The sequence below is a fragment of the Gouania willdenowi genome, chromosome 18, assembly GCF_900634775.1.
Source record: "Gouania willdenowi chromosome 18, fGouWil2.1, whole genome shotgun sequence".
In the NCBI taxonomy this organism is placed as follows: Eukaryota; Metazoa; Chordata; class Actinopteri; order Blenniiformes; family Gobiesocidae; genus Gouania; species Gouania willdenowi.
Window position 1 is genome coordinate 5184716 of NC_041061.1, and position 288358 is coordinate 5473073.

The window sequence follows — 288358 nt, forward strand, 5'->3', positions numbered from 1 at the left end:
GCAAATTCCTCTGAATATACTTACAACTCGTGAGAAGATAAGTCACAGTGTTTATGGGAAAGACAATTGTGCCCAGATGGGAGGACATGGATGCTCACAGGCCACATCTAGCCTTATTTTTATTTTTAGTTACGCAGCGGATGTTTCCTGGAGGAATAATTTAACACGAAGGAGGCGATGGATTGATGGATATTTTTCTGTTAGACTGAGGATATACTGTAACTCTGCAAATGGACAGTGTGTGTTCGTCTTGCGTTGGATGGAAGGCTTGCGTTTTGGTACTTTTTTCTCAAAGGATATAATGACAGTGAGTTCTAATAATATTCAGTGGAGTCGACAAGTGGATATGAATATTTCGAATACTCGGACTTTGGACTTTGGACTTGGGAGTACTGGGAACTGTACGGGACATCTCCAAATAGACAGTAGTTTTCTGCGTGCGTCTGATTGCGTGCTGTTTGTGCGCGTGTGTGTGATTGTTAGCGCGTCGCTTGGGCATAAATGTGGATGTGTACGTTGTGTGTGTACGTGTCCTGCGTGCGTGAGTATGTGCTCCATGAGCGTGAGTGGTCCTGTGGTTGGGTGTGTCCAACGCTATGCGCTTTCGGGGGGAATGTGTGTGTATGATAAAACTAAAAACAAATGTATGACAGTGAGGATGAATTGAGCGAAGTGGATATTGATAACAATGATACAGAATATATAAATGGTACAAATGATACAAATTATAGAGTAAATGAGTTTGGCTGTGACATAGATCCGGATAAGCATTTGTTTAATAATATAATTAATGATTGTGATTACTATACTGACGAGCAATTTAAACGCATTAATATGAATGGAGCCTTTAGCATTATACACTTTAATAGTAGGAGTTTGAACAAAAATTATAACGAAATTAAACAATATCTTAATCAGTTTAATAAATTCAGTGTCATTGCTGTTTCTGAGACTTGGTTGGATGCAGATAGGTGCTGTGAAGTTCAATTAGATGGATATGAATTGTTCACTACAAATCGGATAAATAAAAGAGGTGGGGGCGTTGCACTATACATAGATACAGATCTGAGGTTTAAAAAGATTGATAGCAAGTCAACCACCATCGATGATGTTCTGGAGTGTATAACATGTGAAATTATTGTAGAAAAGTCTAAAAATATTGTTGTTAGTTGTGTGTACAGAACACCTGGATCATGTCTAGACATTTTCAATAAAAAAATGGACTACCTCTTTAGTAATTTAAACAAGGTCCATATTGTGTGTGGTGACTTTAATATCAATCTACTGAACCCTCAGAAAAATTTAAGAACAACAGACTTCATTAATACTATGTATAGCAACTCCCTTTTTCCCCTTATTGTTAAGCCAACCAGAATTACCACGGACACATCAACGTTAATAGATAATATATTTACTAATCAATTAGCAAGTCAAATTACAGCTGGAGTACTTATCAATGATATCACTGACCATCTTCCTATTTTTAGTATTTTTAAACAATTGCAAAATATTACAACCAAAATAAATGATTTCAAATATGTAAGACATCGAACACCTGAAGCTATTGCTGCTCTCAAGGGGGACTTATGTGCCCAAACTTGGGAAGAAGTGTATGCAACTCCTGACCCTGATAAGGCATACAATGCCTTCCTACTTACCCTAATCCAATTGTATGACCAGCACTGTCCGTGTAAGAAATATTATACTAAAAACAAAAACAGCCAGGATAAACCATGGCTAACCAAGGGCATAGCTAAGGCTTGTAAAAGAAAACAACAACTCTATAGAGTACATTTAAAGCAAAGGACTAAACAAACTGAAGAAAGATATAAAATGTACAAAAATAAGTTAACTCAAATAATAAGATTCAATAAAAAAGCATACTATCACAAATTGCTGGAGCAGAACAAGAGTGATATCCAGGGTACCTGGAAGGTATTGAATGGCATTATCAGGAATGGAAGAAAAAAGGAAGAATATCCAAATTACTTCACAATGAATAATTCAATCATCAGTGAAAAAAAGGAAATTGCTAATGCATTTAACAGTTTTTTTGTCAGTGTTGGGCCGAAGTTAGCCAATGAAATTGTGCTACCAAGCAATGCCAATGAATTTAAAGAAATGAATATTAAAAATAATCTAAACTCACTTTTCATTAAAAGTGTTAGTGAGAGCGAAATCATTGAAATTGTACATTCCTTCAAAACTAAGAGATCAACAGATGGATCTGATATAGATATGGTCCTCGTGAAAGATATCATTGATCTTATTGTTACTCCTCTCATGTATATATGTAATCAGTCTTTCTCAATGGGTATCTTTCCGAGTAAAATGAAAACTGCCAAAGTAATACCTATTTTTAAAAGTGGAGAAAAGCAACAGTTTACCAATTACAGACCGATCTCAATACTCTCGCAGTTTTCAAAAATACTGGAAAAGCTATTTGTGAAACGACTTGATAGCTTTGTAGACAAGCATAACCTGTTAAGTGAACATCAGTATGGTTTTAGATCCAATAGGTCCACTTCAATGGCAGTTACGGAACTAGTAGAAAAGATATCAACATCTATTGAGAACAGTGAGTATGCTGTTGGAGTCTTTATTGACCTTAGCAAGGCCTTTGACACAATAGACCATTCATTACTTTTAAATAAATTAGAAAGGTATGGTGTCAGGGGCTTAGCACATGATTGGCTAAAAAGTTATCTAAGTGACCGAAATCAGTATGTACATATTGATAATATCAACTCAATGGAGGCAAAAATAACCCACGGAGTTCCTCAGGGCTCCGTTTTGGGACCTAAACTATTTATTATGTACATTAATGAAATCAGCGAAGTCCTCAACAAATTACAATGTATTCTATTTGCCGATGATACCAGTTTGTATTGTTCGGGAAAAGATCTTGAGCTGCTTTTGAACACAGTAGGAACTGAACTCAAGATACTTAAAAACTGGTTTGATGTAAATAAACTTTCCATAAATCTGCAAAAAACTAAATATATTATATTCGGAAACAAGGAAGTAAACAAACCATGTCGAATCAAAATTGGGGAGGTAGAAATTGAAAGGGTGTATGTTACAAAGTTTTTGGGAATCAATATTGACAATAAGTTAAATTGGAAAGCACACTTAAATACACTAAAGACAAAAATTTCCAAACTTATTGCCATACTGTATAAAATAAAAACCTCTGTGAATCAAAATGCATTATATATACTGTACAATTCCCTCATCCTTCCATACCTTAGCTATTGTGTGGAAATATGGGGGAATACCTATAAAACTAATATACAACCCATCTTCTTATTACAAAAGAAAGCAATTAGAGTGATCAGCCATTCAGAATACCTTGCTCCAACAAATCCACTTTTTATTAGATTAAATATCTTAAAATTGCATGATCTTGTTGATGTCTACACAGCAGTTGTGATGTACAAGGCTCACAATCTCATGCTTCCTCACTGTTTACAAAAGATGTTTCAAACTAGAGAATCAAGATATAACCTCAGAGGAACTGATCTGCTACAAAAACCCATGGCGAAGAGTAATACTAAGAGGAGGTGTTTATCAGTCAAAGGAGTTGATCTGTGGAACGGTCTACCTACACAACTTAAGGGCTCCAAAACTATTCATGCGTTTAAGAAAATGTACAAGTTAAATATTATAGAGAAGTATAGAACACTTGAATGAAACATTAGAAAAGAAGTTGATCGAGGATGCTTAATATAATTTTGATTGTTGAAGTTTATGTTTTGTGCTTACATGTTACCATCGTTGGTATGAGAGAAACTGTATAATTATGTCACCTTTGGACATACATTAGTGTTTCAGTTGTATAAGGGGTTAGGCAAAATAAGTCTTGACTTCAGCCTTAACCCCTTTCGGTCAGGCATCAATTAGCGGTTGATATTCTTAATGTATACTTATTTATTTTTTTTTTTTTCCTGTCGTGTAATGTGTGGAATCTTTGAATGACCTAAGATCTGGATGTTCACAATGACCGAAATAAACTAACTAACTAACTAAAAAAAAACTAAAGAGTCGAGTTAAAGGCGGGAAGCGCGGCTTCTTCCGTGTCTTGTGTATCTGCGCATGCGCACTGACGACACACAGCTGCCTTCAATTAGCCTCGGAAAAAAAACGATTTTATTTAAAAGATGGTGCAGCGATATTTAATTTCTTTTTTTTTTTTGTCAGAAAAGAGAGAAGATATTAAATATTACATAAACATTTAATAGCTAAATACAAGCTTTTTCAGTAAATGTCATTAGTACATGTATATCGCCCCTGTATTTTTTGTTAAATTATATATATACATATATATATATATAATTTACATTATTTTGGTTTGAAAAAAATTAAAATAAAAGGAAAATGTTAACTACTTACTAGCAGGGCTTCTCTTCTCCACATACCATAATTGTTTACGTTTGTTTTTAACGTCACATTAATATGACGTCATTCCTCACGTGTCAAAATAAAATAAAATAAAATGCATTTTTTCCCTGCTAACTTTGCAATCCTGTTTGTATTTTTACCCTGGCTCTTTTTTGTAGGTTGACGTTGTTATATTTATACAATTGGCACCTTATTAGTCATAGTCATGTTAATCTCAATTATTTTTATTTATTAAAAATAACTTCATCCCAAAAGTTAATAGAAATTATTTTGACGCACAAGACATATGAATTTAATGTATTTTCACAAAAATAAATGGAAATAAGGCATAAATAGTAGGTTGTAGGTTCAACATTTCCATGTGGTTATAAGATTGTATTAAAATAGCTTTATTGTAGTTTTTTCGCAATATACCAGCATAAAACATCTACCCAAGTTTAACTTTAGTCCAAAAAGAACCAATTACAATATAAAATGTAAATAAGTTTCCTTTAGAAAAACACACAATGAAAACTGTTTTACTTTTTTAATTACAGAATTAGTTTCCTTCCTCTTCATGTTGGTAAATAGTTCATGTTAGTTAGATTTTAACTGAAGGCACTTCAGGGACACAACATGCAGAAAACATTCACATTTCTCCAAATGTATAATATTAGAAATAAGTTTTTCAAAATAAAACCTTTTAACTCCTATCTGAAACTTACATTCTTACGTACCACACAAAGTGCATTTTATTCTCTCATACTGACATGCATGAGCGTTAAATAAAAGAAAGTCGTCACAGTTTGATGATCAGTCACTACAACATGTACAGCAGCGTTCACTATGCTGCAAAAATCAAGGTTTATGGATTATAATCGTGATTTCACTGCACAAAACTATTGTTATTTTGTGTGTGAAAGCAAGTAACGCAGTAACTGGTTGTAATGAATGAAAATGTCCACTTAATACAGAAAAGTTCACAGTGAAATTGTTGCTAATGTAACAAAAAAACAGTCAAACGAGTGGTTGAAATCCATCAGAGAAGGATTAAAAATGAAGAGAAGTCTCATAAACACCTTAAAATAACGACTTTACGGTTCATTAACCTGATTTTTCGTGCACAAATCAACTATTTCCTTTAAACAAATCTCATTAGAGCTGCAAGTTTGTATCCATCCGCCGCAAAAAGTAGTTCCCAAACATTCACAGGATTTACCTTATTCTGAGCAACACGTAAACACTTCTGTGAGGATGTAACGCATTAACACACACACACAACACACAGCAGACACACACACACGGCTCATTTATTCTGCTGTTTTCCTCACTGCACGGCACACGAGCCTCCAGGCAGGAAGTCCTGCACGTACACGGCCACGGCCTTGGTGAGGTAGGTCATGCTTCCAAAGCGGCCACTGGGGGCGCTGTCGTACAGCAGCCTGCACACGCCCGTAGACGGGTCCCTCTCCAGGATGTGCTCCTCGGCTCCCAGGTCCCTCTGGAAGAAGAAAACGCTGACTCAGTGCATGTAGAACAAGCTGCGTTGCCAGGTTGGGTTTAGGGAAGTTTTTGAACCATGTGGGGTCGCTTGAAATGTCGAGTAATTACTGATAAAAATAAATATACATTGTTCATTTTATCACCGCTAACAAGGGGCGGACTGGGGGGTGGGGGGAGTGGCCCGGGAGTGATTGACAGACCCGCCCACTTCATGCACGTGTAGTGTAGACTAAACACAACCGTGAAAGTTTCCTACGGTTGACAATGGGCATGCGCGTCTGTCATGTTGAAAAAAAGGTAAAAATCTTTCCTTACATTTTTAGGGTTAGAATTATTGTTTATAATAATAAAAAAATTTAAGGTAGCAAAATATTGTACGTATACGTGTAAAACATTTACTACGTTATTAGTGGGCATGTGCCCGTAGGAAACTTTCACGCGTAGGATTATTTTACATGACACCTATAACACCAGTTTCATGACCCTGGACCATAATCATTGATTAATCATTAACTTGAACCCTTAAGTAGCCTACAGTAAAATAATTACAGGAGTAAAGTGATTTTACAGCAGTAGCGATATTAATGCTAACACGTCATTGATACAATAAAATGTGGCCGTCCCACCCCTCCCCCAACCAGTATCTCTTATAGGTGGACAGGAAATCTAAAATACCCACTTATCAACCGCTTACTAAATACAATTATGTGATTAGGTCGACCTTTATTAACATTGAAATGCTGTGAACGTTCCTACTAGGGCTGGACAATATGAACCAAAACTCATATCTCAATATATTTTCTCAAAATGGTGATATATGATATAAATCTAGATATTTTCTATTTTCAAATGAAGTCTGAGCAGAAATAGAATTCTGGCTTAAATTTGCTGATGCAAAATGCCACACAGGCTTATTTATTAACAAACAGCTGATCAATATGTGCCACTTTTGGCTTTTTCTCCTGTAAGGGACAGCACGTGTGAGTGAGTTCTGTAGTGTGGTTTGTCATGGGGAAGGTCTGGATTAGGACGCACTGATTAATCCTTCTAACTGAGCTTTACATGTGTCTGAGAAGTAAAAGCAGCGACTCTTAAAACAAGTATTTTGATGCAAAATATAATATAATATATATATATATCGATATATGTGATATTATAGTTTTCTATATCGCCAAAAAATAGAAAATTCGATACATCTTGAATTTCGATATATCGCCCAGCCCTAGTTCCTAAATTATAAAACAGCCTAAATAAAAACATGAATGTGTTTATTTAATATACTCACAGTTTATATACAAGTCAACACGTTGTATATTTACTGTTAATTTCACATTGCTTGTCTTTAAGTTAGACATGAACATTTTATTTTCATTATATATTTTCTTAGAATTTTTCATGCTCACTCATGTGAGCAAAAATACACAATATGCCTGAAAGAAACATACAAAATAAATTACTGATTAAAAAAGAATATATATATATATACATATACATATATATATATAGTATTCTTTTTAATTAATAAATTCTTATTATCGTGAAATTATTTCTAAAATTAAAACAACACACAATTTAAAAAAAACCTTCATTCTATACTTTCACTTTCTAGTTGAAAAAAAAAAAAGAAAGTATTTTGGGGTCGCCAAATGATCCAAAAACGTTTTTTTATACGTTTTGATATTGAAATGTTTAGCAAAAGCACAATGGAAACACTTTTCCCGCAATTACTGTCACATGACACCTCAAATAATGAGCATGGCAAATCGTAAATGTGGGTAAATTGGCAAAAATAAGCATGAAATATGGTGAAAAGAGGTTAAAAATAACAATAATGGGTCCATTATGTGGAAAAGGTTTATAAGTACCGATAATGTCTTGAATGTGAAATTATAAAAAAAAAAAAAATGTGCAGAAAAAGCATTGAAATTTGATGGAGAAGAGTCAGAAATGGCAGTAATGTAGCAAAAATGGATTAAAAGGAGAAAAAATATGGCAAGAAAAAGTGATGAAAATAAGGTAAGTTTGGTTAAGTGGCAGAAAAAAGGTAAAAATAAGCAAAAATTAGATTAAAATTGTTAAAAATTGCATCTGCATACACAACGTTGTAATTGTACTTGTACAATATCAAAACGTCTGATATACCTCCTCATGACAGCGTGAAAACGTTTTAGCGATATACGAGTGTTTCTTTTTTTTTTTAAATTCAGGTGTTTCCATTATCGGTTTTTATTGCGATATTTAGATTTTGTGCATTTCCAAGCGTAATGGAAATGTAGCTATTGAAATGTATCGCAAAAGCGGCGTGGAAACACTTTTTCAGAAATTACACGTCACAGGGCGTGACGTACCTGGTCACATGACCACTTCTCTATCTGAGTTTGCATTACCCTTGAAAATGCGCAAAATCTATATAGCGCAATAAAAACGCTGAAACAACTGAATTTTGAAAGAATACTCAAATATCGCGAAAAAGGTTTTTTATGCTTCCACAACGAGGCTTTTCAGGCGTTTCAAAATTGAAATGTATCGCAAAAACACTTTTTCACAATTACACGTCACAGGGCGTGACGTACCTGGTCACATGACCACTTCTCTCTGTGAAAACATGACGCGGTACATGTGGACAGAAGAGAAGACCGAGGCATTTCTTAGATTATTAGTGGCACATGAGACGTGAAACAACAAAGGAACACAGAGTGTTATAAGAAGGTTCGGAGTGTCCATCTTCCTGCAGAGAAGTCTCACATTTCATGAGTAACGAGGCTCCACAACAACCGTGAGGAGGCTCACCTGGTCTTTGTAGAACATGTCGTTGGCCTGATGGACGATCTTCTCCACGTGGATGATGGATCCGATGCTGGGGATCTCTACATCAGCCAGCATGGTGAGGACCAGGATGGCCTCCACCAGCAGCTGACGGTACTCGGGCTGAGGAACGCGGTTCAGAACCGTCTCCACGTGCACAGAGAACTTGATCTCACCGGGGGTCATCTGTTGGAAACACCACACACTCCAGTTACCGTTAGTGACGAGGTTTGGCTGTATTTTCATTGGAACGCTGAGAGAAGAACCAATCACAGCGAGCGTCTCACCTCTCTGGTGGTGGACGATGGAAGGACAAACCCTTCGATGGACAGACCGTGGCACTGCAACACAAAGCATAATAACCGTCGTTAAACACTGTGCTCTGATTGGTCCGTCCCCTCATTACTTCACACGTTCTGATGTTGCTTAAAATGTTTTTTGTTTTTCTTCATCTGGCCTAAAATAATTTTTACCCTTTTTCTGCAACTACACCAAACTTTCTATATTTTAACCTATTTTCATCACTTTTTCTTCCCATATTTTTGCCTTTTTTAATGCGTTTTTGCTACATTACTCCCATTTCTGACACTTCTCCATTAATATTTCTATACCTTTTCTGCCCTTTTTTCCACTTTCAAGACATTTTCAGCACTTTTATAAACCCTTTCCACCACTCTTCCATCTAATGTTGCATATGTTGACCTATTATTGTCAGTTTTAACCTCTTTTCACCATATTTCACATTTTGTTTTCTCGGAGAAGCAGTCCTGTGATGTGCAACTGCGTAAAAAGTGTTTCCATTGCACTTTTACGAAACATTTCAATATCGAGACGTCCGAAAAAACTCCTCATGAAGTGCTGAAAATGTCTTAAAAGTGAAAAAAATGTGCAGAAAAGGCATTGAAATTTGATGAAGTGGCAGAAATGGGAGCAAAGTAGCAAAAAATGCATTAAAAGGAGCAAAAATGTGGCAAGAAAAAGTGGTGAAAATGCAGAAAAAGGGCAACAATAATCAAAAATGGGCTCAAATTGTTCACCCCAAGGTTGAGAACCCCTTGTTTAAAACAAGTGAAGACTAATTAATGCTTTAGAATAGACTAATGTGACGCTGATAGAAATAGACGTGATAGAGTGGAACCTTCTGGAGGATCTTCCAGACTTTCTGGTAGAATCCAACAGGAACACGGTTCAGGGCTCCATCCAGTCGCCTCCTACGCAGCCATTGGCCGTGTCTGGTATCCTTGACAACAGGAATGGACTCCGGGATGTCCAGGGACTCGATAGACGGCAGCCTGTACCTCTGAGAGAGAACAGACAAACACAAATAAACAATAAAAAAACTGAATAAACAATCTGATGGAAAAAAAAAACCACACAAACACCTGAACGGAAAAAATACTAGAAAATAAATGGATGACAGTCTGTATTTCAAGAAAACAAACAAAAAAAACTAATGAATAAAGACAAACTTCTGTGAAGGGGTAAAACTAAACCAACACAAGCAATAAAGTCTAGTCCAGGGGTCTGCAACCTTCACTCTCAAAAGAGCCATTTTGCCTCATCTCACCTGGATTAAAGTCCTCCCGGAGCCGACAAAAATACCTTTTTAATGAAGACAACATAGTGTGTAAAATTCCATACAGTTAAAATTATATCGGATAATGTTATGTAAAGAATATTTTTCTTTAGATAATGTATTTGAAGGACTACAGAAAAATAACTTGAATCTGCTAATTTGCTCATTTCTTGCCACATCTCAAGCATGCATATTTAGCTGACATGTTGGCATTTAATGAATCTGTCACCACACAATTAAAATTTATATTTACTTCCAGAATAGTCTTTTAGTTAATTTAGTTATCTTACCAGGGATTTAAAACTTAAGGTGAACCACAAGTGCAAGGAAAGTTGATGGTCAGCAGATGTTTCAGGAGGTGAAGTAGAAAGGTAGCAGATTTATTGCACAATGTGATTTATTTTTAGGTTGACAAATTGTTATATATCATGATTTTATTTGGTGTCAAAATTATTAATCATTAATACCCTCTGTAAGAAAAAAATTATTTATTTCAATAGTTTTGAAAGCTATAGGGAGCCATTGCAAAAGAGTCAAAGAGCCACATGAGGCTCCAGAGCCGCAGGTTGCAGACCACTGGTCTAGTCAGTGTGGTTAGTTTGGTGGTAATGGCGCCACCTGCTGGTAGTTTAAAGCTTTCCTCACATGTCAAAATAAAAATGTATAAACATTTTACTAACAAAAAAAAAAAACAACTAAAAAATGCTAAAATAATTAGATACATTAGATAAAGATAAGCTACTTTGAAACTGATTAAATTATTTTTTTTTTTAATCATTAATATTAAGATGATGCAAAATGAATAAATGTGAAATATTAAGTGAGTTAAAATGATTCATGCTATTTTAAATAAACAAAAATAAAATGTGTAAAAAAATTAAAACAAAAAATATAATCTAAATTATAAATACTGATTTCATTTTTTTTTTTTTACAGAGGCTCCAGAAATATTTCAGATGAAAAGAAATATTAAACAAAGAAACAAAAGAAAGAGCAATAAAAAGTACATAATGAAGTAGAAAGCTGTTAATTAAGTGCAAACATTCCAGTAAAATATAATATAAATATACAAAATAAAATATAATACAGATAAATACAACAATATTATAGTGAGCCAAAATATTTTTATATCTAAGAATTTGAAACAACAATATATTTTTCTATTAACCCACACGAATAGAGTAGATGAGTTATATTATAAGATAAAGGTGAATTTAGTTGTTTTTTTTACCCCAGATTCAATGTTTTCGATGTCCAGTGACTGACTTCGAGCTCCCTGAGAGGTTTGAGAACAGAAAGCAAGAGCAACAAACAGAATGAAATGAACAAAAACAAAAATCTGCGAATCAGAGCTGAGAGGAAATCATATCACTTTCTAAAACAGGAAGAGAAATATTGTCATTTTAATAAAAAAAAAAAAAAAGAAGAAAAAATCAGGCAGAACGTGCATTGATGACAGAATATACCCTTGCATGCATATTTTTGGGACAATACACAAACTTTCCTCCTTAAACAGGTGAAACAGAGATATGAAACGTTCTCAGGATATGACAGACTTCCCCTCCTGAAATAGAAATAGTTTAATGACACAGACTAAAGGAAACCTAAAACAGACTGATGATAAATCTGATTTCAGTCGACGTCTGAAGCAGTGAAATCTGACATTGATGACAATAGTTTACTTAACCTCTCAAAACCCCAGCCACTATTCTCTGAAAAATCACATACCCATAACAAATAACGTTTTTCTAAGCTTCGACATGACCTATATGGCAAATTTTTATTCAGATTGAAGTAGGACCCTTAGTGGTTACAGATGATGTGCAATTTTGGAAATATGACAATAAATCATGTTTTAAATACAGAAATCTGTAGTACGTCCAAAAAAAAACTAGATTTACATTCAATATTAAGCCAATTCTCAGTATGGAAGGCTAAAAAAGCAGAAATAATTGTACTAATGTATGAACATCAACTGCAGCAAATTTGGTGATAATAAACATTAGACCAAAGATACAACTGTGCCAACGTTTTCTACAAGTTTGTAACTAATATATCAGTCAAATTGATTGCAATAATTATTGGTCTTAAGTTTGACCACTAGATGTTGCAATTTGGCTTGAAATAAACACACATTATCCATTTTTATTCAGGTTTGTGCTGTGCCATGCGTAATGCTATTTTACGTTCCACTCTTTGATGGTGTTACGCATGGCTGTTATTCAGCAATGCTTTGACCAATCAGAATGCTTGATACTGCATTGTAAAGCTCAGAGCCTGTAGAAGTTGGTGATATCAAACGCTATGGGAGTGGCTTTATCCCTGGCCAATCAGAGCTGGGTAGAGGAGGGACCGGCCATTTTACGCACGAGTGCTACGCGCCTCATTGGAAGGATTTCTTGACTGAGAAGTGCTCAGATGTGTATAATGGCGGTCTATCTGATGACACAATTTGAATTGATCAAAATATGGAGTTTCATGCACATTGGAGCAACTTTTGAGAAGAAACGATAAAAATAAGACGCCATTTGTCATCATTGCTGACTTTTTCTGATTTTGTGGCATTGTTTTGGTACGTAACATACCCGACTTGTATGTCAGTGGATTCAGCTCGGCCTGTAGTTTCACTTCGGCTCATGTTATAGAGCTCTGTGTTTATTATGTGACTCACGGCAGTGAGAAAAGGCAGAGTTTGCAGAGTTGTTGACTTTTCCCTCTTTAAACATAATGGCCTGGTGTGTGTGCTGTGATCATTAGTTATAAATGTGGGTTGGCTACGGTTTTAGCTGCGTTTCTTAGGATTACGGAGAGGTATGGAATGTGTGATTTCATTCATCCTTTACAACATCAAGACCCATGAGTTACGAAGGCTGGAGCCGGCGGGTGCAACGGGGCAGAAGAGGTTAATTACTGTATTAACGACGTTTGGCAGAATTTGGAAAAATGTAATTGTAATGACATCTAATTAAAAAAACAGATGAACTCTCACTCTTCTGTGTCATGTGAACTGTTGCTTTTGCTCCAAATACTTCCTGTGAACAGATCTTTGTGTGTGAGCTAAGTCATAAAGAAGCGTGTGGTCGGCATGACGAAATAATCATCAAAAAACAGAGTGCTGATAGGAAAAAATCAATGTTTCCATCTTTGCTGCATTCATATGCTATGGTTTCATTCATTTAGACAACTCTTTCCCAGGAAATGATGGTCCTTATATCACATCAAAGTGATCAGCAGACGCCTCTGAGGAAGACTGACAGTCGGCAGTGGAAACATGTCAGGAGATCAAAGGAAATTTCCTGGAAAAAGTTGTCTGAATAAATGAAAATTGCTGAAATTATTAAAGAAACACCATTAAAAAGACAGAACAATTATAGTCCAATCAGGGATCATCATCATCACAGGCGCATCATTCTCATTGGTTGCTGAGAATTAAAGTCTAATTATTCTTGATTAACCAACTCTTCTTTAAACGTTATTGTCACCTTCACAGAGTCGCCCAGAGACGCTCTGCGGTCCATCTGTAACTGTAAACACACACACACACACACACACACACACACACACACACATAAACACACACATAAACACACACATGACACCAGTCCTTCATCAGGTGAACTAAACTCCTCCTCTTCCTCACCCCCTCAGTGAATCATTCTTCCCTCCACCACAAAAACACAAACCAAGTGGGACTTTTTCACTCTTTAAGCTTTTTGGTTAAAGATGATAAATGTTTCAAAGTAAAAACATCAAATATAAAAAAAACTACATTTAAAAAATTTATTTAGCATGGTTAAACAGGCTGAAATTTATTTTTATTTATTGCAGGAATTACTTGTATTAAAAAATGCAGCGGTGTCTCGAGGAAGACAGTGTTGTGTTTGTTCTTGTTAATGTGTAATTTTTATTTAATTATTTAGTTTTTTTTAATTATAGAGTTTTAATTTTGTCTACTTATTTTTATTTTTAAATATCAGTATGCTGTGTTTATTTTTTATTCTGTGTATTTTATTTTTTTTTTTACTTTTAATTTACTTTATACGTATATATCTATGGGGATATGTGGGTCTATACACATATATATGCCTACATTCTAATTTTGTAACCCTTTTTTAACCATTTATTTCTCTGTATGACTAATTGTTTAACATTATAGTTGCCATTATTCCCACTATTACTATCATTGCTACTGTTATTATCAACTTTCTTGGTTTATCTTTGATCCTGTGGTTTTTTTGTGTTGTTTGTTAATTAAAGTGAAATAAATCTTATAAAATGTCCCGCTGTGATGGTTAATAGTTGGTCATGTGATCGTCACCTTAATCTGATCCGTCACGGACAACCTGTGCTCTGTCTGAAACACAAACATGAACGTTAAGTACATCCGTCATAATGCTAGCAACGCTACGATCAGACGTTCATTAGCCTCATCATTAAGAACATAAAAACTAATTCACGATAATTAATTAACGACCCCGTCAATTGAAACTCCCTGCCGTGCAGCTCATGCTCTCATTCAACGCTAATCTGTGAGCACCCGCCGGGTGAATCAGCACCCAACGTGAACAGCAGTCACCTTACTGTAGTCCGTCAGAGACAACCTGTGCTCCAGCTGCAGAGAGAAACACAGGATTTTCAAAATAAAAGGTCATTTCGGGCTCCGACGTCGCCTCCGTTCACACGGGATGAGACTCGAGTCTCACGGAGACGATGAGAGCGAAACACGAACAGCAGAGACAACGTTAAACAGACGAGAGGGTGTGTGTGTATGAATGTACACATATATATATATACACAATATACGTGTGTGTGTATGTTTATATCTATGTGTGTGTGTATATATATGTGTGTATACAGTAGATATGCATGTGTGTGTGTATGTATAAATATGTGTGTGTGTGTACATATGTGTGTATGTATATATATGTGTGTGTGTGTGTGTGTCTCACCAGTTTCATATCACTCTTCAGTTTGCTGATGCCGGCTCTTTCGCTCTTGGTGGCGCCCACGTTTCCTAGGTGATGGATGGAGATGGCTGGACTCACACCGGCCTCCATCTCTCTCCCTGTGCACATGTTTAAACACATGATGAAGATGAAACGCACACACACGTTACACACACGTTACACACACACACAGAGGGGATGAACTGACCGCTGCGCTGAACTCCAAACTCTTTCCCACTGAGGATGTGATGAAGGAGACTCTTTAGCTCAGATGGAGCCAGACTCATCAGACTCTCTGTGGCCTCCTCACCTGCACACACACACATTTACATATTTACACACGCACACACGCGCGCCTGGGAGAATAAAGCCCAGAGTATATAATATACAAGTAGCCGTTCTTTCCTCACCTGAGCAGTTGAGTGACTGAGCGAGCTCTGTGGCCATCACCTGGATGATGAGTCCGATTCTAAGCCTGAACATCTCACTGAACAGGTTGGGCTGAGTCCTGATGCTCATGGCCAGGTACACCATGATCTCCTGGTGGGAGGAGCCAACAACACATTAATGCACAGCACAGATAGATTGTGCGATTTGCATTTCATACAATGACAAACATGGAAAAATTACTTTACAGATTAGATCTGAGACCTCTAAGCAAACTACATAAAGGACATAAAAAACGTCGCATCACCTTCAGAGTACGAGTCGTGACTTTTTGCGTCCGTCTTGTACAACAATGTGACTTATATGTACATTTTTTTTACCAAGGAGCACCATTTAACAATTTAAATATGAATCAGATGTTTTCTATTTAGATGAAAGGTACAAAATTACACAAGTTATGACTGCATGAATCTAAAAAGCACCAATAATGTGGTTTTGAAGGAATATGAAACGACTGTTGCACAGAGCACGAAAAAGAAAAGACGACGGACTGATATTTACAGGAACGCAAGATACTGGTTCTTTCTGTTATGGAGAAAAAATGGGAAAATTAAGCTCTTTAAGTTATTAAGGAATATTAGTGCTTGTAAAGAGATACCACACAGATGTGACAGGAGTGGGAAAAATACACATTAGTTATAAAAGAAGTTCATTTCAAGCCTTGCCCGTCTCCTTCATAAAGTCTCTTACCCTGACTTTTCCTACAGTAAAACACATTTTTATAGTATACAGAAATATTATAATAACTCAAAAATTACACATCGTATAAGAAAAATGTACGACTAACACACTGGTATGAATTTCATGCATCTCTCATGTTTGTATGCAGGTTCTTCTCCTGTCAATTTATATGTTACCAGACATCCGTTATAAGTTATATCAACCAAAAGGTTATAACTAACACTCATGTTTTATTATTAGTAAATTAGTAGATCACCTCACCTCCATCAACACATCTTTTGTGCTTAAATTATTTTAGATTCATTTTGTCATCTCTTATAAACTTGTTTTTAGAAGCAAACTTGATGGAAAAGTGACTGTTTATTGGTTTTAAAAGTGAAAATGATTGGTTATTGTATCTGTTCTGATGGTGTGATGCTTTTATTTCATTTTTAATTTAATTATTTAATGAAGTTTTTAGCAAACTTCAACTTTTCAGTCCAGACTATGGAAGCGATCTTTGTGTGAACTCCACCTGGGTGAGGATGGCCAAGCTGATGTTGCCGTCGCTGGCCTCTTCGATGACGGCGGCCAGCTGGTCGGGAGGAATGGGAGCCGTGATGGTTTTCTCTCGGGGCTCGGGGGGCAGCCCCACGGTCAGGTGCTTCTGGTGGGCCAGCAAATCAGAGCAGGCCTGCAGGAAGAGCACAACCAATCAAATAAGAGTGTATGGTATATTAAAAACCTCTGTCCTGCAGATCAAGGGACTTTTACTTTGAAAATTGTCCCACGGGCAATGAATTTCACAGCTTTACTGCTTAACTATTGCTTAACATTTAGGATAATGTAAGTTCAGGGTTTTCGCCAGCGGTGTTGAACGTTGGTGCCCCCTACGCTGTGATTTTGATCCTCTACGCTGTGATTTTCAACACATACGCTATGATTTTGATTCCCTACGCTGTGATTTTGATTCCCTACGCTGTGATTTTCAACACATACGCTATGATTTTGATTCCCTACGCTGTGATTTTGATTCCCTATGCTGTGATTTTGATTCCCTACGCTGTGATTTTGATTCCCTACGCTGTGATTTTGATTCCCTACGCTGTGATGCTGATCCTCTACGGTGTGTTTCAACCGACCTAGGGGGCTTTTCTGTAGTTTTTTTTCCTTTTTTAATCAGTACCGTAGCAATAATTGTTGCACACTTGGACACAAAAGGGTCTTCCAGGCGTGCCTGTGTTGTTTTAAACGTATCCGTAGACTGCCACTCTATGGATACGCAGTGCCGCCATTGGCCAGTTTAGGTCACGTGATAGGTGCACCACGTGACTTAAAGTTCCGTGTAGCTCATATTTATTTTTAGCTACCCAGCTAACCCTTTTATTTTTGCCCTAACCCTAACTCAATCCCTAACCCTAAAATTTTTATTTTTATCAGATATGTATTTTTAAAGGTGTAAATTGCTGTGTTAAATATGTTAAAATGAAAAAAAATATTTGTCAAACGTGGGATTCGAACCCATGTTAGCGAACCCATAAAATGTAATGTTGATTAACATCGTATCAATAAGATATTGGTTATTATCAAACATCTAATATTTTTTTTCATGTAAAAGTGCAAACTAAGACAATAGTGTTGAAATAGCCTTTTTCGGCCTAAATTGAGAATGAGTTTGACACCCCTGACCTCACTCCTGAGTGATGCTTCATCAATTATAACAATTGCAGTTGAACTAAATCTGCTACGAGTGCTTTTTAGGTGTCTGTGTCGTACCGAGTCCAGTTCCTCCACCTTCTTCTTCAACATCCCAGAGATCATCCTGACGAGCCCCCACAGTTTGAGCTCCCCAGCTTTCTCGTAGAGGTCACTGAGCAGAGACCTGACGTTGGTGCCTTTACCCTGCAGATGGGTGTCCCACTCCATCCCCCTGTAGGACAAACAGAACCAGCACAGACGTCAGCAGAGACAGGAGCAGGAGGGGCGGAGCCAGACTGACTCTGGACTCTCACTTGTCTTTGAACAGGATGTAGAGGATGTCGGCCTGGTCCTGGAGGCTCTGAGTGTCCTTCAGCAGCAAAGCCAAGCTGTTGTAGTCGATGGCTCCACTGGAGTCTCTGGGAATTCCGCTCTCTGTGGTCACCGTCACCTCAATGCTCTGGGACAAGGAGACAGAATCATTACGTTTGGTTTCTCCAGCACTAAAAAAAAACAGTTAAACCAGTTTCAAACCAACACTTTCATTATTCAAACACAGAAGGATCCAAAAGTGACGCTGCAATGAAAGCCTGGTTCTCCTTTGTTTAAGTTTGGAGATGTACTGACAATTTTCTGACAGTTTTTTATGTCAACTCTGGATTTTTATTTTATTTTATTTTTTGCTAAAATTGCAACTACAAATCCTCCTGAGAACCAATTTTCCTTTTTTCCTGTTGACATCCCATCTCTCTGTAGCTACTGTTACTAATTTGATTTTTTTAAAAGATATTTTTAATTTTTAAGCAATTTCCCCCTGGGATTAATAGAGGAATTCTGATATTTTTACTCAAAAAGTGCAAAACAGCAGCACAAATACATAAAATAAAAAACACCAAAATGATTTAAAAACAACACAAGTACAGAAAAAACACCAATAAAAACAGAAAATAAAAACTTTACAGGAAAAAAAAAAAAACAAAGACACCCCACAAAACAACTAAACTACAGAAAAATCACTACAAAAACACACAAAACTATAACAAAAATACAGAACAAACAGCAAAAGAAGCCAACTAAAATACACGGAAAAAAACCTCTAAAAGACACAAAATGAGAAACGCCAAAAAACAACAAAATGTACTCTAAAAAGAAAAAAAACACAAAAAACCCACAACACAAAAACCCAACAAAGGCCCCAAAACAATAAAAAAAATACACAAAAAATTCTAAAATGACACAAAATAACAGAAATAACTACAAACCCCCAAAACTCAATAATAATTACTCCAGAGACAAAAACAATACATGATAAATTAACAAATTAATTCCACACAGACACAAATGACAATATAAAAATATATACAACAAAAATTTGAGCGTGTGTGCGTACATGTTTTTGTTTTTACACACCCTTTTTAATAATAATAGGCCTACCTACAATGTTTTAAAACATTGCAAATGTTTACACAAATTTCACATTAACAGTCATTTCCAATGTTTATAGATCACAACCTCTGATTTCAGTCATTATCAGTTTAATGAGTCCATTAACTCCTGCTAATGTATAACCTTTCACTAACAATCTGATTTTTTTCCTGCACATCGTCCCACTGTAGAACTCTGGCACCCCCCACTGTGTAAAACCCTGACGTGATGTATGCTCAGTGTGTGTTTGAGAGGACTGAGATAGTCAGACCCACCTGGTGCTCCTGCGCTGCAGCAGAGTCCGTGAAGTTGAGGTTAAGCGACGGCTGAGGAGCACGAAACAGCTTGTTGGGCAGGTACATGTTGACGTCTGTGTGGAAACATCCACAACGTTTGTTTCTCTTCACACGTTCAGCACTAGAGGCAGACGCTGACAGACACTCACTCTGCACGTTCAGATCCTGGGCCTTGTTCATCAGAGAAACCATCTCCTTGGTCTTGGTGGCCGCGGCCTTGAACCGTCCCAGACCTCCAGCCTGAGCTTTGGCCTTCTTGGGCGTAGCGTGAGCCAGAAGGTGATCCAGGTACGTGGCTAGATCGTCAGCCTCTGTAGTGTGGACCAGAAGCAACTGCATTTTCACATTCAAGCCCAGGGAGAGTCAAACTACGGCAGGGTTCTCTTTAGCTGTAGCCCTGCAGCTCTCGGACCAGCACCCGTAACCTTTATCAACCATTATCAATCATTAAAGCTGCGCATTGATAGAGAATACTAACCTTTAAAGGGATCCTCCACTGTTTTTACAAATGTGGCCTAAAACCTTTGAAACGTCTTTATTAGTAGATCTATGCCTAACAAACATTATTTTTGCACCATATTCATTTTATTAACTTTTAAAAATGGGACTACTTTACAGTTTTAGAGCCTGTGTTCCTCCATATTGAAATCACGTGATTGATGATGTCACACTGCCAATAAATATTCCATTGTTTCCTATTGGAGTGAAACATTCAGCCTGATTTTTAGATCGTTTAGCAGCTTTTTCAGTCAAAATGACAAGAGGGTAAAATCCACTAAAAAAAATCTGACCGTGTGGGTGACAGTTAAAAAACTTTGGTAGTAGACAATGAAGCAGAGAAGAAAAGCTCTCCAAAGGGACCTTTACTCTCCCTCCCTAAACAGTGCACTGACATGCTCTGTGACTGAAGTTAGCGAGTAATCACCGACTGTTGAAGACACAAACCCTGAGAATAGAAGTTATTTTAGGCGAGAGTCCTTCAACAGTCTGTGATTTACTTGTTAACTTCAGCCACCAGAGCGTGTAAGCACACTGTTTAAAGGCACACCGGGGACTTTTGGACCTAAAGAGTTGACCCACAACAGTTATTTTAAATGATTCCTCAGGCCAATATACAGCGCTTGACAGCATCATTGTGCCGAGCGGGGCTTCCCTCTTAAAATATCGCCCATGTAAAGTTAGGAGAGACGGACCGTCTTTGGCCAGGTCATGTGACCTGGAGAATGACTGGAGAACGTATCACTTTATGGTAGTCATGTGACCACAGGCTCAGATATACTCATTGGCCAGGTCGCCCGTCCCCCGTGCTGACCCCTGGCAAAGGGGGCCGACGACGGCAGTGAGGCCAGGGAGTGGGGGGGTAGCGTCACCGACGCGGCGAGGAGGGCTGAGCTCCAGGCCTCCAGCAGTGGGCAGAGGAGGGCGGTGGCGCCGGCTGCTCCTCCAGCTGCGATGCAAGCCCAGCCCCGCAACGCACCCCAGCCCGACCGATCCAGCCCTTAGAGCCAACCCTTATCCCTAAGTTACAGGTCAACTACTGTCTGCATACACAATCAAAAGACAAGGGAGGCTGGCCCGCCTGACTGACTGTTGATTTTTGCGACAGTGCTGCGGCGCTTGTGGCCACTCGGGGTGCTTTACGTGAAAGTTACAGGTCTAGCGCCCCTAGTGGCCAAAAGTTGCACAATGTGCCTTTAAGGGAGGAGGAACGAACACCGTCTGTGATGTACTACATTGCTGGGTAACTTTTTACCAATCAATTTAACAACGTCAATCTATCAAATAATTTTCATTTATTCACTCAACTTTTTTCAGGAAGTTTACTTTGATCTGCTGTGACGAGCCTGACAGAACTGTCAAGTTGGCCACGCCCACAAATAACTCAAGGACACAAAAAGTTGTCTAAATAAATGAGACCTGAACATAATATTCAATAAGAAAACAGGTGAATCAACATTTTCAGGCAGAAACAGTCACAAATAAAAGTTTTTCAGAATAAGATGCAAACAAAATGCAAACATGTAATAAGCTGCTGATGCACTAAAAACAAGTACATGGCGTTCATTCTATATCTTTGGTTTTCACTGGGAGCACTGGTTTCTTTCAAACACAACACACATACAAATAATGCAGAACCACATTTGTTTCAATAGTCAAAGAGTGAAGTAACGAGATGAACTATTAATACAAATAATTTTCTCCAGGTTAAAAAATACAAAAATAAATCTAATTTTCTTTTTTCCCCCCCCTTTTTATTTCATTATTATTTTTATTCTAATAGTTTAAATTGTTTTTTTAATAGTTGAATATTTTTCTTAATAGTTGAATATTTTTATTCTTTAAAGTTTTCATTTTATTTTGTCAATTATTTCTACACGTCTTAGATTTCCTTGCATTTACACTTGTGCACTGAAGTCTTCTGGTTGAGTCCTGTCAAAATAAAAGCTTTTTTTGCCAATGTAACACAGAGAGACAATTGAAACAAATGTAATGTTACATGGCAGCAGGTGAGGCTGGTCATTATGATGACAGAAGCAGAACCAAAGGGTTAAACCTGAATCTTTAAGGAGGAGTCACAGAAACATGTGGTCGTGTTATTCAATTTATCACATGTCTTTAGCTGTGATTTAACGTAGATGAGAACAGACCAATAACATCATGACCACAGGCTCAACGTGGGCGTGGCTTCCAAAGGTCAGAAAGTCATTAGAACGTCTTCCTCTGAGACTGTGATTGAGCTCAGCAGCAGAGATCAAACCCACATGTCTGGGTTAGCTTAGCATATAGCAACGCTGGCCGAGAGGAGTAAAGTGGAGTAAAAGGGGGCGGGGCTATATTAGGTTGAATTGTCTTGCTGTGTAAAAATATAAAGTAATAAGTTTTTTGTTGTTGGCGTTAATTTAGTAAAATGTTCAGTGGTCACAATGTTTCTGCTCTGAGTGAAATAATAATAATAATAATAATTATACGACAACAAGGACGTGTTAAAAAGGTTTACTGTGTGTTAGATCTATAGGGTTTACTACATTTGTATGCAAGTGTGTTTGTCTATTTGTGTGTTTGTCTCTGTCTACAGTATATGTCTATGACTGTGTGTGTGTCTATATGTGTACATTTGTCTTGTGTTTATGTTTGTGTTTGTCTATAGATCTATGAGTGTGTGTGTTTTTGTGTGTGTCCATGTCTCTGTTTGTCTTGTGTCTATGTTTGTGTGTGTCTTTGTGTGTGTATGTGTGTGTATGTGTGTGTCTTTGAGTGTCTGTGTGTGTATTGGTGCCTATGTCTTTGTGTGTGTTCTGTGTTTATGTTTGTGCATGTGTGTGCTCTGTGTGCGTGCTCCGTGTGTGTGTGTGTGTGTGTGCACGTTTGTGTGTGTGCATGTGTGTGCTCTGCATGTGAGTGCTTTGCGTATGTGCCCTCTGTGTTTGTGTGCTCTGCGTGCGTATGCCTGCTATGCGTGTGTGCACGTGTGTGCTCTGCGTGCGTGTGCCTGCTATGCGTGTGTGCACGTGTGTGCCCTGCGTGTGTGTGTGTGCTCTTCCTTTTTTGTGTGCTCTACGTGCGTGGGCTCTGCGTGCGTGTGCCTGCTGTGTGTGTGCGCGCATGTGTGTGCCCTGCGTGCAAGTGCTTTGCGTGTGTGAGCTCTGCGTGTGTGCGCGATGCGTGTGCTCTGCGCGCATGTGCCTGCTATGTGTGTGTGCAGGTGTGTGCTCTGAGTGTGACTGCTTTGCGTGTGTGCGCTCTGTGTTTGTGTGTGTGCTCTGTGTGTGTGCTCTGCGTGTGTGTGTGAATGATCAAACCAAATTCTACGTTACTCAGTGCACTTCCTGTCCTCCTCTTCCTCCCGTCTGTGCGTATTTTCTTACCGTCATCATAACGTAACTCATGCACGTATCCATCGCCGTCACCTTCATCACCATCACGATCACGATCATACTCTTCTTCGTGGCGGCCCATGCTGCCGATGGCCTTACCGTCTAGGAAGCTGAGGTGAGCGCAGCAGGAAGTGGTCAGGAACTCCGACAGCTTTCCCGTCTGGATCCTGGAGGTGAGGAAGAAGAAGATGGAGGTGAGGAGGAAGATTCCCAAACATATCCATTTAGAAATAAAATGGTGCAAATTACTAAAATAATAATACAATTCTATTTCGTGAGTAATTTCTTCCTTTTTTTCTGAGTAATTTTTTTCTGTTTTTCAGAGTAGTTACATGATAGAAGTTATGTTTTAGACTAATTGTAAAGCCATCATTATGGTTTAAATATAGAACTATCTCCCAGTGTCTGAAACCAAGTCAAAAGTACATTTTTATCAAATTAAACAACCCGGCCATGTTTGTGCTCCATAAAGAAATAAATGCATCTGTTGTTTCAAATGCCCTTTACGCTCAGAAAAAAATAGTCAGAAAAACAGGGGGGGGGAAAAAATTGCTTTAAAAACAGAAATAAATTAGCATGAAAAACAGAGCAAAATTACTCCAAAAAACAGAATAAAAAAAATTGGTCCAAAAAAATCTGAAAAAAAGAAACAAACCAAAAAAGTAAAGAACTGATTTTTTCCCCCAAGTTAATAAGCTTCCCTAAATATTCATTTATACATTTGAATAAAACTAGTGTAATTTTCTAATAATATATATAAATATTCATTTTGTTAGCTTTTTTTCAAATATATATATTTCTGTCACTTATTCTTATTTGGATTTTGCCTTTTCTTTTCGTTTTTTTTTTTTACAACTTCAAGTTTCAAGTAAAGCTTTTCTTTTGAAAATCTAAGTTTTAGAAAATAAGAGTCTCTTGACATCTGTTTTTCAACGGAGATCAGAGGGGGACAAGTTACATAATATAATTATCTTATATTTCATGTTACAAAGAATTGAACCATTTTTATAAAAAAGAAAAAATAATTATATTAATGAGTATATTTATCTTTTAAAAATGTGATTTTTCTCTTTTAATTTGGGATACACTGTGATGGTAGTAGTAAAAAAAAAAAAAGGAAAAATAAGGAAAAAAGGGGAAAGAAAAAAAAGGAAAAAAAAAAATAAGGAAAAAAGGGCAAATAAATAAATGAAATAAAAATGAAATAAAAATCCACCTTGATCCTCCGTAGTATCCGTCCTGAAGCTTCTTCAGTGTTGCTAGCACTGCAGGATCCAGGTCTGTGTGATCTTCAGCTGGAAACGTGTAAACAACACAATGTGAAGCTAAGCTAAGTTTGTTAAACCAGCTGAGATTCATTAAAATGTATCAAATCCATTTTTTCTGGGCATAACTTTACCAAATATTTACCAAAAAATTATACAATTATACAATACACATCGCGATGTATTGCATTATCAATAATTACAAATTTCACCTTTACAAGTACAAAATGGTATGCATTTAATTTATTTTTTGTTTGTATTTAAGTGGTATGTTCATCAAACTGTCAAATTACATTTTTCAATAAAGTTGAACTTTTGTTTCTACATTCTTAAAAAAAAAAAGTAACCACATACAACAATAAAAGTGCATGGTAAGTTTTATGAAAATGGTAAATGGACTTGATTTTATATAGCGCTTTATCACCACACTGAAGCAGTCTCAAAGCACTTTACATATTAGTTCATTCACCCAATCACTCACACATTCACACACCAGTGGGACAGGACTGCCATGCAAGGCGCTAGTCGACCACTGGGAGCAACTTAGGGTTCAGTGTCTTGCCCAAGGACACTTCGACACATAGTCAGGTACTGTGACCAAACCCCCAACCTCTCGATCAGAAGACGACCCACTACCACCTGAGCCACGGTCGCCCTCAAGTGCAAATAAAGTGCAATCGTAGTTAAACAAGGTCTGATGTGGTTCACTGATACCTACTGTAGTGACCAGGTGTTTAAGTGCTATGCTAACGTTAGCGCAACTAAATGTTTTTTTTCGTTAAAAAAAAAAAAAAAAAAACATGAATAAAAGTCCACTTGTAAATGTAAATGATAGATTTACATTTGAGATCTGGACATTTTTTGGATCGAGACGATAATCGCACAGTGAAATGTCAAAGAATCAATTTTTTTCTTACACTCTTAAAGGTGCGGTATTATGAAAAAATCACTTTCTAATGGTTTTGCTACAGTGATATACGTCCCTTTAGCCTCATTCAGAGGGACACATTTGAAAAAGTTCTGTTTCCTCCCTCCCTTGTTATTCCACATTTTGTAAAAAGTCAGCTCTAAATGGGCCAGTTGGATTTTCCCCGTGCCCTCCGGAGCAGTTCCATTTTTAGTATCCGTTATACCGCCTCGTATCACCTTTGACGCAGCAGTTGGACAAAACAAATGATTATCACCTTAAATTGACTATTTCTGTGGTTAGGAGAAGAGAGGAGGAGAAAAAAGTAACAGCAAATCCAGTGAGTGTTTGAAGCAGCAGCAGCAGCAGCTGACTGACTCTGCTGCTGCTGCATACACACAATGAAACTGTGTTTGTCTGACTCACCATCTGTAATGCACAATTTTTTTGGCTGAAAACAATAACAACAGTATGTGGATAGTAAAAAAAAAAATCAAAAGAGAGGCATGAAGACGCGCCCACTCATGAATATGCATAAGTAGGCCCCAAAACAGCCTGTTTTTAGAACACATGAAGACAGGTGAAAAATAGTGTAATACCGCCCCTTTAATGGTAATGCACACCCCTAATAGATATAGAGGTACGACTGTGTCACTTTTTTTCAGTTGCCTTGACGATGGAAACTGAACGGTTTGATAATTTCAGCGCATGGCATTCTCACGACATGCCGTCTACGGAATGGTTTATCATCAGTAACCAATCACAGATCCTGGTGTGTACTCACTCAACATGCTCTGTGAGATGGGGAAGGTGACGGTGGGTCGTCCAGTCATCCTCCATCTGTTTGCTAAGTAGGCGATTTCAATCCTCAGCATCTCCACGATCATTTTGTTGTCCAACGCCAGATAAAACTGCTGGTGGTCGACGAACTGAAGAAGAAAACAAAGAGTTTGCTTTAACATCTGAGAAGCTTCAGGTTCAGCATTTCCTTCCTCTGACCTGAGGCGTGAAGGAGAAGATGGTGTTTCTGATGATGTAGAACTTGGAGGTTCCCAACACTCCGATCCTTCTGTAGGGTCGTCCCGTCAGACCAAGTCTAGGGTTGCGACCTGTTGGAGAGAAGAATCAGCCACGGGTCAAAAAAAAACTCCCTCCTGGAGTGATAATGATCGAATGATAAAGGTTATATATATTTATATATATATACAATATACTGTATATATATATATATATGGGCAAAATTTTTATTAGGGGCACATCTGGGAAAAAATATGTCCGGGCCCATTATTTTTTAATAGGGGTGTCCCAAACCGATATCAGCCTGAAAATGAATGACTGATATCAAATTCATATCAAAAATAAAAATAAAAAATGTTTTTTTAGTTGAAAAAAAAAAAAATTATATATAGTAAAATCAATTTAATTTCACATCCCTACTGAAATATCAAGTGTCTATTGCTTAATAAAGCAGAAAAATCCTAGTTTTCTTCTTACATACATATTTTCATTGATTAGGAAGCCTAACGAGGTAACCAAGATAATAAAAACAAATTAAATTTTACAGCTGATTTAAGACATGGGGCAAAATTGACCCGTTATCACAAGAGGAAGGTTACGTATTATGAAGTTATTTATTAAAGGCTCAGTAATTGAGAACGTCATTTTAATTGACTTTTAGGGGAAAAGTAATAAGCGTAATTTTAGTCGTAATTGGAAAAAATGCGAGTCAACATAATTATAAATGAACATTAATAATTCAAGACGTAATTGTAATTAAAAAATGTAATTGGCCACAAGCGTGGTAGATACACCCCCCCAAAAAAAAAGAAGAAAGTGGAAATGGAAAACAATAAATGAGTAAATAACTGAATAATTCAGTTATTTACTCAATTAAGTTCAATGAAAATCCACAATATATGTAACGTCTTATAATTTCCCTGTGCTTATTAACACATGATTAGTCGTTTTTAATCTCAAATTGTGAAAAGAATCCTGGAACTTTTGAGAAACAATCCCACAAAATTCCCCAAATTTATACAAAAATGAGTGACAAAAATCAAAGAATTATTAATTTCCTACGACTGAGCTTCATTTCCTTGGTTCCTATAATTGCCTGTGCTTTACATATTGCAGAGGTGTCAAACACATTTAGTTCAGGGGCCAAATACGGAGCAGTTTAATCTTAAAAGGGCCACAGATTTCAGGTGGGAAAATTAGTAATTTCAACATTACTGTGCCCTAGTTTGCACTTCTACGTATACATAAATGACTAAATATGTAATAAACCAACATTAGTCAAGCAATAAATGAAAGATATCAGTCACTACAGGATCTACACTTTAAACTTCTTTGATTTTGTGACCAATTTATATTCAATTAAGGGAAATATTATGTAATAATTTGAGGAAAATTTAGAATTTTGTAAGAATTTTGAGTTTTTTTTTCAACTGTTTAACATTAAAAATGACTGCAACAGGAAAGCTGTGAGCTCCTTCAAAAATTGTTGAATTTCATTTACACAATGAGTCATTTTTATTTTGCTCCTGCTTCAAAGGGCCAGATTTGGCTCCAAGGCCATGAGTTTGACACATTTGAAATATTGTATTTATCACTTACATTTTGAAGAACAAACTAGGACATAATTATGTTGAAAAGGCTTTTTCCCCCGCCCATAATCTGCTGTTTTCCCACTTGAGCTTAAACTGGTCTAAAGTTGACCCATGAGCAAAAATTAGTTTGACACCCCCAATCTAACGGGACACACACCCAGTCTGGCGTAGATGTGGCTGAGGACCCGTGAGGGCTGGACGTGGATGGGATGGATGTTGGCCACCGTCTCCGCGTTGATGCCGTTCTTCATCAGCAGCTCTTTGATCTCCTCCGTCTCAGCCAGGACAGACACTGTTATAGCACACATCGGGAGGAACATCTAGAACACTTCTTATCTCTGAGGAATCTGTTCTTTAAACATGTTCTCACCCTGGACCACCACGTCAGGCTTAGAGATGGTGGAGAAACGTCGGTTCAGAGGATCAATCTCACCTGGGGCAAGAAAACCCTGAAGAAGAAGATCCAACACTTCAGTTTAGGAAGAATCCATTAGCCCAGTGTGGGACTAATAAAGTTTTATCTCATCTTAAAGGAGTGGAATTATGCCAGTTTTCACCCATCCCCATTTGTTCTAAGAACCCCAACAACATAGTATTTGAGGTTTATTTTCCCAAACTCGCCTGTTTTCCAGAGTTTTAGCCTCTGAAAAGTGAATTTGCATATTTATGAGTGGGCGTGTCTGCAGCCGCTGACTTCATGCCTCTCTCTTGCGTGAGTGATCAGAGATCACCAAAGCAATTTTCTTTTTTCTATCCACACACTGTTAAACACATGGCTATTTAAGTGGCTATTGTGATTGTGAGTCTGTCTCAGCGCTTCAGGCTCTGTGTTTACCACAGCAGCAGCACTGGAGTCATCCAGCCGCTAAGTCACTTTCTTCTCCTCCTCATCTCTATTAACTACAGGAATAGTGCATTTAAGGTGATTATCATTTGTTTTGTCCAACCGCTGCGTCGCATTGTGTCACAAACATGTCAGATCAAGTCAAAGGCGATATGACGGATACTAAAAATGGAACTGCTCCGGGTGCTACACCGTTGCTGCCCACTGCTCCTCAGGGAGGGGTTAAATGCAGAGAACAAATATCATGTATGTAGCTTAACAAATACAACAATCAAGTATAATATATATTCTATATTAAACCACAGTGTTTGTGTTAGCTGTGAGGTAGTTTGAGAGGGAGCAGCTAACATTCTCATATGGGGAGGAGCAGCCAGGATTGTCAGGAGGAGGAGTTTCCACTAGGTGATGCCATCTGGCGAAAAAAATCCAACTCATCTGTTAGGAGCTGACTTTTTACATAATGTGGAATAACAAGGGAGGGAGGAAACAGAACTTGTTCAACTTTTACCCTCTGAATGAGGCTAAAGGAATGTATATCACTGTAGCAAAAACATTCAAAAGCGATTTTTCATTATGTTAACATCTCAACCTAAGTTATCTCTTCTTTACATACTCATCTTAACACATCACATCTTGACTAATCCTAACTCATCTTATATTAACCTATTATATGATAGGATAACTTAAGTTGAGATATGTTCCAGTTAGATCATTTAAGATGAGATATTAGACCATCCAAACTTATCTTATAACATATCCCATTTTGACTTAGCTTAACCTTTCTTATCCTGTCTGATTATATCATGTCTTACCTTATAGTCCTGTCAGATGTAGTCATCATTTTGGTTTCCTTTAATCTGATTTATTCCCATTATTTTAGGGTTGTCAGAGGTTTATTCATTTATTTTTAGCCTCTTCGTGAGTTAAAAAATGTATTTAAAGTTGTTGGTTTACCTCAGCTAGAAGTTTTCCCAGAACATACAGAGACTGTCCCCACTTCAGAGGCAGCTTTCCCATGGGAACTCTCTCCACGGTGTGAGGGTTCATGCACTCCTCCTCCACCTGTAGAACACAAGTAGTGTGAAGGTTCCCTGACATGCACTGAGCTAGAAATGTCCAAAAATAACACAGAAGTAATTCACTCTTAAATAAGTCATTTGGTAACTGGCTTTTTTTCGTGATCATGATACATAAACCTAATCGTTCGTCCTGAGACACAATAAACGCAGGCTGACCTTATCTGGAGGGACGCTGTAGAGCTCTGGCAGAAGTCGAATCCCGTCTTTCTGTTTGATCAGGATTCCCTCCAACGCCTCCTGATACTCCTGCACCTGAAAAACCAACAAATATCACAAGTTTTCAACCTAAAAAATCGTACGGATTGTGCATCCACAGTGTGACAACAGTGTGCGTTCTCTACCTTGTTCTACAAATCTGTGATAACCACATTTATTTATTTTTCTGAATAATATCAACTGTTACCCACAAAGTTTATTGTTTTTTGTGCCATAGTATATAGTTATCTTGAAGATGTAAATACTTGTTTTAATCAGAAATAAAATGTTTTAAAAGTGACCAAAAATGGTGGAAAAGGTGATGAAATTACTAAAAACCACTGAAATTGGTTGAAAGTTTAAAAAAACACATAAAGTAACACCAAAAACAGACAGAAAAAGTGGTAAAAATAAGGTTCAAAGTATCAATATTGGAATAATTAGTTTAAACTGGTAAATAAAGGGCATGACAAATTGTGAATATGGTTAACTTTGCAAAAAAAAAAAGCATGATATATGGCGAGAAGAGGTTAAATGTGACAATAATGGGTCAACATATGCAACATTAGGTGGAAAAGTGGTGGAAAGGGTTTATAAGTGCCAAAAAAGTCTTGAAAGTGGGAAATATGTGCAGAAAAGGCATTGAAATTTAAAAAGAAATGTCAGAAATGGGAGCAAAAATGCATTAAAAGAAGCAAAAATATGGAGAACAAAAGTGATGAAAATAGGTTATGATATGGCAAGTTTGGTACAGTTGCAGAAAAAGGGTCAAAATAAGCAAAAATCGGCTCAAGTTGTTCTAAATATATTCTTAGTTTCTTAAAGCCCAAAGGTTGAGAACCCCTGCCTTAGATACCATCCAATACGTCTATATGCAGACGATAGTGTCATCTCTGTGCAAACCTTGCCCTGATAATCACCTGTTCAGGACTGTTGATGAAGATCCCATCCAGTATGAGGTACGTCCAAAACAAAGGCCACTCACACTCAATGTTCTCAAACAGCTTCAGCTCCGCTGATTCGTAGTAAAGTCTGTTTGGATCCTTCGACAAACACAAAGTTTTTTCTTTGTCCGTTATCCAGTATTTTTCCTCAAAAAAGTTTGTTACGTTAGACTAACAGCGACCCTGAAAGCTTTAAGGGAAACTCTGCTCGTTTCCTGCTTATTTACCTCTTTAGGTGTTTTGTGTCCGTCTCGGAGGAACCTGACACAGCCGTAACGTCCCTGAAGAGAGAAATCCACATTAAAGAAGAAAAGTCCAAACCTTTTTCTGACACTTGGTCTACCTTATATTTAGCCGGCTGATTTGTATTTACCGTTGTGAACGAGTAACAGCAAATAATTATAGTCAGAATTAGAAATGTTCAATATTAGTAATGCAGTCCAACACTTAATTTACAATTGGGAGTTTGCCCAACCAGTCCACATATGCTTTGTGGACTTGGAGAAGGCATTTGACCCTGTCAATCTGGGATTGCTATGGGGGGTTCTCCAGGAGTATGGGGTATCGAACCCCCTGATAAGGGCCGTCAATTCCCTGTAAGATGAGTCAGAGCTTGGTCTGCATTGCCGGCAGTAAGTCGAACTGATTTCCAGTGAGGGTCGGACTTTGCCAGGACTCCCCTTTGTCACCCATTCTGCTCTATCCTCACCTATGGTCATGAGCTTTGGATCGTGACTGAAAAACACAAGATCGTGGGTACAAGCGGCCGAAATAAGTTTCCTCTGTAGTGTGTCTGGACACTCTCTTAGAGACAGGGTGAGAAGCTCGGTTATCCAAGAGGGCCTCGGAGTAGAGCCATTGCTCCTACGCATAGAGAAGATCCAGATGAGGTGGTTTGGTCACCTGTTTGGGATGTCCCCCGGACGCCTCCCTAGTGAGGCGTTCAGGGCACGTCTCACTGGTAGGTGACCACAAGGAAGATCCAGGATACATGGGAGAAACTAAAGGCAGGCATACACTGCGTGATTTTTGGCCCATTTTTAGCCAATTTTTGACTCGTGCATCTATTTTTGGGATTGGGACGAGTCTCTGCTAGATCGCGTGTTATGCATGGTGTCGTATACATGGGGCCACGAGAAGCAATTACCACCTCACAACCAGCTCCCAATCAGCAATCGTATGGTTGTTAAGAAATCAAACATGTTTGAAATCCAGTCGCTCCTTGTGAGGGTATCTCACAGTTGAAGCAGCGCCACGGGCCGGCTTACCTCAAACTCTCACACTGCGCATGCGTGAACACCAAAGGTCGGCTGTAAAATTGACAGAATGTACTGCCCACGTCTGTCCAGCTCCTGGTCCATCACATCGCCGTCTTTTCTTTTTTAAAGCTCTTTTTGCTGAGATTTGCGAGTGTCTCTCCACTTCCGGGTTCTTCTTCTTCGTCTGTTTTAATGGTGACGCTTCAGAGTTCTTCTTCTAATTTGTACGTTGCATTTCCGGAAACAAGACCTCGACGTGTCGTGTATGAACGCACAGTGTGAGCAGTCAGATCATGTCAGAGTGTCGGTCCGTACAATGTGAGAACATGAATCATGAGCTGCACACATTCAGGCTCTGCGTCTGAGTCGCACAGTTTGAGCTGGAGCCGAGAACAACAATTATGCATGCAACCTTTATGCATCGGGATCCCCCCAGGAGAGGCTGCCCCCGCAACCTGACCACGGATACGCAGAAGAAGATAATTGGATGAATGGATGAATCATTTCCAATTTGATTTTGACCAATACGTTATTGATATCATAGTAATTTAGATACAAGCAGAAAAACTGATACTGATGTCAACTGCATTTTATGGCAAATATCGGCCGATAATATCTCCAATCTCTAATACAGATAGAGGCTTTTCCTGCTCAACCTGGAGCTCCTCTTCAGCCGTAGTGGGAATGCTGGGAACACTTGTTAATAATACTGCTTTGCTCCTGCTGTGATTTTGCATCACTCCATGTTGCCTGAACAGGATTGGCTGTTGTGTACCTGCAGTTTGGAGATGATCTCCTCCTTGGTCATGTTGACGATGCTCAGGTCTTCCACAGCGAAGGCCGGGTACGAGATGATGGCCAGGACTCCGGCCTCCACCTCTTTGGAGATGGAAGCTCTGGGCAGCATGGATGTCAGGATGGACTGAAGAGGAAGAGGAGAAGACGACGATGGCATGGGGTGAAAAAGGTGTGGCTGAGGATGCTGGGAGTGTGAGGTGATTAAAGAAGTCGTACCTGACAGTGCTGGATGTCGTCGGCCAGCGCGTGAACCACAGACCCAGGACCTCCTTTAGCTCCAAACAGGTTAAGCTCATCCAACGCCTCCAAAGCTGCCTGGAACACACACGTTTGTGCTGTGTTTGTGTGTTTCCTTTCCCCCCACGCTCCCTCCCAACAAAGAACAGGCTTCAAACTACCTCAATACATTCTGAACTCCCTAATAACCTTGGGGTCAATTTGACCCCATTCATGGTTTATCATTAAAAAAATAATAGCTGACTTTTTTTTTTTTTTTTTGCTTCATATTTCAAAAACTTATTCAACAATTTTCTGAAAATTATTTCCTGGAGACAAATATCCCTGTGGTCAGATTGACCCCAAGAGTAAAATGTGTTCATAATATAGAGGATAATAGGATACATCCCTAACCCTCCTATTTGACCCCATTCAATGTTTATCATCAACAATTGATTAAGCATAAAATAATCATGATGTTATTTGTTCAATGTGCTAATGGTTCCTCAGGGGTCAATTTGACCCCAAGCTGTTTTAGCCGTGAAAACTGTACCTGACACAAAAACTTGGTCAACAATTTTCTGAAAATCATTTTCTGGAGGCAAATATCCCTGTGGTCAGATTGACCCCAAGGGTATAATGTGTTAGTGATATAGAGGATAATAGGCTTTTGTATTCAAACTGAGGAAGTCTGCCAGCGAGCTGTAAGGACCTAATCCTTTGTAGAGTTGAATTTTAACCCCCCTATTACCCTTGGGGTCAATTTGACCCCATTCAGTGTTTATCATTAAAAAAAAAAATACTTTTGGTGGCTACAGTTGATTAAGCATAAAATTGCCATGATGATATTTTTCAATGTGCTGAATACATATTGCACGCATTTGTATTCCTCTGGGGTCAATTTGACCCCTTTTAGCTGTGAAACCAAACAAAAGTATTATTTGAGGATAATAGGAGGGTTAAGAGTGAACACCACATGAGTGCAGGAGGGAGTGTTGTTGAGTTTCTACAGCTCGATGGTAGACTGTCAGTTTTAAAAAAAACAAAAAACATTTGACCTTGGGGTCAAATTGACCCCAGGGATATATGCCTCCAGAAAATTATTTTCTGAAAATAGTCGACCAAGTTGTTTGTGTCAACCACTTTATTTGTTGAATACATAAATAACCCCTTGATAATGAAACCTTTGCCCTGTTAATCTAGGGCCACCATCAGGATAAACTTTTAAATGTTTGCTCCGCCCTTACGGCGCGTTCACAACAAACGCGTCAGGAGTACATACACAATATATGGTGGACACGCTTCTCGGAGCATTGAGAGTTCCCACTGTGCGCCCCGCGCCTCCTGTGCGCCCCGCGCCTCCTGTGCGCCGCGTTTTGAGGCTTTGGGTGAATTATGAACGTTGATCGCCACAATACTGTATCATCCATTGTATGAACACCACCGGCAACAGAGAAGCCCCTCCCCAAAGAGCGAGGCACGGGTTTTGACGCCTGAAACGCATTTGGTGTGAACGTACCATTAGTTTGCATGAACTACCAATGTCCTTGCGGGAATACCATGCGAGAAATATGAGTTCTAGACAGTTTACACAGCTAAAACAGTTGGGGGTCAAATTGACCCCAAAGGAACACTAATGCGTGCGATATGCGTTCAGCATATTGAAAAAATTACATTAATTGTAGCCATCAAATTAGGAAAAGTCATGAAATATGAAGCAAATTGGCGTTTTGAATGATAAACATTGACACACACACACGGAGCAGTGTCTCCAAATTCAAGTGTGTGAGTGCTTGAGGAACACGAGTGGCGTGTTATTTCTGAGTGAAGGCCATTCCTGGAAGACTGCAGTGAACCTGAAACCTCCTGCTCTTCGCCTGCCAAGGACAAGCACGACTGGACCTGTTCCAGACTTCAGGAATCACAAACAGGGACGCAGTTTTAACCCCTGGGGTTCCCCTAAACCCTAAACCCAGCAGGATGCAGATCACGGAGGTGGACTTAGTTAAATCCACCATCTGGGAAACAAACCCGTGCCCACGTGTGGACTCGCCTTCAACATCTGATCCAGGAGAGTGGAATCCATTTAAAGGTCAACGTAAAGGTCGGACATTTTTAGTTTGGTCTCTCTCTGTCCCTCAGGACGTCAGCGCTCATTAAAAACAGGATGTGTGTTAGCTAACCTTAGCCATGCCAATGGAGCTGGCATTGATCTCAGTGATGCCCTGGTTGGTTTTGTCTCCTCGTTCCCACATCCCATAATCCTGCAGAGGAAGAGGAGGAGGAGGAGGAGCAAGATGATGACCAGGGGCTGATAAAAACATAAGGAGTGAGACTGAGGACAGGTGAGCACTTACTGCCACTTTATAAGCTGCCTCAATGTAAAACATCAGATTCTGGACCACGTCCACCTCGTCCTGAGTGTAGATGATGTGAAGACCTGCAGGAGTTACACAACATGGTAACACAAAACCAGATTAAAGAGGAAACTAGTGAGAATCCAATGATTTAGAGGACTCGCTAACAAACAAGAAATACAGGAAGGCCCATCTATGGACAGATTAAACTGATAGAGACACAATATCTACCAAAAAAAATGTGGAAAAATTCACAAAACGATAACAAAAATGGACAAAATAACAACACATAAAAAGGGAATGACAGAAAAATATAGAAAATGACTTTCAAAAGAAACGCAAAATGAGAAGAAAATGTTATCAAAATCAGACAAAAAGAATACTTTTTTCTTTTAAATTCACAAAATGACAAAACGACAACAAATATACAGAGAAATATACAAAGGCCTCGAAAACACACACAGTGGCAACAAAAACACACAAAATGAGGGGAAACTACACATATTAACACTAAAAACAGACAAGATTAATCCTTTTTCTTTTTTTCTAAATTCCTAAAACGACAACAAATAAACCGAAAACGACAGGAAAATATAGAAAAGCCTCCAAAACACACACAAAGCGACAACAAAAACACACAAAATTACAACACATTAACACCAAAAAAGACAAAAGGAATCCTGAAAACGACAACAAAAAATACACAAAATGACTGCAAAAACAGACAAGACGACTACAAATACACAATATGACTCATAGAAAATGTCTACAAAAACACAATGCAACAAAAAACACAAAAATAGCATTTATTTTGACGTACATGTTTGCATTCAGCAATGTATTTAAAAACAAGTATAAAACAGCCACTAACATTCTGCTCTTCACACTAATCCAGTTCATTTACTGCACCATGTTCCCCTTTCTATTGGTCACAGTGCAGAGAAATGTACCGTACGTACCCGACGCCGTCATCTGAGCGAGGAAGAGGAGGAAGAGGGAGGTGGCGTCCACCTGCAGGTGTCCCCACTGGTCGTCTCCCACCACCGTGGCACACGTGTGCGTGTTGTACTTGGCGTGTAGCGAGTCCGACGTGCTGCGGCTGTATTTGAACTTCTCCACCTTGTCCAGCTGAGGAGAAAGTCGGATAAACTTGTGCTAATGCTAACCAGTGTTAGCATGTGTAGAGAATGTGAGAATCGTGCAGATAAGGTGATGCAAACTAGAATGAATTACATCACAGCACAACATCACACAGTTCTCGTCACATTAGAGTCTTGTTGTTGTGCTGCATGCTGCCACCTACTGGCATGGGGGAGGATATACTCAATTATTTACATGTTTACCCAATTCGATACCTTTTTAGGTACCGAATGAACTCCTTCAGTACAACCTGGTACCGATTCACGTAAAAAATCAAACAATACCATGTTTCGGTTCCTGAACGCAACCTTGTGACTGTGAGGGAGGGAGTTGGAAAGTTCCCGTGCAGTACCTGAACACAACATTGCAGGCACACACTCTGAATTTGGAGTGGCTGCTTTTTAATTTGTGCATTATTTAATAATGCATAAATTATTTAAATAAAAAAAAAAAATTTAAAAAAAAGAAACTACAACGTTTATCATGATGAAGAAATTTGTGAAAAAATAAATGTTGCCACAACATTGATTATATTTAAAGCTTGTTATGAGAAATAAATATGGTAAATTGGAACTAGGGGTGAGATTTTATTATTCACCATTTATTACCACAGAAAAGTACCAAAAATTGGTATCATTTGATAGCGATTCATCGGCTCAAATGTGAAAGGTATCCATCCCTATTTACAAGGGTCAAATATTCTATTTAGTTCTTTAAAGTCTGAGTAAAGCAGAAATAAATGTGTGTTATGAGTTTGTCACACCACAGAAACACATGTCATTGACCACTGTGACAAATTTGAAAGATGTATATAAAATTAGGTCTAAATATCATTAAAAACAAGCACTTCTCTCTGCTCTGAAACGTTGGGGGCGTGTCAGTTAGAGGCGCTGGAACCACGCCCAAGCGCGGTAAGGGTGCCGCCTCCATGTATTAACCCGAACCCTATGGGAGAGAGCAGTGTGAAAGACCAAAAAATCCATAAGTGCTCAGATCTGCAGTAGGGGTGAGTATTGGTATACGTATCACGATATATCGCAATATTCTAAGTTAATGTAAAAATTAAACGTAGAGATGAAAAATCAAGTTGCTGTATATGTTCATCAGAAGATATTGATCATTAGAGGACAAATTCAGTCAAAACTATTTGCTTCAAAACATCCTATTTATTATTTATTATTAGTGTTTTTGCACATTTTCACTAAAAAAAAAAAACTAAATACAGTGTTACACACTGTCATCATAAAATAAAGTGCAACAAGTTTCTTTTCACTGAAACTACTGTGTAGAAGTCTCAAAGTAACCATGACAACATAATGACGGCATTGTAACAACTGTAAGTGAGAACATTAATGACACTGCACAAAAATAAGAAAAATATAATTTATCCTATTGTGTCAGTTTAAACACTGATCTGAACAGATTATATGAAAATAAATGGCTGTGCAATGTCTCAGCCAGCAGTAGAAAACACATGTACACAAAAATGTGAAAAATACAATAAGAAAAATATTGATTAAATATCAGAAGATTTTTTTCTTTAAATCGCTTTAAAAAAATAAATAAAAGTCAGTTTAAAATCGGCACCCAAATAATCGCGATATATTGTAAAATCTATTTTTTTTTCACACCCCAATCAGTGGAAAAGTCTGCTGCGCCCAAGTCCGAATATGTGCATCCCTCACAGGGCGAGTCAAAACTGCGCCCGCTAGAGGCGAAAAACAAAAACGCGGTGTAAAAAAAAAAGTGCTCATTTCATTGTAAATGTAGCACCAGCTAACGCGTTTTATTCCCCTGAGTCTCAATATGTGGTTTGTTTTCAGCTAGGGACCGAATTGCGCCTGCTGGAGACCGTGGATGTTTGATGTGCTTCAGCAGTAGGGGTGGGAACCTCTGGGTACCTCACGATACACGATACAAAGCTCACAATAATGATTATCTCACGATATGACGATACTGTGATTATCGATATATTGGTCAGAAATCAATCTACAATAATCTATGACATAACAAGAAAAAAGATTAAATGAAAAAATACAATTTTTATTTTATATCTCTGAAAGACAAGAAATTGAAAAAGTGTCCTATGAACAGTGACACTATTTTAGTGCAACGTTTCTGTAAATAAGTGTCAACATACCAATGTAAACAAATAAGTGTCTCCAATAGTGCTTTATGGAAATAAAAAATAGGGTCTTTCTTACCAGTGACACCATTATAGAGCAATATTCCAGTAAACAATATATTGGTTCCTTCAACAAACAGTGACAACATTTCTGTGAAGACGTACCTGCACATTTTAGTGAAAAAGCAGAAAAGGTTTTGAAGAAAAAAAAAAAATATATATATATATATATATATTTGTTTTGTTTTTTTAATTAAAAAATTTAAAACATTTTTTTTAAAAAAATCAATAGCGTGAGCATATGGATAATCGATCGTGCGAAAAATATCGCGATATTTCGCCATATCGAGATATTGTCACACTCCTATTCAGCAGCAGGGTTGGGTTAATGCTAATGATGTCTCTGTTACATAACACGGCTATGATTTCTGACCCACCCATTAAATCCTGAACACAAAAATGTGAAACACAGTTTGTGAAGCCATAGTTCCATAATTACTTCATACATGGTTGAATGACTTTTTACATGTTTTAAGGAATACATTTATGACCTATTTAATGGTTGAATTTGCTTTACACGGTCTTTAAGTCAAAGGTGAACATCTCACCTGCCTCATGATGCACTGCAGCACTCCTCTCATCAGCTTCACCACACTCTGCAAAGGACGGGGAAATGTCAGCACACACACACACACACACACACACACAGACACACAGACACACAGACACACAGACACACAGACAGACAGACAGACAGACCTGCTCCAGCTCGTAGGCCTTGGCCTTGTCTTCATCCCTGTCTGCGTTCTTCCTGTAGGCCAAACTGAGGGCCCACACTGACACGATGCTGTAGACGTTGTCCCTGACCCACGCATCAGGCTGATCAGGACTACCTGGGAGGAGACCTGTGACGGGGTCCTGGGGCAATCAACAGTTTATCGTCATTTCCCCCTCATTTGAGCCACTCTTAATTATTTCTCATCCAGCATCTTATTCTGAAGAAATTCAACTTCCTGTATGCAAAAATTCAACAGGAAATTCAAAGTTTTGAGAATTCACAATAAATCAACCACACATATGCAACAGATTTGCAACTTTCACCAAAATGTCGCCCCAAATCAAACTGTAAAACATATTAAACTTATTTCTAAAACATTGTTTGTTAAACTGACACTAAACTTGCTACAGCTCATCTTCAGACTCTCCTTCACATATGATCCTCACAGATGTATTAATTATTTTTTTAAAAAACTACAGTGCATCAAACTGTTTGTTTCAATTTTCATTTAAAAAAAAAAAAAAAAAAAATTTAAAAAATTTAGGATCTGAAAAACTGTTAAAAAAAATATGAAATAAAAATCAAGTATTGGAATCAATGTAATGTTTAAACATCAGTTTTTCCTCACGGAGCCAAATAAATCATTGTTAAAAACAACCAAACCAACATTTCCATGCTGTTTAGATGCATTAAGTGTATTTTTTCAATAAATTAATTTTTGTCAGATGTTTGAAATCTGCCTTTAAACGCTAATACATGTTCATGTGCTGATTACCTCACTGACACAGAGACTGCTTCTTGGTGTTTAAAGTAGGGTAGGCGATTTTCAAAAGCTAGCATGATTTTGAATGTAGCCACCCCGACGGCTCCGCCTTTACCTCCCTCGCCCCTCCCCTCTGTGCTCCCTCTCACTCCCATGCATGCGCACAGCTGCTGCAGAAGAGGAGCTCAGCTGCTCATCACTTGTATCGTGTAGAAACGTCGTCGTCTCATTCAGCAGTAAGTAAACAACAAACTTTACCATTATATATGTTAAAAAAAAGTGACCAAAAACTCTGTTTTAACTCTGTCAGCGGTGACGCGTGTTCGGTGTGAGCTCGTGCATGCGAGGGATCGAGAACGAGCAGGGAGACAGAGAGACGTGATTGGTTAAAAAAACGGTTATTACAGGTTTACAGCTGCTACAGTAGACAGATTTTCTTTGTTCCTTTTTCAGAGCACAAAACATCTTAATTTCTGTCAGGACATGAAGACAATTTCAACCAAAAACTTAAAAAGTGTATCTGGAGAAAATCGCCTACCCTAGCTTTAAAGATGCAACATTTGTATAAATATATATATATATATATATATAAATTGTCAGTCATTTTACATTCCTGTAGAGTATCAAAGGGTTATAAGTTGTTCCTGCTGTCACTGTCACCACCATGTGGGAAATGAAGCAACTAAAGCCACAAAGAAGAAACATTCAGTTTAACCCTTACAGACAAGTGGAACTGTGACAGTTCTTTCAAAACAAAAGCACGTGTGTGAGTGCCTATAGAATATATATATATATATATATATATATATATATATATCTGAGGAGTAAAAACAAAAAAACAAGAACAAAACTATGGCCCTGAGTGTTACCATGGTAACAATGGAGTCACAGCAGTAAAAAGCTTTTGAACATTTCAGCTACTGATAAAACATCTGGGAATGTTGATCATGTAATAGATATGAATCTGGTTTTTAAATTTTATTTATGTATTCTATATTTTTAATGTACGTCCTTTTTTTTTTTTTTTTTTGCATGAAACTGACTTTTTTTTGGTTATGTATTTATTTATGTGCCCATGTGTTTTTTGGACTTGTTGTCTCATATTATATAATTTCAACATTTTTTTTTATTTAGAATTTAGTTATTTGATTGCATTGAAAAATAAATACATAAATATACTCAAATAATAAATAATACTGAAAAAAAAAAAATGTACATGTGGATTAAATAAATAAATAAGAATAAATACAAACATAAATATGTATTTATGGGCCCATGTGTGGTTTATAATATTACATAACTTCAATACTTTAGTCATTTGAAAATAAATATTAATATGATATTTGATATTATGAAACTATATAAAATGTTTGCTGAAATATATATATCAAAATATATATTTTACATGCGGATAAAATATATGAAAATAAAAAATACAGACATAAATATTTATTTATGTGCCCAAAAACTATATATACAATTTAGAATATTAAAAATTACTGATAAAACACACACATATATATATTTTACATGTGGATTGAATACGTAAAAATAAAAAATACAAATATTTATTTGTGCCAATGTGGTTTCATATTTCATAATTTCAGGCATTTTAGTCATTTGATTGCATTGGAAAATTAAGTATATGGCATTTTATAATGTGAAACTATATAAAATATAATTTTATATTTTGAAATTATATATACAATTTAAAACATTAAATATTACTGATAAGTATATCTATATGTTTTACAAGTGTATTAAATATCTAAAAATAAAAATACGTGCACTACAACCACTTTCCGTCTTGTGCACCTGCAAAATATGGCCTCACGTCAGCGTCAGCACTAATAAATAAAAAAAAATAAAACAACAGTTATTTTGAAATGTTCCCTCAGAGTTTGTGTATTTAGTTATTTTATGGACTGTGTGAGAAGAACCGTGGTGCTGACTCACCTGGTGTCGCAGGATCGTTTGCTGCACGACGCGGGCATAGTTGTCCAGCTTCACCCCGGAGTTACTCCGACTTCTCATGACTTCAGCTTAAAGTTTAGCCTCAAAAACACACACAAACTAGCTTAAACTTCTCACACTGGCGCCATATTATCCTCCAAAGTCCCGCAAAAAGGCAGAAAACCGCTGTGTTTGCCGATAATCAGCCTCCTGAAGGCGGTCAGAACTGCAGCTGCACGTCGGGGCGGTAGCGAACATTCAGCCCGGGGAAGGTAACCTGAGCCTGGGCGAGAGGGGCACCGGATGCTTCGGAGCTTTCACAATAAGAGCAAAACGGGAAATGATGAGTGGGTTCCAAATTAGATAAGAAAATAAAATACAGTTGCCTGTTTTTAGAACACGTAGAAAAATGAAGGAACATGAGTACATTAATCATAATTGTGCTCTAGTTTGCACTTCCACGTATGAACAATAAATGATCAAATATGTACGGCTCTGATAATGTCAAAGGAATGTCAGTGGTTCTCAACCTTGGGGTCAGGGGGATCCCATTTGGGGTCATGAAACATTGGTAGGAGGTCACCAGATATCTTCAAAAAATTAAGAATTTTTTTGGAACAATTTGAGAGCATTTTTGCTTATTTTTACCCTTTTTATGAAACTACACCAAACTTGCTACATTTTAACCTATTTTCATCACTTTTTCTTGACATATTTTGGCTCCTTTTAATGCATTTTTGCTGCATTACTCCCATTTCTGACACTTCTCCATCAAATTTACATGTTTTTTCTGCACATTTTTTCCACTTTCAAGACATTTTCAGCACTTATAAATCTTTTCCATCACTTTTACTACCTAATGTCACATATATTATCGTCACTTTTAACCTCTTTTTTTTTTTTTTTTTTTACCATATTTAATCCTTATTTCTGCCAATTTAACCACATTCACAACTTTTTTATGCCCATTATTTCATTTGACCAAAATTATGTCCTCCATCTTTTGGCTCTAATACCTACGGAAGTTAATCTGCTTTCTTATAATTTACTTTTCTTTTTTTTTAAGCAAACCTTTGACTTTTATCACAATATTGTGCTTTGAGTTTTTTTTTCGAAATTTCAACTTTAATCTTGTCTCTTTTACTTTAATCTTGACATTTCCACTTTATTCTTGATTTGCCCAAAATTATTTCCTCTATCAAAATTGGCCCGAGAATCCGCTTTGGTATATATGAGAAAGAGATCAGTCGACATCGGTATCAGTTTTTCCACCAATATGGAAAAATGTGCTGTTGTTAGAGGAAACATGTAAAAAAAAAAAGGCACTTTATTCAAACACATATATTAGTTTAAAATCTTTATTTCCAAGTGTGTGAGCATAGAAATACAGATTTCAGTCAAGAGCATGTTATTGCTGTTATGGATCCTCTTTGAGGAAAAACTGCAGATCTTTAACTTCCAGAATGTAATAACATTTGGGTTTTTTTTAACAACAGCTGGTATGGAATCATCAGCAGTGAATATACTTTGCATATAAAAAAACATCCTAAAGGGTTTTTTTGCTCTCCATAAAATTTAATGTACACATTCATACCTTCCCGTTCCCGCCCATCTCAGTAAATAAAACCAGAGGATAGTATCAAGACTTAAAATATTAACAAACTAGATTACAAAAACAACAAGAAAAGACGTGAAAAACTGTGAAAAACAAACGGTGGCAACTGTCTGAAGTCGGGGCTTCCAGCAGGAAAAAAAAACATGCTGGGAACACATTGGTCATAGTGGTTACAAGTCATGCAGTCGATTTCGCCGCCCGGGGACACGGATACACCCAGTGTCACGACCCAAACGCGACACTCAGAAATGACTTTATCGGATGGAAAAAAATACAATCTTTTACAGCATTTTGATAACTATGGACAGTAAAGGATGTCAAAACAAGAAGAAGAAAAAAAAAGAGCCTTAAAATAATCAGCGCTATAAACTATGTACAGCCAGAATAAACGGGGGAATCAGGTTTGTTATTTAGTCTGAAAAACTAAATAAAACACGCTTTGTGATGATATTTATTTGATTTATGAACCCTTTTTTACTTGGATAGAGCATCTGAGTTCAGTGCAATGAGAGGAAAAATGCTGATTTTCAAAGTAAATGTCCAGATTTTGTTGCACCAAACGAGTCAGAATGTAAAATATAAAGCAAACTTAATACATAAAAGTATTATTTCTGCATGCTTATAATGTATTCATGAGCCTTTTTCAGTAGCTTTGTGGTGTACAATGTTTTTTAATAATTGTTATTTGTATAAGAATATAACAAACATAATTAATGACATAACATTCGTAATAACATAAGTGTAAGAAAAATAAAAAAGAATTGATGGACAATAAATGTTTGAAATATTTTGTAAGTTTTGTTGTTTCTGGCAAAATGTAAATGTCAAGCAGTTCTCTTTTGTGTTATTTTCTGTGGAAATATTTAGTTTACCAACCTAGCCATTAACAGACCAGATCTGCAATACCACTTTGTACCACCAGAGGTTGTCGTGAGTCACTAATAAAGGTTTTGGAATCACCAAACTCACATAAGGCTAGTCAGAGTTAGCATACGTCTTCTATTTGTTGTTAAGCTTTTTTTTCCCTCTTGCTTTCTTTACTGCTAGCGCTATCATGCCAGCTAACCAGAAACTACAGTAACAATAAATTATATTAGCTTACATTGTTTTAATGAAGTGCACATATTCTGTTTTGTTCTAAAGATGCTAACACTTCCAGACCGTACGTTGAATTATGGCTGTCGCATTATACTGGTTTCGACTATAACTGTGAAATTTTAAAAACGTGCCTATGGTGATATCGTAATCCCGTGTCAATTAAACACAACGTGAGCTTTGCAATCTCCTTCTTTTAGCACTGCTACGAAACGCTAACCCTACGCCATGACACAGAATTAGCCGTAACTTTAGCGTAGCTCCCAGGTGACGACTGCTCACACGATGAACACACGATACCCTAACCCCAAAAAAGTGAACTCTAAATGTACGTTTGTTGATTTCATGATGATATTGTTTGCCTCACAGTACAGTTACCTCAGCCATATCTTTTGCACAATAATGCACGGTGAATCAACAGATTTAAGGGAGAATGACTGAGCAGATTTCACAATTTGGCACAATTTAGGCAATTATGCTTTGAGGCCAACATTACGATTATTGGGATATTGCGATAATCGTTAATTAGAAATCTGATAGTACAATATCCCTGCACAGAATGATATTGCTAAAATTAGTTGCACAATATTTCTTCTATTTTTTTCATAGATTTCAGCTTCTGTAAATGCTAAATCTCAAATAAAAGGGTTTGACTATAATGTCCTTTACTTTCAAACCAACTGCAGTATTTAGTTTCACAAAATGAAAGGTGTAAGCCAGAAATGCTAATATGCTAATATTGACGGTTGCTTCAGTTAAAGCAGTCCAGAGAATACTATGAACCTCTTTTATGAATGAACGAACATTCGACTCTGCAGTCTGAACCGACTTAACCGAAGTGCGCGTACAGTGAGCCCTTGAGTTTTTGTGGAGCGGTCTCAAAACAGAGACGGCGGCACTCTCCGAGGTAGCAAGAATGATTCTCGCTGAGAACGGTCACGAGAAAACAGACACAAAATAAACACAGACGTACACAATAGCACCAATTGTCAGTGATAATGGAGAGAGGGGGCTGCATACTTTAACCCTTCTCCCTCCAATTGCTCCCTCTTGCTTCTCTTACTTGACTTATTGAGCACATCAATCCTAAAATAAATCAAGCAGACTAAAAACATGAACCAGGTGTAGCTTGACTTCTTTCTGAAACTGTTTGAGAAGCAGGAGAGAGGTATACATTTCAGTCAGTCGAATGTTCCTTTCCATTAAACCATCATCATCAACCTCTCTTCCACTTTGTGTTGATGACTCATCTCCAGATGTTTCTCACCACCCGTCACCTCCGCCTACTACAAAAGCTTGCTGCAAACTTGGCATCGGCTGACTCTGGAGCGTTCCTGGCCTCCCTTCAGGGTTTCCGGCACCGGTGGAGTGATAAATTCCCTGGTGGGATCCACGGTGGTCAGCCAGAAGCTGTACTTGTTGGCGAAGTAGTGGCATGTACCCTTCCCGCCGTTGCACTCTATGAAGGGAGTGGCACGGAAATCCTCCAGGCAAGAACCAGGGGACACCAGGGACTGACCGCCGCCCTCAGCACCAGCTGCCGTGTGCTGTGGTCAAGAAATAAGGCAAATCAAAAAGCAGGATTTGAACATTGAATTTATGTTTGTCAGATAACACCTACCATGAGGAAAGAGTAGCCAATCCAGAGACTCCTCCATCCTGGAGGACAGGTTGGAATGGTCAAGTCCTGACTGTGGACGGCCACCGCTTGAGACGGAGCTTCACATACTGAGCACCTGCATTGTTCATACATCATCATAGTTAGTGACACGCCTATTGGGTTATGACAGAAGCAGAGTTACAGATGAAACATACCTGCTGATATAAGGTCGGATCTGCTCCTCAGCAACAGGCATCATGGGAATTGGGGCAGTAGTGGAGAGCCAGTAGGATTTATCATTACGGCTGGCGTAGTAGCAGATCTCATTAGGAGAGCAGTAGAGGAAGGGTATGGTGTTGAATCTGGGGAGGCATGACCCAGGCTGACCTGCAAAGCAAAGAAGATATAATAGATATTCCTTGAACCTTGACATTTAAATCTTCGACAACGATGCATGAGTTGATATAAGAACTGGTTTATACCGAGGTCTTGGTTGTGAGCCTTCTCCTGGCCTTCCACGTACAACAAACTGTATCCGTCCCATAATTTGCCCATGCCTTGAGGACACATGGGGACCTGGGAGTTCTGGCTGTGCTTGACCAGAGTGTAGCCAATGCTCGAGCTGCGGCCAACACTGCCAGGAATGCCAGGACGACCAACATTTCCTGGGAGACCTGAATACAATCAAAGAAGATGCAAATAGACAAAAAACAAAAAACATAATATCTTTGTCAGTAGTCTTTGGGGTTTTGGTCCCTGACCTTGTTCTCCAGTGGGGCCAGGAAAACCAGGTGGTCCAGGATCTCCCAAAAGCCCTTGGGGACCGGGCGATCCAGTTCTGCCGAGTTTTCCAACAGAACCAGGACGACCCTTTGTACCTGAAAAAGGAATAAATGTTTCACGTGGTTTCCTGCATTCCTTTAATAATAATCTGCTCTTCACTGGGTATTGACACTCACCTGGACGTCCTGGTATGCCAGGCTGACCAGCATCTCCAGGGCCACCGCTAAGTCCAATCTCACCGGAATAACCCGGGTCTCCAAAGGACGGTGGGTCACCGTTTGGTGGGGTTGGTAGTGGTGTGTGTCCAGGATTTCCCTTACTCCCCTTTGCGCCTGATAAGGGAGGGATGAAAAACAAGGATGAGTGTCAACATGTGGAGTGTAATAATCTCATCATTGTGATGCAGACCAATGTATTTATACCTTTAAATCCTTTTGGTCCTGGACTACCAAAGTAACCAGGATCCCCTGAGAATCCCTTGACACCTGGACCTCCACTGAAGCCAGACTCACCTCTCTCTCCTAAAGAAGCAGGAACACAATGATTTATGTTGGGCTTTTCTAAAATACACCAAAAGACATTGTGTTTTTTTTCAATGGAATATATGAACTGCACTTCACCTTTGAAACCATTGCTGCCAGGAAGTCCAGGACCTCCAGGTAATCCTGGCTCGCCCTTTCTACCAGGGGATCCGGAGTAACCTGGAACTCCAGGGTCGCCTCTGTCTCCTTGGGCAGTGCCTGGCCCAGGTGGCCCTGGAGGACCAGGAGGTCCTTGGAAGCCTTGAAGAAACAAGAAGAGAAGTGGTTGAAAAAGAAAGATGAAAGATTTGAAACATGCCAAGACATGTTTGTACCATATTCGCCATCCAGCCCAGGGAGGCCAGGGTCACCAAGTTGTCCAGGAACATTTGACGCAATTGTTGGTCCAGGAAGCCCAGATCGACCAGGGAAGCCATTAAGTCCAGGATTACCTTTAACAAATAAACCAGTAGTAACTAGTTACCCAGTTTCCAAATCCTTATTTATAATCTTTTTGGTGTCCATCTTACCTGGTTCTCCTCTCTCTCCCTTGGGTCCAGGGAAGCCTGGACCTCCAGGATAAGAAACACCCCGTTCGCCCTTTAAGCCTGGAATGCCATTGGCCCCAGGGCGACCTCCAATAGTACTTCCTGGAGACAGACACAAGTTTAAACCCTCATAGCCATTTCTAAAAAAAAAAAAAACAACAAAAAAAACAAGGTCCTAACCTGGGGTCCCAGGGTAGCCTTTAGGTCCAGCAAGGCCATTGAGACCATCCAATCCAGGAGCTCCAGGCAAACCTGAGAACAACATAAGTTTGTCAGAGTGTGCTCTCATTCCCTCAGATCTTATATGCCATAGTAGTTTATTCATTTCACCATTGACTCCTGGACCTCCAGGACCTCCTGGCAAGCCTGGGGTTCCATCTCCTCCTCTTCGACCAGGAAATCCATTTAGACCCTTTGGCCCAGGAAAACCGGGTGCCCCTGCAAAAATGAAGAGCCAAAATTTTTTGCTGATATCAGGAAAAACACACAGCAGCCAGCCTTTAGTTTATCCATAGATAAATTCCTCACCTGTTATTCCAGGTCGCCCTGCTTCACCACGACTTCCCTTAGCTCCGGGGAAACCAGAATTTCCTGGTAAGCCATTGTCACCGGGTGCGCCATCATTGGCACGACCACCTGAAAAGAAACAAATACTGTGATGAGGAAATGAACCACTTCAAAGATCAATCTAGATGTGGTTGTAAGTGATAATTTCAAGAAGAACAAACAGAAACAGAACTCAGCTCAGAAAACAATCCCTCAGATTTTATGCAAATATCGTAAAACACAAGCTAGTGGTTTGGTGTGGCTTAAAGGGTTCAACATAGGGTTGAACCTATCACAAATATCAAACTGTAATTGGTAGTCTAGAACAACAAAGGCTAAATAATAGATGTATATGTATTATTGATAACCAGTGAACAAAAACTATGTTTCTTACCGGGGTAGCCTGGGTCTCCTGGCTGGCCTTTAGCTCCTGGTCCTCCAGGGTACCCATAACTTTCTCCAGGTTGACCTGAACAACAAAACTTAGAGTTAGGTGAGTTAGGTTTCCCTTGCATTGTTGATAATAGGTGTTAAAGTTTAATGTTCTGAAGTGAGAACTCGCCTTTAGAGCCTGGTATACCAGAACCTCCAGGGCCACCAGGGAATCCAGGTAGGCCATCGTCACCCTGAAAGGTTTGTCACACACTCATTATCACATCAGAATTCCTTGTGGGTTGAAAGGTTGTGTAAGTTTCATACCCTTTCTCCAGAAGTGCCAGGAAACCCCATGATTCCAGGTTCTCCCTTTGGTCCAGGGTATCCTGGACCTCCAGGCTGCCCTGGGTAGCCTCGATCACCCGGCTGCCCTTTACTCTGGTCAGCATATCCGGGACGTCCTGGAAGTCCTTGACGGCCTGGAAGACCTGGTAGTCCTTTGTCACCTGCGAGACAATATGCACGCGATTGCTTTCATTAGTCACAAATATTGTAACTTAACTCAAACCCTCTTCCTGTGTGCTATACATCCGTGAGATAAATGATGGGGATTGGATTGATTAATATTTGACAGGAAACATTTTCAAATGCTGAGCATATTTACCTCTAGGACCAGGGAAACCTGGAAGGCCGTTAATACCGGGGTATCCAGGATCTCCTTTATCCGCACGTTCACTTGAAGGAGGAAATCCGGGCAAGCCAGGAGGTCCCGAGTATCCTCTCTCACCTGTAAAAGTCAGAAAAGTCTGAAGTCTGAGGTTCTGCTGATCATGGTTATTGATGACTTTTACAGCTCTGTAGAATCTGTTCATAGTCCTTTACCTTTTTGTCCTGGAAATCCAGGACCTCCAGGAAATCCATCTCGTCCAGGGTCTCCAGGGAATCCTTTCCCTCCAGGAAATCCTGGAGAACCAGGACGTCCCGGTTGCCCTGGGAAGCCTATTAGTCCTGGGAAACCTCTTTCACCTAATCAGTAAACACACACACAGTTATTCACTTCGAAACAACATTTACTGCAAAAGTATCTACTCTAGCTGACCTTTCACTCCTGGTATTCCTGGTAGTCCTGGGACAGTTCCTGGTCCAGGAGGTCCAGGGGGTCCTCTTGGTCCTGGTGTGCCTGGTGTCCCAGGCAGACCTGGAGTTCCTTTCATTCCTGAAGGTCCTTGGAAGCCTGGGTCTCCTCTGATTCCTTTTCGACCAGGGTAACCTGACAATTTTAGATTTCCATTTAAAGTAATGCTTGTGATAGCAAGAAAGAATGCTTATAATCAGTAATAATCTGGATGTACATGATCCTTAATCAGAAGTCAAAACAAGTAAATATGAAGAAATAAAGAAACATTTTACCTTTATTTGATCTTTACTTCAACTTACCTGATCAGAACGGTTAACCCTATGAAGCTATTGATTAAACACACGATTTGGCAACGTATGTAATACAATGTAATCGTATAATTTGTCAGGGGTGCCAACTCTTTTTTTTAAATGCTAAATGGGGTGCCAAACCCAAACTCTACCATTTTCATATTAGGCGCCAATAAAGCACAAATTACCAAAAGCTTTTCAGTGGGAATTTATCAGCGTTATCCATCACAACAGCTAAGTAGTGTTTTTTGAGGGAAACATTAAATTTGATATTGATAACATTAATTAGATTTCTTAGCTGTCAAAAAATTAGGGCTATTTGATATCCTCATAGCAATGATGATGACATATGATTCGGCAAAATGGTGAACAACTGAATGGCAAGGGTCTCAACTCTACTATTATTGGATGTATCAATATCAGTATTAGTTTGATGGACTCTATTACACTTTTCTACCAGAATTTTTCTCTAAGGCAGCAAACACTCCTTTATAGTCTCACTTTTTTGGAGCTAAAAATCCATGTTTTTGATTTTTTTTGGCTCTGGGAAGAGGAGTCAAGTTAAGTTATTGTCATTACAAACTGCGAAGCTCTCAACACATATCAAGCAAACAGGCGTAGAATACATACTTTTTTAAGCACTATTCTAACAAACTTCCTCTTCTGTTCTTTTTGGATTACATGGGGAGTTGCGAAAACGAGATAAAATATCTGTAGTGTCACCTACTGGAAGGGAGGAGGTACTTTTGTGTACACATTTGTGTAACGGGCACCCCTTGACGTCCGTTCTCTTACATTGTTACATCACCTTCATTAGGTAGTGACAGCATTTCATTTCAGGATCTTGTGGCATAATTACAGAATTAGCAAAGCTCATCAGCTAAATAATCCTCCGGGCAGCACACTGCAATTTACATTCTTAAACACAGAACCCATGCTCAGCACATCCAAGATTTAAGACTGTAAAATGGCAAATTGTTGATTGAGTGCAAAGTTTGGATGTGATGAGAACATGTAGTTCTTTTAAGAGTGTAAGAAAAGCCATTTTAGACTGAAGCACTTGAGCAACAAAAGCTTCCACACAAACCTACAGCGTTGGACGCACCACTTTGGAACGTTGCTGGATGCAAAGGGTAAAGTAAAAAAAGTAGGTTAGTTTGAATTTTGACACACAAACATCAGTACCAGATTATATGTTGTTAAAGTGTTTTCAAGAAAAATACCCATCACATTCAAGCAATCACTGAAGTATTTGAATGAGGTGTAACAGACACATTTCTAGCAAAAAAAGTAATTGATGACTTCTCATGGATTTCAAGGCTCGTGTTTTTAGTGTACACTTCTTAATACGTTAGATTGCATTAAAACATATTAGGATTTTCAGAGTATAGTCAATAATTAGCACTGTCTAGTGCTTTGAGTATTGGAGAATATTGCTGTATGCTAATGCTAAATGCTAGCTAACCAAGTTTTTAAGACATGAGATATCAGTGCGATAGGCATCCCTGGATGAAGGCACTCTGAACTCCAACACAACTTGCTACATTAACTTTAAATTACACATTATGACAAATATCAACAATGATTAAAAGGGTTTAGTAACTTTAACTTGGGGGAATGTTGTTGTATGCTAGTGCTAAAAGCTAGCAATTCCTATTTCTCAGTCCTGTGTTACACCCCGAAAAGGGAATAAACACATTAGGAAGGACACGGGAAAACAATTAGGATTTTCTAACTTTTATTCATGACTGTTAACTATTATTTTACTTCTCCTAAAAAAAAAAGAAAAAAGCTCAGGAACCTGAAGAACAGAATAATGTTAAACACAAATAAAGGACACAAAAAACCCCAAACCATCCCATATCCTTAAACTAATGAACTTTAAACAAAGTTTACCTGGTGGGCCGGCCAAAAAGAAGAAAAAGATGCGGTACTGGGCCAACCCTATACAGGGCCGTAGAAGCCAGTACCACATCCAAACTAAGAAAGAAAACCCAATCTACTCCTGAAAACCAACTGAAAACGAAAACAGGACAGCCGGTCCCATCAGAAACAAACAAAACATACCTAAACCCCAAAAAGAGAAGCGCAGGTGGAGGAGCAGGAACAGACCTCCGCCCAGCTCCGCGTCTGCAAGTGAATGAGCGAGAGAGAGAGCGCGCGCACTCCAGGCCCAGCCTATTTATAGGCGGAGCCGTAGGCTTTTCAAGCGCCTGAAACAAAAAATCCCCAAATTGGAAAACAGTATAAAAATAAAGAAGAGGTGATTTAATCACAACCAAAAACTACCTTATGACCAAGAAATAAAAAGAACAATGTCTTAAAGTCATATAAATTTATAATATAATAAACACAAAGAAACTTGCAAATACCTAACAGCTGACATAACCGTTCCTGGATAAAAACAGTCTTGACTCACATACATCTTAAAATGTATCAGTTTTTATAGTTTGTACACTTGTGTCTAGGGGTGTTGTATATGGTCTACGCGGTAAAAGATGTGAATTTACATCAGTCTGACAGTTTGCTAGTAAACAAACTTTTATAGGGGCCGTCTTATCAAAATCTCAATAATAACTTTTCTTGACCTACGTTTGAAAAGATAGCTCATGAAAACATGTTAACTAGCATTAGCTAGTGCTATAGTTCACATCGAGTTCCTTCTAATTGATTATCAACATTCGTTTCAGCATTTAGAATAATGTACAATCTGAGCATCAACACAGGAAAGAACAGGGAGTTTTTAAAGTAATTTAGTGTGTTTTTCTATCACTCTGTGTATGTTTGTTGTCATCTTGCTTGTTATGACAGATTTTGTGCATTTCTGTTGTCATTTCCTGTAATTTTGTATATTTTTTTTTAGTCATTTTGTGTATTTTGGGGGCAGCATAAAATTAGACAGAAGGCTGCACTGACTGCCCTTTGTTACAGGCAGTGTAAATTAGCTTCAGAGAAAGTAAAAACTGACAAAGTAGGTTTAGCTGTTTATTTTGACCAAAATAATAATATAATAAAATAAAAAATAACTTTTTTGGGAACAAAGTACCTGTCACACCCAAACAAGGACTCCAGGTTTGAGCTAATTATTGAGATGGACATTAGTTCACAGTGTAGATGAGTTTAAGCCATTAGAAGTTAAAGAAACTATTAACTACAGCAAAAGGATGGAGGCTGGAGGCGAAGGATGGGAGGTATGGATGGAGGATGGGAGAAAGAGTGTCTCACCTTGGCAGCCTACAGCGAATGACCCAACACCAAGAAGGAAAGCATGGAGGCAATGAGAGGATGGATGAGAATAGGGGGGAGGAGGAGGGTGGTGTGGAGGAAGAAGGAGAGAAAAGGAGATACAAAACAGAAAAAAGACAGGACAAATCTCTTGGGTGAAGTTTTAATGAACAAAAATGGGCAAAAGTGTTGTGTCTGATTTGTAAACGGTGAATGGTGGAGGAAAGAGTGGAGAAGGAGAGGCGGTCACTAACATAATCAAACATCCAGACACAGTAAATACTCAGAGATGATGAGTTTGAAATAGGAGATACAATTTCAGATATTCCTGAAACACTCACCCGGTGGTCCGCTCAGCCCTTTGGGACCAGGAAGTCCAGGCCGACCAGGAGTGCCACCAGTTATCTCAGATGTAGGACCGGGAAGTCCAGGGATACCCGGATTGCCATCGAGTCCCCGCTCTCCTTTCAGCCCGGGGAAACCTGGACGTCCATCCAAACCTGACCAAAAGAAGAAAGAAACAACATCTTTGACAACTGAACATGCATTTTTGACTTGTAGAATATCTAGACATTTAACCCACCAGGTGATCCTGGTCCACCAGGATTTCCAGGCAGGCCCTTGTCTCCAGGTGGTCCAGGTAATCCGTCCTGTCCAGGGGCTCCTGGTGTGGCTCCCAGAACCTCTCCAGGCTGGCCTTTGGCACCAGGACGACCAGGGAAACCATCTTTACCCCTGGCTCCATCAAAACCTTGTCCAGGGATGCCTGGAGTGCCGGGGTCTCCTCTGGGTCCAGGGAAACCTAAAAAGCCGAGCAGGAGATAAAGAAGTGAAGAACTGCTGAACTTTCCAAAGCACATGGGAATCATCCCATCCTTTTTTTTTTAGAGGCGATCTTCCATTCTGGGAAATCACTCTCTAGATTTGTACCTTGAGGTCCAGGCTGGCCTCCAAAACCCGGATCTCCTCTCTCTCCTTTGGGGCCATCAAAGCCGGGACGTCCCGATCCTCCAGGATTGCCTGGCTGACCTTTGCCCCCTGACCAGAAACAGAACAGCTTGAGTTTGTGCAAAATTAACTATCTACCCTATCTGTCTATCTATCGTATGTATGTATCTATCTATTTAAACTGCAATGCTGATTTTACAAGTACTGCGATTCTAAAGTGACAGTTATAATATTTTCCTTATCCAAACACATAAATTGAATCCTAACTGCTAGAAATATGTCACGATTCCAAAAAACAATGCACATCATATCAGTTATTCACTGATTTATCATAATTTTTTCAGTGATTTATTATTATTTATACTGAAGTAAATAAAATAAAACAACATGTAAACAACATGTACAAAAAAACTAATTTGTACATAACTTTTTGAAGTTAGTCAACTGAGACTTTTAATGTTCATCAAGCTTAGTGCTTTGAAGGAGCTGGTCAACATGCTGGTAGTTAGGCTCACAATGTATTGTAGTGTGAGGATCGGCCCCATTTTTTTGTCTGAGCAGTTAAAATATCTCTTTTTCCCCTCATACTAACGTCAGAATAAAGTTTGTTTGTATGGAAAGCCTGATTTTATTAACTTCTTATATTCAGAAATGATCAGCGCGCATTAGCCATTATCATCATCTGTCATTAATGTTATACTTGTTTACACTTTGTTTACACTGTAGTGTGATCAAACTGTGGCTTTACGTTGAACACAGTGTTAAAATAGTTGACCAGTGTGGACATCATTCTGACGTCTGTCAGAGTTTCATTTCACAAGCTGCAGCTGACGTGCACACCGCGGCACACAGCTGATTTGCTCCGCGACGCAGCAGCCATCATCCTTCCAAGAAAAGCAGTGGACAGCAAGGATAAAATATCATTAAATGTAACACATTTTGTCCCGTCTAAAACTGGTAAATTTTAGCTCATTAGAAATGCTGAAGGTGAATCTTTTGGCGTGCATGTTTAGCTTGGAGTAGCTGTGCGTGTAGCAGTGCTCTGATGGACAGGGTTGGGTCCGTCTCATTTGATATAACACATCCAACCACCTTGACTGGCTTCATTACCTGGATAAGTTTATTCAATATCCCATTTAGGGACCGTTGGTCTGCTGCCGGGTGTCTTGTCTTGCTTGCTCTAGCTTTATGTTCGGATTAGTGATGGACAAGTCTTCCTCATGTTTCCACTCACTTGTTGGTGCATTACCACCACCCAGTGGTCGCCCAACCAACAATTTTATTAAAATCGGCACCCAAAAAAATTGTGATAAATCGTAAAATCTATTTTTTTCCCACCCTTAGCATTTATGCAGCATGTACCACCTGACATTGATTAAAAAGGATCTCATTAAACGTCCTGAGGTAAGTTATTATGTCAGTTCCTTTGGTGAACGTTATGAGCGACTTTTATTTTACTGTACCTGGTCTTCCGGGTCTTCCGGGCACGCCGGGCTGTCCTTCCTCACCGGGAATGGTACAGGGCAGCACTTGGCCTGGTAGCAGTCGCACATACAGGTTAGCTTACACAGCCATGAGTCAAAAACACACTGAGAACACTTTCTTAGCTAGGATAAAAACAATTAATGTGTCTAAATTAAAAATCTTGAAAATCTGCTGATTGTATAAATGTAGGGTTTCCATGAGTCTTGGAGGGTGTTTCCAGGGTGTTGTCCGTCAGTCATTCACACCACTTTGATTTAGATGGAAGTGTTAAACAGTGTTTTCTATAATTTACAATTTTTTTGATTATGTATATACATTCATAAAAGGCTTAATGTCTGTGGAAGGATTCAGTAGCTTTGATTAGAGAACAAGAACGGTTTGACTCTAAGTCACTCACCGATTGGCCGAAAACACAGCACTACTTTACCCATGAGCACCTGTTTTGAATCCAGAGTGCTTTGTAATCTCATCGTCAACTGTACAATGACAGCATCTCATCTGCCGTCCTGAAACCACTGCTGCTTTCTGATCTCGTCTGACGAAAAGTTGGCTTTTTTATTTTTTTTTTTACTTATTTTGGATTTTCTGTTTTCTAAAATACTGCAGTCTTCTCTCAAATACATCCATCCTTTTGATTTCCTTTCCTAAAGAACATAATGTTTATGTTTTGCTCCTCAGAAGATCTCATCATTTTATCATCTTCTCCTCCTTAAACTGATTGGTAACGCTTTACTTGAAGTTGTATACATAAAGGCTGACATTACGCTGTCATTGTTATGACATGACACCTGTCATTACCATGAACAAGGTGTCATGAAGGCTATCAATATAAGTGTCATTTGTTACCGTAACCCTACCAAACCCTAACCTTTCGTTACCCTAACCCTACCTAACCTTAGCCCTAACCCTTAACCCTACCTAACCTTAACCCGAACCCTTTGTTACCAAAACCCCTAGTCCGAACCTTAACCCTACCTAACCCTTTGTTACCATACTCCTTAGTCCTAACCTTAACCCTACCTAATCTTAACCCTAACCCTTTGTTACCATAACCCCTAGTCCTAACCTTAACCCTACCCAACCTTAACCCTACCCAACCTTAACCCTAACCCTTTGTTACCATACCCCTTAGTCCTAACCTTAACCCTACCTAATCTTAACCCTAACCCTTTGTTATCATAACCCCAAGTCCTAACCTTAACCCTGCCTAACCTTAACCCTTTGTTACCATGACCCCTAGTCCTAACCTTAACCCTACCTAACCTTAACCCTAACCCTTTGTTACCCTAACCTCAACCCCACCTACCCTTAACCCTAACCCTAACGAACCTTAATCCTAACCCTACCTAACCCACTAGATCAATCCACCCAAACCAAAAAATGGCAACATAGCTCCAAAAGTGTCATAATTTAGTAAACATCACTTAATGACAGGCTTCATGATGCCTTGTTCATGCTCATGACAGATAAAGACAGGGTAATGTTACCAACTGATTAAGGATCTTCTTTTAAAAATGACTCAGTTCTCTCTTTAAAGGATTTGTTTTCGTACTTGTTTTCGCTCAGCTAACCTTAGCTTTGGTACCTTAGCTTTGTTATCTTACCTTTGCTAACCTTAGCTTTGCTAACCTTAGCTTTGCTAACCTTAGTGTTGTTATCTTCGTTTTGTTATCTTACCTTTGCTAAGCTTAGCTTTGCTAACCTTAGCGTTGTTACCTTCGTTTTGTTATCTTACCTTTGCTAACCTTAGCTTCATTACCTTAGCTTTGTTAGCTTACCTTTGCTAACCTTAGCTTTGTTATCCTACCTTTGCTAACCTTAGCTTCATTACCTTAGCTTTGTTAGCTTACCTTCGCTAACCTTAGCTTCATTACCTTAGCTTTGTTTTCCTACCTTTGCTAACCTTAGCTTCATTACCTTAGCTATGTTAGCTTACCTTTGGTAACCTTAGCTTCATTACCTTAGCTTTGTTATCCTACCTTTGCTAACCTTAGCTTCATTACCATAGCTTTGTTAGCTTACCTTTGCTAACCTTAGCTTCATTACCTTAGCTTTGTTATCCTACCTTTGCTAACCTTAGCTTCATTACCTTAGCTATGTTAGCTTACCTTTGCTAACCTTAGTTTTGTTACTATCAGTGCCCAATCCTGTAGCGGGCCTGATCCTTTCGGATCCTTTCAACTCATGCGCGAAACGCGTCTACATCCGGTTTTTACATTCCATTTTTATGGCAGTTTGTGAAACCCTGGTTTTTAAAATGTTTTTGAAATGTCACGTTTTGAGTGAATTCCAATTTATCTTGGTTTGTATTTTCTTTTTCTGTTTGGTTTTTAATTGTGAATGTTGTGTATTGTGTTTTGATCTATTTTTTTATATATCGTCTTGCGGTGGTTTTTCCTTTTTGTCTTTTTAAAGAAAAAATTAAGAATTAAAAACAGCACAAAAACAGTCACACATTGACATGCGTACTCTTCAAATATTTAACAGATGTCGTATGGTCGATTTACATTCATATATCACGTCCCAGGAGCTCTGTCGTAAAGACTGCAAGTGAAGGAAGTGACGTACAGTAGTATACACACATGCGTTGAAAGGATCTGAAAGGATCAGGCACGTGAAAGGATCGGGCACTGACAGTTGCCTTAACTTTGCTAACCTTAGCTTTGATACCTTAGTTTTGCTACTTTATCCTTGCTAACCTCCCTGAATCCACCAGTTCCTGCACTGCCTGAACGTCACGCTTCAGCCTGCTGTAACTGGCTGGTGGATCATGAGAAAGTCATTTACCCACCCGTTCCCTCTGTGGCGTCAATAAGCCCTCCACAGCTGTTTTCACCTGGACAGATACACATGCATGGGGAAGATCACGGAGACAATAGGGAACAGAGAGAGAGAGAGAGAGAGAGACAGGGGGGCAGAAAGTGGCAGCACACAAGCCAGTCATTGTTCATTTGCATGCGCCGGTTAAAGCAATTCAATTTGTCATCATCAAACAGGAAGTCATTTTTTAACTGAGGTAATTACAAGGCAGCTAAAGCAAAAGCATTGCTTTAATGTAAAAAAGTGCTTAAAAACAGGTTATTGACATCAGCAGGAGAGGAAAACTTACGTTCTTCCAGCTCCTGCGAGTGGCAATAACCTTCATATTAATAATTAGCAAATGAATCAGTCATTTAGCATCAGCATCATGGTATGAAAGCACACATTCACACTGGAAATTAGTTGGCAGCTGCCTTTGTGTCATTTAGTCTCAGAGAGGAAGAAATACACCTTTATCACATTTTATAATGCGTTAAATTAGATTTTTTGGGAACAAATCCCATTTTATTTCTACACTTGTTTTATTGTATTACAGCAGGTTTTCTTTAATTTAAGCCACATCATTTTAACTGCTATTTTTTAACCTTTAATGGCTTTATTTTTACTGCCCTAAGCAATTTAGTGCCAGGCAACAAATTTTAGGTGGCACCCCTTTGCATTGCCAATTTGGAAGAACCTTTGTTTTATTTTTAGAGAACAAAAATGTAATAAAAAATAGATACACGTAAGATAATAAATAAAAAACATTTTTTTAATTAACAAACAAAAAATATTTAGATAATAACATTTTAAATGTCTAAACAAAATGCACAGTGACTTAAAATCAATTATATATCAAAAATCAATAATGCACATTTTTTGTGCATGGAGATTTCTCCTCCTCTTTCCTCCTCTGAGATTAAAGAAGCACAGTCGCGTTATCCATGATGTCATTGAGCATCATTCAGTCCTCAAACAAAAGCAGTTCATTGATGACAGAATATTGGCTGCAGAAAAGTGTGTAAGCTCATTAATGGAGACCATTAATCATGATCATCACCTTTGTGTCATTTAGTCTCAGAGAGGAAGAAATACACTGAATACAGAAAACAGAAGTTTTCTAATGCGTTAAATTGGATGTTTGGGAACAAATCACACTTTATTTCTACACTTATTTCATTTTATTACAGCAGGTTTTCTTTAATTTAAGCCACATCATTATAACTGCTAATTTTTAACCCTTTATTTTGATTGCTCTAAACAATTTAGCACCCTAGGCCAAATTTGAAGTGGCACCCCTTTTGCATTACAGCACATCTGTCAAACTCAAGGCCCAGAGGCCAAATCCGGCCCTTCACAGTGTCCGATTACAGGGAAAACCTGAATCATTGTGTAAATTACCAAATTATTCAGTTGTAAATTGTTGTTGAAAGAATCCAATGCGATATTTCTCAAATTATTTCACAAAATCTGCCCAAATTAAATATAAATTGGTCAAAAAATAAACAAATTGATGTTGAAATTGTTTGTTTTCCCAACCTAAAACCTAAGGTCCACTTGTGATCAAACTGGTCCATATTTGGCCCCTGAACTAAAATGAGTTTGACATCCCTGCATTACAGTAAATTCCACTGCCAATTTGGAAGAACCTGAATATCTTTGTCTTTGATCATTTCTTTTATTTCTATAAATCAAAAATCAAATAGTTACTTAAAAATAAAAATAAATATAATACATTTAAAAAATAAATAAATAAAAAAAATGTCTAAAATTCATAGTGACTTAAAATAAATTATTTGGCACCGAGATTGTAGTAGAAATTATTCAAAATTTATCTTCCTCTTTCCTCCTCTGAGATTAAAGAAGCACAGTCGTGTTGTTACATAATCAGCGCTAACCATGATGTCATTGAGCATCAATAAGTCCTCAAACAAAAGCAGTTTATTGGCTGAAGAAAAGTGTGTAAGCTCATTAATGGAGACCATTAATCATGATGTTATTGGGATTCAAAGGACATGAAGCTGTTTTTTCTGTAGCCTAACCAGAGCTGTGTGGTGGTTTCTTCACATCCTGCACTGTTTTGATTGGTTGACTAACGTCGATGGTGGTCTTTGGCGACTACGTGACATGATGAATACACTTTCAATCTTCCACACCCACCAAACACTCACTCATCGTTGTTCCTCTTGATCGTCACTTACCTCTTGGTCCAGGGAAACCAGGTGATCCTGGCAATCCTGGTACGCCGGGGTCTCCGGGCTCCCCGCGAAAACCGGGCGTTCCAGCGTAACCGATGCCAGGCTCGCCAGGTCCTCCAGGGCGACCCTTACCACCCGGGAACCCTGGGAATCCTTTCTCTCCGAGTGTTCCATAACCAGCATCTCCCTTTATCACAGAAAAACACAGCCAGGGCAAGGGAAAACATCCGATCAGGGAACCAGGTTCTAGAGCTCACTTTCCACCTAAATGTCCCAAGAACTTTTAGGTCAGACTAGTTGTCTCCCCTGAACAATATGTGCCCCATGATTCAGGGAACATATCCACTACTATCCCGAGACGTAAGGCCTCATAGATCAATAAATCGAAGATCATTTGCTCTAAAAAAAAGAAAAAAGAAAAAGGTAAATGGTAGAAATTATATCTTGAAAGTGTGTTTTGATCTCTACTTGTTGGAAAAATTACATTGTGGGATGTGGAGTCCGGTAGAAGGATGCATTGAAGTGCTTTTTCCTGCAAAAACTCTACCAAAGTCACTTCCCAACACATTTCAGGTTTTTTTATGGACAGAGTTTCAGCAAAACAATGGTGGAAGATTATTTTGGGGTTTACACGGAAAGATCAGATTTCTGCCGGAATTGAATGTCTCACGGAATGAGGTGCAATCTAAGGGAATACGGGGAACAAACTACAACTATCCTCCTGTGAAGAAGCACAAAAATGCAATAAGAATGAAGTAATAACAGTTCTTTGTGTCCAGCTACAGGACTACACATCCCATAATGCAATGCGAGAAACTTTTCCAAAATTGTCAATAAGAGACAAACTTTTGAGCAGCAGCTTGAACCTTGTATATCTTTCTTTGACCTTCGATTTACCCTGTCTTTGATGAACAATTTTCATCTAAAGCAGCTGAGGTTGGCTTTAAACGTCGTGTTTAATCAGACATTGGTTCTGTAAACCCTGAACCCTTAAAGTCCCTGCTCTTTCCCAAAGTTCTTTCCTTGATCAGGGATGATCCTCAACGCTAATAAACCTCGTCAAGACAAAATCTCCACATGTGATTCTCGCAATTAAAACAGAGTTCTGTGGAAAGTTCTTAGTTCAAATGTCCCCCAAGAATCAAATAAATACATTGTGTGTGTCAGAGCACTTACAGGAGGTCCAGGGGCTCCAGGGAACCCGGGAAGTCCATCTCTGCCTGGTTTTCCCGTTTCACCAGTAGGTCCTCGAGGCCCAGAAGATCCTATCTCTCCTTTCACACCTAAACCAAGGTTGGGATAGTACGAGGTGCCTTTCTCTCCTTTGCGTCCCGAGTAGCCTCGCCCACCAGAGAGACCCTGAAAACGAATAGAATGCAAACTTCCTCCAGAACTCTTGAACACCAATGGTTAAATCAAACTCTGAGGGTTCTACTCACACTTGGTCCTGGACCTCCATTGAAACCTGGTGTGCCGGGGTCTCCGGACTCGCCCTTTCTTCCTAGGAAGCCTGGGCTACCATTAGGTCCGGGTGGTCCGGGCAAGCCGGGGCGTCCTGGAGAGCCTCCTCCAGCACAGGCACAGTCACCGGGATCACCTACAAGAGAGAGACGAACCCATTAGTGGACAAAAACAAAGGAGATACACCAGAATTTATTCCAGTATAATTAATAAAAACGTAAGGTGAAGAAGACTGGGGGGAGGGTCTAGGGTCTATACATGTGTCTGTAAATAATGTACATTCCTAGTTATCTCACCTCTGAAGCCTTTAAATCCACTGTTACCCGGGGCTCCACGGGGCCCAGGTGGACCAGGGGTTCCAGGGTACCGAGTGGGTCGACCGTCAGGAGAACCTAGAACCAAACACATACACGTACAATGTTACGGTCACAATATTTCGACCGGACGCTAACCTTATGTAAAATGTGTTTTTGGGATTTTTACACTGATTCAATCAAAGCTGAATAACTCATGACAAATACACTTTGAAGTTCCTGTCGTAGACTTAAGGATATAGGCTGTGTTCGAAACTGCATTCTAACGTACTACTCATACTAAGTCTGACATCAAAGTTAGTATGTAGTGCGTTCATATTAGATAGTATGAAAAGATTGAGTACGTGAGAAATTCCCGGATGTATACTATATCGGGACATTTTTTTTTAAGCACGGTTGGTAGAATAGTCATACTCAACCGCCCCATGATGCATTGCGAGCAGAATTTAAAATGGTCCTGGGACTGGCTTCAAGCTAAAAATCAAACATCCCCTTTTCAAAACAAAACAATCTTTTCTTGTCTTCCAATACTTTTTAACGCTTTTGTAAATAGGGCTCTTATTTTGAAGTTAACTGGAAGTTTTGTCAGTAGCACAATGGAGGATCTCCGAAAATCTCGGCATGAAATGTGTACACGTGAGTTTTATGGATTAAACAAGCACATGTTGATATTCTATTTGATCACTTTCTCGCTTAAAATACTTTCAGAACTTTCAAAGGTGGAGAATCAACAGAGATATTTAGCCTCAGTGTGCTTCAGGTTTTTGTCATTGTAGGTTCCAAATAGTCTGGCGATAAGCTACACCCAAGTCCTTGATTTTTGTTAGAAAGTGGGTATGGTAATCCCGCCACTTCTGCTCATTTCCTCGGTTTGAAAGAAACCGAACCAATCGGAGCCATCCAGAAAGAACATCTCCTGCACCAAGCAGTGTCAAAACAAACATGGCGCCCACCACAGAGAAGACGTTCTGCTCTGTTTTTTAAGACTTGGATATATTATTATTAATAATAATAATAATAATAATAATAATAATAATAATAATAATAATAATAATAATAATAATAATAATAATGCATCAATTTTGTATAGCGCTTTCTCATAGACACTCAAAGTCGCTTTACAGAATTAAGGGATTATTCTTTCACTCCACACTTAGTGGTGGTAAACTACAATTGTAGCCACAGCTGCCATGGGGCAGACTTGACAAAAGCGAGGCTGCCATAGTGCGCCATCGGCCCCTCCGACCACCACTGACACTCACTCACACACTACATTCATACTAGGCAATGTGGGTGAAGTGCCTTGCCCAAGGACACAATGACAGATACCACTGGGGTGACTGTCACCCCATTGTGGCACCTGGAATTCTCAGTGGTCCATCCAAATACTAACCAGGCCCAGACCTGCTTTGCTTCTGAGATCTAACGGGATCGGGCAGTGACAGGCTGGTATGGCCATGTTGAAACCCCAACAAGAAGAGGCTTTAAAATCGTAAGTCTGTACCGTACTACACGCTGTTTTCCTCTGCCGGCTCCGTTTAGGGAAAAAGATCTAAGCTTGTCGTGCTATTGTCGTCAGGTCCGCACATCGTTTGATTGTTTACTCTGCACATGTCTGTCCCGCCCCGCTCAACCCCCAGAACTCAAACGCCTTGTGAGCGCTTCCAAGCTAATTGTCTGTATTTAACATTGAATAATACAAGATTAGGATGGATTCCAGGCTAGGTTCGAAATGCATCTTGGGAAACTTGGAAGTATACTTCAGTGGGAACGGTCATCATCCTAATCATACTAATAGTTGATAGTAGACAGTATATACTCATTGAGTTTGTAGTGCATAGTGCGGAGTGTGACATTTCGAACACAGCCATAGTTTCAACAACAAGTACTTTGAGGTATTTATTCAGAAAACAAAGGTAGGAAGCTCATAGCGACTCAGTGCAGGTGCAGCCTGGTGTCATAGTGTAAAAATTGTTAATGTTAGTTTTGCTCGGTTGGTTGTCGAATTCAACCAAAGATTTGAGCTGCTGATGCAAGACAAAAGGCAATGAATGGTTCGTCTTATATATTAATTTAAAAAAAGAGCGCTGTAATTAGCATCAAGTCGTTCAGTAATTTTACATCGACTGTAATGTTCAAGAGCAACTTGCCCCAAGCAGCATGCATAGCGTTTTGCGTCTTAACCCCTATGCAGACAAAAGAAAAACTGCAACACATTCATTCCAGAAGTGAAGTATATTTGACTTTGTCTGTAGATCGTCTACAGTTATTATTCCTGCTAATTCCCTGCTGCAAAGGCTGCTGCCAAGCATTAACGTCCATGTAAAATCAGTGAATCGTGACACGCCTTGACACCTGTGGCCAAGAGATGAAAAAAAGCAGCTTGGAGAGGAGAGCAGTTCCTTGCCTTCCAAGTGTGAAGCTGCTCACAGCCTCCATACTTACCACCGCTCCCTGCGCAAAGACAGCACGGAAACAAGAAGCACTTTGGCAGGTAGACACCAGCCGGCCGAAAAAGGGGAGTTTGTCATTTTAGAGTCGGCTTTGGGAAAAAAGAGGGATATTCCCATGGCAACCATAGCATTATGGTTGTCTTTGGGATACCTGTGAGACTGACCTTTGGACCACTCAGGATAGATGACGCAGGGATCAACAGACAGGCCTTGGAGGACAGCAAAGTCAGTCAGGTTTTAACGGTGTTATCTTTACTTGTATTCTTCAGTAACTACTCACTCGTTCTACACAACGGTCAAAGACAACCTTCACAATGTTACGAAACCATTGCTTTCCCGTAGAATCAGCCATTACGGCCATTAAAATACAACAAACGAAAAAGACAAACTACACAACAAACGTGACGAGTTTATGAATTAGAGTCCAGATAATCCTCTCGTGACCCCAAATGACGAGAGGTTTCAACCAACCTGAGGGACCCGGAGGTCCAGGAGGGCCGGTCGGTCCAGGAAGTCCAGGAGAACCTGGGAGTCCTTCTGAGCCAAATCCTGGTAGGCCTGGATTTCCCCTCTCGCCCTTAGGACCAGGAGCGCCGGGAAACCCTACACTTCCTTGGCCACCTGAAGGTTTGTCATTTTATCGGGACGTTAAGTTTTAAAGTACAACTAAGTTAAATTTATTCACTTTAAAGACAAAAGCTCAGGGAGATTACCTGAACCAAAATTAGTTCCTGGTGGACCTGGAGGTCCTGGAAGCCCTTGAAGTCCTTGGTCACCTCTAGGACCTGGGAAACCGCTGGCACCGGGGTCTCCTTGGGGTCCTTTGGAAAATCACAGAAATTGTCAACAAGTAAAAATTGAGGAGTGAGGAGATCTCAGGCCAGACCAAAGACACACTGTAGAGAAAACATCTATAGGCTGATCTGGGAATGTCTTTGGATTTCCTCAGAGGAACCTGGTGATGGGGCGGTTGCCTCTACAACTCAGACCCGGACAAACGGAAGACAACAATTTAATGAACGAATATTGTGCAAGCTGAATATAACATTTCCAACAATTCTTTGATTGAACTGATCTGGTCAGGCTTACTTGGCTTGATTACATTCAGTCGCAAATACATTTGCACATATCCATGAAATTTGACTTCTGAGAAGAAGTCAGTTTAGAGCAGGAGAACCTTTGTTTTTAGTGTAACTTTATTGTTTTTTACTCAATAGGACTAAAACGCCTTAGTCAAAAACACGCTTTTCTGACAGAAATGATAGGGTGTCGTACCTTGAACAGCAGTGACTTCTCCGCTGACGAAAGCTGGAGGTCCTGGTGCTCCAGGGTCGCCCTGGTCTCCCTGAAATATGGACACGTTTACTTTATCACACCAAAGGAGAGTTACAGAAATACCTCACTCTTTTGATATAAATGAACACATTTATGTGAATCGAGCATATTTTAAACATTTGCAGCTTAGAGTTAGCTTAGCACCTTATCCGTAAGTGAGAAACTGGACACCGGACTTCACATTTGTTCCATACTGAAAGCTTTAATAATTTATTTAAACAGAGCTTTGTCATTACCTGTCAAAGAAAATGCTAATGCTAATTTGTTCTCAATATGGAGTCCCATATTATGTTTTCTTTTGTGTCATAAAGACAGACACTTAATACCTTTCTAATCATAAAATCACTGTTTTTACAAATGTGGCTTAAAACCATTGAAATGTCCTTATTAGTAGATCTGTGCCTAACAAAACGCATTATAATTATAATAGTTTTACTAACTTCTAAAAATGGGACGACTTTACAGTTTTAGAGTCTGCGCTCCACCATCTTGAAACAACGTGATTGATGATGCCATATGACCCCACTGCCAATAAACATCTCTCTTCAGCCTGATTTTTAGATGATTGAGCAGTTTTTTCAGTTAAAATGACAACTTGTGCTGCTTTTGGTTGCTCAAAATAATCAGGAAAAGTTAAAGATGTCGATTTAACTATCTTTTGTGTTCCGAAAGAGAATAAAAACAGTTATGACTGCAGAGAGCTCTTCTTCTCTGCTTCATTGCCTACTAACAAACTGCAGAGTTGGAACTGTCGCCCCCTGCGGTCACAGATTTTTTTTTTTTTGGCTGAATGTTTCACCCCAATAAGAAATGTTTACAGGCAAATAGAGCTTTGACTGCCACCAATCAGGTGATTTGCAGTTTGGAAGTAGGCAATGAAACAGAGAAGAAGAGCTCCTTACTGTCCCTTAAACAGTGACGCTCTGATGGCTGAAGATAGAGAGCAATCACGGACTGTTGAAGACGTACAAACCCTGAGAATAGAACTTCATTTGCGTGGGAGTCCTTCAACAGTCTGTGATTACTCACTAACTTCAGCCACCAGAGCGTGTCAGCGCACTAGGGAGAGTAAAGATCCCATAGGAGAGATCTTCTTCTCTGCTTACTGTCTACTACGAAACTACAGAGTTGGAACTGTCACCCCCTGCGCTCACAGATGTTTTTAGGATAACAACTGTTTTTATTCTCTTTCGGTAAACAAAAGAGGTTTACATCGACATCTTTACTTTTCCTGATAATTAAAAAACAGAAAGCAGCACAAGTTGGTATTTTTACTGAAAAAGCTATCAAATGATCTAAAAATCAGGATGAATGTTTCACTCCAATAGGAAACAATGGGATGTTTACAGGCAGTGGGGCCCTGTGACATCATCAATCACGTGATTTCAAGATGGTGGAACACAGGCTCTAAAACTGAAAAGAAGAGCCATTTTTAAAAGTTAATAAAACAAATATGGTGTTAAATAATATGCTTTATTAGGCATAGATCTACTGAAAAGTACATTTCAAAGGTTTTAGGCCACATTTGTTCAAACAGGGGAGAATCTCTTTAAAGATGCTTCCCATACCACAGTTAATATTTTTACCTTGGGTCCATTGTATCCTGGCTGGCCTGGAAAGCCTGGGTTGCCTCTCATTCCCTGTTCCAAGAAAATAATTAAATGTAGTTTGTATTTTCTGACGAGCACCAAACCACTGTTGGACAGGTTGATCCTACCTGTTGTCCAGGAGTGCCGGGGGGTCCGTTAAATCCGGGGGGACCCTGTTTGGTTCAAACAGAAAATGCATCACTTACAGGAGACTTGGATGAGGACAACATTGGAAAAACTTAGGAAAAACACTCACTCTTGCTCCAGGATACCCAGGAATTCCCTTTTCTCCGGGTTCACCACGGAAACCAAAAGGTCCCTAGAGATGGGTTAAGAAAATACGACGTTGACTCAAGTCCACATTACTTTTAAGGGAAATCACAAAAACTGTACTCACGGGTCTTCCAGGACTTCCAGGATAACCTCTCACTCCTTTATAACCAGGTTCACCCTTTGGGAAGAAAAACATCTCCACTTTGTATTGTGTTTTGTACTTCACTGTGTTGTAATTCATCAAAACTACACAAACACAATGGTAGTTTGTAGAGATTTCAGCTAAAAATACACAAAATGCATATAAACGTATAAAAAACACCCAACACAGCATAACGTGGATGGCTGTTCATCATAGGAATGGGATCCACACAAGGTTCCTGCTGCTTAACAGAAGGTTTTCCTTGCCGCCATGATGAATTCATGTTGGGTGTGTGTATATACGTATATATGCATATGTGTGTATCCATAAAATGAAGAGTCCTTCCTTAAGACTGCTCTACTCTAAAGTGTCTTGAGATACCATTGGTTATGATTTGGCGCTATACAAATAAAAGATTGATTGATTGAAAATGACGATAAAAGACACAAAAAAAAATCATAAAAAATATTTTCAGAAAACACACTAAATGACTCCAGACACACACAAAAAACACAAAACAAAAATACAGAAAATTACTCTAGAGAAACAAAAAGCCAGAAATTACAGCAAAAATACACAAAACAACTACAAAATGCATATAAACGTATATATAAAAAAAGACAAAACAACTCCAACTCTGACTAGACAAACAAAAAGCCACAAAATGACAACAAAAATACACAAAAATGTTTTTCACAAAATACACAAAATGACCCCAGACACACAAAAATACACAAAAATGCCTATAGACATACACAAAAAAGAAACAAAATGACAACAAAAGACAGAGAAGTACAGAAAACAACTCCAAACACACAAAATGACAACCAAAAGACACAAAACAAAACCAAAAATTCAGAAAATAACATGAACCTTCTTACCTTCAAAAAACACCTCAAAACCCACTTATTCCTGACTGCTTTTAATGTATAGCCATTTTATCTTGTAGTCTAGCTATTGTTTATTACATTGTGTTTTCACCTATTTCTATGTCTCTGTATTTTCACTTATTGTTTATCCCTGTAAAGCGTCTTTGAGCACTGTAAAAGCGCTATACAAATAAAATGTATTATTATTATTATTGTTATTATTAAATTTCTCTAGAAAAACAAAAAGCTCCAAAAAGAAAACAAAAATATACAAACCTACAAAAAGACAATAAAAGAACACAAACAAACTATTCCAGGCATACAATACTACAACAAAATTACATAAAACGACTCCAAAAACATGCAAAATGACAACTAAATACAAAGAAAATTTTAAAAAAATGGCCAAAAACAAATGAAACAACAACTAAAATACACAAAAACATAAAAAAACAAAAACAAACTTCTTTCTTACTTTGACTCCTTTATAGATGGTGAGAGTTTGTTCTCCACTCAGTGATCCATCGCCTGGTGTCCCACTGGGTCCAGGGAGGCCCACGTCACCCTGGGGTTCAATACACACAATGTTCACATTTATCATGGTTGAATAGTGTGTGTGTGTGTGTGTGTGTGAGGAGGATGGAAGTACCTTGTCTCCTTTCTCTCCTTCGTATCCATCACTTGTGCTGCCCTGGAAACAAAAAAACAGGTTAACATCCTCTTTATTCAGTGTGGATTTGCTCTGATTTACTGACAGGCAAAATCTCAGGACGACTACGAGACCAATGAGTGACTCAGCATAATTAAAAAAAAAAAAACAACAAAAAAAAAAAACACTTTACTCACCTTTGGCCCCGGAGAGCCAGGTGGACCAGGAGGGCCCTATGAGAGCAGGAAAAGAGAGGAAATAAATACGTTACTAAATAGATGAATATATGACAGAATGAAGTCATGTATGAATAAACGAATGAATGAATGAATGAATGAATGAATGAATGAAGGAATAAATAAATACATAAATAGATAAATACATGAAATAATGAATAAACAAATGAATACATGAAATAATGAATAAATGAAATAAATAAATAGATGAATACATGGAATAATTAATAAGTTAATAAATGAACAAATGAATGAATACATAAAATAATAAATACATTAATAAATGTGTACATGGACACATGAATGCATGAAAGAATGAATAAATAAATCAATAAATGACTAAATACCTAAAATAATTAATAAATGAAATAAACACATGAAATAATGAATAAAGGAATAAATCCATGAATTAAAATATTAATAAATAAAGAACTAAATAAAGGAATGAATGAACACATTAATTATTGGATACATTATTTTATTATTCATCAAATCTATGAAAAAATACAATATAACTGTAAAACAATTTTTAAAAATTGATGCAATTCAACTTTAAATTCAATAACATTTAATTGAATTTAGCTTTAAATCTAATTTTGATTCAAATTAACTTTAAATTTTAATTAAACTTAATTTTAAACAAAATTCAATTACATTCCATAGCTAATAATTAAATTAAATACCAATCAAATCTTAATGAAATTTGATTAAACTTCAAAATTCAACGTAAAATTTAATTGAATTTAAATGCAAATTAATTCAGCTCTAATTTTCAATAAATTAAATTCAAATCATCTTTCTATTCAATTAAATTCAACTAAACTTGAAATGAATTGTAAGCTACTGAAAACCAAGCAGTCCATACAGTATATAATAAACTATAGTCTACTACATACTGGGTATCCATCAGGACCTCTTGGACCTTGAAAACCAGGAGGACCATCAGGACCTCGGATTCCCTGCAGAGAAAAAATGAAACACAAACATTTCTTTATTTTCTTCTTTAACATTTCAAAACAATTAAAGCACAGGAGAAGGAAGGAGTGTGACGTTCTTACGGGGGGACCGTCGGCTCCTGGTAAACCTGGAAAACCCTTTAACCAAAGAAAAAAAACATTTAATTATTAAATCACTTTACAGATGACTGTAAAATATCAACCATTTTATAGTAAAGTTTACATTTTAGTAAGAAAAATACTTAACAGCAAAACCCTCGCAATTTTTTTTAATAAAAATTAGGGATGTAACAATTAATCGTAAGGCAGTTAAAAATCGATTCATAAGTATCACGGTTCATATCGATACTCTGAAAACTGAATCGTAGTACTTTTTTTAAACAGCTGAGGGCTGTATATATTTATCCTTTTCTGTCCAGATACGTAGGCGGCGGGCGGAATCACCTACTACTCTTAATCATGTTCATAAATGCTTCCTTACCCCTTTAGCACCAAAAGAATATCTGTAATATTACATGAATATCTGTAAAAGTCACATTTTTCTATTAGCTCTGTCTGCTAGCATAGCATCTGTTCTTCACTGCAAGAATATCTGCATGCCAACTGACCACTGGGTTACCAGCGCCCTCCGCTGGTCCAAACAAATATCTGATGTAAATACAATGCAATGACTGGCTTTTTTAAAGTCCAATTGTTAAGGCACAAAATACATTTTTAGTTGCACTTTCAAAAAGAAATGAAACTATTATACAGTTTTGCATTGTTTACTATAGAACCAGAATTTAAATTAATAGGCTTCTTCTTCATTTGCATTATTCCTTTATTTATTTCATTCAAGATTTATTTTTAGTTAAATTGTATTGTTTTGAATAGTTTATCAAGGGATTCTTTTGAAAATAAAAAATAAAAGGAAAATAATACAGTATTTTCTATTTTTTCCCCTGAAAAAAATAAAGGAATATTTTTCAGTCATCATTTGTCTACAGTCCCATTTTGTAAAATAATCGTGAGAGAATCGTATCATGAACCCAGTATCGTGAATCGAATCGTATCGGGAGTTGAGTGAATCGTGACATCCCTAATAAAAATCAAACATCCCCTTTTCAAAATAAAAGCATCTCTTCTTTTTTTTTTTTTTTTTTTAACTCTTTAGTAAATAGGGCTCTTGTTTTGAAGTTAACTGGAAGTTTTGTCAGTAGTCAATGGCGGGCAATATGGAATGTCTTTTGTGAGTTTTATGGATGAAATGAGCACAGGTTGATATTCTACTTGGTCACTTTCTTTCAGAGCTTTCAAAGATAGAGAATCAATGAAGATATTTCCGTTTTCTGCCCGTTCTTTGTCAGTGAATCGATTCGGAGGACTTTGGGTTAATGAAGACCAGTGTAAATCTGTGAGTCCTGATTCATTACCAAGACTCGACTCTTTAACCAACTCTACAGATGTTTAATACAGAGGTTAAAAGAGTCAGAGCTCACCGAGATGTCGTTGCCTGAGACAAAGCGAGGTTCTCCTTTCTGACCCTTCGGTCCATACGGCCCCTGTTGGAAGAAACAAAGGCAGTTATCAGTGTTTCCTACTTCAACGCTTCCTGAACATGTGTCGCCTTTATATTTGTTCTGAATAATATCCACTGTTACCTAAGAAGTTCATTATTATGTGTGCGTGACCAAAATTGGTGAAAAAAGTGGTGAAATGAGGTTTAAAAACAACAGAAACAGGTTAAATGTTGAAAAGTAGAGCGGCCAAAAACAGAGAAAAAGCAGTAAAAAGGGTTCAAAGTGTCAATATTGACTTAAAAGTGGATGAAATGGGGAGAGGTGGTCAGTGTATTGTGTTGACAGGACTGTTAACAAATATTATTTACTGTAAAAAGTAGTAACAATTAGTTTAAACTGGCAAATAATGGGCATGACAAATGGTGAATGTGGTTAAACTGACAAAAATAAGCATGAAATATAGTGAAAAGAGGTTAAAATTGACAATAATGGGTGAACATGTGTGACAGAAAAGTGGTGGAAAGAGTTTGTAAGTGCCAAAAATGTCTTGAAAGTGGAAAAAATGTGCAAAAAAAGCATTTAAATGTGACAGTGAAGTGGCAAAAATAGGAGTAATGTAGGAAAAATGCATTAAAAGGAGCAAAAATATGGCATGAAAAAGTGATGAAAAGAGGTTAAAATATGGCAAGTTTGGTGTAGTTTCAGAAAAATGGGTAAAAATAAGCAAAAATAGGCTCAAATTGTTCAAAATACTATTCTCCCAGTGTCTCACGAAATGCCCCAAGGTTGAGAACCCCTGTTAATGTACCTTGTTGGGTATGCGTACCCCTGGTTGGTAAACACTGAGGTACTGTATGTGACCACATTTCAGATAATTTCTAAGAAAAAAAAGTAAATTTTCCAGTCATTTTAGCAGAGTTAGCGTTAGCATGACTCAGCGTTAAAAGCGCCTTCTCTGAGCCTGTTTCAGGGGTTACACGGGGCAAAAAGAATAAATTATTAAAAGCTGATGCTCACAGGGATTCCAGGGTACCCCGGCTGTCCGATGCCAAACCCGGAGATTCCTGGTTCTCCTCTGGTTCCGTTACAGCCGTCCAGACCTGGAGGTCCTCGGCTACCTGCCTGACCAGGATGACCCTGCAGTTAGGAGGAGAAGAAGAAGAGGAAGAAATGTGGATTTTCCTTTACCAGGTGAAAGTCAAATTTATGTCAAACTAATTATTTCCACAATTTCAAAAATAAAAACCAAAAATGACTTAATTTTCACATTTCACTGATAGATAGGTACTCACAGGGACTCCATCAGTTCCTCGAAACCCTGGTACTCCCATCGGCCCCTGCACCAGGACACAATCAATCAATCAACCAAAAAATACATTATAATTATATTAAAAAAAAGAATATTTATCTGAAAAAATGTATTCTATTTTTTTAAGAGGAAATAACTACACGATGAATAATAAAAAAATAATACAAATAAATACATGTGAAAATCCAATCACAACTGAATAAATTATAATTAAAAAATATATAATAATTTATCTAAAAATACTGTATTTACAGCCACACCACCAGTGTTAATTATACTGACTAAAATATTTAGTCAGAACTATTTTTTTTTAAGTGAAAATAACTAAACTATGAATAATACATTTTAAAAATGCATGCAAACAAAAACTAAATCAAAATACATTGTTATTTTTGTTGACTAATAAAAACTAAACCATGATGTTCACATGAGGCAAAAGCCAATCAAAACTACTTTTGTGACGTAGAAGGCGGGACAAACCTTTTCAATATCAGGTGATCAATAATAATCAAAGATATAAAAAAAACTTTTATATTTTAGTCGACTACATCTGTAACAGGTTTAGTCGACTACATCTGTAACGGGTTTAGTCGACTACATCTGTAACGGGTTTAGTCGACTACATCTGTAACGGGTTTAGTCGACTACATCTGTAACGGGTTTAGTCGACTACATCTGTAACGGGTTTAGTCGACTACATCTGTAACGGGTTTAGTCGACTATATGTGTAACGGGTTTAGTCGACTACATCTGTAACGGGTTTAGTCGACTACATCTGTAACGGGTTTAGTCGACTATATGTGTAACGGGTTTAGTCGACTACATGTGTAACGGGTTTAGTCGACTATACCTGTAACAGGTTTAGTCGATTATATGTGTAACAGGTTTAGTCGACTACATCTGTAACAGGTTTAGTCGACTATACCTGTAACAGGTTTAGTCGATTATATGTGTAACAGGTTTAGTCGACTACATCTGTAACAGGTTTAGTCGACTATATGTGTAACGGGTTTAGTCGACTATATGTGTAACGGGTTTAGTCGACTACATCTGTAACAGGTTTAGTCGACTACATCTGTAACAGGTTTAGTCGACTACATCTGTAACGGGTTTAGTCGACTACATCTGTAACAGGTTTAGTCGACTACATCTGTAACGGGTTTAGTCGACTACATCTGTAACGGGTTTAGTCGACTACATCTGTAACGGGTTTAGTCGACTACATCTGTAACGGGTTTAGTCGACTATATGTGTAACGGGTTTAGTCGACTATATGTGTAACGGGTTTAGTCGACTACATCTGTAACGGGTTTAGTCGACTACATCTGTAACGGGTTTAGTCGATTATATGTGTAACGGGTTTAGTCGACTACATCTGTAACGGGTTTAGTCGACTATATGTGTAACGGGTTTAGTCGACTATATGTGTAACGGGTTTAGTCGACTACATCTGTAACGGGTTTAGTCGACTACATCTGTAACGGGTTTAGTCGACTACATCTGTAACAGGTTTAGTCGACTACATCTGTAACGGGTTTAGTCGACTATATGTGTAACGGGTTTAGTCGACTATATGTGTAACGGGTTTAGTCGACTACATCTGTAACGGGTTTAGTCGACTACATCTGTAACAGGTTTAGTCGACTACATCTGTAACGGGTTTAGTCGACTACATCTGTAACGGGTTTAGTCGACTACATCTGTAACGGGTTTAGTCGACTATATGTGTAACAGGTTTAGTCGACTACATCTGTAACAGGTTTAGTCGACTACATCTGTAACGGGTTTAGTCGACTACATCTGTAACGGGTTTAGTCGACTACATGTGTAACGGGTTTAGTCGACTACATCTGTAACAGGTTTAGTCGACTACATCTGTAACAGGTTTAGTCGACTACATCTGTAACAGGTTTAGTCGACTACATCTGTAACAGGTTTAGTCGACTACATCTGTAACAGGTTTAGTCGACTACATCTGTAACGGGTTTAGTCGACTACATCTGTAACGGGTTTAGTCGACTACATCTGTAACGGGTTTAGTCGACTACATGTGTAACGGGTTTAGTCGACTACATCTGTAACAGGTTTAGTCGACTACATCTGTAACAGGTTTAGTCGACTACATCTGTAACGGGTTTAGTCGACTACATCTGTAACGGGTTTAGTCGACTACATCTGTAACGGGTTTAGTCGACTATATGTGTAACGGGTTTAGTCGACTACATGTGTAACGGGTTTAGTTGACTATACCTGTAACAGGTTTAGTCGATTATATGTGTAACAGGTTTAGTCGACTACATCTGTAACAGGTTTAGTCGACTATACCTGTAACAGGTTTAGTCGATTATATGTGTAACAGGTTTAGTCGACTATATCTGTAACAGGTTTAGTCGACTATATGTGTAACAGGTTTAGTCGACTATATGTGTAACAGGTTTAGTCGACTACATTTGTAACAGGTTTAGTCGACTATATGTGTAACGGGTTTAGTCGACTACATCTGTAACAGGTTTAGTCGACTACATCTGAAACAGGTTTAGTCGACTATATCTGTAACAGGTTTAGTCGAATACATCTGTAACGGGTTTAGTCGACTAAAAGCTTGCTGTAACTTAGATGAATGACAGTTATACCTGAAATAGTCTTAAAGACTACATTTGGACTAAAACTAAGTTGCATTTTAGTCAAAAGACGACTACAACTAAATGTTTGCCATCAATATTAACAGTGAACCCCACATATATATGAATATATATATAAATAAATACAACATATCACAAACGGTGGTTTTCAGCATATAAAGCAGGTGTCTTGGACATGTTGGAGACCTTGTCAGCTTGTGACACTCACTTTGTCTCCTTTGGGTCCAGACGGTCCTTTCAGACCCGGGTGACCTTTCTCTCCTTTGGGTCCAGGGTTTCCAGGTCCTCCTCGTGGTCCCTCAGCGCCACGTGAACCCACCTCACCCAGGGCCCCCGGACGGCCCTGAGGAAGAGAAATGCAAGGGTTTAAACCAGCTTAAAGTGATCATTTTTAAAAGATGAACTAAAGAAATAAAACTTTATAACAGTAATTGTGTATTTGTATTGTCCTTTTTGTGTGTTTGTCTGTAATTTTGTACGTTTGGGTGTTTTTTTTCCAAGTTTTCTTTAGTTTTTTTTTTGCATGTTTTGCTGTTTTTTTGTGTAATTTGTATTCTTTCATGTTGAGCATTCACTTTGGGGCCCAAATGTGGTCCCCGAGCCACCAGTTGCCTATGCAAGAGAACACCAATAAGCTGCAGTGATGCATGTTGACCACATGATGGCAGCACATGCACAAAGTGCCATTGGGATTATGTCATTCTTCTAATAAAGGGTTTGTTTTGTCATGTCCATGGTCCCAGTTTAAAAGCTGTAAAGTGTAAATGTTTGCTGGTGAATCAGAGGAAAAGCTCCAGGGGAAGGAGAGTAAACTAATGACAGTCCTTCACACTCACACCTGCTTTTACCAACACAAACTATGCAGCAGTGACACATAGAGACACTTTCTCTCACTAAAGTTCACCCTACAAAGTGGTTTCAATGTCTATCATTAATCTAATAGAAGGTTCTAGTTCTCTTCTTTATCTGACAAAAATGTGGCTGGTTTTTTTGAGTTCTCAATCTTCAAATGAAAACAGAAACTGTCTGTTTTCTAGTTTAAAAAAAAAAAAGAACAATATCATTTTTGAAACATTACATACTTTTCTTTTTAGTATATTTGGACAGCAAACTTGGTATTTAAAAAAATACATTATTATGTGCTATCCTTAAAAAAAAGGATTGTTTGAGCATGCTTTTATTTTGAAAGAGCTCATTAGGTGTCAATGGTTTTTATATGTATAAAAACTATTGAAGATATATCTACATGCAGTATTACATAGGTCTAAAAGTCTTTCAATGAAAGTTTTCAAGGTAAAAATGTTTATGTCAAAATGTTTCTTTTTTAAAAGAAATAGCAATATTTTTTGTTTTGTTTTTAGCAACAATTATTATTTTTTAAAACATTAGGACTGGAAACTTGATTTGTATTTTCTTTGTTATTATTTTGTGCTATCCTTAGATAAACACCTAAATATTTGTTTGAGCATGCTTTTATTGTGAAGGAGATCGTTAGGTGTCAACGTTTTTTTGTTATATTCATAAAAACTATTGAAGACATGCACATACAATATTAAAAAAGTCTAAGATACTGCAATTCTAAAAATCTAACAAAAATGACAAGAGTAACATTTGTTCACTTAATAAAATAAAATGTATTAAACAGGTAATTAGATTTTTATTATATATTCATATATGAAAGTTAAAAGTTAGTTAGTTAAAAGGTTGAAAATGGTTTTTTATTCAACTTTTTTTTTAATAATCAAATGCATCAATTCAAATATATATATATACTGTATATATATATATATATATTCAGAACAAATGCTAAAATTTAATTAAAAATAATCGTGAAATTAGATATTTTCCTTGATTTAGATGGATTTATTTAATTTCTCTCTTAACTTAATTTAATTCTAATGATGTTTTATTCAGTTATGATGTAATGTAATGTAAGCTTTAAGGCTAAAGATAAAGTGTGTTTTATGGTGAAACTGTAACGTGGTGATGTGGTTGATGCTCTGCAGTAACAGTGTGTCTCTAAGGAAGCATCACAGTCTGTGTCCTAACATGGCCTGGAAACACAAGCATCCATCGGTGCAGAAAGAAGATCAGAGATAAAAGAGATGAGCACGTTTAAAAAAAGTCAAGTCACAAAACAACTCCAAGAACACAAAAAAATGACAAAGAAAAACACACAACAGGCGAAAATACAATAAATGATGAGGTGATTACGAAAAAAAATAACAATCAATGAATAACAGACAAATATACCAAATAAGAACAATAATAAAATAAAAGCTCAGAAAACATACAAAACATCAACAAAAAACAACAAGAAAAACGCACACAATGACAACAAAATTACACAAAATGACTCCAAAAACACAAAATAACAAGAAAGAGACAAATAAATGCCAAAAATATACACACAACAGCAAAAATACACAAAATAATGACAAAAACATGAAAAAATTAAAAGACAAATACACAAAATCAGGACAATAATAAAAAAGGCAAAAAAAAAAAAAAATCATCAACAAAAATACACAAAATTACAACAACAAAAAAAAAAATACAGGAAAAAACACAACAACAGAAAAATACATAAAATGACTCCAAAAACACAAAAAAATACAAAAAAATACACGACTCCAAAGAGAGATTTGCGGAGACTCTCCATTTACTGCGGCCAAAACTTCTGGTGAACTTCAAAACAAAAGCCCTATTTACAAAAGCGTAAAAAACTAATGGAAAACTATAAAATATGATTTTATTTTGAAAATCCTAACCTTAATCCTAACATAATCCAATAAACAAATAAAACACGTCCGTTCACTTTGAAAACAAAAATAAACAAAAACGATTTTTTAAAATTTTTTTATTAGGAAAAATGTATTTTTCGGTAGTACGCATGTGCAATGTGAACTCAGACCATGACACCGGTTCCAGGAGGATTTTACATTTAGTTCGCAATGCATCATGGGACGGTTGAGTATGACTAGTGTACCCACCGTGCATACTTAAATAAATAATAATAATAAATAAATAATGTCCCTATATAGTATACAGCCAGATATTTCTCGCATACTCAATCATTCCATACTATCTAATGTGAACGCACTACATACTAATACGTTAGTATGACATTTACAACATGGCGCATGTCTTGATTTTCATCAAAAATCTTCCATTGTGCTTCTGAGCCATTGCGCGTTGGTTAGATTCCAGCACCATCGGGACTCCGCCCCCTCCCAGTTCCTCCATCAGCTTCCAGCAGACTGGTCAGTTTAGGCCCCTAAAGCACAAAGGACACAAAGCAGCTGCTCTGGGCCTCTAAGCTCTCTGAACTTACAGCTCACATCGGACCCAACTCACTTCCGGACAGACAGATTCTACCGCCCGTGTGTGTGTGTGTGCGTGTGCGTGTGTGTGTGTGTGTTGCCCACTGAGGGTTTATGGAGGCATATTGTTCTGATGGTCTGGCTGTCACACTGCGTTGCTCACTGGTGAGCTCACTGTGGCAGACGTTTGGTGTTAGCATACCTGCTAACTTCTGCTAACTAAAGGTTTATCTCTATATGATGAAGACTCTGGCCTTTTCTAAAGAGTACGAGCTTCGTCTTCCCATCTATACCTATTTGTCCTGTTGGGGGTGGAGCCTATTGCCTCAAGGACACACAGACTAGCTTGGGAGCTGCTAATAAGCTAATTAGCTAACTACCGATAATTTAGGTTAATATTCTCAAATGACAAGTTAGTTAAAACCAGAGTTCACGGTCAGATACTAACACAACAGTTTGTGTTTCTGTATCAACATGGTGGTCTTTTATTGGTCCGTAGGTGGAAAGGCACACTCTGATTGGTCGAGAGAATTGTCAAAGATATAGACAAGATATCTTGAGTTCAACCGTTAGTTAGTTAAAGGGGCAGTGTTTTGGGCAGAGAGCAGCGAGGTGGAGCAGAGTGGAGAGGAGATGGAGGCTGCTGAGTGATGAGTGTCATATAGTGGAGGAGCATAAGGAGCATGGAGGAGCATAGAGGAGCATGGAAGAACATAGAAGAGCATAGAGGAGCATAGAGGAGCATGGAAGAACATAGAAGAGCATAGAGGAGCATAGAGGAGCATAGAGGAGCATAGAGGAGAATAGAGGAGCATAGAGGAGCATAGAGGAGAATAGAGGAGAATAGAGGAGCATAGAGGAGCATAGAGGAGCATAGAGGAGCATGGAAGAACATAGAAGAGCATAGAGGAGCATAGAGGAGCATGGAAGAACATAGAAGAGCATAGAGGAGCATAGAGGAGCATAGAGGAGCATGGAAGAGCATAGAGGAGCATAGAAGAGCATAGAGGAGCATAGAAGAGCATAGAGGAGCATGGAAGAGCATAGAGGAGCATAGAGGAGCATAGAGGAGCATGGAAGAGCATAGAGGAGCATAGAAGAGCATAGAGGAGCATGGAAGAGCATAGAGGAGCATAGAGGAGCATGGAAGAGCATAGAGGAGCATAGAGGAGCATGGAAGAGCATAGAGGAGCATAGAGGAGCATGTGGGTAGAAAGAATACAAAAACATTGCGAGACCTGAACCAGATCCACAGTCTCATCTTTAGCTCCACCTACATGATAATAATCGATTCTATAAGTTATCGGCCAATAACGGCAACTTTTTAAATTTTCTTTATCAACCTGCTAACGAAGCCCTGCCCCTTTACCCTTTGACCCCGCTACATCCTAAACTAGTGGTCCCCAACCTTTCTTGGGACCATACGTGGAGTTTGGGGGAGGTCAAGAGTTTTCATTACAGTTTTCCCAAATTCATTCAAAAAATTCTTTAAAAAAAATAAATAGTAATTTTTCAATCATTTACTAGACATCTCAGGCGACTCCATTTGAATTCTGGGCGACCCCATGTGGGGTCACAACCCAACGGTTGAAAAACACAATACGTGGAACGCTAACATTCCCCCGTGGAGGGAAAACATCCTCCAATTTATTATTATTTTATCTAAGTTGGAAACATATCACAGCCATGATGAGCTCATCGTCCTCTACGACCTCTATATGACCTTCATCCAGCTGAGTTTATCCCTGAGTGTGATGTCAGCAGCTATCTTCCCCTTCAGAATAAAAGCCCTTTAAGCCACAGATGCAAAGACACACACATCTTTGCACTGCGGTGTTTGTGATGGTGACACACACACACACACACACACACACACACACACACACACACACACACACACACACACACACACACACACACACACACACACACACACACACACACACACATCATCCAAGTGTCTTGTTTGTAATCTGTGCAGAACAAATGAAAAAACCTTCAATGTTTCCACTTTTGGCAGTTTTTTAAATTTAATTACATTTTTTCTATTTTGGCCGATAGCTATTTATTCATTATTTACCATTTGAAGTAACAAACTTGGGTGCTTCAAAAAAGTAGAAAAAAAAATTTGATTCATTTTTTTCAACAATATTTTGAGCGGACAAATCTCTTGTTCTCTTTTATTTCTAAATTTCGTGACCACTAGTCATCATAAGTACCCTTAGCCTTTATTTATTATTAATTTATCATCTATTTCACTCATTTACTGTTTGTTTACAAACCTTAACAAAACATACATTTAACTTTACGGAGAATAAAGCCACGGAAACACATTCTCTTTCATGTAAAACTTGTTTTTTTTTTGGGATTCAGTTCTGCCATAAGAGGGCAGCAGAGTGCATTTGAAAAGGTTAGAGATGTAGTTCTGTGGTTCCCAAACCTGAGTCCATGTACCCACTAATCCTAAACACTTATAAAACATAATAATGTAATGTCATATACAATGTATCCCTTCAGTGAAATTTGTCCTTGAATTTGACCAATCCTGTTGAGTAATAATATATAATATTTATCTGTAAGCGTAAAAGAAAACAAATTATCACTTGTTTGCTCTATTTAATCAGTTACCCTGTTGGCATTTTCAGTGAGAAACCAATCTCTCATATTATTTTCTTTTTTGGAAAAAACATTTGTTGATTGAATATATATCAGTAAGGTTTAGAGGATGAACAAAACTATGCAATGTTTGGCTGAATTTCAGGATCATTCTCCACGTAAAGTCCTTTTAATTCGTGTACCCTTCGTTCTGTGGTTATTCCGTTTTAAAACCGAATCAAAATAACAAATAAACACTGTTGTTATTTTGTTTTACTGATTTAAAACCAAAACAGAAATACAGAAAAACCAAAAACCAGATAAGCAGCGTTTTTCTGTTTTTTTTTTGACTTGTTCTGTTTCTGTTTTGTTTTAATATTTACGGTGAAATCAGAGTGAGAACTGAAGTCCTGGTCCTGGTCCAGGTCTCCTCACACAATAGAACTGTTTCGGATTTATTTCCGCAGTTTTCTGGTCTTGCTCCTGTTTTCATTCAATCTGTGGGTGTTTTAGCTCGTACAAAGCAGCTTACGTTTATGTTTAGGTTTGCGGTCTTATGGTCCAAATAGTATCCAGATAAACTGGTGACTATCAACTGTGATGCTGGTGTGAGGAACAATAGATGTTAGAACTTCTACCATTTGACACTTTTGGAAAAACAATTACAGCTTTTTTGAGTGTCAGTGACTTTAAAGCTATTTTTTTTTTTTTTGCTTTAGTGACAACTCGAACATCTGAACATTGTTTCCATACATAAATATGAAAAAAAAAAACACTGAGACCAGGCTTTTGATGGTAAAATTATTATTATTTATCTATCTGGGTCAGAGTTTAATAGATTTCTTAATGTATTTTGGCATTCCTCCAACTTTCTCTCCCATCAGTCTGCACACACGCAACTTCTTTCCTCCCAAACATGCATAGTGTCACTGCGTTCCCCGTTTTTTATATCGTTTTATCTCACCATCACCACACTATCCATGAGTTCCACACATGCTCTGGTTGAGTGTGTGCTGCTGTGCGCTGCTGTGCGCTGCTAGGAAGGTCAATTCTCGTACGTAGCGCCATTTTCTGTCTCGTAAACGCCTTTCCTCCTCTCCCTCTGAGCTCTGCTGAGCATGGATGATCTCTCATCCAAAGGTGCGATGCTACCTCCTATGTGTCACCTATTATTTTGCTATCTGGCTCACAGGCTGTGGGTATTTTGTACCCCCCCCTTTGCGATGACCCGTTTGGCCCTGTTAGTTGATGGTTTTATCTCACCATCGCAACATTATCAATAATCCACTCAGGTCCACACATTCTGTGTTACTATGTGGAGCTGTGAGCTGCTGGATACTTCACAATATCACTCCGTAGCACCATAATCTCACTCGTTCCTGCTTCTTCCTCCTTTGCTGAGTAGCATCAATGGCTAATCTCTCATCTAAAGGTGTATTGCTGCCATCTTCAGGGCACAGTTGGTCACTACAACACCCCACAGCTTAGATATTGATGAGGGACCTCCGCCAGGGTGTTTTCTAGTAATCCCCGTGAAAAAACGTGAATGACGAATTATCTCGTCAATGGTGCTGAGTGAGTTAATAACGTTTCAATTCACCAGTAATGTGACTTATCCGTTGCTTCTTTTTATGTCCGCACCGGGAGCACCAGTTTATCTGGATACTATTTGGACCGTAACACTGTTCGGTAAAGTTGGCAGATATTCACAGATTCGGACTTCTAGCATCAATAACTCTTTAACGAAACGTCATCAACAAACAAATTACACATCTGCCATCGGTGTGAGGTGGAAAACATGATACAAGAGCATTTTTATCAAATGCAGCAGAATAAAAGTCCGTCTGTCGGGTCGTTCTGTGTAGTGAGATTAAAACATGAAGCTCTCGTCTTAGTTTCCCCTTAAATATCCAAATATCACACAAACAGAACCAGATTTAATTTTAAAACAGAAAAACTGCTTGTTTGGTTTTTGGTGTTTCCGTTTTCCTGTTTTTGGTTTTAAATTAATAAAACAAAAACAAAAAAAAACAGTTTTTTCTATCTTTTTATTTGATTTTGAAACAAAATAACCAAAGAACAAAGGGTATATGGATTAACAAAGGGTCACAATTTCATTTAAAAAACTTTTGTCATTTCATGGTCATTTTTTCCGTGTATTTGTTGTAATTTTTGTGTATATTTGTTCAAATTTTGTTATTTCGTGGTCATTTTTGTGTATATTTTTTTGTAATTTTATAATTTCGTGGTAGTTTTGTTGTAATTTTTACGTATATTTGTTGTAATTTTCTCATGTCGTGGTAATTTTGTTGCTTTGATGTTTTTTTTTTAAGTTTCCCTGACTACCGCATATTAATTCTAGCAAGATTATTTTTGAATAATATGTCAAGGTTTCATTTTTTTCAGACAACTGTTCCTCAGAAAATCCACTTTGATCTCCTGACGTGTCGACTGACAACTGCCAGTCTTCGTCAGAGGCGTTTGCTGATCGCTTTGATGTTTCCTTTGAAGTTCCCTTGACTTCTGTGTAATAATTCCAGCAAGATTCTTCTTTTTCGAAAAAAATGTTAAGTTTTTATTTATTCAGAACAGTTGTCTGGAATTATGTTTTTACTTTTTACTCATGTACCTATGAAAATTTGCGTACCCCACTTTGGAAACCAAGGTTGTAGATAAACTATGAAAGGACTAGATTTCTGGTTTTACTAGTGTGAATTTTGTCCTTATTGTATGTTATATGTAAAAATGTTATAATATATGTAAATATGCCATGTTATATGTAAACATGGTGTGTTTTATGTTAATATGTTTTTACATGTAAATATATTATGTTATATGTTAATCTGTTGTCTTATACGTTAACATGGTATGCTATATGTAAATATATTGTTATCTGTTAATATGTTGTGCTATGTGTTAATATGTTGTTATATGTACAGATATTGTGTTATATGTTAATATGTTGTTATATGTGAATATATTGTTATATGTTAATATGTTGTGTTATACGTAAATATGTTGTCATATGTTAATATGTGTTGTTATATGTAACTATATTATGTTATATGGAAATATGTTGCTATATGTAAATATATTATTTCATATGTTAATATGTTATGTAATATGTTAATATGTTATGTAATATGTTAATATGTTATGGTATATATAAATATATTGTGTTATATGTTAATATGTTACATGTAAATATGTCACGTTATATGACCAAGCAAAAACATCAAAGGATCAAAACCGTGTAGGAAAAGTCGAGACATAGACATGAAAAGAAGACACCGTTTGTCTCTTTATTGTGACCTCCATGACCTCCTCGTCTTCCCCGACCCTTTGTGTAGGCGTCGACCTTTGACCTTTCCTCCACTAAACTCTGCGCACGGCGAGGATGGGGAGACGGTCTCAGGTGTGTGTGTGTGTGTGTGTGTGTGTGTGTGTGTGTGAGCAACAGATACATTCAAATCCATCAAAGGAAAGATGAGCGACGAGGGTTTGTGTTTGTGGAGACGTTTTGGACAAAAGGGGCGAAGGAAAAATGACTATTTCACGATCGTGTGTGTGTGTGCGTGTGTGCGTATGTGTGTGCGTGTGAGGATGAAGTCTAAACAAAGCCCACCACCATTCTTAAACTAATGCATAAAGAAACCTGATAAAATGCCATCCGGGGGCCCACAGGAGACAGTGTTTGGGAATGTTTGGGTGAAATGGAAGCACACACACACACTCTTAAAACACACACACACACACACACATAGGCATGCACGTAGTGAAACGCTCAGTCAGCAGAACTCACACAAGCTTATTAATCACAAACACAACACGTTAGCGAACGCATGGAGGGAGAGTATAAAAAAAGAAAAAAAGGGTCTGAGATGTATCCAAAGATAAGAGAAGTAAAGCGCAGAGAGATCAAAGTGGTTAAACGATGCGTGTCTGAGGGTCGTTCTGCCGCTATCACAGATTATCTGTCTGTAATCTGAGCCTCTATTGCAGGAACTCTGAGAAACGACGTCTCGTGAAATCAAACCGAACTAGCGTCATCTAAAAATTTAGAGAAATTAGTTTTAAAGATGTAATAATCTGCATAAAACGCTATACTTCAAAATGTAATCTTAGCAAAAAAACCTAATGGTATTTGTTCTATACAATGCCACACGAGTCAAATTATAGAATTTCGGCCTGATTTTCGTCACCTAGAGGTGCATTTTGCACTTCTCTGGAAGTCCAGCCAATGTTGCATTCAATAAAACTCGGAAATTGGCATTCCCAAGCTGAAAATTCAGTTCTCCGTCTTTAAAGCTTCAAAGTATTTGCAATAAAGACATGAATGTTTGTGAGATTTGCGATGCACTTTAAGACAATGGTTCTCAACCTTGGGGTGAGGACCTCATTTGTGGTCGCGAGACCACAAATGAGGTCCTCAAGAAACTAAGAATATTTTCTTAACAATTTGAGCCAATTTTTGCTTCTTTTTAACCGTTTTTCTCCAACTACACCAAAACTTGCCATATTTTAACCTATCTTCATCACTTTTTCTTGTCATATTTTTGCTCCTTTTAATGCATTTTTGCAACATTACTCCCATTTCTGACACTTCTTTATCAAATTTCAAGCCTTTTCTGCACATTTGTTCCCACTTTCGGCGCTTATAAACCCTTTCCACCACTTTTCCACCTAATGTCGCATATGTTGACCCATTATTGTCACCTTTAACCTTTTTTCACCATATTTCATGCTTATTTTTGCCAATTTACCACATTCATGATCTGTCATGTCATAATTGTTCCGACTTTTAAAATTACATTACCCCAACCCCTCCCCCCCAATTTCTGCCACTTTTAAGCCAATATTGACACTTTGAACTCTTTTTACCACTTTTTCTGTCCAGTTTTGGCCACTCTGATTTGCAACTCTTAACCAATTTCACCACATTTTACACCATTTTTGGTCACTTTTAACCCATTTTGCTTCTGATTAAAACAAGGATTTACATCCTTAAGATGACTAGTTATTATGGCACAAACAATAATAAACTTCCTGGATAACAGTGGATAATATTCAGATGAATAAATAAATGTGGTTATCACAGATTCATAGAACAAAAATCTCCCCCCTTTATTCCCCCTTATCGATGGCCCTGTCTCCACTTGACTGTTCTTCAATGTTCATGTCTGTGTTCAACCACCTTCAGCTACAGTGGGGGTCCCTCGTGGGCTGAATAGGTTGAGAACCACTGGTTTAAGTAAACTGATTAAGTATAGAAAACTTCTTATTTGTTCTTTATAGCAATGCTTTGACAGATCAGATCAATTTCATGCCTTCTTCAGGCGGGGTTTTTACAGCTTAAGCAACGACTGCCAGAGCCTTTTATTTTGAAAGTAAATTGATGAATCACTGACAGTGTTTAAGTGTTCTCTGACAGGATGAAATGTTGATCCCTGAGGGGCAAAATGTGCCGGAACAAACGATAAAACACGGAATTTATCAACATTGTTGACAGGAACCTAATAATGACAATAAAGGTGGAATCTGTGCTTTTTATTTCTATTTATATAGTTAGAACATCACTGTGTGTGTGTGTGTGTGTGTGTGTACATAATTGCACTGGCAATGCACAAAACAATGGCAAAATTTACCCAAAATGACCCCAAAACACCAGGGGCCCCATTTTTCAAGTGACTCCTCCTCCGTTATTTCTCGTTAGCTCAGAATGCAGTTTGGTATGAATACTCTATGAGTGAATGAAAGAGCCCTTTTTTTTTTTTTTTTTTTTTTTTTTAAATGGGGCCCTGGGGTCCACCCCTTATTTCCGGTAATTTCCACATTAATTAGAACATAGTCGTGTGATATATCGTTTCAAAGGTAATTCAACGTAGATTACGATTATGCCTCACACAATTTGATTAGGGGCCAGACAGTTGGTGGTCCCGAATCATTGACATATACCAATAAATGAATGGGGCCCATTACGCCGCCATTTTTTTACTCGATGGAACCGAGTCATTTGACTGAACTCTCGAATACGTGGTACGTGCTATTCGGCACGGAGACGTTCTGTAGTTCATCAGAACTTGTTTACTTTGCTGCTTCGACAACTTCCTCTCTGTTCTGAGCGACGGTACAGGAGTGTGAGGCTGGAACTAAAAAAGTAAAACTGAACAGAAACAAATGAGCACCTTAAGGCTCCAACAATGACACTTAGAGCAGGTCAAACAGTGTGATTGAGGAGCCAGTAGAGGGCTGTATATTTACTACTGTGTTATTATTACACACACACACACACACACACACACACACACACACACACACACACACACACACTCACGCACACACACACGCACACACACACAGTAAGTGCAGTGTGTGTGTCAGACAGCAGTAATTGTTGTTTAGATTCAGACAGAGACTCACAGTCTGTTTTCAGGTGAACTCACACAAATATTCTACATTTTTATTAAATATTTAACTGAAGGGAAAAACAAAAAGAAGATATTTTTGCATTGAATTTTCACCTATTTTATATTTTTTTATTGAATTTAATATTAATACATTATTATTATTATTGATACATAATAACATTATTTTAAAAAATAAAAAAATAAAGAAAAAATTCAACAGACTAAAAAACTATAACTCGTTTATTTTGTCAAATGGAAAGATTTAAATTTGTATTATAATATATAATGATTTTATATATTTAATTCAATATTGCTAAATTAATAATAATAATAATAATAATAATAATAATACAAATTATTTTTTAAATGTAAAATTTAATAAAAATTCAGATTAAAATATTATAAGTGGATTATTTTGTCAAATATAAATATTATTCAATTATTTATTCTAATATATAATAATTTTATATATTTAATTTAATAATAATAACATTAGTATTAATAATAATAATAATAATAATAATAATAATTTCATATATATGATAATATATATGATTGTCTGCTGTATCGCTAAAATACTCTCACCTTTTATTAAAATGTTTCTAATTTACTTTAATCTGTGTGTAATCCAACACGTAAACACATCTGAAGGTTGGTCAGCGTTGAATCAAACATGTACCATACATATATATATATAAATACATACTGTATGGGGTATATGAATCAAATATGTCCATATATGGTCAAAGGAAGTGATATTAAACAGTATTGCTGACTCACCCTGTGGCCTTTCTCTGGGTGACATTTACATCCTCTGCTGCAGTCCAAACCTGCACATGGTTCATCAAATGTAGAGCCCTGTGGAAAACAAACAGGCGTGGTTAGACGTAGACAATACACGATCAATAACACATCTGATCATTGATCAACAGGATCAGCCTTCCATTGGAAAACAAACACTGAAAACAGCGAAGGTTTCTACTATTAATGCACGTGCTGTCTGTGTACTTTTATTGTGAAATTCTCAGCGTTTTTCAGCGTACATGATTGATCTTTAAAGGGGACATGTCATGGTTTTAAATCCTTCCTTTTTACATATAAATCATACAGTTGTGGTCTATATGAAGTGGAACTGCACTGCTTGGGTCTGAATTCCTCATTATTATAGCTCCACCCCTTTTCTACCCCTTTTCTGATGTGCTTCTGAGAGCAACTCATTTTGGTGCGGTCTCTTTAAATGCAAATGAGACACTCCATACCCCGCCCCCTCTTCAGGTGACACTCGGTTCAACTCCACCCTGCTCGGCCATTTTTGTAGTTTGATAGAAGAGATACGGCTATGTAGCGGAGCATAAACTTTTTATTCAGAGGTTATTTACAAAATGTCAACAACAGAAGACTTGTCCATCCAGCTTTACATGTTCGAGCCAGAGTCTGACCCAGCGGAGCGAGATGAAAATGATGATGATGAACCTGCAGAACTCTAACAAGTGAGCTAACACAAGCACCGAGCTAATGCTAGCGCCAAGCTAACGTCACGAAATGCATTTTAATGCAGTCTTTTCAAAGACAAAAACGGCAACATGAAATGACTAATGAAAACTTTAGACTTAAATTAAACCACGTAGGCCATATCATCAAGGATCTAAAACGAGCACACAGCGCTAACATATGAAGACGGTGCAACTGCTAATGCTAACAAAACAATGACAGGGACGTCTTATCATCACACTTTTTAGCGTTATTTACAGCTTACCGAAGTGCTCTGTTCATCGTCTCCAAAGATAGAAGGAATTGAACCCTCAATCAGACAAAGTCTTTCTGTAAATCCTTCTTTATACTGGTGGAGGTTGCTGAAGCAGTCATCCTTGAAGTGCTTCACACACACAAATGACCTTACCCACAGATGTGGGTACATTTCTATAAAAAATAAAACTCAACCAGGCACTTTGAAAAGGTTCTGATGCTGGGAGACGGTGTAATGAAGCGTGTGGGTTACTACATCCAACAACCAAACATTTTGACTTATCCTCTCGTAACTTCTGCATCCTTGAGCTTGGACTACAAAATAAAAGCGAGAAATAAAAATGGCGGTGTTGGACCTGGAGTTGATGTCCTAATTTGGCAGTTCCGCTGCAAATACTGTGATGTAATAGTTCAAAAAAACGTAATAGAGAATAGAAAAATCGAAACAGATTGAAAAATATGAGCAAAACACAATATAAAGATATCTACTGAGCACCTGAAGAGACTAATTTGATTTTTTCTGTACTTCTAAACACTCTAAATATACAACAAAATGCATTTAAGGGCTAAAAAAGTGGATTTAGCATGATATGTCCCCTTTAAGTTTGTCATCACCTGAAGTCTCCAAAATATAAATCACAGTAAAACAGACAATTATGACAGCATCAAGATAACATTTAAGTAAACTCAAAGTATATTTTTAAGTTCAGTCAAATGCTAAAAAATCTATCAATAAGAGGAATCAATTTAAGTTATTTATGCTTAAAAATGAATATATCATCAACAACTTACAGTATATTGTTAAAAAGCATTCAATCATAATAAAAAATGTAATGAGGGTAATACATTTGAGTTATTACTTAAAAATGACTTTAGCATTAAGATAAGATGTTAATACATGGAAAGAATTAAAGCATAAAAATGTATTAATGATGGTAATAATACATTTATACTTTAAGATTAAGATATATCATTAAGACAACATTTAAGCAAACTGATAAATAATAATAATAACAATAATAATGGGAAAGTAATACATTTGAGTTGGTTATACTTACACATTTAAAAAGCGTCAAGACAAAATTTGAGTAAACTGAAATTTTTAACATTTTTAAATTCATTAAAAATAAAATAAACTCCTACTGATTGTAATAAACTTGTGTTGTTTATACTTAAAAATTAAAATAGCTTCAAGACAACATTTAGGTAAACTGAATGTTTATTTTTCAAGTTCATTTAAAAGCGAAAAATCTATTAATGAGAGAAATAAATATGAGTCCATTATACTTGATAAAAATGATGACATCACCGAGAAAACATTAGAGTAAACTGAAAGAATATTTATAAGTTCAATCAAATGGTAAACAATGTAATAAAATTGACAGATTAGAGTTATTTATGCTTAAAGATGAATAAAACGTCAAGATATTTTAATAAACTGAATGTATAATTTTTATTAGTCAGTCAAACTAAAAAAATATTTATTAACGAGCTTGAGTTCGATTGATTATACTTAAAAAAAATTAAGATAGCATCAAGTTAACATTTAAGTCAAATTTTTATCAAACTCCTCTCCTCAAAAACATTTACGTAATTGATTACGATACATTTTTGGATTATTTTCAACGTGTTCAGTTTTACAGTGTACGGGTAGGTCATGGGTGCAGCACACGGGTTGATAACAACTGTCATACCGTCTACCTTGGTTTTTGGTTCTTAATTCAGCACTTGTTGTCTTTTTCACCACATTAACCATAACAATCTCCCACTAACTGTGTGTGTTTTCTAACCTCCAAGTGAACCTCAGCTTAACTCTTAGCATTCCTCAGATATCGGTCAAACATCTCACAGAAGCAGCTTTTGATAAGCCGACACATGAATGGCATAAGCCGATATACACGCGGCTCCTTGAACTTCTAACATGAATCTCTTCACATGTTCAATATTCGAGGTGGGAGGCCAACCAATCACGAGTCCGTATTTAAATCACGTGACGGCGTGAGATTGTGAAGAACGTACCGTAGATGCTCCTGGTTATACGTGCGAAGATGACTGATTTAAATGTCTCACGTGTAACCATGGTTCGGGGGGTCGGTTCGGGGTCAAACTCGGGGGTCTCGGCTGTCATTTCATTGTGATTAGTGGATGAAAGGGGAGGAAGACAAGAGACGGAGGAACAAAAGGGCGTTGAATGGGGTCCGACGGAGGTTAAGGGGACAACGGCGTGTGAGGAGGAACGTGTGATGAGGTGAGAAAGTATGTTCCTATGACTGCAGTCAGGGACCCTTCAGGAGCCCCGTTAGGGTCCTCAGCTGCTGCTGTGTGGGCCCCTGAGACGTCAGAATACCAGCATGGGAAATGATTTAGGCTGCTACTGCTACATACATTCATCAGCCTTTATTAAATTACTAAAAAAAGGTGTTTTAATCCTCAGATTCAAACTTACATAAACTGAATGTTGAAGGTTTTTCAGATACATCGAACTTCAAAACATCCAGTTTAGACTTAATACTATTTTGTAAAAGCAACAAAACTAAACACTACTTAAGTAGCTGACTCAGTGACAAAAAACGACCAGGTCGAGGACAATCCAATGATTACATTTCAGAAAGCACTCCTTCAATACTGAGGGAAGGCAATGAAGAGACGTGGCACACCCGAGCGGAAACAGGAGGAAGCCTGATCGCTCTCTCAGCACATACATAATGAAGAGACCCAATATATTTTTATTCAGTAATTATTTTTCTAATCAATTACTAGACATTTCAAGGGACCCCACATGGGGGTCACGACCCCAAGGTTGAAAAACACTGGTATATCGTATTATAGAAATGAACTCAAATTAGTGTAAAAATAGTTACGTTTTCCACATAATATTTACACTCCTTCAATGACCATAGATCAAATCTCAGGAATATACAGTAAAAGACAAGAAAAACACAGAAAATACTCAAAAAACACACAAAACTACTACAAAAATGAAGAAAACGACAACAGTTATACACAAAATGACACCTGAGTGGAAACAGTGATAGAAGTTGCCCACGTCTGCTTTAGATTAATGTGTACTCTTTAACCAGAAAATGACAACAAAAGTACACAAAACGACAAGAAATACACAATATGTAACTCTGCAAACCCACAGTACTAACAAACAAGCAAAAACAACAACAGAAAAACAATACGACTCTAAAATTCAGCAAACACTCCTTCAATAGTGAGGGAAGGCAATCAGGAGACGAGGCACACCTGAGTGGAAACAGTGATATAAGTTGCCCATGTCTGCTTTAGATGAATGCTTAATCTTTCTTTAACCAGTCCAGGCATGTTGAATGAATGAACAAGTATTACTATAACTACTACTAGTGGTCAACAGAGAGTGGATAAAGAAGAGGAGTGTAGCACACTGGACAAGAGGAAAGTGAGCTTGGCATTGAACAGAAAGAAAGGGAGAAAAGAGAAGGTTAAAGGTCACTTCACTCTGATCTACTCAGCTCCTCTAATCACAGTGACAGAAGGAGGGCAATGGATCTGGAATATAGAAGTGGGGGATGACTGGGACTGAGCACGGATTAGGTTTTCCTCAAAAAAGAAAGAAAGAAAGAAAAGAAGCTAAAAATAAAGTGGGAGGGAGCGATGGAGTGATGAAGCTACCTTCACGTCAGGTTACCCTCATCACTAATGTCTATTAACCTTGGACTGTCAGCAGGAGTTTTCCTTTTGGGCCGATGCCAACACAAGCACCACTGATTCAGATCGTCTTTGCCCATCAGATCAATCACAGCCTCCACCTGCGCTGAACCAGTAAACTCCAGTCAACTCTAGTGAACTCCAGTAAACTCCAGTAAACGCGTCCACGCCCAGCAGCAGAGATGATGAATGATGTGAGCAAACAGATGCTAAAGCTAAAGCCAAGGCCCGAGGGGCTGAAAAAGAAACCCTGTGTGTCTGAGGGACGTGCACGTACAAACAGCCAGGATGTATCAGAGGATATTAGAATAATGTGGAGACGTACACATGAGTGTTTATTTAAGTGTGTATTAACAGGGCATTTATAGACTCTAACAACACATTTAATCATTTAGAGTTTAGCATACTGACGCTAGCATAAATATATCACTTTTATAACAGTGGCAGCTGTCATAAAACTGTGATTATCATGTCAGCATTTAGAATAATGTACAATAATATAAGCAAGAACAGAGGTATATTTTGTATTTTTGGAGTCATTTTTGGGTTTGTTGTTTTAATGTTTTCTCCCATTTAATGAGTGTCATTTTTGTTATTGTTGTGTATATTTTCTCATAATTGTGCACGTTTTTGTTTAGTATTTTTGTTTTGTGTATTGTCATTTTGTTTATGTTTTACTCATTTAAAGTAGTTTTGTTGTCATTTTGCATTGGTTTCTTTCTGTTAATGTTTTTTTGGAGTCATTTCGTGTGTTTTTTTGTGCGCTGTCAATTTATTTATTTTTGCTCATTTTACGGAGTTTTGCTGTTATTTTATATTTTTCTCTCATTTATGATGTTTCTGGTGTCACTTTGCAAAGTTTTCTCTCATTTAATGAGTGTAAGTTTGTTGTTGTGTGTATTTTTCTCATAATTTATGTTTGAAGTGATTTTGTTGCTGTCATTTTGTTTACATTTTACTCATTTTACGTAGTTTTGGCTAGGTTTCTCATATTAAATGTGTTTTTTTGTGTCATTATGTTGTTGTTTGTTTTATGTCTTTTTATTTTGTGTGTTTTTGGAGTCATTTGGTGTAATTTTGTAGTTCTCCTTATCCATTAAATGTATTTCACTTAATGTGTTTTTGGAGCCATTATGTGTATTTTTCTGTATTCTTTTTGTGTCATTTTGTTGTCCTTTTGTATAATCTTCTGTCAGTTTAATAAAGGGGAGAACTTCATCCATAAAGTCAGCAAAATGATGGTCCTTTGTTCTATGAATCTGTGAAAACCACATTTATTTATTTATTTATTTATCTGAAATATATCCAGAAAGTTTATTAATATTTGCGCCATAGTATGTAGTCATCTTAAAGATGTAAATCATTGTTTTAATCAGAAATAAAATGGGTTAAAAATGAAGCAAAAGGTGATGAAATGGGATTTTAAAAACCTTAGAAATTGGTTAAAAGTTGCAAATTAGAGTGGGCAATTACCTGTAGTTAAAACTAACAAATAACGGTCATGACAAATCATGAATATGGTTAAATTTGCAAAAAATAAGCATGGCATATGGTGAAAAGAGGTTAAAAGTGACAATAATGGATCAACATATGCAACATTAGGTGTGAAAAGTGGTGGAAATGTACTGAAATTCAATGGAGAAGTGGCAGAAATGCATTAAAAGGAGCAAAAATATAACAAGTTAGGTGTAGTTGCAGAAAAAGGGTAAAAATTAGCAGAAATGGCTTAAAATTGTTAAAAAAAAATATATTCCCAGTGTCTCCCAACCCCAAGGTTGCGAACCACTGCTCTATAGGAATAAAGTGACATTACAGGACGAGTATGTGCTGTATAAAAACAAATGTCTGTCTTCACTGCAGAAATGAAAAAGTGTCTGTGGAACAATCAAAGCTGCTCACACAGACACTGACACATGACAACTTACCGTTAACGTGTATATATCCATCAACGAGAACAGATAAACGTGTATTTTATAAAATGACAGAATGTATTGTCCAGGTGTGTTGCTGTAAATGAGAATGTGACGTACAGTTCATATTCTGTACTGTATGTTTTATACAGTTGTATATACTGTACTGTATATATAGCTATACTCTGGTGCAGAACATCTTTGTCTTGTATGATCTTAACGTCTCTATGCATTTGTTCCTTTAAATACAGACTAAACTATAAGACCTGCTTGTTAAATTCATTCCTATTAATATTATTCCAAACACTTCTGCTGTTTAACAGTGAGTTATTGGCCAATCCTCATTTCTTATCCCCTAACAATGATCCAGGAGTTGCCCAACACATCACATGACAAAATATCTAACTTGTACTCTGTGTGAACCGACAAAAGCAAAGGTCAACGAACGTAAATGCACCGCACGGTGAGCAGAGGTGAAAACAGTCCAGACAAAAGCACAGTCCTCATATTTTCTATCAGGACGAGATTGAACACGTCTGGTTCTCTGGATGCATCCGTGTGTTTGAGGAGATCATTCCCTCATTTCCATCCTGTCATCCCGGTATTATCCAGCTATGCGGCTCCTACGTTCTCAAACATTCCCCGATGGTGGCCTCTGTTTGCTCATACCTCGGTGTCCAAACATTTCTCTGAATGTGTTTTCAAACGGAGATATTCAAAGGCCTGTCTGCTTATGACGACCATCGCTGAACGTGAGAGTGGCAGCTCGTGGCCGACACCTGACGTCTGGACTTGCCCGTTCATTCCTATAGGCTCTGCTGATGTTATCCATAGGCATGTTTGGTCTAGGGTTACCCAGGATATGATGCACACGGGTGATGCTTGAACACATAAGCAGAGATGGGACAAAATGGATCTTCATTTCTGACAGTGGAGACGATGGTGGGAAAAAGGAGATGTGACATTGTCCACCTGTTTCCTCTCCAGATGACATTTTAAAGTAAAAGAGTTGCTTGTTGATGATGTAATGTCTCTAAGTCTGTAGCATTAATCAAAAACATACTAAAGTTTGCATCTTCACCACCAGAGATGGAAACCTGCGGTTAAAAGTTGATATGCCCCTCGTGCACCCCCCCCCCCACCCCCCCCCCCACCCCCAGAACCCTATTAAATTGGCATCAATGGAAAGTCAATATGTAATAAACTGGAAACAGTAAAAATATTGTGATGCACTATATGAAACTGAACTTTTTGTTGACATACCGTAAAAAAAAAACTACATTTTTGTGAATTCATGTAGTAGATATCAAGTCATTGAATACATATTTTTTAAACATAATTTGACACATGATACATCAATAAAAGGAAGGTTATTAAACATTGACATATTTCTCAATATGTGATATGAGAACAGTTATACTGGTTTAACTGATCAATCACCTTAAACTAAATTTTGTCATTGCACAAACTCACAAAATCGCGCAAAAACCTTTTCTTGGACATTCCCAAGTTTCTCTAAATATTCCCAACAACCAATCTAGTGTAAAGAATAGGATCTCAAGCTTTTATTCATGGTGTTGATATTATAATTCTGAGAGTAACACTAGCATATTGAAATATATGTTTTTTGAGTCGTTTTCTGGTAGTTTTGTGCATTTTTCACTTATTTTGTGTATTTGTCTTATTTTTTTGCATACGTATCTCATTTAATGTGTTTTTGAAGTCATTTTGTGTATTTTTCACTCATCCTATGTATTATTTGTTGTTGTTTTGCACAATTATCTCTCATTTAATGTGTTTTTGAAGTCATTTTGTGTGTTTTTCTCCTCATTTTATGCACTTTTCACATTTTTTTTTTTGTGTATTTAGTGTAAATACTTGACTTCCTGTTTTTCATTTTCTGTCATCTCTGATTAGTCCCATAATGAACAGCAGTTACAAACATCCCATGCTAACACATGCTATGCCATTGGAAAGCCCAAGATGTTCCAGATAAAGCGGATCTGGAATTAGTAGATTAGCATTAAGCAAGTAAAAGTTACAAACCAAAAACTACGTCAAACAGAAAATGAAATAAGGAATGGTACAAACTGGATTATTAGCATGTTAGCATTCACCTGGAGCTGTAGCTGAGATTATGGAGCTGAGTTTGTGGGTAAAACATTCAAAAACTGACAGAAAATCTCCTCTGGAGTTTCCATCTTATCTGATCTTCAACACGCCAGTTTGGAAAACCTTTCGACATGACGTTGTAAATTAAAAAGTTGCTTGTTGATGATGTAATTTTTCTAAGTCCTTATCAATAATCTAAAACATGCTATAGTTAGCGTCTTCACGACCACAGTCGACCATTTATTCCATCAGTCCATCACAAAACTATAAAGTTAATGATTTGCATGATAAAGCAAATTTAGAAAGACCAAAAAAAAAAAAAAAAAAAACACCCAGTTTGAATTAGCAGTTAGCATGCTAATGGTGTCTAATCCTTGAGAAACAACTTAACTTCTTGAGAACCGGGAAAAAAAAACTTTTGTCTTGTACTAAAACCTTTATTGTCTGAACAAGCTACTCTTTTAATCGGATACATACAGTTTCACACCAATTTTTAAAAATGCAAACAAAGAGCTAGCAAGCTAGTTTTAGATTAGCTAATCCAATTAAACCGCTCCCATAAACCGTTAACTTTGAATTTATTTCCTGACATGTCACTATTTAGAAAATTGTACGACTGTTATATATATGTGTCTTACCAAAATTTGACTTCCTGTTTTTACCATCCAATGCTAACACATGCTATGGAATTGGAAATGACAGGATGTTCCAGATAAAGTTAATATGGAAATAATAAATTAGCATAAAGGAAGGAAAAGTTATGGATTGAAAACAAACATTAAGTATAGAGGACAGAAATGATAAGATAAGAAATGGCTACCGGCTGGATGATTAGCATGTTAGCATTCACATCCACCTGGAGCTGTATCTGAGCTTATGAAGCTGAGTTTGAGGGTAAAACATTAGATAACTGACAGAAAATCTCCTCTGAAGTTCTCCACGTTATCTCTGTTTTTATTCCCAACATCAGACAGTTTTGTCTTGGCTTTTCCCCCCCCTCCCCCCCCTCCATCCTTCTCTTTAATCGTGTCCTTCCTCTCTCCCCATCTCCATCTGTGACCCTGACATCCACCGCAGGAGACGAAGCAGCTGTGTTTGGGGCCTCTTTTACGTCTGTTTATTCCAACCGCGCGCGCCGCAAAACTGTCATGTGCGAGCCACACTGTACGTGAGCAGCGAGATGGAGCGAAAAAATGGAAAAAATGGGACGGATGTTTGTAGGACTTGTGTGTAACTGTGTTGTCATGTTGTAATCAACAAAGCTCACGCGCGTCAGGCCACCCAGCGTGAGGGAGGTCATCTACATCGTAGCCAGAAAGCTGCAAATTATGTGGATGAAATCCAATCCAAACATGACCAAACTAGCACATGGTAATAATGTTCTGTATACACTGTGTTAATCTAATTTTTATGCATTTTATTAAAGAAAATAAAATAAAGCAAAACTTCCCTTTCGGTGTTGTTTTTAAAAGAACATTTCAATGTGTGCTGTATTTACTTCCACACGTCTTTCTTTCCCCTGGCTAAGCATTCTACAGTCATGATGGAACACAAACGTTGCTATTAGACAGGATTAAGAGGATACCTGCCCAGCCTTGTCGACTCTCAGTCACACTACTTTTCTGTTTTTTTCCCCCTTTGTGAACACAATTAGAGACTTAACGCAAAAATTGAACAATTCTGTCACGTGGTGCAGGAACATAATAAAGGCGAGACGGGGCCTGCAGATAAACCAGGAGCGAGGAAACACGTCTGCCAGGCTTTGTTATCCCAAAATCCATCTTTATTACCCAAATAATCATCAAATTGTTCTTTAGTTCTGAACCTTTCTAGTCTGGGATTTATAGAACGGTAAGTTACGACAGACGACTGGATAACTAAGAACCTCTACTGCAGGTTAATTACCATATATTTTCTTTCACCCTCATGAATGTAAACAGTACAATTAAGATCTTTCTCCAGATCCTACCCAGGCCACTTTTTAAATCAGCTCCTAAATCCAATACGTATCTGATATTTTGCAACGCGCCACGTCGCATTCTATCCGACCTTTACAGCGTCGTCAAAACGCAATAATTCTGCGTCCGACATGGAGCGGTGGGGAAAGAGAATAGACTAAAAAGTCGACAGTGGAGGGAGAGTGAGTTCTTAAAATCAATTTAAAATAAATTACTGGGAAAACATTTACTACTAAAGGTGGGGCGACATCAAAGCGTCACAAGATGTATCGTTAAGTGTACGAGTGGCATCGCGAGAAGGGGGTATGGGGGCGTCAAAGAAGGAAAAATCCACACAGAAGACGGAGTAAAAAGTAGACAGTGGAGGGAGAGTGAGTTCTTCACATGTATAAATGTTTATTATACTATACATATTATTAGTGCCACACACACGCCAAGACAAGATGCCTCCATGTTTCCTTCTGTAAACACAGTGCGTGCCTGCGTGCGCACATAGTACCTCAGAACCTCTTTTGCGCATGCGGGTCACTTTCAGTTCGAATTCGAAAGAGGGTTGAAATCAGTAAATTTTTGTTTTTTTTTAAAAAATCCTAAAAGCAATTAAAAAATATGTTCTGCCCTAGGTTTGATATGTTCTCATATAAATGCCAGTAGATGTTACATGTATCTCATTTGAGCTTGATGAAGATTTGTCACGGAGTAAAAACTACTGGGAAAACATTTATTACTAAAGGTGTCACCAGACGTGCCGTCAAGCTGGGGCCTCATTTAAAAAAGCTTGCTCGTGCAAAAAACGAGGCTGGAAAGTGGTGCTCGCCACTTTCCAAACAAAGGATGTGCTTCAAAATAAAATAAATGTATCGTGAGAAGGTGCTAACTTTATTCAGACAACTTTTTTCCAGGAAAGCGACTTTGATCTCCTGACATAATATCTTCTTCAGAGATTGCTTTGATGTGTCCTTGAATTCTGCGTAGTAATTCCAGCAAGTTTATTTTGTCTTCTTTTTGAATAATATTCAAATTTTATTTATTCAGACAACTTTTTTTTTTAAGTAAATGTACTTTGATCTAAATTAAAATGAGTTTCACACTCCTGGACTAATGCTTGATACAAGGTTGACTTGGATAAAAATGAACCTTGAGGCTAAATTGGAAGATCTAGGAGCCTGATTGGTCTCGGTTTGGTTTTTTTTATTGCACATCACCTAGAAATCCACAGTGTTAGCCAAACTGTTGCTAAAAAGAAGGCAACTACAATCAAGGTCAACACAAATAATTTATTGCGTATCAAGAGAAACCAGATATTAAATAATTTCAGACGAAGCAGAAAAACTTTCTTGCTGACTATTGCATATTTTCGTCGCCTGGAAAATCCCGAAGGTGATTATTCCTCCTTTCCTTTAATTACCACTGTCCTCCTATGGCCTGTGGAAACGATTCATCATTATATTTATATCTCGTCATAGTAAAATCCAGACTTCAGTCAGACTGATCTGTACATCCACACAGACAGACTCTAGAGCACCTTAAGCTAATCTTTACAGCCCATTGGCAAAACTGGCACGAAAAAACCAGCGACAGGTTGCTTCTCGTTGCGTTTATGATGTCATTCAACAGCTATAAAAGTCTACGGGGACGTGTGCAACGGAGAAGAATTTGCAGACGGAGAAGAACGAAGCGACTCAGGTGGTTCGAGCCAAAACAAATCAGGGGCTTTTGTCCAGACAAGAGACGAGAGTGTAGACAAAAGAGAAAAGAGGGAGGTGGCGTGCACGGTGTGCATGAGCGTATAAATCCTCCCTAAATGAGAGCCCAACGCTGAGAAAGTACAAACAGAGAAATATTTGGTAACACCTCTTTAAAGTGACATCCTGAGCTGGATAAAAAAAGAATTAATGTTGAACTGAATTTGAAGTTCAAGGTTCTTCTGTCTCCTCTTTAACCCGAGTTGATTATCAGTAATCACGTGGTATTTTAAAGGAATCCTCCACTGTTTTTACAAAACTTTGAAATGTACTTAATAGCAGATCTATGCCTAACAAAACACATTATTTTGCACCATATTCGGTTTATTAACTTTTATAAATGGGACTACTTTACTGTTTTATTTAAAAAAAAAATGACAAGTTAAAGGAAAAGTTAAAGATGTCGATGTAAACCTCTTTTGTTTACCTAAAGAGGATAAAAACACAAACCCTGAGAATAGAAGGCATTTTGAGTGGGCGTCCTTCAACATGTCCCTTGGGAGAGCTCTTCTTCTCTGCTTCATTGTCTACTACCAAACCACAGAGTTGGAACTGTCGCCCTCTGCGCTCACATATTTTTTTTTACTCATCTTTTGGTAAAATAAAGAGGTTTACACTGACATCTTTAACTTTTCCTGATTATTTAGAGCAACAAAAAACAGCACAAGTTGTCATTTTGACTGAAAAAGCTGCTAAATGATCTAAAAATCAGGCTGAACGTTTTCACTCCAATAGGAAACAATGGGATGTTTACAGGCAGTGGGGCCGTGTGACATCATCAATCACGTGATTTCAAGATGGAGGAACACAGGCTCTGAAACTGTAAAGTAGTCCCATTTATAAAAGTTAATAAAACGAATATGGTGCATAATAATGTGTTTTGTTAGGCACAGACGGTGGAGGATCACTTTAACTTTCTACTGTAATAATAACCCTTTTTAAAGGTTGTAATCCTTTAAGGACTAACGTCTGTGCTCTATTGGTATTCCAGGTTTTCAGTCCCAGTTATTACTGGAGTGATGAATGGTTCGTACATTTGAAGCGTACGTTTCTGTTCGAGCCTCTGGACTTAGTCGTAAACTGCAATTGTTGTTATTGTGCAATGACACAATCGTATTAACTAAAGCCGTAATCATTCCTTCTGCTCTCCTCTGTTTACACGTGAGATTTCATGTCTGACCACAAAATGTACAAACACTTTGAGAAATTAGTCAGCACCAGACGACGACTGGGGAGGGAGAAAAGAGCGTGTATACGCACTGGTTTCAACAATCGAAGCTGATGCTCAAGCATTACATGTGGTACACCCACTGTCCCATAATGTGGTTTTTAATTCCACCAACACTCACATTATACAGCTTTTACTATTGGAAAAGAAGTGTATTATTCCTTTATTATTTGCTTTATTATGTGTTACTTCCGACTTGTTACACAATATCTCAGATATGGTCATTTGTAAAGCTATAATAAAAGAAGAGAATGTTTCAGACTTTTTCAATTACAATATACAACTCACCAAGAACAAAAACAGAATAAATAAATAAAATGAAAACAAAAGATTGATTTATATTCCACAGATTTAGAAAAAAAATATAAAATTTGTAGAAAAACAGTTTACATGGAGAGAAAAAAGTAAAATAAAAACATCTAAAGAAAAAACCCCCCAAAGTTTTGTAAAATAAAAAAAAAAATTTAAAAAAAAGGTTCTCTGTATGTCGCCAACATAACCTGTTCAACAATGTAGAGTACTGGTTCTCAACTTCAGGTTCCATGTTCTTCCCTGTCATTGACCCACATTCCAGTAAAATGTAAAGTTAATAAACTGTCAGAATATTACTGTTTCTTTAAAGTGGCTGCATAGAACTAAAGTACAAGAAAAAAAAACAAGTAAAAAAAAAATTAATAATAATAATTATATGTATTTCATACCATTTTGTACTTGAAAAGGTGAAATTTGTAATTATTGATATCACAATATATTGTGATGTATATTGTATTGTTTTCACGGTATATGATGGTATTTTTTTTTCATGCATAATCAGGTTTTCACAGCATTTTCTACTGGTTGAGAGATGAATTACTGCAGTAGTTTGATTTAGGATGTTCTATTTTACTGTCATGATGAGTGAATATTCTAGAATAATTCCACACTAGTAATAATACAAGTTAGCAGCAGCAGCCCAATGGCTCTTTGCTACACTAGCTTAACTTTAGCATTAGCTTGATTTCTAGCTTTCAATACTGCATACTCAGTGGTGTGGTGGTTTCTTATGGTGAATATTTTGTTTGCAGCTCCACCAGGACTTATTTTCGCATTATAGGAATTACAAATTGCAATTCTTTGTGTATTACTGCCGACATGCTAAGCTAACCGTGCCTCTGTGTCTGTGAGTGTTGTCCTCCTGTAGCAGAGGCATGCGCACGCAGGCACGTGCACATGCTTCTTCAGAGCTTTCAATTGTGTCTTTCTGATCCATTTACACGTATAATTTACACCATAACTAACACCAGAGCGCTACCGTTTACCTTCCTAATTAGAAGTGCAACGTAAAAAAGGCTGCGGTATGAAACGCGGTGCAGCGTAGCGTTCTGAAAGTTGTGTAATCAAATATACCGATACGGTGGTAGATTAAAAATTCACATCATTACAAAAATATATACCGGTCTTCAGTATGAACCGGTATACCGCCCAGCCCTATATGGTTCAGTATCGGGACATATCGTATCGTGACATGCTAATGGTGAATCGTATGGTATTGCCATGGCAATGTAAACCCTTACTATTGAACTGCTGGTAAACTCTACATCACCAACTATAAAAAAAACAGACAATAACGCTCTCTGACTTGAAGTGACAGTGCCAACCCTCCTGGTAAGTTTCTCTGTAATCACCCTCTTTGAAGCACTGAACACCCCTCGCCCGAGGGAGGCTGAGGAGCTTTTTGAAGAGGTGAGGGGAGGTGAGTGGGTGAGATGGAGAGGGGGAGCGGTGGATAATGGGAATACATAATGGAAGGAGAGTAGGAGGATTAAAACAGGGTGTAATGTTCGCAGGTGGGGTTAAATCCTTCCAAAGAGAAGGTGGATGTATAGATGGGAGGGGTATAGGTGGTTGATAGAAAGGTGGAGGGGGGAGGAGCGGAAATCCCTGAAAACAATCTGAAACCATCTCTGGTTTCACCATCTTGGGTTTTTTTTTTTTTTTGAAAGAAGAAACGTGCGTATGCGTTAAAAATGTGTGTCCTCTATACACTACAGCAGCATAGCAATTACTGCTCTTACATTAGAGCGTGGAAACCTGAGAAAGGCCTAATGTGCCTCTGAGGAGCAGAGAAAGTCGTGGCGTAGCGAGAACCTTACGGCTGGGTTAAGGTTTCCTCTGAACAACAGTGTAAGCTGAGCGCTGCGTCCCTATGGATCTGCATCAAAGAGATGAAGTCCACAACACAATGAGCCTCCAGAAAGAAAACGCAAAACTGAGGAATAAAGAGAAAACATTTACGGCAGGAAATAAATCATATTTGATCTCAAGCGAGGGTCGCACCAAAGAAATCCAAACAATTTTCAAAGAATAAAATGCGGTATCTCAACAAGTGTTTTTTTTTTGCCTTAATTTGAACATGTCTGCGTGTACAATTTTGTATAACAATGACTTATTGTTCAATTCAAACTAAGTCGTCCTTAGGCCAAACTGAATGACTGAATAAATAAATAAATAAATAAATAAATAAATAAATAAATAAATAAATAAATAAATAAAACCAATTAAGATTCATATCTCGGTCAGCGATAGACAACTTCTCAACATTCATGTTAGAATTCAGAATAATGACCAATCTGAGCATTAATATAGGAAAAAACAATAGGTTATATTTAGTCTTTATGTTGTCTCTTTGTTGTTATTTTGTGTGTGTTTTTCTTTTTGTCATTTTCTGTCTTTCTGTTGTTGTTTTGCTGAATTCATTTGGAATTTCTGGACATATTTTGCTGCTATTTTATGTGTTTTTTTTAAATTCATTTTATGTACTTTTCTTATTGTTTCGTATGTTTTTGTTTATTTCCTTTGTTGTTTAATTAACTTATTTATTTTTGTGTATTTTGAAGACTATTTTTTGTACCACCTGTTGCCCTATTTGATCAAGGTCATCTTGAATTTGACAGAAAAATACAATTTAGTCTTAGTTTTCATCTTATGCATATTGTCAACAAAATAATCACCGTCTTATCTTGTGTTTTGTCTTGATTTATGAAATTACATGTTCACATCTTTGCATCAAATTTCTAAATAAGAGACAATTCTGCAGATTTGTACAATACGGTAATGTTATGTTTGTGAAAAGTCAAACTGTTTGCAGTCCAGTCATTATTAAGAGAAGAGCCTGAGATGATTCAGATCTTTGGACAAATGGGACTAAACATTCTCGTGGTACTTAACTCTCTCCTGGCAAATGCATCCGAGCACATCTAATCTAACTGCCAACCAGCGCCTATTTTTAGCAGCGGAAGTTTCCCTAACTTGATGCTGGTGTGAATGGAGTGCTGGTGGCAGTCTGGGCACGCTACCTGGAGCCTACTAGTGTATCTGACGGCTCCGGGCGATCATCCATGTTTTCAGCAAAGATACACGTGTGTGTGTGTGTTTGTATGTGTGAGAGACCCTAATGTGCACACACTGCTGAATTCCACACGTGCAGTGCAAAAGTAAACACTCGCAGATGTTTTGTCTTCAATTTATCTGCCACATTTCATATTTTAAATTCTTTTTTAGGTAGAAGTATAACTGTTCCGCAGAAGAACCTGCAGCTTAGCCCAGCATGACAACGTAAAAGTAAAAGTCTCAGTTTTAGCTGCCCAAGTTTATCATCTTCCATGAGTTCCAGTTAAACTAACTTCCAGAAAGCGGCATCTGATTGTTGGCTTAGCCTAGCATAGCAACAAAAAGGTAAACAGTTTTATTGACAATTTTGTGAATTTATTTCTAATCAGTTTGTTTAACCAAACTACTACTACTACATCATCGAAAAACTAACATTTCCAGCTATAGTGGTCATATTTGATAAGAAAACCTTGCATTTGCATTTAATTTAATGTTGTGCCAATACCGATACTAGTATCGTGAGGAGTCCCGATATGGCACTAAAAGGCTAGATCGGTATCGGCAAGTATTAACTATCAACACGCCGATACCGCCGATTTACAGCATCAAACTCTTCTTCAAAACTACTTTCAATACCCAGTCCACCAAACGAAAGAAAAATCCACCAAACACCAATGAAGAAGAATCCACCAAACACCGAACGAAAGAAAAATCCACCAAACACCAATGAAGAAGAATCCACCAAACACCAACGAAGAAGAATCCACCAAACACCAACGAAGAAGAATCCACCAAACACCAACGAAGAAGAATCCACCAAACACCAATGAAAAAGAATCCACCAAACACCAATGAAGAAGAATCCACCAAACACCAATGAAGAAGAATCCATCAAACACCAATGAAGAAGAATCCACCAAACACCAATGAAGAAGAATCCACCAAACACCAACAAAGAAGAATCCACCTCGTAACTCGGCGTCCCCCCCTCCACACCAAGTGGTCTATGGCCACCCGGCTCCCTCCGGAGGTGTACAGGTGAACTGCACATGCGCGTCTGTCATGTTGAAAAAAGGTAAGAATCTTTCCTTTGATTTTTAGGGTCCGTGTTAGGGTTACAATTAATGTAAATCTAAGTGTAGCAAAATATTGTACGTATACGTGTAAAAATCTACTACACTATTAGTGTGCATGTGCCTGTAGGAGGCTTTCACGCATAGGATTATTATACACTACACCACTACACCGATGTCCGCGGGCACCCTCCTGCCTGGCTACGACCCGGTTTGCCGTCCGTCGCTCGAAACAGAAATCCCGCTCTGCGCCAGCGAACGCGGTGATCTCGCCCTGGCCGTTGCCCCGGGTATCCAGCAGACCTCCCTCCCTCCTCCACCCCAAATTGCTTCCCGGAGCGCCAGCAATGTTGTGTCAGACTGCTGCTACAAATAGGTGAAATGCAGAGGAAATAATTGCACTGTGATGTGATCATAACATATATTATTATTATTATAACCGTGAACTGTTTGTGATTTAATACTGCTGCTATTCTGTACTGGGTTGTACTAGTTGTTCCTTATTGTTTGTTTGATATTGTGCATATTACTACGTGACTGGGCATCGGTATCAGGGCCAAAAAGGGGCATCGGAACTAGACTAATTTAAATTAAATTAAACATATATTCATACATATTTTCACTTATAATCTATAACACCATTACATCCATTAATTTCTGCTCATCTTTTCACGTATCCTATCATTTAACTCAACCCTTCAATTTCTGCTGACTCGGCTATCAAAGCCAATCCAGTTCCATCCCAAACCAATTCCGTCATCAATTTCTCTTCCTCTGCCCTCAGGTCTAAATTTGGGTGAGGACGGCAAAGCCCGCAGACAAAACTTCCCTCCGCTGAGTCACTCTCCTTCATTTGTGTTCTTTTTAAAGTCGAGCCGCCTCTATAAACATGTCTCGTGATTAGTCAGCTGAATGCTAATACCAAAGTCTGTCTGCGTTTCTCTTCCACAAAGAAAACATGTTTTTTTTATAGGTAAAATATGTGCCAGTGTTAAAAACGTTCTTATTTTTGACCACAGGGGGCGACATACAGTAGCTCGACAGACAGAGACAGGTGTATTGCTTTCAGTTGCTCAACACAGCGGATAGTCCTCTCCCACACTAATTATAACTATAAATAACTAATAAACCATCACTTTTGATGAGGACTAATCAACTTTGAGGATAGAAAATATTCTGTCTTCTTTAATCAATAATCAGCCCCAGATAACGACTCTACTGTAGTATCATCAGATTTCAGAAGGAATGCTTCATGTTTTGTTTTTTTAATGAAGGTCAGAGTTAGTACACAGAATGAATGCTGATACGAACCACCGAAACGTTTAAAAATCAAATTACAAAATGTGTTGCTACATTGAGCAATAACACAGGAGAGAACAAAGTTGTGTGCTTTTTTGTTGTCATTTTGCATACTTTTCTCTCATTTTGTGGGTTTTTCTTGTCATTATGTGCGTTATTTTATGTAATTTTGTAGTCGTCTTGAGTGTTTAATGAGTAATCTTGTGTGTTGTTGTTCCATATTGTGTTTTTGGAGTCATTTTATGTGTATTTGTTGTCATTGTGTGTCTTGTTTGTTGTTGTTTTGTGGCTTTTTCTGTTGTTGTGTGTGTATTGAAGACATTTTTTCCAACTACCTTCAGGGGCCACACAAAATTAGACAGAGGGCCGCTTGTGACCCCTGGACCATCAGTTGGCCAAGTCTGTTCTAACTAGATCTGGTTTTGTAATCAGCAAGATCTAAGAGTTCTAGGGAGGCTGTTTTTTAGAGCTTATATATAAGTAATGTAGGACAGTGATTCTCAACTGGTGGGTCTGGACACAAAAGTGGGTCTGGGACCTGTACTGGGTGGGTCACAGACAGCTGGTCAAAAATAGCTGGTCAGTTTCCCTCATTTTGGCCAGATTTAAACCCTACCTAACAGACAACCAAGATGAGTAATGTACAAGTTTTCTGACTCTTTTAGGACTGGAGCTAATAAAACATCATGACTTTGTACAATGATTTACACTAAATGTTTGGTCAATGAGACAAATTCACTTATGGTGAAACTAAATTCCAACTGTATCACTGGAAAGGACAGAAAGTGGCAATTCCTTCCAGTCTGGTCAAAGGAGATTCTCAAGGACTCTCCAGGTTTTTTTTTAGGCGTAGCTAATGTGAAAGCAGCTTTATCCTGTTTTACACTGATTTATCACCACTTCCCTTTTTTCATACCGTATATGGTCATATCCACATGTCCAAAAACGGCCTTGAAACAAACCAAATGCACAAGAGTCACAATTTGTTACATTAAAGACCACCTTTAGGTCACTGTAGAGATGCAAAGCAATGAACTTCTGTTATTCTCCATTTAAGGACACCACTCTGGGTTTTACAGCTCACATCATGTTCACATCGAGTCCAACTAGCTCCAATTCTATAGATCTGTGAACTAGATCTACTCCTGGTTTGAAACTCCAGGTTGAGAAGCTGGTACACACTAGATCTCTAGATCGAGTTTGACTATTGGTAGAATTAGATGTAGTTACATCACAATTGAATCAACTCGTAATCAGCAGGCAGGTATAAACTAGATGTCTAGATCGAATATCTCTAGAGCTGTAGAGCTAGATCTGCAGCAACTCATAGATGATGGGAAGCAGGCATGAAGTAGATCTCTAAATCTAGTACAACTGTATGCATCTAGGTAAATAGACAGCCCAACTAGATTAACTCCAGAGTGACAGGCAGATATAGACTACATCTTGGTAGATCTGTTGTAGGCTTTTTAATGACGTCATCCACCAGACATGGCAGATAATAACTTAAAAACATTCATTCATGTCTCTTTGATGTCACTGGGAGGGAAATGTTTGGGGATCCACACGTAAACAAAGTAAATAACTTTTCTACAATCGTAGACCAGAAACAGTAGCCTCCCATCTGGGTGTAACCAGGTATGTGTGGGAAAAGTGACAAACAGTGGTGTCAGGGAGGCCGGGCTAGGCCTACATACATGTAGCCCGCAGGCAGCTCCTCCTCTACCTCGTCAATCAGCTGCTGCTGAAGCAACGCGGCAAGGTTAAAATATCACCCCGACGCGCCTTCCTTTGTCAACCGATCCGCGCTTTTCTCCTCTGCTGAGCACACAGTCAGGCGTGCATTTCAGCCCGTGACTCTCTGACAACGTGAATGCGTTTGAGGGACGTAGGAGAAGTAAAGAAAAGAGGCGGAGGTTTGGTGGCAGAACAACGGCTACCTACACACTGTTAGACTTTGACGGGGAGCAGTAAAATGCAGCCTGAAGCCATGAATAGAAACGTACAGAAAGGAGGGAACTCAGGAATGCTGCTATCGCTGAGGCTCAAGGACGAGTCGCAGAGACGCTCAAATATTTTGGGGGGGGGTGATAAAAAAAGTGTTGTTGCCAGATTCTGCAGATGAGTTCCTGCTCAGAAACAGTTAAAAATTCACTAAAATTCTATAAAGTAGACTTATTTCGGCTCTGTGGCCAAATAACAAAAAGTCGCTCCTTAAAAGAAATCCATGACAAAAATGAGGAAGAAATCTTTTAAATTCTTATTAAAATTATTTTATCAAAATTGCTGTTTCAGAGACTTTAATCGGACGGCGAGAGATACTTTGAATAAACACTGATAATCTTTCCATAAATGTGACCCTAACCTGCTAATAATTGGTTCTATACATTAATCCAATTATCGCTGTGTTAGTAGCAAAAAAATAATGTTGGTGAGGGAAATACTTTATATTTCTGAACGTTTAAGAAGAGCATTCACATGAATATGGATTTTATTATGGACAGAAAAAATACACAAAAGGACAACAATTATAGACACAAATAACTGAAAATGTATAAAACACCAACAAAAATATAAAAAAGGATAACAGAAATATACAAGACGACAACAAATATATACAAAACGACAGAAACTATACAAAATACTAGCAAAAATACACAAAAGGACAACAAATGTACACAAAATAACTGAAAAAAATATAAAAACACGAACACAAATACACAAAAGGATGACAAAAGTGAACAAAATGACAGCAATTATACACAAAAATAACTAAGAAATGTACAGAAAATCAACAAATAAAAACACTAATGGACAACAGAAACACACAGAATGACTCCAAAAAACACGTGTTGAAACTTTGATAGCAGTTGCTCCATCTCTGCTCATTAGATCTGTTTCCCTTTGTGTCCTTTCACAATAAGATGCCTAATGTCCATTGATAAGCCTGTGTGTGTGTGCACAGTGTGACTCACTGTTCTTCATTCATTAAGCCGTAAACCACGTTTGTTTAAGGTGCCCTTTTCTCCACATTAGCTCGTTAATCTGTAACTTCCTCTCTCTCCCATTTCACCCCCCCACCACCACCACCACAGGAAGGAGCTCCTTAAACCTGTCCTGAGTGATGTCACCTATGGCGCTTCACTTTCATCAGCGTTAACCACCACAACCACAGCTTCAAAGACCATTCATCTCAGGGGACGCAAACATAAATATACAGGACGACGCTAAAGAACGGCGCCTCTCAGTCATTCCCTGCAGCTCCTGGGAGATAGAAAGAATCTATTATCCAAATTTAAACACTTCTCTTTAATGTGTGATGTCGTGAACCAGAACAACGTCCACATGGTGCAAGAAAAAAAGCCGCTCTCAAGTCAATTTTTAATCATTTTTTGTCATTTCTGGCAAGTAAACGTCCCCAATTCATGCCAAACATGCTTAATAGCAGACATGGGCAACTCATTTTAATGCGGCCCCAAAGTAAATGCACAAAACAACAGAAAAACATACAAAACAAAAGCAAGAATACATAAAAAAAATACAAAGAATGACAACAAGGCAGGAAAGTACAGTAAAAGACAAGAAAAACACAGAAAAAAACTGAAAAAATACCCCCAAAACACACAAAACTACTACATAAATGAACAAAACGACAACAGTAATCCACAAAATTACTCCAAATAACAGAAAACGACAACAAAAAGACATAACATGACTCAAAAAAATATAGAAAACTACAGAAAATGACAACAAAAGTACACAAAAAGACAAGAAAAACACAAAAAATGACAGCCACAGTACTAACAAACAAGCAAAACAACAGCAGAAATACACAAAAATTACTCCACAAAAATGCAAAATGACAACATAAAAACACAATATGACTCCAAAAAACATACATTATACACAAACAAACAACAGGATTGCACAAAATGTAATCATAACAAACAAGAGAACAACAAACATACATAGAATGACAAAAAAACACACAATTACAATAAAATCTCTTTGTTCTTTCCTGTGTTAACACTCAGAATACTCATTTTCTAAATGCTGACACGAATATTGATAATGTGGCCCTTTGATCAAACAAACACATTTTTGTGGCCCCCACTGTGATAGAAGTTGCCCAGCTCTGCTTAATAATGTTAAATATGTTAAATATTGAATCAATAACTTCATATGTCTCCACTGTAGAGACGCACCGAAAGCACGCACCGAAAGCACGCGCCGAAATCACGTGACATTACGAAGTGGGAGATTTGACGTGCCTGTTTTTACAGTGAAAAAGATCAAAGAAAAGTGTGTCACTTTCCCAAAACAAGCACCTGTAAGTGAATTATTACAGAAGGTGAAGTTTGTCACATCGCAAGATTTCGTAGAAACGTTTTCGGTGAGATTTCGCATTTTCGTCTGTTTACAGGGAAAAAATTGTGTGTAAATGCGTGATAGAAATTGTCCCAAAACATGCATGTGACAGGTACATTTTGCCATATTAAAAATAATAATAACAGTATTGCCATTTTTGCCATATTTATAAATAACAAGACAAATATTAATCAATAAGAATATGGACAACAACACTCAAACCTCATAATTCCAGCAAGTTCATTTTGCCTTCTTTTTGAACAATGTGTTGAATTTTCAGGAAATGTACTTTGATCTCCTGACATGTTTTGATTGTCAACTGTCGAAATTTACTTTGTCAGGAGATCAAAGTAAATTTTCTGAGAAAAAGTTGCCTAAATAAATTAAACATTAACATTATTAATCAAAAAGACGCCAAAATAACTTGCTGGAATTACTATGCGGAAGTCAAGGACACATCAAAGCGATCAGCAGACACCTTTGAAGAACAATGGCAGTTGACAGTCAAAACATGTCAGGATATCAAAGTAAATTTCCTATGAATAAATGAAACCGCAACATAGAACTTGCTGGAATTATTACGTAAAGGTCAAGGACACATCAAAGCGATCAGCAGACGCCTCTGGAGAAGACTGGCAGTTGACAGTCAAAACAAGTCAGGAGATCAAAGTAAAAAAGTTGTCTGATTAAATTAAACCTTAACACGTTACATAAAAATCAAACTGGCTAACAGATATTAAAAAACAATGACCATAATCAACCTAAAACCTAAATATGCAGGACTGCAGCTCTCCCGGATTTGATTTGAATCTGTGAGGTGAAGCTTAAAAAAAAAAGTCCCTGTTCTCTCTAAGCATTAATGTCCTTTGAAGCAGTGTTCTGGGACAATAAAGTGGAAGAAATCCATCCCAGCTGCAGGTGATGTGCATTTTTCGGGCATGCTGCAACAACATGGCATCAGCACGAGCGTGAAAAGCTCTATGAGATGTCTCGGAAAGCTACAGGCAAAACTGTGAGTGCTTCCATACTTTGATTATTAAAGAAAACAGCAACTAAAGCGTGTCTGCAGGAGCTGAGCTGGGCGCAAAGGTTGGGAGTCTTGACATGTTGCAAAATGACAAAATACTTCTGATAATGTCGGGCAGACAAAAACAACCAACATGACATGTGGCTACAAATACACAGAGGGGCGGATTCACTAAGATCTGAAATAAAGGGTGGTAAATCAGTTGCTTCCCTAAATCCTAAGTGACGCAGTTTCATCACCTGCTGCGCAGAATTCACAAAGATTGCAGCAATGATTAGTGTTGAACATGGAGGGTGACAATGTGTGCACGGAAAATAAAATAAAAATGTGAAGCAGAAGAATTGGAGGTGTTAGTAGAGGAAAGGAATAAAAAAAAAATGATGAATTACAGCAGATAAATAGATAGACATTCTTTATTCATCCCGCAGTGGAGAAATGTGCGTGGATGTGACACACACAACTGGAGCCTTTTTTTAATCTCTGCTGTCCACATTTACTGTAGCGATGATCTCTGCGTGTGTGTTTGCACCTGCTTTTCAGTCGTACTATTTTCAGGTACTAAAACTATCACCGCAAACAGTTCCAGATTTCATGAATCGCATTGCTCCCCCTGCATACATTTAATTGCATTTCCTCCTCCCGTATCTTTGCTCCCCTTGGTAGATCCACCTACTATACATATTCATTAAGGGGAAATGCGCTAAATGGATTGAGGGCGCATGGATGATAAAGGATGGAAAAGTGCACAAAATTAGAAGAAAAATACACAAAATGACTAAGAAAGACAACAAAATGACTCCAAAAACAGAATAAGTATTGACAAAATCGCTCTAAAAACGTGCAAAACCAAAATATAAACAAAATAAAAGAATACACCAAATGCATTTAAACAAATAATAAAAACACACAAAACAACAAGAAAAATTGACATAAGGCTATAAAAATGTACAAATTGATAACATAAAATGGAAGAACAAGAAAGTCGTAGATGAAACAACAAAAGTAGTATTTTTAAAATATGCAAAATGACAGAACACACTAAACGATGGAAAAACGCACAAAATGACAACAAAACAAATAAAAAACCAAAGATAACACTCCAAAACACACAAAACACAAAATTACAACAAAAACACACAAAAAAAACAAGAGAAATAAAAGCTGTCTCTAAAAAACATATACAAAACATACCAAAAATGCACAAAATGAAAGAATACACATAACGACGTCAAAAAATACACCAATTTACTCCAAAAACATAAAAAACAACACCACCATAAAAAGTAAAATAGTAAAATACTAAACAACTCCAAAAACACATTGAACTATTATTATCATTTTTGTGCCTCCCACTGTGACTAAAGTTGCCTGATACACAGTGATATATGTTTGGAGGACTTTACAGGATCCCAAAGAATTCCTTCACACACAGTAGACGTAAAGTAGTAGAAGTAAATTCCCAATAGTGCCGACATTCAAGAGGAGAAGTGGTGCCATCCGTGGCATTTCCTAAAGTACGACGACAGTGAGGGATAGACGCGCTACGGCAGAGATAGATCCAGCCGTCACACGCTCTTTTATACATCCAGGATTTAGCATCACTGCTCTGCTTGTATCTAGGTGCAGCCTCCAACTATTTCCTTTATACGGATCTTTGGAGTCAGTCGGAGCCGTACATCGTAAACAAAACGTTGCACCGCATAACACGCCTCGGCCTGTGGTCTCCATGTGAAGACCACTGGTATGATGAGATGGTACAATAAAAAAAAATCGTGAGACACAACCTCTCTAATATCTATAATCCCATCATCTCTTCACTCCTCGGATGAATCAACAACAATAAAGCCAAGTCATTGTTTCTTTCTCTGCAAAAAAACAACAAAAATTAGACAAAAATACACGCTAAATATTATTTTGCTGTTGCTCGCAAAGCATTAGCAATAAAGCTAATGTGCTAATGCATTGGTTCTCAACCTGTATTTATTTATCTGAATAATATCCACTGTTATCCAGGAAGTTTATTATTATGAGAGCCACAGTATATAGTCGTCTTAAAGATGTAAATCCTTGTTTTAATCAGAAATAAAATGGGTTCAAAGTTACAAAATGGGGTTTTAAAAACCACAAAAATGTGTTAAAAGTTGCAAATTAGCATAGCAAAAAACAAAAAGGATTCAAAGTGGCAATATTGGCTAAATAGTGACAAAAAAAGGAGAAAATTATGGGCATGACAAATCGTGAATGTGGTTAAATTGGCAAAAATAAGCATTAAATATGGTGAAAAGTGATTAAAACTTACATTAATGGGTCAACATATCCGACATTAGGTGGGAAAAGTAATGGAAAGGGCTTATAAGTGCAGAAACTGTCTTGAAAGTGAAAAATTGTGTAGAAATTTGATGGAGAAGTGGCAGAAATGGGAGTAATGCGTTAAAAAGAGAGAAAATATGGCAAGAAAAAGTGAAAAAATAGGTTAAACTATGGCAAGTTTGGTGTAGTTGCAGTAAAAGCGTAAACATAAGCAAAAAAATGGCTCCAATTGCTAAAAAAATATTCTTAGTTTCTTAAAAGCATCTTGTGACCTCCTCTCATTGTCTCGCGACACCAAATGGGGTCCCGACCCCAAGGTTGAGAACCCCTGTGCTAATGGCTGCATGGAAACAAATCACGTTATAAACCATTTAGCTAAGAATTACATTTGAATAGCCGTAAAACAAATGAGTCAAAGTTTTAAAGACTCAAGTTGAAGTTAGCTTGTCACTACATAGCATTAGCATGCATATTCTAGGTTTAGTTGCTCAGCATTTTCTGTGAAGATGAATAGAAATAAAACAAAACTGAGATCAAATCCAGCTCCAGACCACATAAAAACTTTAGTTATTGTCATAATAATTTACTTAGAAAGCTCCTCCGTCAACTTTAAAGCTGAAAAATATATAAAACAAGCTATGCTAACATAGGGTGACCATATTTTTGATTTCCAAAAAGGATACTTAGCATACGCAAAGTACTCAACGTTTTCTTGAATCTACCTTGTAACGGCAAAATACAATATACTGGTGGAATTTCTCACACAGAGCATATTAGCAGAGTTACAGTCTTTGCTCCCTGCGTTCAAAGTCCATTTGTGAAATACCCCCGCTTAGCCTAGCTAACAATTAGCTCCTTCAAGCTAATCAGAAAACGCGTGTTAGCGTTCCTCTGGGTGTGTAATTAGTAAACCCATAAACAGACACAAACCTGAGATAGAAAGACACTTCATAGATCAGCAGACGCAATGATTCTTCAACAACCAGATGTTCTCTAGCGCTCCGTGTCAGCAAACGTGACCCCGGAAATAAAGAGCGACCCCAAACCAGGTGTGTAACTGCTACTGAAACAGACACATTCATCTTCACACTATCGAGGGATGTTGTGTCTCTCAACGCTACATTAGCACGTCTGGACGGAAAAGGACTCGAGGATTAGTGAGAGATGAGAAGATGCTGGTGCACGTGTGAGGAAATATATGAAAGTTAAAATAAAAACTAATCTGAGCATTACGAGATTAAAGTCGTACAGTAATACTTTGAGAATAAAGTCGTAATATTTTGAAAATAGAGTCATAATTTTATCAGAACAAAGTTGTATCTTTAAAAAAACCCTAAATCAACCCCTTTAAGCCAATTACTCCTTCACAATAAAAGAGGCTATTTGGTCCAAATCAGTCCAGTTCTTTTGTTGGAACAAACTCAATCGTCTACAAACTGGCTTTAAAGCCCTTAAACCAGGGGTTCTCTACCTTGGAGTCGGGACCCCATTTTTAACAATTTGAGCTAATTTTTGCTTATTTTTACCCTTTTTCTGCAACTCCACCAAATGTGCCATATTTCAACCTATTTTCATCACTTTTTCTTGTCATATTTTTATTCCTTTCAATGGATTTTTGCTACATTACTTCCATTTCTGCCACTTTTTCATCAAATTTCAATGCCTTTTTGGCACATTTTTTCCACTTTTAAGACATTTCCACCACTTTTCCACCTAATGTTACACATGTTGACCCATTATTGTCACTTTTAACTTCTTTTCACCATATTTCATGCTTATTTTTGCCAATTTAACCACATTCACAATTTGTAATGCCCATTAGTTGCCAGTTTAAACTAATTGTTATATTATTTACACTTTGAACAGTCCATTTTTGGCCCCAACTTTTAACCAATTTCTTAGGTTTTTAAAATCCCATTTCACCACCTTTTCCACCATCTTTGGTCACGTTTAACCCATTTTATTTCTGATTAAAACAATGATTTAGATTCACTCAACAATGGACCATCATTTTGATGACTTTATGGATGGACCCCCAAAAATCTCTCCCCTTTATTTCCCTTATAGATGAACCTGTCTCCACATGACTGTTCTTCAATGTTCATGTCTGTGTTCAACCACCTTCAGCTACAGTGGGGGTCCCTGGTCCCTGGAACCTTTATTTTGGGGGTCGCGGCCTGAAAAGGTTGAGAACCACTGCCTTAAACTGATAACAGTGAAGTGATGATGCTCAGTATTTCACCACGGGTGGAACCTGAAGACAAATATAATCTCACAAAATGTTCCACACTCTACATAAAACGCACGTGTGAACTTTTATTCTTATAAAATGACAATTTTTCACGACTTTTATATAATCAAATCACGACTTTATTCTCAAAATATTCTGACTTTAATCTTGTAGTGCCCAGATTTTTATTTTATTTTAATGTGGCCCTAATAAGGTGTCGTAGATTATATGTTGATCTGCGTGACAGGACGTGGGGCGGACATAGCTGTCCCTCAGCGCTACGCCAGTGTGTGTGTGTGTGTGTGTGTGTGTCTGTTGCAAATCTGAAGAATTCCCACCGAAGTCCTGGCTTTGGTCGGCACTTGTCGGGGTTATCGTTCAATAAGGCCTGAGGAAATCAGCGTAAGTCGGTCGAGGCTCTGCGACGCCTGAAACTAAACCTAAACACCGTGCAGCTGTTTCCCTCCACACACTGTCCCTTTGGGGGGATTTACATAGTTTTCCATCATTTACCATCTTCAGGCCTCCGGCATCATTCCTGAGTGAGAGAAGGCTTTGTCAAGTATTGCATTGGTCGAAATGGCCCCCATGGACGGATCAACAGCAGACATTAGATACTGTCAGTGAAGGGGATCCACATCAAAGTGGTTTGTGTTGTAGTTACTACAGTTTTTTAGCATTTTTGGGTCATTTCATCAAATTTTTCACAACATCCCACACACTTCGGTCTCAAAATCAAACAATTATTCCATATTAATTCAATTGGCACACTTTACGTTTTTAGTTTGTTACGAGTGAAAAAGTGATAAAAAAATAAAGATTATTAGACACAGGGGCCTGCTACAATGCTACAATGGCCTCATGTAAAGGACTTTCAATATTTGCGAGTGGTGAAATAACCCAAACTAACAATGAAGAAGTCACATAAAGAAAAATGGTTTTACGTCCCAAAAAAGAGTAACATTTATACTATAAATCAAAACAGAGATCACATTGTTTCATACATTTCCACAGTAATTATGGGCCAATGAAAATAGCAACAAAAAAACCAAATTTTTTCAGATTTCAAGAGCGTGTCACCCAAGAACCAATGCATATATGTGACTAATCATTAGTGATGTGAACAGTCTATGTTCATAGCTCTAAGCTGATCAATTTACAGAGAGCTGAGGCTAATGCTAAGTTGTTTACTAAAGAGACCCAAACATGTTCCAGACCCAAAACCAGACAAACTTTTTTTCCAATTCTGAGGGTCTGGCATGTCCACCAGATCATTTTATATACTGTATTCTGAGAGAGTAGGTGGAGCTGTATTACTGTACTATGTCATGTAGTTCCTGAGAAACTGACAGTCCAATCCAATCCAATCAGATAAGAGCTCTGTTAACCCCGTCAATCCCAGAAGTACCGGTATATTTACACTGGTGTTTCTGACCATCGAAACACAGACACTTTACCTGATGCCATTTTTTACTTAAGAAAAAAACATTTGTGGTCTCAGAATTAACGTGTTCATTTTGTCGATGAATTTAAGATGTTTAAGTCGTTAAAAAAATATTAACGCAATTAACGCAGATTTGTTTACTTCCACAGACCAGAGGTTGTAATCTTTTCCTGATCCGTCAGGATCCGACTAATTTCAATCATTATACTACGATTATGGCCAGATTAAAGCGCTACAAGAGACAGTCCAACACCGCGCCATGATGGGGGACAGAATATTAGGCCGACATTTTTTTTTGATATCTTCTGCAAGTGGATATGAAAAAGATTTATTTTATTTATTTTTTTGCTATACAGTAGAGAATCAGCGAGGTGGTGGTATTGGAGGTAAAAGTTCTCTCTGTAGCACTGAGCTAGGTTAGCATTAGCCGCTAATCACACCGGCTTTTTTCACTTGTGGTTTATGTTTATGAGAGGAGAAAAAGGAGCGCAGCTCCTTGCTTCAGCAGGCAGTGAAACTCACTAGTTGGATGCGTCGCTGGTGGGTGAACGCAGCATTAGCCAATCAGGACGCAGAACACAATGCGTGTTCATACGCTGCAAAAAAATGCATCCAAAATTGCACTGTAAAAAAAAATCAGCGAAACACAAAGGCCGCAAATAATTACGGAAAATTGTGTAATTTACTTGTTCATTTTTATTATTAATTTGACAGTGCTAATATATATATATATATTAGTTGGTGTGATTTCTTAGTACAATCTTGGCAATTTACAACTTTTTATTTTAAAAAAATGTACGTTTAAAGTTGTAAATGCAAAAGATTTTCTAAGAATAATCTGGAACTTAATTAGAGGGTGTTTTATTTTTCTGCGGGCTGGATTGGACACTCTCATGGTCTCGTGTTTAACACATTAACAGTAGATCAGTGATCTATTGGTCGTGTCTTTGTCGTCCCGTTTCATCTCTTCCTCCAACTCTCTGATCCCAGAAACAGACGGAAATGCAGGAGTAATGAAAGCAGGTTGAAGTGGAATCGGGGGGGTCAGGAATGCCGTGTCGTCGGCTGCAAAGGGGGTCGGGATCACTGGGCTTTAATGGTTCGGAGAGACATCGTACGGGGACTCAACATTTCACGATTGGGGAATTCAAGGAATTCCAGGAGACGGTGAAGGAGGGCTGTTGTCTGAAACAAGTAATTTTGCTTATCTGAGGAAAGGCTTGGGAGATCTAAGAATTCCTGGGATGCTGAGGCCACTGGAGAGCTTTGCCTCATGTGAGGATCGTGTCACCACGAGGAGTTCAAAGACAGGAGGAAATGTTGAAACGGACGTCAGTGTAGATGTTTTCAACCAGTGACTTAGAGTAACTCCTCCCACCCTCTATAATCAACTATTCCTATCTATTCTAATCCATTTCTACAGTAAATATTCACTGTATCTTTACACTCGAATTACATCTTTAGATACCCATTAGCAGCAAGCTGTGACCAAATCGAGCAAAAACACTCAATTTCCCAAACATAATGACGACAAAAACAGTTCAGTATGAACCTAAGATAATATAGATAACAGTAGGGCAACATTAGAAAAGGTGTTTGCTACAACATGACAAGGCATCTGATAGTCGCCATGGTAGCGTAGACTTCCCTGTTTTAAGGTGTCAAACTTAAAAAGACCTGAACACACAACGTTTAGATCAGTGGTTCTCAACCTTTTCCAGCCTGCGACCACCAAAACAAAGGTTCCAGAGCCTGGGGACCCCCACTGTAGCTGAACACAGACATGAACATTGAAGAACAGTCATGTGGAGACAGGACCATCTATAAAGGGGAATAAAGGGGAGAGATTTTTGGGGTTCATTCCATAAAGTCAGTAAAATAATGGTCCATTGTTCTATGAATCTGTGATAACCACATTTATTTATTCTTCTGAATAATATCCACTGTTATCCAGGAAGTCTAATATGATTTGGGCCATTGTATATAGTCATCTTAAAGATGTAAATCCTTGTTTTTTAATTAGAAATAAAAATGGGTTAAAAGTGACCAAAAATGGTGGAAAAGGTGGTGAAATGGAATTTTAAAAACCACAGATATTGGTTAAAAGTTGCAAATTACGGAGGGCAAAAATGGACAGAAAAAGTGGTAAAAAGGGGTCAAATTGTGGAACAATTAGTTTAAACTGGCAAATACTGGGCATGACAAATAGTGAATGTGGTTAAATTGTCAAAAATAAACACGAAATATTATGAAAAGAGTTTAAAAGTGCAAATAATGAGTCAACACGTGACATTAGATGGAAAAGTGGTGGAAAGGGTTCATGAGTACAGATAATGTTTTGAAAGTTGAAAAAATGTGCAGAAAAGGTATTGAAATTTGATGGAGAAGTGGCAGAAATAGGAATAATGTAGCAAAAATGCATTAAAAGGAGCAAAAATATGCAAGAAGTTTGATGTATTTGCGAAAAAAAGGGTAAAAACAAGCAAAAATTGGCTCAAAATTATTCCAAAATTATTCTTAGTTTCTTAAAGGCATCTGGTGACCCAACTCCCAGTGTCACGTGACTCCAAATATAGACAACCATCTTATGAAAATATCATAACACACAGGTTTTTGGTTTGTTTCTGATAGACTTTGATAAAACTTCTCTCTGCTTTGGTCTGACTGAGATCCAGATGTTAATCATGTGGTATTGAACTACAAAGCGTTCATATCCTGTTGGTTGCACACCTGATCATTCCAGCTCACAGGTGCATTGGGTTTGTTTGACTTTCAAACTTGTAAAAATGGGAATTTTGGACATGAAGACTGAATTTCCTGTGCATCTTATTGCCACCGTTATTGGTCCGCAGGTGATTGAATCCATGTAGGAGTTGGAAAAACTCCAGCTGGACAAAAGCTGCTTTAATGTGCTTTGGCTTTATTGAAAAATGCAGCTCACTGCATCTTTGGCAACTTTTAAAACAAACACAAAAATCATATTTCCAATGAAGCCTTGACGGAGCGCTGCAGGGACATGCCTCGGTGTACCGCCGCGCACCGCTGAACTCTTCTGTGCCTCTACATGTGTGCGAGTCTCGCACGCAGAGATGTCAATCGTGTGTGTTTTGTCTCATGGCTGCATCGCCTTCACAATAAGTCGAGACCCGTCTTGGCCACAGGTACCTGGATCCGTCTACAGTCCATGACAAACTGTTTTAACGATATGTGATGTAACTACAACTTTTGTGGACATCTTAACTGGAACAAGAGTCTGGCACGCCCAGCATCTCATTAACACATCTATCAATCACCAAACGTCTCTCTTTGCAACACATTAAGGAATGATACTACAACAGATTTGAGCTTCAAACAAAAGGTCGATAATGTCCAAAGCATGGACTGGAAGTTCTTTATTCTTTCAGGCTGGTTGTATTGAGGATATGGCCTGATATTGAAGAAGTTACAAAGTATTTTAACCTTCACCTCTCTACATAACATAATTTTAGTCTTGACGTTAAACACTTAACAGTTTGGTTCATTTTTGTAATCAAAATTTGCTGAATCACGTTTGAGAAATGATAATAAAAGTGAAAATGCCGCCGTTTTCTTCACAGATAGTTGCTTCATTATTGATGTTTAATGAACTGCTTCATGTCAAATCACCAATGGACAAAATCCCAACAATAAAAAGCCCAACAGACGAGATCCCAATGGACTACATCCCATCTAATAAACATCTCAAGTGACTACAAATGGAAAAAATCCCAATGAACAAAACCAAAAAGGACTACATCCCAGGACACAAGATCCCAACTGACAAAATCCTAATGAAAAAACAAAAAAATCCCAGTCGATGACATTCCAACTGATCAAAATCTCAAGTTATTAAATCCCAATGGACAAATCCCAACAGAAGAAATTCTAATGGAAAGAAATTACAAATGGACAAAATCCCAATGAGCAAAACCAGAAAGGACTTCACCCCAAGACCCAAGATCCCAACAGACAAACTTCTAATGGGAAAAAAAAATCACAATGGACAAAATCCCAACAAAGAAAACCACAGGGGACAACATCCCAATGAACTAAATCATAACGGATCCAATATTTGCCTTTTTTTTGTGTTTTTTTAAACAAAAAAATCAATCAATATTTGATATTTATACATGAGACTTTAATTGTGTCCATTTTTAGACAAAGGGTTGGGATTTTGTTCTGTCTCCAACCCTCGCACTAGTTGTGCTTCCGTTACCGTTGGAAATACGCAAAATCTAATCCAACCAAGTCCAACCAAGGCCCATGATGTCAGAGCTGGACAAGAAGACTCCAGTCCACGTTGTTGGAAACTTCATTTTTTTTACTAAAACCTTTAAGAAAAAGCATTTGTGCACCAACCTGGGAGCTTCTTTTTATTCTTTGGAGGAGTTAAGGATTCTCCTCAAGGGTTCAGTGTTTATGACCAGGATGTAGCCCCTCCCCCACCCCCACCCTCCTGTTCTCTATGAAACGATCAGTGATCCAGTGCACAAACATTGCACCATCGAGGCTAATTGTGAATGTTATTTGGCAGACGTGCGAATGATCCTGCATGTAAGGTAGGTATTTTGACCGCTGGCTAACCCATCCCGCACAGCTAGCCTTCATTTGAAGAACCCATTAACATGGACACACCCATTAAATACTTTTATAATAACAGCCTCTCCTCTACACTCTGTTTTCTAGCTGAAGCAGGTAATTAAAGGTTATGGCATCCACGCATCTTTCCTGCCTAGGTTTTGTTGCAGAGAACACGGGTTCTCAACCTTGGGGTCAGGACCACATTTGGGTTCGCAAGACACTGGGATGGGGTCGCCAGATGCATTCAAGAAACTAAGAATATATATTTTTTAACATTTCGAGCCCATTTTTGCTTGTTTTTACCCTTTTTCTGCAGCTACACCAAACTTGCCATATTTGAACCTATTTTCATCACTTTTTCTTGCCATATTTTTGCACCTTTCAGTGTATTTTTACTACATTAATCCCATTTCTGTCACTTCTCCATCAAATTGCAATTCCTTTTCTGCACATTTTTTCCACTTTTAAGACATTTTCAGCATTTTTAAAACCCTTTCCACCACTTTTTCCACACAATGTCACATATGTTGACCCATTATTGTGACTTTTATCTCTTTTCACCCTATTTCATGCTTATTTTTGCAAATTTAACCACATTCCCAATTTTCCATTTTACCAGTTTAAACTACTGTATTTGTTCCAATATTGACACTTTTTCTGTCTGTTTTTGGCTATTGTAATTTGGGACTTTTAATCAATTTCTGTGGTTTTTAGAATCCCGTTTCACCACATTTTCCACCATTTTTCGCCACTTTTACCCATTTTATTCCTGATTAAAACAGTGATTTACATAAGATGACTATATGCTATGGCACAAATAAAAATAAACTTCCTGGATAACAGTGGATAAGTAGAGTAAAGAAATGTGGTTATCACAGATTTCCTTTATATTGTCATAGATATTTCTCATTTTTAAAGAAAACCAAAGAATTAAAGATAATTACTTAAAAAATTGAGAAATGATCAAAAACAATTAGACACAAACATCCGATCTCTTCCTGCTGTTCATCTTTGTTCATCCCGTATCCCCCTCCTCCATGTTTCCCTCCCTCCTCTGCGGGGCTTGTTCCTCACTTTAATTTGGTCTCTTTCATGCTGCTGTCAGCCGCCGACACACGAGGAACGGGAGAAGAAAAGGTGGACGCACAGCGGGGGGAGGAGGGCCCACGGCTCCCGTACTTTACGGCTCTTTATTGAAATGCAAACGAGTCAATAAAGCGACGGGAGGCCTTTGAGCCCAACGCACACAAACTGTATGCACATGTAGCATAAAAATATGATCAGACGCTTTAGGGCAATGAAGATTAGTGTGTCCGTGTGTGTGTGTGAGCCCCTGACAGAGACACAAGTCTTTAAAATGTACGTCTCCACAGGCTCAATAACTCAGTTTAAGTGTCTGAGTTTCCTCTGTTTCCCTCCATGTCAAGCATTAGTTCAGACTTTTTATCTTATTCCAGGTACGTGGACCAAAAAAACGTGACAGCGACAACCAAAAGTGGGATCTGGAATGCCACTTACAGTACGTGTCCATGTGGCAAAGTCCATTTTCCAACGTGGCGTTCAAGTGCCATCAGTGGTCGAGGATCATACTTTGTTTTTATTGAATATAAATTTAGCAGTAATGAAACTAAAATGTTGCCTTAGTTGTGTTTTGTGCATATGAATATTACAGTAAGTAGCTGATTGCGGTAAGTCGGCTTTGTTAGCATTAGCCTAGCCTAGCCTAGCCTAGCCACCAGGTCCAGTCTGACTAAATCGAACGCAGAACTTCGCTTCTTCTTCTTCTTCTTCTTCGACAGTAAACAACTTGTCGTGTGAGTAGCATTCAATCATATAAATTGATCTGCATTATTTAATGAATTATTTAAAACATCAGAAAAAAGGACTTTGAGCTGCTTTAATAAAAACGGCTTCAAAAAAATCCGCAATTAAGGTCCGACAAAATCGTTAGTTACGGCCAAATTGTTCAATGCCATAAAACATTTGTGAGGAGAAAGGTTTCCATTATGGCAAAAATATGTGTTACAATAAAATTATTCATACAGCAAAATGTCAGTTGGGACAAAAGTTTTTGCTTTGACAAAATTATTAGTTACGAAAAAATAGCTAAAACATTCCCCACAACAACATCGTTTGTACGACAAAAGGACAGTTACCACAAAATATTTGCAATGAAACAAGAATATTGTCAGATACAATAAAAAATGTAGATTATGACAAAAACTGCATTTTATGACAAAAATGTGCTTTAAAAAACACGTTGGAGATAAAAAAAACTGCAGTTACAACAAAAGTAGGAATTACGACAAAAATATTTGCCAAGATAAACTCGTTTTGACAAAATTCCGAATGCAACATAAATATGTTACGAAAAATCTTCATTGTGAAAAAAAGACCTTTTGTTTGAATAAAGTGTCAGCTGAGACAAAAATGTCCATTACAACAAAAATATTCATAAAGACAAAAGTGTCCGTTATTACAAAAACACATTTTACAACAAAATAGATCAAAATGATATTGAGCCCCCAACGACCACAATAACATTTGGACGTGCGATTTACAGTCAGGCGCGACTTATTTCCTCTTTTTTTTGAGGCACAAACACAATTATCTTAATAATTGACCTATAAACCAGTGCGACATACAGTCCAGACATTATGAAACGTATAATAAATCACCTTTACAGTGGATTATTTATTAGAATACCACTTCAGCTTGACAGACTGTATGATTTTTATAAAGACAGAGATGAATATTACAGCTTTACTGTGTAAAAATCAGTCAATAATCAGCGTGAAACCCCCTAAAGAAACCCCTGTGAGCGCGACAGTGGGCCATTTGAATGCTAATGCTTTTCTCCTGATGGGACGGTAAAGGCTGCACAACACAATGCACTGCTCATCTTCAGCAGGGCTGCCCTGCTCTACAGGAGGTCACACACACACACACACACACACGGACACACATTTGGCATTTAGACACACACACACACAAAGGAACAGATGAGTCGCTCACCCAAACAGCGCTAACACGCCGACACCAACAAAGTGAGTTGATTGTAACCTGTTGCAGATTTTTACTGGATAAGAGGCCACACACACACACACACACGCGCACACGCACACACAGAGCTGACAGTGGTACCCTTTGAGGTTTAAAGCAGACCCGTCCCCAGACACCACTTTGCTCCATGTGAGGGGCTTAAAGGGGCCCCTGGGGGACGAATAAAACCTGGTCATTTTGTAGGTCAGGGACCTGCTGATGTTCTCCACAGTGGTCACGTTACTCCACTTAAACAAACACCTCCTTTTTTCCCCCACAGAGAAATATCAAAACATGCCAGATGGGAAAAAAGAACGTCCAGCGTCACTAAAAAATACTACAAAGCCTAAAGTATGGTTTGTGTATCAGATACATGACAGATTTAGAGCCTCTATTACTGTAGGTGTACGTCTCAAAATCTAGACAGCGCAAATCAAAATAAAAAATAAAAACACAGTTTCTATAAATTACATTAAATAATCTGACGTTGCGTCTAAAAGTTGAGTTATAACGTGGCTATAACACAAACTGCTTGTATCAGGGAGGAAACCATGGGCAAAATCACAAGAAAAAGACCCCAAATGACAAAATCCCAATGGGCAAAATCCCATAAAACAAACTCTCAATTGAGAAAAATTACAATGGACAAAATACCAATGAACAAAAACCATTCGGACAAAAATCTTAGTGGACGAAACCCCAACATTTGGACAAAAACCCAAAGAACAAAATCCAATTGAATATTTTTTTTTTAATTTTTTCTCATCATTTTATATAATTATGAAACTGGGATTTTGTCAAGTCAGCACCAGTGACTAAGGTCATCTCAAATGTTGCCAGGTTGGTGTTTTACTCATTTTTGGATGATTTTACTCGTATTTTGCAGGTAAAAATAATAATTCTGGAGCTTAAACAGATTTAAATGAGTGAACTATTAACTATTAAGGATATATTTGGGGTAATTTAAAAAAAACCTTTTACACTTATGAGGAAGATGAAGAAAAATCCAGAAACAATGCAAGTCTTTAGTGGAAGAGAACGTTTCCAGTCACACATTCATAACTTTTTGTCTTCCTTCTGAGATGATTCCTGTTTTCAATTTGATGTAATTTTATACTGTAATAAAATAAATAAACAAAACGGCCTGAATAAAAATAAAGAAGTAAATAATAAAGAGGAATAAAAGTCATGACTTTAGATAATAATTTGTGAAAGAGCTGCGTTGCCAGGTTGGATTCAGAGTGTTTCTTTAGCTTTCTGTTAGTCGGTTTAAAAGGTTTGAAATGCTAAATGAGCGCTACATTCTAATAGCTTTAGTAGCACAGGCTAAATACCTGAGCTAACGTCAGTGAACTCTAATGAAAAAATATATCTATATATTAATATTGTGTGCATTCTCCGCCTTAAATAAGTCCTAAAAATGACCTCCGTTTTGGTGTTATGGAAATGGACACCCTAGTAGTACTAGGTTCAGGCTAGGCTACATTAGCATTAGGAGGCAGGTTGAATTTCGGTGGTATACTAATTTAATATAAATAAACGTGTGTCTCTGTTATTATAAATGAAATGCTGCTGTAGTTCAGTAAAAGTTACCTCTTTGTCCTTTTTAGGAATTCAAATTTAACCTGAAATATGTGGATCTAAGGCAGCGTTAGCATTAGCAGCACCGGCTGTATTTCAGTCATGGTTCCATGTAAGCTAGGCTGTATGAACGCTTGTATTGTGGACATGGGCAGAAACAAGGGCCCTAATGTAGAAAGTCCTTCTCAGAGCTAGCTTACCGCGTACCTCGGCGCGGCTAGGTGTCAGGTTGCTTTAAATCTTAGCATTTTTTAATCCACTTTCCGCCTCGGGGGTTTTTTGAAGCAGAAGCACTTCAAGCAGGAGATTAACTGAGGAGACTTTTAAATAGCTCACGGATTCATGTCGGTGCAAAGGCTGGATTTAAATGCTTTAGTATGTTATAAATCCGTTACGTGTAGAAATTACAGGATTGACTCACGACGGCTGTAAAACAAGCTAAAACAAAACACAATAATAAAAAAAAAGAGGCAGAAAAACATGAAACTAAAACTGATACTTTGATTGATTTACAACCATCGTGAATGTAAAGAGGCGACGTGCACATGTATGTTTGACGCTAAGCTGCCCGCTGTGGGTGTGGCCACCCGGGCCACCCACGAGGATGGCTGACAGGTATGTGTGTGTGTGTGTGTGTGTGTTGAGAGTTCCCTGCTGTAATGAATGTGCTGTGTAGAACAATTACTGTAGTGATGAGGAATGTTTTTACATGTTTTATCTCACACGTACGTCTCTCTGAACACTGACCGGGTTTGAAATGCACTGCGATTACAGCTAGGACGTAGTGCTAAGCTAATGCAGTGTAAAAACTAGCATCAGACCTTTGTGTGGAGACTTTTTGTGATGCTTTTAATGTGTTTTCACTAATAAAAAGCTTCTGGGCCAGACAGGGCAACGTTACTCTAGCTGTGTGTCCAGTGCAATTTTTCGCAAATTTAAATCAATATTTCTAAAGTTTTGACAAAGTACGAGTATAATGAACAAAAACCATTTGGACAAAATCACAATTGATGAAAGACCAACACTCAGACTAAATCCTAACGGACAGAATTCCAATGGACGAAATTCCAAGGAACAAAAACTATTTGGGCTCAATGAAAGAAACGTCTGATTTTGTGTTTCTTTTTTTCCAAAAATTCAAGCGAATACATTGCCTGATACTGGTAAGTTTTAAGTGTAATAACTGGTATTTCGTGCTTAAATTGCCTGATGAAAAGCTAGCAGACCACTTCATTGTATTCTCCATGTTTCGTCGGTAGCTTTGACGATACCCTTAACCGATGAAAAAACCAGCGTTAGATCCCGGGAACACACAAGATGCAATAGAAGTATGAGACAGTCAATAGTGGTTACTAGGGATGTAACGATTCACTCAACTCCCGATACGATTCGATTCACGATACTGGGTTCACGATACGATTCTCTCACGATTTTTTTGTACAAAATGGGACTGTAGACAAATTTTTTTTTTGGGAAAAAAAATAGAAAATACGGTACTATTTTCCTTTTGTTTCTCATTGTCAAAAGAATTCCTTGATAAACTATTCAAAACAATGCAATTTAACTAAAAATAAATCTTGAATTAAATAAATAAAGGAATAATACAAATGAAAATGAAGCCGATTAATTTAAATTCTGGTTCTATAATAAACAATGCAAAACTGCATAATAGTTATTTTTCTTTTTAAAAGTGCAACTGAAAATGTATTTTGTGCCTTAACAATTGGACTTTAAAAAAAAAAAAACGTGATTGCACTAATTTACGTCATATTTGTTTGGACCAGCAGAGGGCGCTGGTAACACAGTGGTCGGTTGGCATGCAGATATCTTGCAGTGAAGAAGAGAAGCTATGCTAGCAGACAGATATTCATGTAATATTACAGATATTCTTTCGGTGCTAAAGGGGTAATGAATCATTTATTAACATATTTAAGAGTAGAAGGCGGCCAGAAAGAAACTATTAGCAGACTCCGCCCGACGCCTACACTTATGGATAGCGCCCTCTGCTGGTTAAAAAAAGTACTGCGATTCAATTTACAGAAAATTGATATCAACCGTGATACCTATGAATCGATTTTTAACTGCCTTACGATTAATCGTTACATCCCTAGTGGTTACAATTGCGTTGTCTTTTGAGAATATCGTCTTTAAGGGAAGGAAAATAAAGTTGGCCATAACTATGATGTGTGTGTGTGTCACCAAACAGAAAAATCAATAGCTGTGTTTTACAGTAATGCAAATAGAATATTATTACTAGAACTTCTTCCAATTTCTCAACTCAGTGCTAAAACTCCCAATAAAGAGGCTTTTTTTTTTTTCCTTCCTGAGAAAATGTCATGGGAACACGTTTGACCATTTGGAGACAAATACGTGACAAAGCGTGACGGCTGTGTGTGAGAAGTACCACCCCCACGACACACTTACATTACACGTCCAAACAGAAACGCTGACGCTGTGATCAAATCTTATCACAGGGACTGTCGGAGTTCAGTGAACCATCTGAAGTTCTCTGGAAGGAACGATGAACGCCTGCTGATGAAATGCGTGTTTTCATTCAGACGTGTATAGACGTGCAGCACGCTGTACAATGGCTGAGTGAATGTCAGCATCATTTACACAAAGTTAGTGACGAACAAAAGCCAACAAACAAGGATCCTTTGACAGATTATGTTTAAACTAACTTTTATTTTGAAAATGCATGGATTAGATCCTAACGTTAACATTTAATGATGCTTTTTAAATTGGTCTATACTTTATAGATCTATGGAATCATCCGTTCCATGTACACACAAACCACCAACCTGCTCCTGCACGTTTTATTGATCAAATGTAATAACTCCTAATGTTGCACACACACACACACACGCACACGCACGCACACACACACGCACACACACACACACACACACACACACCTCAGAGTAAACCCAAAGAACATTAAACCATTCATTCCAACGTGCAGCTAAACGTCTATAAAGGAGACGAGGGTGAGTGTCAGAGCGAGGCCGGAGGTACATTTTTCTGTGGTGTTGTTGCTCGTGTAAAGACCTGTGGGTGTTTCTGTGTTCAGGGGCTTCTGTTGAGTGAGACGTATTGACGGCTAAACCATCTCTCTATGTTTTGGTGAGAGTCTTATCTTAAAGATACAAAACGTACAAAAGTTCCAGTCCAGGCCGGTTTAGACGCATCTGTAGGGAAAGACTTCTCAGAACAGACTCGGGACGGCGTATCAACACAAACAAGGAGTTACTAGGAAAGAAGAGGGTCACCAGAGGCACGTGGAGACACGAAACCATGGGTGCAGGACATGGGGTCATATTTTAAAACTGTAAAATCAAACTTAGAGGCTGCACGAGTTAGTGGCAAACACACGAGGCGACTTGTCAAAGCACAAGCTCAAAAACATCCCTCACACTTCACAATGTTGCGTAGGTTTTGTTGGCTTCTTTTTTTCAACCACAAGTTCATTAAAACACCATTTTGTTGTTTTGTCGCCGCCATCTTGCGCGTCTGAGTCGTACGACCTTTAACTACGAGTCCTAGTAGGTGTTTTGGCAAATCCTGCGACCCTACTAAATGATCTAGTGGCTGAAGTCCAGGTGTACTTATGAAGTTTTTCCACCTTGCATTAGGCACCATTAGCCACTGATGCTAATAGCTGACGACCACCATTTAGTCAAGTCACTGGTTGTGTCACAACACCTTGTAGGACTCTGACATGACTCTGGAAAGTTTGATTATCTTCTGGCTTCTGTAAAAGGACTTCTAAAGAGTTAAGTTATTTTTCTAAAGTCATTTTAAAGAAGCCAGGAGTGAATAAAAACGCCATTTTGTCAGACGTGCTTGGCGCCATGTTGCGCGCCAAGAGTCGCATTAACCACCTACTACTACGAGTCCTAGTGGGTGTTTTGACACATCCTGTCACCTAACTAAATCATGATTCCAGTCCTTCCAGTGGCTGAAGTCAAGGTTTACTTGTGAACTTTTGCTACCTCGCGTTAGCCACCATTAGCGTCTGCAGCTGGTGGCTGACGACGGCTCCTCGTTAGCGACCGGAATCGCCATCTAGTCAAGTCCCGGATTGTGTCACAACACCTCGCATGATTATGGCACGTTTAGATATCTGCTCTATGAGGACTTCTAAAGAAACTAACCCGACGTATTAGCATCTATATCAAGGGGTGTCAAAGTCTAGGTCAGGGATCGCATACAGACCAGTCTGATCTCAAGTGGGCCACAGATTATGGCAGGAAAAAGAGCTATTTCAACCTTAATATGTCCTAATTTGCACTTTCAGGTATAAATTACTTATAACGTATATAACAGACCAACAATATCCAAGCATTATGTGACCTTAAACTTAAATTCACTTACATTTCCTTGATATTATGAACAATTGTTATTTAATTGAGTTGAAAAACACAGAGGAAATTTGCAGGATTATGTAAAAAAAAAATTTTTTTTTATCAATTTGAGATTAAAAATGGCTGCCATCATGTGATCTAAGCATGGAAAATATGTAAATTTGTATCTAGGTGTATCTAGAGGGGCTGAAATATCTACAACTGAATTATTTTGTCATTTCCACAACCATACATGTTTTTTTCTGTCATTTTTACTTTCTCTTGCAGGCCAAATTAGATGCTCAAAAGGGACGGATTTGGCCACCGGGCCATGAGTTTGACACATTTGATCTATATGATCTTTTGTCTTGCAATTAAACGTCACTACAGGTATGATATGTGATTTCAGAACTCTCTCCTGGTCACTTCTGGCCAGATACCATCGTACACTGATAGCACACACCAAGGCCTCTGCCTGGGGAGGCTCCGCTCTGTTTTAACTACCGCTATCAGCAACGTCAATGACGTAAAACAAACAAATTAGGGACTAAAGTGCACAAAAACCCTGTTTGTGATCAAATATGGCGTCCAACAATGACGTCACGTTATACAAATAAGTCACTTTACTGGCATCAGAAACTTTAAATCCTAATAACCGACGTTTTCATTTACAGGATGGAAATGTTTAACCATCATCATCATCATCATCAGAAACCACAACCATCTCCACCACCTCCGTCTGTTCAGGCCTCATTGACTCTCCTGACAGACCAACCGTCCACCCACCATCCAAAAAAACAAAAAACACATGGGTAGGAAGTTCAACCTGTCAATCATCATAAATGGAAGTGGACTCACCTCCGCACGGGGGGGAGAGGGGCATTGTGGGTAAACACTGACTGACGTGTGGCATGTCTGAATGAGCATCATGTGTGCTGTGCATACCTCACTGGATGAGTCGCTAATTCTACACAACGAGACGTAAAAATCTGCGATGAAGAAATTCCACGAAAACTTCGACTTCGTTTTAGGGATTTTCAAAAATATGATTTTTGTTATGGGAGTTATTTGTTGGAATTACCTGGAAACTGAAAGTAATTTTAAGTTATGAACACTCGAGGAGGAGTTTTCTTATAAAGATGGTGTAGTTTGGACAAAAATTTAGAAAAAGTGCCAAATTTGGACCGTTAATTCAAAATTGCAGACTTCCTGTTGAATTTAGGTTATAGGTACAAAATACAGTTTTTCTCATGGTCCAATGCATGTGACAAAATGACAAAAAAAACAAACACAAAATGACCAGAAAACTATTAAAAAAATATGACACAACAAATGCATTTTAAGTTCCTAAAATCATGCTAAATATTTCCAAAATAAGCCTTATTAATGTATCATATCCAAACATTAACATTAGCGTTCATGCAAAAATAATGAATAATGAACATTTCATAGGGTTGAAAAATCCAATGGGAATTTTCAAAGTTGGAAAACTCCATGGGAAAAAAAACAAACAGGGAATTTACATCACCCAAAACATCTTCATCAGTTATTTCCATTTAACTCCAATAAATAATTCTCATGAAAAGTTGATATTTTGTAATATTTCCAAAATTCCGATTCACTGTGGAAAATTTTAATGTGGGGTGTTTTTTTCTAGAAAAGAACAATTCTGTGAATCATTGCACCACATGAACAAAATATACAAAATGAGACTAAAAAAAAACACATTAATCACACACAAAATGACACAGAAACCACAAAAAATACAACAATAATACACAAAACGAGTCCAAAATGACAAAAAAACTATGAAAAAATACAACAAATGATGTGTTTTAATTCAAATCCCTTCAATTTGTGACCAATTTACTCACAAACATTTATAATAAAGATTTAAAGACATTTCATCAGGTTTATTTTTGTCTTCCATTCCTTTTAAAAACATCAGGTAATTAGTTAAATGTGGACGATTGTGTAAAAGCTTTTAGGTAATGATTACAAATAAAAATAGTTTCCAAAATGACTCGAACAACACACGGAACACACACGAATTGACTGAAAAAGAAAAATAGGCAACATGTTTCCAAATAGAAAAAACGCACAAATTACGACAAAAGTATGTAAAGTAATAAAAAAAAATATGCAAAATGTTCCCAAAATGACTACAAAACCACAAAAATGTACATAATACCCAAAATGACAGACAAACATAGAATTCACCAATTTATTCCAAAATCAGTCAAAATCAGTCAAAAAACACATGAATCGCACACAAAATGACACAGAAACACACAAAATGACACAAAAATTGAATGAAAATGTAGTTTTCTTTCAAAAAAATCACCAAATGTTTCCAAATTGAGTCAAAAAACGCATTAATCACACACAAAATGACACAGAAACACACATAATTACACAAAATGTTTCCAAAATGACAAAAAATACAAAAAAAGACACGAAAAAACAACATAAATACACAAAATGTTTCCAAAAAGACAAAAAAAACCACATTAACCACACACAAAATGACACAAAAACATACAAAATTACAACATATATATACAAAATGTTTCCAAAATAACAAATAAACACACAAAATAACACAAAAATTAAAAGAAAACTACAAAAAACGACACAGAAACACACAAAAAAACATAAAATGACAACATACCTACACAAAATGTTTCCAAAATGACAAAAAACATACAAAATACAACATAAATACACAAAATGTTTCCAAAAAGACTAAAAAAACCCACATTAATCACACACAAAATGACACAGAAACCACAAAAAATACACAGAATGTGTCCCAAACTGACAAAAAAACAACACAAAATTATAATTATTGATGTGTTTTAGTTAAAATTCCTTCAATTTGTGACCAATTTACACAAAAACATTTATAATAAAGATTTAAAGACATTTCATCAGGTTTATTTTTGTCTTCCATTCCTTTCAAAAACATCAGGTAATTAGTTAAATGTGGACGATTGTGTAAAAGCTTTTAGGTAATGATTACAGATGCTGTTGTTCTCCCTGTGGTGTGTGTGTGTGTGTGTGTGTGTGTGTACTCTGCACAGGCATGCTGTGAAGGCAATTATCAAATTAGAGCGTGAGCCTGTACGCTCACTTATAGGCTGATGTATAGGAGCAGGCGTTAGCAGGCGTTAGCAGGCGTCAGCGCCTCATTCCTCCAGGTCATAGATGTTAGATGTTAGAAGGTGTCTGTCTTTGTCCTTCTGCTTCACTCGACTGTTTTCTAACTAAGATGGATCTACGACCGCAGGCACAGGCACAGGCACTGCTACTCAGAGCCAAGTTTTAATGTTCGTGTCAGAATCTGACCTAAAGGGAGACGATATATGTCAGATAATCCATCAGATCAAAGACGTTTCCTACACGTCAGCAACTGTACAGTTCAAATACCATCAGCTTTAATATTCTCCATCAGCTGAAGTTCATTAAATATGGTTTAAAGGCACAAAATGGTGACATTTGAAAGAAATAACATCTAATACACGCAAAAAGTTTTCAAATTTACACATGAAACGCACATAAAATGACACAGAAACCACAGAAAATACACCAGAAATACACTAAATGTTTCCAAAACGATTAAAAAAAACACATAAAATGAAATAAAGATGATAACGAAATAGACAAAATGTTTCCAAGACAAATGAATCACACTTAAAATGACACAGAAACCACAAAAATACAACAAAAAGATAGACAAAATGTTTCCAAAAGGGCAAAAAAAACGACACAAAATTATGACAAAACTATGAAAAATAACAACAAAAATACACAAAATGACTCAAAAAAAACACATGAAGCACACAGAATGACAACAATCACAAAAAATACAATAAAAATATACAAAATGTTTCCAAAATGACAAAAAAAACAAACAAAATGATTTTATAAACAGACAAAACGACACAAAATTACTACTAAACTGAATAAAATGAGAACAAAATGTGCGAGAACCACAAAAAATGACAACATAACATTACAACTACAACAAATGACATTAAAAAATACAAAATGACTCTAAAAACAGATTAAACACAACAAATGACAATAAAATTACAGAAAATGGCAATAAACATACGCAAAATGAAACCAAAAAAAAAAATACACTTAAAGTTTCCTAAATGACTCAAAAAACACAGGGAACACACAAAAAATGAGTCAAAAATACCAACAATGTTTACAAAATACAAATGACTACAAAAGTATGTAAAATAATAACAAAAATATGCATAAATATACACAAAACGAGTGTTATTTTCTGTGATAATGTTCAGATGATGATTATTATAAAAGTGAATGTGTGTAAATCACCAACACACTGTGTAAACACCTTCAGTCACTGCTCAGGGTTAAAAATAACCTCTCTCACTGTGTGTGTGTGTGTGTGCGCGCTAGCATTGGATGGTAAAGGTGAGAGTGTGATCTGTGCGGTATCCCATCATGCATCATGTCATTAACAGTAACAGTGAGTGTTTGGCTCTGAGATGAACATCACGAGGTTCCTCCTGCACAATGAGATCATCACAGTCTCTGTACCCAACACACACACACACACACACATTTCCGTTATGTTTTACGATCATTCCCTGATGTTTCATCAATATTTTTCCAATGTTTACCTGTGTTTTGCTAGAAATTCCCTTATGTTTCTCCTATTTTCCCTCATAAAATAATTCCCTTATAATTTTCCAATGTTTCCACCATATTTTTCCCGATATCTTCCCAATGTTTTCTCAGTGTTTCCCTGATATTTTCACAACATTTCTCTGATGTTTCCTTGATCATTTTCCGATGGTTATTTTATGTTTCTTTAATATTTCCCAAACATTCCCATTATGTTTCCACAATGTTTTGCTAATATTTCCCTCACGTTTCCCTGAGGTTTCTCTTTTGTTTTTCTGATATTTTCCTACTTTTCTTATATAATATTTTCCTTAATATTTCTGTTGTGTTTGAAAGATATTTTTCCGATCTTTCCCTTCTGTTTTCCAATGTTTTCCCGGTATTTCTTCCTTATTTTCCCAGCGTTTCTTTGACGTTTCCCCGATATTTCTTGTACATTTTCCACAGATGTTTTCCTTTATGTTTCGCTTATGTTTTCCTAATATTTCTGTTATGTTTCAAATATGATTCCCTTATGTTTCCCAATGTTTTGTCAATATTTTTCCGATGTTTAGCTAATATGTCTATTTCCCTTATATATCCCTTATCTTCCTATATTTGTTTTACAATAATTCCCTTAATATTTCTGTTGTGTTTTAAAGATATTTTTCCGATCATTCCCTACTGTTTCCCCATAATCTTCCCAATGTTTCCTCCTTATTTTCCCGGTGTTTCCTTGATGTTTCCCACATATTTTCCCAATGTTCTCCCACCACTTTAACATTTCCTAGATGTTATTTTTGAAGCTATTCTCCTGATATTTCCCTGATACATTCCCTATATCTCCCTCCTAGTTCCCATCCTTCCTCCTTTTCCGAGTCTACGTTTCATGACTTACTAAACTAATGCTGAGTTTGCACTATTTCAATAGAGATTTCATATAAATACGATATTTCCCACGTTACTTTTCCCTCCAATTTCCCATTCTGAACTTTTGACTCTGAGGAATTCCAGTCACGGGTCGTTGGCATCCTTTGAACGCCGTTAAAGGAAACTGTAAAAACTGCTGTGTTTGCCTCCGAAAGCGAGAAGTGAAATTTATTACACATTTTTTGTCGACAGTGAAAGAAAAAGTTTTTTTTTTTAAGAAAAGACACGACTGCTGCGCTCCGGGACAATCACCAGGTTAGGACATGGAGGAACGGGCGTGTGTGTGTGTGTGTGTGTGTGTGTGTTTGGAAAAGCAAAGGAATGCAAGCTGTGTGTTAGCACTCTATAGTGCACGTCAATCCACAGCTTGTAGTGTAGTTTAGGATGACAGGGAGGGATGAACAGAGGGAGGAAGAAGTGAAAGGAGGGATGGAAACGAGGACGAGGACGAAGACGCCAAAGGGGAAAGATTTTTATCTCCATCCATAAAGTCAGAAAAATGATGATTTATAATATCCACCGTTATCCAGGAAGCTTAGTATTATCATAATCATCTTAAAGATGTAAATCCTTGTTTTAGTCAGAAATAAAATGGTGGAAAAAGGCGGTAAAAACACAAATTTGGGAAAAGTTGCAAATTAGAGTGGACAAAAACAGAAGGAAAAAGTGGTTGAAAGTGTCAATATGGGCTTAAAAGTATAAAAATTAATTTAAACTGGTAAATAATGAGCATGACAAATGGTGAATGTGGTTAAATTGGCAAAAAAAAAAGAAAGCATGAAATATAAGAGGTTAAAAGTGACAAAAATGGGTCAACATACGTGACAACAACAGAAATATACAAAAATTAACCACAAAAAATTGACTAGAATATTAATAAAATGACATTTACAAAATCACAACAGAAATAAACAAATTGATGATAAAAACTTGAATACAAATACACAAAATGACAACAAAAATGTTTAAAATCAGTTTTAAAAAAAAACACAAAAAAATGTACCAAATGACGACAAAAATACACAAAAAAGAAAATACTGAATTACACATAATGGCAACTAAAATTGGTTAAAAATAAGTTTCAGTAAAAACCGACAGAAAAAGTGGTAAAAAGAGTTCAAAGTGTCAATATTGGAACAAATAGCTTAAACTGGCAAATAATGGGCATGACAAATTGTGAAATTAAGGTGAAAAGAGGTTAAAATAATGGGTCAACATATGTGACATTAGGTGGAAAAGTGGTGGAAAGGGTTTATAAGTGCTGAAAATTGGAAAGGATTTGCAGAAAAAGCATTGAAATTTGATGGAGAAGTGTCAGAAATGGGAGTAAAGGAGCAAAAATGCATTAAAATGAGCAAAAATATGACAAAAAAAGTGATGAAAATGGGTTCAAATATGGAAAGTTTGGTGAAGTTGCAGAAAAACGGTAAAAATAGGCAAAATTGGGCTGCTAAATGATATTGTAGTTTTATAAAAAATAACAAGTTTTTATGCTTTCATGAGGATTATTATCCTTATTTTATTTATTTAATTAAAATGGAATAAAAGTTCAAGGAGTTCAGGAGATCAAAGTTAATTTCCTGGACAACAGCAAATTCATTCATTCTTGCTAGAATTTAAAAAAAAAAAAAAGGGAAAAGGTGAAATACTGAAAATATGTGAGGAAAAAATTAAAAAAAAACTCAAGCACAAAAACAATGTGAAAATATTAAATGAAAAGGTTAGAAAGTGGTTGAAAAAGTGGTAAAACAAAGAACTTTATGACTTTAAATGGTTTATAAACAACAAGGGAACAAAAGGACAAAAGCAACAACAAAAAAATGCAAAAAGTTTGAAATGACAAAGAAAATGTGAAGAAAGGATTAAAAAATAGAAAGACTTAAAAAGAAAAAGAAAGGGGGGGGATATTCATAAACTTGCTGGTTTTATTAAACGGAAATAAAGGAAACATCAAAGTGATCACCAGATGCCTCTGAAGAAGACTGGCAGAAGATGACAGTTGAAACATGTCAGGAGATCAAAGTCAAAAAGAAGACAAAAAGAATTTGCTGGAATTAAGGTAAACTACTGGAAAATATTGTATAAGAAAGGTTAAAAAGTGGTAAAAAGACATAAAACAATGATTTTTTTTTACTGATATGTCAAGATTTCTGAATAAATGAAACCTTAACGTAAAAATGGTTTAAAAGTAAGAAGAATCAACGCAAAATGACATGATATTATAGAGGAATGGAGCTGAACAATGTTATTTATCCTGCAAATGTCGTGTGAAGAATGTGTTTCAAGTGTAAATATTGAACGTGCACCATTTACGACCCCCCCTCCATCCAGCCATGTTTGTGTTTATCTGTGTTTATAAAACCTTCTGTGCAGTGCGTTGAAAAACCTCCTGCTTTGTTTCATCTCCACATGAAGCTGAGGAAGAAGGATGACGGCATAAACAGCACATGTCTGTGTTTACACGTTTACATTGACTGGAGCTCAACAACCTGAGGTTTGCACGATTTAGACACGACGTCGTGGTCGTCTGAGGTCAACGCAGCAGACGACTGACGCACAGAATGGTCGTTTCATAAAAAAACATGGTGGACGTTAAACTGGCATGTGGTCACCACCGGAGGCACAAGATAAATAACAAGATGAATCCATAGCTGACGTTTGTTCACTGATTTATCTTCCACTTTAAAGCTGCCACGCCACGCAAAACTACAAAATGACTCCAAAATGACAAAAACTGAAACCGCAGCAAAATTAAATTAAAAAGATTACTTCAAAAGCAGACAAAACAACAAAAACACAGCAAAAACAACAAAAACACAGCAAAAACAACAAAAATACACAAAAGAAAGATTAAAAACAGAAAAAAAGACAGAAAAATACACACAACAGCAAAAAAATATACAAATTGACAACAAAAACATACCAAATTATAAAAAAAAATACACAAAAACTGATACCACAGCAAAAAGTGAACTAAAAGTCAACAAAAATAACAGAAAACGTACAAAATGACAAAGTCAAATAGAAAAAAATGACTCCAAAATAATAAAAACACACCAAAAAATAACCAAAATACACAAAATAAAAAACAAAAACACACAAAATGACAGAAAAATGCACACCATAGCAAAAAAAAGACACAAATTTACAACAAAAACATACAAAATTACAAATAAATAAAATAACTCCAAAAACACAAAAAGGACAAAAAAATACACAAAAACAGATACTACAGCAAACAGGAAACTAAATGTCAACAAAAACCTACCAAAAACAACAAAAATACACGATAGAAATAACAAAAACCACACAAAACGCCTCCCAAAAAAAGACATAAAATGACAGGAAAATGCACACTACAGCAAAAAATGACACAAAAACATACAAACTTATAAAGAGATACATGAAAATATGCACAAAATAAGGAAATATCATTGCAATGATTATTTTCACCTTACTGTCAACTGAAGCCTCTGGTGTTATTTTTATTTTTTTTAAGGTGTCATGATTCCTCTGCTGAGTCACTGTCACTACTCGGACTGAGTTTCACTCGCACTGCGTCTGTGTGTGTGTGTGTGTGTGCGCACGCTGTCGCCATGACAACCGCCATCCATCATCACGCACTGGACAACACGCAGAGCTGACGTTTGGGAGATTCCCACCAGCTGCTACACACACACACACACACACGCACACACACACACACACGCACACACACACACACAGGCACACACACACACACACACACACACACAGGCACACACACACACAGGCACACACACACACACACACACACACACACACACACAGGCACACACGCACACACTGTCACTCTGCTGACAGTCTGCTGTGACATTGTTCTGGTGTTTCATGTCCAGCTTTCGCACCACGCAGCCAACTTCCAACAGGTCAGTGTCGGGTGAAAACGTCCCACATGGAAAAATGACGGCGAATCTAATAAAATCCTTCCTCAATGTTTGTGGTTTGGAAAGATTCCCAAAAAGTCCCTAAAAACATGCATTTAAATGTGAATATGAATAGCAAACAGGGTCCTGGAGGGCTGCAGTCCTGCAGGTTTTACATGTTCTCCTGCATGAGATGAAGGTGGACATATTGAATATATTGTCTAGATCAGACGTGGACAAATGACAATAATATGTACAAAGATATGAAAAGATGACTCCAAAAACACACCTAACCACAACAAAATAGGAACAAAAATACTCACAAAAACTCACACCACAGCAAAAAAAAATTAAATGACGACAAAAGAATTCTGCAAAATAACAGTAAATATACAAAATGACTCAAAAAACACACCACAGCAAAAAATACATAAATTTACAACAAAATTTACAAAGAAATACGTAAAAAATCCACATAAAAATGACTCCTAAAACAAAAAAACTGACAGAAAAATAAACACTACAGCAAAAAAATAAACTAAATGACAACAAAAACAAACACAAAACAACAGACAATAAATAAAATGACAAGGGCAAATACAAAAACACACAATGTGATGGAAAAATACATGCCACAGAAAGAAATACACACATTTACAACAAAAACACACACAATAATAAAGAAATACATAAAATATAATAAAGAAATGACAGAGAAATACACAAAAAGTGATACTACAGCCATAAATAAGCTCAAAAACATTCACAAAATAACAGAAAACATCTCAAATGAAAAGGACTCAACAACAAAAATACACAAAAGAAGGAAGATAAAAACACAAAATGACAGTTAAATACACACCACAGAAAGAAATACACGCATTTCAACAAAAACATACAAAATTAGAAAGAAATACATGAAAATATATTTTAAAAAGTGACAGAGAAATACACAAAAAGTGATACTACAGCCATAAATAAGCTCAAAGACAACAAAAACATTCACAAAATAACTCAACAACAAAAACACGGCAAAAGCAACAAAAATACACAAAAGAAGGAAGATAAACACACAAAAAGACAGAAAAATATACACTACCACAGCAAAAAACGCACACATTTACAACAAAAACATACAAAATTGCAAAGAAACGTGAAGATATACACAAAACAACTCTAAAAAAAACATGTTTGTTTTTTCCTGTCATTGATTAGTCATTGTTATGACATGGATGTTGATCATGTGACCCTCGCTGTGATAAACGCTGCCCATCTGTGATCTGTGATCTACATCAAACCTTCCGTTCTATCCAGTCAGTAGATGTTGGATGAAGGTCAAATATCAGATTCTGCATGTTTTCACATCCACAGAGAACGAGTGCTGAGCCAAAAAGCCCTGAGAGAAACATGCACAACGGGCCGCCATCCAACACCGACAGGTATTAAACAGAGAGAGTTCTAGAAGCACACACACACACACACACACACACTGATCCTGTTAATCCACACAGACGTTCCTCATGTGTCTCACTGGGTCACTTATAACACGAGGCTGCAGCGTTTATTCCTCAGTCACAATTATTACTAAATAAAACCTTAGAATCTTACAAATTATGAAGGAAACTTGTTTTTTTAAATTTGCTATTGTTAATTATTGCTTTATTTTGATTATTATTTATTCAATAGGTGAAAAAATACTAATGAAGGCTTAAAAATGCTTTTTTTTGTTTTAAAAAATGTGTGATGATCAGATCTGGCAACATTTTCCCCAAACGTGTTTTTGGTGAATCTGATAAATTATAAAATATATTTATCTTTAACTTTGAAATTGGGGAAAAGTTTTGTCTGTTTTTAGATTTTTTTTGCAGTTCTTTGTGTATTTTTCTTTATTTCTTCAACGTTGAAATGAATGGAAAACTGTTGAACCATTTCTCTGAATAAATCAGATGACACAAATATAACAAATTGTTTTCTAGTTCTTTTGTATATTTTTGCAGTCATTTTTTTTTTTTATTTTTATCATTGTGGGGTTTTGTCTGTTTTTAGAGTAAATTTGTGTATTTTTGTTGTAAATAAAAAATACATTTTACAGTTTTTTGTGTATAAATTGTAATAAAATCACTTATTTTTTAATTTCTCATAAACAAAAAACTGTTAGAATATGTCTATATCTAACTTTGAAATTGGGGATGAGTTTTATTTTTTTTAAATTACATTTTGAAGTGGAAATTTGTTGATTATGTGTCATTGGAAAAACTCCTCGTCAGCTCTACCATAAAACATTTATTTTAATGTCATAAACCAAAATGTACGAAAATACAACTGAATCAATTATATATATATTTATATACTTTAGTTAGTTTATTTTTTTAAAGAAAAAAGCAAATAAACCTTTTTGGTGAGCACACGTTAGTTATATATAATGGTTAAACATTTCCATGTGTATTTCTAAACTTTCCATGCTGTGAGTAAATTAAATATCCTACTTTCCCAAAGTGACGAGTGACCTTTGACAGATAATCTCGAGCCCTGAAGATGTTCAAATCTTATTTCTTATGAGTTGTGATGCCTCAGATTGACTTTATTTCACCATGTGAGGTTGATAAGTCTTTATAATCCAGTGCCTGATGAGCCACAGGTGCTTATTTTTACTGTAGACACGACATGTATCCAGCAGATAACGACGCACACACAAGGCTAAGTCAAGGACGCGTTATCGCTGAGTCAAGGTTAGAAGCTTTTTGTCCATCGGAAACGCGTCCTCATGTGTGACCAGCGTTTCCATTCTCCTTGAAAAATGCAAAATCTAAATAGCGCGATAAAAACTTGTAATGGGAACACCGGAATTTCTAAAAAACTCTACGCTTTCATGAGGAGGTTTTTCAGACGTTTCGATATTAGCTGTGTTTTCATTGCGTTTTTTCGCGAAACAAAAGCGATATTTTTAAAGTTTAGACAAAGCATAATTGCACTTTAAATGTGTTTCCATTCTACAAGTAATGCACCATGGTTTTTTCGGAGAAAAGTGGTCATGTCAATCAATCAATCAATCAATCTTTATTTGTATAGTGCCAAATCATAACCAATGGTATCTCAAGGCACTTTACAGTAGAGCAGTCTTAAGGACGGACTCTTCATTTTATGGATACACACATATGCATATATACGTATATACACATACATATGTATCCCACACCCAACATGAATTCATCATGGCGGCAAGGAAAACCTTCTGTTAAGCAGCAGGAACCTTGTGTGGATCCCATTCCTATGTGACCAGGTACGTCACGTCTTGTGACGTGTCATTGTAATTTCCATCGCGCTGTCGCGATACATTTCAATAGCTGTGTCTCCATTACCCCTTGAAATATCCAAATAGCGTAATAAAAACCGGAAATGGAAACATCGGAATTTCAAACATTCAAATATCGCTAAAAGGTTTTTACGCTTTCATGATCAGGTTTTCCAGATATTTCGATATTGAAATGTATCACAAACGCGCAAATAAAGCGTATTAAATGCGATTACAATCATTTGCGACCTTTCGCTGAAATGAATGGTTAAAAATATTTTATTTAGGGAAGTCAAGGACACATCAAAGCAATCAGCAGATGCCTCTGAAGAAGACTGGCAGTTGACAGTCAAAACATGTCAGGAGATCAAAGTAAAATTGTGTAAAAACGTTAACATATTACACACAAAACAATGACTTATTTTTAATTTATGGTGTTAACATGTGATGTGGTGTGACTGATCTTTAAAAATTACTTTAAATCTAATAATATTTTTTCTGCCCTATTCGTCATGATTTTCAAAGTGTTTTGTAGTTCTCTATAAAATTTGCCAGATATGAATTTATTTCTATTTTTATTTCCATCAAAATATCTAAGAAAACTTTCTACGACGATGCTCATTTTAAGAAATATCACAAAAAACGGTTGGGAGAAAAAACGAAAAATACAAGGTAATAAAAAAAGAAGTGGCAATTTTTCAATATAAAACATCTGACAATTCATATCCTTTTAAAGTTATTTTTTCCTTTTTTGGTGACTCGGCACTAAATGCTCCATGAAGCAGAGGGAACACTGCCCCCCCCTCCTCCCAGTTTTCATTACAGTTTTCCTAATTCCCCATTCGAAAAAAATATTTTTGTTTATAAAATCGTTTCCTGCTGCTTTGATTCTAACATATGTCTGTTAGTGCTACCTCAGGTGTGTCGTATAAGTTAAGTTTTCGGTGAAATTATCTCAAACTTTTCAGACTTTAGGTTGGTTCTTCTTTTGTTGCGCAATTCTTCTTTACAATGTCTATCTTGAGACAGTCTATATATTTAATTCTGTTTTTTTCTTTTGTTCCGCCTTGGAAAGAATCTCAAACTCTACCTATGGTTTTGATTAGTTTAGTAATAAAATATTACTCCATGACTAATTAAGGAGCCATTTATCATGTGATTCTTAATCAATGAACATCCTTCTGTAACTCCAGAGAGAGAGAGCAGATAAGACCAACAGCTTTACATGTGCTGATGTGGAATTCATATAGAATTGCAAAATACAGTTTTAAAAGCACCTACAGTATGTGGAGGTTTAAATCACGTCAAAACCAACAAAACGATGAGTGATGATGGACAAACAGAGCGTGTTATGGCAGCTTAAAGAGCTCATCGATCACACCAGCCCGGGCACAGATGACATGTCGGTGGTTTACAGGTCGTTTGGAGCTCTCAATGAGGAAAAGATGAAACACAGATAGATTTAAAGAGCTCTCTAAAAGCAGCTCTCAAACCGCTCCTCTCTCCATTGGCTTCATTTGTCATCCAAACACCAGCAGAGGTCAGAGGTCAAGGTCAGCAGCAGCAGCAACAGCGCGCGGCTAGAACACGTTAAACCTGGAGTTATGGACGCCTTGAAGCCCGAGTCACATGGTCCTCATGGTCCTGCAGGTGCACGGCCATGTTTAATAAACATGTGGGGAAGGTTTACTGAAACTTTTACAGCATAAAACAGTGTGTATACAGGAAGACGTACAGTTACAGGCTAATAGCTTTTGACAGATGCTTGCGAATGGAAACATACCTTAATATGGTCAAATGTTAGTGTACAGCTAAATACAAACGTGGAACGAGTTCAATCGGCCTCCGATTTTAACGCAAGAAAACTGATGGAAAATACACATATAGACGAGTCATGGCAAATAAGGATTTTCACTGCATGATATTTCATAAAATGAGTATCACCGAGCAAGGTTTGAATGAGTATTATGATGGAAATAAAAATATATACAAAAATACAAAACAATTACTCCAAAAACACACAAAACGAGAATGAAAATATTCAAAATGACTCTAAAATGACCACAGCAAAAAATAAAGTAAATGACAACAAAAACAAAAAAAAAAACTGAAAATATACAAAATGACAGACAAATACAAAAATTACTCCAAAAAAACAACAAAGTCGACTATAAAGAGACTTCAGACTGTTCAGATGCTGCTGCTGCCAGACTTTTGACCGGAGCACCCAGAACATCCCATATTACCCCCATTTTTTCTGATCTTCATTGGCTTCCAGTTCATTTTTGTATTGAGTTTAAAATTCTAGTCCTGACTGTCAGTCCCCTCAATACATCACTGACGTGTTGTACCCCTACATTTCAGGGCGCACCCTTGGGTCCTCAGGCCAGGGTCTCCTCATGAACCCAAAAACGCATTTTAAAACCCGGGGTGACCTTGCGTTCCAGGCGGTAGCGCCAAGACTCTGGAATAACCCACACCAGTCCCTCCGTGAGCTTGACTGTGTGGACACATCTGAAGACCGCGCTTTTCAGAAATTGCTTTTAACTTTTATGATCTTTTTATGATATTCCTACGGTTGTTTTAAATACTCTTGTGCGTTATTATCCTTTTGTGATGTTGCTGCTGTTGTTTTACTTTCACCTTTGCCTGTACAGCACTTTGTGATTTTATCTGTGAAAATGCGCTATAAAAATAAAATTTACTTCCTTACAAAAACAAATACAAAAAACACACAAAATGACAACAAAACGAGAACGAGAATGCTCAAGATGACACAAAAACTCATACCACAGCAAAACAATTACTGAGTAACAAAAAAATATACAAAATAACAGAATAAGACAAATACCAAAAAATGACTCCAAAAACACATATAATGACAGAAAAATAACAAAAACTGACATCACAGCAAAAAAAAAAAACCTAAATGACAACAAAAACAAAAATATATGGATTTTTACCACATGATATTTCATAAAATGGGCATCATTGGGCAAGGTTTGCATCAATATTATAATGGTAATAAAACTTGTAATACTTTGAAATCTTAAACAGAACTATAATATAAATAAAATAGGGCAAAAAACCAATTAGAATAGATTTAGAGTAATGTTAAATATATTTTCAAAGCAGCAGTCACATCACATGATATTTTGACACTTTGAATAACAGAATAAATTATATAAGTAATTTAGTAAGTAATGTGTTTTAAAAAAAATCTAAATGAACACATATATATACTGCTTTGAAAAGCTGTTTTTTTTTTCTTTCTGTAAAGTCGTGCAGCGACTGAGCCGAGCTTTACACAGCTGCCAGGCGTCATCGCTGCACACGCCACAGGAGTCCTGCCCGAACAAGCCCCCTTGCTGTCAACCCCCCCACATCACTACAGACTGCACTAAGCACCCCATTGATGTGGAGCCACAGGAGGGGAGGACACAATGAAAGGGAAAGCGTTTTGGGCCAAACTGCACGATATTCATAGAGGCTGAGTTTGGGTCAACAGCTCCTACTGGGGGGGGGGCATCAAAGATCTACCATTAGACCAGTGAGGTACCATCACACACAGGCATTAAGACGTTAGAAAAACACTCAACACCACTGAAATGATGTGTTCAGGGTAAATACGACTTTATGGCTCCAGAGAGGGAGATTAAAGAAATATGATCAGATCAAAGGACCAAAGCCTTCGTTTCTCAACATCTCAAGAGTCAACGGTAATGGTTTCTGGGAAACCACTTTAGGGTCATTCCATGTCATTTCACAAATGGTCCACACACTTTGGTCTCAAAGAATTCTGAATTTTTTACCAATTGTTACGTGATTATTCAATAGGCACACTGTACATTTTTAGTTTGATCAGATGAATAGTTTTTGAGATGTGGGGGGTATGTGTCGATTTTTTTTTCCCATTTTCAACTTCCAATATCTCACGAACTACATCACATAGGTAGATATTTGGTACAGTAATACAGCGCCACCTACTCTCTCAGAATATACAAAAAGATCTGCTATACATCCTCTCTGGTGGACATGCCAGCCCCTAAAAATTGGAAAACATTTGTTGGGGTTTTGGTATGTCACATAAAGAAAAATTGTTATATACTGTAAGTAAGAATAATCTTTATCCTATAAATGAAAACAGAAATCTAACTTTTTTTCTTACATTCCCACATGCAGTGATAGGCCAATGAAAATAAGAAGAAAAAAATATTTTTTCGGATTTCAAGAGCGTGTCACCCAAGAACCAATGCATATATGTGACTAATCATTAATAATGTGAACATTCTATGTTCATAGCTCTAAGCTGATTAAATTACAGAGAGCTGAGACATATGCTAAGTTGTTTACTGAAGACCCAAACATGTTTCAGACCCAAACCCTGACAAACCTTTTTTCCAATTTTGAGATGCTGGCATATCCACCAGATAGAATGTACAGCAGATAATTTTGTGTATTCTGAGAGAGTAGGTGGAGCTGTATTAATATACCAAATTTCAGTTTCCTATATGACGTAGTTCCTGAGAAATTGGAAGCTGAAAATGGAAGAAAAATAAGGACGCATTAAAAATCTACACATACCCCCCTCATAAAAAAGATTAATCCGATCAAACCTAAAATTTAGTGTGTAATAATTAAAGAACAATTGGTAAAAATGTCATAATTTATATATATAATTTATAGTTCTTTCTTTTAATGATAGTTACACCAGCAACCGGAAACAAATTTGTTGTAAACTGTATGTCAACATACTTGAGGAATAAAACAGATTCTGATTTTAGGTTCAGAATTTGAACTTTCTGCACAATGTGGTGAGACTCGTGCATGTTGATCCCATTCAAAAACCCTCTTTGGCACAATTTTGGGACGTTTGTTAACACCTAATTAATATCACATTAATCTAACACAAATCTTCCTGAAAACTCCTGGTATAAATCTAATTTACACATCATGGTCGAACAAAATCAAGCACAAGAACCATGAGCATGAGTGCTGTATTTGTTTTGACCTAAATTTGCTATCTAAGTTTACTTAATCTCCAAGGTTTTTCCAACATGGAAGATCATCTGCTGACTGGAATGTGTCAGAGGAACTTCTAGTCCTTGATTTAACCTCAAGGCCTAAAACAAAGACCAACCTATTGACAATATTTATCATGCCTGCAGCTGATGTTACAGAGAATAATCTATACCTCCATCTGCTTTGGTCAGTTACTCATGAGTGTTTGTGCATGCCAGCATTTCAGAGGAAAAACAACCTCCTTCCTCCTCTTTTCATTCCATCTCTGTGTCTTTGCCTCCCTTCGCTCTGTAAAAACCCGACAGCCTTTGAAGGCCCAAGCTCACCCCACGAAGCACCACTCGGGGGGTGGGGGGGGGAATAAAGGATACTTCCCGCCGACCACCATCCCCACCCCTTCTTTTTCCCCTTCTTCTCCTCTACAGCTTGACCTTTGACCTCATGTGCAGAGAGGCTTGGACCAGTGGCAGCAACGGAATGCTTCAGAGTTAGGTCAATGTATGGAGAGACACCGAGTAAATGTACAACTTACTCACTGCTGCACATTAACCGGCTTCATTTAAAGATCGTGCCTAAACAATGGTCACGTGACCACTTTAGTGGATTTAGGTGGATCAAAGATTCACAGCAAAATCAGGCTGTTTTTTTTTCCCCGTCCTATATGATGAAAGCATTGAAGTTTTCCTTGAAAACGTTTCCTCGGAACTGAAGAGACCTCGTAAATGAGTCGAGAAGCAACTTGGGATAATATGGACACATACCTTTCACCAGTTGTGGAAAGGTTTGTTTTAATGACCTTCAAACTAGGAAATCATGCAAGCAAACACAACTATAACACTGTCTAAAGAAAAAAAATGTTTTTAGGTGCAAAAAACACAAGAAAAAACAAGTTAATTTAATCAATTATTAACGAATTAAAGAATTTTTCACAAATTTTGCGGTATGAGTAAATGATAACTTTAAATAAGCCACAATAAGGTAAGTATATTAGGGTTTCCGCGATTGAAAAAAAAAAAAAAAGTGTTATTATTTTATTATTTGAATTTATTTATTCATTTTTAAATTGCAATTTGACGCTAGATATAGCCTCATATGCAAGTTTCAGGAAAATACTATGCATTTACAAGCAATTTGTCTTCGTAAACAGTTGGTCAGAGAGATGGAAATGTCAATTCTTGCAAAAAAATCGTACACAATTTGAAGGACTTAACCTTCTGAAAAGGAAAGAACCGTATGACACGGACTAAAGCCTCACCGACATGTTTTGGGACAACATCACACATTTCCACAATGTTTTTCACAGTAAAACAAGCAAGCTAATGAGTAGCCTTAGCAAGTGTAGCAAATGGCTAGACGTCTTGCACAGAATCGTGCGTGATCTTATAACTATTTTGTCGCATTCCTATGGCAATAGTTAACTCCATTAACCATAGTAGGGTTAGGGTTAGGGTTAAGTGTCCACCCTAGAGCTTGAACTCACTTTTGTTTGATGATGTGCCAACATCATAAAGTGGAATAAACACATTAGTGGATTAAGAAAGTCCAGAGTTTGTCCCTTTGAGTTTGCTTGATAAATAAAACATAAATTGTGGCAAAGATGGCTTCTGCCTAATTTTATATATATATTTTTTTTTTTACAAAAACATCTATCTTTGGCCTATTGAGTATTATTATCACCAAACTTGCTTCAGTTGATGTCCATACATGAGTTAAATGATTCCTGCCTTTGTAGCCTTCCCTAATGAGAAATGGCTTTATATTTGATGTAAGTCTCTGCATGTTTTTTTGGGCGGACTACAGATATCTGTATTCTAAACATGATTTATTGTTACTTAGTATCATATATTTCCATATTTCACATCATCTGTAACCACTAAGGGTCATACTTCAATCTGAAAAAAATGAGCTTTGTAGGTCATGTAGAAGTTATGAAAAACCTTATTGTGATGGGTACTGTATGTTCATTTTGGAGAAGAGGCTGGGGGGTGAAGAAGTTAAGAGGGGTTTTAATTAAAAATATAGATATATATTAGCTTTTTGATAAAGTCAAGGGACTTTGGTTCCAAGCGTTGACCTTTTTACAACATTTACTTCAAGACGTAACTCCTACGTTTTAAACATTCACTATAAGATAAATTTGCCAAAAGAGTCTCCGTAAAAATGTAAGGGGTACTGATATACATCCAGGAGGAACGCAGGAATGTTGGCTACCTCGGACACATCTACAGAGTGTTGAGGCGTAAACAATGACTTTACGGTGTGAAAAAGACTCGGTGGGAAGGTCTGTTAGGAGACAGAAGACAGAGCATTGGTTTTAATTTGGTCGTAAACAGCCACTGAGTTATGGTGAAGAGGCCCCGGGCCCCATTTTGCTTTCTTTTAGTGACGCGTCTAGAGACAACGTTATGGTGTGGTCAGACTAAGCGGATAAACATATTTTTGAGTTGTTTATTGTGGCCAGTTCTTAGCATTCGAAGGTCTTTATGTGAAGATGCTTTGTATCCTTGACTTCCTCTTCAGCTACAGTAAATTATCTTGACGGAATTCTTCTCTTTCTCTGAAACATGTACTCAATAGAAGAAGCTGAAGTTTGGATATTAAACAACCTGATCATTAAAGCAAAGTCCTGTAATCTGCTTGTTTCTTACCAATGTTTATGTAAAGTAGGATACTTCACCAGTGGCCTAAAGGTGTAAGCTCCTGAATCACTTCTAAATGACTGCTATCATCAACGAATCTCTTGGACCTCCAGGAAAGGGTCAACCTGTCACCCAAAGGTCTCAGAAGGAGGTCAACCTCCCTCCAGGCTTTAAGTCATCCAGATAAGAAGCAACATGTCGTGGCCTCACTTTTACCTCAATTCTTCGAGGTCGCCCTCGGCTACTCTTAACATTTTAAAGCGGTATTACCTTTTGTTGCCTTCACTCTGAGGTCTGATTTTGGTTTAATCTTTTCAAGGCTAAGCTGGAATAAGGTCAAGTCTAGGACAAGGTTTAACATTAAGAAAGAGAAATCCTGTCCGAAGAAACTGGACTGACAGCTGAAAGTCCAGGTTGTAAAACTAATTATAGTGCCTTTTAAGGAATACAGGGTAATTTGGGCCTTTTTGCTTGCCAGATATTATCCCTTTGAACACAAAGGCTGTCATTTTTCAGACCTCCAGATCCCATGAAGAACATTCCCATTTCTCAACACGGTAAACACAAGATTTACCGCTTCTCTCTTATCTGTCTGGTCACTGGGTGAATTCAGGGTCACTTCCTTTTGTGTTCCTATAATCTCTAAGGTTAACCCCAACACCTGTCCAATAAACAGATGAAACCCCAAGGTCAGGGAAAAACACGTCATGTTCTCCAAACCTCTGGCCCCATTGTTGCCATCTTTTCAAACTCTTGAAGGTAACATTATGTAATGCCAGGAACTCCCCTCATGTTACAAATCTCTTCTGTTTACCTAAAACCTGGCCTTCTGACCCCTTACGTCTTTTCTCAACGACCCTGTACCTGGACTCCCAAAACACTGGGATTTGTGGGTATTGTGGATCCTTGAACATGTGAGTCCTTTTAGTCCCTAAGAGAAGAATTCCCCTTTGAAACTGGAGATGTGACAGATGGGGAAGGTGGAATAAACAATGTCTAGGAATTGGTTTTGGGCAAGAGGTGTCACACATGCTTTGCTACTTGGGCGTGACCACACAAATGTTTCTTTTTCTTGGAGACAAAACAACAGAAAGGCCAAACACGAGTGTAGTAACCTGCGGCTCAAGCACCAACCGCCAACTGAGTGTTGTAACTGGATCTAGGTTACTGCCGTTGGGCCTGATCAACTGAACCATCAAAAACCACTTTGTTCCCCACATCTTTTCAACTTCATCAACTTCACTTATATGGGCATGCTGATTAAAATGACCAGTTCAAAATTTAACCAAGAAAAATTTTGACAACTCTTTTCTGTGTTATCTAGATCTGAGGGCCACATTATTAAAAATAATGTCTAGTATTTAGAATAATCATTTTGTGTCATTTCTGTTGCTGTGTGTGTATTTTTCTAGTCATTTGTGCGTTATAATTTTGTGTGTTTTTGGAGTCATTTTGAGTATTTTTGTTAATGTTTTGTATATTTTTGTGTACAAACATTGTTTGGTACATTTTTGCAGTTTTTTTGTGAATTGTTGTCGTCATATTGTGTATTTTTGTTATTTTATGTGTTATGAGTCATTTAGTTTGTACATTTATCTGTTATTCTGTGTAAATTTGTAATCGTTTTGTGTGTTTTTGAGGTAGTTTTGTTTATTTTTGTTGTTCTTTTCTGTATTTTTCTGTCCTTTTCTGTATTTTTCTGTGATTTTGTGTGTTCTTGGAGTCATTTTGTGTGTTTATTTGGGTCGCCGCACAAAATTAGGCCGAGGGCCGCATGTGACACTTTACACTATATGGTCAAAAGTATTTGGACAAATGTCAATTTCACCAATAGTTAATCAATTTGAATAAATTATTAAGAGGAGCAGGTGGAGGGGATGTAAAGACGTTTGAATATACTCACAAAGACCTGCACAACAGTATCATTATAACAGTAGAGGTTCTCAATTTGTGGGTCGAGACCTCAGACCAAAAAAACTAAACAAATGTCTTTTATTTTGAAGTAAGTGTACTAGCTCAATTCTGATTCTAATTTTAAGTTGCAAAGTTTTTTTATGTTGCTTCATTAAAACCACAGCAGGTGAAAACCACTGATCTAATGAACTGCAGCTCTTGTTGGGTGTTCTTGCTCTACAGTCACTATTCATGAAAAGCAGTGAACCAGGATAACGTGCTTCACCACAAAGCAATGGTAATAGGTGGAGAACAATAAGTGCATTAAGTTTTAAGAATATTTCAGGAACTAAAAAAAGCATCTTTAGAGAAATATTTAAAGGTTTTTAAGTCGTCTTTACAGTTTCAGTTTTCCCAAAACACAAGCATGAGTTGTAGACGGGGGCGGAGCAGCGATATTAAAAGTGAGAGTGTTCTAAGGGAAGGGCAACCATCGACTCCCAATTTAGTTTACTAAATTAATTTACTAAAACCAAGATAAAGCTGTTATTTAGTCAGTGATACCCAACATGTAGCTTTTTGTCTTAATTTTACTTATCATCCCCAGAAAACCTTAAAAGGGGGAATTTTTAAGGTATTTTTCTTTTGCAACTATCTTTGTCCCATTTTGGCCCATTTTCAAAAAATGCACTTTTTTGATTTTTCTTTCAGATTTTAGCTTCCTTTTTTCCTATTCTTTTTTTTTTTTTTTTTCCATTTTTGGAAGGTCTTTTTGACACTTATCCATTTTTTGTCGATTCTTTAACCATTTTTTTTGCTACTTTTCATCCAAATAATCAACCTTTTGCCCAATAAATAACACTTGTTTCATTTTTCTCTACATTTTGCCTCTTTTTGTTCCACATTTTTGCCCTTTTTCACTATTGTTTGCCAGTCTTGACTGCTTTTGGCCCAATAAAATCACTTTTAACTCTTTTATTGCCATGTTTCTGCTACTTTTGGACCATTTTTTTGCCACTTTACTCATCGCTGTTAACTCTTAGTTTACATTCATCAAATGGCTGGCTGTGATTGGCTTGATCACCATTCAATCAATCTAACTGGACCAATATGTTTTCAATAATGAATTAATCTGTGAAAAGTGAGGTGGATGAATTAACATTTTTATGAAAGTACGGGTGCCGCATCCCCCACGGGTGAGACGCACCTGGTTGTAGATGTTTTCTTGGCCGTACTTGTGATTCTCCAAGGACCTGAAGCGAAGGCCATGCCTTGACTGGCATCAGGCTCAAAGGTAAAGGCAAATGTAAAAGATCAAGTAACGATCGTGGCGTGTTTGCTGGTTACGGGTCACTCACTTCAAATGAGAGGAAACGAGAGAAAGAAGATGATGAAGAAGGGATGATGAAGGTGAAGAAGAGGTGCAGACAGGTGCGTGACCTGCTAGAGAAGCCGCAGAGGCAAAGAGGTGATGGTGGTCTATGGAGGAGGAGGGAGGGAGGGGGGGTAACTATGGCGATGACACGGAATGCGCTCGTCGCCCCTGGCAATGGCTCATTAGCTTCTAGCCCTCACAGGCTGATGGGTCCTAAGCCCAGACCTGCCTCTCGCCTCTGCCTGTCACAGATTCCAACGTTTGCCAAATGTCATGCGGTGGAGTCCGGAACGCATCGGCATTCCAGAGGGGTGGGGGGGAAGAGAAGACACCTGCCTGCAGGTGGCTCCCCAAAAAAAAAGGAGGTGAATGGTTTTTATTTGATATAAATAGAGTTTTTGTACCACAGGGGGCGTTGAACTCACTTTATTCACAACCCAGTTTAGTCTCAGGTGAGTCGAATCAGAAAAATACTGATTTCTTTGGGGGAAAAAGTGCCATTAGATCAATACAGTGTCTTAATTGACCTTTGACTGTGTAAATAATATATTATTAACCTCTAACATCTGTAAGCATAAAGCAATAACGTTTATGTCTAGTATTTCAGTTTAAGGATTGTTGATTTCACAAAACATTTCTTAAAAAAAAATGTAATTTGTAGGAATTTCTATGTGACTATTTGTGAGAAATTGTGAGTTATACGAAACTATTTGTGTTTCAATGACTTTGATATGATTTTAGAAGCATTTTTGATAAATCAAGTCATTTTAGCGACAGTTCCACGATCGTCACGAGAATCCATGACGAAAATATGTCAAGTCGTTTTTTTAAAATAAACAGAAAATAAATCGCGATTGTCACGAATGACGATCGCGAAAATGACTTTTCATTCGTGGCAACACAAGTTCCTCATTATTTTCATGCTGTGCTGAATAAATGAATAAATGTGTGTCCAGCTGCTTGAAATGAATCACAAAAGTCATTAATCCTAAGCCTTAATGTTTAAAAAATGTTCTAATAAGTTGTAATTGAACAGAATAGCTTCCAATTAAAATACATTATGATTTTTTTTTATCTCAAATGTCATGTTAGCAGAATTAATATTCGTTTTTGTGACAGTGTCATGTTTTACAGTGAGATGATTGGAAAAATAACACATAATTCCAAAGGGACGTCCAGCGCGACTGAAGCTGATAGAAATATGCAGATAATCAGATTATCCTGTGTGTAAAAACACACTAATCCCTTCCACTGCCGTGGCACAGACTGAAATAGTGGAAGTTATCGCTCCTACAGCTAACGTCACTGTTTGAAGAGTCCCCGTCTCGCAATTAAGACAAATATGGACACAAAGAGAAAAGCAGGTGAAGGAAAATTCCAAAGTTCCAGTTTGGAGAAAGTTTACAGAAGGCGGGAAAAGTGTTGCTTTTCCAGGGAACGTGTTCTGCGAGGGGGTGGGGAGGGGCTTCTGCGAATTGTCCAGAGAGAATCCTGCTCTTACACGCCCTGAATGGAGGGAAACGCCACTGATGGCGTTCGTCAGCTCGTCTTCTCGCCTGCAGACACAGCACAGCACCCACGGCCTCTTCTTCAGGCCATTTCTCCACGTCATGAATCATCCACACCATGTCAAGCACTTAAAGGGATCCTCCACTGTTTTTACAAGTTTGTGCCCCTGGGGTCAACAAAGGAATTATGATTCTGATTGTGGCCCTCGGTCTAATTTTATGCGGCCCCCAAAGTAAATGACAGAAAAATACACAAAACAAGATCAAGAATACATTAAAAAATACAAATAATTACAGCATTGCAGGAAAATACAGTAAATGACAAGATAAAAACACAGTAAATGACAAGATAAAAACACAGAAAATACTCCAAAAACACACAAAAATGAACAAAACGACAAGAGTAATACACAAAATTACTCAGAAAAACATACAAAAGTACACAAAAAGACAACAAAAGTACACAAAAAGACAACAAAAGTACACAAAAAGACAAGAAAAAACACAAAACAATTACTCCGTAAATCGACAGTATTAACAAACCTGCAAAACGACAACATGAACACAAAAAAATGCAAAATACACAATATGACTCCAAAAAACACAAAAGGACTACAGAAATGCACAATATGCTTCACAACGAGCAACACAACAACAACAACAACAACACACATACACAGGAGAGAAAACCACACAAAATTACTATAGAAACTTTTTGTTCTTTCCTGTGTTGACGCTCAGATCGCTCATTATTCTAAATGCTGACATGAATGTTGACCATGTGGCCCTCCGTTCAAATAAACACATTTTTGTGGCTTTGCTGCGATAAAAGTTGCTTACCTCTGATTTAGAGCAACCAAAAGCAGCACAAGTTGTCATTTTGACTTAAAAAGCTGCTAAATCATCTAAAAATCAGGCTGAACGTTTTCACTCCAATAGAAAACAATGAGATGTTTACAGGAAGTGGGGCCCTGTGACATCATCAATCACATGATTTCAAGATGGAGGAACACAGGCTCTAAAACTGGTCCCATCTTAAAAAGTTAATAAAACAAATACGGTGCAAAATAATGTGTTTTGTTAGGTATAGATCTACTAATAAGAACATGTCAAAGGTTTTAAGCCACATTTGTAAAAACAGCAGCTGATCCTTTAATAAGAAGCTCTAGTGGTGACGTAACTAATCAGTTCATTAAAAATAGATATGTAACCGTCCCATTAATGCACTCAAAAGCTGAATAATAAAACTCGAGTTGCTTTAAAAACCTTGAAACGTATCGTTTAGTGCTGCAAGTATTAGCATTATCTACGGGACTCCACATCCCACAATGCAATGCAAGACACTTTTCTGGCAACGCCAATAAGAGAGTATTTACAGTGGAGACAAAAACAAACTTTTAACCTCGTATATCTTTTTTTAATCTAATAATAATGTATATATTGCTCTATGAGGCCAACACTATGGCTGTGTTTTAAATGTCACACTAACGTACTACTCATACTACGTCAAAGTTAGTATGTAGTGCGTTCACATTAGACAGTATGAAAGATTGAGTATGCCAGAAATAGCTGACTGTAGACATTTTTTAAGTATGCACAGTGGTCACACTAGTCATACTCAACCATCCCATGATGCACTGCGGGTGAAATGTAAAATGGTCCTGGGACTAGCTTCAAGCTAACAATCAAACATCCCCCTTTTCAAAATAAAATCATGTCTTTTTGTTTTCTATTAGTTTTTAACACTAAACAAATAAAGCTCTTGTTTTGAAGCACAATGGAGGGTCTCCAAAAATCTCCAAAATATTGGAATGAAAAGTGTCTCCGTGAGTTTTATGGATGAAATGAGCACATGTTGATATTCTACTTGGTCACTTTCTCACTTCAAATGTTTTCAGAACTTTCAAAGTAAAGGTGGAGAATCAACAGAGATATTTAGCATCAGTGGGTTTCAGGTTTTTGTTGTTGTAGGTTCCAAATGCATCTTGGGAAACTTGGAAATATACTTCAGTGGGAACGCTCATCATCCTCATCATACTTATCGTATATAGGAGACAGTATATACTCATTGAGTTTGTAGTTTATAGTACAGTGTGACATTTACAACACAGCCTATGACTTTATCTGATAAAAAAATGACTGTCTCCAGCAGCTAAACTTTAGTCTGCACACACACACACACGCACGCACGAACACACACACACACGCACACACATGAATTCAAAGCAAGGAAGCGAGGGGTTGTTTCCATTCCAGTCTCACAGATTCTACAAACTGCAGCTTTAAAATAGTTTCACCATCTTTTATTAATGTAATATATTATACTGTATATGAAAACAAGTAGGGGTACACACACACACACACACACACACACACACACACACACACACGCACGCACACAGGCACACACACACGCACACAGGCGCACACACACACGAGGCTATTTCAGGAACCAGGAGGAGCCGGCTAAATAAATAGGTGGGGCGACGGCCCTGTGTTGACAAACAAAGTGACCCCGCTCACTCGACACCTCCCACCGTCGCGCCCGCGTCATTGGAACCCAAGTGGAAACATCTTGAGCGTTTCTAAAAGCAGAAACGTGAGGACGAGTCGCCGCGATTCCGACACAATGACCATCTGTGGGAGCCTCATTAGCGAGTGGCCGGGGCCCGTGGTGGAGGCTGGGAGCGGTGCCAGGTGGTGCTGAGGGGGAATCCTGACGTCAGGACGTCAGCCTTTGTTGACGGGGTAAACAAATGATTCAAAGGTTTAACACTGGCAGTTATGGGATATTAATAACATTATTATAACACAGATAAAGACATAGTGTTGGCCTCATACATCAATAAATGAAAGGAATTTATTCTGAAAGATGGGAGAATTTTAAAAACAGAAAAAAAGGAAGTTTACATTTGTTTTTTGACTTTATTTCAAACATTGGGTTGGTTGAAAAATGATCATGTGACTTAAACTTTGGAAAAGTTTAGCGCATTGCATTGTGGGATTGGGAATCCTGTTCCATGTTACATTTCTCATTTTAAGAAGTGTTTTTCATGATACTATGCTTGTATTTATCTGTATTTTATTTGACTGTGCATCCCTATTAAATTAACAGATTTTTACCTAATTAGGAACGTTTTATTTTCTCCATAGCAAACACTGGGTTGGGTGATAAATGGTCATGTGACTTGAACTTTGGAAAAGTTTAGAGTTTTGCACATTTCATTGTGGGATTGTAGTGTTTTTCACTATACTATACTTGTATTTATCTGTATTTCATTTGTACGATCCAAAAAAGGTCGGTAGCCACTTTCTTTCCACTTATTTACTAAATGACATTAATTAAAATGTGTGTTATCACTTGTTCGTTCATCTTTATACTCTGTAGTTGTTTTTAAATAGTCAGACAAAGGCGAGGCATGAGAACCACTGTTCTACAGTGAGCTCTGTAGAGTACTTCTGCTTCCTGGGGACCATCATCACTCAGGACCTCAAGTGGGAGCTGAACATCAGCTCCCTTATCAAAAAAGCTCAGCAGAGGATGTACTAACTGCGGCAGCTGAAGAAGTTCAGTCTGCCAACAAAGATGATGGTGAACTTCTACAGCTCCATCATCCAGTCCATCCTCTGCTCCTCCATCACCATCTGGTACGCTGCAGCTATGGCCAAGGACAAGGCCAGACTGCAGCGTATCATCCACTCTGCAGAGAAGGTCATCGGCTGCAATCTGCCCTCCCTCCAGGACCTGTACGCCTCCAGGATTTTGAGGCGTGCAGGAAAGATTGTGGCCGACCCCTCCCACCCCGGTCATAAACTGTTTCAATCTCTCCCTTCTGGTAGGAGGTTTCGGTCCATCAGGACCAGAACCTCCAGACACAAAAACAGCTTCTTTCCCTCTGCCACCATCCACATGAACACACCCCAAGCCACCCACTCCCCCCCCCCCCCCCCCCCCCCCCCCACCCGATCACCACCTCCACCAGCTTGATACCATGCTGCACTGTATATATATATATTTATATTTATCCTATTTATCCTTTATTCTCTATCTATTCTTTATTTATCCCTCATCCTTTATATTTATCATTATTATTATTATTATTATTGTTGCTGGGTTGTTCTTTGTTGTTTTGTTTTTATTTCTTTTATTTCTTTTTGTTGCTTGTTTTGTGCACCAACCACCAAGTCAAATTCCTTGTACTGTCCTCAAAACTGTACATGGCAAATAAAACATTTCTGATTCTGATTCTGATTTCTGATTCTGATTCTATATCTAAAGATTAAGCAAAGTCAACCCATTCTTCAGTCTGTGCAACGTTGGCCTGCCATAAAAAAGAAAGCAGCAGCTCTCAGCGTCAGGTAGCGTGCATGAGAAACCAGGCTAATGTGCATTCATGACAACGTGCCAGAGGACGGCGTGAGTCCCTGAAAATATCCGCTTGGCTGCCTCGCCGACACTTTTTTTGCTGATTAAACACCTGAGTGCTCCTCAATAACAGCATTTCAGAGACTGTTTCAATGACAGCCTTACTGGTTGATACTGGAGCAAAGATTGACTGTTGCTCATCAGTTCTGTCAAAGATGAGGAATGGTATTAGTGTGGTTCACCTGTAGGGCGTAGCATTACCCTCACACTCACGTACAAGGTCAGTAAATTACACCTGACTGTGACTGAGGAGGTATTTCCCCCTCTGGATAATCCCATTCCTATCCATTCAAAGTATTTCAAAAACGTACCTGGTGGAGGTGTAAAGAATACTGATATATACCAATCAAGTACAAGTACTGTTACATGTTTTAAATTATACTCAAGTACAAGTACAATTAAGACATGAAATACTCAAGTACAAGTAAAAAGTAGCTCAATTAAAAAGTTAAAGTTACTAGTTACTTTCATTCTTTTTTTTGTCATTTATAACATACAAACTACTTATAAATGTAAGAAAAGCAAAAAAAAAAAAAAACAACATAAAAATAATTAAATTCAATAAATAAATGAAAAAAACAAATAAAAATAAACAGAAAACAAAAACAATAATTTAAGAAAAGGTTAAATTACTAGTTACTTTAACCCCCATGTTTATTTTTGGTAATAAATCTTGCTACGGGTTCCCTTGCATACAGTAAACATCTGATGTAAAAACTTAAAAAGGAAGAAACCAAATCTTGCACTATTGGAATTTAATTTATTTTCCACAAATGCATCTGTACAAAAAAAAAAAGAAAATCTGAATAAAATAACACCAATGAATTCAATGCAAAATAAATAAAAATCTCAGGATCTAAGTATGAAAACTGAGAAATTAACCAGCATTCAATAATTTGCATTACCTTTAATCTGATTGGTCGGCTATGATGTGATGCATTTGATTGTCGTCTGGTTATTTCAATTTTTTGTAGTGTTACAATGTCAGTTGATCATTTTAAAACAAATAAAATCATTATTTACTCAGTAATGGTTGGGTGTAGAAATGTAACAAATTATTTTACTTCTTTTAAAACATACTTAAGTACAAGTACAATTACTGATTAAGAAATATACTCCATAAAGTTCAAATAGTACCCATAAAAGCTACTCCTTTTACAGTAATGTGAGTACTTGTAATCTACCTGGTTATGTAACAGGTTTAAAGCATTAGTTAGTTCAAAGTAAGGCCAGGATTAAAATCGCTATGATGCTAAAAAGTACAAAACATTCATTCTGCCCATAATTACCAGTACACTTTAAACCACATGTGTCAAAATCAAGGCCCGGGGGCCAAATCTGGCCCTTCAGAGCATCCGATTTGGCCCAAGTGAAAGTTAATCATTATATAAATTACCAAATAATTCAGTTGTAAATTGTTGTTAAAATAACTCCATTTATCTCTAATTATTCCACATTTTTCCCCCAAATTAAAATAAAAGTAATAAATAAATTAAAAAAAGGACATTTAATTATCTGTCACTTATTGCTTCCATACTTTAATAACATTAATGTCGAAATTGTTTGTTTTTCTACTGTCTTGATAGAAGCTAATATGATAGCATTGCCAAATGGAGCCATTGATTTGTTAACAGCAACGCTAAAAACTCGACTTCTAAATGACCATTCCAGTATCAATGAGGTGTCAAATTCATAAAAGACAAATACTTAATAGAACCAAGAACAAAATCAACTAATATCTAGATACATTTGCAAAGTTACTTCATATTTAGCTGTTTTTCTACTGTGTTAAAGCTGATATGGCTTTAAAGGTAATATCAGAGCAAAGATGGACTGCTGTTCATCAGTTCTGTCAGAGATGAGGAATGGTATTAGTGTGGTTCCCCCGATAGGGCGTAGCATTACCCTCACACTCACGTACAAGGTCAGTAAATTACACCTGACTGAGGAGGTATTTCCCCCTCTGGACACCTCAAAAAGACAAACTAGCTCATCTTTTTTTGAATTATCATCATTTAAGAAGTTCTTTTGGTCACAAATATAACCACATACTTCTCTCTGAGCCAGAATGCAAAGAACAAGCTAGCCAAGAAACTGGTGTCTTATCTTATACAACATATAGGCCCAGAAGATGCTAACATCATTGGATAGAAAACACACTTTAATGTAATATCAACGTGAAGACATAGTCATGAACATCCACCACCAGATTATAACTCACATCCTTTTCCTAAATGTCCTAAATCGAACTTAGACGTATACATACAAACATATTATCGCATCAGAATATAAATTATTAACTATCTTAACCGTTCTCTAAGAAAAGCTGTCCCCTTTGAAGACACCTTGAACAGAGTAAAAAAAAAAACAGAACAAGGGCAATAACTCCGGAAAAAATAATTGCGCGCTTCTCATTTTCGAATTCCATCAAGGTATTGTTACCCTGAAGCCACACACCGAATTTGGTTATCCTATCTTAAACTGTTTCTGAGAAAAGCAGTCTCGTTTAACTCGGACGGATAGACGCACAGACGGACGGAGCTCAAACCTACATCCCCCTTGCACATTTGTAGCAGGGGATAATAATATGATAAAGATTGGACGACATGATCAAAGTTGACTTCTTGAACAGCAGCAGCTTCATTTATACCAAGATATACTGTAAGTCTTCATCATATATTTTGCATACATTGGGACAAAATAGCTACTTTTATTTGCATCTTCACCCTTTAACACAAAACCAAAGACAGCTACTGCCATATATATAGAAACAAAAATAGGGCACGTTTGGTGTATGGCAGGGGTGTCAAACAAAGTAGTTTTCAGATGGGAAAATGAGCAATTTTAACAGTAATTTCCCCAAATTGATACATAAAGTATGTAAGGCGCCAAAAATATCCAAGCAAAAAGTGACATATTAGTCCCTGAAGGATTTTATCTTTAAAAATGTGCTGATTTTGGGACTATTTTTTTAAAATTTTGGGAAATTATGAGAAACAATTTCAGGAAAATTGAGTCCTTTGAACAGTTTGAGATTTCAAATGACTGCAGTCATGTGATAAAAGCATGGGGAAAATTTCCATTCTCCAAATTATTGTAGAGTTTAATTGAATTTGTGTATTTAAAAGCCTGAGATATTGACAACTGAATTATTTGGTAGTTTACATAATAATTCATGTTTTTTACTTTCTCTCGCGGGCTGAATTGGAGGGCTGTATTTGGCCCCCGGACCTTGAGTTTGACACATGTGGTGTATGTAACCAAAGCCATTTATTGGAGACTAACTGCACATACAGTAGGAACCAGGTTCTGTCCAAGTAACTAAAGTAGGACCAGCATCAACCATTGGATGTGTTCACAATGTAACTGTAACCAGATCAAAACAATGTGATATCACGGGCACGATGTGGTTACTATGTGGAGTTAGCCTCGAGCTAGCCCCTCCCAGAGGACTGAGGGAGAACCCAACCACCCTACGGAAGAAACTCGTTTCGGCCGCTTGTATCTACAATCATGTTCTTTCGGTCATGTCTATTCTTGTGTGCATTATCTATGGCTACTGCATTTTTGTATTGATGCCACCCTCAGTTTCTGAGGAATAATACTTGGTAAAGTTGGGAACAGTTGCAAACAGAGATTGTTCTGACTATCGCTCAATTCCCAAACAACAGCTGAAGATAACAGTAAAACTTTTCCCATTGGGTGAGTTCCAAGATGGAGGAATTAATCAACATCAGACATGGGCGGCTTGTGTGTTGGTCTAGTTTTGTGCGGCGAGAAAGATAGAAATAAAAACCATTGATGATATTTTCAATTTTGACACAGTTTCTCTCTGTGGTGGTAATGTTAAGTGAGATTTATTAGCTAATGGAGCAAAGTTTATTGTAAAGAAATATAAGAGTTTTGTTTTGAAATTGTTTCCACGCTGTTATTGTTGTAAGTTATTCAGCTTGTTGTTGCTGTAGTTTCGTCATTAAACATCAATATCATAAGTTGGCCAAAAACTTTGCACATTTGTCTTGTTTTATTGCAACATACAAACAATTACCATACTAGTCATGGTTATGGTTAAGTTATTCTCAAGAAAAGATATTGTTATCAGTGATTTATCTGACATTATAGTCAAATATCACAACCCACTTCTGAAGGGTTTGTTTTGGCCACTTTTGGCCCAACTTCCCCAACCCAAGTCAAACTAACTCAAGCAGTTCCCAAAGGTTCTATTAAGACATATTACAGATATATGAACTAATACATAAGATAACCTGTTTATATTAAACTAAGTATGATTTTTCAAGCCAGACTTCAACTTAAAAACCATCTGATCTGAGAGGTCAGGCAACTCCTCAGCTAAAGGAATCCAAGGGCAGTGGACACAATACAATAATCCTCCTGGTTTGTTGTTGTAATGTTTAATAAAATAGTTGCATTTTGTTTAAATGTAAAAGAAATACATTGGATTTGAAGAACTATTTGATTAAAAAAAAAAGGTATTTTAAAGAAAATCCAACATCAAAGTCAGGTGTTTGGACTGAGGTATTGATGCATTAAATCTGATGCAATAAAATGCGCGCGCGGCAATAAGTCATGGCACTTCCCTCAGCCAGAGGCGGTGATGTCTTCAAAGAGAAAAGGTTATGAAAGAAAGAATACAAAATAAATGGAGACAGAAGCGTGACATTTAAAGAAAAAAAACAAGTTGTCGAGAAGCTCAGAGGCACAGGAACAGACGGAAGGTATGAAAAAGATGGATACAGGCCTGCCGGGATTACCTGCCTGGCACAGGGTGGAGGGGTGAGGGTTGGGGGGGGGGGGGGGTAAAGGATGAACGTGAGACAAAGAGGTGGAAAACCTGAGCGGAAGTGTGTGTAATTACAGGGACAGGTTGAGACACAGTGAGGCGGTAATAGCACACAGTAGCTGACACATGTGATGTACCAATGATAGTGTTCCTATCAGCGGTGGCTGGAGTTTGTGCACATGGCCATGAACGTGAAATAAATAATCCAATTAATGATTCCTGTGTATTGGAACAACTTAGATGGAAAAGCTAGCATGTGGCTAACGCTGAGGGAGCTAATCTCGGAGAGACTGAAAGATGTTTACCCCTACTTTAAAAACAAAGAGATTAGCATTAGCAGTTAGCATTAGCCACTTTATACAAGAGTGCCAATGCAGTAACACAACTGATCAGTAAGATAACACTGGGCCATTTCTGACCCACTTGCTGGTGCCTATCTCCAGCTCGCAATGGGCACTAGGTAGGGGTACACCCTGGACAGAGTGCCAGTCCAACACAGGTATATTCACTCTAATGGGCAATTTAGAGACTCCAATCAACAGTCATGTTTTTGGATTGTGGGAGGAAGCAGGAATACCCAATCGGCAAGGGGAGAACATGCAAACCCCACACAGAAAGGATCCAAATGTCTACACCAGGGCTTGAACCTGGGACCTTCTTGCTGTGAGGGGGATGTGCTAACCACTACACCACCATGTGCCCAGGGTGGAACCAAGCCCACAAAAAGACTAAACCGCTAACGTTCGCAAGCTAGCTGTATTTAATTCAAAACTGAGCTTTTAATCGACTACCGCCTGGTCGTTTATACATATATACACTGCACAAATAATTGTTTTGGTTGTTTAAACCGTGTGATTCTCAAATGTTTTGGATTGGGTAACAACATTTTGCCACGAACATTAAATCGTGACCCACTTTTTTAGAATTCAAACAAACCAAATTTAGTGCTTCAAAAAACACACATATATATATATATATATATATATAATCTTTTTAAAAACATAAATCTATATATTTTGCTGTGCAACATGCATTTCACAGCATGCCTGTCAAAAGAAACGCTTTAACCGAGCCGAGCTTTAACTGAGAGCCGGGTCACCGTTAACACCGTCATGCTAATAGCAAAGCTAAACAGCTGAGGAGGTTATGAGAACTGTGCACACATTTACTCTGCCTTGGGTTTGCATTAGCTACTGCTGCCTAGCTAAGTGCTACAAAACTGACCCTACAATGATTATGGAAAATAAATTACAATTAAAAAATCTCACAAACAAGTTTGTTTGTTCAAGTATTGATGAGGATGTTGCAGACGTATAAAGTGGGTAAATAAAGCTCAGTTGAAGTTTTGTTTTGTTATTATCTCGAGGGTCAAAGGCCTATAAGCTAGGTATAAGCTAAGCTAAGCTATAAACAACCATTTGCTAATAGCCTAGCTGGTATAGAATTTGCATAAGGACATAAAACAATGGTTTTTAATGTATGCACACTATAAGTAAAAGCTTTAAGATCTTCTAGCTAGTCTAGCAAAATGCTAATTTGTTTTTATACAGTTATTGTAGCTAAAAATTGTCCCAGGATAGTTTTATTTTAGACCAGTTTTTATTTTGAGCTGCTACTCCATCACATTAAAGAAAAGATAATTAATAAATAAATAAAATAACATTTTTAAATAATAATATAAAACATTATTCAACCAATACTATTAAATTTCACATAATCGTTCTTTAATGTGATTATAATTTAATTTATTTATAATTTATTAGTTGTCATTATTACATGCACAGAAGCTAGCTGCCGTTAGCCATTTTTGGAATACTGAAGGTGTCCCATCTCTGTTTTTATATCTATGGTGGTAAAAACTAAGACGCTAAGGGATATATTATTATTATTATATTTTTATAGCTAAAATGCTAACCGATGCTTTTTGATGTCTGCAGCTAAAGCGTTGAGTGGTTTAAGGTTGTTAAAAAGTAGCATTACTGTTAATGTACTTTTATACTTGCATACTTGTACAGAGAGGTGAAAGTAATTGATTTCAAATACGTTCATGTAATTTAGTTGCTTTTATGGGTACTTGCACTTATTAGAGTATATTTCTAAGTCAGTAATTTTACTTTTAAAATAATTTGTGTAGTTCGTTATATTTCTACACCCAACCGTTACTGAGTATATAAATGTTTTTTTTGTTTTAAAAAGATAAACGGACGTTGTGAAACTGCAAAAATTGTATTAACCAGACATCAATCAAATGCATCACATCATAGCCGACCGATTAAAAGTAATGCACAGCGCCAAAGCAGCATTGAATGCTGGTTATTTTCTCAGTTTTAGAGTTCATAAATGTAGCTATACTTAGAGCCTGAGAATGCTTTTAGTTTTTAATTGAATTCATTGGTGTTATTTTACTTTTTTTAAAAACTGTACATTTTGACAAATCTTTTACTTTAAACAGATGCATTTATGGAAAATAAATTAAGTTTCAATTGTGCAAGATTTGGTCTCTTCCTTTTTACGTGTATACATGAGGTGTTTACTGTATGAAAGGGAACGGTTGCAAATTTTTTTTATCAAAAATAAACTGAAAGTAACTCGTAACTTTTACTTTGAATACTATTTTTTACTTGTATGACTTACTTGTACTTGTACTTGAGAACAATTTCAATCACGTAACAGTACTTCTACTTGAGTAGGATATATCAATACTCTTTACACCTCTGGCTAAAGGTATATTTTGGCTGCTAAAAGCTCTCCAGCTCATTTATCTTTCATTTCTAAAGAGATTACCAATCATAAACATCTTTTCTCTGTCACGTAAAAGTAAAAAATCTCCGTCACTGACAGATGTGAGGGTGTACTGGAGCAAAAACAAGGGAGAACTTTTAGAGTAAAAGTGTTGGAAAAAGTCAAACAAGAATAAAAAGAATGAAGCGTAGTTAAAACAAACTGAGGAGAAATGGATTGTCTAATCCCTGTGATGTGCAAACAGCCCCGAGGGGAGCCATGGCATTAGAGGAGAAGGGACCGGGCACGTCCAACAAGCTAAGACAACGCTCCTCGACCTCAGACTCTTCTTCTTCTACAAACCTAAAGACCTTTAAAAAACACAGCCCGAAGGCCCACGAAAAGACAAGAACCTCTCCTCTGCCTCGCTCGCTTTGATTTCATCCCCCGAAGCCTTCGTCTTCCTAATATGTTGGTCGTCTTTCCCTTTGGGGAGGGTGCGATAAACAAATCTACGAAGAGAGCACTGATGAGTGGAATGTTAAGCCGTCACTGAAGCCGCATACCCCCGCTTTCTTTGTGCTGGCGCGAACTCTGACCCCTGGAGTTCACCGTGACCAATGGAAGGACAAACTAACAGCGTGCGCTCCGTCCAAAGAGGAGGAGGTGGGGGGCGGGGGGCTGATATGAGAAAGTGACAGTGAAGGGGGATGATCGTGTGTGGAGTGGAGGAGCTTCCCTGTCCAACCATTCGTCTCTTTAATCTTTACGTTACACAACAAATCACATTGAAATAGATACAGTGTCTGTTAGCAAAATAACATGAGAAATCTGTGCTACATGGGTTCCACTACTAAATACAAATGTACAAATTATAGGAGAGTAGAAGAACCTGCTGTAGTATGATGGTTTCTCTATGATCAACAAGATACGACATGATCTGATGGGTTAATAATGATGTTCCTGATCTCGACTCAAAAAGTCTTGGTTTTCTCTTAGTCTTTGGTGAATTGTCATTACTCGAAATTAGGAGTGTTAAAATAGGTTTAGTCTAAGTGGCATTTTATAGCTCAAAAAGTATGGTTTCGTCATGATTGTTGATGTTTGACCACTTCTTTATGTCAAATCTTATGTTCTACTTTTTCCAACTCTTTAAGGTGAGAGGAGGAATAAAAGTGCTTAAAAGTTGAAAATGGACCTCTTCATCATCGCAAATACTAGATATTTCAGAACAATGAGGAGAATAAAGCTATAAAATAGTCACATTGTAACAATCTATTATAATATATATATATATGAGTTAAAGTAAAGTTTTAGCATTAGTTTAGACTACAAGCGTCAAACTGACAGCCTTGGTTTAAACTCCATTTGGTGCATTAGGTCAGTGGTTCTCAACCCCAAAATGTTCCAGAGCCTGGGGACGCCCACTGTACCTGAAGGTGGTTGAACACAGACATGAACATTGAAGAAAAGTCATGTGGAGACAGGGCCATCTATAAGGGGGAATAAAGGGGGAGATTTATGGGGTCCATCCATAAAGTCAGTAAAAATGATGGTCTATTGTTCTATGAATCATTTATTTATTTATCTGAATAATATCCACTGGTATCAAAGATGTTTATTATTATTTACAGCATAGTACTGTATATAGTCATCTTAAAGATGTCAATTCTTGCTTTAATCAGAAATAAAATGGGTCAAAAGGGACAAAAATGGTGTGAAAAAGTGGTGAAATGGGATTTTAAAAACCACAGAAAGTGGTTAAAAGACAATTAGTTTAAACTGGCAAATAATGGCCATGGCATATAGTGAATATGGTTAAATTGGCAAAAATAAGCATGAAATATGATGAAAAGATGGTAAAAGTGATAATATTGGGTCAACATATGCGGCAATAGGAGGGAAAAGTTTGGAAAGTGCCGAAAATGTCTTGAAAGTGGAAAAAATCTGTAGAAAAGGTATCAAAATTTGATTGATGGATGTTCCCGAAAATGGTTCTTCAATCATCAGTTTTAGTATTAACAAACAAGATCCTAAAAATCTGCACTTTTGTGACGTTGACTCTGCTTAAAGGAACAATAAAAAGATCCAAAAACATGACAAGGAGATGTTTTTATGGCTGAATTGCAGAACACAAACACAAGATCAGGGCAAGCTAAAGGATAGAGAGATGAAATCAAGCAAAGGGAAAGCTTTTTTTGTTAATAATCACAACCTTGCCAACAAGGAAAGTCTTCAAGATCATCTTCTACTCTGAGAGAAATCTACTATCAAGACTTTGGTGGTGAGTTTTTCAGCAGGAATTCACATAAAGACACATTCAGAATATAACTAATGCCAAGTCCTTTTCCCTTCTTTAACCACAATGCTTCCAACAGCATTACAACCGTGGTCAAACACATTGATTTCTCATTACACCGCCTCAGTTTGACTGTTATAAGCTTGTCCTTTTAAAGGAAGTCAATGTGTCCTTTTTTAAAACATGGGGATTTCCCTGCAGAGCGTGAGTTCAAGTGTCTTTCATCCCACCTGCACACAAACACGGAGCTGTAGTGTTTTATGGGCGACAAGGAAACATGCACAACCGATGCTGGGCTACCGCACAGGTAGCGACGGAGTCTTAGGAGTGGGCGTGGGAGAGCAGGGGCTTTTCAACAGTGCATTAAAACTGCTATGTGTGTTTTATGGGTTTCCCTAATGTACTTACTGACAAAGTACTTCACCATTCCACTGTGGAGGGAAAGGAGGAAACTCAAACAGAAGCCAGGATTGAATTGGGGAAAAAGACAGGAACGCCTAAACGATGTGGAAGTGAAAGAAAGAGGAAGAATGTGGATGAAAATAAGAACAAAGTAAAGATGTCATATGTACAGGAGATTACAAACTAAAGCAGAGCAGCATGACACAGCAACATCAAACACAAACTCTTCCGCTCTTTCCGGATTCATCCGACCGGCCTTTATCACATTTCAAAACAGCGACGGAACTTTTTCAGAGACTTGAACTAATCTCATCTTGACCTGAATCACCCGCCTTCGTTCCTATTTATCACACAAGCTGTGACCCACTCGTGTAGTCACACCCCAACACCTACAGATGTGTTCAAACCACAACATATACGCAAGGCCTCAACTTGCAGATCTGATGACCTATAATTACGTAGTTTTACAAACAAAACTACGAATATGAGTAAAAACTTGTTTGTATAGAAAATGTATCTAAAACGGCTACTTTTCTAAACATTTCATTTGTAATTTTTTTTTGTGCGTGGTAACACAATTTCCTCTTTTCTTCATGTTGCAGAGAATATTAATTATAAATGCCGCTCAGTCTTGTCAGATTTCGTAATGCAATATTTTGCGCAAGATTTGACGAGTTCTTTTAGTAATTTCTTCCAAACACTTGCTACATACTTAACCACCCATATAATGCGGAAAATTAGGTAAGAATGCTGTAGTATTGTAATGCCCATCCATCCATTTTCATACCCGCTTATTCCCGTTTATCAGGGTCGCGGGGGTCTGCCGGTGCCAATCTCCGGCTCTCATAGGGCGCTGGGCGGGGGTACACCCTGGACAGGGCGCCAGTCCATCACAGGGCAACACAGACAGACAACCACTCATTCACTCCTATGGGCAATTTAGAGACTCCAATCAACCTTACAGTCATGTTTTTGGATTGTGGGAGGAAGCCGGAGTACCCGGAGGAAACCCACGCAGCACGGGGAGAACATGCAAACTCCACACAGAAAGGACCCAAGTGTCCACCCTTAGTATTGTAATGATCGCAGTCAAAATTACAAATAGCTCTTGCATTTGACTGTCTACGTAGTCTTGCGAAGTTCGTGACACAGACACAAAAAGGACTTTGAATGTTTTTTGTGCGAGGCAACACAATTTCCTCTTTTTTTCGTGCTGCAGAGAACGATATTTATTCATGCTGCTCAGTCTTGTGAGATTTTGTAACGGAAGCTTTTGCGCAAGATGTTGCGCAAGATTTTGTGCAAGATTTGACAAGTCCTTTTTATTATTTTGCGCAAGATTTTGCGCGAGACTTTGCACAACATTTGACAAGTCCTTTTTTTTCCACATACTTGCTACATACTTAGCCATCCATTTAACACGGATAATCAGGAAAAAATGCATGAGATTCTCCCAAACGTTGTGGTTGAGAGTATAGTCTGGTTCTTCGGGAAGTTATTTAAATCATTTTGTTGTAATTATGGAAACGGAGTCCCTCGTTTTGGATAAGTTTCATGGTTTTCTTGCATTAAAAAGAGCTTATAAAATGTACATTTATATCACAATCTTACATTTATTTATTTTTTTGCCATCGACAATATTAATTTCTTCTGTTTTATGCTCTAAAATATGAACTAAAACCTGAGAGATTCTGGAACAAGTCTCGGTTGCTAAACGGCGAGCATTAAGCATAAAGATTTGTCCTATGGCCCAAATTTTAATGAGCCCGGAGTTGGGGGGGGGCTTGGGGGGAAGATGAGCCACAAAAGAGGCTCCTGTGCTGTAAATATGGTTGTGAAGTGCACAGTAAGCAGTTTATCTTGACTGGCTAGCTAAAAGTAACAATTAAACAATGAGGAAGGATTCCTTTCCCACACTGAGTGAAAAATACAACGGTGTCCCACAGAGCTTGAAAAGGACGAGCTCACAAATCAAACCACAAATCAACGGCTAATGGACGGCCTGACTTTGCAGAGGCAGAGAGGAGCAGAGAGTGATAGCGAGAGGCGGCGTGAATGGGTCAATGACTGGATGAGTGAGGGGAGGAGGAGACGGAGAGAGAAGGTGGGGTGGGGGGGTGGAGGTTATGTTTGGGAGGGTCTCCTAACCACAAATCAAGCAGTGATCAGTTGCCTCACTTAGAGCTTTTCTGGAATGTTCCAGCCTGTAGCACCTGCGGGGAGTGGGAGACAAGTCCTGCCAAGCTCTGCAGGAATTCAACAAGGGGGAGGAGGATGGGGGGGGGGGGGCATCCTCCAATCATGTCTGCAAAAATCTGCCAAAGTGTGCAGAAATATCCTCAATCAACAGATCAGTGTGATAATCAATACTGACCACTGCAGACTGGGAACGTCCCATTAGAGCTGAACAATGACCTCACTCTCACCTGTTGCCTAAACGTCTACATCCACAGATGACAAAGACACGGATCTCACGCTCTGGAAAGCAATCTCAACCATTTTTATTTCTCTCTTTATTTAAAACGAGGCATTTTTTTACCCCGGAAAATTGCTTTTTGAATGTCTAGCAATAACCTTATAATTCATAATCTTGCTCAGACGAAGAGTAAAAGATTACAAGTACTCACGTTACTGTCAGTGAGTTGCTTTTTACGGGTACTTGTATATTTCTAAATCAGTCATTTTACTTGTAAAAGAAGTCATTTGCATTTCGACACCCAACCATTACAGAGTAATTCTAAAACTGCAAAAAATGAAACGACAAGACAACAACCAAATGCATCACATCATAGCCGACCAATCAGATTAAACGTAATGCACCGCTCCTATACTTAGAGCCTGAGAATGTTTTTATTAGTAATAGATAACTATTGTTATCTATATACTTATATCTATATACTATTATAGTTATTATGAGTCAGGATGCAGTAAGAGTTAGTACTTTTGTTGTAATTTTGTATATATTTTCTGTCACTTTATGCTTTCCTGAAATCCTTTTGTGCACTCAAACTATTTCTATTTTTATTTCCATTGTATTATTCATCACTGACTTTAATACGTAGAAGCGTAAACGACAACACAATAATGTTGAAATTTACACCCAAAATCTGCTGCTCACTTCAGATCCATGAGTTTGTCGCTCTTTTTTCAAGGTAAGAGTATAAAACTCATTTTAGTTCAGTCGTCTCAAAAAAATCCAGGCCTTTTTATTAAAAAAAAGAGGAAATAATAGTAATTTAAATGTTTCTGTGCACCAGTTTTAACACTTTCATATCTAAAGAACGCTGTGTATGGTGTTTCTACGCCTAGCATCGATGACAGCTAGAGAGATATGCCTTATCTGACCCTCGTGACCCTAAAAGGAATAATTATCTCAGAAGATCAATAGCATCACTAGATCATTTACTATAAATAAACTCGCTGTACAGTTGTAGTACAGTGCAGTAATAACTAACCCAGGAAGCTAAAATGAGCTTATTTTCACAAATCCATTCATCTGCTGAAACATTTGACTCCCTCGTGTTCTTCCCGTCACAACGCCCCCCCCCCCTCCGCCCAGCCATTCCTCTGCACCTGTGTGCGATGTTTTTCCAGCATCAACATCTGTGTCAGACCCAACAAACGCTCCTTTTCCATGTTCTGCCAAACATTTTTCTATAAAAAGACTTCTCAGCTGCATCACAAATTCCCACTCTGGCTTGAGATGCTAAAATATGCTCAAAATATACAACAAACGGTCGATAAAGAAAGATACGACAAATGGCGGCTAATGAACATTGACACTAAAGCTATATGTTAGCGTAATTAATTTATCACCATAAAATATACACACACAAAATGATTAACCATAATTTTTTATTTGGAATTGATTCAACTTTTAATGATATATTAGCTTAGCTAACTAGCTAGCTAGGAAGCTTAACACTTTCAACATCGCAGTTATTTAATTATTCTAGAACTAACATTACATTAAAGTTGGGAGGCAATGGTCTTATATTTTATTATATGCAACAAAAAAAAGAAGATATAATCATCTTACAATCACTAATACACTGTGTAACGGTTTAAGCCCCATGCTAGCAAGCTAGCAGATGTTCCAAGCTGTCGAGCTAACAGATGTTCCATGCTAGCAAGCTAACAGATGTTCCATGCTAGCAAGCTAAGAGATGTTCCACGTTAGCAAGCTAACAGATGTTCCACGTTAGGAAGCTAACAGATGTTCCATGCAAGTGAGCTAAGAGATGTTCCATGTTAGCAAGCTAACAGATGTTCCATGCTAGCAAGCTAACAGATGTTCCACGTTAGCAAGCTAACAGATGTTCCATGCTAGCAAGCTAACAGATGTTCCATGCTAGCAAGCTAAGAGATGTTCCATGCTAGCAAGCTAAGAGATGTTCCACGTGAGCAAGCTAACAGATGTTCCATGCTAGCGAGCTAACAGATGTTCCATGCTAGCAAGCTAACAGATGTTCCACGTTAGGAAGCTAACAGATGTTCCATGCAAGTGAGCTAAGAGATGTTCCATGTTAGCAAGCTAACAGATGTTCCACATTAGGAAGCTATCAGATGTTCCATGCAAGTGAGCTAAGAGATGTTCCATGCTAGCAAGCTAACAGATGTTCCATGTTAGCAAGCTAACAGATATTCCATGCTAGCAAGCTAACAGATATTCCATGCTAGCAAGCTAACAGATGTTCCACGTTAGCAAGCTAACAGATGTTCCATGCTAGCAAGCTAACATTATAACCCCTTACAGGTGAAGTGAATCACAGTTATTACTTTGTTTGTTTTTGCTACACCTGCTACATTCAGCCACTTGTTTTGTAACAAAAATATAGCAAAAATGCTTGTGTGTGTGTGGGTTTAATTTGGGTCATAGGCTTATAGCTATTTCCATTTCAGGAGGTGAAGTCTGTCATATCACAAGATTTAACGTTTACGAGAAAAAAAATGCAGAAAAGTGCAAATTTGAGATATTTTTCCAAAACATGCATGTGAGGGTATGTTCCGTGTCATATTGCAATGTCAGCATAATTTTGTTTAAAAATTACAATTTAAATCAGTGGTTCACAACCTTTTCAGACTGTGACTCCCTAAAAAAACAGAAAATGGTTAAATGTTGCTAATTAGAGAGGACATAAAAGAGGTTGAAATGGTTCAAAGTGTTAATATTGGCTTAAAAGTGGCAGAAATGGGGATAAAATAGCTGATTATTTAGAACAGGGGTGCCCAAATTCTTTGCATTGAAGGGCCGAAGAGGTATCACAGTGGAGGGTCGTGGACGAAAACTAAACATTTATGTTGCAGTGCATGAAATGAAATATGTTAATAATATAACTGTGCATAATACACACTTTGAGTAGTTTGAAAATAACACTTTTCTTTATTGTGTTTCATGGCGTAAAATTATGAAAGTCTTCAAAGACATTTAGTGCAATACAAATTCAACAAAATAGGACACAACTGTAACTGGACCTCAGCATAATAATAATAATAATAATAATAATAATAATAATAATAATAATAATAATAAATCAGGTTTATATTACGCTTTTCAAAGAAAACTCAAAGATGCTTTACAGGAAGCTTTAGATTTTTTCTTATAAATCACTGTACTGTATTACATATTTTTTTATATTTTAAAAAATGTAAAAAAATAAATAAAAACTGACATTTTGACTGAAAAAGCTGCTAAATGATCTAAAAATCAGGTTGAATGTTTCACTCCAATAGAAAACAATGAGACGTTTACAGGCAGTGGGGCCGTGTGACATCATCAATCACGTGAGTTCAAGATGGAGGAACACAGGCTCTAAAACTGTAAATTAGTCCCATTTTTAAAAGTTAATAAATATACATTTTGTTAGGCAAAGATCTTCTAATAAGTACATATCAAAGGTTTTAGGCCATATTTGTAAAAACAGTGGAGGATCCCTATAAATGCCTATTTTGTAAAGGTTTCCTATACAAATTATAAGGAAAAACCACAAATAGAGGTTTTGTATCTTTATATACTGTAGTTGTGGTTGTTCATACTCTTTGTCTCGCTGCAATGCCATCATTCTGACATCTATGAGACAAATTCACTCACATGCAGAGATAAAGCCGCGTTTCCTCGTGTTTAATCTTATCTGCCCACGCTGATAACGGCGGATAAAAACGTCTGCTCAGAGTTAACGGGAGAACAAGGACGGATGCTGAACTTCACACCTGGCAAATGTTTGGATCCGGTTGCACAGATTTCCGAGGTCTAGACCACCCAATGGATCCTATCAATAGCAAAACACATGCAGGACAACAGAGAGGTGGAGAATTGGGGGGGGGCAAATTCAGAGTCAGCAGTTCTCCATCAGCTGCTTTCTATTGAGACGCAGGAAATCGTCTTCCTCTGATGCACTCGCACACATTTACAGTAACAGACAGTTACACGTCTTTGAAGTGGAGAAATCAACTGGAAACTTCACATTCAACCAACGTGGCACCATTTGATTCAAGAGTGAAAAACCAACATTGAGCTTTTTACAAGTTGGTAAAGGCAGAGGGTTGGAGAGGGTTCTAGGTTTGCACCAAAGTCTTTTTTGTATAGAACGCAGGGTCTCGACCCACAGTCTAGCACCATGTAGGGACAATTCATCCACGTGTCAAACCCAAGGCCCGGGGGCCAAATCTGGCACTTAAGAGTTCCCAACTCGGCCCGCAGGAGAAAGTAAAAATGACAGCGAAAGCACGACTGATTGTGTTAATCACCAACTAGTTCAGTTGTAGATATCTCAGAACATCCACATACACAATTGCAATCAAACTGCACATTTTTCCATGATGGAAGTCATTTTTAAGTTCAAATTGTTCTAAGTGCTGAAATCCGACAATTTTCCTTCAGCGATTTCCCAAAATGTATCCAAATTTAATAAAACGTTGGTCAGGAAATCCAGGAAATGCAATATTCTGCAGGGACTGATATCTGTCACTTATTGTTGGATAGTGTCGGTGCCTTACACACTGTCATTTCCGGACTATAAGCCTCTACTTTTTTCTCATGCTTTGAACCCTGCGGCTTAAACAATAACTTTTTTTCCGGTTTTATAGGCTTCGTGCCGCCACAAAATTGAGCTCCGTCACATTAGACCAGGTGGAACAATTAAACTGTGAAAGGAAATTGTTCTTGCTCGCACAGAATCATTCTGATCACTCATTTTGTCATGATGCACACTGCAACGACGCAGAGAAATGTTGTCAGAGAGAGAGAGAGAGAGAGAGAGAGAGAGAGACAGAGAGAGAGAGAGAATCATTGTGGAGGCAGTAAAGTGGAGCCAGTTTGTAATAGAAGAATAATCAGCATAAAGTTGTTAAATCACAGCGTTAGGTTTGTTCAGGACTCTGAGGCTGATGAAGAAGCTTCCATCAGGAGGATGAACAGACAGAGCAGAGATCAGAACATCCTGTATACAGGCTGTATCTAGGTTGTTCTGATCTCGGCTCCGTCTACAGTAAAAGTCAACCAGTTTGTAATAATAACATAACAGCATGAAGTGACCAAATCACCACGTTGGATTTGTTCAGAAGCGATCGCGTCCATATTCTGACTCAAAGTCCGACTCGCTGTGATCGCTCTGCGGTAGTTCACGGTAAGAAGTGCAGACGAAGCGGTGAATCGGTCTGGTTCCAGTAAAAAGTGAGCATAAAAAGCTGTAAATAATCTGATATGCAGACGTGGAGCAGTGAGGAGGAGACTTCATGTAGTAAAAGAAACTTATCAGTTTAAACACAGACATTTCCGTGAAACCTAACTTGAGCACAGCTGCCCGCCTACCTGCCCGTTCTGATTGGCCGAGTTGTCTGACGGGCACCCTCATCAGCCAAAGGGGTGCGGCCTATGTTATGCTGCGGCATTTGTGTGGATTTTTCTTCAAAAATTGCTCCATTATTGTAATGCGGCCAATTAAACAGTGCGCTTTATAACCCGGAAATTACGGTACTTTAAAAACTATTATACGTGGAAGTGCAAACTTTACAGTCTATAATCTGCGGCCCACTTGAGATTCAACTGGTCCGTATTTGGCCCCTGAACTAAAAGTTCGGACAAGAGTTCGACACCACTGGATTAATCGGAGACTCTAAATTAGAGACACAATCTGAGACTTAAAGACATGAATTTGTCTTGAATTTGAATTTGCTCTGACATACCAGAGGAGTGTGTTGTTCAGTGGAGCTGCGACAAACTGCAGTAAAACTGGAGATGTAAGTGTCATAACTGGTGCCATTTAAACAACAAATCTGAAGTTATTTTCCACTTTTCCAACTCTTTAAGGCAAAAAGGAGGAAATATAAATACTGAAAAGGTAAAAATGGACCTTGTTATTAGAGCAAATACTAGACATTTTAGAGCAATAAGTAGATTAAAGCAATAAAATAGCCACATTGTAACAATCTATTAAAATATATATGAGTTAAATTGAAGTTTTAGCATTAGTTAAGACTATAAATGTCAAACTGAAGGATAATAAAATGACAGGGAAACCATAAAGATGAATTCAAGATTTTTGTCAATGAAAACTTTTCGATTTGTGGTTATCTGTGATATCCACATTTATTTATCTATCTGAATAATATCCATGTTATCCAGGGAGTTTATTGTTATTTTTTACCATAGTATATAGTCATCATAAAGATGTAAATCCTTGTTTTAATCAGAAATTAAATGGAAAAAAAATGATGGAAAGGTGGTGAAATGGGATTTTAAAAACCACAGAAATTGGTTCAAAGTTGCAAATTAGAGAAAAAGTGGTAAAAAGGGGTTCAAAGTGTCAATATTGGAACAATTAGTTTAAACTGGCAAACAATGGGCATGACAAATCATGAATGTGGTTAAATTGGCAAAAATATGGTTGAAGGTGACAATAATGGGTGAACAGGTAGGAAAAAAATGTAGAAGTGCTGAAAATGTATTGAAAGAGAGAAAAATGTGCAAAAAAGGCATTAAAATGTGATGAAGTGACAGAAATGGGAATAATGTCGCAAAAATGCATTAAAAGGAGCAAAGAATATGGCAAGTTTGGTGTAGTGTAGTTGCAGAAAAAGGGTAAAAATAATCAAAAATGGGGGTAAATTGTTCAGAGAATATCCCGTCCCAATGTCTCGTGACCCCAAGGTTGAGAACCCCTGCATTAGGTCTGAATTAATTCAGTTTTAACACTGAAAACCTAAAGTGAAACTTAAAGGAAAGTGAAAAGAAACCCAGTGGAGAGTGAAATGTGCACAAAGGTGTGTCTTAATGAGCTCATTCTCATTAATATGTATCAGCTGGGCGGGTTCTGAATGCTAAATGATGAGGAGCGGGTCCCCCTGAGACCACCTGTACGCTCACTTTACTGATTATATATGTTACATGATAGAGTTTGGCACACAAGTCGCATGTTTACGCACAAAAGCAACGAAAACGCATCAAAAAAAAACAAAAACCAAACATTTATGGACGTGGTGTCGTCCTGCAGGATGAGGACACCATCAGTAAGAATGCACCCGAGTGGCATGAGAGCCAACACACACTTTAAACACACATTACACCAAATAAGTAGAAAACATCATGCGTTTTATGGATGCGCAGTGATCCAAAGGAGCATTTTACGCACAGCCGGTGCGTAAAAGCGGATCTCCTGGAGCAGAACAGACTGGTGGTGTGGATGAGGGATGCGGAGGGGGGTGGGTGGGGGTGGGGGGGAAGCACCTGAAGGAGCGCGTTTAGTCAGTTAGTTCAGGAATCAAAATGGGACTTACTGCGTGCGTGGATCCCACCGCCAAAACCACCACGATCGCGCAAAACCTGCGGGAACGAGCAGAGAGATTTAAAGTTGCTGTGCAGATTTTAAGTCTGAAAGTGGTGGTGGTGGGGAAAGAGTAGTTCTCACAGGAGCTTCATGTTGGTCCTCCAGGCTGAGGGGGGAACCTCAGGTTGATTCCTTCTTGTCTTCACCAGAAAGACGCTTCAAACGCGTTTAATCTTAGTCATCTACACACACACACACACACACGCACACACACACACACACACACAGAGAGAGAGAAAGTAGTCCCACGCTAATATCACAACACCGACACCGCACACGGAGCAAATAAAGATCACTTTCACTATTTGAAGGTGATTTTAGTGGTAAAATGTGCGTAAAAACAACTCACCAACGTTGCAGCGGTGAAGTCGCTGCTGCTGCGCTCTCTCTCTCTCCAGGACCCTGCGCTAAAACTCAGCAGTGCAGCGGTAGAGGAGGGGCCAACACATGTCATTCACTTCTCCACTGCTCTACCTTTGCAACAAGCATCTCTCACACGTCTCCAAAAACGTCTGGAGTAACCAGGCACAGATCACCGATCCAACACTGCTGGAGATGAACAAATAATATATCGTTAGGGTTGAAATGTGAGTTGAAAAGTTTCATCTCTGATTATCAACTTTATCTACAGAAGAAAAAAAAAAACACCTGAAAACCAGCTCAGCTGAGACAAGGAGCTGCACAAAGATACTGATCATTGCAAAACCCACTCACATAACAAAACAGAAGACAACACATCACAACACAACACAAGTTTACATATCAAAACACAACACAACACATAACATAACATAAAATAATGTAACAGCAACCTGACGTATCATAACTACAACATAACAACACAAGTTTACATATCAAAACACAACATAACACACAACATAAAATAATGTAACAACAACCTAACGTATCATAACTACAACATAACATAACACAAGTTTACATATCAAAACATAAGATAACATAACACATAACATAATAAAATTATATAAAATAATGTAACAACAACCTAACATATGTTACATAACAACAACATAATGTAAAGTGACGTGATGTAAGATAACATAATTACGCAACGTAATGTAACGCAATGCAACACAACATAATTACGTAATGTAACATAATGTAACGTAACGTAACGTAACGTAGCGTAGCGTAGCGTAACGTAACATAACGTAACATAACATAACATAATTACGTAACGTAACATAACGTAATACAACGTAACGAAACGTAACGCAACATATCATAATATAATGTAATGTAATATAATGTAACATACCGGAACGTATAATATATAATAATATAAAATAAAAATACATCAATTTTAAATAGCGCTTTTTTGGAAACTCAAAGTTGCTTTACAGAATTAAGGCATTTTTCTTTCACTCCACACTTAGTGGTGGTAAGCTACTATTGTAGCCACAGCTGCCCTGGGGCAGACTGACAGAAGCGAGGCTGCCGTAGTGCGCCATCAGCCCCTCCGACCACCACCAACACTCACTCACACACTACATTCATTCTAGGCAATGTGGGTGAAGTGCCTTGCCCAAGGGCACAATGACAGATACCACTGGGGCGACTGTCCCCCCCACTGTGGCACCTGGAAATCTCAGTGGTCTCCATCCATCTACTAACCAGGCTTAGCTTCAGGGATCTAATGAGATCGTGCAACGACAGGCTGGTATGGCCACATCATAACCTAATATATTAAAACATAACGTGACAACGTAACATAACATAATGTAACACATAACACGAAAAACATAAAATAATGTAACAACAATGTAACGTAACATGACATAACAACAACATAACATTACATAGCTGAACTAATTCTATTCTAAACAACAATATAACAACATAATGTAACAAAAAAGTAAAATAATGTAACATAATAATTTCTCAACAACGTAACATAACATGACCGAACAACAGAATAACAATTTTATGCAAATATAACATAACAATGAAATGTAACAATGTAACAGCAATAAAAAAAGAATATAGAACGTAACATAATAACATAATGTAATTTAACATAACATAACATGAGACTGTAAAAACAATAAAGGCATAAAACAAGAAAAGATTAAAAAGATGTTGTACAGTCACCACCACCTTTATTAACATTAACTTAAACCAACACGATATGTTTCTAAACTATTCATTTAATGGTGAAATGTGTCTGAGCCTTTCTTACGAGGAACACCCACATGACTTTTTGATCATACGTTATTATGACTATAACGTCTTCATCACGTTATTAATCTGAGATCTCTTTCTAAGTAACTGGATCTACTTCCACCCTCATCTAAACATGACACTGAGTTTCTCACGTTGCAAACAGTCCACTTTTAGCTCCTCAATGTCCTTTTTTAGCTCAACTTGACCCAAGTGAACTCTGAACAACGATAGTTTAAATAGGTGCTGCTTTAATGAGGCTGCATTCTCTGGAGTGAGAAAAGTAAACTGTGTTTCCTTCTGCTGCTCGTTGGGCTGAGGAGAACCACATGGATCTTACCTGGGACCTCAGTAGTTTTGCACATAGTCAGCACCAAACTGTAATCACAGTCACCAAAGTCTGTAAAGTGCCAATATAAGGCGTTCACTTTGTACATTTTTATTTCAAATGTTAACAAATATCTGGTTGTTGTTGCGTTATGCACATATAAATGAACTGTGGGGTTAATCTAGACTTTATCTAACTGTAAATACTTGTTTCTGGAAACAAAATGATACAAGAACATACTAATGGACAACAAGCTACCACTCCTTAACAACACTAAACCATTAAAAATAATTCGCATGACCTTATTTTAATGTCTGGATCCATGAAAAACTCATTTTTCATGTAGTTTGTAAAGAGTTTGGCCACAAAACCAGACAACAAATGAAACAAAAATCAAATACATAATTGTAGTTTTAACTTAAAATGGAATTTATAAATAGACATTTGTCAGCATACAAATACATTTTACACCAATACTTTATTTTGTCAAGTGTTAAAATACTTAAAAAGTTATGTTTTGTTGACACAAACTCGAATTAGAGAAACTGAACATTATAAAGATGTTTATAATAATAGTTTTATATAGGGTTAATACAGAAGGGGATTAGGACCAATTTTGATGGACTTTAATTTCTTTTCTCGTTTTTTTTTTTTTTTGGGGGGGGGGGTCGAGATTAAAGAAAAGAAAAAAAAAGAAAAAAAAACTAGATTAAAGTCGAAATTTAGATAGTTTACATATGGTGAATTGGCCCTGATCAACTTCCATAGATTTGACTTTATTAGCAAACTATTGTCTTTTATCACAATATTGTATTTTTTTAGTTTATTTTCGAATTTTTAACTTAAACCTGATTTTTTTTTTTTTTTTTACTTAAATCACATTATATTTCAACTTTATTCTCGACATTTATTCTCCAAAAATTAATTTCTCCATCAAAAATTGGCCCTAATCCGCTTCCGTTGTTTAACAAACGTGCCCATTTGAAGACTGACAGCATATCCTTGACCCGGTGATGAATTATTGTTTCATATTGATTTTGAAAGTCATATCGGTAGATCAAGTTGCTCTCAGTGAAATATTCAAATAAACCCCAAGCACGCACACGTTCATTTTAAAATGGATATTCCAAAATAAGAGCATCGTGTGCATGGGCTAAATATCAATGAGTGTAATTGATGAATTGATGTCATTCATCCTGTCAGGAGTCAGAAGTGAGAATGTGACCTTTAATAATCTGACAGGAATGCGACGTGTCTGGGCGAACAGTGCATTTCAAACAACAACCAAAAAAAAAAAAAAAAAAAAAAAAAAAGATTTAATGTCAAACCTTTCTGTGTAGCCTGAGGCGCTGGGTTGGATAAGAGAGGCGGGCTGGAGACAGTATCCATCCGCGCGGTGCACGGATTAAAAGTTATTGAAGCGCTAATTGAGGCGAAAGGGGAATAATAAATAGTTAGATCAGGTTACTGCACTTTGGAGCTTCATTGTTGTGCGTAAATGTTGTGCGTAAAGTAGATTTTTAGGGTGATTTAAAGTGTAAGAGTGGGTGCAAAGTGGATTGGTATCACTGCGCAGTGCATGTTTGGGAAGTAGATCCGGTCAGGGCAGGTTTGCAACCCGAGGAGAGGAAGAATTAGAGAGAGAGAGGCGCACGGTGCCAACAGGAGCGCACCGAGCAGCCAAGAGCTCACAGTCCGACCCAGAGGCAGCGCAGCGCGGGCAGCGCGGCTATGACACGCCGATAGATCCGCAGAACACACACGGTCCGGTCAGTGAGAAGAACCAGCAGCGGAGCCCCGATTTATTCCCACAACCGAGATGGGACGACGCGATTTGGAGAGCCTGCGGCAGCTCGCCGCGTCGCTGCTACTGATATGGCTGTGCGTCGCCGTGCAGAGATCCGACACAGCGGTGAGTGCGTTTCCACCTCATTCACACACAGAACCGGCCCTGTGCGTAAAAGCACGACAACGCAGTACCAGGTTCGACCCCCGCGGAGTCCCTAAACCTGCCTTTTGAAAGTCTAACTCATGTCCCCCTGCTTCTCCAACAACCTGCTGGTGTTTCTGAGTGGTTGCCTTGCATGTAATAAGTGTGCAACGCTCATTCATCGCGCTGCGTAATTTGGTGTCACTTTTTGGAGCAAAGTTATGCGGTTTTTTTTTCTTTTCCCAAGCGCATCTCGTTTTGGTGTAACCTGTGGCGACACGCCGACCTCAGTGCGCCGGCCTGTGCCTCACTTCATCCTGTCAGTCTGTGCGTGCGCGCGTGCGTGTGTGTCCATGTCCACGCTCATATTATGTGTGCGACCTGGAGTGGAGAGGACATGTCAAGTCTCACTCACTTTAAATCACTGTTCTCACAGTGAATATTTGCTCTTACATTGTATCCAAGGTCCCATTAAATGTGTGTGTGTGTGTGTGTGTGTGTGTGTGTGTGTGTGTGTGTGTGTGTGTGTGTGTGTGTGTGTGCGCGTGTCTTCACTCTTCACTCTCTTCCTATGTTCAGGCATTTCTCTCTTTGCATCCTTTTCCTTTTCTCCCTCCTGCTCATCATCTCATGTAATATTCCAGCAGCTTCTCACACTGAATATTCATCACACCTAATTAATCATTCATGAAGGCCACGCCCACTCCCACAAAGAAGGCGCGTCCTAACAGGCTCTGCATCTCCACCCTATACATTAAAAGCTGCGCAGTGTCACTATTAGGACTCTTTCAGTAAAGTAGTTATTGAACAATGCACAAATAACACAATGCAAGATTTTTTAATTATTATAAAGGGTTAAAAATAACATATGTGATGCTTTTTGCATTGAAACAGAATTTAATCCTAAAATAACAGGAACAACACTTGAAATTAGGAGGTGCTGAATGAAACACTCTTTCATAGCCGACATATTTTGAACATTCAGTTTATTTTTCTTTCATTTGATACTAATTCATGTAAAACAGCATTTTCTATATCATTGTATACACGGGAAAACTAAATCTGAATGCAAATGTTAATGTTAAATGTAAATGTAAAAGTTAAATACAAATCTTAATATAAAGGTTAAATGTAAATGGTAAATCTAAATGCTAAATCTTGTTTGCACAAGCAGAAAGTTTAAACAATTTAACAGAAAAATGCATTTTATGCATTGAAACAGATTTTAATCATAAAATAACCCAAATAACACTTGTACATTAAAGTTATACACATTTTACAGTAAGGTCACAAAGAATGCCATTAATGAATAAAAAAGGCAAATATTTTTTTTTAAAAAAGCATTTAAAATAGTTCATATTATATATGAAAATATTTGAAAAATTCTACAGTGTACAATAGGCATAATTAGGATAATAACAATAATATGTAGTTTCCAGCAAGTTCATTTTGACTTTTTTTTTTAAAATAATGTGTTTTTCAGGAAATTGACTTTGATCTCCAGACATATTTCGATTGCCAACTGTCAGTCTTCCGCAGAGGCATCTGCCGATCGCTTTTGACATGTCCTTATGGCCAAGGCTGAGAGAACTCTCACGAGTTTTGACAACACCCAGAAAGAACTCATAAGTACACATGCCTCTGAGGAAGACTGACAGGAGATCAAAGTAAACTTCCTGAAAAAAGTCTGAATGAAGGAAACTTTAACATATTATTTGTAGTACATTGTTAATATTTATAATGTTGTATTACATCATGATGTTTTCGCTCCTTGGCAGAGATTAGAAATGTTTCCCTAACGACTTCCTGTGAGTGCTGGATTAGCCTGGAAAGGGGCGTGGCACCCATCATCAGTAAAATCAACCACTAATATTAGTGTAACCCAAGGGTGTCAAACTCATTTTAGTTCAGGGGCCAAATTAGGGATGTAACGATTCACTCAACTCCCGATACGATTCGATTCACGATACTGGGTTCATGATACGATTTTCTCACGATTTATTTTACAAAATGGGACTGTAGAAAAATGATGACTGAAAAATATTCCATTATTTTTTTGGGGAAAATACTGTACTATTTTCCTTTTATTTTTCAATGTCAAAAGAATCCCTTGATAAACTATTCAAAATGATGCAATTTGACTAAAAATAAATCTTGAATGAAATAAATAAAGGAATAATACAAATGAAGAAGAAACCTATTAATTTAAATTCTGGTTCTATAGTAAACAATTCAAAACTGCATAATAGTTCTTTTTCTTTTTAAAAGTGCAACTGAAAATGTATTTTGTGGCTTAACAATTGGACTTTAAAAAAAAACAAAAAAAAAAAAAAACAGTCATTTTACTGTATTTACATCAGATATTTGTTTAGACCAGCAGAGGGCGCTGGTAAGCCAGTGGTTGGTTAGCATGCAGTTATTCCACCAGTGAAGAAGAGAAGCTATGCTAGCAGACAGAGTTAATAGAAAAACGTGACTTTTACAGATATTCACGTAATATTACAGATATTCTTTCGGTGCTAAAGGAGTAAAGAATCATTTATGAGCATGTTTAACAGTAAATGGCGGCCAGAAAGAAAATAGTAGCAGATTCCGCCCGTTACGTCCGCTTCTGGAAGGATTAATATATAGCGCCCTCTGCTGTTTAAAAAAAGTACTGCGATTCAATTTTCAGAGCATTGATGTGAACCGTGGTACCTATGAATCGATTTTTAACTGCCTTATGATTAATCGTTACATCCCTAGGCCAAATACTGTATAAAGTTGTTTGAATTTACGTGGACCACATATTTTAGGCGGGAAAACGAGGGATTCCAACAATAATTTCCCCATATGTATATTCGACGTATAAGTGATACATAAAGTATGTAAGGTGGCAACATTATCCAAACAGATTTCAGTCCCTGAATGATTTTCTCTTTTAGATATCATTGATTTTGTTAATAATTCTTATTTAATTTTGGAAAATTATGAGAAACTATTCAACAAAATTTAGTCATTTGAACAATTTGAGATTTAAAATGACTGTAGTCATGTGATAAAAGCATGGGGAAAAGTGCCGTCCTCTAAATATTGTGGAGTTTAATTGAATTAGTGTATTTAGAAATCAATTATTTGGTCATTTACACAATAAGTCGTGTTTTTTCTGTTGTTTTTCCTCATGTGAGCCAAATTGGATGGTCTGAAGTAGACACAGGCAACTGACTACTGTAATTCATGGTGTTGGAATTTATATAAAGCCCAACATAACACACACAACTCCAGAAACACAGAAAATGACAGTAAAATGACTACAAAAACACACAAACACAAAATGACTACAAAAACAACAACATATACTGAAGGACTTCAATAGACAACAATAACACAAGAAATATAACCAAAAAAAACACACAAAAATGTTCCATATTGACAAGAAAATAGACTAAATGAATTAAAACACACGAGATGTCTAAAAACAAAAAAAACAACTAAGAAAACCTACACAAAATAACAGAAAAATACACAAATAGACAACAATGATGCAAAAAAATATAACAAAAACACACAAAAAGGCAACAAAAATGTTCCATATTGACAAAAAATAGGCAAAATGAATTAAAAAAACACACAAAATGTCTAAAAAACAAAACCCACACAAATTGCGAACAAAATACCACAAAATGACAAAAATACGTAAATAGACAATTACACAACAAATATAACAAAAAGGCAACAAAACTGTGCCTTATTGACAAAAAATGGGCAAAATGAATTCAAAAACACATTAAATGTCTAAAAAAACAAAACAAAACCCACACAAATTGCCAACAAAGTTGCACAAAATGACAGAAAAATACACAGACAACAATAACACAACAAATATAACAAAAACACACAAAAAGGCATCAAAAATGTGTCATATTGACAAAAAATAGACAACACACAATGTCTAAAAACTGAAATTAAGAGAAAACCCACAGAAAATGACTTTAAAGTCAGAACTCTTTGATCTTCCATTAATGCTCAGATAACTATATAAATATTGATCATGTGGTTATAATCAGATCAGACAATCACAGGTTTGTGCATCTGACTCTGATAGAAGTTGTTCATCGCTGGTCTGAAGGACCGGATTTTGGCCCCCGGGCCTCGAGTTTGAGACACATGGTGTAATGTTTACCACAATCAAATAAAATGAAGATTTCTGACTCAAACCGTGATTTTTATTGAGTTTCTTTTATTTAACTGGTGTCATTTTCAGATGATTAAAATAAAGCAGAATAATAAAGTGTGTGTGTGTGTGTGTGTGTGTGTGTGTGTGTGTGTGTGTGTGTGTGTGTGTGTGTTCATAATGGGAGTAAAGTGAAGTTACTGTCGGTGAAAAGGTCAGAAAATGACAAGTTGTTTATCTGTGAGCCAAGGCCGTAACCTGACAAGTGACACTAAACAAGTGGTGATTATTATTATTATTATTATTATTATTCCCATTATCTCTCACTGCCTTTTGCCCTCATTCCCAGTGAGCTCACTGTAGCCCTCTAGTGGTGAAAAGATGAACCTGATCACTGAAAATAAAAATATGACTACATACAGTAGATTATTAAGATTATTAGTTCATTAAACTATTGTTTCTCTGTATTTATTCTCTTATTGAAATACATTGATTTTTTTTATTGACTAGATGTAGATTTTAAAGTAAATTACAAAGTGATTTATTTAACACCAAATGCATTATTTAAAATATTTTTTATTTCTTTATTTTCACTAACAATTTATGAAGTTGTTAGATTGTCTCATTCTTTATGAACATTTACATTATTCAACAATTGTATTTAATGATTTAAAAATAAATACAAATTCTGTATTTTGTTGTAAGGTTGTTTTATTATGAACAATCAAATTATTTTTATTTTTTTATTTCATTATGAAAGGTTAAACTTAAATTAGAAATACATAAGGTATTGAATACATTTTTTAAAAGTAATTTATATAACACCAAATGTATTATTTTAAATATTTGGACTTTATTTTCACGAACAATTTATTAAATTGTTAGATTGTCATATTATGAATATTTAAATTATTTAAAAATAAATGTAAATATTTTTTATTTTATTTTTATTAAACATTTTTAAGGAACAGTGAATTAAAAAAAATGAAATTAAAATAATCCAATTTTTTATTGAACATATTTTTAAAGAACAAGTAACATAAATTATATGTTTTGAATACAATTTAATATAATTGTTTTTATTTCTTTATTTACACTAAATTTATGAAATTGTTAGATTTCCTTATTATTAATTTATATATATATATATGTATTTAAATTATGTAAATCTTTTTAAGGGAAGTGAAATTATTAAATACAGTCTTTAAAGAATAAATAACATATTTACATTTCTAAATTAATACATTCTTTGAAGAATAAATTACATATATGAATTATATGTTACGTCTTATGAAATTATTTTTTTTTTTGTACATTTTTTATTTTATTATTTTTAAGGAAGGTGAAACAGAAATGTAAAAAATTAAATTTAAATAATCTAAAACATTATTATTAAATACATTTTTAAAGAAAAAATAACAAAAATTATATGTATTTGAATACATTTTAATTAAACAAAGAACTTTTCTTTAAAAAAAAAAATGGCTTAATTAATAAGAAATAAAAGGAAAGTGTAATTTTATTTTGAAAGAATAATCATTTAAATACAAGATAAAGTAAAGGTAATGGGACACGTTGGGGCTTGGGCTGTGGTATAAAAACACTAACATCTGCACAATCAATCACAGTGTTAAAGTAAATATTAACATATTCAGACCTTCACACTGACTTTGACCCTTTAGAAAGTCTGGAAAGTTGCTTTTTTCCCACAGTGGATTAATACACACACACATCAACTAATGATCTGAAGGAAAACAACAAACATGTAACAAACGCTCCATTCAATCAAACTTTAGCAGTTTTCTGCACCGTAGATTTGAACTTTCCACAATATAAACCACTAATGTCAAACACAGCATCTGATTCAACCCGGGGGATGAAAACATGACTCATTTCATCCAATACTTTACAGTTTGGTTCCAGATTTCTCAATCCTTCCATAAAACATCCAAACGGATGCAACTTATTTTGTCTCTTTTATGAAAAACTTTCAAACCCTAGAGTTACTGATAATGATATTGTATGTAAATATTTCATCTGTGAATTTCCGAGCTCAGGGGGAAAAGTCTAAAAATTGCATTTTTATTTATTTATTTTTTTAAGCTAAAATTCTCAAGAATTTTTCTGGTCCGACCCATGCACAGCCCCTGGTCTGAAACCCTTAAACTATAAACAGAAATGGGCAACGTCTGTCATAGTGGGATCCACAGAAATGTGATTGTTTGATTAGACGGACACATTATTATTAACATTTATGTCATTATTTAGAGAATCTCAGCATCAATACGGAAGAAACAAAGGGTTTCAGTCATTTCTGTTCTTTGTTTTATATATATTTTTGGGGGTCGTCTTGTGTGTTTTTGGAGTCGTTTTGTGTATTTTTGTTGTCGTTTTGTATATTTTTGAAGTCTGTGTTTTTGGAGTAATTTTGCATATTTTTGTTGTCATTTTGTGTATTTTTGTTATCGATTGGTATATTTTTGTTTTCGAGTAATTTTGTGTGTTTTTATTGTCGTATTGTGTATTTTTCAGTCATTTCCTATGTTTTTTGGAGTCATTTTGTGTAGTTTTTTTGTGGTCTTGTACATTTTTTTGGTCATCTTGTGTGTTTTTGGAGTCATTTTGTGAATTTTTGTTTTCGTTTTGTATATTTTGGAAGTTTGAGTTTTTGGAGTCATTTTGCATATTGTCGTTTTGTGTATTTTTTTTTTTTTTTTACATTTTTTGGTCTTCCTGTGTGTTTTTGGAGTGTTTTTGTGTGTTTTGTTGTTTTTTGGCATCATTTTAATTAATTAATTAATCGGTGTGAAAGCGCCTGATGCACGCAGGCTTTATCAGCTGACTTATTTTATTTATTTTACTTTGTCAGTCTATCAGATATAAATCTATGTTTCCTATAGGACGTCATCATCGGTAAACGAAAGGATGTCTAAATATTCTCTCTCTTTTCTGTCAGCTGTCAGATCAGATCCACACAGTGACGTGGTCACACGTCACCTTTTATTGGACAGCTCGCTTTCTAAAAGATCTGATTGGTCAGGAGGCGGGACTTTAGCACTTGCTAAGATCCGAGCCAGAGAAAAACCTGCTCGTGAGCAGGCTAGTCGTTCAGCATAAGTTTCCATGGTGATTTAGCTCCGTAAGAGGTTAGCCAGCTTCGTAGTCCAGCACACACTGATTAAATCCCGGAAGTTAGCGCGAAAAGATTACATCTAGATTTGTAACATACCTCCTTTGTATATTCATTTTTGTATTTTCAGATATTTTTTGGTCGTCCTGTGTGTTGTTGGAGTGTTTTTGTGTATTATCCTGTCATTTTGAATGTTTTTTGGAGTCCTTTTGTGTATTTCTGTTGTTGTTTTTGTATATTTTTGTAGTTCGTTTAGTATATTTTTTGTAGTTTAGTATGTTTTTTGGGGTCATTTTTCTATTTACCTTGGGGGCCGCACAACATTATACGGAGGGCCACCAGTTGCTCGTATCTGACCTACCGTAGATGATATACTGTACATATAATAAGAAATTATAAGATGTTTTTTTGTGTGCTCACAGATCATTATTCTTTCTTTTAAATTATATATTATTCTACAGGATAGGTAAAAATCAGAGCAGTAGTTTTTAACGCTTTGGTAAATAAGGCTCTTGTTTTGAAGTTAACCGGAAGTTTTGTCAGTAGTAAATGATGAAATGAGCACATGTTGATATTCTACTTTGTCACTTTCTCACTTAAAAGGTTCAACAGAGATATTTAACCTCAGTGTGATTCAGGTTTTAAAGGGAAACTTGGAAGTATACTTCATTGGGAACGCTCATCATCCTAACCATAGTTATAGTACATAGTAGACAGTACATACTCATTGAGTGTGTTAGAGCGTCAGAGTTATTTCAAGTGGCAGAGCAGAAACCCTCTCCTCCATCCGTCCATTGAGTGTGAAGAGCAGAGTAAACGCAGCGTGTTTGTTCCACTCCTCGTTATTGACTCCATCCATCACTGTTTGGTTTGAACCTCAAAGGTCAGACGTTCAGACCCAACAATCCTGTTTCGTTTCCCGTAAACCACTCTCTGATTGGATCCCATCGTGTTCATTCCTTTGTGTTTTTGTGCCCGACTCCACGATAATACGTAGAAACGTTTCATCCGCGCGCGCCTTTTAGGAGATTTGCGTTGCACACGTTGAACCAGAGGGTTAAAGCGTAATCCTAAAGCTGTAAAGAGAACCTTCTTTGGAAAGCAGTAAATCTGCACTGATTAAAGCAAAACCTAATCTCTGTCGGTATTTGCAGCCATGAAAAGTCTTTGGTTTTTAACTTACGGGGGGGTGGGGGGGGGGGGGGGGGGGGGGGTGGGGGCATGACAGTTCCTGAGAATTAGAAAGTCGAAGCATAAATGAGCTGACTTGTATAAGGTCGAACCATGAGCTCTTTAGAAACACGGAGAACCCGGCGGAGCAACTTACGTCACCATGAGGAATAATTCTTTAAATATATGAAGAATTAAAATCCATAATTCAGAGCAAAATTCAAGTGTTGCTGCAGAAAAAGCAGGAAGGAAAGAATGCAGGCAGAGAACTGATGACTGTTAATACGTAAATCAATGAGATTATACAACATGAATTCATCAGAAAACAAATGGACACTCTAGCTGCATTTCCATTACCTGTGGAAATGCGCAAAATTTAAGTACCTCAATAAACTGGTAATGGAAACATCTGAATTTAGAAAAAACGCTGAAATATCGCTAAAAAGTAGGTTTTTCCCGATGTTTCGATATTGAAATGTATCGCGAAAGCGCTATGGAAACACTTTTTCCGCAATTAGTCATCACAGAACATGCCGTGCCTGGTCACATGACCACTTTCCTCAGAGAAAACGTGGCGCGGTACGTGTGGACAGAAGAAGAAACCGAGACATTTGTTAGCGCTATACTTTTTATAATTATTAGTGCCACATTAGATGTGAAACAACAAAGGAATACAGTGTTATAAGGAGGTTTGGAGCGTCCATCTTCCTGCAGCGACGTCTCGCAGGATGAGATTTCACAGGAGTTACGAGGCTTCAAAACAACCTTCAATGGAAACCTGTTCAACGCGCAATGATACTTTGTCGACATTTACAAACATCGCTTTTATTTTGCGAAAAGCTGTAATGATCAATGATCAGCTGACTAATGTAGATCAGTCCATCAGATACAAATCTATGTTTCCTATAGGATGTTATGGTAAATAAAGGATAGATATTCTCTCTCCTGTCAGAGTCACATCACATCCACACAGAGACGTGTTCACAATGATCCTCCTTTCATTGGACAGCTCGTTTTCTAAGAGATCTGATTGGTAAGGAGGCGGGGCTTTAGTACTCCCTCAGATCCGAGCCAGAACAAAACCTGGTCCCGACCAGGTTAGTCGTTCAGCCTAAGTTACCATGGTGATTTAGCCCAGAAAGAAGTTAACCAGCATCCCGGAAGTTATCACGGTAAGAGGAAATCCATCTTCGTAGTACAGGCCCTCGGATTATTGTTGTGTTTTTAGCTGTTTTGTGTGTTTTTGTATTGTTGTTTTGTCTATATACGAGTCATTTTAATTTTTTTGTGTTTTTTTTGGAATCATGTTGTTTAAATGTGGTGTCCTTTTGGAGTCATTTTGTGTATTTTATTTGTTGCGTTGTTCTATCATCATAATCTAACAATGTCAAAGACAATGTGGAGGAAAGTGACATCACCCTGAAATAAGTAAAGAGAGAAAAAAAGCTCATGTATTTATATCTGGCTTCCACTTACAGTATGTCATTCATCTTGTATTATATATCGCATTAAATATAATTTTAGCGCCTTAAGTTAAACACAGTTTTTTTTTCCTGAACACTCGGGGCCATGAATGAAGCCTTTGTTGTCGGGATGGAAGCAGCAGCCGTGAGGGCGTAGGGTTCTATCTCTGTATCTGTCTCATCTTGTTCAGCCACTTTTCACTTTGATCTCCTAATGCTGTCAGCCAGAGACGCACAAATGTCTTCATTAAAGTCCTATTCATCATCACTACATCTGAAAAATGGAACGACAGCACTGAGCTGCTACGATGCTGTGTGTGTGTGTGTGTGTGTGTGTGTGTTTTTAGGGGGTGGAAGTTATTTGAAGTTGAGGGATGAGGTTTTAAATGGCCTCCATTTGGAACTCACGTTGGTTCTAATCCAGTAGTTGATCATATTGGTGTTAGCTTTGGGTTGCCAGGTCTGGGTCATGGATTTTCCTTCATCTCTCGTGTTTTTTTAACCAATGGTGAATAAAATAACATGAAGGAGTTTGTGCTGCAATGACAAATCAACATGTTTCATTGAACTGTTGATCTAGAGGTGGTTTCTAAGTGTGTGTGTGTGTGTGTGTGTGTGTGTGTGTGGCAGCAGTCCTATTGGGCTACCTGACAATCCCACCTACACACAGCGGTCACAACACGCACTCCTTGTTTTTAACCGTTTCTACATGAGCGTTTTCCAATAGCTGAAGAGGAAATGCTAAATCCTGTTCTGATGAAACCAGATGTGTGAGAGAAGCAGATGTTTGCTTCGCATTCACACTATATTCTACACCAGGGGTTCTCGACCTTGGGGTCGCAAGACACTGGGAGGGGGTCGCCAGATGCCTTCGAGAATATTTTTTTTAATAAAGAAATATTGACTTTCTAAAATGAGATGCCCTTAATAAAAGGTAAAAATTCAGTACAATTGTTTTTTTCTTGTTACTTGCTTTAACTTTAACAAAACAAGAATGTAAAGTAGAAGCTGCGTTGCCAGGTTGGGTTTATTGCATTTGAAGCGAGAAGTTTAGGCACCATCTTGGTGAATTTTTTAACCAGTTTTTTAGGGGATTTTACCAGCTGTATCTGGCAACGCAGGGTAGACAATCTTTACTCTTGTTTATGGCTCTATTTGGGTAGTTTAAAGTGTTTAAAAATGCTAAATGGAAGCACTGTTTCGTTCATTAGCACATGCTAACGCTACATACCTGAGCTAACATCACTGAGATCTATTTAAAATACATTATTAATTTAATGCAGACGAGTCATTCTACACTAAATATGATTCTTTTAAACAAATATATAAATTATTATTATTATTATAAAATATTGACTTTGACACCTTTAATAAAAGGTAAAAATTCAGTTTAATTTACAATCATCAGAGTACATTTTAGTACTTTAGTACTGATACTTTTACTGACGTATGGGATGTGTTTATCTTAGATAAAAGCCAAAAAAATGTACATAAACCAACGTTTTTCAACCTTTGGGTTGGGATTATTATTATTATTATTATTAATAATAATAATAATAATAATAATAATAATAATAAAAATAATAATAATAATAATGCATCAAATTTATATAGTGCTTTTTTGGGAACTCAAGTTGTTTTACATAAGACACAAATAAAGGAAAAAAGAAAGAAAGAAAGACTATATATCTAGTAAAAAATAAAGTGAACACAATAAATATCAAATAACTGTATCCTAAACGTTCTCAAATATAAATCTATTTCAAATAAAATGCAGTATAAACATATCTGAGGTGGTTCCTCTGTATTTGGTATGTAGAACACACTTTAATAAACTTGATCAAAAACTAAGTCTGGGAGAGAAAAAGAAAAATGTCTCTGGGGTCACTGGACTTTTGTCACATCAAAATGGGGTCACGACCCAAAAAAGGTTGTGAACCATTGAGCTAAAGTGTCTAAGCGCCTATAGAAGAGGGTCTAGACATTGTTGTGTGTAAGAGTTTGATGTGGAGGAGTGATAACAGCCTCTCTACAGGCTTATCGTACTGGCTCGGTTGATGCTTTGGCTGCTTGGACGTACAAACAGGATAAAGAAGCGTCTGGTTTCCGTCCCTAACCCGAGCACCTGTTTCTGTCATCACACAGACGAGGAAGCAGGGCTTCCCCAATGTCAACACGCTGAAACCCCACCCACGTCTATGCCACGCTTTACATATTTCACCAACGTACAGTTACTACGTTAGCATTTAGCACCTCACGTATCCCACTCAGTTACAGCACGGATGTACAGTGTTGACGTTTTCACTTCTCCAGGCTGTTAAAGCTTTTATTCGTCTCTCAGGGATGACTTTTAGCTCCGTTTCCACACTTATTGGAGCGAAGGTGGATGAAACCTGCCATGTTAATACTTTCTGTAGCTCTGGGGAAACAGAAGGGGTCGTAAACAACAGCTTTGACCTACTTAGTAACCCTGTGAATAGATGCTGAGTCACACACAGCAGATAGAGTGACCAGTGCTACCGTTAGCTTACTTTTACCTTACTTTTAAAAAATGAAGAGTTTTGTTACACTTTAATGTTTTTGTGGGTTCGTATTCATATCTAATGTCGCATTATATTAATGTAATTCCAATATTCACCTACTGTTAAGCCTGAGTGCTAATTTTTTGCCCGTTAGCTTAGATTTAGCTTGTCCTGTATGGCAGAGGTTCTCAACTTTGGGGTCAGGACCCCATTTGGTGTTGCGAGACACTGGGAGAGGGTCACCAGATGCCTTCAAGAAACTAAGAATGTTTTTTTAAAACTTGATGCCCATTTTTTGCTTATTTTTACCCTTTTTCTGCAACTGCGCCAAAATGTCCACATTTTAACATATTGTCGTCACCGTTTCTTGCCACATTTTTTGCTCCTTTTAATGCATTTTTGCTCTATAACTTTAATTTTTGCCACTTCAAATTTCAATGCCTTTTCTGCACATTTTTTCCACCTAATGTCACATATGTTGACCCATTGATGTCACTTTTAACCTCTTTTCACCATATTTCATGCCTATTTTTGGCAATTTATCTACATTTACGATTTGCCGTTCCCATTATTTGCCAGTTTAAACTAATTGTTCTGATATTGACATTTCAAACCCATTTGACCACTTTTTCTGTCCATTTTTCACAACTTTTAACCCATTTCTGTGGTTTTTAAAATCCACCACACTCATGGCGACTTGACTGATGAACGTTCTTCCTTTCCACCAACCGTTTATCGTCCTCACCGTGCAGTGATGTGGTGTGGCTCCGACCCACCTGTGTGCGAGGCCACGCTCTAATGTTTAGTCTGGAGTCGTGTCAGGTCGGGGTCACACTTTGCTTTTTGCCATGAGCTCATTAATAGCTACTGTATTTAACAACAGATAATCATGTTTCTGTGTTTTTTCTTACAGTTATGACACATTGAACCGCCATATTTTCTCATACAGCAAGAAAATATGGTAAAACATTGTTTTTTTAAAAAATTATTTATATCTTTTTTTTCCGATATCTCCATTTTAGGAAAATTAAACCTGTTATTTTTGTAAGGAAACTCTGGTCTTCCTTGTTTATCTATTCTGAGTAGAAGCGTGTAAAGTGCTTCGACACCATATGGTACGTAACGGCGGATTCTTTTAAGAATTTGAATATTGATCGCAATCGTTTAAAGTGTAAATGTATCTGGGCAGCGTGGCAGGGGTTCTCAACCTTAGGTCAGGACTTCATTTGTGGTCGCGAGACACAGAATATTTATTCTATATCAAACTTGCCATATTTTAACCTTTTTTTCATCTCTTTATTTTTGCTACGTTACTCCCATTGCTGCCACTTCTGCATCATATTTCATTTTTTCCACTTTCAAGACATTTTCAGCTCATGTCATAAACACTTTTCGTCCCTTTTTCCACCTAATCTTGCATATTTTTACCCATTATTGTCACTTTTAACCTCTTTTCACCATATTTCATTCTTATTTTTGCAAATCTAACCACATTCACAGGGGTGTCAAACTCATTTTAGTTCAGGGGACAAAAACACATCAGTTTAAGCTTAAGTGGACCACAGATTTTTTGCAGAAAAAAGAACAAATTCAGCATCAATGTTGAATGATTTGCACTTCCACGTATAAATAATCTATAGTGTAACTGATAAAGTATGTGAGTATATCAGTCCCTGCAGGATTTTCACTGAAATATCCAGGATTTTGGGAATTTGGGGAAATTTCCTTGAATAATTTGAGGAAAATTTACCAGATTTAAAAAAAATTGAGAGTTCCTTCATTAATTTGAGATTTAGGGATGTAACGATTAATCATAAGGCAGTTAAAAATCGATTCATAGGTATCACGGTTGAAATCAATTTTCTGACAATTGAATCGCAGTACTTTTTTTAACTAGCAGAGGGCGCTATCCGGAAGTGTAGGCGGCGGGCGGAGTCTGCTAATACTTTCTTTCTGGCCGCCTTCTACTCTTAAATATGTTAATAAATGATTCATTACCCCTTTAGCACCGAAAGAATATCTGTAATATTACTTGAATATCTGTAAAAGTCACGTTTTTCTATTAGCTCTGTCTGCTAGCATAGCATCTCTTCTTCACTGCTAGAATAGCTGCATGCCAACCGACCACTGTGTTACCAGCGCCCTCTGCTGGTCCAAACAAATATGACGTAAATCAGTGTAATCAGGTTTTTTTTTTTTTTTTAGTCCAATTGTTAAGGCACAAAATACATTTTCAGTTGCACTTTTAAAAGAAAAAGAACTATTATGCAGTTTTGCATTGTTTATTATAGAACCAGAATTTAAATTAATAGGCTTCATTTTCATTGGTATTATTCCTTTATTTATTTCATTCAAGATTTATTTTTAGTTAAATTACATTGTTTTGAATAGTTTATCAAGGAATTCTTTTGACAATGAAAAATAAAAGGAAAATAATACAGTATTTTCTACTTCCCCCAAAAAAAATTTGTGAGAGAATCGTATCGTGAACCCAGTATCGTGAATCGAATCGTATCGGGAGTTGAGTGAATCGTTACATCCCTATTGAGATTAAAAATGACTTGGAAAACTGAACTCTGAAAATATTGTGGATTTTAATAGATATTTTGTTTTTGGAGGGGCTGAGATATCTACAACTGAATTACTTAGATTGTTTTTTCTATCATTTTTACTTTCTCGAGCGGGCCGAATTTGACGCTCTAAAGGTCCTGGATTTGGCCCCCGGGCCGTGAGTTTGACACTTGGGAAAGTTTTTTTTGGTTTCTTTTTGCCAAAAAAACACACATTTGTCTTTAAATCTACATTCAGATTATTTTAATTCCCACTGTAATGAAACATTAGTATCATGTGAATGATTTCCTAAGAGAGAAACTTGTGTGTGACGCAGAATGTACAGGATAAACACAGCGTGTGTCCCACACAGATACAGATAGAGCAGCAGGACAAACCGTGCTATCTTGTTTTGTCTACGGCAGAAGAGCTGATTAAATATTCAGGTTCGTACAAACAGGTTCACAGCGTTTACTTCATGGATGCACGAAGGGCTTTGGAGACCAAGGAGGAGCTTCACACACTTGTTTAAACACATGCAGCCCACGGTGTGACGCACAAAATCACTATTTACATCACAGACATACGCTCACGACAGCAAAAAATACACTAAATGGAAACAAGAACAGAAAAATATACAAAAGGATTCCAAAAACGATAACAAAGACACAAAATGACAGCGATAAATACTTCAAGTTTTAACAAAGAAAAAACAAGAAATGACACCAAACAACAAATATACACAACAAAACCACAAAAAATACACAAAAAACGCAAAACAATAACAAAATCAAACAAAAATGACGACAATAAAATACCATAAACACAAAACAACAGCAGCAACACACAAAATGAGAACAGAAATACACAAAATGACAACAAAAAAACACACCAAATGACTAAAAAATACACATAATGACAACAGATATACACAAAATGACAACAACACACAAAATGACTAGAAAATAAACAAAACAATAATAAAAACACATCATAGGATTGAAATATACATAAAATGACAACAAAAATACACAAAATGACAACAAAATACACAAAATTACAAGAAAATCACTCAAAATTACTAAAAAATACACAAAAGAACAACAAAAATACATCAAAGGGCAACCAAAACACTCAAAATGTCAAAAAAATACATAAAAGGACAACAGAAATAGACAAAATGACAATAAAAAAACACAAAATGACTAAAAAATACACAAAAAGACAAAACTGTGTTAATGCTCAGATTATTCTCTAAATGCTGACATGAATGTTGATAATGTGGCCCTTAGATCAGATACAATCACATCTGCTGTGATAAAAATGATTATTTAGTGATAGAAGAAGACTTTCTAGAAATAAAAATATATTTGTGGCACAGAAAGTGTGGATACTTCTACCTGCTGTAGCTCCGCCCTCCTAGCTGCTGTAGCCCCGCCCTCCTCCCTGCTGTGCCGGGGCGACACGTTGCCAGGTATTAACCTGGCAACGTGTCGCTGCCTCTCTATTATCTGCTGCCTACAGTTGATGTACAGTATGTGTAGTGAATAGAGAGGCTGGACGTGTGTGTGAATCATCATCATCATCATCATCATCATCATGTGATTTAGAGTCACTCCATCACCTCACGTCATTTATAAAGGAACAAAAGATAGATTTGATAATAATATCGTTCATCTCACAAACCTGCTATTATTTATTATTAGGTACAAATAAAGAGCTGAGACTCAATAACATTATGTTTATTAGGACTTTCTCACTGTATTGTAGATGGTTTAACAGAATATTAATGAGGTGATGTTTGTCTGTGTTAATTGCTTTGTTTTTGCCAAAAATTAATTTTTTGTTTTATTCATGTTGTTTATTAATGTTTATGCCTGTCATATTTATGTTGTGAAAAAAATGATAAATATGTTTTTAATTTAAATTCAATTTGTGCGTTTTTGTTGTCATTTTGTGTATTTCTGCTGTTTTTGCTGTGCTTTTTTATTTTGCTCTCCTTTTTTATTTTGCTGTCCTTTTTTATTTTGCTGTCCTTTTTTTATTTTGCTGTCCTTTTTTATTTTGCTGTCCTTTTTTTATTTTGCTGTCATTTTGTGTGTTTCTGCTGGTTTTGTTGTCGTTTTATGTGTTTTTGCTGTCGTTTTTTTTAGTTTTTTCTGTCGTTTTTCTGTCGTTTTTGTGTATTTTTGCTGTCGTTGTTTTTGTTGTTTTGTGTGTTTTGGAGTCAATTTGTGCATTTTTGTTGTTATTTTGTGTATTTATCTGTTTAGTATGTTTTTGTTATTATTTTAGAATGTATTTCCCTTAATTTGCATGTTCTCTTTTGTTGTTTTGTGTATTGTTAGTCATATTGTGTGATTTTGTTTGTCTTTGGAGTCATTTTGTAGAATTTTGATTCATTTTGTGTGTTTATGGAGACAATTTGTGTCATTTTCTGGTATTCAGTGTGTTTGTTGTTATTTTGTGCATTTTTTGTGTTTAGAATGTTTTCTTTCCCTTATTTTCTATGTTTTTGTTGTTGTTTCGAAGTTAATTTGTGCATTTTGTTGTTATTTTGTGCATTTTTCTTGTGTTTAGATTTTGTAATTCCCTCATTTTGTATGTTTTTTGTGTGTGTGTGTTTTTTTAGTCATATTGTGTGATTTTGTTGTTATTTTTTACAGTTTTTTTTTCATTTAGTATGTTTTTGGGTTCGTTTTGAGTGTTTATGGAGACAAAAAAAAAAAAAATGCTAAGTTTAGCTTTAGCAGTGTGACATCACAGAGAGATTCCCTTCAGGGAGGAGGTCACAGAGGTCACCATTCATTACAGCCAATGAAAGGACAAAGGAATGAAAATTACACTGAGGGGGGGGGAGACAAAAAAGGAGAATTCCCGGGAATATCAATGAGATTCCAGGACTGGTTCTGTGGCACGCTGGGGTGTGTGTGTGTGTGTGTGTGGGTGTGTGTGTGTGTGTGTGTGTGTGGGGGGTCCTTATCGGACCAAGAAGCCAAAACACGTGGACGTACAAGTGGAAAATGAAAAAGATCAAGAGTTTAATCTTCAGCACACACACACACACACACACACACACACACACACACACACACACACACACACACACACACACACACACACGGTGTTTGATGAAGAGTGTACCCTTGTTGTGAATGTCATAATAACGTACTACTTGTACTGAGTTTGACATCAAAATGAGTATGTAGTGTGTTGACATAAATCAAAGTCAAAACGAGTTATCACACTGTAGTTTTCACTTCCACGTTTACATAAAATACAAAAATATGTAAGAAACCAACCATATTCAATCAATAAGTGACAGATATCAGTCCCAACAGGATCCTTACTTTAAATTTCCGAGATTTTGTGACCAATTTCTGTTTAATTAACATAAATATTATGTCGTAATTTGAGAAAAATGTGAAGATTTTGTGAGAATTTTAACAGTTTAATATTAAAAATGACTGCAATCATGTGACATAAGCATTAGGGGAAAACTGAGCCACTGCATGAATTGTTGAGTTTCATTTAGACAATGATTCATGTTTTCTGGGCCGCACTGAATTCTCCAAAGGACCGGATTTGGCCCCCGGGCCATAAGTTTGACACAAGTGCATTAGACATTAGGGAAAGATTGAGTACGTGAGAAATACCCGGATGTATACTAAATAGAGGCATTTTTTAAGAAGTCTTCCTCAGGGGTTCTCAACCTTGGGGCAAGACCCCATTTGGGGACGCGAGACAGAATTTTTGCTCGTTTTTGGTTATTTTTTAAGAAAAAATGCAACTACATCAAACTTTTCATCCATCCAAACTTTTCATATTTTAACTTATTTTCATCATTTTTTCTCGCCATATTTTTGCTCCTTTTAATACATTTTTGCTACATTTCTCCCATTTCTGCCACTTCTCCATCAAATTTCAATGTCTTTTCTGCACATTTTTTTCCATTTTCAAGACATTTTCAGCACTTTTAAACTCTTTCCACCACTTTTTCTCCTAATGTCACATATCTTGACCCATTATTGTCACTTTTAACCTCTTTTCACCATATTTCATGCTTATTTTTGCCAATTTAATCACAATCACGATTTGTCACGCCCATTATTTGCCAGTTTAAACTAATTGTTCCATTATTGACACTTTGAACCCTTTTTTCTGTCCATTTTTTGGCCACTTTAATTTTTTACTTTTAACTAATTTCTGTGGTTTTACATTTTTAAGATGACTTTATACTGTGCCGCAAATAATAATAAATTATGATGTAATGTAAAATGGTTCTGGGACCGGCTTTAGGCTAAAAATCAAACACCATCTTTTCAAAATAAAAGCATCTCCTCTGGTCTTCCATTAGTTTGTTTAGCGCTGTTGTAAATAGGGCTCTTATTTTGAAGTTAACCAGAAGTTTTTGCAGTAGCACAATGGAGGGTTTTAGAAAATCTTTAAAATGTCGGCATGAAATGTGTTTCCGTGAGTTTTATGGATCAAATGAGCACATGTTGATTGTCTACTTTCTCACTTATATTAATATGACGAGTTAGCCTGACGTGACCCCAACATGAGACGTAAACACTGATTGGCTGAAATCTCCAAAATGGCGCTGCTTACATACAAAGGGATATTACGTGTGTTTGGGGATAAAAGTTGACATTTCTGACACAAATATGTCACAAATGTTGATTATTATTCAGCTTTAGAGTTATCGGCTAAAGCAAACGTGTCAAACTCAAGGTCCGGGGGCCAAATCCGGCCTTTAAAAACGTCCAATTCAGGCCGCAGGAAAAAGTGAAAATGACAGAAACCTGAAAACATGAATTATTGTGTAAATGTTAAAAATCAAATTATTCAGTTTTAAATTGTTGCTGAAAGAAGTCAATCTGTTTCCAAAATCCTGCAATTTCTCTCAAATTATTCCACAAAATCTCCCCAAAAATTGGTCATAAAATATCTGCCATTCTATACTTTACGTTGGTTTTTGTGTCAGTACTGCAGTGCGTGTGTGTGTGTGTGTGTGTGTGTGTGTGTGTGTGTGAGGCTTTTGTCTGCACGTGTGCAGGACGAGCGATGTCTTTGCGTGTTCCTAATCGTCGCTCTTTGATGAAAAGGGGAATTCCATTAAAATCCCGGATGCTCGTTTTCTTCCGCTCGCCTTAACGCCTCCTCACGTTAGAGAAACACCTGAAGTCAATGTTTCCAGATGGATTCAATGATTCCCACACAATAACAACAACAACAACATGTTCCTTCACTTTTAGACTCACATGCTTTGTCTCTACATTAAACATCGCTGCCATCGACTGGATCTGAAGCCAAAATCAAACTAGACCTTCAAATGCAACAAAGTAATCATTCCTGCAAGTTACACAATATGATACCGAAGTCAAACAAAACGACAAAAAACACACAAAATGAAAGAGGAATACACACAACGTCAGACAACAACAAAAATACCCCAAAGCTACAACAGAAATACGCAATGTGACCCCAAAAACACAAGGACGCAACACGGAAAACACACAAAACTACAGAAAAACACAACAGCAAAAACACACAATACAACAAAGTCACAGAAAGTGACAGGAAAATACACAAAACAAAATGCACAAAATGACAGAAAAATACACAACACAACAACAAAAACACACAAAATGACAGAGAAATACACAAAACATACAAAACAACAAAAATACGCCAAAGCTACAACAGAAATACACAGTGTGACTCCAAAAACACACAAAATTGCAGAAATACACAACAGCAAAAACACACAATACAACAAAATCACAGAAAATGACAGGAAAATACACAAAACAGCAGCAAAAACACACAAAGCCAAAACAAAAACAGACAAAATGACAGAAATACACAAAACAGCAACAAAATCACAGAAAATTACACAAAACAACAACCAAAATACACAAAAATGACTCCAAAAACACACACAAACCATTTGTTGTTTCCTGTATTATTGCTCTGAATGGTCGTTATTGATAATTGTGACTTTCAGATCAGATACAAACACATTTTTGTAAATGGACTTGATTTTATATAGAGCTTTATCCCCACACTGAAGCAGTCTCAAAGCGCTTTACATATCAGCTCATTCACACACCAGTGGGACAGGACTGCCATGCAAGGCACTAGTCGACCACTGGGAGCAACTTAGGGTTCAGTGTCTTGCCCAAGGACACTTCCACACATAGTCAGGTACTGGGATCGAACCCCCAACCTCTCGATCAGAAGACGACCCGCTACCACCTGAGCCACGGTCGCCCTTTTTTGTGCTTTAATATGTAATGTAATGTAATGTAATGTAATGTAATGTAGCCCACTTTGAATGGAGGTGACATCCCTGGGTTATGAGGAGAATCGATGAATCAGCATCTCAAACACAAACTGGGCTGAGTTTCATATTAGCGATGGGACCAGTTCCAGCTGGGGAGGAGAGTAGAGCACATATCTGCCGCTCACTGACCTTTTTAAGTGGATTACAGTCGCCGCCGCTGCAGCGGGGGAGGGAGGGGGGGGTTCAAATGTGTGTCTAGGCTGATTTTATATTTTAAAGCTGTGCATTATTAATGTATTAAATGTAAGGTTTGTCGTGTGTATTCACAGCCTTCATGTACGGTATTTACTGTACTGACCACAGAGAGTGTAAATGTCGTCGTCCTACACACCACGGACAAAAATACACAAAGCTACAACAAAAATACACAATATGACTCCAAATAAACACAAAACAACAACAAAATGACAGAAAAATACACAAAACAAAGGCGAAAAATATCTAAAAAAACAAAAAAAAATATATCAAACAACAACAAAAATACACAATATGACTCCAAAAAACACAAAAAACAACAACAACAAAAACAAAATAGACACAGCAATGGCAAAAATACACAAAACAACACAAAACAGATCAAATAACAACAAAAATACCCAAAGCTACAACAAAAATACACAATATGACTCTAAAAACACACAAAACAGAGCGTGTGTGTGTGTGTGTGTGTGTGTGTGTGTGTGTGTGTGTGTGTGTGTGTGTGTGTGTGTGTGTGTGTGAGCGTGGGAGCAGACTGTATTGAGCTGAAGCAGACCAGAGTCTAATGTGGAGATCCAAGGACTGTAAAAACACACACACGCGCACACACACATATGGAAGAAATTCATCACTTTCACTTCAAAATAAAAGCCCGCATTTTAAAAAAATTTAAATAAATGAAATAAAATGAAACCATGGTGTAAATAAATCATGTTTACAACTTCTTTAAAGTCAATGGGATAGAGAAGAGAAGCACGTTAGCTTCACCAGCTATGTTGCTAAGCTAACTAACCTGGGAGCTTTTCATTTCATTTTATTTTAACGCAATTTATATTTGACAAAGTGAAAGTATAGAATGCAATTTTTAAGTTTGTTTAGTTTCAAAAAATCTAAAATGTATTTTTAATCTGTATTATTTTTATTAATTACTAGACATTTCAGGGGACCCCATTTAATCTCCATGAGACCTCACATGGGCTCCTGACCCAGGTTGAAAAACGCTAACTGATTTCAGCAAAAACGTAAAATAAGCAATCCACACAATGTCTGTCCTTTTTAGTTCAGTTTTTGCTCCTTATTGTTTAATATGGAAGCAATTCAGCACTTTCACTTCCTCTGCTTTCAAAATAAAAGCCCTCTTGAAAAAAAAAAATGAAATAAAATGAAACCAATAAATCATTTAATCCATTTTTATTTGACAAAGTGAAAGTATAGAATATAGTTATTTAAATGTGTGGTTTTAATTTCAAAAATGAAAAATGTATTTTTAATCAGCATTTTTCTTATTTTTAATCAATTACTAGACATTTCAGGCGACCCCATTTATTCTCCAGGAGACCTCACATGGGGTCCCGAACCCAAGGTTGAAAAACACTGTCTCATGCTCAAAGGCTAAATTCAACAAAGACGTAAAAGAAGCAATCAGAACAATGCACGTCCTTTTCTTAATTAATATGGAAGAAAATCATCACTTTCACTTCCTCTGCTTTCAAAATAAAAGCTCCATTTTAATTAAATGAAATAAAATGAAACCATGGTGTAAATAAATCATGTTTACAACTTATTTAAAGTCAATGGGATTTGAGAAGAGAAGCGCGTTAGCTTCACCAGCTAGGTTGCTAAGCTAACTAACTTGGGAGATTGTGCTATACAGTCTTTGAAACGGTGAAGAAGAGACCTGAGGTTGTTATTATTGGGCGTTCTCACAGCCTGGCTGCCCGGCATGCGTGCAATGGATGGCCGTCTGGCATTCACTGAGTCAACAAGCCTGGGAAAAGTTAATCAGCTGCGTGGCACTCCCACTCCTCCTTCATCTACCCATCCTCATCCTCATCTTCTCCTCCTTCACAACTTCTCACTTTCTCTCTTTCAACCAAACTGAGTGTGAGCAGCAGAGAAACACGTCCGACTGTTTTGGGACACGGGATTTGTTTTTGATGTTGGTTCGCGATGACCTCACACCTGATGATCATTCCATGACCTGCAGGAAAACCTTCTCTGTGAGAAGAAAAAACCAAATAGTAGCAAGAGTTTATGGTGAATGACTGCCCTCTAGTGGCCAGGTTCATATTTCAAACAATGAAGACTAAAAAAACACACGCGACGAGTCTGAAATACACAAATCTGCAGTGTAAAACAAAATTCAAACCTAATAACAAACAATAGGACAATAAAAAACACGTAACACGTAAATAACATGACTTACAAAACGTAACAGAGATAGTTAAAGTGGCAGAAAAATACACAAAATGGCAATACATTTACACAAAAACTCACTAAAGGCAACAAAAATACACCCAAAAGGACAACAGAGATTCACACAATGACAGAAAAATATACAAATTTAGAGAAAGATACACAACATGGCAGTAGATATACACAAAATATGTCCAAAAACTCACAAAAGAACAACAAAAACTCACACAATGACTAAAAAGAAAACCACAAATCTACTTTAAAAAAAAAATAAACAAATGACAACAAAATGACTCCACAACACACAAAACTACATCACAAATAGACAAAATTGAACTCAAAAACATACAAAAGAACAACAAAAACAGACAACATGACAGAAGATGTAAAAAATGACCAAAAAAGTCCAAAAACAAGACAACTCCAAAAATACCCCAAAAGAAAAAAAATGCACAAAGTAAATCCAAAAACTACATAAGAACAAACAAAAATACACACAAGGGCTGGAAAGAAACACACAAAAGGACAACAGAGATGCACACAATGACAGCAAAATATACAAAGCTACATGAAAAATAAGCAAAACTGATTCAAAGGGAAAGGCAAATGCACAAAATGACAAAAAAGTACCAAAGTGGCAACAAATATACACAAAAAAACACACAAGAGGACAATAGAAATGCACAAAATGACAAAGATGCACAAAATGAAAGAAAACAACACAAAATTAAAGCTGCAAGCAGCGATGAACAGGCCCTGGCAACCACACGCATGTTGGGACGTGGCACACGTTGAGGTGTGTTGCATGCTGGGACGTGGCAGAAATTCTAAAGCGTTGAGACGTAGCTGAACATTTTCAAGGATTATATCACAAACTTTCCTGCAATATTCTGTGCAAATATATGATTTCCTTTTACCAATAGGTGGCGCTACGACTATGAATGATGGTTGGGTTAAACCGTAACTCATTTTTTTGGCAAACTCTTACTCACGACCATAAACTCACTACCCTATGCTGTGAAAAATTCCTGGTGAGAACCTGTTGGGGTAGAAATAAATAACAGTATTTACCCAGATCAGGGAAATCTTCAGTGTACTGAAGTAACAGTTCTTCAGTACACTGAAGAATTCTGACATCATCACTCTCTACAGTGATGATGTCAGAATATCACATTTTTTTAACCAGTCCTAATATGCGTTTACATTTTCATGAGTTTTTTAACGTGTTTAGACCCTCAAAAATGTGATCATTTCTTCTATAAGAAAAACAATAATAAAAAGGAGGTGAATTATTACAATTGTGTCCTATGCAATGTTGTGCTCGGGCCCTAATGACAGAAAAAACACAGAAAATAACAGACTTATCGACTATAACTCTTTTATTCTTTCCTGTATTAATGCTCACATTGCTCATTATTCTAAATACTGACATAAATGTTGGTCATGTGACCCTCAGATCAGATACAATCACAGCTTTGTGTCCGTGCTGTGATTAAAGCCTCGGATGATGTTTTTTTTTTTTCAGGTTTTCGAGTTGTCTTGCTAACGTTTATCTCTCTCTCTGATTGGTCAGGCTTGCCACGGATGCGTGGGATCCAAATGTGACTGTAGCGGAGTGAAAGGAACCAAGGTTGGTGTTCCACAAACACACAACGGTCTGTGAGGTCTAATATCACTCAGTCACAGGGAGAACGAAGCACGAGGTGTAGAAAACGCTGAGTCAGCGTTCACTAGCTCATTTAACGCTCCAATTTATTTATTGATCTGAATAATATCCACTGTTATCCAGTGCGTTTATTATTATTGGCTCCATAGTATGTAGTCATCTTAAATAAAGATTAAATCCTTGTTTTTATCAGAAATAAAATGTGACAAAAAAAATAGTGAAACAAAAGTGGTGAAATGGGATTTTAAAATCCTCAGAAACTGGTTAAAAGTTGAAAATTAGAGTGGCCAAAAACAGACAGAAAAAGTGGTAAAAAGGGTTTTAAGTGTTAATATTGGCTTAAAAGTGGCAGGAATAGGGGGTAAACTTTCGTGAACTTTCAAGCCCCGCCCACACCCATTGCTCCCAAATAATATAATGCAATATTTAATAATTAATCCAAAAAAATTAAAAGCTAAATTAACCTAATTACCTGCATGAAAAACAAATGTTAAAGTCCAGTATAGTCAAAAATACAGGAAATAAAGACACATTGTTTACAATCTGTGACAAAAAGCTTCAGAAAACAAAAAAAGGAAATTCAGTGCACGTAAGAAATAAACTAACATTATGTTTCATAATGCAACAAACATATTTCATGAATAAAAACTCAAAAACTAAATTAAACTAATTACCTGCATGAAAACCAAATTTAAACGTGTTAGTTAATGATTAATAGTTAATTAGTCAAAAATCATTCATTTTAAATCCTTATTTTTGCACTTCAGTTCCATGTTTTAATTTATTCCCTGTCGCATATCTAATGATCTAATACTCCTTTAATTTTTGCTACATTTTTAGGCTTCTCATTAATACTTTCTTTGTGTTCACCTGTAATACCTCTATTCCCTACTAGGGGGCGCACCACACACTTTGAGAAGCACTGAAGTAATGTCATTTAAAAAGTAGGAACAATTAGTTCAAACTAGGGATGTAACGATTCACTCAACTCCCGATACGATTCGATTCACGATACTGGGCTCACGATACGATTCTCTCACGATTTATTTTACAAAATGGGACTGTAGACAAATGATTGAAAAATATTCCTTTATTTTTTTGGGGAAAAAAACTAGAAAATACTGTTCTATTTTCCTTTTATTTTTCATTGTCAAAAGAATCCCTTGATAAACTATTCAAAACGATGCAATTTAACTAAAAATAAATCTTAAATGAAATAAATAAAGGAATAATACAAATGAAGAAGAAGCCTATTAATTTAAACTCTGGTTCTATAGTAAACAATGCAAAACTGCATAATAGTTCTTTTTCTTTTTAAAAGTGCAACTGAAAATGTATTTTGTGCCTTAACAATTGGACTTTAAAAAAAAAAAATACAGTCTGCACTGTATTTACATCAGATATTTGTTTGGACCAGCAGAGGGCGCTGGTAACCCAGTAGCCGGTTGGCATGCAGCTATTCTGTGCAGTGAAGAAGAGAGGCTATGCTAGCAGACAGAGCCAATAGAAAAACGTGTCTTTTACAGATATTCACGTAATATTACAGATAAAGGGTGCTAAAGGGGCAAGGACTCATTTATGAACATGTTTAAGGGTAGAAGGCGGCCAGAAAGAAAGTAGTAGCAAATTCCGCCCGCCGCCTCAGCATTTGGACAAGAGAAGGATAAATATATAGCGCCCTCTGCTGTTTAAAAAAAGTACTACGATTCAATTTTCAGAAAACCGATATGAACCGAGATACCTATGAATCGATTTTTAACTGCCTAGTTTAAACTGGCAAATAATTGACATGACAAATGGTGAAAGTGGGTAAACTGGCAAAAAAGATAATGAAATATGGTGAAAAGAGTTTAAAAGTGACAATAATGGGTGAACATTTGTGATATTAGGTGGAAAAGTGGTGGAAAGGGTTTAGACGTGCCGAAAATGTCTTGAAAGTGGAAAAAAATGTGCAGAAAAGGTATTGAATCTGTGACATCCACATTTATTTATTGATCTGAATAATATCCACTGTTATCCAGGAAGTTTATTATTTGCTCCATAGAATATAATCATCTTAAAGATGTAAATCCTTGTTTTAATCAGAAATAAAATGGGTTAGAAGTGACCAAAAAGTGACAGATGAACTGTTAAAAAAGGGTTCAAAGTGTCAATATTGGCTTAAAAGTAGCAGAAATGGAGGGAGGCGTGTTTGGCAAATATTGGACTTGACAAATAGTAAATGTGGTTAAATTGGCAAAAAATAAGCATGTAATATGGTGAAGAGGTTATACGTGATGGTAATGGGTCAACATATGTGACGTTAGATGGAAAGGGTTTAAAAGTGCCAAAAATGTTTTGAAAGTGAAAACATGTGATGGAGAAGTGTCAGAAATGTAGCAAAAATGCATTAAAAGGAGCAAAAATATGGCAAGAAAAAGTGATATGATAAGTTTGGTGTAGTTGCAGAAAAATGGTAAAAAAAAAAAATAGGTAAAAATAACAATAAAATTGTTAAAAAAAATATTCCCAGTTTTTTAAAGGCATCTGGCGACCCTGTTCTATTGTCTTGCGACCCCAAATGGGGTCCTGACCCTACTGTTGAGAACCCCTGCTGTAGAGTACTGTGTTTTGAAGGCGTTTACCGTGTTTGTGGTTGTGGTTGTGCAGGGTGACCGAGGGTTCCCAGGTTTAACTGGACAGCCTGGAGTCCCAGGATTCCCAGGACCAGAAGGACCCATAGGACCTAGAGGAGAAAAGGTCAGAATGGTTTAACAAGTGTTTCTAATCATGTCTGGAATCAACCAGAATAAAGAGACTTTAGGTTTTAATCTAATTGTTGACGTTTGTGTGTGTGTGTGTGTGTGTGTGTGTGTTGTTCTCAGGGAAGTGATGGACCTGGAGGACCAGGAGGTCCAAAAGGAATTAGAGTGAGTTGTTTATCATTTCATTTTTCTTTAGATTATATTTTGTGTTCCTAAAAAATTAAAATGACTCTTATTTTTAATTCTGAGGAAAAACAATCGGTTTCAAAGTGTGTTTAAAGTGAAAAAACTCTTATCTTTTCTAATATTTTAGATATATTTTTACATTATTATTTTATTATTATTGTATTATCATATTTGACATTATTATTATTATTATTATTATTATTTTGTATTGTCATATTTTAGAATATATTATTATTATTGTTTTATCACATTTTATATTTTATTATTATATTGTATTACTATAGAATTGTATATTTTATTATTATTATCATATTTTATATTGTATTATTTTGTATCATCATATTTTATATTAGACTGTGTTATATATTATTTCATATATTAATATAACTTAATCAGCTATTTAAAAGGAATTAAAACAAGCTTTTTTATTTTCCCATTTTAACTTTAGAAACATTCTTGTTTGATGAACTTAAAAGTTTAAAACTTTACAATCAGTTACTTTAATAACTCTTTTTTTCAGGGTCCTTCTGGTTTACCAGGATTCCCAGGAACACCAGGACTTCCCGTAAGTTGGTCACCACCGTACAAACACACACTTTAGATTCTCCTAAAAATCCCAAAGTATTTGTAATTAAATGTGTGTCTTTCCTGTTCCTCAGGGTCTACCAGGACAGGACGGGCCCTCGGGTCCCAGAGGAATACCAGGATGTAACGGGACAAAGGTAAGCATTGAAAACCATTATCGCATCTAGTAGTTCTAATCAGAGGTGTAAAGAGCACTGGTATTTCCTACTTAAAGGTCCCATGTTATGCTATTTTTCACCCATCTCCATTTGTTCTGAGAACCCTAAAAACATAGTATTTGAGGTTTATTTTCCCAAACTCGCCTGTTTTCCAGAGTTTTAGCCTCTGAAAAGTAACTTTCTGACCAACTCTACACAAACAGGCTGATTTGTGGCCTACTTATGCATATTCATGAGTGGGTGTGTCTATAGACGGGACACTGACTTCCTCCTCCCCGCACTGTGACGTAGGGCCAGAGGACAGCCCACCCTCCTCACACTCACTCCGTAGCTGAGCTCATGCTGCTTTATAAACACGAGACAGAGCGTGCGGGCGGGGCGTTCACCGGTACATACATAGACTGTAGAAAATACATACATAACACTGCGAGAATGACGCTGAAATGCTCACCTTCGTGGGCGTGTCTGTTTACACGTCAATGCAAATGTCAATAAAAAATAAATAAATAAAAAGCAACAACTGGCCGTCACTGTCTGTAATTCTGAGGTGGCAGCCCCTCCCCCGCTACAGAGAGACGGCAGCAGCAGAGGACTGTCCTACACTTCCTCATTTAGCGGGGCTAAATTAAAGTTGGTAACTTCTGGAATACGTCTACATTCAGCCAGACACGCACGCACGCATGCACGCACGCACGCGCGTGATTTTGAACAAATCAAAATTCAAACATCTTTGTAATGGTTTTGGAACCGGTTCCTATTTGGAACTGGTTCTCGGCGCCCAACCCTAGCTGTGATTGGAGGAAACCCTCCTCCCTCCTCTCAGCTTTTATAGGAGGGGCGGGGCCAACAGTGAAAGTTGGTGACGCTCGATGTTCACGATAATCTGTCTCAGCCAATAGCAAAATTCACTCGTAATTAATTTGACAACTAAATACGCTAAATTAAAATACTTTTACTAAAATGTTAAAAGTTGGACTAGGATCAATCAACAGCACTACGTAATACCCAAATACATATGTATGCAGCAGAAAAAAGTGGTTTGGGGTTTAGTTACTTTAAGTATAAGCTTAATTACAGTAATCTGAGTACTTGTAATAGATTACTTTCACCTCTGGTCCTAACTCACAAAATAAATACGTTTCCCTTCTCTTTTTCCAGGGGGAGATGGGTTTTCCAGGTAGTGGTGGGATCCCCGGACCACAAGGATTACAGGTGAGTCACTGACCTTTAAAACATGCTAAACATGGATGACCACTATTATCTGGTTTTTTTGGCCAATATCAGACACGTGGGGCCTCATATTTTTCCTGATCATAGAAAACAGACGTAAAAATGGCTTTAATGATGTTTCTTTTTCTCTTCACCTCCTCAGGGTTCCCCTGGTTTACCAGGACCAAAGGTAAGCACTGCACTGGGACTGGGACGCTATGGTCCGGGGCTGGGCAATAAATATATCGAGATTCAAGATATTTTGGCGATACAGAAAATGACAATATCGCCTTTTTTTTTTTTTCTATTCAAGTATTTAATATTATCCATAGAGTACACTCATTGTCCTTCTTTACAATGTTTCCATATCTCTGAGATATTTTTTTTAATAGCTTATTTTATATTAAAATACTTGTTTTATGAGTCGCTGCTTTCGTTAAATCTCAGAACAACATGAAAAGCTCAGTTATATGGATTTCTGAGTGCATGCTAAACCAGACATTTCCCGAAACAAGCCATACTACAGAACTCACTCACACGTACTGTCCCTTAGAGGAGAAAAAGCCATGAGTGGCACATATTGTGCAGCTGTTTTTTGATAAATGTGTCTGTGTGGCATTTTTCATCAGCAAATTTAACCCAGAATTGTTTTTCTGGTCAGACTTTATTGGAGTTAAAACTATTGAGATTAATATTGTATATTTTTAATTTGAGAAAAATATTGAGATATGAGTTTTGGTCCTCATTCTACTTTGGGGGCCACATACCACCTAGTTTAATGTCAAGTGGGTCGAAGCAGGAAAATACAGATTTTAAGAAAATAAAAGAGCAATTTCTACATTTTTATACTCAAGTTTGGTTTTTCACATTCAAGAAAAGGGTCTATTATTCTCTCAGAATATCTTAAGGATATGAGTAAGTCCAGTATCTTGTACTTCAGAAGTTGTAGAATTTATTTCCAGCAAGTTCATTTTGTCTTCTTTTTTCACATAATTTATTAAAGTTTCATTTATTCAGACAACTTTTTTCATGAAATTTTGTTTTGCTTTCGTGTGTAGAAAACGACCAGTTGAAGACTGACAGTTGGCAGTCGAAACATGTCAGGAGATCAAAGGAAATTTCAAAGTCAATTTCCTGAAAAAAGTTTGTCTGAATAAAATAAACCATAACGTATTAGTCATCAAATTTGCCGACTTTTTTTAATTCTATTTTATTTTTAGGTAATTAGAGGACGTTTTTAAGAGAAATTGAAAGTTTAAAAAAAAAAATAATAATAATAATGTAATTATGAGCAGACAGAAATGACAAATAATGGGGATTATCTTTTTTTTTTTATTAGGAGGGGCTTAGGTATCTGGAACTAAACTTTATGCTGTTTTGCCTTTTAAGTTATTATATACTTAATTTGACATAAAATTTAGTACAATATCAAATTTTTAAAAATGTGAAAGTATTCATATTGATATTGTTAGGTCAGTGTTTTTCTGGTTCAGATGAAGAAAAAACAATAATCAGGAAGCTGTTCAGTCCTTGGCCACATGGTGGTGCTGTTTCACATTTTTAAAAAAAATCAATACTTGCTCTATTAGTTTACATGTAAAAAATGTATTTGATATGGAATGTTAGAAACTAAGACTACACAATATGTGTTTCTCATTTCAAAAAAATGAAATTAAGTCAATGGAGGTTTTAAATCAATGTCCTTAAATCATTAAAGTGGTTAAGTCTTTGTGAGATTTGTTGTGGACAATATAGTTTTAGTTTAATTCACTACATTTGTTAATTTGTCTCTTTTTTTTCCTCTCTGTCTTTAGACAAAAATGATGAAAACAGAATGTGTAAATTAGAAATATGATATAAAGATTGTTCTCTGTTTGTTTGTTGTTTAGGGAGACCCTGGTGACGTGATCTCCTCTAATCGCTTTGGGGATCAAGGAGGTGGGGGATACCCCGGAATACCAGGATCACCAGTGAGCACAAATATCCCTTAAAAACTAAGCAAATACTTGTGGTTTTGTAACCTAGCAACACTAAAGTGACATCATTATGTCACGTTAAACAAGTTATTAAACTTTTATTTTCCTCTTTTTGAACCATTTTTTTCTACAATGATTGAAAGATTTATTTTACTGGATAGTTTTTCTCTAGACCTGAGATGGGCCACTAATAATAACACACTATAAAAATTCATGTCAGCATTTAGAATAATGACCAAACAGCCATAATACAGGGAAAATAGTGTTGTTTTTTTCTGGTATTATTTTCTGTATTTTTGTTTTTATTGTATGTATTGTATGTATTTTTTTTTATTTATTATTATTATTTTTAGTCTTTTGTATTTTTTTTTTTAACCATTTTGTGTTATTTTAGTGTCATTGTGTGTGTATTTGGAGTCCTTAATATACTTTTGTTGTCATTTTGTGTATTTTTAGATCAATATTTCTGCCTATTTCTCTGTCCTTTTTTGTGTTCTTGGAGTCATTTTGTGTATTTCTAGATTAATTTTGTGTATTTATTTCATTTTGTGTTTTTATTTTGTTCTTTTGTGGGGGGGGGTTTGTGTCCATTTGCTGTCATTTTTGTTCACGTGTGTATTTTTGATGTCCAATTTTTTGTTTTACATGTCTTTTTGTGTACTTTTAAAGCCATTTTGTGTATTGCTGTTATGTTTTGTGTATTTCTGTTGTATTTTGTGTATTTCTCTGTCTTCTTTTTGTGTGTGTTATCATTTTGTGTATTAGCTTTGGGGCCCTTGTTTGCTTCTTAATAACTGAAATCATAAAATTGTCAAAATATCACAAATAATGATGTTATTTATAGTTATTAAGAAATTAAGAAAGTTTGAGTTTTTGTAGTCGAGCACAACAAAAGTTGCACAAACATACACTACTCCAGCTGAAAGTTGCACTGAATATACACACATGAATATACATTGGAAAAATAGAAAAAATAAAATAAAATAAACTACAAATTAAATGATCAGTGTTTACTATAAAAAGTTAGAAAACATGTCCACTAACTGACTTACAACACATGAGCACAAATCTCACCACATGTCTTTCATTCAATGCTACATGCGATATGCTAACTGCTATTAACACAGTGACTTCCAGAAATATTTAGCCAACAAATGTTGGTTTACGCACAGCTCAACAAACACTGATACAAACATAGTTCAAGTTTTTTACTCACTTGCAATGAGAGAATCCTTTAAATGTTATCAAATGTTATGTTAGCTTGCATCGGTCATGTTGGTGTTGATGTTGCTTTCAAGGACTTGAAAGAAAGATGGGAAACTAAAGACTCAAATGAAAAACCCACCAAATTATCATAGGGTGCCAAATGTAAAAACTCAGTCACTGTTTCATAGCCGACATTATTTGAACATTTTGCTCACTTTTTTCACATTTTGCTCATTTTTCTTTTACTTGAGATATAAATTCATATAAAATAGCATGTTCTATATCATTGTGTACACGTTCAAAATAAATCTAAATGTAAATGTTAAATATTTTACATATAATTCACAGATTTATATTTAACATTTAGATTTATATCTAACATTTAGATTTAGATTTAACATTAAGATTTACATTCAACATTTAGATTTACATTTAACATTTAGATTTAACTTTTACATTTAGTTTTAAATTTTACATTTAGTTTTAAATTTTACATTTAGTTTTAACATTTACATTCAACATTTAGATTTAATGTTTACATTTAACATTTACATTTAGATGTGTACACATTTTCACAATGACATAGAACATGCTGTTTCACAACAATTTGTCTCAAATTAAAGAAAAAAGAGGTAAATGTGAGGAAAGTGAGCTAAATGTTCAAAATATGTCGGCTATGAAACAATGACCATTTTTACATTTGGCACCCCATAGCAAATAAGGCCCTTTTGGAAAAACAATTCTTTATTTTTTTGGCTTGAAAAAATAATCTTCTTTTCTGAAAAATAAAGATCATCCAAGGTCATTTGGAGACATTTTGATGTCAATGAAACCTGTGAGAAACTGAAAAAAGTAGTCGTGGACAATGCTTTTAAAGTTTAGCTTTTTTTTTCCATCAAAATGCAGAGGGTTGCTGTCAAAAGCATTTATATAAAAAAGACTTTGATCATATTTTCTTTTTCTTGTTCTTTCTCAGGGAATTCCTGGACCTTCAGGTCCACCAGGTCCTTTAGGTCCACCAGGTCCTAGAGGTTACGAGGTACTGAAGCCACGTCATGTTAATAATTCATGTACAGAGACAGATTAGGGCTCTGGTATCTTAGGATGGTTCTTCGTCTTGTTTTTCAGGGTCGTCCGGGTGCTCCTGGTCCTCCTGGACCTAAGGTGAGCATTTCAACTCATTAAAGGGGGGGTATCATGTAAAACTCACTTTTCCAAGCTTTATATCATGTTAGTGTGTCATTCCCATTGTAATGTACTGTAGCAATGTACCAATTTTGTAATACAATATTCTGTGTTTGAAGGGGGAGTTTTCATGGGTGAGTCAGACAAGCTAGGACTTTTTTTTAAACAGACAGAGGCGAAATCAAAGCGTCATGAACAGAGTTGCTACAGGGGGAATTTTTTTTAACTTTTGCTGCATTTTCCAAACTATTTTGGGTAGCGTAGTTATTTGAGTATGCTATAGAATGGTTCTATGTGCCTGGAAGAAACATGATACTTCCCTTTAACGTGTGAAAACAAGCACCATGTGGTCACTTTTATTGGTTTTACTAACTAGAAAATATTGCGTTTTCATTTTATCCCCAATAGGGAAACATGGGATTAAACTTCCAAGGACCAAAAGGAGAAAAGGTTCCACCACTGCACCTTTTTTTCTTCACTTCTTTTACTTTTTTTGGTCTCTGATAGCTTTGTCGTCCTAACGTTGAGCCTTTTTTGGTTTAATCCCAGGGTGACCCAGGTCTTCCAGGACCTGCTGGTCCTCCAGGACAGGTCGGAGAACAGAAGAGATCGCCCGAGACGGAGATCCAGCGAGGAGACAAGGTTCAGCTGACACCTCTGTTTTAGTTATAGTCTAGTTTTAGTCAACTATATTACGTTTAACAATATTTACAGTGCAGTAGTACCATTAGTGCAACTAACACAATATAACAAGTGAACTATTTATAAAAAGTTGTTTATTAAATTTAAAGAAAATATGCAAAGCCTTCATGCCTACTTCCAATAATATTAAGAGGAACTTTGAAATATTTAAATATAACACCATTAGGAAATTTTACCAAAGATAAGAAAAAATCTGACTCTGCAAAAGTCATGAAAGTGTTGCACCTTCTTGTATTGATTTTGCTGAGATATATATAAAACAATCTAAATGTTAAATGTAAATCTAGATGTTAAACGTAAATGTTAAATTTAAATGTTACATCTAAATGTAAATTTTACATTTAAATGTAAATTCAAATGTTAAATGTGGATTTACAGATTTAGATTTAACATTTAGATACCTTGAAATGTTGATTGGTTTTAACAAAAAAAAACAATCTGTGACACAAAGTAAAATACTTCGATTCGCCTGCAGATGTCACTTCGGGTGCCTTGACTTAATTTATATCAAATGTGACCTTTGTCCGCACATCCAGGCCGTTTTACTTCCACAAAACACAATCAGCTTACGTGCGATTGGGACATTTTTTGTCAACAAAATTATGTTAAAAAAACTAACTTTTTTTAAAACTATTTTAATTGGCCCATAACTGTATGTGGGGAGGTAAGAAAAAAATCTGATTTCTGTTTTAATTTAGAGGTTAAAGATTACTCTTTCTTGTGACATAAAACAATTTTTCTTAATGCAACTTCTTCATTTTTATGGGTTATTTCACCTCTCGCTGATATTGAAAATCTTTTAGATGAGGTCATTGTAGCTTGCCTCTGTGTCTTATAATCACTTATTAGTTATTAGTTTTTCATTGAATGACTTATATATGATAATATTGGCTTTTTCATATTTCTGAGCAAAATCAATACAAGAAGGTGAAGCAGTTTTGTGATTTTCGCACAATTAGATTTTTCATGTATATCTCGCCTTAAAAGCATCATGCCAACATTTAAAACATTAAAATCCAGATTAAATGTGACTTGAATTGACTGATAATTGACTAAAAACAAACAGACAAAATAAATCCTTCCTAAAGACTAAAATTTATCTGATTTTTTTAACATTTCCATGTATGTTTTATAATTTTACCACCAGAGGTCAGGAGCGAGCTAATTATTAAACACCTCATGGTGGCAGCAGAGAGCACACACACTATTCATCACAATGACTTTTATTCATTTCAAACTGTTTTTCCTGTTTTGGGGACAAACTCGAGTTGAGTTGAGCAGTGTTTTCTATTTATTATAGGGTGATCCTGGATTCCCAGGCCCTCCCGGTGATCCGGGCTACCCTGGAACTCCAGTAAGTCTGTCATACCTGGAACCTGCCCGATGGGACAGAAGTGTAATACTTTGCCGTCGTTGTTGTTTTAGGGTCCATCAGGTGGACAGAAAGGAGAGAAGGGAGAATTGGGCGAGGCTGGCAAACGAGTAAGTACATGGAAAAAAAAAAAAAAAAAAAAAAAATATATATATATATATATATATATATATATATATTTTTTTTTTTAATAATTTCAAATATTGGATAAATGTATTACTTATTCATTATTTAATGAATGTATTTCAGTGGTGTTCATACGTCTGTTGACATTTTAATAATTTGTTCCAGACATGTCAAAACAATTGCATGTAACACAATGCAAGCACATACAAGAAGAAGATAAAAAAATTATATTTTTCTAAATATATTTTATAGTACATGTATATAGAACCCATAATAAACTATGACAGTATATACAACTATAACTAATGTACACTACCAATCTATATGTAAATATAGATGGTGCATTAAAAACCTCCATTGTGGATTGTTTAAGTCTGATCCATATGATCGTACGATAAAATGCGCAAGGATCAAATGTGTATGATAAGTAGGGTTGGGTATCGAGCATCGATTGGTCCTGGGACTAACTTTTCGATTCTCCCGGAATCATTCAAATTTTAAAATTTTGATTCCTACCCAGTCCGCCTCATGGAAGAAGAAGCCGCCCAACACCAACAAAGAAGAATCTCCCGGAAGTGTTTGTGTTACCATGTAACTCAGCTTTTGACCCTGCCTCTTAAAAGAATCAGAATCGGGAATCTTAAGGAATTGCTATCGAAACGAGGAATCAGAATCATTTGAATTCAAACGATTCCCAACCCTAATGATAAGCTTTTATGTTTAATAGCTAATGGTCCTTAAAGGTAAGTTATCTTAGCTAAAGCATGTTTTTTTTATACCTTTGATAGGGTAAACCCGGCAAAGATGGTGATCCAGGTCCTTCAGGATTTCCTGTGAGTTCCACCAACAAACAGCAAAACTACGTCAACACCAATTATTTTTTTATATCCATTGTCTGTACTTGTAAAACTACCTGTTTACATGTGCTGCTTTCCTTCATCATAAGGGGAGCAAAGGTGAGCCAGGGCTACCAGGTTCTCCAGGCAGAGATGGAGATAGAGTAAGTTTCCAGTGTCTTTGATGCTGATTTAACAAAAAAAAAAAAAAAAGGCCATACTTGTGGCATTGGTTGTTTACGGTTTTCCTTTTCCTTAGGGATTTAAAGGTGACCGAGGATTCCCCGGCCCTCCCGGCGTGGTGTGTATTCCTTAACATGTTTAACAAGAAACTGTCTTTTGTTGTTGTTTTTGCATTTTTTCCTTTAAAAATTTGTAAAGAATTACCTAGAGAAATATTACTCCTCCTCAGCGCATTTTCACCTTCTGGCCACATGGTGGAGACATTTTCTTAAATGTATCCGTTTGTCGTTTCCATCTTGTAGCTATTTAGATTTGTTTTACTGACCATTGATGCGTGTTTATTTGATCTATTTATCATTTTTGTGCTGCATTACAAATTGTGACCACAAGGCTTTTTCTTATAAATGAATAGGTGTTTACGTAAATCTAAATGTTACTTGTTAGATCAGCTAAGCAGTCTTCACTTATGTTGAATGGTTTACATTAATTTAATCACTGTCCTAACAGGTGATTGGTGGACAGACAGGAAGTCGCAGTGGTCCTAAAGGCGAGCCCGGGTATCCTGGATCACCTGGAGGCAAAGGAGATAGGGGACCACCAGGTAAAACCCCAAACAGTTTTAGATACATCATTATTGAACCATGTTCGTTGGTTTTGGTTTGACTCAAATAAGAAATGTGCTGATGGGTAAATTTTCATGAAATGTGGTTATCCTTTCTTCTTCAGGTTTTAATGGACCCCCTGGCCCACCAGGACTTCCAGCTTTTGGTGGTGGTGGCGGGACCGGATCTCCAGGTTTTCCAGGAGAAAGAGGCCAGAAAGGAGACATTGGCCCTCCAGGTATTTCCTTACCGGGCCCCCCAGGTCGTTCAGGATCTACTGGTTCCCCTGGTCTACAAGGACCCCCTGGGCCACCCGGATTTTCCACTACAGGACAAAACTGTGTCCCTGGAGACCCTGGGCGACCTGGAATTCAGGGAGACAGAGGATACCCAGGAGAGACTGGACAGAAGGGTAAGGGATTGGAACAATAGTGGTTGTGTTGCTCTTTAAAGGCTGTCCTTCATGAGCCTATTCTGCTTTAGGTGAAAAAGGTGACACTTGTGTGAATTGCTTTGGAGGCACCAGTGCTGTACCTGGATCTCCTGGACCGCCAGGACAGCCCGGATTCCCTGGTAAAACAAAGAACAAAACTGACATCACTTTTAAATTTGAAACTGTTGCATTGGGAGAAAGACTGGTAATCACAGCCTTTCATAAGATAGTGTGCCAATACATCTGCACCTTATTTATGTATGTGTTTGTATAATCCTTTTCTGGTTTCTTTGTCAGGAAATCCTGGTGGCCAAGGGCCCAAGGGTGACAGAGGGTACCCAGGATCACCTGGTTCTTCAGGCTCCCCGGTGAGTCCATTACAATGTAATATTCTCTAGTTTTGTGGTAGAATCTACAATATATAGTTCTTTTAGTTAAAATTACATTATAATGTTTTTTAGGGTTCATCTGGTCCTCAAGGTCCTCCAGGATTCCCTGGAGAGAAGGGAGACCCAGGTGATGCCATCACTGTCAGTGGTGTGAGAGGAGAGAAGGGTGACACTGGCTTCCCAGGACCACCTGGTCTTCCTGGTCTGGATGGTCGCCCAGGTCGAGACGGACAGCCAGGAGCTCCAGGGCCCAAAGGCACACCTGTAAGCAGGTTTCCATCATTCCACCCATTATTATGTTGCTAAAACTAACAAGGTCATTTGTATCCTAAAGGGATCCCTACTGGTAAAAGGTGAACGAGGTGTACCTGGTGAGCCAGGTTCTTCTGGTATTCCAGGTGACAGGGGTCCCCCTGGTCCTCCCGGCTTTGGACCTCAAGGGCCTTCTGGAGAAAAAGGTGTTCAGGGTGTCTCAGGTAGACCTGGGAGTCCAGGTGCACCTGGTAGGTGGATTTCAAATGGTTGTTTCTGAATGTTGTTGTGAATCCATTTGTTTCACCGCATTTGTGTTTGTATAGTTCGCATTTACATTCTTCTGTGTCCTCCATTGTTCAGGTGCTAAAGGTGAGCCAGGCCTCACGGTAGCAGAGAAAGGTTTACCTGGACCCAGTGGACGGGATGGTGAGCCTGGACTACCTGGGTCACCTGGTATGTATTTTTCCATTTTGGAACAAAGTAATTGAAGAAGAGCAACAATTAAATGTTTTATTGCAACCTGTAATTTTTATGGTTTTCTTTTGAATCTAGGTTCTCCAGGTCAGCCCGGACAGCCTGGATTCCCTGGTTTACCAGGAGCTAAAGGTGACCCTGGTCTCCCAGGCATTGGCCTCCCAGGACCTCCTGGAACTAAAGGTAGACAGTCTAATGTCCCATCTTTACTTTCATACCTGAACACTGGTTTTTGTATTTCATTATTTTACAACTTCCTCTTCTTTACACTTCTTTTCTAGGTTTTCCAGGTATCTCTGGCCAACCAGGATCTTCTGGAGGATCAGGCAGACCTGGTGTTGATGGGCTTCCTGGCCAGCCAGGAATACCCGGAACTAAGGTGGGTAAACTATTTGTTGGTCTCCTAATTTAAAAAAAAATAAAGTTGTCTTGTTTATAATACCCTTACATTACCTAACTTCTACTTCTGTTTTTCAGGGTGAGCCCGGTTTTGGACTTCCTGGTCCTCCAGGTTTACCAGGAGTACCTGGCTCAAAAGGCTTCCCGGGACAAAAGGGAGATCCTGGTTTCCCTGGCAACCCTGGTTCCCCTGGACGAGGTGGATTTGATGGAGGTCCGGGAGCTAAAGGTACTGTGCACAATATTTGCCTACAGTGCAATAAACAACAATCACGTGTGTCCCGAGTACCAAGATCAATGTTTTTTTTTTAAGTTTTGATGTTATATCTGTGGTATCTTTTCTTTCTCTTCAGGTGAGCCTGGTTTTCCTGGTATACCTGGAGCTCGTGGCCCACCAGGATCTACCATACAAGGCTCACTTGGACCCCCAGGCCCCATTGGACCTCCAGGCCTGATGGGAGCACCAGGTAACCTTTTTTTTTGTTAAAATTATACTGCAGAACACGCATTGAACTAAAACATAATGTTAATATCTTTACAGGATTCCCTGGAGGAAATGGAGAGAAAGGAGACCCTGGTACCCCTGGTCTCGACATCCCTGGACTGCCGGGAGACAGAGGAAGTCCTGGTTTTCCGGGCTCCCCTGGATCAATTGGAATACCTGGACCCCCGGGAGGACCTGGGCGTGATGGCGTACCTGGCGTGTCAGGTAAGCCAATAATAGCATCAACTGGGCGATCGAGCAATATTTCATGTATTTAAAAAGGTTATGACTATGTGAAGTACAAAGTGGCATTTGGCCTTTTCCTGTTTTTTACACATTTTATAGTTTTTTTATTGATTTTTGAAAACACATAGTGGTGAGCTGGCATAATATTACCACAACTAGCAAGTAAATGTTAAAAGTTACAATTTTCACTGAGCATCTTTAAAATGCTTTGTGCGGTACAATGAGTAATAAACCAACACCCATGCAGGCTAGTAAAGTTATGTCCAGTTTGGTAATACATTTGTTTTAGTGGTTAACTTGTAACTAGCTAAGCTATTCGTTGTCTATTGTTTAAATGGCAAAATAAGTAGCTGATTAAGATTCACTTTCATTTATATGAAACCCATAGTTATCTTGTACATTGATCAAAATGTTTGTGATATTGTCATCTTTCTCTAACCTTGATGTTTGCCTGCAGGCCAGAAAGGTGACCCAGGTTCAATGGGCCCTCCAGGACCACCCGGAGGACCCGGAGGCCCAGGAGGACCCGGTGGTCCAGGTCCTAAAGGTATTCACATGTTTCGTTTTTTGCAGAAACATGTTGTCATTGGGTTAATATATAACAAATAGGAAAAATTAGATGATGGTCTCGGTTTGCTCTGATGGGATACTACCATTTTGCATTAGTCATTAATGTATTACAAATCACCAAAGGAACCTTATGTGATTTCACACAGGTGAACCTGGATACTCTGGTAGAGATGGTGGACCTGGTGGACCAGGTGGTAAAGGTGAAAGAGGAGACCCTGGTGTACCAGGACCTCCTGGTCCCAGTGTGATATCAGAAGTTATGAAGGGAACTAAAGGAGAGCCTGGACTTCCAGGTATGAAATGCCTCCTAGAAGCTGTTTTTTATTTACAGTTTTTCTCGATTGTTTACACACATTTTCTGAAAGCTTGCCTCATATTCTCAGAACTCTACACACAAATCCAAAAACACACACACAAAGGGCAAAACCTCTCAGTTCTCCTGCAAAATTAAACTTCACATTCAAAACAATGTTATTTCTTCTCAAAATGGTATTTTGTTTTCAAATGATACACACAAACCATCATATCAATAGACATTTATGAGAACCAGTTGAACACTGACGTGCTCAATGTAAAACACACTTCTTCATTCATCATAATGACTTAGGCCTTTTTGTTCAGTGTTACACTTACTACAGACAGTATATACATAAGTGTGTTGTATTGTAAGATATTTGAGAATATTGTTTTTATACTCAGAACACACAAATACACGGTAATAAATATATTGTATTTCTCCCACAAAAACAATGTACACAGAATACATCCCAACCAACACAAGGTTCCACATACTATACAGTGGTCTACATACAAAACAAAAGAATTTACTGTACACAGTTACTGTAAAAAAAAAAAAAAAAAAAAAAAAAAAAAAAACTATGCTGCATCCTGTCTTCTGTTTCGGTCTGGCCACAGCACCTCATCCACATCACAAGCAATGTTTTCCCTGGCCTAGCATGGCAAATCCAGCCATGAAAAGCATCAACTGCTATATCTCTACATGCGTCTTCCATAGCTTGGAGAAGGGGTATACGCGTTTGTGGATTTCGGTCATACACTTTTCATCTCCAGGCAGAAAAAAATAGTATTTAGGAATGGGGAATATGGAGGGAGATAAACAACTAAAAAACGTGGTGGGCAATGAACCAGTTACGAACCAGAGCAGCCCGGTGGAAACTTACGTTGTCCCAAATTACAACGTACCTGAGCTACTCTGGGCCATCTATCTGGTCTGGTGGAATGAGTGTGTTGTGTAGCGTGACCAGGAATGTGATCAGATGGGCAGTGTTGTAGGGACCAAGGGTACCATGGTGATGCATGACACCGTGGTGCGTAATCGCTGCACACATTGTGATGTTCCCTCCGCGCTGGCCAGGGACTTCAACAATAGCACGCTGCCCGATCATATTCCTTCCCCTCCTTCATCTTTTTGTGAGGTTGAATCCAACCTCATCAATGAAGATGAACTGGTGCTCCACTGCAGCCACCTCTAGCTCAAGGACTCTCTGAAACACACATGACAAAATCAGAAATAGACATGGGAGTGGTCACTATTGTAAAACACAGTCATTGTGATTACAATATTGAAAAATGTATACAGTAATTTATACAGTGTTGCGAGTATGCATCAATTGTGGGATTGTATAGGACTCACTTGCACATAGTTATATCGCAATTCTTTGACTCTCTCTGAATTGCGTTCAAATGGCACCCTGTAGACCTGCTTCATCCTCAGATTATTTCTGGTCCAGTGTTGATAAGCTTACCCTATCAATATTTTGAAATATGTCATTGTTTTCCAATTTTTTTCTTTGTATTTGCCTTAATGTTATGGCGTTATTTTCTAGGACCATGTTGATTATTTCAGTTTCCTGTTCAGGAGATAGAAGACGTTCCCGACCACCTTGTGTTGGTAATCTTTCAGTTCTGCCAAACAAATAGTAAAATACTGTAAATACTCTGTAGGAATACATTTCCCAAATACTTGAAACATAATTCATTTTTATAGAACAGTCCACAGGCATTTCTGTACTAGTGTACTCATTGAGTACTGTATTGATATGCAGTACTGCAATTTTCTATTGAGAGTAGATTTCTTACGTATTCTCATTTCAGAAGGTCCGGATAATGGATGCTACAGTGTACCTGCTCAAATTTGGCTGTACTCTTTGCCCAGCCTCCCTCATTGTTAGACCATGGTTGATCACATGGTGGCTCAGATCTCATCAGAGATTACAGTCCTTGGAACTCCTTGTCCTCGTTCTCGTCCTCCCCGTCCTCCTCTTACTCTCACTCCTCTGGCTCAGGCTCTCCCTCTGTTTCCAATGTTGGCATCCATTGCTCCAAAACAGAGCTCACCTGTTGCCCTTTTTATGCTAAAGCTCTGATTGCTAATTGTAAACCTGTGTGACAGGTGTTTACCCATGTGATGAGTCAGTGTGCATAGTAGGACAACTTAACTTTAGAATTTGAATGGTAGTGTGTTCCTTGTGAAAACAAGAGATTTACGTCATGAAAATTGTGCCAAATGCAGAGAATTGTGTGTAGTCTTGTGAAAAAAATGTGTTTTAGAATTGCAATTTGAGTGTAAAGCAGGAATTGTGCTTGTAGTTTAACAGAATTGGTTCAGGAGGTCGGTGCACGAGTTACATGTTGTGGTCATTGTGTCTCAAGTACCACTTTTTTTTGTGTAAACAATAGAGAAAAACTGTAATATCTATTGCTTATTTTGAGTGTGTGTTTGTGTTTTACAGGTGCACCAGGTTTTTCAGGTCAGAAAGGTATCAGTGGCCTTCCAGGAGATCCTGGACTGCCCGGAGCAGATGGGCGCCCTGGAGGTCCCGGACCATCAGGTAGGCGTTGAACCCTAGGTCAAACCTGGAAAAGAAGAAAATATGTTTGATCTTGAACTGGTTGCATGTGTTTTATGTAGGTCCAAAGGGAGACCCCGGCATTCCCGGAAGTCCAGGTGGTCCTGGTAGTCCAGGACCAAAAGGAACCATGGGAGAAATGGGATTCCCTGGTGAGTCATTTTGTCCTTAGGATTCTTTGTTTCTTAGGGGCCAATGCAATGGAGCAAATAGTATAACGCTAATTATGTTTACGATACAAAGGGCCATCGGGACAGAAGGGTCTGCCAGGTTCGTCTGGTAGGCCAGGGTCTCCAGGACAACCAGGAGGACCAGGCTTTCCCGGTGCCAAAGGGGAACCAGGTTCTGCTGGAGTTGGACCACCTGGACCCTCTGGACTCAAGGTGCAACCAAAGAATCCACTCTATTACACAAAATCTGACTATAACAAACAATCTTTGTTACACACAATCTGGTTGTGTTTAATGTTGGTACATCTTTTGTAGGGAGAGCCAGGCCAGCCTGGATTCTCAGGAAGCCCAGGATTAAAAGGAACACCAGGAGCGCCTGGTCTTCCAGGTTTACCAGGAGGACCAGGTGCCAAAGGGGACCCTGGACTTCCAGGATTCCAAGGTACTTATCAAAGTGAAAATATCTTTTAAAAAAAACATACTGTTCATTCTTGAAACTTTATATCTTCTGAAAAAACGTTGCAAAGACCAAATGTTGTTATTTAAAGGAGAAAACCCAGTAACATTGGAGAGTGAGCTTTATGGTAGCTTCCTGTTTTTGTAAGCAGTTATTTGTAAGCGGATTCCTACCATCTACTACCTTTAAAGGACTCATAATCTTAACCTTTTCTATGTCAGGTTCCCCTGGTATCCCCGGACCCAAAGGTCTCGACGGCGGACCTGGTGGTCCAGGACTCACAGGGGCCCCTGGTCGACCAGGAGAGGCTGGCCGACCTGGAGCACCTGGTTTGCCTGGTGGTAAAGGTCAGCCAGGCCGGGATGGGATTCCAGGACCGGCTGGAGTCAAAGGAGAGCCAGGTAGAATTGAAACTACCTCACAATAATGCCGCCCAACTACTCTTGTCCATCTTTGGTTTGTTTACATGTTTTATTTTTATTGCAGGACTTCCTGGTTATGGTGGTCCAGGTCCTGCTGGGCTTCCAGGGTTGCCAGGTACGTCAGCACTCACTATACATATTGAAAATACATGCCTGTACACATAATCATTTACCTAAAAAACATTTGGAGTTACAGTATGTCTGCAATCCAAGAATTTGTTGGCTTTTGCCCACTTGACATGTAGAGTTGGCTAATGCTAATACTGCTTCTGTAACATGAGAAAAGCCAGGAATTATGGAGGCTGTAGTCATCATTTTTATGGATTTTTTGCATCTCAAATATCTGTAAGTCAGAAACTCTATTGTAGTGGTTGTTGCTTCTCTCTCAGGTTCTAAAGGAGATCCTGGTTTTCCCGGTCAACCGGGTACTCCTGGTTTCCCCGGCTCTAAAGGAGACCCTGGTTTCCCTGGATCCCCTGGTACTCCAGGTAACCTTGGCCCTCCTGGGCCTCCCGGTCAGGCCCTACTTGGTCCGAAAGGACTCCAAGGACCTCCCGGACCACCTGGAAGAGCAGGTAATGAACTTGTAGAGCGTTTTCTTCTTCTGCTACAAATTGCTGCCTGGTTTTCTCATAAGGAACATTTCTTACTAAGAATGTAAACCAGCAACCAAAGAGATCTGCCACCTTGTCATTGCTTCAAATTTTGAACAGGACAGGTTTTTGCACTTAAAAGCTTGCAGAGAAGCCTTTGAAATTTGAGTTTAAAACAAATCAGTTTCAGCCTTTTGATGGTTAAAAACAGTCAGCAAACAGCAGAACCTTTGTTGAAAACCACTGCTTTTTTTCTTGACGTCAGTTGATTTGCATGGGACCTTTGTTGCACCAATCATCACCACCAGTTTGAGTACCACAGACATGTTTTGAGCACCATCGCACTTGTCCAGTCACTGTCAGCAACACCTACTCCTCTTCTCACCAGGAAATGTTGGGGTACTCTCGTCATCCTCCTCAGGCACAAATCACTAGTTGTTCAAACGTGTATCCAATAAGAGCATGGGTTAATGCCACTTTTGTTGTGTCAATATTTTTTTTGTGTGAAATCCATCCATCCTCGTGTCTCCACACCCCCCTTCCCCCGTCACATGAACACATCATGGGTGAAGTTGTAACCATTCCATCTCTCCACAGCTATGAAATGCATTTTATACCTTTGTTTGTGAACTTTGTAATTACTGTCTGTCCAGTTTGTTAAAAGAACAGCCAGTGTAAGAATAGCAGAGCTTAAGACAAATTCAGAATACTCTCAGACTCAAAGATTACTTTTCAGTTTTGCATGTTGACTAAATCTGAGTGCATGAAACAGCAACTGACCAAATTGGGTTGCAAATTTGGTCAGTTGCAAATTTCTGGTTAGAAATTTGGTTAAAATTTAACCAAATTGGGTTCCAAAGTGTTTTTATTTCCTCTTTGGGGGTAAAAAAAAAAAAAAAAGAAGTTAGGTGTTTGTGGCTTTGCAATAAAAGAGCAGAGTATTCTAGGTTTGTGTTTGACTTTGCTCTTCCTTTGTTTTATCACACCAGTGTGTCATCTGCATGGACACAAACTCACCAAAAAAAAACTTGCACAGTGCTTGTGTGACAATTGTCATTACTCTTGATGAAATCTTTCATGCTTTCACAAAGCATGAATTTACAGAAACAGGTTTTAGCTTTCAAGCTATGATTTTTACGCGTAGTTGATCCGGAGGCCAACAGCGGTCACAAAATGACCCTGAAAACAAACAAAACAACAATGAAAATACTCCAAAAAAAACTCCTGCCAACTTACAGAAAAATACACAAAAGAAAAACAAAACCACACAAAATTATTCATAACAAAACAACAAAAATACTGAATGACAGAAAAATATTCAAAATGACTCATAAAACATGTATAAAACAACAAGAAAAATACACAAAATTGCTCAAAAACATGATGAACAACAAAAACATGCAAAATCACAGAATATTACACAAAATGACTCCAAAAATATGACAACAAAAACACGAAAAAAATGCACTGAAAATAAGCCCTAAGCAACAACAAAACCACACAAACACTGTTAATCCCTTTATTTATGATCAAAATTGCTCATTATTGTCAATGCTGACAGAAAATACACAAATTACAAGAACAGAAAATAACTACAAAAACACAATGACTCCAAAAATGCACAAAATGACTCATAAAACAAAAAACTCCAAAGACACAAAAACTGTTAACAAAATGACATGAAAATACAGAAAACAATAACAAAAATACAGAAAGTGACCCCAAAAGGGCACAAAATGACAACAAACATTTCAGAAAATATGACACAAAAAATAACAAAAACACACAATGACTCCAAAAACGCACAAAATGACTAAAAACTGACAAAACATCAAAACCACAAAGACAAAAAAGAAAATAAAACACCCTTTTTCCGCTTGTGGTAATGCTCAGATTAGTAATTATTCCAAATGCTGACATGAATATTGATCATGTGGCCCTCGGATCAGATACAGTCACAGTTTTGTGGCCCCCGCTGTGATAGTGTTGCCCATTCCTTGTTTAAAGTTTACAAACTAAAGCAAAAAAAAAAAGATGTTATTTTTACACCAGCACTGTGTCAGGTTATTATAGAAGGTGTTCTGTAAGGTGTTCTGAGTGTCAAAGAGACACATTTATGCTGTGACATCTTACTTCCTGTTCCTGGTGACATGGCCCCGCCCCATTGCGGTTACGGCCCTGCTTCTTCAACATGGCGACCACAGGCCCCTCAGGTCAGATCGACTGCGTCCGGACTTCTTCTGCACGTCTCAGCACTCTCTTCATTTTCTTGTCACTTTCTGATCGAGCGGGGGATCAATTTACTCTGAAATCTCAGCATATTCTGACTTATTCCTAACATCTGTCTTCTTGTTTATTTCTTCATGCACACTGCTGTTAGTGTAATACACCGATTAACAAGTAAGCCCCTATTACTGCAATCACACACACCTGACTTTTGAAAATTTCCACTTTAGCACAGTTTGGATTATTTAGCATCATATGCGGAGTTTGCGGGGTGGTCTCAGTACAGTTTTCCCAAATTCATTCGAAACACTACAAAAACAAAAAACTAAAACACAGTGACTGTACAATATATATATTTAATTAATTTATTGTCGATTGTGTAATGTATTTTTTTTTTGTATAAATTTTCAGTAAAATGGTCCCAAATGTTTTGAGACTTTAGGTTGGTTCTTCTTCTGTTGCTTGGCTGCCGGCCTGATTTTAGCATGAATTTACAACATTTAACGATGTGTCAACGCAAATTTTTATCGTCAACATGGGCGGCAGTGGCTCAGTCCATAGGGCCATGGATTGGGAACCGGAGGGTCGCCGGTTTCAAGTCCTGGTGCGGACCAAAAAAACTGAAGTAGTTCTGGTAGCTGGAAAGGTCCCTGGGCACTTCTTGAGCACTGCCGAGATGCCCTTGAGCAAGGCACCGAACCCCAACACTGCTCCATTCATTGTAAAGTGACTTTGAGTACCCAGAAAAGCGTTATATAAAATTGATGTATAATAATAATAATAATAACAATATTATCAATTATGTTAATCATTTTTGCATTACTGTATATGTTTCACACATTATGGTTGCCGCGAGACGGTATGTTTTTAATTCTATTTTTTATCCCCCTCCCCCCTGGCAAGAATCTCAAACTCCGCCTATGATTAGCATGTGGCTAATGTTAAAAATGTGTTCAGATATTGCAGGAAAAACACTCAACTAACTCACGAAATGTAACTAAAATGATCACCTAGTATGGGTTTGTGTAGTTGGGGGTCTCATTCACATTGTTTATGTTGTGTCTGTATCTTACAGTGCTTTGTCCTTCACAGGATTATAGTTTCACCCTAATTAGCTGCTGTAGAATTAATAGAAAATGACAAAACACAAAAAGTGCCAGAAAGTTGCTGAACTCACTAAAGATTTATTTAGATAAACCAAATGTAGGTATTTTCGCCTGCAAATCAACTTCAGAGTTGCTATTGGTAAATTTGTCAACTTCACTGTTAACAATGAGCAGGAAGCCATTAGCTCGGAGACATAAAACAACATCAACTTTAAAGTGTAAGTACGTCCTAAAACAAATTTCTTCTGCTAAATACATACAGTATATGATTAAGTATATATTTGTAGTTTATTGATCCTAGTTCCACTTTTCACATTTTAGTTTAAGTATTTCAATTTAACTTTTAGTTACAGAATGTGCAGCGCTGTGGGGGGCGGGGCTGCTGTGACTGGGCGTGTCCTAACTACTCTAGGAGCCACGCCCATAATCAAGGCATTTTTTTGAATTCCCCCCTAGTGGCAGGCCAGCAAAAACCTGGGGGTGTACTCATACTTTAAAATACATATATACAGTATATACATACGTACAGTTAAACCAGATACATTTGGACTCAAAGCTGGGAAACAGGAACCAAAAATGATGTATTCATATTTTTAAAGTCTTGTCTGTGTCATTTTACCACAAATTAAAATCTAAACAGCTGCAAAATTTCAACAAACCAGGAAAATTTTTCCATTTAAAACAGGTGTTAAATACGGAACAGTTTGATCTCAAGTGGGCCACAGATTTTATGCGTTAAAACACCTAATTTCAACATTATTGTGCCCTAGTTTGCCCTTGTACGTATACATTGAATACAAAAATGTTTGAGAAACCCACAATATCAAGCAATAAGTGACAGATATCAGTCCCAACAGGATCTTTACTTAAAATTTCCTAGATTTTGTGAATTTTTTTTATCTAATTCAGGGAAATATTTTTATTGAGTAAAATTTAACCATGTTGTAAGAATTTTGAGTTTAACAGTTAAAATGGACTGCATATGTAAATCCTTGTTTTAATCTGAAATAAAATAGGTTTAAAATTTACAAAAAAATAAATAAAAAATGGTGGAAAAAGTGGTGAAATGGGATTTTAAAAACCACAGAAATTAGTTAAAAGTTGCAAATTAGTGTGGCCAAAAAGTGGTAAAAAGGGTTCCAACTGTCAATATTGGAACAATTAGCTTAAAATGGCAAATAATGGGTATGACAAAACGTGAATATGGTTAAATTGGCAAAAATAAGCATGAAATATGGTGAAAAGAGGTTAAAAGTGGCAATAATGGGTCAACATATGTGACATTAGGTGGAAAAGGGGTGGAAAGCGTTTATAGGTGCTGAAAGTGGAAAAGGTATTGAAATTTGATGTAAAAGTGGCAGAAATGGGAGTAATGTAGCAAAAAGACATTAAAAGGAGCAAAAAATATGGCAAGATCAAGGGATGAATATAGGTTAAAATATGGCAGGTTTGGTGTTGTTGCAGAAAAAGGGTAAAAATAAGCAAAAATGGGCTTAAATTGTTAAATAAATCTTCTCAGTTTGTTGAAGGCATCTGGCGACCCTGCTCCCATTGTCTCGCGACCCCATGGTTGAGAACCCCCTAATAACCCTAATAACTTTTAGCTTTCTCCCAGCTCAAGAAAGACCAACTTCTCTCTGATTAACGTTGTTTGTTTTCACATTGATGCTTATTTCTATCTAAACCTGCTCTTCTTTTTTGTATCCAATGGTACCAACCTCGACTCTGCTTTACCTGGGAATTCTGGGAACCATAGGTCCTGCAGGTTAGACTCACCAAGGCAGTTGTACTGAATCTTATGTTCAGCTCTCTTTCAACTCGACTTTCATCAAAATTGTTTTTTTTGAATTGTGCATCAGTTATTTTTCTGTTCATATTCACATGTATTTACCATTTTGTACACTTGGAATAATTTTGTTTGTGGTACGTACCGTATTAGAAGACGATGATGTGCTTTGAAACTGTCTTTACTCCACAGGTCACTCTGACATCTAAAGGACACGCTACATAAAACATAATACTTCGTACAAGCGTTTTGCGCATTGTTAATTAACTTTACAGGGTCATCATACCTGAACAGTTTCTTTTACTTGTTTATTAAACATAATTAGCCTATGTACTAGTCTGTATTTTGTTTGACGGTGCAATTTTGGCTTACATTGGTTATTCTCATGGTTGGGGTCAATTGTAATTGTAATCGTGTAATTGATAATAAATTACAATTATGGCATAATTAGTGAGGATGCATCTCAAACTATTTCAACCTTTATCAACCTTATTGCTAATTTTCAGCTATTGCTAGGTTAATGTTTAGCTAATGCTAGGTTAGTGCTAATGCTAGGTCAGTGCTAATGCTAATTCTAATGCTAATGCTAACTGATGCCAATGTTAACGCTGACGTGGGCCAGAACCTGCTTTTTTCAGGAAAAACATTTAAAATTTGGAGGATTATTTAGTTCACGCACAGTAAGTGTGATTAATTGTATTTGAACTTCAGTAATTGAGAACGTAATTGGAATTGACTTTCAGGGGAAAAATAATAATTGTAATTTTAATTGCAATTGGAAATAATGCCAGTCACCGTAATGATAATTGACTTGTAATTGAACATGTAATTGTATTTGACCCCAACCCTGGTTATTCTTGACTTTTTGATATTAAAATGAAAGAATCAAAAAAAGAAAAGTTAAATAAAAAAATGTACTTCCTTTGACAACTAGTGTATTTCACTAACACTTTATCTCTGTGCACACATTTAAGGTCCGGCTGGTCCACAGGGGCCTCGTGGACCCCCAGGCAGCGGCGGTGTTAGGGGTGAGAAAGGTATTCCAGGCGCTCCCGGCCTGCCTGGATTTAATGGACAGAAAGGAGAAAATGGTGCACCAGGATTCCCGGTATTGAAAACTTCTTGACAGGTTGAAATTAAGTCTCCCATCAGATCAGAGCTCACTCTTTGCTCCCTCCTCCAATCAGGGTCCTCCTGGCGTTGGTGGTGCCCCAGGTTTGAAAGGAGACATCGGTCTTCCTGGTGTTCCTGGATTTCCTGGTTTGTTAAGAACTCAAGCACCATTATTTCAAACTAGAATAGTTCCTTCATTGTCTGAGATCAGTTGAAGTAATTTCTTTTTATTAAAACCTTTATCAGGATCAAAGGGAGACTCAGGACTTCCTGGTCGCAGTGGCCCTCAAGGAGACCCTGGACAGGTTGGCGATCGAGGTGGGAGGCATATCTTCTCTCAAAGTCCTCTTTTGGAAATGAGGAATTTAACAAAGTATATGATGTCAAAAATTAAATTGGTTCCCTTCCTCTTATCAGGCTTTCCCGGTGATCCTGGTGTACCCCCTGCTCCTATCGTGGTAAAGGGTGAGAGGGGACCTCCTGGTCCTCCGGGTCCACTTGGTTCTCGGGGACTTCCTGGTTCCTCTGGACGTGATGGACTTCCAGGTAAATGGACTGACTTCACAAGAAAGTACGATTTTGATAGACAGAACCAGAACAATCCCAAACACTGAGAATATTGAACATTACGTCTCCAGCTGAAGAAAATGAAAAATCACAACCAACAAGCACAATTTATAACTTGTTACTAAGAAAATTTCAAGTTATTACACATAAAGAAAGACCAAGGCTCCATCTGAATAGTCCCCCCTATCTCCTTTCCTATTCACTTTTCCTTAACCATGTAGATGACATCACAGGGTTAAGGAAAGGTGTTAGGAGACTTCCTAAAGGAGTTAGGGAAAGGTCATCACGTTGGTTTGACAATCAGACGCACTTCCACGAGGTGACGTAATAATCAGACGGCGGTGAAGGTTACAGTAAGTTTCTTCTGCCGTGGTGAAAATCTACAAATTTCCGAAAATGGACTAAGTTTGAATGTAAATCAAAGGAAAAGAAGCTACGAGGCTACGGGGAACATGAGTGAAACGAAAAACACATCACTTACTTACTCACACTCACCTTCCACTCAGAAATCAACATTAATCCAAAATAAGTAGGATTTTATGAAATTGTTATATTTATGCAAGATATAGACCTACATAACGTAGGCATACGAATGTACAACTGCACAAAGCATTCCTAGGTGAATTAGATGTGTTGAATAACACATAACGTGGGTAAAAATGTCTCATCCATTTTTCTTGAATGACAGAGGCCTCAGTTTTTAGTCTTCGTGAGTTTCCGTGAAGACTCAGATGAGCGGGTCCCTTTAAATGTTGTTGCCGCAAGGAATTGTGGGTCAGCATTATCTGATCCCCTTTGGTAAAATATGCAATGTTTCCTAGGCTAAAGGAGGTTATCAAGGAAGGATTAAGCCTACTTTCCTTATCTTTTAGAAAATTGGAATTGTCCTCATCATGGCCGCCACTTAAACACTTCTGGGGGTGAAGGAAAAGTGGATTGGAAAGGAGATAGGAGGGACTATTCAGATGCACCCCAAGAAAACCTTGTACTGTACCTTGTCCACCCCAGACTACCCTAAGACATCTCCATGTGTAGAACTGGTGGAGACCTTTTTTACACTGTGATACATTCTGGTTCTTAGGTCAGCCTGGTAACCCTGGAGATCCTGGTCCTGAAGGTCCTACTGGCTTCAGTGGTTCACCTGGCAGGAAAGGAGACCCTGGTCCTGCCGGTCAGCCTGGTGAGTAAATAGGAAACTGTAATCCTGTGGTAATGGTAAAAATCCAGAAAGTACAAGTTGTCTGGATGAAATATGTCTGTCTTTTCCTAGGTCAGCGTGGCTTCTCTGGTCCTCCTGGCTCAGATGGTCCACAAGGTCCTCCTGGACTTCCAGGATCTGTCTCCGCTGCTCACGGCTTCTTGATCACCCGTCACAGCCAGAGTGAGGAAGTACCCAGCTGTCCCGACAGAACCAGCCTCATCTATGATGGCTACTCTCTGCTGTATGTGCAGGGCAATGAGAGGGCACATGGACAGGACCTGGGTAAGAAGGATTTAGATACACTTATTCTTCATGAACATCAACTCAAAATAAGACTTTTCATCAAAATCATGTAACAACATGACGTCCCCCTTCTCCAGGCACTGCCGGTAGCTGCCTGCGGAGATTTAGCACCATGCCGTTCATGTTCTGCAACATCAACAATGTCTGCAACTTCGCCTCACGCAATGACTACTCTTACTGGTTGTCCACGCCTGAGCCCATGCCCATGTCCATGGCCCCCATCACTGGGGAGAGCATCAAGCCTTTCATCAGCAGGTAGGCCCGGAGTGATTCTGAAAAAAGACGATGGCCTCACAATGTAAAATCGTGTTAAATAGGAACCTTTGTGTACCCGACTAGATGCTCAGTGTGTGAAACACCGGCCATGGTCATTGCAGTCCACAGCCAGACCATCCAGATTCCTACTTGTCCTGCAAACTGGGAGGCTCTGTGGATAGGCTACTCCTTCATGATGGTAGGACATTGTTCAGAAACCCATTCCACTCTCTTTGGACCACACTGAGTTGACGTGTTCCGTGTTTAAGTGTGTTATGGTTGAAAAATGTCCTCAAAGCCTAACTTTGAGACGGTTCTTCTTGAGTGCTTAAATTGAATGGTTATCAGGCTAGCTCCAGTCGTTTTCAACGATGCGATTGGAGCATCATCTTCATCCGTTGTAGAGAGACGTCGCCTCCTCATTAATTTGGCTAATTTGGCTGATTTGTCATGAAATGGTTCCGCTTGAGTGGGTAAATTTAGTGGTTTTGTCACAGACTTTGGTGTTAGTACACAATCCGGTTTTAAATCAAATGACTCGATGAAACAAACCGAATCTCAAAAACTTTCTTATCTAGGGATGCACCGAAATAAAAATTCTTAGCCAAAACCGAAACACCGAAAGAAATTATACATATTATTAGTTCCATTGAATGTATGCCTATAAATGTGTATTAACCTCACCAGAAATAAAATGGTAAATGGACTTGATTTTTATAGCACATTATTCCTACACTGAAGTAGTTCCAAAGTGCTTTACATATCAGCTCATTTACCCATTCACACTCACACACCAAAGGGACAGAGCTGCCATGCAAGGCGCTGGTCGACCACTGGGAGCAACTTAGGGTTCAGTGTCTTGCCCAAGGACACTTCGACACATAGACAGGTATAGACTGGGATCGAACCTCCCAACCTCTCTATCAGAAGACGACCCCTCTACTACCTAAGCCACGGTCGCCCTAAACTTTGCCATTGTATAAATTGAGATTGGCCCGTTTCCAGACAAGTGGGTGTGCTTCCCGCTTGCGTCATCAAAACATCCTGTTTGGGTTGGCTTTTTTCATTGAAAAAAGTGTTTTGGCCGAAAACCAAAAATGCACTTTTGGGCCATTTTCTGCCAAAAATTTTCAGTGACCAGAATTTCCGTGCATCACTATTCTTGTCGCCTCGTAACAAACGAGAGACCTCCATCTTTCTTACAACTGTTACTTTTGGCTAAGATCTCTGACTCCGCCTTTTCCTCCTCAGCACACCAGCGCTGGTGCAGAGGGCTCTGGTCAGGCCTTGGCCTCCCCCGGCTCCTGTCTGGAAGAGTTCCGCAGCGCCCCCTTCATTGAGTGCCACGGCAAAGGAACGTGCAATTACTACGGAAACTCCTACAGTTTCTGGTTGGCCACAGTGGAGCAGGGGGAGATGTTCAGGTAAGGGCAGTAGTGCTCATCTTGCTCAAGTCAGGTCTTGAAGCAGGGGTCAGTGGAGGAGGAGCAGTAGTTAATGAAGATGAAATGTTTTGTCAGTGAGGTATGAGTGTAACCAGGTGAGGGCATCACCAGTGATATTGAGGAGAGATTGCAAGCAGGAAAGTAGGATGAAGTGGTTGATGGTGTCGAAAGCAGTCTTCTTGATCTGCTGATCTTGATTGTGTCCCTTGTCAGTACGACTGTGAGACCAGTTCGGCCCATTAGGGCCAGAGATCAACTTCACTTCCTGAGATACCGGATGTTAAAGTTTAACCATCTCCCTTTGGTTCTACAGGAAGCCCCAGTCTGAGACCTTCAAGGCAGGTAACCTCCGGGCACGCGTCAGCCGCTGCGTGGTCTGCATGAAGAGGACGTAACGGCACACTGCAACATGCTAGCCCGCTGTTGCCATGGGGACGCCCCCAGTCAGTTAAAAAAAAGAGCTGATTGGCTAATGAGGGACAAGTGGGGAGCAGAGCGAGTTGGGGGGGGTTTGATGAGCTATCGCCGTGATGCCTGATGTTGCGACGAAGTGGAAATCTGACGGTGCGTTTGTGGTCTTCCAGAAAAACAAACTTAAGCAAACTTAACAATGGTGCTACTGTGCAACACAGCTTAAAATGACGATGTATTAAAAAAGACAAAAAAAAAAACAGACGAATCTTACAATTTTTTAGTCTTTCTTAAGAAGTACCTCAAAATGAAAACAGAAAAGTATCCATCAAATGTTGCCATGATGGATGTGTGACAACTACAGTGCATTTTTCACCTGTTTCCCTTTTTTTCCCTCTCTCTCTCTGTTTCTCACTTTTACACGTTGGTGCAGAAAAAATAATAATAATGTGATCCTGTACTTGATTTTCTGTTGGTTTTTATTCTGTTTTTTTGGCCTAACTGATGAGTGGACGCTGTCCACGTCTACCAAAATCGGCACTTTGACTTCGAAACATCCAAGATGAGTGATGCACTGACGATGATACGACGGAGTGTTTAGAGCCATGCAAAGACCACATTGTGAAAGATGACGTTAAATTTCACACCCACAACTCCACCGTAGCCTTATTACCAATGAGTCCTACATGCTGGTGTTTTCAAAGCCTTGGCACATCCTACCATACGACCTATAGTAACAACTATTGACACATTGATGGCATCACTCAGGAAAGTTCTCCAATTTTAGACACCAACCTTGGAGATCTCTATTGGTTGTCTGTGATGTGACTTAATATAGCCTCTCTTTGTCAAATGTAACCATTGGTACTATACGCACTGGTTCATCTCCAGATATTCATGTAGCTGTAGTTCATAGCGCTGTCCTTTTCTAAGCCTAACTGCATTTTAAACTTCATCAATTTTTTGTCACTAACTTGAGTTACGTTGGATTTTTATGTATAAATGATATAATAGTATGCAAAGTATATAAGGCACTGACATTATCAGTGACAGGCAGTGACTATTTCTTTAATTTGGGGAAATTTTGTTAAATAATTTGAATATTGAGCAGGATTTTTGAAAAATGAGGTTTCTTTCAAAAATATGAAATTGAATAATTGCAAAGCTTTACTTAAAGTGTATTGTTTTTGCATGGATGCCAATATTTATCTTCGGATATGATACAGTGATTTAAAATGATTCCCAAATCGGCTTAATTTCAATAAATAATTCCCATGAAAAGGTTCTACTTTTTGAATATTGCCAAAATTCCCAAGCTTCCCATGGAAATTTGTCAGATATTTTACACCCATTTGCAACCCTACTGAGATATCCACAACTAAATTATTTGGTAATTTACGCAATGATTCATGATTTCTCAATCATTTTTACTTTCCACTGCGGGCCGATTTAGAGGCTTTTAAAGGGCCGGATTTGGCCCCCAGGCCTTGAGTTTGACAAATGTGCTTTAAGCTATCTGGTTGTGGGACTGAATCTAAGGCGTTAGGCTTATAGATATTACATTTAAAAGGTACTCCCATTGTACAAAAATGAATATCGGAGTAAATGTTTGTGTTCTCTGTTGTTAGCAACTGCAGATCTCTATTTTTTTCAAAGTTACATAAAATCATGTTTTTTGAATTTGGAACAAAAAAGAAAGTCAACAACTTTACCTCCTGAAAAAATATTAATGTCACGCTCAGTTCTGGACTTTTATCGCTCGAACGCCCATTAAAGGAAATTATCTAAATTGTCCATAAACTTTTTTTTGCGTGGCCCAAACACTCCGTCGTACAACGAGTTTTCCTTAGCGACACTGACTGTCTTTATTATTACTTTCTCTTATTCTCTTCTTTTCTCTTCACTCACACGCTCTTCCCTCCTCTCTCTGTCATTTTTTGGTGGTACTAACCCTCTTTTATCTTCTACCTTTCGTTGTTGTAAGTAATAAAATGTGTATATTGTGTAAAACACCTGTTTGTTTTTGTAGCGTACTCAGTCTTGAATCGGTACAAGCATGTGTGTAATAATAAGACACGTCATCCTGGCTCATGAACACACACACATTTTTGCTACTTTACTCACTGACACACGTACTCAGATATTGTAAAAAGTAAGGCTTTTATGAATGAAACAGTATTTTATATATAATAGATATATATTTGGATTAAAAAAAGAGGATAAAAAGGTATATAGTCTTTATTCTGCAGTGGGATGTTGTGTTTTCATGCTTTTGTCATACACACACAGGGCCATTTTTCTCTAGAAACAGCAGCCTTGTATGATAATATTAATACCAATTGTCTAAATTTAATTCAGATAATTCATGTTAAACTGAAATAAATGGGTTTTATTGCGTTAGGTCGTCTAATAATTGGGAAATGTTGGATTTGAATCTTGGCTACTTGATCATAAAACTTGTTTTTGAAGCTATATTTCCAGGTGCTTTGGGGGTTTGGCAGGTCATTGGTGTGTTTTTGGCAAGCCCCCCAAAAAATGTTCAAATACACTTCACGTGGCTCCACTTCACATGCTAAACCAGTTTGAGTGTTCACACGAGGCCTTGGAGTTTTCGGAATCAGGTGCAGAATCCTGATCATCTGTTATCCTGTGATCTTTTTTTTTTATTATTGTTATTTTTCAAAAATTTTATCTAATTTTGTCAACGTGGGGTACGATTACAAAATGTGTATTAATTTGTTTCTTTTTATTTTTGTGTTATGTTTGTATGTTATGTTACTCAGAAGTTGTTATAAACTTTTAAAACTGAAATAAACATTTTGTCCAAAGTATTGTGTGTTGTTTTTTATTCATTATTATGACAATGACACTTGAGTAGACATGAGCAATTGGAGGCCCGGGGCCCACATGCGGCCCTTGGTCCATTTTTTGTGTGGTCCCCAAAGTAAACACACAAAAACTTTCCAGAAAACATAATATTACAGAACAATACACAAAAATAATCCAAATGGCAACAAAAAAAAACAAACATAAAATTACACTTAAAACCAAAAGCTTTGATGTAAATTTTCTGCGTTGTAATTCAAGAAGTTGGAAGGACTATGAAGTCTAGCATAATACACAAAAATTCCAAAAAATGCACAAAATGGCAACAAAAACGGACACACACACAAACAAACAAAAACACACAAAACAACACATTACAGAATAGCTCTAAAGACACAAAATGACATGAAAATACAAAAAACAACAACTACAGACAGTGACTCCAAAAAGGCACAAAATGACTAATAAAACATAAAATGACGACAAAGGCAAACACAACAACCACTTGAACAAACGTAATTACTACAAAAACACACAAAACAACAACACTTTACAAAAAAACTACTACAAAAGACACAAACTGTTTAAAAAAAATGACAAAAATGACAGAAAACAACAAAAATGCAGAAAATGACAGACAAATACACAAAAAAACAAGAAAAACACACATAAGGATTTCAAAAATGCACAAAATTACAACAAAAACACACACAATGTCTCCAAAAACATACAAAATGACTAAACACTGACAACACATCAAAACCACAAAGACCAGGTCCTGTGTTAATGCTCAGATTGGTCAATATTCTAAACTCTGACATGAATATTGATAATGTGGCCCTCAGATCAGACAATATCACAGTTTTGTGGCCCCTGCTGTGATAGAGTTGCCCTTGCCTGTATTAAATACACAAAATAAAAAGCCTTAAATTTGAATAAAATAACTGCAATTTCAACCTTAGGCCTCAGTTGTGCGTCACAATTTACAGAACACAGTGGATTATTAATCTATTATTTGACCTTTGTTAACACAGCTACACAAGTTTTCTTTCAGCCCTTAGTTTCATATTCACATACACTGAATAACAGGAATAAAGAGCGTTTACAGGAAACTACACAAGTGCTACTTTATTAACTCAACCAGATTTTAATTTGTATTGGTGATGACATCACAATAAACTCAGGTTAACTCATCAAAATGTAATGGTGCAGCTATTTATAGCAGAAACCTCTGAATGGAAGAAATGGTCAGAACTGCTAAAATAATGAAAAAATGGTGAAAAAGAAAACAACCAAAAAATCTTTTTTAGCAAATTTATTTTCATCATTGGTTTTATTGGTTACAAACACATCTATAACAAAGTGAAAGAAATCACCAGAACAAAGAAAATATCAAAATATGAGCAACACTTGTTCTAGTATCTGTAGTAGAACAGAATCAACTACAATGTTTAGACACAGAAATTATTGTAATTATCACATGTAAACAGCATTTAATACTATTTACTTTTTTTAAAAACGTGAATTACAATAAACAGAGTTGATTTTCATGATAGTTTATAATAGGAAGGGGTATTCTGTTACATAGTAAACACATTATCTATAGGGTCAAAAATTTACAATTCATTCATGAATATTGTATAAATCATGCAAACATATGTATGACTATGTGAACCAAAATCTATTTTCTTATGCACAGTATTTTTATTGCAGAACTTTACTAGGTACGTAATCCTGTGACTGGGCCTATTCGGAACAACCTTTATCTGAAACCTTAGTCTGGCTAGGTGAAACTACATCACTTCGTTTTGGCAAAACAACATATAAAAAAAAAAACAATCTAAGCATTTTTAGTCAAAGTGAGATGAAAATGACTCGAAATGGAGTTTTGGCTAGGTGACATTACATGTTTTATGTTTACAAGTTTCTTTCTGCCTCGTCAAAATACAGTTGAAGATATTTGTAATGACGTATTCTATGGGAAGAGTGACAGTGTCACCTTGGCAGAATGAGTACGTAGATGTCTGTAATGCCTATTTTGACTCAGCTGAACTGAATACCAGATATCACTAAACAATATCCAGGATGACTATTGAACGTTAGAACAACTTTCTATAGGACCAATCTATGCTATCTGTTCTGATTTTGACTGAGGAAACTTTGTACTGGCACGATTCTTGAAAATTTGTCCTTCATTCTGGCAGACTTACATTTTTATAGCCCTGCTTTAACCAAAAACACCAATCTCTGATCTAACACCAAAAAAACCAACTGAAACCCAACAAACACCTAAAAAGGAACCATAGATTAGAACAGGAACAATTATAAGACCCACATCCCCCCAGGTTATGACGATATTAGTGCCATAGACGGTTGACTTTTAATTATTGTTACCGATCCAAATGTCATTGACCAAAGTATGCGTAAAAGTCCAGGATGTGTATCTACGCCCTGGAGAGAACTTTCCATCTAAAAATGATACGTTTGATATGTTTGTAATGGTCTTCTGACAGGAATCCCCCAAAAGAGCATCTACAGCCTCAGAATAGACTTTAAAGTTCTGCTGCTACTGGTTATAAATGTGTGAATGGGTTTGGTTCAGAATACATCAGTCAGATGTTAGTCAGGTATGAACCCAGCAGGTCTCTCAGATCTATGGACACAGGTCAGATAGTGGAGCCCAGAACTCACAGTAAACATGGTGATGTTGTGTTTAGTTGTTATGCTGCAAAGAAGTGGAACAAACTGCCAGCAGAGCTGAAGTCAGCATCACATAGGAATTTTTTAAAATCAAATTTAAAGGTACGCTTTTTCTCTACTGCGTATGACTGAGACGGAAAGTTTGAATATTTTTACTGCTTATTTTAAAGTTCTCATTGATTTTTAATCACTGTTGCACTTTTGAATCATGTAAAGCATAATTAATAGCCTTGTGTATGAATTGTGCCATACGTATAAATTAGCCCTGCCTTGATTGTCTGGGATATAAATGAAGGACTGTCTCAAAGGTAAAGCTGATACTGTACCACAGTCCTACTCTCCTGCCCACCTCTAATATCACAGTTTGGACCTAAGTATGGCTGATGTTGTATTGTCATTGCTAAGATCATCTGGATTCTTCATGAATAGTAGATACCAAACAACAACACAGTTACTGTGCCAAGTACTAATGTTAGAAAGTAATTGTTTTCGTACCACTGCTTTGGGGGTTTCTTCAGCCTGATAAAGACTATTTCCTTTGCCTGTTTTCTGACTTCCTCTTTTGGTAAGCCTTCTGAAGACTGTCTGATGTTCGCCTCCTCTTGTTCGATCTGCCTCTCTATGTCTCTGAGCTTGTCGTTGGTGTAGAAGCTTCCATTATTCTCCACCTTTATCTGATTGATGCTCTTCAGCAGCTGCTCCAGTTGAAACTGGTTGCTTCGGTACTCGTTCCTCGAGTTGTTTTGCCAGTATTTGTTATCAAAGACGTGACATCGGCCTCTGCACTTCCACACCAGATATTTAAGATCTTCACTGTCAGCAATAAAATCTTCAATTTTCGTCTCCTCCCTAAGCTGGTCACCTCTAGTGAAGACCACTATGGAGTATTTCAGGACATCTGCAGAGAAATCCTTACAGATCTGTGTGACAATGGCCTTCTCCTGCTCAGTGAACTTCTCAACTTTGAAGACCATGAGGAAGACGTGAGGTCCAGGAGAACACTCGGTCTGACAGCTGAGGAGAGAGGTCCTCACTTCCTCCTTTGATCTTCTCATGCAAAACAACCCAGGCGTGTCGATCAAAGTGAGGCTTCTTCCATGAACGACTTTGGTTTCACTTTGAGATAAGATGGTTCTGGAGTCATTGTAATGGTGGACGTCAAATTTGGCTTCTCCCAATATGGTGTTGGCCAGGCTGCTTTTCCCTGATCCAGCTTTTCCAAGGAGGACGATCCGCATTGGGTTAGGTACTAAAGAGAAAAACAGGCATATTAATTTCTTCCATTTACACATATCTGTAAATTAAATAACATGCAGCAATAACTTTTGGTAACTACAAAGAAGTGTCAATGCTTTGAATGCATTGGAAAATTGTGAGTCTCTTTAAATACTGTGAAGTTTCATTGAATTTGTGTATTTGGAAGGACTGAGATATTTACAACTGAATTAGTTGGAATTTTGTTGATAAAACTGCCCCACCCATGATCTGATGTTAGTTAGTTAGTTTGTTTGTTAGTTAGTTAGTTAGGGAACCAGAGTTTCACTCAGATAATGTAAGAAGAAAAACCAGTGAATGTCCTCCTCCACAACAACCCTAGGATGTTCTCCTTATCGAGAACATCCGAGGGTTGTTGGACAAGGGATGGATTGTTGGTTCAGTCTTTCCTTGACTTACAAAAAGTATTTGATACAGTAAATCACAACATCCTGCTGACTGAATTACACAACTTTAATAGAAACTATAAAGAGTGCAAAGCTGCCAATCTTCTTCCTGTCTGTCTCAACTGGTGTGCTTCAAGGGTCAATTCTGGGGCCTTTATTATTCTCTCTTTACATTAACAACCTCCCGTCCGCCTGCCCAGATGTCTCTGTGCAAATGTATGCAGATGACCCAGTGCTATATGTTCCCAAGTGGCTGAAAAGCTCACCCAGTCCATGGTTCACATCACAGCATGGCTGAAACACTTCTGCCTAGAAATGTAACGGTTACTGGTATCACGGTAAACCACGGGAAAATTTCCGACGGTGAAGGTTACGTTTATTACTAAGTTAATGTTAACTTTGCAGTGATTTGTTCAGGTTGTTATTCTTTAGACTTTAATATATAACAAATCTATTTAAATATATAATTTGGTGACATTATTTCAATTTATCAGTGTTTTTTCAACATTTTGAAGACATTTTAAAAATACGGCGGTACACCGATAACCGTGATAATTTTGGTCACTATAACAGTGGTGTGAAATTTTCATACCGTTACATCCCTAATCCTGCCTACAGCTAAATACATCAAAAACAGTGTCAATGTTAAGTCTAACACTAGTAGTATTGATGAGCCTGATGGTCTTGTGTCAGGTGAACGGCTGCAGACTGTAACTCAGTATAAATATCTTGGTGTCATTTTGGACTGAAAACTGTCATTGAAACCACATTTTAAAATGATCAATAATCATAATAAGTTTACCCTCAGCAACTTCAGACACATCCAGCACCAAATGTCAATACAATCAGCAAAAATGTTCATGCATTCAATGATGTTTTCACATCTAACCTTCTGTTTAACTGTCTGGTCACATGCTATTGTCACAACTCTTAAACCCATCCAGTCCCTGTATAAACACACCATCAAAACTCTGGACTACAAACACCTCTCATATCATCACTGTTCACTATTACAAAAGCATAATTTACTCAGTTGGGAAAACATGGTCAAATACTGTCATTTTTGCCTCATCTATAAAATAATACATGGTTTGTCATCACCCCCACTCAGGCAGCTTCACACTAGAACAACAGAACTCAGGAGAACCAGAGGATCATCAAGAGGCGACTGCATCATCCCTCTGAGAAAAAAACCCCTTTGTTCAAACCATCTTTTCTGTCTGAGCTGCTTATGAATGGAATCTCACCCCATAACAATTAGAAATATCATTACATATAATTCATTTAAAATACAGTTAAAAATGCTCATTGAAAATCAGAGCTGTCAGCACTAACATGATCACCTCTCGCTGCCTCCTGCTGGCCTCTTGTTCCTTGTCTGTTCATCTGACTTGTCTCTGTTGTTGAGTTTGTAACAGTTTTGTTGTAGTTTTTGTCATGTTTGGTTTGTGTTAATGAGAGTGCTGTTTTTAAAAAATATTTTACTGTGTTGTATTTTATCACATTGTGTTATGTGTATAAACGTAAGTTTATTCCCTTTAAGATGACACATGACTGTCCAGGGACTACAGACAAAAAATAGCCTTTAGGATAATTCTGGCATTTACAGAAACGTATATTAATATACACTGTCCCTATAGTAAATAAATAAATGAACAATAACATGTTTTATCATCTCAACATTAATTAACACTTGAAGTGTTTCTAAACGCTGCATTAGACACCAAATGTTTCACTTACTGTCCATGTTGTGATGAAGTGTGTTCAGGCTCTGCTGGTGTGTGTTTGTGTGTCTTCTTACTTTCTTCTTCTTAAACTCGTCTCTTCAGACTCACTTGATGACGCAGGCTGACGATCAACAGATACACAACAAAAATACAAGATTTTATCTAAACATTCTGATGATTGTGATTGTGATTGGCTGACATGTTTGGACATAAAGAACTGTCTATGCTGCTGCTCTTTTACTGATTATTATAAAGTATAACTACCTTGATGTGCTTGATTACTTTAGATATAACTATAGTTTGTTTTTACAAAACAATATCAGGTTCAGAGACTGCTGGTGATGAATTTACTCTTCTTCTTCAGCCACCCAATGGCCCTCATTTATCAACCTTGCCTGAAAACAGGTGTAAATCTGAGGTCACATTGTGTCGTACGACAGGACCAACGTGAGAGTTATGAAACATTGGTATCTGACCAATCCCAGCGCATCAATGATCGGGTGTTGATAAATTCAGCAGCTGATTTTGATCGTCATTAACATGTTACGCCATCAAATATATCAGGTTTGGAGGCCCCGCCCACCTAGGTAAACCAAACATTTGCAAGGAAATAAACACGTCTGAGATGAAAATCAACATTCTCACAGCTGAGGTGAAGAAAAACAAACTAACCTTCACACTATGTATGAACGAACCCCGCCAAAACATGTCAGGAGATAATGATTTACTGAAAACCATTGTCTGAATAAATGAAACCTTAACATATATTTAAAAAACAAGACAAAATGAACTTCCTGAGATTAAAGTGGATTTTTAATCTGTTATTTGATCTTTGTTAACACAGCCACATCTTTATTTTTGCTGCCAAGTTTTCTTTCAGCCCTTAGTTTCATATTCACATACAGTGAATAACAGGAATCCAGAGCGTTTACAGGAAACTACACAAGTGCTACTTTATTAACTCAACCAGATTTTAATTTGTAATGATGATGACATCACAATAAACTCAGGTTAACTCATCAAAATCTAATAGAGCAGCTATTTATAGCCGGAAACCTCTGAATGGAAGAAATGTTCGGAACTTCTAAAATAATGATAAAATAGTACATTTATTTTCACCATTGGTTTCATTGGTTACAAACACATTTACAGCAAAGTGAAAGAAATCACCAGAACAAAGAAAATATCAAAATATGAGCAACACTTGTTCTAGTATCTGTAGTAGAACAGAATCAATCACAATGTTTAGACAGAAATTATTGTAATTAACACATGTAAACAGCATTTAATAGTTTTATCTTTTTTTAAAAACGTGAATTACAATAAACAGAGTTGATTTTCATGATAGTTTATAATAGGAAGAGGTATTCTGTTACATAGTAAACACATTATCTATAGGGTCAAAAATTTACAATTCATGCATGAATATTGTATAAATCATACAAACATATGTATGACTATGTGAACCAAAATCTATTTTCTTATGCACAGTATTTTTATTACAGAACTTTACTAGGTAAGTAATCCTGTGACTGAGCCTATTCGGAACAACCTTTATCTCAAACGTTAGTCTGGCTAGGTGAAACTACATCCAAAACAAACAATCTAAGCATTTTTAGTCAAGGTGAGATGAAAATGACTCCAAATAGAGTTTTGGCTAGGTGACATTACATGTTTTATGTCTGTAAGTTTCTTTCTGCCTCGTCAAAATACAGTTGAAGATATTTGTAATGACGTATCCTATGGGAAGAGTGACATAGTGTCACCTTGGCAGAATGAGTACGTAGATGTCTGTAATGCCTATTTTGACTCAGCTGAACTGAATACCAGATATCACTAAACAATATCCAGGATGACTATTGAACGTTAGAACAACTTTCTATAGGACCAATCTATGCTATTTGTTCTGATTTTGACTGAGGAAACTTTGTACTGGCACGATTCTTGAAAATTTGGTCTTCATTCTGGCAGACTAACATTTTTATAGCCCTGCTTTAACCAAAAACACCAATCTCTGATCTAACACCAAAAAAACCAACTGAAACCCAACAAACACCTAAAACCACAGATTAGAACAGGAACAAATATAAGACCCACATCCCCCCAGGTTATGACGATATTAGTGCCATAGACGGTTGACTTTTAATTATTGTTACCGATCCAAACGTCATTGACCAAAGTATGCGTAAAAGTCCAGGATCTGTGTATCTACGCCCTGGAGAGAACTTTCCATCTAAAAATGATATGTTTGATATGTTTGTAATGGTCTTCTGACAAGAATCCCCAAAAAGAGCATCTACAGCCTCAGAATAGACTTTAAAGTTCTGCTGCTGCTGGTGTATAAATGTGTGAATGGGTTTGGTTCAGAATAAATCAGTCAGATGTTAGTCAGGTATGAACCCAGCAGGTCTCTCAGATCTATGGATTCTTCATGAATCGCAGATACCAAACAGCAATAACTGCAGTTACTGTACCAAATACTACAGCGCCAATGAACATCATTTTTTGCCACCACTGGTTTGGGGGTTTCTTCAGCCTGTTAAAGACTATTTCCTTTGCCTGTTTTCTGACTTCCTCTTTTGGTAAGCCTTCTGAAGACTGTCTGATGTTCTCCTCCTCTTGTTCGATCTGCCTGCTTCGGTACTCGTTCTTTGGGTTGTTTTGCCAGTATTTGTTATCAAATACGTGACATCGGCCTCCGCACTTTTTCACCAGATCTATTAGATCTTCACTGTCAGCGATAAAATCTTCAATTGTCGTCTCCTCCCTAAGCTGGTCACCTCTAGTGAAGACCACTATGGAGTGTTTCAGGACATCTGCAGAGAAATCCCTACAGATCTGTGTGACAATGGCCTTCTCCTGCTCAGTGAACTTCTCAATTTTGAAGACCAAGAGGAAGATGTGAGGTCCAGGAGAACACTCGGTCAGACAGCTGCGTAGAGAGATCAGCACTTCCTCCTTTGATCTTCTCATGCCAAACAACCCAGGCGTGTCGATCAAAGTGAGGCTTCTTCCATGAACGACTTTGGTTTCACTTTGAGATAAGATGGTTCTGGAGTCATCGTAATGGTTGACGTCAAATATGGATTCTCCCAATATGGTGTTGGCCAGGCTGCTTTTCCCTGATCCAGCTTTTCCAAGGAGGACCATCCTCATTGGTTTAGGTACTAAAGAGAAAAATATGCATATTAATTTCTTCCATTTACAGATATCTGCAGATTAACTAACATGCAGCAATAACTTTTGGTAACTACAAAGAAGTGTGAACGCTTTGAATGCATTGGAAAATTGTGAGTCCCTTTAAATACTGTGAAGTTTTACTGAATTTGTGTATTGGGAAGGACTGATATATCCACAACCAAATTAGTTGGAATTTTGTTGGTAAAACAGCCCCACCTATGATCTGATGTTGGTGAGTTTGTTAGTTAGTTTGGGAACCAGAGCTTCACTCAGATTATGTAAGAAGAAAAACCAGTGATGAATGTCTTCCTCCACAACATTGTTGTTGGACAAGGGAGGGGTTGTTGGTTCAGATTTCCTTGACTTACAAAAAGCGTTTGATACAGTAAATCACAAAATCCTGCTGACTGAATTACACAACTTTATATTTCTATAAACACTATAAAATGGATTCAGACATATCTGAATAATCGCTCTCAGCATGTCAGAGTGCAAAGCTGCCATTCTTCTTCCCTGTCTGTCTCAACTGGTGTGCCTCACAGGTCAATTCTGGGGCCTTTATTATTCTCTCTTTACATTAACGACCTCCCGTCCGCCTGCCCAGATGTCTCTGTGCAAATGTATGCAGATGACACAGTGCTATATGTTCATGGCAGCAGTGCTTCCCAAGTGGATGAAAAGCTCACCCAGTCCATGGTTCACATCACAGCATGGCTGAAGAAATCCTGCCTACAGCTAAATACATCAACAACAGTGTCAATGTTAAGTCTAACACTAGTAGTATTAATGAGCCTGATGTTCTTGTGTCAGGTGAACGGCTGCAGACTGTAACTCAGTATAAATATCTTGGTGTCATTTTGGACTCAAAACTGTCATTGAAACCACATTTTAAAATGATCAATAATCATCATAAGTTTACCCTCAGCAACTTCTGACACATCCAGCACCAAATGTCAATACAATCAGCAAAAATGTTCATGCATTCAATGATGTTTTCACATCTAACCTTCTGTTTAACTGTCTGGTCACATGCTATTGTCACAACTCTCAAACCCATCCAGTCCCTGTATAAACACACCATAAAAACTCTGGACTACAAACACCTCTCATATCATCACTGTTCACTATTACTAAAGCATAATTTACTCAGTTGGGAAAACATGGTCAAATACTGTCATCTTTGCCTCATCTATAAAATAATACATGGTTTGTCATCACCCCCACTCAGACAGCTCATTCACACTAGAACAACAGAACTCAGGAGAACCAGAGGATCATCAAGAGGCGCCTGCATCATCCCTCTGAGAAAAAAACCCCTTTGGTCAAACCATCTTTTCTGTCTGAGCTGCTTATGAATGGAATCTCACCCTCATAACAATTAGAAATATCAATACATATAATTCATTTAAAATACAGTTAAAAATCAGAGCTGTCAGCACTAACATGATCACCTCTCGCTGCCTCCTGCTGGCCTCTTGTTCCTTGTCTGTTAGTCTGACTTGTCTCTGTTGTTGTTGAGTTTGTAACAGTTTTGTTGTAGTTTTTGTCATGTTTGGTTTGTGTTAATGAGAGTGCTGTTTTTTTTTAAAATATTTCACTGTGTTGTATTTTATCACATTGTGTTATGTGTATAATTGTAAGTTTATTCCCTTTAAGATGACACATAACTGTCCAGGGACTACAGACAAAAAATAGCCTTTAGGATAATTCTGGCATATTTACAGAAACGTATATTAATATGTACTGTCCCTATAATAAATAAATAAATTAACAAAAACATGTTTTATCATCTCAACATTAATTAACACTTGAAGTGTTTCTAAACGCTGCATTAGACACAAAATGTTTCACTTACTGTCCATGTTGTGATGAAGTGTGTTCAGGCTCTGCTGGTGTGTGTTTGTGTGTCTTCTTACTTTCTTCTTCTTAAACTCGTCTCTTCAGACTCACTTGATGACGCAGGCTGATGATCAACAGATACACAACAAAAATACAAGATTTTATCTAAACATTCTTATGATTGTGATTGTGATTGGCTGACATGTTTGGACATAAAGAACTGTCTATGCTGCTGCTCTTTTACTGATTATTATAAAGTATAACTACCTTGATGTGCTTGATTACTTTAGATATAACTATAGTTTGTTTTTACAAAACAATATCAGGTTCAGAGACTGCTGGTGATGAATTTACTCTTCTTCTTCAGCCACCCAATGGCCCTCATTTATCAACCTTTCCTGAAAACAGGTGTAAATCTGAGGTCACATTGTGTCGTACGACAGGACCAACGTGAGAGTTATGAAACATTGGTATCTGACCAATCCCAGCGCATCAATGATCGGGTGTTGATAAATTCAGCAGCTGATTTTGATCGTCATTACCATGTTACGCCATCAAATATATCAGGTTTGGAGGCTCCGCCCACCTAGGTAAACCAAACATTTGCAAGGAAATAAACACGTCTGAGATGAAAATCAACATTCTCACAGCTGAGGTGAAGAAAAACAAACTAACCTTCACACTATGTATGAACAAACCCCCCCAAAACATGTCAGGAGATAATGATTTACTGAAAAACATTGTCTGAATAAATGAAACCTTAACATATATTTAAAAAACAAGACAAAATGAACTTCCTGAGATTAAAGTGGATTTTTAATCCATTATTTGATCTTTGTTAACACAGCCACACCTTTATTTTTGCTGCCAAGTTTTCTTTCAACCCTTAGTTTCATATTCACATACAGTGAATAACAGGAATCCAGAGCGTTTACAGGAAACTACACAAGTGCTACTTTATTAACTCAACCAGATTTTAATTTGTAATGATGATGACATCACAATAAACTCAGGTTAACTCGTCAAAGTCTAATAGAGCAGCTATTTATAGCCAGTGTTGTGCGTGAACGCATTCAATGAACGACGTTCACTGAACACGTTCATATTTTCGGTGAACGTTGAACTGAACGAATCACTTTTCAAACAATAAACGTGAGCGAGAGCGGCGTTCCGTCTGCCAGGACTGAGCGCGTGCGCAGTTCACGTTCACGCTCTTTTTTTTTTTTTTTTTTTTTTTCACGCTCATTTGAAGTCAGGTTTTACGACACTGTTTATGGCAAACACATTGATAGCGGTCCAGCATGGCGAGTGCTAGTACTAGTTCACGTGATACAGACTTAGCTGCTACTGAAGCCAGTTTTGAACAGCACTTGGCAGAGTTTTATGTACAAACAAATGAAGACTCAGACGGAAAAAACCTTACATTTTTGTGCAAACTGTGCCCACCGGGACTAAACAAACAAGTACGTACGTCAGCCACATCGAGCTCAAATTTGAAGCGCCACATCGAGTTAAAGCATCCGAGCTATCTTGCCAAATATCTGCGACTGAATGATGAACGCAAGAAATCATTAACGAAGAGAGGACCGCCGCCGCCGAGCACACCCACCCAAGTTAAGCTCACTTTATTTAGTAAAGGACCTGCTGTTTCCTTCGTTTCTCAGCAACAAGTGGACAAGCTTGTATTGGATTACATTGTGGGAGATCTGCAGCCTTTGAGCAAGGTTGAGAAGCCATCCTTCATCAAATTAGTGACAGGTTTGCAGCCATCCAGGCATGTGCCTTCAAGAAAGCAGGTACAGAAACTACTGAACAATGCATTCCAGGAGAATATTTCTGACTTAAAGAATGAACTCTCTGAAGTTGATGCCGTATGTACAACAGCAGATTGCTGGACTGCAGTGAATAAAGCGTTTTTAGGCATTACTGTTCATTGGCTCAACAAAAATAATATCTCTCAGAGAAGCTCTGCAGTACTTGCATGCCGTCGTGTTCGAGGAGCACACACACATGATGTTCTCGCCAAAGCATTGTCAGAAGTGCATAAAGAGTTCAGAATCCAAAACAAGATTGTGTGCACTGTGACAGACAATGCTGCTAATTTTGTGAAAGCATTCAACTGTTTTGCAGAAGATTTTCCCGCTGCTGATGAAGATCCAGATCCAGATGTTGACAGTGATAATGGAGCGACTGAAAATGAAAATGATCCAGGATCTACCTCGCCTCCTGCTGCTGCTTGTAAGAGCTTAGATGAAGAGGATGACATGGAACCTGAGCCTCTCTCAGCATTGGAAGACCCCAGTCTTCCCCCTCACAGAAGGTGCATGGCTCACACCTTAAATCTTGTTGCCAAAGACACAGATAAGGTAACTGATAAACAGTACAAAATATTGTCAAGGGCCGTTTTTGCTAAGGCATCTGCTCTGTGGAACCGGATTAAAAGAAGCCCCAAAGCATCAGATTTTGTTGAGGGAAAGCTTGGGATCGGTTTTGTGTTCCCAAATGATACACGGTGGAACTCTTTGTATCTTGCTATGAAGCGACTGTCTCACATAGCGACGTTAACTCCCAAGGCAGATACCAATGAAGATACTGATAATGTCACTGCTGCATATGACAACCTTATCCTGCATGCTGTCTGTGATGAGTTTGGCTTTAGGCGGTTCTCTGCAGAGGAAATCGGCTTCATACACAAGTTTGTAGATGTAATGAGGCCCCTAGCATCTGCACTGAACATCCTGCAGGGAGAGAAAAACATCTTCCTCGGGTATTTGGCTCCAACCATTGTACAACTACAAAATGAGATGAATGGCCTGCTGGAGGAGAGCACAAAGCCCACTGCTGCGCAAGGTCTGGTTACATGCCGTCCACTCATACTGAACATCCTGCAGTCCCTGAAAACAAGGGTTGAAGTCATGCTTGAGAAGAAGGAACACATATTGTCAGCCATGCTGCTGCCAATATTCAAGCTCAGCTGGGTGGAGGATGAGGAAAAACGGCTGTTTTACAGAGTTATGCTGAAACGAGAACTTCTAACTTGCAACTCAGATGACTCAGAAACACAAAACCCTGATCAGCCTCAGCCTAGTGGTGATGCTGACAAAGACACAACGGCTTCCTTCTTCAGGTTTAACCAAAACCCTCAGAATCTCAAAAAAAGTGAAGCAGACACTTACTTGGATGCACCAACCACAGATGGCTTTGCAGAGTACATGCTGCTGCCCAGGCTCAAAAAGCTCTTCCTTAAATACAACACTGCACTCCCCTCAAGTGCTTCAGTGGAGAGACTTTTCAGTATCGGAGGCCAAATATTCAGGCCCAGGAGAAACAGGCTTGGTGATGAAAACTTTGAGAAGCAACTGCTCTTGAATGCAAACAGAAAGCTTAAAGAAGTTTAACTTCTTGATGTATTGGACTAGTAATTTCCACTGTAACTCTTTTGTTGTGCTATGAGAGTGGGACATCTTGTAAAGGTGTTCCAGCCTGACAAAATCTCAGGAGTCAACCTCTTTTTTTTTTTCACCAAATGTTTACTTTCAGTAAGTTATGCTGCTTGACTATTGCACTTTGAAGCCTCTGACTCCCACAGATAAATCCAGCATCTGAAATCGAAGGCTGTTGTTTATTTGAGCTCTATGCTGTATAATTTTCAGTTTTCAAAGCTATTCAATTTATTTGGACAAATTAAGTCTGGAAGAGTGAAAAAAAAAGTTGAAGAATGTAAATGATATTGTCATTGTTTACTTACTGTTTACTGTTTTTTGAGGATGCTAGAATGTGTCGGTCCAGTATTTCACAATGAGCAGGGTTAGCTCATCTTAAGTTAGGTTGTTCAGCTGCTAGCTGTTCATTTTCTTTAGACAAATATGATCAGGAAGATTTTTTTTTTACTATTATAAATTAATGTAAATGGCATTTTCATTCTTTACACACTGTTTATTTCCTTTTGAGGGTATGAAAATGTGTTTGTTGAGTATTGCACATTGAGCAGAGTAAGCCCAAGCTAAATTTACATTACAGTACATCACTAATTTTGTCTGGTTTACATAGTTACTGCCGTTCAGAATATGCGGGATTTTTGTCAGTGGACAGATCTTTTTCCCATGAACCTGAATGTACCTTTCATGTTTTTGAAGTCCTGGGTAATTTGGTTCATGCTGGCTAAATAAAGGTTTCACTGAACATACAGTATAGCTTGACTGCACCTTGCATTTTCCAAGTTCTACATATTTTCCTGATCACACATTATTTAAGGGGTAAATATATTCCTTATCTCAATATTTTTTCTCTCCTGGCTATAGGCTAATAGTTGTCACTTGTCTCTGATGCTTTATTGGTACAATAATTTTGATTAGTTTTGAATAGGCAGTGATTTGCAGCTGGTGATGGATGGTAAAGACATTCTATTGAGTAAGATAGTGGCTTATTTAAAAAAACAAACAAATGAACGTGAACTAGTTCATTTTTAGAAATGTGAACTTAGTTCATTTCTTTAAAAAATTAACTATGAACATGAACTAGTTCATTATTATCTGTGTGAACTGAACTTTGAGCTAGTTCTGTTTAAGTATGAACTGGCACAACACTGTTTATAGCGGTAACCTCTAAATGGAAGAAATGTTCAGAACTTCTAAAATAATGATAAAATAGTAAATTTATTTTCACCATTGGTTTCATTGGTTACAAACACATTTACAGCAAAGTGAAAGAAATCACCAGAACAAAGAAAATATCAAAATATGAGCAACACTTGTTCTAGTATCTGTAGTAGAACAGAATCAACCACAATGTTTAGACACAGAAATTATTGTAATTAACACATGTAAATAGTTAGGATGTAACGATTCACTCAACTCCCGATACGATTCGATTCACGATACTGGGTTCACGATACGATTCTCTCACGATTTATTTTACAAAATGTGACTGTATATGAATGACTGAAAAATATTCCTAATTTTTTTGGGAAAATACTGTTTTTCATTGTCAAAAGAATCCCTTGATAAACTATTCAAAACAATGCAATTTAACTAAAAATAAATCTTGAATGAAATAAATAAAGGAATAATACAAATGTAGAAGAAGCTTGTTATTTAAATTCTGGTTCTACAGTAAACAATACAAAACTGCATAATAGTTCTTTTTCTTTTTAAAAGAGCAACTGAAAATGTATTTTGTGCCTTAACAATTGGATTTAAAAAAAACAGTCATTTTACTGTATTTAGGTCAGATATTTGTTTAGACCAGCAGAGGGCGCTGGTAACCCAGTTTTCAGTTGGCAAGCAGATATCTTGCAGTGAAGAAGAGATGCTATGCTAGCAGACAGAGCTAATAGAAAAACGTGACTTTTACAGATATTCATGTAATATTACAGATATTCTTTTGGTGCTAAAGGGGTAAGTAATCATTTATGAACATGTTTAAAAGTAGAAGGCGGCCAGAAAGAATGTATTAGCAGATTTCACTCGCCGCCAACACTTCTGGATAGCGCCCTCTGCTGGTTAAAAAAGTACTGCGATTCAATTTTCACAGCATCGATGTGAACCTTGATACCTATGAATCGATTTTTAACTGCCTCACGATTAATCGTTACATCTCTAGTGAACAGCATTTACTAGTTTTATCTTTTTTTAAACACCTGAATTACAATATACAGAGTTGATTTTCATGATAGTTTATAAGAGGAAGGGGTATTCTGTTACATAGTAAACACATTATCTATGGGGTAAGGATAGAGTCAGTCATCTCAAACCTTAGTCTGGCTAGGTGAAACTACATCACTTCGTTTTGGCAAAACAACATCCAAAACAAACAATCTAAGCATTTTTAGTCAAAGTGAGAGCAAAAGGACTCGAAATAGAGTTTTGGCTAGGTGACATTACATGTTTTATGTCTGTAAGTTTCTTTCTGCCTCGTCAAAATACAGTTGAAGATATTTGTAATGACGTATCCTATGGGAAGAGTGACATAGTGTCACCTTGGCAGAATGAGTACGTAGATGTCTGTAATACCTATTTCGACTCAGCTGAATTGTATACCAGATATCTCTAAACAATATCCAGGATGACTATTGAATGTTAGAACAACTTTCTATAGGACCAATCTATGCTATCTGTTCTGATTTTGACTGAGGAAACTTTGTACTGGCATAATTCTTAAAAATTTGGCCTTCATTGTGGAACACTCACTTATTTGTAGCCCCAACTGAGATCAACTCAACCAACTGAAACCCAACACAGAACTAATAAAGATTCACAGAATCAAAAAGGAATCAATATAAAACCCACACTCCCCACGGTCAGGACTATTTAAATGTGGGTCTGGTTAAGATTTCATTGTTGTTGCCTACCCAGATGTCATTAGCTAAGGTATGCTTGAAAGTCCTTCCTACCTCTAATCTCACAGTTTGCACAGAATCATCCCAGATGTTGTATTGCTGTTGTTTTCTTCAAGTGGTTTCTCATTCTAGGTTCCGAAGAGCAGCTAGTGTAACTGCAACTGCACCACCAAGAACTAAACTGCCTAAGACGATTTCATTGTACCACGGATTTGCGGGTTTCGTCTGCCTCCTACCGACTATATCTTTTGCCTGTTTTCTGACTTCCTCTTTTGTTAAGCCTCCTGAAGACTGTCTGATGTTTGCTTCCTCTTGTCTGATCTCCTTCTCTATTTCTCTGAGCCTGTCGTTAGTGTAGTTGTTGTCCAGCATTATCTGGTCGATGCTCTTCAGCAGCTGCTCCAGTTGAAACTGGTTGCTTCGGTACTCGTTCCTCGGGTTGTTTTGCCAGTATTTGTTATCAAATACGTGACATCGGCCTCTGCACTTCATCACCAGATCTTTAAGATCTTCACTGTCAGCGATAAAATCTTCAATTGTTGTCTCCTCCTTAAGCTTGTCACCTCGAGTGAAGACCACTATGGAGTATTTCAGGACATCTGCAGAGAAATCCTCACAGATCTGTGGGATGATGGCCTTCTCCTGCTCAGTGAACTTTTTAAGTTTGAAGACCATGAGGAAGACGTGAGGACCAGGAGAACACTCTGTCAGACAGGACCTCACTTCCTCCTTTGATCTTCTCATGCCAAACAACCCAGGCGTGTCGATCAAAGTGAGGCTTCTTCCATGAACGACTTTGGTTTCACTTTGAGATAAGATGGTTCTGGAGTCATTGTAATGGTGGACGTCAAATTTGGTTTCTCCCAATATGGTGTTGGCCAGGCTGCTTTTCCCTGATCCAGCTTTTCCAAGGAGGACGATCCTCATTGAGTTAGATACTATAGAGAAAAATATGCATATTAATGTCTTCCATTTACAGATATATTTAAATTAACTGACATGCAGCAATAACTTTTGGTAACTACAAAGAAGTGAGAACACTTTGAGTGCATTGGAAAATTGTGAGTCCCTTTAAATACTGTGAAGTTTCACTGAATTTGTGTATTTGGAAGGATTGAGATATTTACAACTAAATTAGATGGAATTTAGTTAGTCAAACAGCCCCACCCATGATCTGATGTTAGTCTGAGGCTCTGGTTCCCTTCATTATCTTTCACATCAGATTATGTAAGAAGAAAAACCAGTGAGGAATGTCTTCCTTCACATGTTTTATCATCTCAACTTTACTTAACATTTGAAGTGTTTCTAAACTCTGCATTAGACACCAAATGTTTCACTTACTGTCCATGTTGTGATCAAGTGTGTTCAGGCTCCGCTGGCATGTCTTTGTGTGTCTTCTTACTTTCTTTTTCTCAAACTCGCCTCTTCAGAGTCACCTGACTCACTCGACGACGCAGGCTGACGATCAACAGATACAACAAAGAAATATTACTTTATCAGAACATTCTTATGATTGTGATTGTGATTGGCTGACATGTTTGGACATAAAGAACTGTCTATGCTGCTGCTCTTTTACTGATTATTATAAAGTATAACTACCTTGATGTGCTTGATTACTTTAGATATAACTATAGTTTGTTTTTACAAAACAATATCAGGTTCAGAGACTGCTGGTGATGAATTTACTCTTCTTCTTCTTCAGCCACCCAATGGCCCTCATTTATCAACCTTGCCTGAAAACAGGTGTAAATCTGAGGTCACATTGTGTCGTACGACAGGACCAACGTGAGAGTTATGAAACATTGGTATCTGACCAATCCCAGCGCATCAATGATCGGGTGTTGATAAATTCAGCAGCTGATTTTGATCGTCATTAACATGTCACGCCATCAAATATATCAGGTTTGGAGGCCCCGCCCACTTAGGTAAACCAAACATTTGCAAGGAAATAAACACGTCTGAGATGAAAATCAACATTCTCACAGCTGAGGTGAAGAAAAACAAACTAACAAAACAAACTCCTCTCAACTTCACGACACTATGTATGAACAAACCCCCCCAAAACATGTCAGGAGATAAAAATTTACTGAAAAACATTGTCTGAACAAATGAAACCTTAACATATATTTAAAAAACAAGACAAAATGAACTTCCTGAGATTAAAGTGGATTTTTAATCCGTTATTTGATCTTTGTTAACACAGCCAAACCTTTATTTTTGCTGCCAAGTTTTCTTTCAGCCCTTAGTTTCATATTCACATACAGTGAATAACAGGAATCCAGAGCGTTTACAGGAAACTACACAAGTGCTACTTTATTAACTCAACCAGATTTTAATTTGTAATGATGATGACATCACAATAAACTCAGGTTAACTCGTCAAGATCTAATAGAGCAGCTATTTATAGCGGAAACCTCTGAATGGAAGAAATGTTGAGAACTTCTAAAATAATGATAAAATAATAAATTTATTTTCACCATTGGTTTCAATGGTTACAAACACATTTACAGCAAAGTGAAAGAAATCACCAGAACAAAGAAAATATCAAAATATGAGCAACACTTGTTCTAGTATCTGTAGTAGAACAGAATCAACTACAATGTTTAGACAAAATTAAAGCATTTTTAGTCAAGGTGAGATGAAAATGACTCGAAATAGAGTTTTGGCTAGGTGACATTACATGTTTTATGTCTGTAAGTTTCTTTCTGCCTCGTCAAAATACAGTTGAAGATATTTGTAATGACGTATTCTATGGGAAGAGTGACATAGTGTCACCTTGGCAGAATGAGTACGTAGATGTCTGTATTGCCTATTTTGACTCAGTTGAATTGAATACCAGATATCTCTAAACAATATCCAGGATGACTATTGAATGTTAGAACAACTTTCTATAGGACCAATCTATGCTATCTGTTCTGATTTTGACTGACACTTTAAACTGGTGCGATTCTTAAAAATTTGGCCTTCATTGTTGAACACTCACTTTTTTGTAGCCCCAACTGAGATCAACTCAACCAACTGAAACCCAGCGATAAAATCTTCAATTTTCATCTCCTCCCTAAGCTGGTCACCTCTAGTGAAGACCACTATGGAGTATTTCAGGACATCTGCAGAGAAATCCCTACAGATCTGTGGGATGATGGCCTTCTCTTAAGTTTGAAGACCATGAGGAAGACGTGAGGTCCAGGAGAACACTCGGTCAGACAGCTGAGGTGATAGGTCTGCACTTCCTCCTTTGATCTTCCCATGCCAAACAACCCAGGCGTGTCGATCAAAGTGATGGTTCTGGAGTCATTGTAATGGTGGACTTGGAATTTGGCTTCTCCGAATATGGTGTTGGCCAGGCTGCTTTTCCCTGATCCAGCTTTTCCAAGGAGGACGATCCTCATTGGTTTAGGTACTAAAGAGAAAAATATGCATATTAATTTCTTCTTTAACTAACATGCAGCAATAACTTTTGGTAACTACAAAGAAGTGTGAACGCTTTGAATGCATTGGAAAATTGTGAGTCCCTTTAAATACTGTGAAGTTTCACTGAATTTGTGTATTTGGAAGGACTGAGATATTTACAACTGAATTAGTTGGAAATTAGTTGGTAAGTTTGCGTTGGGGGAAGAGTTTGGTGGTGACAGGGGGAGTATTGCCACCTCTGGTGTTCAAAAGGTTTCATTACAGCCTTCCCAAAGTATAAAACAGTGACTATACAAAATATATATTCATTCATTTGTTGTTCTTTTAGAAATACAAGTAATTTTTGGCACTTGAGTCATCTGACTGTTTTTCTTGTGTTGCACAATTACTGTATTCTTAACAATGTAAATGGTGAAGCAACACTGCACCCAGCAGTTCATGTTGTGGTACTGCAGCAAAAATGAAGCAGAAATTATTATGACTTTACAACATTAATCTCATAATGGAGATTTTCAATCACGGTCAGCCTCAGAGAGCTAAAAAAAACAAGTAAGAAGAAATCACGGCAGAGCTGCTTTGTTCTTGTAAATACATTTGTATTTTAACAGCAGTTTTACTTTGTTTTTGACTAAATGCTGGGATTCATTGGATTTTTGACTGTCTTAGGAAGATTTTGTAAATACTTTTGATGGAATAAATGGATTCAGTCAGACATGGCATTGCTTTAAAGGTGAGGAGTGCTAGATTGTTTGTGTCGCCTTTTTTTTCAAGTTTGACAGAATAATTGACTGTGTTTGCTGTGATGATTGTGTTTTAGAATGGTTTATATGGTTAAAAACAAAAGATTCTTAGTTTTCAAATGGTATATGATACTTGTGATATGCTGTTGTATTTGAGAAGCATTTAATCCCTTAAGAGTGTGAATTAGTGAGAACATGCATTTTGACCTGTATTCAGGACTGTGGATGTTTTTTTTAATTTATTGTACAAATTGGCTGCTGATGCTGTGTAAAAAGTAAGTACTTGAATGCTAAGTTCATACGGAGTAGGAAAGAGTTAAATCTGACAAAGAAAAAAACGATGAAGGTTCTCACAAAACCACCTGGTAATCAATACGTGCACATACACCTACACGATAATAAGTTGGTTGGCATACGAGACACAAAAGAGACACTGGAAATGAATGCTTTCAGAACTGGTTTAACACATTCTGAATAGTCGGGCATGGAGACAATTCTCAGGTGTCGTTACGTATCAGTTACTACTTTAATCACTGTGCTATGACACATTAGCGTAGCGTGAGAGATCACCAGGTGTAGTAATATTGTGTAAAACATTGCTCCCCCAAATGATCACAAGTCTTCATTGCAGTTTTCCCAAATTCCTTCAAAAAAAAAAAAAAAAAAAAATACAATTCTTATGTACATACATAATATACAAATATTTTAAGTGCCATAAAACATTTTTTTTTTCTCTTGTCTGCACATGCTGTCAAAGGTCAACACCACAGGAAGTGCAATCATTATGAGACAGCAATGCATATTTTGTTATTGCAATAAAATACATTGATTTATTTTATTGCTTAATTGTGACCATCACCAGCCCTCCCTAAGGAAGGGTAAGAAATCTTTTATTATAGGGAGGATATAAAAAGGGAGAGCAGTGTTACACCTAAGTGGAGGGGGAGGGGAAAGGGAGCAGGGAGGAGAGACTCAAGACAGGAAATAGAAAAGGTGGGGAAGAATAGAAGAATAGCATATGTGCAAAAAAAAAAAAAAAAAAAAAAACCGCTACTGCAAGCCCAGGAACTGCCCTGGGCCCGCAGATGCAGCCAGGCCAGCAGAAAGAGCGGAGGCCAGGGAGCCCCAGGCAACCCCCCCACGGCCGAGCAACCCCCCAGATGCCCCCAAGATCCCAGGCCGAGAGGCAGCCACCGCCCTCCACACACACATCCGAGGAAGCCCCAAGCAGCCGAGCACCCAGTGCAAAGTTTTAAGAAAATTAAATGCAAATGCTCAATTTAACCCAGAGCAGCTTTGAGTTCAACATATTTAAAAACTTGAAAACATTAACCATTAAACTGAAGGACCTGCCTAACAGAAAAAAGCTCAAACTACCAAAATATTGCGTCTTTTTACGTTGTGACGTCATCTTCTAAGGTCTTAAAAGAAACAAGCTCATTTTTCAAATGTAAGGAGCAAAAAGTACAGATATTTGTTTAAAAAAGTAAGGAGTAAAAGTAAAGAGTTGCAAAAAAAAAAAAAAAAACATTTAAGTAAAGTACAGATACCAGAAAAAACTACAGTAACAAAGTTTATCAAGACAATGAGTTAAAATGTATTCATATATTGATGATTATTTACAGACATGAGGTTTTTGTTTAGTTTTTTTTTACAATTTGAATTCCTAGAATACTGTTTCAAAGATTTGAATTTAATTTTGTTATTTTTCTGGGAATTTTGTCTGAAATTAAAATCTCTTCACCCTACTGTAGTTTTCCCCACAGATTCCAAGGTGATTAAATGTAATTTACATCTTAAAAGAGTCAAAATATGACACTTTTGTCTTTGATTGTACATGACATCTTTATTACAAAGACTTTCAATTATAAACAGCAAAGCAACATTATTAAGTTCACAAGTATAACCCAGATACATCATTATGAACCAGAAGGTTAAAGTTTACTTACTATTTCATCCAGAATCCTTATTCAGAAACTGCATTTAAAATAAAATGTCCATATGATGTAAACGTTGGTAATGAGTGAAAATCTCACAATATAGTATAAAATCTGTACATTAACAAAATAGTGTAAAAGAGTCAAACTTTGGTCCTTTGCATGATTTGACATCAGGTTTCCATGATTTTTGTCCAAAATCTTTCATAAAAACAAAGTCCAAGTTGTGTTAAGACCAGATTTCTCCTAAAAGTTCTCATGTTAATCCTGATGAAGTCACACCTTTAGTGCAGGGGTGTCGAGCTCAGTTTAGTTCAGGGGCCAAATATGGGCAGTTTGATCTCAAGTGGGCCGCAGATTATAGGCAAGACAAGTTTATTTGTATAGTGCATTTCATACACAAGGCAACTCAATGTGCTTTACATGATAAAACATTCAACAACTTAAAATCAATAAGAACATTTAAAATCATCAGTAAAATCAATTCAAATCATCAACAAACACATTACATCAAAAAAAGTGCCTTTAACTTTGATATAAAAATGTTAACATGTGATGCTGACTTCAGCTCTGCTGCAGTTTGTTCCACTTCTTTGCAGCATAACAACTAAAAGCAGCATCACCATGTTTACTGTGAGCTCTGGGCTCCACTATCTGACCTGTGTCCATAGATCTGAGAGACCTGCTGGGTTCATATCTGACTAACATGTCACTGATGTATTCTGGACCAAACCCATTCACAGATTTATACACCAGCAGCAGCAGAACTTTAAAGTCTATTCTGAGGCTGACTGGGAGCCAGTGTAAAGACTTTAAAACTGGACTAATGTGTTCTGACCGCTTTGTTCTGGTTCAGACCTGAGCTGCAGCGTTCTGAACCAGCTGTAGATGTTTGATGAAGATCATTACAATAGTCCAGTCTGCTGGAGATAAAAGCATGGACCAGTTTCTCCTGGTCTTTCTGAGTCATTAAACCTTTCACTCTGGAGATGTTCTTTAGGTGGTAGAAGATGTGTTTGTGATAGATTTGATCTGATGCTGAATGTTAGATCTGAGTCAATCAGAACACCAAGGTTTTTGACTTGGTCTTTAGCTTTTAATGATCGAGACTCAAGATAATTGCTGACAGCAGTCCTCTTTTCCTTGTTACCAAAGACAATCACCTCCATCTTGTCATGGTTTAGTTGAAGGAAGTTTTCACTCATCCAGCAGTTTACTTTTTCTAAACAGTCACACAACACCTGTATGGGACCATAGTCATCTGGGTTCAGTGATAGATATAGTTGTGTGTCATCTGCGTAGCTCTGATAATCAGCCTTACAGTTCTGTAAAATGTGTCCTAAAGGAAGCATATAAAGGCTAAACAGAAGAGGTCCAAGAACAGATCCCTGAGGAACCTCACAGGACATTGGTAATCTGTCAGATTCAAAGTTTCCAATGCTTACAAAATAACATCGCTCCTACAGGTGAGGAAAAATGTTAAAAATTATTGTGCCCTAGTTGTCAACATCTTGTTGTTTGTGATAAATTACAAGATTTGTGGAAATATTGAGTTATTTTCCACATATATGCAATTAAAAATTATTCCACTCTTGTTATGAGGAAAAATGCAAGTCCCTAAAAATATTGTTGAGTTTCAATAAATTGGTGAATTTGAGATATCTACAACTGGATTATTTGGTAATCCAGTTGTAGTTTACACAGTAAAATTTTTAAAATTTTTACTTTCTCCTGCAGGCCAAATTGGATAGTATAAAGGGCCGGATTTGGCCCCCGGGCCTTGAGTTTGACACTGCTTTAGTGTTTGGCACATATTCATCTCCAAGTTCCCTCAGATTATCAACTTTCAGTAACAATGTTTATACAACAATTCGAAACCATTTATGATATTACACATGCACGGTATGTAAATATAAGCACCAGGCATTCGTTTAGTTGAGTAGTTCATTATACAAACATGTGCAAAACAAGTAAACAGAACCTTAAGTTACCCGTAGCCTATATTCATGTCTCTTATTTTGAAAGGCTTAAAGTAAAACTAATGGTCTGTGTACGTAGTTGTACGGGCCAAATGACCCCTTTTATATTTTCTTTAATTTTACTCATTTATCAAACAGGAAGTGGCACTACGATACTTTGGCTTTTAGATGTTAAAAACTACTTGCAGATCAAATATCATCCCAAATGTGAAGCATTAAGCATATAAGCGGAGTTTGTGGGGTAGGGGGGGGGGGGTCAAAAGTTTTCATTACAGTTTTCGAAAAAATACAAAATAGTTTTATGCTGCTTTGATTCTTACATATTACTGTTAGTTTGATGTCAGAGATGTTAGTTCTACCTCAGGTGTGTAGTATACATTTTCAGTGAAATGGTCCCAAACATTTGAGACTTTAGGTTGGTTCTTCTTCTGTTGCAAAATTCTTCTTCACAATGTAAATGGTGAAGTGACACTGTGCACATCAGTTCATGAATATCACTTTTTGACTTTATCAATTTTTTAATATTTCTTTTGCCAATTTTTCACTATGTTTTGCCACATTTTGCTCATTTAAGCTGCCTATTTCCATTACATACAACCTGTTTCCATGTTTATGTCCATTTTTTTCCATTACTGACTGCTTTTGGCCCATTTTCATCACTTTTCACTGTCTTCTTGCCACATGTTACTAATGTTTTTGTCACTTTACTCACACTTCACTCATCGCTGTTAACTCTTTGTGTACCTTCTTTGTTGAATGGCTTGATCACCATTCAATCAGTCTAAATGGATCAATACTTTTTCAACAATGAATCCTTTTGTAAAAAAGTGCAGGTGTCGCATCCCCCACGGACACGGAAGGACTCGACTTCGGCGCCTTCTAGTGGCATGTGGCAGTGTTATAACCTACAAAAAAAATTGTCCAATGAAATTCCAGGATTTTCCCAGTTGTGTTCAAACTGAGACTAAAATGAGTTTTAAAAGCCTGGAATCAACTGAAGCATCAATATTGGCACAGGATAAGCTAGGATTAAATGTTCCACACATAAATTCTGCCTCTACAGACCATGATGTTCTTCTTTAATCAGACTGGGAATGTAATAAGTGTCCAATTCTTTGACTCTCTGACGTATGTTAACAGTGTCTCAGTCCGTTGAATTAAGGTATTTGATGTAAGCCAACATTAGCACAGACACAGTCAGAGCCGTAGATATCGTTGCGTTTGGGACAATTCAGCTTCAGCACCACTGCGTTGTGATTGGTTTATCCGTAGTATCGTGATTTATGGACACCATGCTGTTACTCAAAATCCTTGACTGTGTTATTCTGCTCCCTGTTGGATTGGAGTTCTTTTGACACATATCTTTCTAGTTTTTGTGCATTCCCCTCACGGTATCTGCCAAAGTGTTAAACTGCTCTCGAGTTTCATCATAGAGAGCTGAGGCTGTGTTTGCTCCAGCCTCGTAGATGGAGTCTGCACTTTGACCTTCCTGAAAGCCCCGGTAGGCGCCATAAGCAGCTCCAGTAGCTCCAACAACTACAGCACCTCCGACTACGTAAGCAAGTGGAATAACTGATGCTGCCTTGATAACGACTGTTGCTTCCTCAGGTTTCATTTTAGTCAATAAATTGATGACAAACAAAACCATCCTTGGGACACCAAGGAGAGCTCCCACCAGGATTCCAGTGGTGATTCCGGCTGCCGTTATAAGAAAGTTCATAATGATGGTGTTTGCCTGGTCCCAGGGTATCCCATTATTCACAAGCTCTTGCCTTCTTCTTTCCACTTCTTCCAGCGCTGGGTTGGTGTAGTGTCGTCCAGGGTTTAGTTCCGCCATGTGTTTGACTTTGTTGAGCAGCTGTGTCGCCTGAACCTGGTTGTTTCTGTATGGGTGGTCAGGGTTGTTGTTCCAGTATCTATTATCTACCACAAAGCAGCGACGGCCACATTTATTGTAGAGACCACGCAAATCTTGATTGGTTTGTACAAAGTCCTTGATGGTCTCGTTGGGCTGAAGGTCATCACCACGAGTGAAGACAAGAATGGCATGATTGAAAACCTCCTCAGTAAACGTCTCCTGGATCTTTGCTATTATGTCGTCCTCCTGCGATGTGAAGTTTTCCTTTTTCAGTAAAATCAGGAAAGCATGAGGTCCAGGAGAACTCTCCACGAAGCATCTTACCATCTCACTTCTGAGCTTATTTTCAGATCTTTGTCTGTCAAAAAAACCAACGCTGTCTATTATTTTGAAGTCGGTTCCGTCAATATTCTTGACTGCTGATCTACATCCTGCCGTTGCTGCGTTTGCCGTGTGATCTACTGTAAACACAGTCTCTCCAAACATAGTATTGGCCAGGCTGCTTTTCCCCACTCCAGTTTTTCCCACAATGAGAATCCTCACAGGAGTTGCTAGAAGAGAGAAACCGATAATTATAAACAGCACTCTAGAAAGGAGACATTTCTGCTGTCATGTTTCATTCCCCATTATTTCTCCTCATACACAAAGACTTTACTATGAAAAAAGGCTTTAATACACTTTACTTGAAGTTTTATACATGAGGCTGACATTACGCTGTCGTTATTATGACATGATGACACCATCATTAGCATGAATAAGATGTCGTGAAGGCTGTCATTAAGTGTTATTTGTCACCGTAACCCTTTGTTACCATAACCCTACCTAACCTCACTAGATCCCTTCAACTAAAAAATGTTAAACATTTAGTGAAAGGTTTCACAGATAAGATGAACCCCTCAAAGTCAGTATAACCCCTCGGAAACAGTATAGCCAGTCATTAATCAATAACCAATTAATCATTAACCATTAAACTTACAAAAAGTCCAGAACTCAGCAGGATTGTCCTTAGTATTCTGGGGTACCCTGGTAGGTCCAATCGGACTAAATGTGTTAAATGGGGTTAGTTCAAGATGCTACGCTTGCTCACACTTAAATGACACCCTAAGTCACTCACAGTAAACCAAATAAATATTAGTATAATTTAACGATTAAACAGTCATTTCAGCGTCGCTCTAGCTGCACATCACAATAAGAGATTATGATATGTTTATTTGGCTCTGCCAAAACAAATAGGTCCACAACTGGAAGGGAGACAAGGCCGTTGCCAGGCAACACATAAACATTTCCTAACTGAAAGGTGACTAACGTTTATTAGAACGCCTGAACAGTGGAGTGATATTGTCTGTAAAAAGTCCCAGGGCCGTTACTCTATATCAGCACTCCTAAAATGTCTCTTGGTCAGAACTAAATGTTGTACAATTTTACATGAGTGACTTTGAACTCAATCAGTTAAAGTTGCTTCACTACATAACTGACATTTGCCAAAGTCACATTTATGATCTTTTCTCAGATTGAAAGTTGTTGACTTAATAGTTTCCGCGGAAACACCCAAAATAATGTCCAAAATCAAAGTAATATAACAGGTAACATAAAAACAAAGCAGAGCAAAAATGGTGTTGAGATAATCACAGGAAGAATGAAGCCAAAACACTGTTGGAATTCAAAAACTTATACCCTGAATAATATCCACTGTTATCCAGGAAGTTTATCATTATTTGGGCCATAGTATAAAGTCATCTTAAAGATGTAACTCCCTGTTTCTATCTCAAATAAAATGGGTTAAAAGTGAAAAAAATTGCTGGGAAAGTTGGTGAAATGGGATTTTAAAAAGTGGCCAAAAACAGACAGAAAATGTGTCAAAAAGGGTTCAAAGTGTCTGTAATGGCTTAAAAGTGGCAGAAAAAAGCAAGAACAATTAGTTGAAACTGGCAAATAATATGCATGGCAAATCATGAATGTGGTTACATTGGCAAAAATAAGCATGAAATATGGTGAAAAGAGGTTAAAATAATGGCAATAATGGGTCAACATGTGTGACATTAGGTGGGAAAAATTGTGGAAAGGGTTTATGAGTGCTGAAAATGTCTTGAAAGTGAAAAAATGCGGAAAAAAGGCATTGAAATTTGATGGAGAAGTGGCAGAAATGGCAGTAATGTAGCAAAAATGCATTAAAAGGAGCAAAATATGGCAAGAAAAAGTGATGAAAAAAGGTTAAAATCAAAAATAAATAAGCTAAAATGGACATAATTGTTAAAAAAAATATTTTGAATTTCTTAATGGCATCTGACAAACCCTTCCCAGTGTCCCACGACCAAGGTTGAGAACCCCTGAACTAAGGTCCAGTTTTTAAAATGTGAGTTATGTGGTGAAACAGCTTTAATTTTTCATACACATTGTTGAAGTATTTTGGAGCAGCTCCTCCTGCATGGATCGGTTCCTTAACTGAACACAAAACTACAGCTGAGTTTATTCTGAACAAAAGCCTAAAACCAGATTATATTCATTTATCACAACATTCAGTACCATATTAGTTTAGGCTTCACATTCATCTCTACCTCATTGTGTTTCTCTATAACTTTTTCCTGTTTCAACATCCTGGGAAGTGATGATATGCCTTTTTATAACTTTCAAACAGTAAAGCTTACCTGCCATATTGCTCTCACAAGTCAGTGTCTTCTTCTTTCTTTCTCTGTTGATCCCAGCAGCTCAACACGCTCACACTGTTCCACAGCGACTGGAGTCAACAGGAACACGGGGCAGATTCACTAAGATCTGAAATAAAAGGTAGTAAACCAGTTGCGTACCTAAATTCTTTGGTGATGCATTTTCGTCACCTGCTGCGAGGAATTCACTAAGATCACAGCAATGATTCGTGCAGAAGTGGTGGACGACGCCCCTATTTAAATGAGCGTTTTATTCCTTCAATGTGGAGATGACATTTGAGGAAGTTCAATTGGAGGCAGATGGACTTCTCTGACATTTAATAATGTAGAAAACTAAATAAACTATTTTTATTTTCTTTTTTTTTAAAACAACTTTAAAACCTAATGATATTTTTCCCACTAATCTAAAGTGGGTGCTCTGTCAGGTCCTGTAACTAGGAGTCATGTTTGAACACGTTTTAATTCCTTTAGTATCTTCACTGCCAAGTTTCTTCTGATCAACTCATAGTTTCGGAATCACACACACAGAGTTACAAGAATCCACAGTCTTTACAGGAAACTACACAAGGACACACACTGTGTGTATGTGTGTAGCACACTCCCAGTCATTATCACTACTACCGTAACCAGGGTTGGGACAATTACTTCTGAAAAGTAATCCAGTACAATTACCTGTTACCTATTGTGGCATAATGGTAAGTTGTGACAACGCCACCAGGGAAATTCGCCCCTGGAGATAGTGAAAAATAACCAACTAAGTTTAAGGTCCCACAGGTCGGCTTACAAATCAGGGCTGGAGGCGTGATTTCTCGTACAACAAATGCCTTTTATTATAACCAAATGAAACAAAAAGACAGTCAATCATTTAAACAAAACCAAAGGTGTCGCTATTGCTGGGGAATAACAAGAGGCAGAGGTGGCTGCACAGGGAGCAGGGGGGTGGACTTACCGCGACAGCCAGTGGGGGAACAAGGTCACAACCTAAAAACACCACGTGACACACCAAATCAAGGACACCACACGAGGTTGGAGACACCACCACCAGGGGTTCTGGCTGCCACGCACCAGAGGCCCGCAGCTCCTGGCAGACAAAAGGGAAACAATTAATCCGCCCAGCAATAGGACATCAAAATAAACATGAGAAAGAAATAAAAATACGGAAACCAATGTATATCCGGAAATAATGACAACTCAAGAAATCAATAACTCTATTGACAAGACAGACGAAACACTAAAATATAAACATACCATGCAGACACAGACAAGGACAAAATAACTCTTAGCCTGTGGCCCCCTGGAGGGAGGGGCCAATCGGGCAGGTGCGGAGGGCTGATCCCTGAACAGACTATAGTGAAAACAGAGGATAAAACACCCACACACAACAATAATATTAAAACGGAGCCAATGTGGATTAAAACCACCAAAAGACAGTTGCATTAAAAACCAGCCAATCTCATAGTGCTGATATAAATGAATCCTGGAGATGAAGAGATCCAACTCCAGCCGTACGACACAGCGCAGCAAAACAGCAGGTCTGAGGGGGAGTGGCAGCCGGTTTTAAGGGGCTGCACACAGCGGCTTTGAGCCTAAAACAAAACATTTAAACTTCAAGCACCAAGTCTAGCCATGATGTTATTTATGAGTTCAACACTTACCGACGGTAAGCTGGAGTGGGAGGAGTCGGGAGCCGCGATAATAGCGATAATACTGAAATTATAATGAAACAGTTAGTGATGAGCAGTGAATATTTATCATTTTACACTTTAAAATAGTAAAGTCATTAAAGACTAAAATAATTAGGATTGTATATTTTAAGTCTAGAATCTGCAGTAGCTTCCTATTCTCGTGGTAAACGTGTCCATATTTAACAATGACTGCTTTAATGGAACCAATATGACACCAACTAATTGGTAAGTGTGGAAAAAATAATAATAATAATTTGAAGTTAAGTAATGGTGATCAGCATTGCAGGGTTGGGGTCAATTATAATTGTAATCATGTAATTGACAATAAATTACAATCATGGTGTAATTGTAATTGACAGTTTTATGGAGAATTTTACACATTTGTAATTAACAATTATTAAAATGTGTTTCATATCAAACTGTCCCACATTTTATCATTAAAATAAATTAAAATCTAGGGATATAAAAATCTAGGGACACAATAAAGGCTCAGATGCACCAAAAATATTAAAACATGTATTTACAATGATTAGGAAGCCTAACAAGGTCACCAATAAATATGAAATAAATGAGATGATAGATATGTGTTTTTAGTGTATTTTACAGCTGATTTAGGACCTGTTGTCATAAGAGATGCTAACTGAAGGCTAACACAAGAGGAAGGCTACCTTTTATTAGCTTATTCATTTCAGCCTTAGTAATTGTGATTCATTGTAATTTAACTTTAGTCAATGAGAATATAATTGTAATTGACTTTCTCAGGATATATAATCATCAGTCACTGTAATGGTAATTGAACTGTAATTGAAAAGTGAATTGTAAGTGAAAAATGTAATTGAGCCCCAACCCTGCAGCATAGTTTTGTTCTGCGGTGCTTGTCATGATGTAATAAAATGTGTAAATAACAGATTGTGATGAAGTGATATTTTCACAGACTATGTACTCACCACATCAATAAACAGTCACCTTAGACCTCCACAGCAGCAACACTCAGCACAGCAACACACAACATTTCATCAAACATGGCAACCTTTAAAAAGTGAAAGGAGACAAACAGAGAAAGAATTACACCTGATGGACTTGATCACATGATCAAGGTTCTGGTATTTTCACTCTAGAAAAATAGTTGATCATGTATTTTATACAGTACTTACATAGAGGAAACCACGGCAGGCTCCCAAAAATGAGTGACAGCATCCTATAAGAGACAGTGAGAGGTTAAGGCTGGAAGAAAACTGTAGCTTATGTATAGAACCCTGGTTCTAGGAGTAATATGAGTGAGATGTCTCACTATGGGATGTCTATAGAACAGAACTATGTAAAAGTAACTCATATCATAAAACTACACAAACTATTACAAAATATCATAAAACTACATTAAAACTATACAAACTATTACAAAATGTCATAAAACTACATTAAAACTATACAAACATTAATAAAACATCATAAAACTACATTAAAACTATACAAACTATTACAAAATGTCATAAAACTACATTAAAACTATACAAACATTAATAAAATATCATAAAACTACATTAAAACTATACAAACATTAATAAAATGTCATAAAACTACATTAAAACTATACAAACTATTACAAAATGTCATAAAACTACATTAAAAGTATACAAACATGAATAAAATATCATAAAACTACATTAAAACTACACAAACTATTACAAAATGTCATAAAACTACATTAAAACTATACAAACATTAATAAAATGTGACAAAACTACATTAAAACTATACAAACATTAATAAAATGTCATAAAACTATACAAACATTAATAAAATGTCATAAAACTACATTAAAACTATACAAACTATTACAAAATGTCATAAAACTACATTAAAACTATACAAACATGAATAAAATATCACAAAACTACATTAAAACTATACAAACATGAATAAAATATCATAAAACTACATTAAAACTATACAAACATTAATAAAATATCATAAAACTACATTAAAACTATACAAACTATTACAAAATGTCATAAAACTACATTAAAACTATACAAACATTAATAAAATATCATAAAACTACATTAAAACTATACAAACATTAATAAAATGTCATAAAACTACATTAAAACTATACAAACATTAATAAAATATCATAAAACTACATTAAAACTATACAAACATTAATAAAACATCATAAAACTACATTAAAACTATACAAACTATTACAAAATGTCACAAAACTACATTAAAACTATACAAACATTAATAAAATATCATAAAACTACATTAAAACTATACTAACATTAATAAAATGTCATAAAACTACATTAAAACTATACAAACATTAATAAAATATCATAAAACTACATTAAAACTATACAAACATTAATAAAGGATCATAAAACTACATTAAAACTATACAAACTATTACAAAATGTCATAAAACTACATTAAAACTATACAAACATTAATAAAATATCATAAAACTACATTAAAACTATACTAACATTAATAAAATGTCATAAAACTACATTAAAACTATACTAACATTAATAAAATGTCATAAAACTACATTAAAACTATACAAACATTAATAAAAGATCATAAAACTACATTAAAACTATACAAACTATTATAAAATGTCATAAAACTACATTAAAACTATACAAACATTAATAACATGTCATAAAACTACATTAAAACTATACAAACTATTACAAAATGTCATAAAACTACATTAAAATTATACAAACATTAATAAAATATCAAAAAACTACATTAAAACTATACAAACATTAATAAAATATCATAAAACTACATTAAAACTATACAAACATTAATAAAATGTCATAAAACTACATTAAAACTATACAAACTATTACAAAATGTCATAAAACTACATTAAAACTATACAAACATGAATAAAATATCATAAAACTACATTAAAACTACACAAACTATTACAAAATGTCATAAAACTACATTAAAACTATACAAACATTAATAAAATGTCATAAAACTACATTAAAACTATACAAACATTAATAAAATATCATAAAACTACATTAAAACTATACAAACATTAATAAAATGTCATAAAACTACATTAAAACTATACAAACTATTACAAAATGTCATAAAACTACATTAAAACTATACAAACATGAATAAAATATCAAAAAACTACATTAAAACTATACAAACATGAATAAAATATCATAAAACTACATTAAAACTATACAAACATTAATAAAATGTCATTAAAACTACATTAAAACTATACAAACATTAAAAAAATGTCATAAAACTACTTTAAAACTATACAAACATTAATAAAATATCATAAAACTACATTAAAACTATACAAACATTAATAAAAGATCATAAAACTACATTAAAACTATACAAACTATTACAAAATGTCATAAAACTACATTAAAACTATACAAACATTAATAAAATATCATAAAACTAGATTAAAACTATACTAACATATATAAAATGTCATAAAACTACATTAAAACTATACAAACATTAATAAAATATCATAAAACTACATTAAAACTATACAAACATTAATAAAAGATCATAAAACTACATTAAAACTATACAAACTATTACAAAATGTCATAAAACTACATTAAAACTATACAAACATTAATAAAATATCATAAAACTACATTAAAACTATACAAACATTAATAAAATGTCATAAAACTACATTAAAACTATACAAACATTAATAAAATATCATAAAACTACATTAAAACTATACAAACATTAATAAAAGATCATAAAACTACATTAAAACTATACAAACTATTACAAAATGTCATAAAACTACATTAAAACTATACAAAGATTAATAAAATATCATAAAACTACATTAAAACTATACTAACATTAATAAAATGTCATAAAACTACATTAAAACTATACTAACATTAATAAAATGTCATAAAACTACATTAAAACTATACAAACATTAATAAAAGATCATAAAACTACATTAAAACTATACAAACTATTACAAAATGTCATAAAACTACATTAAAACTATGCAAATATTAATAAAGTGTCATAAAACTACATTAAAACTATACAAACTATTACAAAATGTCATAAAACTACATTAAAATTATACAAACATTAATAAAATATCAAAAAAACTACATTAAAACTATACAAACATTAATAAAATATCATAAAACTACATTAAAACTATACAAACATTAATAAAATGTCATAAAACTACATTAAAACTATACAAACATTAATAAAATGTCATAAAACTACATTAAAACTATACAAACATTAATAAAATGTGATAAAACTACATTAAAACTATACAAACTATTACAAAATGTCATAAAACTACATTAAAACTATACAAACATGAATAAAATATCATAAAACTACATTAAAACTATACAAACTATTACAAAATGTCATAAAACTACATTAAAACTATACAAACATGAATAAAATATCATAAAACTACATTAAAACCTGCCTGGCGTTGACTCTGGGTCGTCATGGTAACTCAGATAAGATGAAAGCTGCATAGAAGCTTTGCAGAACAGCTCATTGTTGACAGGTAGTCATGGTAACTCAGATAAGATGAAAGCTGCATAGAAGCTTTGCAAACCAGCTCATATAAGTTGAAAGTGAAGTATCTTCAGCAGTGAGTGCCCAACAGGCTTTTAAAAACAACTAAAGTGGATCTAATTTTCTACAAAGCAAGTGTCCTCAGTGAACAACATTTGTAGCTAAAGTGAGTAATAATTATAATATTTCATGTGCGTTGGAACTACTTTGTGAAGTTTGAAAAAAGTGGCTCCTAAAAGGTAGTAACATTTCTTTCTCTTACAGCTGCTATGTCTGTGCCAAAGAAAAACATGAAGGAACTTAACAAGAAGGAGGCCATTGGGGACCTTCTGGATGACTTCACAGAGGTGAGCATCAGCTCTATTTTTTCACACTCATTTTATAGTTTACAAATCTTAGATCTTTATTATGTCCTGTTGTAAACTGTTACTCTGTATGACATCTTTTTATGACTTTATTGCACAACTGTTACCAATTAGGGCCGTATTCAGTAAAATAAGAACATTAGAATGACCAGTTGGTGACGATAATGTTTTAGTTTACGTTCTTTAAAATAACATTTGTCCCTTGTTCTCTTTCAGCCTCCTGGTTTCAGTCGCTCCCAGCAGGGCCAGCGCAAAGAGCCCAGGAAAATCATCATCCACAGCATGTCTCTAAATTATGACGTGCAACTAAACAAAGCTGAGAAAGCCTGGAAACCTACGGTGAAGAAGAACTCTTGCAGCCGTGGTGCTGAGGAGGTTGTGGATAATGATCCTGAGGTGGCCAAAACTGGGGAGCTGTTCAAGCATTTGCGTAGCATCCTGAACAAGCTCACCCCACAAAAGTTTCCAGAGCTAATGAAGCAGGTGTCTGAACTAACAATAGACACGGAGGAAAGGCTGAAAGGTGCCATTGACCTGATATCTGAGAAGGCCATCTTGGAACCAAACTTCTCTGTGGCCTATGCCAACATGTGCCGCGGTCTAATGGGGGTGAGTGCGTGTCTTTGGGTATTTTGTCTCTATTGGCTTCATTGATGATTGTTCTTTAGTGTCACGGGTCTGGAACACTGAATGTCAATGATGGTGATGAGGAACTGATGAAGTAATCATATATATTATGTTTCAAATCCACTAATAAAATCAGCTTTAGTAATATTCTTCCATATTCCATCAACAGTTGAAAGTCCCCAGCGCCGACAAACCAGGTAAAACTGCAAACTTCCTCTATCTCCTACTCAATCGTTGCCAGAAGGAGTTTGAGAAAGACCAGGATGATGATGAGATCTTTGAAAAGAAACAGAAGGAGCTGGAGGCTGCCAAAGATGTAAGATGACACATTTGTTTGTACCTCAAGAGTGGGTTTGTACCTCAAGAGTGGGTCCCAGATTTAATCATTTGTGTCACCTGTTAGGATGAGGAGCGTGAACGTCTGCGGGTTGAGCTGGAAAACGCCCGGGTTATTGCCCGCCGCCGCTCACTGGGCAACATCAAGTTTGTTGGTGAGCTCTTCAAGCTGAAGATGCTGACCGAGGCCATTATGCATGCCTGTGTAGTTAAACTACTGAAGAACCATGACGACAAGTCTCTGGAGTGTCTCTGCAGACTTCTCTCCACCATTGGCAAAGACCTGGACTTTGAAAAGGCCAAGGTAAGTACAATAATGAAGCATCTACATGCATTGTATCGCGATGTACCTGGCGATACCCAGCCCTAGTTTATACCTTAGTTGTCATTGCTAAGTCTGTTGTATTTCCCTAACAGCCTCAAATGGACGAGTATTTCAATCAGATGAACAAAATCATCAAGGAAAAGATGACCTCTTCCAGAATCCGCTTTATGCTGCAAGATGTTCTAGACCTCAGAAAGGTAAATGGTTTAGCTTCTTTCTATTTGCAGATCTAATAAAAAAAAAGCAGTTTTGTCAAACTTATTGCTAGGGGTGTCCTGATCAGATAATGATGAGTATGTATAATTTGTGTTGATATGGAGTCAGAATACAGGCTAAAATATCAGTATCGTATCAGTAGTGAAAAAGTTGGATCTTGAACACCTACTTATTGCTCTCAATAAAGGTGACATGTGTCCAGAAACTAAACCATATTCAATCATTTGTAACTTCTGCTATTTAATTGTGTTTCCCAATCACAGAATAGCTGGGTGCCCCGTAGAGGAGACCAAGGTCCCAAAACTATTGACCAGATTCATAAGGAGGCAGAGTTGGAAGAGCATCAAGAACAGATCAAAGTCTACCAGCAGCTCCTGTCAAAGAAGGAAAGCTCTGGAGGAGGTGGTAGAATGTGTGGGGGGGGCATGGGAGGTCCAGGGTCTCATACACCGGGCGGTGGACCAAATAGCCAGCCTCAGGATGATGGATGTGGGAACACGGTGCCCATCTCCAAGGACAGACCCATCGATACCAATCGCCTTTACAAAATCATAAAGGTCAGCAAAGCTAGTGACGTCAATGAGTCAACTGTTAAAAAGTAGATCATTTGATTTGTTCTATAGGGATGTTGTTGGTTCATAAATGTACTGTTCTCTGTTGCCTTCTAGTCCGGTGGTATGGACCTTAACAATCTGGTGCTGGCTCCTGGTGGCAAAGCCGGGTGCAAGGGCGTGTGGCGCAGCTGGGAAAAAGGCTGCAGTGGAGGCACTGAAGCTAAACCAGCAAGTGCAGATCAAGGTAAACAATGTCAAATAGGTTGACTGACTTGGGTTGGAAGATTGGCTCCTGATCTGTCCTATTTTTCTTCTTCCTTTTAGAGTCAGGGTGTCCTGCTACCAGCACTCTGAACCACTTCTCAGCCCTTCAGCAGACTTCATCACTGTTGTCTTCATCAGACACTGATCACAGAGACAAGGATCACTTTGACAGATCTGGCCGTGTTGATGGACGGGAAGGAAGCCCAATCACCAAGAGAAGCTTCAGCAGGGAGTCCCAGGAGCGTGGTGGCAGAAGTGGGGAGAGCGCTCCCACTCCCCCTCCTTCTCTTCCCAAACCTTCCCTTAGCGAAGAGGAGATGGAGAAGAAGTCCAAAGCCATCATTGATGAATACCTCCACATTACTGACTTGAAGGTTCAAAGAATTTGACCAACATACAACAGCAGGACATTTACCTGCACGTTGAGTGTGAACATGACTAACGTTTGTCTTCTCCTGGTCCTGTAGGAGGCGCTGCAGTGCGTGGCAGAGCTCAACAGTGCCTCAATGCTTCATGTGTTTGTGCGGCAAGGCCTGGAGTCCACACTTGAACGCAGCACAACTGTCAGGGAACACTTGGGCCTGTTGCTGCATCAACTTGTGAAAGTTGGGACGTTACCCACTGAACAATACTACAAAGGGTGA

The 288358-nt window shown here is 37.3% G+C and overlaps 7 protein-coding genes and 1 non-coding gene across 13 annotated transcripts in view; 3 read left to right on the forward strand and 5 right to left on the reverse strand.

The window, feature by feature from the left end:
- Positions 1 to 4934: 4934 nt before the first annotated feature.
- phka1a (phosphorylase kinase, alpha 1a (muscle)) lies at positions 4935 to 43119 on the reverse strand. Of its 4 annotated transcripts, none has more exons than XM_028474026.1 (34): positions 42847 to 43119; positions 40109 to 40267; positions 39958 to 40005; positions 37044 to 37212; positions 36085 to 36167; positions 35911 to 35991; positions 33728 to 33826; positions 33489 to 33635; positions 31682 to 31735; positions 31431 to 31553; positions 30472 to 30567; positions 30191 to 30298; positions 28763 to 28841; positions 28550 to 28684; positions 26783 to 26892; positions 26568 to 26712; positions 24828 to 24906; positions 23711 to 23778; positions 19886 to 20047; positions 19716 to 19810; positions 18330 to 18475; positions 18094 to 18247; positions 16853 to 17011; positions 15621 to 15750; positions 15419 to 15520; positions 15214 to 15329; positions 14841 to 14876; positions 14583 to 14618; positions 13747 to 13788; positions 11496 to 11540; positions 9827 to 9988; positions 8976 to 9029; positions 8674 to 8874; positions 4935 to 5881 (listed from the first exon to the last, which is right to left on the reverse strand). In XM_028474026.1, the coding sequence occupies exons 1-34, from the start codon at positions 42922 to 42924 to the stop codon at positions 5708 to 5710; spliced, it is 3675 nt and encodes a 1224-aa protein (XP_028329827.1). In that variant the 5' UTR covers positions 42925 to 43119; the 3' UTR covers positions 4935 to 5707. The 4 variants fall into 4 exon arrangements, with proteins under 4 accessions (XP_028329827.1, XP_028329825.1, XP_028329826.1 ...); XM_028474024.1 differs by having other exon boundaries at positions 23603 to 23778; XM_028474025.1 differs by lacking the exon at positions 14841 to 14876 and having other exon boundaries at positions 23603 to 23778.
- Positions 43120 to 44185: 1066 nt separating this feature from the next.
- col4a6 (collagen, type IV, alpha 6) lies at positions 44186 to 185349 on the reverse strand. Of its 3 annotated transcripts, XM_028474426.1 has the most exons (49): positions 185163 to 185349; positions 184895 to 184995; positions 184764 to 184809; positions 90842 to 90919; positions 77945 to 78079; positions 75078 to 75122; positions 74803 to 74922; positions 73765 to 73827; positions 72389 to 72424; positions 72227 to 72289; positions 71292 to 71327; positions 71095 to 71136; positions 70921 to 71010; positions 69559 to 69612; positions 69418 to 69480; positions 69290 to 69334; positions 69159 to 69212; positions 67513 to 67582; positions 66951 to 67058; positions 66709 to 66858; positions 66402 to 66446; positions 63767 to 63862; positions 63449 to 63606; positions 63186 to 63368; positions 62013 to 62196; positions 56991 to 57062; positions 55510 to 55617; positions 55163 to 55381; positions 54921 to 55079; positions 54580 to 54588; positions 51026 to 51196; positions 50809 to 50952; positions 50591 to 50713; positions 50251 to 50432; positions 50114 to 50177; positions 49946 to 50020; positions 49534 to 49641; positions 49336 to 49443; positions 49186 to 49257; positions 48988 to 49107; positions 48793 to 48909; positions 48557 to 48718; positions 48359 to 48457; positions 48113 to 48268; positions 47915 to 48031; positions 47636 to 47827; positions 47369 to 47540; positions 47175 to 47289; positions 44186 to 47100 (listed from the first exon to the last, which is right to left on the reverse strand). In XM_028474426.1, exons 2-49 carry the CDS (start codon positions 184903 to 184905, stop codon positions 46840 to 46842), a joined length of 5100 nt encoding a protein of 1699 aa, XP_028330227.1. In that variant the 5' UTR covers positions 184906 to 184995; positions 185163 to 185349; the 3' UTR covers positions 44186 to 46839. The 3 variants fall into 3 exon arrangements, with proteins under 3 accessions (XP_028330227.1, XP_028330230.1, XP_028330229.1); XM_028474429.1 differs by lacking the exon at positions 66402 to 66446; XM_028474428.1 differs by lacking the exon at positions 54580 to 54588 and having other exon boundaries at positions 185163 to 185348.
- A 3601-nt stretch (positions 185350 to 188950) lies between these two features.
- Positions 188951 to 246154, forward strand: col4a5 (collagen, type IV, alpha 5 (Alport syndrome)). The gene is made up of 49 exons (XM_028474430.1): positions 188951 to 189234; positions 214557 to 214613; positions 217299 to 217388; positions 217514 to 217558; positions 218100 to 218144; positions 218239 to 218301; positions 219481 to 219534; positions 219695 to 219721; positions 221421 to 221501; positions 223690 to 223752; positions 223842 to 223877; positions 224307 to 224348; positions 224448 to 224540; positions 225901 to 225954; positions 226026 to 226082; positions 226887 to 226931; positions 227045 to 227098; positions 227194 to 227235; positions 227625 to 227718; positions 227844 to 228131; positions 228203 to 228292; positions 228450 to 228520; positions 228614 to 228805; positions 228876 to 229044; positions 229157 to 229249; positions 229349 to 229453; positions 229552 to 229649; positions 229748 to 229898; positions 230023 to 230136; positions 230211 to 230378; positions 230857 to 230946; positions 231116 to 231262; positions 233723 to 233821; positions 233902 to 233991; positions 234083 to 234222; positions 234325 to 234451; positions 234688 to 234867; positions 234953 to 235003; positions 235278 to 235463; positions 241574 to 241707; positions 241787 to 241859; positions 241959 to 242030; positions 242130 to 242258; positions 243361 to 243459; positions 243550 to 243762; positions 243861 to 244038; positions 244123 to 244237; positions 245290 to 245462; positions 245797 to 246154. The coding sequence occupies exons 1-49, from the start codon at positions 189142 to 189144 to the stop codon at positions 245876 to 245878; spliced, it is 5052 nt and encodes a 1683-aa protein (XP_028330231.1). The 5' UTR covers positions 188951 to 189141; the 3' UTR covers positions 245879 to 246154.
- A 5635-nt stretch (positions 246155 to 251789) lies between these two features.
- Positions 251790 to 259943, reverse strand: LOC114480792 (GTPase IMAP family member 8-like). The gene is made up of 5 exons (XM_028475215.1): positions 259844 to 259943; positions 257324 to 257975; positions 254822 to 254904; positions 254425 to 254478; positions 251790 to 252669 (listed from the first exon to the last, which is right to left on the reverse strand). The coding sequence occupies exons 1-5, from the start codon at positions 259848 to 259850 to the stop codon at positions 251840 to 251842; spliced, it is 1626 nt and encodes a 541-aa protein (XP_028331016.1). The 5' UTR covers positions 259851 to 259943; the 3' UTR covers positions 251790 to 251839.
- A 6344-nt stretch (positions 259944 to 266287) lies between these two features.
- On the reverse strand, positions 266288 to 267091 carry LOC114480793 (GTPase IMAP family member 7-like). The gene has a single exon (XM_028475217.1). The coding sequence runs from the start codon at positions 267089 to 267091 to the stop codon at positions 266288 to 266290; it is 804 nt and encodes a 267-aa protein (XP_028331018.1).
- Positions 267092 to 273632: 6541 nt separating this feature from the next.
- LOC114480045 (GTPase IMAP family member 7-like) overlaps positions 273633 to 288358 on the reverse strand; it is a 17904-nt gene continuing 3178 nt past the window's right edge. Inside the window, exons 3-9 of the mRNA XM_028473835.1 lie at positions 281592 to 281635; positions 281385 to 281467; positions 280408 to 280459; positions 280001 to 280338; positions 279702 to 279833; positions 278735 to 278861; positions 273633 to 276640 (exon numbers count right to left, since the gene is read on the reverse strand). Of these exons, the coding sequence (XP_028329636.1) occupies positions 275598 to 276640; positions 278735 to 278741 (1050 nt within the window). The 5' untranslated portion in view covers positions 278742 to 278861; positions 279702 to 279833; positions 280001 to 280338; ... (1 more) ...; positions 281385 to 281467; positions 281592 to 281635 and the 3' untranslated portion in view covers positions 273633 to 275597. The remainder of the gene's footprint in view (positions 276641 to 278734; positions 278862 to 279701; positions 279834 to 280000; positions 280339 to 280407; positions 280460 to 281384; positions 281468 to 281591; positions 281636 to 288358) is intronic.
- Positions 285099 to 288358, forward strand: part of LOC114480051 (eukaryotic translation initiation factor 4 gamma 1-like) — a 5231-nt gene continuing 1971 nt past the window's right edge. The window contains exons 1-10 of the mRNA XM_028473842.1: positions 285099 to 285193; positions 285292 to 285374; positions 285609 to 286001; positions 286189 to 286335; positions 286423 to 286659; positions 286773 to 286877; positions 287160 to 287453; positions 287565 to 287694; positions 287775 to 288088; positions 288182 to 288354. Coding sequence (XP_028329643.1) covers positions 285297 to 285374; positions 285609 to 286001; positions 286189 to 286335; positions 286423 to 286659; positions 286773 to 286877; positions 287160 to 287453; positions 287565 to 287694; positions 287775 to 288088; positions 288182 to 288354 — 1871 coding nt within the window. The 5' untranslated portion in view covers positions 285099 to 285193; positions 285292 to 285296. The remainder of the gene's footprint in view (positions 285194 to 285291; positions 285375 to 285608; positions 286002 to 286188; positions 286336 to 286422; positions 286660 to 286772; positions 286878 to 287159; positions 287454 to 287564; positions 287695 to 287774; positions 288089 to 288181; positions 288355 to 288358) is intronic.
- On the forward strand, positions 286038 to 286114 carry LOC114480901 (small nucleolar RNA SNORD66). Its single transcript, XR_003676189.1, has one exon. It is a non-coding gene; the product is annotated as a small nucleolar RNA SNORD66 (small nucleolar RNA).

What these genes read in the sequence shown, in the direction of transcription:
- phka1a (XM_028474024.1), bottom strand. Translation starts at nt 42,924, where the DNA reads ATGAGAAGTCGGAGTAACTCCGGGGTGAAGCTGGACAACTATGCCCGC. An exon ending in CATCTCACAGAGCATGTTGA is followed by an intron (nt 24,907 to 26,567) that starts GTGAGTACACAC and finishes ACACGTTTCCAG; the next exon opens with CTGAAGATCACACAGACCTG. An exon ending in GTTTGGAGTTCAGCGCAGCG is followed by an intron (nt 15,330 to 15,418) that starts GTCAGTTCATCC and finishes ACATGTGCACAG; the next exon opens with GGAGAGAGATGGAGGCCGGT.
- col4a6 (XM_028474426.1), bottom strand. An exon ending in CTGGCACTTCTGGAGAAAGG is followed by an intron (nt 50,178 to 50,250) that starts GTATGAAACTTA and finishes CAAACCTTTCAG; the next exon opens with GGTGACGATGGCCTACCTGG. An exon ending in ATCCGACCTTATATCAGCAG is followed by an intron (nt 47,290 to 47,368) that starts GTATGTTTCATC and finishes TGAACAATGCAG; the next exon opens with GTGCTCAGTATGTGAAGCTC.
- col4a5 (XM_028474430.1), top strand. Translation starts at nt 189,142, where the DNA reads ATGGGACGACGCGATTTGGAGAGCCTGCGGCAGCTCGCCGCGTCGCTG. An exon ending in TGGGCGAGGCTGGCAAACGA is followed by an intron (nt 226,083 to 226,886) that starts GTAAGTACATGG and finishes TACCTTTGATAG; the next exon opens with GGTAAACCCGGCAAAGATGG. An exon ending in TAGGCTACTCCTTCATGATG is followed by an intron (nt 244,238 to 245,289) that starts GTAGGACATTGT and finishes TTTCCTCCTCAG; the next exon opens with CACACCAGCGCTGGTGCAGA.
- LOC114480792 (XM_028475215.1), bottom strand. An exon ending in CTGAAGAAACCCCCAAACCA is followed by an intron (nt 254,905 to 257,323) that starts GTGGTGGCAAAA and finishes GTGAGTCTGAAG; the next exon opens with AGACGAGTTTAAGAAGAAGA. An exon ending in CCAGCAGGAGGCAGCGAGAG is followed by an intron (nt 252,670 to 254,424) that starts GTGATCATGTTA and finishes TTTTCTCTTTAG; the next exon opens with TACCTAACCCAATGCGGATC.
- LOC114480793 (XM_028475217.1), bottom strand. Translation starts at nt 267,091, where the DNA reads ATGAGGATCGTCCTCCTTGGAAAAGCTGGATCAGGGAAAAGCAGCCTG.